Source organism: Ovis aries, chromosome 3 (assembly GCF_016772045.2).
Source record: "Ovis aries strain OAR_USU_Benz2616 breed Rambouillet chromosome 3, ARS-UI_Ramb_v3.0, whole genome shotgun sequence".
Taxonomy (NCBI): Eukaryota; Metazoa; Chordata; class Mammalia; order Artiodactyla; family Bovidae; genus Ovis; species Ovis aries.
The window spans coordinates 124,250,134-124,538,491 of record NC_056056.1 but is presented as its reverse complement, the minus strand read 5'-3'; the positions used below and the strand labels follow the sequence as shown (position 1 = coordinate 124,538,491).

General features: G+C 37.0%; 4 protein-coding genes across 35 annotated transcripts; 2 read left to right on the top strand and 2 right to left on the bottom strand.

Annotated features, from left to right (window-relative positions):
* Nucleotides 1-53,696: 53,696 nt before the first annotated feature.
* TMTC3 (transmembrane O-mannosyltransferase targeting cadherins 3) lies at nucleotides 53,697-101,848 on the bottom strand. Of its 2 annotated transcripts, none has more exons than XM_012174052.3 (14): nucleotides 101,716-101,848; nucleotides 91,618-91,834; nucleotides 88,418-88,636; nucleotides 87,034-87,133; nucleotides 86,713-86,828; nucleotides 86,096-86,268; nucleotides 79,544-79,796; nucleotides 74,291-74,439; nucleotides 72,228-72,348; nucleotides 70,603-70,714; nucleotides 63,079-63,182; nucleotides 61,708-61,877; nucleotides 59,651-59,877; nucleotides 53,697-57,898 (listed from the first exon to the last, which is right to left on the bottom strand). In XM_012174052.3, the coding sequence occupies exons 2-14, from the start codon at nucleotides 91,813-91,815 to the stop codon at nucleotides 57,084-57,086; spliced, it is 2,757 nt and encodes a 918-aa protein (XP_012029442.2). In that variant the 5' UTR covers nucleotides 91,816-91,834; nucleotides 101,716-101,848; the 3' UTR covers nucleotides 53,697-57,083. The 2 variants fall into 2 exon arrangements, with proteins under 2 accessions (XP_012029442.2, XP_004006290.2); XM_004006241.4 differs by lacking the exon at nucleotides 101,716-101,848 and adding an exon at nucleotides 101,492-101,695.
* On the top strand, nucleotides 101,792-194,037 carry CEP290 (centrosomal protein 290). Of its 28 annotated transcripts, none has more exons than XM_042246580.2 (54): nucleotides 101,792-101,879; nucleotides 102,681-102,810; nucleotides 102,955-103,032; nucleotides 105,167-105,236; nucleotides 105,527-105,573; nucleotides 108,158-108,301; nucleotides 113,547-113,600; nucleotides 114,337-114,489; nucleotides 114,870-115,052; nucleotides 115,798-115,887; nucleotides 116,621-116,743; nucleotides 117,968-118,091; nucleotides 123,859-124,031; nucleotides 124,743-124,905; nucleotides 126,661-126,761; nucleotides 126,834-126,921; nucleotides 127,987-128,099; nucleotides 129,243-129,335; nucleotides 129,616-129,700; nucleotides 130,261-130,403; nucleotides 132,181-132,345; nucleotides 132,950-133,099; nucleotides 135,015-135,130; nucleotides 136,343-136,445; nucleotides 136,534-136,764; nucleotides 142,374-142,547; nucleotides 144,754-144,865; nucleotides 149,190-149,395; nucleotides 150,311-150,462; nucleotides 152,489-152,600; nucleotides 153,224-153,679; nucleotides 154,444-154,608; nucleotides 155,597-155,704; nucleotides 156,418-156,552; nucleotides 158,418-158,684; nucleotides 159,254-159,361; nucleotides 160,000-160,199; nucleotides 163,199-163,412; nucleotides 164,706-164,843; nucleotides 166,426-166,647; nucleotides 166,989-167,111; nucleotides 167,708-167,853; nucleotides 168,175-168,330; nucleotides 174,040-174,163; nucleotides 178,339-178,473; nucleotides 180,843-180,929; nucleotides 181,605-181,769; nucleotides 182,290-182,412; nucleotides 183,608-183,780; nucleotides 187,051-187,192; nucleotides 188,428-188,501; nucleotides 189,064-189,158; nucleotides 192,257-192,336; nucleotides 193,235-194,037. In XM_042246580.2, the coding sequence occupies exons 2-54, from the start codon at nucleotides 102,709-102,711 to the stop codon at nucleotides 193,463-193,465; spliced, it is 7,515 nt and encodes a 2,504-aa protein (XP_042102514.1). In that variant the 5' UTR covers nucleotides 101,792-101,879; nucleotides 102,681-102,708; the 3' UTR covers nucleotides 193,466-194,037. The 28 variants fall into 28 exon arrangements, with proteins under 28 accessions (XP_042102514.1, XP_060269980.1, XP_060269982.1 ...); XM_042246579.2 differs by lacking the exon at nucleotides 101,792-101,879 and adding an exon at nucleotides 101,990-102,096; XM_042246578.2 differs by lacking the exon at nucleotides 101,792-101,879 and adding an exon at nucleotides 101,990-102,164.
* Nucleotides 192,573-203,765, bottom strand: RLIG1 (RNA 5'-phosphate and 3'-OH ligase 1). Of its 2 annotated transcripts, NM_001199794.1 has the most exon segments (7): nucleotides 194,171-194,393; nucleotides 195,710-195,879; nucleotides 196,868-197,065; nucleotides 198,534-198,650; nucleotides 199,280-199,375; nucleotides 202,355-202,472; nucleotides 203,514-203,740. In NM_001199794.1, coding segments are annotated over 7 exon segments (978 nt in total). In that variant the 5' UTR covers nucleotides 203,604-203,740; the 3' UTR covers nucleotides 194,171-194,204.
* A 5,833-nt stretch (nucleotides 203,766-209,598) lies between these two features.
* C3H12orf50 (chromosome 3 C12orf50 homolog) lies at nucleotides 209,599-237,872 on the top strand. 3 transcript variants are annotated; one of them, XM_027965802.3, is made up of 12 exons: nucleotides 210,942-211,078; nucleotides 211,424-211,544; nucleotides 223,690-223,848; nucleotides 225,030-225,107; nucleotides 225,189-225,302; nucleotides 227,488-227,598; nucleotides 228,734-228,841; nucleotides 230,360-230,476; nucleotides 231,842-231,946; nucleotides 232,187-232,390; nucleotides 233,838-233,930; nucleotides 237,553-237,872. In XM_027965802.3, exons 1-12 carry the CDS (start codon nucleotides 211,067-211,069, stop codon nucleotides 237,576-237,578), a joined length of 1,248 nt encoding a protein of 415 aa, XP_027821603.1. In that variant the 5' UTR covers nucleotides 210,942-211,066; the 3' UTR covers nucleotides 237,579-237,872. The 3 variants fall into 3 exon arrangements, with proteins under 3 accessions (XP_060269625.1, XP_027821603.1, XP_042101198.1); XM_042245264.2 differs by lacking the exon at nucleotides 230,360-230,476; XM_060413642.1 differs by lacking the exons at nucleotides 225,189-225,302; nucleotides 230,360-230,476 and having other exon boundaries at nucleotides 209,599-211,078; nucleotides 224,982-225,107.
* The last annotated feature ends 50,486 nt before the right edge of the window (nucleotides 237,873-288,358 follow it).

Below are 288,358 nucleotides of genomic sequence, written 5' to 3'. Positions count from 1 at the left end.
CCTCCCAGAATTCTGGAAATAAAAGCAAAAATAAACAAATGGGATCTAATTAAAATTAAAAGCTTCTGCACAACAAAGGAAAATATAAGCAAGGTGAAAAGACAGCCTTCTGAATGGGGAGAAAATAATAGCAAATGAAGCAACTGACAAACAAGTAATCTCAAAAATATACAAGCAACTTATGCAGCTCAATTCCAGAAAAATAAACAACCCAATCAAAAAATGGGCCAAAGAACTAAAAAGACATTTCTCCAAAGAAGACATATGGATGGCTAACAAACACATGAAAAGATGCTCAACATCTCTCATTATCAGAGAAATGCAAATCAAGACCACAATGAGGTACCATTTCACACCAGTCAGAATTGCTGTGATCCAAAAGTCTACAAGCAATAAATGCTGGAGAGGCTGTGGAGAAAAGGGAACCCTCCTACACTGTTGGTGGGAATGCAAACTAGTACAGCCACTATGGAGAACAGTGTGGAGATTCCTTAAAAAATTGCAAATAGAACTGACCCAGCAATCCCACTGCTGGGCATACACACCGAGGAGACCAGAATTGAAAGAGACACATGTACCCCAATATTCATTGCAGCACTGTTTATAATAGCCAGGACATGGAAGCAACCTAGATGTCCATCAGCAGATGAATGGATAAGAAAGCTGTGGTACATATACCCAATGGAGTATTACTCAGCCATTAAAAAGAATACATTTGAATCTGTTCTAATGAGGTGGATGAAACTGGAGCCAATTATACAGAGCAAAGTAAGCCAGAAAGAAAAACACCAATACAGTATATTAACACATACATATGGAATTTAGAAAGATGGTAATGATAACACTATATGCGAGACAGCAAAAGAGACACAGATGTAAAGAACAGACTTTTGGACTCTGTGGGAGAGGGAGAGGGTGGGATGATTTGGGAGAATGGCATTGAAACATGTATACTATCATGTAAGAAATGAATCGCCAGTCTAGGTTCGATGCAGGATACAGGATGCTTGGGGCTGGTGCAATGGGATGACCCAGAGAGATGATATGGGGAGGGTGGTGGGAGGGAGGTTTAGGCTTGGGAACTCATGTACACCTGTGGTGGATTCATGTCAGTGTATGGCAAATAAATAAATAAATAAAACATTTTTTTAAATGTCAACAAACCAGTGGCCCCAATATACCTAGCAATTCACCACGGTTTATAGAAGGCCGACAGTGGGAAGAACATTGTGCACCACAGGCAGCCAGTGAACCAGAGTTTACATAATTATTTTGTTTTACAATAATATTTTTCTAGTTATTATTTGGAAAAATGTTAAGGGCATAAACAAGAAAATATAAAATCACAAAAACATAGTTAACATTTTGGTATGTTTTCTATTAAAATTTATATGTGTTTTTACATATGAATATGTGTATGTAAATTTTAAATATTGGTATGTAATTTTTAAAAATTACTTTTCACCTTTCTTTTTTCCCACCTATGATGTCATGGTTTTTTTTCTTATGTTACTACAATTTTATCCTTATAAAAACGTCCTTTCAGTCTTTATTCTAAAGACTTTTAGAATATATTTAGTATTCTATTTGTCATTGTAACAAATTAATTAGTTGATTTAATTATATCATTAACAAAATTTAATGTAGTAATGTAATTAAATATATATTATATTCTTAATTTACATAACATAATTCATTAAATCTCCTCATATAATAGATATTAAGCTATTTCCACCCTAAATATTTATTTTGTCTATTTTTGACATTCATGTACTGGTAAATATCTAAAGCAAAAATGTGCTGGTCATTTACAATGACACACAATCTGTGCTTTTAGAATTCTTTCTTTAGTGAGAACAAAAAGCAGTATAAATAACTGTTTTGATGTGATAAAAGGTAAAGGATAAATATAAATTTCAATGCAAGCATAGGTGATACAGAACTACCTGCCTTCTGCCTACCTGTCAAGGTCTCACAGAGCTCTCACTTGCTTGAGTCTTCAAGGAGAAATATGAGTTTGTTAGCAGGAGACATAAGAGATGTGGATTTGATCCCTAGGTTGGGAAGATCCCCTGGAGGAGGGCTCAGCACCCCACTCCAGTATTCTTGACTGGAGAATCTCCATGGACAGAGGAGCCTGGCTGTAGGTGTGCTATAGTCCATGGGGTCTCACAGACTCTGGCCTGACTGAAACGACTTAGCACACACACGCAGAGAGACCATGAGCTTAAAGAAAGGTGCAAGCATGGCATTTGAACAGTGATTAACTGTTTTCTTCTTAAAACATTCTCCTCTTTTGATTTCCATGACTCAAAATTCTTCCTCTTTTCCTCCTGTCTCTTGTTGGAGGAGGAATATATGTATTATCCATTTCTCTTGCTTCCAGTGGATGGACTTCACTAACATAAACTCCTGGTCGCTTGCCCCACACCTTAACCACTCCTCCCTGTGAAGTCTGCAGATTGTGTTATGGTTAAAAGTCACTGGTCCACATTTTACGTCAATCATCTGCTATCACTGAGGATTTGAATGTCTTTTCTTTTCTTTAGCAGACTAGTAGGAGGCAGAGAAGCTTAAGTTACTTTTTCAATACCAAATTAACTCCCAGAAGAACTTTCCGAAGACATAGATGGGAGGTAGGAGAGGAGCTAGGGAATACCAGGACTTTCTAGTCAGTCCATTTAGCTCTCATCTGACTTCAGGAGTTCAAGAGCAATCCAGATAGTATTTAATTTGGTACAGCCATTATGGAAAACAGTGTGGAGATTCCTCAAATAACTGAAAATAGAACTGCCATATGAAGCAATCCCACTGTTTGGAATATATCTGAGGAAAACAGAATCACTAATTTGAAGATACATGCACCTCAATGTTTGTAGCCATGTTACTTACAATAGCCAAGATATGGAAGCAACCTCAGTGTCCATTAACCAGACAAATGGATAAAGAAGATGTGATATATATATATAGCTTAGCTATAAAAAAAGAATAAAATTTTGCCATTTGCGACAATATGATGGACCTGGAGGAGATTATGTTTAGTGAAATAAGTCACAGAAAAAGATAAATTCGGTATGTTATCATTTATGTGTGGAATCTAAAAAATAAAACTAATAAAGATAAAACAGAAACAGACTTACAGATACAGAGAATAAACTAGTGGGGAGAAGGAAGATATGAGGGGCAAGATAAGGGTATGGGATTAAGAGGTACAAACTACTAAATATGTTTTTAAAAGCCAGTATTATGATCTCCACTTTCTAACACTCTTCTCAATTGCTTCTGAAGTGGACAAACAAAAGGGGGTAGTGCGTTATTGACTACCTGAAATCCCAAGAATTTGTATCCCATTTGTAATTATTTTCTGTGTGCCATGAGAATTGGTGGTTGGTTAGATATGGAAGGTGAGAGAGAACTAGATGCTAAGAGAACCTTTGCAGGAGACGTGGCAGAAAGCAGTGAATATCATAATTCTGTTCTCTGAGCTTAAGGCATCTGTGGGACTTCAAATGGAGACATCAAGTAAGAAGTTAAAAGAAGAGTTACAGCCTTGTTACGCAAGGTGCCAAAAATTCATTCCAGAATACACATTTCACAAGTTAAGAAAGTTGGTTTACAGATTACTAAAGGCAACACAATGTAGTAAGAAATAGCCATAGTCTCATAAAAAGACCACCATATCCTAGAAGAAAAATTTAGGAATTAGAAATATTTAAAGCATTTCATTAATTTGAAAATCTGTGTGATGTGAGGAAAACCAGCAGTGACAATGTTTGCTGATATCTGTTTCTTTAAAATGAGACTGATATTCAGTCCCATTTCCCTCCTCTGCCCTAATCTCCACAGCAGTACTGAAAATGTCAGTGACTTGGAAGCCTACATAAGATATTACCAGGTGAGGTAAAGGAAATGTTCCAGATTATAATTTAATCTGTGAACTCTGACAGTGGGAAGCATGCCAACTTTTAAAGGATAATTTATGAGTCAAAAGCAAGCAGAAAAGTAACGAACAAATATGTGAAAGTATCAGCTACTAAGATAAAATATATCTTCCAAGAGAAGTGTATTTGCAGTGGGTGACAACCTTCCTTATCATTTTTATCTTAATAAATATGCATATGTTCATAGCACTTTGTCATGTAGCTAGTTCAGTAAAAGCTACACACAGTGTGTCACATAAAACAGTTATATGTCAACCCAGGCTTCTGTAAGTTTTCAAACCTTAAAGGCCAGTTTGCTATTTCACTGTGCTGACAAACTTGTGTTCTTTACAAATACTATAAAGAAAATCTGCAGGATTTTAAAGGAGGGAATGAGAAATCACATCCAATTGGGGGACCAAAGAAGATTTTAGAGAGGAGTTGGAACTTGAACTAGACCATCAAGAATTCTGACAGATGAGTCTGTGGCAGAAAGAAGGGGACTGGAAATATAAATGTTTCTCAAAGTACATTAAACACTGTAATGCAAAATTGATATTTTGAAATTAGTTATTTCTCTTTTCTTGCTACCTTAACACAAGGCATTTAAAGCAGCCTGAACTCTTTGGAACCAGTAACCCAAATGAAAATCAGCCCCAGACCCATCTGGGGAATTCATGGCAATCAAGGGCCCCATAAATTCCTCTGTATCATGCTTCTCTTCTCATCCTTATTTTCAGTATGGTTCTGACTCAGCCCTGGTTCTTATATGAAGCTACATGTTTCACCTATTGGATCTGAGAATCTATATTCAATCTCCCTGACTTTAGTTATTGATTCTCTTTAATCGGTTTTTGACATTTCAGTTCAGTTCAGTCACTCAGTCATGTCCGACTCCTGTGAACTCATAGACTGGAGCACACCAGGCTTCCCTGTCCATCACCAACTCCCAGAGTTTGCTCAAACCCATGTACATATTTTAACATATACGCCAATGGTAATGAACCTGCCTGCCAATGCAAGAGATGTAAGAAACATGGTTTCAATCCCTGGATCAGGAAGATCCCCTGGAGGAGGGCACGGCAACCCACTCCAGTATTCTTGCCTGGAGAACCCCATGGACGAGGAGTCTGGCAGGATGCAGCCCATAGGGTCACAAAGAGTCGGACATGACTGAAGCGACTTCTCAGCAGTAGCAACCCTGTTACACTCCCACTCTAGACTTTGTTTTGGGATCCACTCCCAGGGCCAAGATTGGTTGGTAGCCATGGGATCCACTCTCAGTGCTAAGATTGGTTGGTAGCCAGAGTAGCTTAACACAAATCCATGTGAAGGATTTGGATAGTGTCAACTGTCACATGGAAGTGACTTTTGTCTCATTGTTATTTTTTTTCTGGTAACATAAAAAACATATGTTCATTGGAGAAAAGTATAAAAAAAGAAGAGAAAAATCAGCTGCAGTTCTACTATTCAAGATAAACACTATTAACCTGTTGATCTATTTCTTTCTAGTACTTTTTCTATATGTTTGTTTATATACATATTTTTAAAACTAAATTTGTTTCATAACACATACACAGTTTGTATGTTTGCCTTTACATACTTACCATTTTATCATGATCATTTCCCAGTATCATTAGATAGTTTTAGCTCAAAAAAATGTTTTTCCATGGCTGTATATTTCAACATAAAACGATAACAAGATGAAACTCTAATATTAGGCATTTATGTTTTTTGGTTTTTTTAATGAGAAACACTGCTATCCAGTGGGCTATGTAGTGCAAGTCACAATCGAGGGACTAAAGGTATAAATCTAAATGTACTAAAAATAACACAAATTTTATACTTGAATCTTGGAAAACATCCTTAGGGAATCAATACAGAAGTCACTGAAAATTTCTGTAACATTCCCTAATCATTTCAGTCTATGCAAATATCCTGTTTTTTCTTAAAGTTTTGCCCACTAAATACATACAGCTGGAGTATTACTGTGATATTCTAATGGTGATTTTCTATTTAGCTCATTTTTACTTCATCTATTATTTGGAATTTTTCTGTAAGAAAGACAAAAACTATTAAGGAAATCAAATGCAAAGTTTAAAAGCCTCATAGAAATTTCAGATTATAACATAAGTACTATAAATGTAATGTACAACATAATAAATATAATTAACTCTGTTTGTATGTTATATAGGAAGCTTATTAAAATAGTAAGTCCTGAGTTCCCATCATCACAAAGAAATAGTTTTTCTCTGTTTCTTTAAAAAAAAAAAGCTATCTACAGTGCGATATTCATAACGTTACTTACAATAACCAACATATGAAAACAATCTTAGTGTCTATTGGTGAATGACTGGAAAAAGAAGTTGTGATAAACATTATTGCAATGGAATATTACTTAGCAATATAGTCAGGAAATGCTACCACTTGCAAAAACATGGATGAAACTTGAAGGCATTATGTTAGTGAAGTAAGTCAAACAGAGAAGGACAAATACTGTACAATCTCACTTATACATGGAATCTAAAAAAAATTAAAAACAAACCCAAACTCATAGGAAAAGAGATCAAACTTGAGGTTACTGGAGGCAGAGAGTGTGAGGCGGGGGAACTGGAGGAAGGTGATCAAAAGGCACAGACTTCCAGCTGCAGATACAATGAACAACGTGATGACTATAGCTAGCACTTCTGTATGATACAAAAGTTTTTAAGTGAGAAAATCCTAAGAAGGAAATTTTCTCATCACAAAAGGAAAATGTTTTCCTCTTTTCCTTTGATTCTATGTATATAAGAAGTTAAATGTTAGCTGAACCTATTGTAATCATTTCACAATATATGTAAATCAAACCACCACGCCCAACACCTTAAAATTATACAGTGATATATGTCTATTTCTCAATAAAAGTGAAAAATAAAATTATATAAAATTACATTTGGTTAGTAGCATACTCTGGAATTTCTGGAGTCAGATAGGGTAAAAGAAAAAGATTTTCAGAGATGTCAAAACTTAGAATTGGCTCACTAGTCCTCCTCAGGGACTGAAATACTAAACACAAAATGTTTTAGTATGTTGAGAGTTTACTGGATGAGCCAATTTTCATACCAAAATAAAGATCAAGTTAAGCAATCAAACACAAAGAAACTTGAATCCTGAGTCCTGACACTTTTGAAATCTAAGAAAATAAATCAGCAAATACTAAGTATGGTTGACATGATAAAATCAACCATGTAGGATTTAAGAAGAAATATCTATATATGTGTGTGTATATATATACATATATATATTTCAAAGACACCCAACTACTATTAAAAAAGGAATAAGAGGGAGAAGGAAACATTTGTTATTAATTATTCTAATTAGGGCTCTTATACCAAAGAATCTAGGCAATAGATTTCAGTTAGCTCTGCCCCTTAGGAACAGGGAATTTAAACTCTTCAAACCTCAGATACATCCTTCACAAGGCTAGAATAATGATAGTAACCTACCTTATGGAGTGCTTGTGAGGACTAAATGATGTAATAAAAATTATGCTCTGAGATCTAAGACTGAGGATTGAATTAAGTTCTCAACAAAAGGTTGATAATGATAATGATTCATTTCTTCAGTCCAGTTTCATAATTCGTCCAAAACAATGCAGTGAAGGGCAGGGAATCTAGGAGTTAAGAGCTTTCAAGTTTGTATCATTTTTTAACTAGCAGAGTTGCATCAGTGAAGTCATTTGGACTGAATTTTCTCATTTTAGTACGTTTTTAATCCCTCAATGTTCAGATATACTGTGCCTCTTTATGCAGCATAAAATTAATGAATAGTCAGTTATCTCTGGAAAGCAAAATACATGCCACATGACAACAATCTCACTTTTCCCCATAAGTAACAGAAAAAGTTTAGTTGAAAAAAAAAAACACCGGTAAACTATTAAGAAAAAAAATATCATTTTTCAAGTATTTGAATATTACTTGCCACACTTAGGTTGATTGAGTCATACAGATTTGAACAGTTTACATGTATGGTAGAAGTTAAAATCTGTTTTGACATCTTATTGGCTTACTGTTTGAGAATTTTTAGAGTAATTCCTCATAAAATCTGATAGGAAACAATCGTTTTAAAGAACTGCCTCTTGAAACCTTGCCCTTTTTTATCTTAATGAAAACACTGTACCTCCCTGATTGTTTAGTTTTCACCAACTTACTTAACAGGCAAACTTGCTTCCAGAAACACTTGAAAATATTGACTTTAATCATACATTAATTGAGGAAAAATTCAACTGAGAAAGTGACTCAAGAAAATGAACAAAATGTAGAGAGTTATCTCAAACAATCCTAGAGAAAAAAATTGTTTAATACAAATTAAATTAATTTTGAAAGTTGTGTATATGTGTATGCTCAACTGTGTCCAACCCTCTGCAGCCTCATGGACTGTAGCCCTCCAGGTTCCTCTGTCCATGGAACTCTCCAGGCAAGAATACAGCAGCAGGCTGCCATTTGCTCCAGGGGCTCTTTCTGACTCAGGGAACAAACCCACGTCTCTTGCATCTCCTGCATTGGCAGATGGATTCTTTACCACTTCCCTGGTGACTCAGACAGTAAAGGATCTGCCAGCAATGCAGGAGACCTGAGTTCAATCCCCAGGTCAGGAAGATCTCCTCCAGAAGGGGATGGCTACCCACTCTGGTGTTCTTGCCTGGAGAATTCTATGGACCAGAGGAACCTGGCAGGTCAGTCCATGGGGTTGCAAAAAGTCAGATTAGATTGAGCAACTAACACTTTCACTTTTTCTTTACTACTAGGGCTACCTGAGAAGATTGAAAGTTAATAGACAATAAATGGAAGACACACCACAGTTTTTGGTTTGAGATTTTTAAAATGTACATTTAGTTGGAGATGGTGGTGGTGGTGGTTTAGTTGCCAAGTTGTGTCCAACTCTTGTGACCCCATGGACTGTAGCCTGCCAGGCTCCTCTGTCCATGGGATTATCCAGGCAAGAATACTGGAGTGGGTTGTCATTTTCTTCTCCAGGGGATCTTCTTGACCCAGGAATCAAACCCAGATTTCCTGCACTGCAGGCAGATTCTTTACCAACTGAGCTACAAGGGAGGCCCAGCTGAGGATATAGAATAAGATATATAGGCAAAAGATCATCTAATTTCTTAGGAAAATATTTAAAGAAACATGCAAATCTTATGGTATTTCCCCTTCAAGTTTGAATTACCTTCCATGGGAAAGCAGTGTGAGTTTATTTTTATTTGGGAAATTTTAAATTACTCTGGTACTACTAGAGTCAAAGTAAAAGAAAACTGAAAGTAGAAAGTAATCATTCTCATCATAAAACACTTTCTTTTTGTATCATTTTAAAAATTATGCTATACCTGTAAATATTATTTTACAGAGTTGGGTGAATGTTTCTGTTAACACTTTTAATTTTCTGATTTTTATGTCAGTGAGACTATATTATTTTTAATTAAAATTTATGTGTAAGTAACTAAGGAATAACATAATTATTTCATTAAGTGAGATATACACCAAATTGTGGGTGAAAAAAAGTAATTCATCTTACATGAAAAATTTTCTAAGTTACACAGGAAAATTTTCTTGTTGAGAGAAGGCTGGCATTAGAATAAATTACTGAGGTTGGCTAGAGATTATAAATCTTTGAAATATTTATATGTTAAATAAACAATGATGTAATGTGCATATTCTTCACTTTGCATATATGTCAATATAGATAAATAAACATTTACTTATTTATTATTTATATGTTTCTCACTTCATTTAAGCTTTTGCTCAGAAATGAGCATCTTGAAAAGATTTACCCAAATCATTCTATTTAAAATAGTCCCATTACTTTACATTACTTTTGTTTGTAACACTTTATGGCTATCTAATATTAATATTTTATATTTATATAAATATATATCTATTTTATATAAATATATATTTTATATTTATTTATACACTTATTTTGGAGAAGGAAATGGCAACACACTCCAGTATTCTTGCCTGGGAATTCCATGGATGGAGGAGCCTGGAGTCTACAGCCCATGGATTCGCAAAGAGTCGGACACGACTGAGCAACTAGCACACAAATACACTTATTTTTTTCCCCCTCTCAACAATATAAGTTCCATGTTAGTAGGGACTTTGTTTTGGGCTTCTCTGGTGGCTCAGCTGTAAAGAATCTGCCTGCGATGCAGGAGCCGCTGGAGATGTAGTTTCTGTTGCTAGGTAAGAAAGATCCCCTGGAGGAGGGCATGGCAACCCACTCCAGTATTCTTACCTGGAGGATCCCATGGACTGAGGAGCCTGATGGGCTACAGTCCATAAGGTAGCAAAGAGTCAGAGGCAACTGAAGCATCTTAGCATGCAGGCACAGGGACTTTATTTACTAGTATATCCCAGAATCTATTAAAGTGACTGGAATACAAACGTGATCAGTAAAAATATATTTGACTAAATGAATGAAAAACTGTTTTCCCTAGTAAAGGTTGTTGTTGAGAGCCAGGATACTCACATTCTCCAGCAAAATATTTTGCCTTGTAAATAGCTGGCTTATAATAGATAACTAATGAATTTTATTTTAATGCTATAAAAATCCTTAGAGGAGAAAGATAATATGGCATTATGTGGGAAATATTTAGAGTTCTCATTTCCTAAGATGTCACTTATCTAATATAGGCATGTCGTATAACCTTATGTAATGTTCAGATTTCTTCTATGAGGTCAGATAAATTCATTTTCCAAATGATGAACTACATGAGCAAAACTATACATATTGATATTTCTCAGTGCTTGACTTTGCCTATAATTGAAATTCCTTTTCAGTGGAACTATCTGCCTCTGGTCTCTATCCACTCAACAACACCACTACTTTAAGAGCTCGGGAAGGCTGAATAACATTTCATGATCTAACTTGGATTATCAAATTTTAATCTCTGTGCAACCCTCTTTTTAGTTTCCATTTTATATTACGGATCTGATCAATTCTTTAGCTTACCTTTCTCTCTCTCTCTAAACTTAGAGGTTAATATTAACTATATTAATAGGCATCAATATTAACTTATTAACTATTAATAGATAGGCATGAAGTTCCCTTTCATGTCTTACTTCTTATATTTTATATGATATATTATCTCTTCAAATTCTAACTAGCATAATTAGATAATTGGGGATAATACATTCAAATTACTTTTATTTAAAATATATGCTTCTAAAAATAATTTTAACTTTAAAACAGAAGTCATTTGATCATAGATTAAACTCAGAACATGACCTGCTCATTAAGAGCCAATGTTTATTTACACATAAACACTTTCTAAATTAAATAATTACTTGGTTATTATAGCAAAGCTAAATTAGAATTGATTTTACTTACAGTTGGGTTGGGCTTCCCTGGTGGTTCAGTGGTAAAGAATCCACCTGCCAACACAGGAGACTCGGGTGCGATCCCCAGGTCGGGAAGATTCCCTGGAGGAAAAATCGCAGCCTACTCCAATATTCTTGCTTGGGAAATCCCTTGGACAGAGGAGCCTTGCGGTTACAGTCCATAGGGTTGCAAAAGAGTTGGACTCTATTTAGCAACTAAACAACAATTGGATTACTCTTCTAATAATTTTTATTTGTCTAAATTATATTACAGCATCACATGTTCTAGTAATCTAAATTTTTCTTTCAAGCAGAGACCTATTTACTATCATATACACTACTTTTTTCATACTACTAGATTTATTTTCTGTTGTTAATGTGTCGCAACTAGTATTACCTGCCAAGTGAAAAAAATAAAAAAACAGAGATTCAGGGAAATAAATTATTCAAACACTGGCAACATCTTTTATTTTCCTCTTAGTTACACAACTGTGAAAAACAGATCCTATATATAAGTGAAGTACGAAATTATGTTATCTTTATATTTTTAAACAATATCAATCACACCTTGTCTCTTTTTGCATCTGTTTTAACACTAAAATCAACACTTTCTCACATCATTACAGTCTATTTTTCTAATAGCTTTAATTTTCCAACAGTTTTTCCGGTTATCTACCACTGCATACCAGAAAAACTTAAAGCTTGTGGCTTAAAGCACCAACTGCTTTATTGTATCTCAAAATTCTGTAGGTTGACTGGGCTCAGCTGAGAAGTTCTAATGTAATACATCATGTTGACTGGGGCCACAGTCATGCTGAAACTGCACATCTCATATTGGACTAGAACACAGGTACCAGGACTCAAATCCAGGCAAAACTCAGTCTAAGACTTGAACCCATGAGCTGGGACTCAAACCAGCCAGAACCATTGTCTTTTATTTGAGATCACACACCTGGTCTCAGAACATAATAAATGCTCTTTATGTCTAAAGATGTTCTTTATATCCTAAGATGTTCTTTATGTCTTGGGCTTCCCTTATGGCTCAGCTGGTAAAGAATATGCCTGCAATGTGAGAGACCTGGGTTCGATCCCTGAGTTGGGAAGATCCCCTGGAGAAGGAAAAGGCTGCCCACTCCAGTATTCTGGCCTGGAGAATTCCATGGACTGTATAGACCATCGGGTCACAAAGAGTTGGATACAACTCAGGGACTTTCATTTTCACTTTCTTTTATGTCTCATTGAAGAATGAATTCAGTGAGAGGCAAAGTGACAGACGAGTAGAGCATTTATTTAGAGAGAAACACACTCCACAAACACCCTGTGGGCCATCTCAGAAGACAAAAGGCCCCCAAATATATTAGTTTTTATGGGCAGGATAATTTCATAGGCTAATGACTTGGAGGATTATACCAACTGTATTGGGGAAAGCGAGGAGATTTCTAGGAACTGGGCCACTGCCAGTTTGGGGCCTCTTATAGACTGTGAAGAAGGCTGAGCACCAAAGAACTGATGCTTTTGAACGGTGGTGTTGGAGAAGAGTCTTGAGAGTCCCTTGGACTGCAAGGAGATCCAACCAGTCCATTCTGAAGGAGATCAGCCCTGGGATTTCTTTGGAAGGAATGATGCTAAAGCTGAAACTCCAATACTTTGGCCACCTCATGTGAAGAGCTGACTCATTAGAAAAGACTTTGATGCTGGGAGGGATTGGGGGCAGCAGGAGAAGGGGACGACAGAGGATGAGATGGCTGGATGACATTACGGACTCAATGGACGTGAGTCTGAGTTTTCCGGGAGTTGGTGATGGACAGGGAGGCCTGGTGTGCTGCGATTCATGGGATTGCAAAGAGTCGGACACGACTGAGCGACTGAACTGAACTGATGGTTGGCTTAAGAACTGTCATGGCACTGGTGTGTCTCTTAGGATACTAATGCATTACAATGAGGGCATAATGAGGCTCAAGTTCTACTGGAAGTTGACTTTTCCACCATCTTGGGTCTAGTTAGTTCTAACCAGTTCTTGTCATGCCCTATGGCTATGTCATTCTTTTAAGGTTGTGCCCTGTCCCCTTCTCTCCTGTTTCAACCTGGGGGCTCACTTGGGCTGGAATGTGCCAGGAGGCTCACTCACATGGCTGACAATTGATCCAGGTTATCAGAAACATCATTTTTAACAGTGAAGATTAATACTCCACTATAAGAGCAAAATCTCTAGATGGTGGAATTGCATGTGACTTTTATTTTCTTTTCTTTCCCCTTATCTGTAATGTCTAATTACCTTGTGCACATATATTGCTTTTGTGGCAGGACATTACTCAGTAATTATTATTCATAATAGTAAAAAGTATCTTTCTAAATCAGATTAGCATTGTATATACCAGCAAAAAGTAAATAGTACAGTATTTAAAGAGGTAAATCACAGGAACTTTATATATAGTTTAGAAGATTTAACAGAAGTTTTTAAAGAGTGCTCTGTCCTTTAAGTAGCATGAACTCTGTAAAAGTTAAAATGTTAATTCCTATCTTATAATTAAATAATATTTAAAGCATATCTTTTTTTCTCCCTTCTCCTTCTCTTTCCCTTCCATCCACCTAAGTATAGAGTAGGAAGACATTTCAGTGCTTTTTAAATTTTTCTGCTAATTTTTACATTGAAAAGAACAAAGTTAAGAATATCCTTAATAATCAGGTTTAGGGACAGATGGCCATACAAAAATAACTAAGTTTGCCAAAATGATGGCAAAAATGCCACATTTCTCTGAACATTGTCACTGAGCAACAGGAATAAAATTCAAGGTTTTTATGCCCCCTTCCTCAGAGCTGAAGAGTGTGGTGAAATAACAGTATGAAATCAGTTAATATTTTCCCTATTTATTTCATTTGGATTAGTTAAACTAGAGACTTACATGAATAATTTGACCTCTCTCTTAGTAGTCTAGTCTTTAAAAACCCACCAGAGAAGTTCCCTGGTGGTTCAGTGGCTAAGACTGCACTCTCCCAATGCAAGGGGCCTGGGTGTCAACTAGATCCCCACACGCTGCAACTAAGTGTTCACAAGCCACAACTAAAAGATCCTGCCAGTGCAACTACGACCTGGCATAGTCGAACAAAGAAATTTTTTTTCCAAAAACAAAAACCAACCCCACTCCCACTAGGCTGTTACTCTCTTTTCCTCAGTGCTATCAAAATTGTTGTTGCTATTGTTGTTCACTAGCTTTGTTCATAGTGATGCTTCCTAAAGCCCACTTGGCTTTGTGTTCCAGGATGTCTGGCTCTAGCTGAGTGATCACACCATCGTGGTTATCTGGGTCATGAAGATCTTTTTTGTATAGTTCTTCTGTGTATTCTTGCCACCTCTTCTTAATATCTTCTCCTTCTGTTGAGTGAAGTCGCTCAGTCGTGTCCGACTCTTTGCGACCCCATGAACTATAACCTACCAGGCTCTTCTGTCCATGGGATTTAGGCAAGAGTAAATTTACTCCAGGCAAGGTACTGGAGTGGGTTGCCATTACCTTCTCCAGGGGATCTTCCCAACCCAGCGATCAAACCGGGCCTCCCGCATTGCAGGCAGAGGCTTTACCATCTGAGCCACCAGGGAAGCCTGCTGCTTCCTTCTGTTAGGTCCATAACATTTCTGTCCTTTATTGTGCTCATTTTTGCATGAAATGTTCCCTTGGTATCTCTAATTTTCTTGAAGAGACCTCTAGTCTTTCCCATTCTATTGTTTTCCTCTATTTCTTTGCACTGATCACTTAGGAAGGCTTTCTTATCTCTTCTTGCTATTCTTTGGAACTCTGTATTCAAATGAGTATATCTTTCATTTTCTCTATATCCTGGAATGTGAAGTCAAGTGGGCCTTAGGAAGCAACACTACAAACAAAGCTAGTGGAGGTGATGAAATTCCAGTTGAGCTATTCAAATTCTAAAAGATAATGCTGTGAAAGTGCTGCACTCAATATGCCAGCAAATTTGGAAAACTCAGCAGTGGCCACAGGACTGGAAAAGGTCATTTTTCATTTCAATCCCAAAAAAAGGCAATGCCAAAGAATGTTCAAACTACCACACAAGTGCACTCATCTCACATGCTAGTAAAGTAATGCTCAAAATTCTCCAAGCCAGGCTTCAACAGTATGTGAACCATGAACTTCCAGATGTTCAAGCTGGTTTTAGAAAAGGCAGAGGAGCCAGAGATCAAGTTGCCAACATCTGTTGAATCATAGAAAAAGCAAGAGAGTTCCAAAAAAACATCTACTTCTGCTTTGTTGACTATGCCAAAGCCTTTGACTGTGTGGATCACAACAATCTGTGTAAAATTCTTCAAGAGATGGGAATACCAGGCCACCTTACCCACCTCCTGCAAAATATTTATGCAGGTCAAGAAGAAACAGTTAGAACTGTACATGGAACAACAGACTAGTTCCAAATCAGGAAAGAAGTACATCAAAGCTGTATATTGTCACCCTGCTTATTTAACTTATATGTAGAGTACATCATGTGAAATCCTGGGCTGGATGAAGCACAAGCTGGAATCAAGATTGCAGGGAGAAATATACATAACCTCAGATATGCAGATGACACCACTCTAATGAGAGAAAGTGAAGAACTAAAGAGCCTCTTAATGAAGATGAAAGAGGAGAGTGAAACAATTGGCTTAAAGTTCAACATTCAGAAAACTAAGATCATGGCATCTGGTCACATCACTTCATGTCAGTAGATGGGGAAACAATGGAAACAGTGACAGAATACTTCTTTGGGCTCCAAAATCACTGCAGATGGTGACTGCAGCCATGAAATTAAAAGATGCTTATCCCTTGGAAGAAAAGTTACTACCAACCTAAACAGCATATTAAAAAGCAGAGACATTGCTTTGCCTACAAAGGTCCATCTAGTTAAAGCTATGGTTTTCCCAGTAGTCATGTATGGCTGTGAGAGTTGGACTATAAAGAAAGCTGAGTACCAAAGAATTGATGCTTTTGAAATGTGGTGTTGGAGAAGACTCTTGAGAGTCCCTTGGACTGCAACGAGATCAAACCAGTCAATCTTGCAGGAAATCAGTCCTAAATATTCACTGGAAGGACTAAGGCTGAAGCTAAAGCTCTAATACGTTGGCTACCTGATGTAAAGAGCTGACTCATTGGAAAAGACCATGATGCTGGGAAAGATTGAAGGCAGGAGGAAAAAGGGATGACAGAGGATCAGATGGTTGGATGGCATCACTGATTTGATGGATATGAATTTGAGCAAGTTCTGGGAGTTGGTGATGGACAGGGGAGCCTGGCATGCCGCTGTCGATGGGGTCACCAAGAGTCAGACATGACTGAGCAACTGAACTGAACTGATTGTTTTTCAGTTGCTAAGTCAAGACCAGCTATTTGTGACCCTATGGACTGCAGCACATGAGGCTTTTCTGTCCTCCACGAGTTCCAGGAGTTTGCTTAAATTCATGTCCATTGAGTCAGTGATGCTATCTAACCGTCTCATCCTCTGTTGCCCTCTTCTCCTTTTGCCATCAATATTTCCCAGCATCAGGGTCTTTTCTAATGAGCCAGCTCTTCGCATCAGGTGGCTAAAGTATTGAAACTTCAGCTTCAGCCTCAGTCCATCCAAAGAAATCCCAGGGCTGATCTCCTTCAGAATGGACTGGTTGGATCTCCTTGCAGTCCAAGGGACTCTCAAGAGTCTTCTCCAGCCCCACAGTTCAGAAGCACCAATTCTTTGGTGCTAAGCCTTTTTTCAGAAAAGGCAATGGCAACCCACTCCAGTATTCTTGCCTGGAAAATATCATGGATGGAGGAGCCTGGTAGGCTGCAGTCCATGGGGTCACGAAGAGTCGGACACGACTGATCGACTTCACTTTCACTTTTCACTTTTCTGCATTGGAGAAGGAAATGCCAACCCACTTGTGTGTTCTTGCCTGGAGAATCCCAGGGATGGTGGAGCCTGGTGGGCTGCTGTCTATGGGGTCGCACAGAGTCGGACACGGCTGAAGCGACTTAGCAGCAGCAGCAGCCTTTTTTATGGTCCAACTCTCACATCTGTACATGACTACTGGAAAAAGCACAGCTTTGACTATACAGGCCTTTGTCAGCAAAGTGATGTCTCTGATTTTTATATGCAATTTTGTCATAGCTTTTCTTCCAAGAAGCAAGTGCTTTTTAATCTCATGGCTGTAGTCACTGAACATAGTGATTTTGGAGTCCAAGGAAAGAAAAATCTGGCAATGCTTCCACTTTTTCCCCTTCTATTTGCCATGAAGTGATGGAACCAGATGCCATGATTTTAGTTTTTTGAAGGTTGAGTTTTAAGCCGGTCTTTTCACTCTCCTCTTTCACCTTCTCATGAGGCTCTTTAAGCTCTCTTTTGGTTTCTGCCATTAGAGTAGTTTCATCTGCATGTCTGAGGTTATTGATATTTCTTCTGGCAATCTTGATTCCAGCTTATGATTCATCTAGTCCAGCATTTCCCATGATGTACTCCTCATATAAGTTAAATAAGCAGAGTGACAATATATAGCATTGCTGTACTCCTTTCCCAACTGTGAAACAGTGTTTTCATATAAGGTTCTACCTGTTGCTTTTTGACCCACCTACAGGTTTCTTGAGAGTCAGGGAAGGTGGTCTGGTACCCCCATCTCTTTAAGAATTTCCCATAGTTTGTTGTGATCCACAGTCAAAGGTTTTAGCATAGTCAATGAAGCAGAAGTGTAGATATTTTTCTGGAACCCCCTTGCCTTCTCCATGATCCAAGGAATGTTGGCAATTTGATCTGTTTCCTCTGCCTCTTTGAAACCCAGCTTGTATATCTGGAAGTTTTTGGTTCACATACTGCTGAAGTCTAGCTCTAAAGATTTTTAGTATAACCTTGCTAGCATGTGAAATGAGTACAACTGTAAGGCTTCTTAAATTACTCCATCTTTCAGCTTCCTCAGCTATAAAATAATGACCTTGGATGTTTTCTAACTTTGAAATGATTTTACTCCAGATATGAGAAAGTGACAGTAGCTGTGACTTCCTAGCAGGTCTTGGTTCTTACTCTTCACTCTGCTCACATCCTCTCTCAGTACCCCATACACAGTTCAACTCAGTATCCTTTGTTAATTTCTAGTAAGCTAAATCAGAGAAGGCGATGGCACCCTACTCCAGTACTCTTGCCTGCAAAATCCCATGGACGGAGGAGCCTGGTAGGCTGCAGTCCATGGGGTCGCTAAGAGTCGGACAGCACTGAGCAACTTCACTTTCACTTTTCACTTTCATGCATTGGAGAAGGAAATGGCAACCCACTCCAGTGTTCTTGCCTGGAGAATCCCAGGGATGTGGAAGCCTGGTGGGCTGCCGTCTATGGGGTCGCACAGAGTCGGACACGACTGAAGCGACGTAGCAGCAGCAGCAGCATTAAGCTAAACAAATTTTTTTATTTAAGTGATAAATTAGTTCAGTCAGTGGTTAATTGAGAACTTTGAATTTACTAAAATATTTCTTTAATCCCAGTAATCAGTAATTTTAAATCTCCAATGAAATATGGGCTTCCATCCTTTTGATTTTGGTCAGAGGACTTCCAAATACTTAGGAAAGGCAACTATAGGCATTTAAAAAAGAAATTACTCATTTTTAAATCAGAAACTGGTAGGAAATTCTGAGAACCAAGAGAACAGTCTTTTGGAGAAATGATAGGAACTATAAGATTAAAATGTTATTTTTTTTTAAAGTACTATTGTGTCTTTTAGTTCATGTTGGTAAAATTCAAATCTCTAAACTCTTTTTATTCATTCACACATTCAACGTTCACTGTATTAAGTACTAAAATTTATATTAAGTACTAGAATATGGAAGTAAGACATCCTCATTACCTATGTGAAACTTAAAACTTCTTCATTTATAGAAGGGGAGCATCTTCAGAAAAGATCAATTAGCAGCTTGTCTGTTTCTATAATGAAAACATCTCCAAAATGTGCTAATAGATTTACAAAGCCATTTAAAAAGGATGTTAGTGAAAAAAGGTAGAGATGAGAGCCATTTAGCTTGTCCTGAGGAGGTATTTTCTATATTTAGAGTATTGTCAATGAATACAGACAATGTACTCATTGTCTGTAAAAATGATCTTTGGAGGGGTAGAGGTGAAAGGAGAGAGTTTATGTAGACAAGCTGACAAAGGAACGTTTCTTTGCAATTCTGTATTAAATTTCAGTTTCCCTATTGAACTAACTGCCTTTATTACTGAGGTCTCCAGTTCCTTCACTGCATCTGTACTTTGTTATGTGACTTGATTGCGAAAGATGGCTAAGCTTTATGACACCAGCTACACCTCAGCTAAGTTTGTGTCCATTATTCCTTGACAGGGCTCCTTCCCAAATCCCTGCCATAACGTTTGGTTGGATAAGTCATAGACATCAAAGATCCCTACCCCCACGTTTTAAAATCTCTTCCTTAAAGTTTAGTTCCCAGGTAGTCCATCTCCCCTTGATCCTTTTCCTTTGATCCTATGCTGGCTCCAAACGGCCATCCAGAGTTGAGGATCTCCCAGACTGTTTTATAGTCCTATAGGGAGGTATTAGTCTCTTATCACAGAATCTTTCCCAGAGAATTTGCCAATCCAATCATAACATTCTTTTCTTCCCCTCAAAATCTCCACCCTAGTATAGGGATCACATTGTGTATCCATTAAGAAACCATTACATAGCCTCTCGCTGAAGCTAAAGTGATGAGAGTGTGAGAAGTAATCTTTACTGAAAATAACAAGATTATAGGAAATCCAGTATTTGAGAAAATCTTAGCCATTGCCTTGTTGAACCAAACAGAGGAAAAGACAGATGCAGAGTTCCCAACTTGGGTAATAAAAAGCTGCTGTCAAACTTTTACAGAAAGGAGACAATCTTAATTTTATCTTTGTCTATATCTCTGAGATAAATATTGCTGAGCAGCAAATGATGCTAACTCTCTGTTATAAAGTCTGAATGATAAACAGGGACATTGAGAGTACTGAGCAATTTTATTTAAAGCCCTGATATACAGGAAGTGGCTATTCCAATTCAGACAAGATTCAACACAGATATGAAAGATGGAGAAATGAATGGAATAATTGAGTAATTTTAAAAGAGATTTGATCTCTTTAATCTGTTTTCATCTCTTTAGAGATCTTCTTTGGCCACATATGCCTAAGGATTTTACCAGAGAATTAAAAATGGAGGTTCCAAAGGACTTCATTGTTTAGAGCAGGTTGTATTTATAGTTATTCCAGAGGATGAGATGGTTGGATGGTATCACCAATTCAATGAACATGAATTTGGGCAAATTCTGCCAGATGGTAAGGGACAAGGAAGCCTGGTATGCTGCAGTCCATGGAATCTCAAAGAGTTGGACACAACTTGGCAACTGAACAACAACAACATAGTAACTTACATACTTTTTCAAGTCTTAGTGTATATTTGTTTAGTTTCAAGATATCTTACTTTTAAAAATAAAATCCCAAGCAAAATAAGTCTACACTAAAGGCAGTTAGGTAATCTGATAAAAACAAAAGAATGACTAACATTCACAAGTTCTGAATACCTGGAGAAGCAGAGCCCTCTAAGAATAGTATTTTAATACAACTGATTCTTGCTGAGTTGTGCCGCAAGCTTTCATGGACCCTGCTATCAGTTGGCCAATAGGAGTAAATTTTGTACAGTAATTTGGGTTGTTAATGAGCTAAAATGTTTATGTAACTCCATTGTCACTGAGAAGATTTCTGGTTCTCTAAACAAAACTGTAGGACAGGAATTATAAGTAGCAATAAAAATTAGCACCACTTAATATAATTCTAAAAGAAATAGATTCCGAACACAGATTTTAAAAGTGCCTTAGTTAAAATATTAACTAAATCAATAGTGGAACTGAGAACTTAATGCATCCTAAAAGTTATTCTAGACTTAAGGTGTATTTGTTTTCTCCTGATTTCAGATGTATGAGCCACTCTTACTCAACTCCTTAAGACCCACTTCAAATATCACCTCTTTGCTGAAGCTGTCTTTGTCCTCTCTCTGCAAATACATGCCCTTGCTCCAGCTGTACTCACTGTTCTCTACATGGACTCTTAGAACACTTTGTACATAGCTCTGTCATAATTTATTGTTAGAGAGAGTTGTTGTTACATATCCCTTTCCCATTAGCTGTGAAATTATCTAAGGCATGGACAGCATTTTATTAGTATGTTTATCTCAGTGCTTAATACAGTGTCTAAAACTGAGTGGTCACTAATTAAATATGAAGTTTGGTGGAATGGTGGATCTGCAGCCAGTTACACTAAAAAGTGACCGTGGATAACACTAGCAGCTGCCATAGATAACATTTGTTAGCCATAAAAATTCTACACGTGCATCATTCCCCATGCACATCTGTATCTTCAAAATTCTCTGTGGATTATATTCAGCCAAAAGACAAAATGCCTACTGACTTAAAATAAACAGACTTCTCTTCTGTTAAGGGCTGTTTAAGCAAGTCGCAGAATTTGATGCCTTTATACAGCTATGGAAATAAATTATAAAATGTAATATTAAATGGATGGTATGTCTGGATCAAGCTTTTAAATTGTATTTTATTTAAAAGTGCTATGATTCATCAGGAAACAGATCAACCACTAAGAAACAAACAAATGGAAAAAAAAATGTGAGCAGCTACTGAAGCACCATATATGATGGGTCATATCCTTCAGAGTACCTGATAAAGGGTTTTAAAGGGCTGCTGACTGATGACTAAAGGAGTTCATCTTTATTACCCTTGTAAGACTAAAAGAATATATTGCTGTTAAATAGTGGCCAGCTGAAAACAGGGCGTCTTGAAGTCTTCTACTGACTTTATTTTGAAGTACCCTAACTAAAGTTACTTACAAAAACCTAGCTCACTTGTGGTAAAGTTCCAATAATCATGAACACATGGTGATCATTAGACTCACTAGAAATAAAGTTTTCCTTTTTGTGCGTGTGTTTGTAACCATTTGTTTATAGCACTATTAATGTAGTATTTTTATTGGTGTTTGTTTAGATGGAAACTATGAACATTTTGGTTAGGTACAAAAGATAAAGAATTACTTTGTAATTTCACTGATCTTTTCAGTCTAGCCCACCCACAAGAGGGAACACTATCACAGATATCCTCAGCTAATGAAAGGATTACAGTGTAGAGAAGGTACTGGCTTAATACTGAAGTCTAATTTTAAATATCCTGTCATGTTGGTAATTAAACAATTATTCCTACTAGGAAAACAAGGGCATCCCTAATTCACCAGCAAGACATTAAGGATAGCATCAATATCAATCAATACCAGAAGGCTTTTTCCTTTTTTTGTAACAATTGAGAAGCAGATTTTAAAATGTGTACAGAAATGTAAGAACTCAGCATATCCAACACAGTCATGAGAAAGGAGACTAAAGTTGGAAGGCTTATATTACCTGATCTCAAAACAAAATATAAAGCTACAATTATTTGAGGGCTTCTCTGGAGGCTCAGTGGCAAAGAATCTGCCTGCCAATGCAGGAGACTCAGGTTCGATCCTCTGGTCAGGAAGATCTTCTGGAGAAGGTAATGGCAACCCATTCCAGTATTATTGCCTGGGAAATCCCGTGGACAGAGGAACCTGGTGGGCCACAGTTCATGGCACTGAAAAAGAGTTGGATACAACCTAGGGACTAAACAGGAACAACAATCATCTGAATAGTTTTGTACTGGCATATGGATCAACAGATAGATAAATGGCAAAACAGAGACTGCAGAAACTGACTTACATTTTCAGTCAGTTTTTTGGGTTTTGACAAAGGCTCCAAAGCAATCTGTAAGAAATGAAAATCTTTTCAGCAAAGGGTGTTAGAAAAAATAGATATCCATGTGAAAAGAATATACAAAACTTTAACTCACACTGTTTGCAAAAATTAATTTGAGATGGATCATAGACCTAAAACGTAAAAGAAAACATTATAAAAATTTTATAAGGAAATATAACAAAATACATTTGTGACCTGGAGGTAGACAAAGATTTCTCAGAAAAGGCAATAATAACCATAAAACAAAAAACGACAGCTTAGAACTAATCAAGACAATAATTTCTACTCATAAAAACATATCATGAAGAAAATAGACAAGATGCAGAATGTGAAAAAGTATTTGTAAAACTTACGTCTCCTAACGAACGGGTATCCTTTTATAACCATATCAAGAGTGCGGTGGTTTTCTTTGCAGTTAATTGATAGGAATTTAATGAGAAACGGTAGCCAGGCCAGCCTTGGTCCAAGGAAGTCCAGGTGGTTGAGCCCATGCATAGCCTCTATCCTGGTCACCATAGCCACTTTTTCTCTGAGTTCACTGAGGAACCACTGAGGTGGTTGGGGAAACAGGCATCTAGCCAAGAAGCAAGACTTCAGTGGAGAGAGCAAGTCAAGAGACTGAACTGTTTAGATTGCTTCATTTCCTCCATTAGAATATCAAGAGCTTGAAGCACTTGTCTCACAGAGCCCTCCTGTAGTTCAGAAACACTCCCTACCCAATAACATAAAAGCAGCCAAGCCTGCTGCTCTTCAAAGGCAGAAGGGAGAAATGACATAGGGAAAGGAAAACAAAAAAAAAAGTCATTTTTTTTCTGCTCCCAGGGGAGAAAAGGAGGAGACAAAAAGAAAGAAAGTTAAGCATGAATGGAGTGTGTGACAACATCCTCTGGTCCTCATCTTCTGACTTAGTTTAAGAAAGACTAGGTGATTTAGAAAAGTGAAGGCAACATGGGGGTAGGGAAAGGACAGTGGGGCTATTCTTTAATCTCTTAAGTTATAGAAAGACTTTACCTTGTATATGCCAAAGATGGAGAAGCTCTATACAGTCAGCAAAAACAAGACCAGGAGCTGATTGTGGTTCAGATCATGAACTCCTTATTGCCAAATTCAGACTGAAATTGAAGAAAGTGGGGAAAACCACTAGACCATTCAGGTATGACTTAAATCAAATCCCTTATGATTATACAGAGGAAGTGAGAGATAGATTTAAGGGACTAGATCTCATAGATAGAGTGCCTGATGAACTATGGACGGAGGTTCGTGACATTGAACAAGAGACAAGGATCAAGACCATCCCCATGGAAAAGAAATACAAAAAAGCAAAATGGCTGTCTGAGGAGGCCTTACAAATAGCTGTGAAAAGAAGAGAGGTGAAAAGCAAAGGAGAAAAGGAAAGATATAAGCATCTGAATGCAGAGTTCCAAAGAATAACAAGGAGAGATAAGAAAGCCTTCTTCATCGATCAATGCAAAGAAATAGAGGAAAACAACAGAATGGGAAACTAAAGATCTCTTCAAGAAAACTAGAGATATAAAAGGAACATTTCTTGCAAAGATGGGCTTGATAAAGGACAGAAATGGTATGGACCTAACAGAAGCAGAAGATATTAAGAAGACGTGGCAAGAATACACAGAAGAACTGTACAAAAAAGATCTTCATGACTCAGATAATCACGATATGATTACGTGATCATGGTGTGATCACTCACCTAGAGCCAGACATCCTGAAATGTGAAGTCAAGTGGGCCTTAGAAAGCATCACTACGAACAAAGCTAGTGGAGGTGATGGAATTCCAGTTGAGCTATTTCAAATCCTGGAATATGATGCTGTGAAACTGCTACACTCAATATGCCAGCAAATTTGGAAAACTCGGCAGCGGCCGTAGGACTGGAAAAGGTCAGTTTTCATTCCAATCCCAAAGAAAGGCAATGCCAAAAAATGCTCAAACTACCACACAATTGCACTCATCTCACATGCTAGTAAAGTAATGCTCAAAATTCTGCAAGCCAGGCTTCAGCAATACGTGAACCATGAACTTCCAAATGTTCAAGAAGGTTTTAGCAAAGTCAGAGGAACCAGAGATCAAATCGCCAACATCTGCTGGATCATGGAAAAAGCAAGAGAGTTCCAGAAAAACATCTACTTCTGCTTTGTTGACTATGCCAAAGCCTTTGACTGTGTGGATCACAAGAAACTGTGGAAAATTCTGAAAGAGATGGGAATACCAGACCACCTGACCTGGCTCTTGAGAAACCTATATGCAGGTCAGGAAGCAACAGTTAGAACTGGACATGGAACAACAGACTGGTTCCACATAGGAAAAGGAGTACATCAAGGCTGTATATTGTCACCCTGCTTATTTAACTTCTATGCAGAGTACAAGCTGAAATCAAGATTGCTGGGAGAAATATCAATAACCTCAGATATGCAGATGACACCACCCTTATGGCAGAAAGTGAAGAGGAACTAAAGAATCTCTTGATGAAAGTGAAAGTGGAGAGTGAAAAAGTTGGCTTAAAGCTCAACATTCAGAAAACGAAGATCATGGCATCTGGTCCCATCACTTCATGGGAAATAGATGGGGAAACAGAACAGTAGCAGACTTTATTTTAGGGGGCTCCAAAATCACTGCAAATAGTGATTGCAGCCATGAAATTAAAAGACACTTACTCCTTGGAAGGAAAGTTATGACCAACCTAGATAGCATATTGAAAAGCAGAGACATGACTCTGCCAACAATGGTCCATCTAGTCAAGGCTATGGTTTTAACTGTGGTCATGTATGGATGTGAGAGTTGGACTATAAAGAAAGCTGAGAGCCAAAGAATTGATGATTTTGTAGTGTGGTGTTGGAGAAGACTCTTGAGAGTCCCTTGGACTGCAAGGAGGTACAACCAGTCCATCCTAAAGGAGATCAGTCCTGGGTGTTCTTTGGAAGGACTGATGCTAAGTCTGAAACTCCAATCCTTTGGCCAGCTCATGTGAAGAGTTGACTCATTGGAAAAATCCTGATGCTGGGAGGGATTAGGGGCAGAAGGAGAAGGGGATGACAGAGGATGAGATGGTTGGATGGCATCACTGACTTGGACATGAGTTTGGGTGAACTCTGGGAGTTGGTGATGGACAGGGACGCCTGGCGTGCTGCAGTTCATGGGGGCACAAAGAGTCAGACACGACTGAGCGACTGAACTGAACTGAACTGAATGCTCTTGTGGGAAAAGGCAACCCACTCTGGTGTTCTTGCCTAGAAAATTCCATGGACAGAGGATGGTGGGCTACAGTCCATGGGGTTGCAAAGTGTCAGACACAACTGAGCAACTAACACTTTTATCAACTTCTCTGGTGGCTCAGTGGTAAAGAATCCGCCTGCAATGCAGGAGACTCAGGAGATGCAAATTCGATCCCTGGGTTGGGAGAATCATCTGGAGGAAGGCACGGCAACCCATTCCAGTATTCTTGCCTGGAAAATCCCATAGAGAAACCATAAAGCTACAGTTCAGAGGGTCGCAAAGTGTCAGACATGAAGAGACTTAGCCCAATCCTCTTGTACTGCTCTGGGGCTGGGCCATACTTACCTGACGTTCTATGAGATAGGTGAGATAGGGGTCTTAGAAATCAACTTTCTCAAACCTTTCCACCTTGAGTGACATGGGTGAGCATTGACAGAGGGCTTGCCACAGAGCCAGTTGGAAGGAGCACAGTAATTCCTGGCAGAGGCTTAGGGCTGAGAGAGAGAGGACATGGAATCACCTCTTAATTCTGCAGCCAGAAGGATATGAAGTAGCTAGACAATGCCATTCAAAATCTGGCCAAGACAAGAGGTGCCAGTTTACAAGTTATAATATATTAGTTACAGACCAGAATTGGAGACTGCTCTGAGACCAAAGGTAGCCAGGCATGCCCCACAGTTATTCTAAGTCTTCTTTTTCTACACAATCTTGGGAATTCCTTACACTTTTCCTTGGTTAGAATATTTGTTTCCTGAATCCCATTTGTTTTCATTCTCAAAATTTTCTGGAGCCTAGTAGTTTCCAGAAGAGGTATGTTTGGGAGGAAAAGTTTCTGAGAAATTGGGCATCAGAAAATGTCTTTATTATATACTTATCCCTCAATTAACAGTTTTCGTTTATTTCTGAAGACCCTGTTGCTAAGTAAACAGTTATTAAATGAAAAACTAGTCCCATTAATTTAATGGGGAAAGCAATGATACATTCCTTCCCAATACAAAATGCACATATTTTTTTCACATATAGAAAAATATATCAATTGAGCAATAAGAATGTTTCAATTCAGCTCAGTTCGGTCGCTCAGTCATGTTCGACTCTGCGACCCTATGGACTGCAGCAGGCCAGGCCTCTCTGTCTATCACCAACTCCCAGAGTTTACCCAAACTCATATCCATTGAGTTGGTGATGCCATCCAACCAACTCATCCTCTGTCATCCCCTTGTCTTCCCACCTTCAATCTTTCCCAGCATCAGGGTCTTTTCCAATGAGTAAGTTCTTTACATCAGGTGGCCAAAGTATTGGAATTTCAGCTTCAACATCAGTCCTTCCAATGAACACTCAGGACTGATCTCCTTTAGGATGGGCTGGTTGGATTTCCTTGCAGTCCAAGGGACTCTCAAGAGTCTTCTCCAACACCACACTTCAAAAGTATCAATTCTTCGGTGCTCAGCTTTCTTTATAGTTCAACCCTCACATCCATACATGACTGCTGGAAAAACCATAGCTTTGACTAGACAGATGTTTGTTGGCAAAGTAATGTCTCTGCTTTTTAATATGCTGTCTAGGTTAGTCATAACTTTCCTTTCAAGGAGTAAGTGTCTTTTAATTTCATGGCTGCAATCACCATCTGCAGTGATTTTGGAGCCCCCAAAAATAAAGTCTGACACTGTTTCCCCATCTATTTGCCATGAAGTATTGGGACCGGATGCCATGATCTTAGTTTTATGAATATTGAGCTTTAAGCCAACTTTTTCACTCTCCTCTTTCACTTTCTTCAAGTGGCTCTTTAGTTCTTCTTTACTTTATGCTATGAGGTTGGTGTCATCTGCATATCTGAGGTTATTGATATTTCTCCCAGCAATCTTGATTCCAGCTTGTGCTTCTTCCAGTCCAGCGTTTCTCATGATGTACTCTGTGTATAAGTTAAATATGCAGGGTGACAATATAAAATGTTTATATAAAAATATTAAAATGTTTATATAACTAAATATAATAACTTGAAAGTGAATAAATGCAAAATGTAGTATAATAAACATTTATTGTACTCACCAAGACATGAAAAGTAGATTTGACAGTGGTTGGTGGCTGGTGGAAGAAAGTACAAGGAAGTAATTCTTCAAGACTTTGATAAAATAAAGCTATGTATAAGAGCACTTTGAAATACATAAACATAATATAACATAATATACATGCTCTGAAGGGTCATAGAAAATCTCCTTTTTGTCCTTCTTGGTTGCTTATTTATATTTAAGAATGAAGCCCTAAAATGCTGACAGGGGTGAGATGTGTTGATTGGGGGATTATGGCCATGTGGTAATTGTAGATGTTTGTTTTAGGATCCTCAAACTATAGAATCTGTGGCACTTTTAGACTGGTTTGTTTCCTCAGAAAGTACTCCTCCAATCTTTGACTAAGGAATGCATATGATAAATGGCATAGGTTTAGCTGTCAGTATTATTTGAGTTAAATATAGGAAGAGGGTTGGGATGTCATAGTTCACTCTGTATGCTTTCAATTAATCATCAAGTCTCTAGTACATGTCTCTAAGTATAGTGCCAGTTGGATTCAGTTTCTCCAGAAAGCAAATTTCTTTTCAAATACCAGGATGCAGGAAAGTAGACACTAGCAAAAGATAAGGATGGGATCAAGATGCCTAACTACCTGTTAAAGAGACTTCCAGCCTTTCTATTTTCCTGGGTAACTAATGTCTATGATTCCTGAATCTTTATGATGCTATGACACTCTTTTGTGTCATGTGACATCTTTCTTAAAAAAAGATTTCTGTTTTTTCTTCTTTGATTAAATCAGTTACCAATTCATCCATCAGATTTCCATCTTCAAAAATTTGTTGATGTATAATATTTTATGTTCCATTATCTCCCATTCCTTTTTCCCATTCTAATTCACACATTGTTATTACTTTACAGTAGTTTTGGAAACAGAGAGGGCAAACATGAATTCATCTGTAATCTTTAAGAAGAAATTTCCTTCTCACTCTTTTTCGCAGACTCGGTAAAAATTTGCTCATATCGAATGACTTTGAGTTAAAATTCCAGTAGAGACTGAAGAGTAAATGTGATGGACTAAAGTGACAAAAATTTAGGACCTATGAAGTGTTCTAGTTGACCTGAAAGTGAAATTTGGGATAACATGTTATTAGGAGTTCCATTATTAGTAAATGATACCACACTGATTAACATGTAGAAGGAAAAACTTCAGATACAAGTAGGTAAAAAAAAAGTGAAAGTCGCTCAATCCTGTCTGACTCTTTGCAACCCCATGGACTGTAGCCCACCAGGCTCCATTGTCCATGGAATTCTTCAGGCAAGAATACTGGAGTGGGTAGCCATTCTCTTCTCCAGGGCGTCGCCCCAACCCAAGGACTGTACCTGGGTATCCTGCATTCAATTTAGGCTCTGCCATTTATTAGCTGTGGGACCTAGAGAAAGTTGCCTTGGTTTCCTCCTTTATTAAGTGAGGATAACTAATGCCTTCTTGATTTTTAAAAAAAATAATACCAAATGCTTAACTGAATACCTCACTCAAACACACTGCTCTATGGTAGTTATTGAATTTGGCTACCCATCATAATATTTTGTACTCCTGAAGAGTTTCACATTTTATAGTACCATTATTCTCATTGCTTTATAGAGGATATTTATGGTACATACAGTACATACACACTATATAGTGTGAGTATATTATGTAGTATACAGTACAGGTGACCAATTTGAAGAGGCACTAGCAACAAGAAACATAAAGAAGGACTGGAATCTAAAGTTTCATCTTTGAAGCCACCTTTTCCTATCCTCTTCTACGTAAAGATATTGTAAAGATATTTCTATAGTGCTAGCTGATCTATGCCAAAAGAAAAAACACAATAAAATTCATAGTTGAGATAAACTTTTGAGTGCTATGAAGTGCTGATGTTATAAACAGACACTTCACCTGGCTTTTCCATTGACTGTATTCTCTTCCTCTCTGTGGTCTTCTCTGGGCTTTTAGCCTAAGGGTATCTTCATAACTACAGGCAAACTTCTGCAAGAATCCTTGATCAGGAATAACATGTGTAGTATCATGTTCAGGTATTTTCTTGAGGTCCCTCTGGGTGTCAAATCTAGCAAAGAAACCCTGGAACAAGAAACCCGCTGGCCCTTCATTAAAATCAACTATGCTGAAGTTCTAAATCTAAAACTTGAACACCAAAAGGAAAATTATAAATATTAAAACCACTTTTCATCATTATCCAAACTAGTTAAATTCCCTTTAATCCAGGGAATAGAACTGTAGTATCTATGCCTGACATCTATCTATACCATCACGGAGTTACTAAAATAATTCTCTTATGCAAAACCCTGTTTTAAAAATAGGTTTCTCTTTTTCTTTTTTAATTAAATTAAATAAATCAATTGATTTTGGGCTGTGCTTGGTCTTTGTGGCTGCATGGGCTTTTCTCTAGTTGAAGTGAGTCCCGTCTACTTTGTAGCTACACTACATTCTAATGCAGGCTTCTCATTGCGGCGGCTTCTCGTATTTCACGTTCCGAGGGTGAAGCCTTGTTTCAGGGCTTCACCCTGAAATCTAGGGTGCCCAGGCTTCAGTAGTTGTGGTGTGTGGGCTCAGCAGTTGCAGTTCCTGGACTCTAAAATGCTGGTTCAATACTAATAGCTGTGGCACACGAGCTTAGTTGCTCCATAGCCTAGGATCTTTCAGGACGAGGGAGCAAACCTGTGTCTCCTGCATTAGTACACAGATTATTTACCACTGAGCCACGAGGGAGACACCCTCAAAACCTTAAAAAAAAAAAAAAACTCTAGGTTTAGCATGACGACAGGATTAAAAGGTTAAAATAATTTTTTTCAAATAAATTATACTGAAAATTTCAGTGAGAGGAAGAGAGAGGAGCTCTGCACATGCATGAAATGCTACCTAAATTAATAATATTGCATGCAAACACAAGCACTTTTTGTCCTATTTTAACAACTTTCAATAGTTTGATTCATCTGTACTTATTTTGACACCTTCAATTAATATCCAGATTTATAGCCTGAAATTTTCTTCTGGGCATAGAGAAACCTTCTTTTGTCTATTTGAAGACAGGGTAATAGATTTTCCACCTCATTATCTTTAATTATATAGTTTGTCTTCTCAGTTATTTGCAGGAAGAAAATGATTACAAGGCAGTTACTTATAAGAGAGTCTTTAAAGACTTCAAGGAAAGGGATCAGGTTTGAGACTGAGTTTAGTATCTTTTAAGGCCAGAAATAGACTGAAGATTTTTTTTCTAGCACATTAAACTATAATTTTTAAAATTTCATAGGTGAAAACTAAGTTGGCATCTTATAGATATGGGGGCCCAGTATAATCACATGAATTTTTCAAAAATGGAGAATTTTCTTGGCTGTGATGAGAGAGATGCAACAGGCAGGAGGATCAGTGAGATGAAACATGGGGAGGACTTAATAGCAACATTACTGGCTTTGAGGATGGAGGAAGGGGAGCACAAGTCAAGGAATTAAGTGACCTCTAAAATCTGGAAAAACAAAGAAATTAATTCTCCTCTAGAATCTCCAGACAGGAACATAGCTCTGCTAACACCTTGATTTTAGCACATTGAGACACAGGCTTCTGTTTGATTTCTGATCCGCAGAACTGCAAGACAATAAATTTCTGTAGTTTTACGTTATTATGTTGGTGGTAATATGTTATGGCAGCAATAGAAAACCAACAAACAATCTTTAATACATTTTATAATCTATGCACTTCTTTAGTGTTCCAACTGTGTTGAAATAGAAATTGTCTTGGTAAAAAGATTTTTAATACACGAAAGAGTAAGTAATTAAACATTTCCAAAATATGACAGGTCTAGGAGTCAACAGCTTTATACACAAAGTCTTTGCTCACAAGAAGGCATACAGTTATATTCACGACAAGTAAGTTCTAAAACTCAAAAGTAACCAGGTTCTAGGGAGTTAATGTACAGTTTGAAGACTATAGTTAAAAGTATTATATTGCATACTGGAAAGTTGCTAAGAAAGTAGATTTTAAAGGTTCTCATGACAAGAAAAATTTGTAACTATGTGAACTAATGGATGTTAATTAAATTTATTGTGGTAATCATTTCACAACATATTCAGATATCAAATCATTATATTGTACATCTTTGTTGCTGCTTTTGTTCAGTTGCCAACTTGTGTGCAACACTTTGAGACCGCGTGAACTGCAGCACATCAGGCTTCTCTGTCCTTCACTATCTACCAGAGTTTGCTCAAACTCATGTCCATTCAGTCAGTGATGTCATCCAATTAAAATGTCCATCCTCGGTCCCACCCTCACTCTCCTGCCCTCAATCTCTCCCAGCATCAGGGTCTTTTCCAATGAGTCAGCTCTTTGCATCAGGTGGCCAAAGTATTGGAGCTTTAGCTTCAGCATCAGTCCTTCCAGTGAAATTTAGGGTTGGTTTCCTTTAGGATTGACCGGTTTGATCTACTTGTTTTCCAAGGGACTGTCAAGGGTCTTCTCCAGCACCACCATTCAGAAGCATCAGTTTTTCAGTGCTCAACCTTCTTTACATTCTTGCTCTCATATCCATACATGACTACTGGAAAAACCATAGCATTGATTACATGGACCTTTGTCGGCAAAGAGATGTCTCTGCTTTTTAGTATACTGTCTAGGTTTGTCACAGCTTTTCTTCCAATGAGCAAGTATATTTTAATTGTATACCTTAAACTAATACAATGTTATACATCCATTAAATCTCAATAAACCTGGAAAAATATAAAAATTCAAAAGAAAAAGTGTTTTCATAATGTAAAAGATTTAATCTTATATAACTTATAAAACAATATGCAATATCTCTTGTCACAAAGGAACTACTAGATTAATTTCCTTTACTAATTCTAAGATTCTATACGAGTCATGGCTAAGTCCCAAGTGATGGAATATTTTTATCAAGGCTTAAATAAATGATTAAATTAAAGCTGTTTGTGACATGTAGTAGATACGTCTCAATTCCAGGACTTTTGTGTATGAATAAAATGAAATATCAAGATTCACAAATATTGAAGAAACCCATCAACATCTGGAAATTAAAATCATGGGAAGAGATAGTATAATGACAACAAAGGAATGAAGAATTAATCTGCTGGGAATGTTTGCTTTCTGGAAACCAAAGGCAATTTTCCTCCAAAGTGAGAAACGTTTTGAATTAAATACAAAAACAGCATAGAACAAAACAAGCTAACGTAACCAAAATGAAACACCTGTAAACTTAATAAACAATATTTTGATCATAATATTACACTTGCTAGCATGTTAGAATTCCAGAATAAGGCACCAAGCATTTTTAGATCTCCAGTGTACACAGCACTCTGCTAGGTATTGTGGTTGATTTAGAAAATCTAGTCTCTGACGTTAAGGAAGGAGTCAAGATAAGAGCAAGCAAAATGACAGAGAATTACTACATGGCTATTATTAAGAAGTATATGATATTAAAATGATGTAGAAGACTGATAAGAGTAAAACAAGAGATAGGGAAAATGAGATATGCAGCCATAACCAGAAGTAAATTGGGTTGCCAGGTGCATGATGCAAATGGCTATGTGCTGAGAAAGCCACTGTTGGAGAAAAAAATATTTTCCCTGCCAGCGCTCTACATACATGTGTGTGTGCTAATTCGCTTCAGTCATGTCCAAATCTTTGCAACCCTATGGACCGTGGAATGTCAGGCTTCTTTGTCCATGGGGGATTCTCCAGGCAAGAATACTGGAGTGGGCTGTCATGCCCTCCTCCAAGGGATCTTCTCGACCCAGGGATTGAACCCACGTCTCTTAGGTCTCTTGCATTTGTAAGCGGGTTCTTTACCTATAGCACCACCTAAGAAGCCCTCCCAGCCCTCTAAGGTGACTTAAGCTTTTACCATTAATCTGACCCAGAACATACTTATTGAATACCACACACCAAGTTGCATGGGTGTCGGTGCAAGTATTTTCTTTTCTTCCTCATTTTTTCAGTTTTGGGTCATTTTAAAGATGATTGTTTCCTGGAAGAGTAACATAGAAAGTCATCAACAGATGCTAACACAAAATTATTACTTGTAAGTCCCTTTCCTTCCTCATCCCTAACTTCACTGAAGAATTAAAATCAGCTTTTAGGTATGTTCCAACTATCCATTTTCTATGTTATTGCTAGATATAGTCTGAAATCATAACTATCATCATATTCTCATATTTACTATTAAGTGACCAGGCCCTAAAGTATTCAGGCCTGAATAAGGCCCTAATAGCTGAAGTGAAACTAAGAAAAGTTTAGACAGTGCTGGGGAAGAATTCAGGAAATGACTAGCACTCGATCACTTTTGATTCTGGTAAAAGAGATAACAGGTAATAACACAAAGGATAATGAGTGGATGAACATATTTTAAAAGGTATCAATTTTGGTAAAGAAAGATAAGAGTTGTATTTGATATTAGTAGGACTGATCTACAGAAAATTATTGAGTTTGGAACTTAGGGTAAACATTTAGCAATTAATCCATACAAAGCTGATAGTTCATCATGAGAAAGGAGGATTTTCTGAAAATAATAAATGTTAAGGGAAAGGAGGAAAAACTAAGACATTAATTCCTGGGAATTTCTAAAGGATTGTAGGGGAAAAAAGGAATCAGAGAAAGAGTATTCAAGGAAAAAATGATAGAAGAAATGAATGCTATAATTTTGCAATAGGGCTTAAAAAATTCTATTTTATTTGCAGTCAGAGTTTATGTATGGGATGTTGTAACTAAAATAAAGTGTTCTGTGAAATTCTTTCTGATTCTCCTTTGGGTCAGGTAGGTTTTGATATTAAGCAGGCTAAATGGTTCCAATTCTTCTTTTCTGAGAATTAAATAAACCAGAGCAGCTTTTTGGACTGTTTATAAAATAAGAAAATGAGCTGCCAAGATACAGTTAATAATATTGTATATCTTTGAATTTGTCATGGAGGAACTTTTAACAAGCCTTAGCATGACATCTTATTTTGGCATAACCCAGCCAGATAACTTCCCAAATTTCTTATTCTTAAAACGGCTCATTAGTGTGAGCTGGTAGCCAATATACAGCAATAGCACAGAAACATTGCTTATTCAGCCACAGAGTTGCTTTAAGTGATTTTACCTACTGACTCATTAAAATGAACCATGATAATCCAATCTTTTTATTTACAGTGAAGTAGCTAAAGGCTAAAGGTGTTTTAGCCTCATGACTATACATAGAATTGACTGCAAAAACAAAACAAAACAATCATTTTGTGATGTTATCCATAAACCCTGCAAGAAAAGACAGGAATCAAGGAATAAAAAGCAAAAGAAGAAAGTTTACATAGTCCTTCAATTCTTAATTTGCCATTATCAACGTGTTTCAGAGGTTGGAATGCCCAGGGAAGGCATATATTGCCACCCTCTTGTCCATGCTCACCATCATTGATCACTCTCCTCCTTTCTGCTGAACAGGGATGAACTGGCATAGAATTCTAGGTAGCCACTATCAACTGATCTGAGCTAGCATACTACTTGAAAACAAATTGCCATGCTCACAGCATTCAAAAGTTATCCAGGAAAAGACTGAAAGTGATTCAGTTCAGTTCGTGTCTGACTTTTTGCGACCCCATGGACTGCAGCATGCCAGGCCTCCCTGTCCATCACCAACTCCTGGAGTTTATTCAAACTCATGTCCAATGAGTCAGTGATGCCATCCAACCATCTCATCCTCTGTCATCCCCTTTTCCTCCAGCCTCAATCTTTCCCAGCATCAGGGTCTTGGCAAATGAGTCAGCTCTTTGCATCAGGTGGCCAAAGTATTGGAGTTTCAGCTTCAACATCAGTCCTTCCAATGAATATTCAGGACTGATTTACTTTAGGATGGGCTGGTTGGATCTCCTTGAAGTTTAAGGGACTCTCAAGAGTCTTCTCCAACACCACAGTTCAAAAGCATCAATTCTTCAGCACTCAGCTTTCTTTATAGTCCAACTCTCACATCCATACACAACTACCAGAAAAACCATAGCTTTGACTAGATGGACTTTGTTGGCAAAGTAACATCTCTGCTTTTTAATATGCTGTCTAGTTGGGTCATAACTTTTCTTCCAAGGAGTAGGCCTCTTTTAATTTCATGGCTGCAGTCACCATCTGCAGTGGTTTTGGAGCCCCACCCCCACCCCCGCCCCAAATAAAGTTTGTCACTGTTTCCATTGTTTCCCCATCTATTTGCCATGAAGTGATGGGACCAGATACCATGATCTTAGTTTTCTGAATGCTGCGTTTTAAGCCAACTTTTTTACTCTCTTTCACTTTCATCAAGGGGGATTCTTTTAATGCATTTTGGGGATAGTATATGATCATAGTTTCATGAATCTTTAATCAAGAAGAAGGGCTCAATATTATCTCTCCTAGCTATCTATCATCTAGTCATTCACCCATCCTTCAATCAATCAGTCTTTTTGTCCACATCCCCTTAGCAGAGGCTCCTGTGAATTATTGCTTTAGAAGAGCTTAAAATTGTCATTTTGAGTTTCACTCAAATTATTAATTATATTGCATGAACTCTATTTAGATGTGAAGAATTCCTAATTACACTTGTGATGGTCTTATATTGGCCTTATTGCGATTTTTTTTTTAAAGAGAAATCTCTGCTTCATTTCTTCTAATCTGCAGCATCCTCTAGGGCCAACTCTTTCAATTCCTAAGACATAAGAAAAGCACAGCTGCCATGTATGCACTTGTATTTACCTGGAATGTTGCAAACATGTGATTTGCAGTAACAGGAGCTAGGAAGATAATAGGCAAGTCACTTAAAAATATGCCATGAGCCAAAGCTAAGAGATCACTTACTCTTCTTAGGGGAGAAAGAAAGCCTTGATAGAAGAGGTGATGTTTTCCAGAAAAATAAGGTTAGAGGTCCTTCAGCAGAAGGCGGAAAAAAGGAGGGGCTTGATAGTTGCTGTCAAAAGTATTCAGAGGACCCATGGGATAGAGAGGCGAATAATGAAATGAATCTCATATGTAAGAACAGATGTGAAATAACTTTAGGTCCCAAGATAAAGTGTTTGGATTTTTATGCAGTAAATGAGTCAGTAGAGATTTGTTAAACTGGGTAGTAAACACATAATCAGATTTGGAGTGGAGTAACCTTATTCTTTTTATCAAATTTGTTTTTTCTTCTTTTATTATTATCAGAAAAGAATATTTATGTTTAAAATTATAAATATAGATAAGTATAATAAAATCACAGAAAATAAAAATCAGCTACAATCCCATCCACTCAGAGATGAATCTCTGTTAAAATTTTGTCAGCTAATATAAAGTACTTTCCCCCATGAATTAGGATAAATATAAATATCCATGTGATATATTTAATAGTAATTATATTATTAAATATAATTATACCTTTTAAATATAATCATATTTATATCTAAATATAATTATGCCTTTTAATGAATATTATACATAGCTTTTTTTAGTCTACTTTTGTCCATCTAATACTATACTGTAAACATCTTACCACTAAATTAACATTATTTTCAATTTTTCAATACCATAACCAATACTGAAATGGTGGTTCTCTGTATTTATATTCTTTAATTAGTGAATTTTTTGCTTTATTGACTATACCAAAGCCTTTGACTGTGTGGATCACAATAAACTGTGGAAAGTTCTGAAAGAGATGGGAGTACAGACCACCTGACCTGCCTCTTGAGAAACCTCTATGCAGGTCAGGAAGCAACAGTTAGAACTGGACATGGAACAACAGACTGGTTCCAACTAGGAAAAGGAGTACGTCAAGGCTGTATATTGTCACCCTGCTTATTTAACTTATATGCAGAGTACGTCATGAGAAACGCTGGGCTGGAAGAAGCACAAGCTGGAATCAAGATTGCCAGGAGAAATATCAATAACCTCAGGTATGCAGATGACACCACCCTTATGGCAGAAAGTGAAGAGGAACTAAAAAGCCTCTTGATGAAAGTGAAAGAGGAGAGTGAAAAAGTTGGCTTAAAGCTCAACATTCAGAAAACAAAGATCATGGCATCTGGTCCCATCACTTCATGGCAGATAGATGGGGAAACAGTGGAAACAGTGCCTGACTTTATTTTGGGGGGCTTGAAAATCACTGCAGATGGTGACTGCAGCTATGAAATTAAAAGACGCTTACTCCTTGGAAGGAAAGTTATGACCAGAGACATTACTTTTCCAACAAAGGTCCGTCTAGTCAAGGCTATGGTTTTTCCAGTAGTCATGTATGTATTGTGAGAGTTGGACTGTGAAGGAGGCTGAGCACTGAAGTATTGATGCTTTTGAACTGTGGTGTTGGAGAAGACTCTTGAGAGTCCCTTGGACAGCACAGAGATCCAACCAGTCCATTCTCAAGGTAAACAGTCCTGAATAGTCATTGGAAGGACTGATGCTGAAGCTGAAAGTCCAATAGTTTGGCCACCTCATGCAAAGAGTTGACTCACTGGGAAAGATTCTGATGCTGGGAGGGATTGGGGGCAGGAGGAGAAGGGGACGACCAAGGATGAGATGGCTGGATGGCATCACCAACTCAATGGACATGAGTTTGGGTAAACTCTGGGAGTCGGTGATGGACAAGGAGGCCTGGCGCACTGCAATTCATGGGGTCGCAAAGAGTCGGACACAACTGAGCGACTGAACTTAACTGAAGAGCAATCTTATTCAACCACTCAAAACTATTTGTTGAATGCCTTCTATTTGTCTCTAAAAACTAGGATATGAAAGTATATGGCTTAGCAAATGATCCCTGGTCCCTGATCAATTAGCCTCAATCACTTCTTTCTGAGTATTTGACCAATTTATCACGATAAAAGTTTTTAAAATACCCTGTACTTTTCATTTGGCTCTGAAGACATCTTTGTTCAATAGCAACATAACTTTAGCAACATATCATTCAAGCTAGTTTATATCTACTGATGGTTTCATCCATTTTAACATTGAATTTATCAATTGCCATATCAAAGAATAATTTTTATAACCTTATGACAATACTCTTGAATATGTCTTACAAGATTGGAATACTGTCCTCTTCTTGAGTAAATCCTGTTATATATTAACAAAAAACACTTATTTCACCTAACATACTACATAAAGCAGATGCGCTTGCTGGTAGATTTTTGAAAAGATGAATTGAACATTTGTATTTGTTAATATTTACACTGTATTGTCCAGGAGAGACAAATATAAGCAGAGAAAATGCATCATGTTTGAAAAGGAAGGGACTCTGAAAGAAACAGAGCTTGATTTTGAACACCTTTTCTATTCATTCCCAAGGTGTTTAAGAAAAAATTTCCGCAAATTTCTTACTGTTGTTATAACAAATTACCACAAAAACTTCATGGTTTAAAACAAATAAATGTATTCTTTCAAAGTTCTGGAGGTCAAAAGTCTAAAAGAAAGGTATTCTAAGGCTACATAACTTCTGGATATTTCTGGGGAGAACCTCCTTCCTTGCGCATTCCAGTTTCCAAAGGCTGCCTGCTCATGGTCCCTTCCTCCACTCAAAGCACACCACAACAACCTCTTGCATTGTTAGTCTCATTTCTGCTGCTGACATTCTTGCCTCCCTCTCATAAGGACACTGATTATATTGGATCCATCCAGATAAACTAGGCTAAACTTCCACCTAAAGATGCTTAATTTAATCACATTTATAAAATCCCTCTTGACCATATAAAGTGACATCTTTATACATTCCAGGGATTAGGTTACAGGAATCTTTGGGGTGCCATTACTCAGCCTACCACAATCACTATACTAGGGAATTCTAGCTAATTGGAGAAGACACGCAGCTAATCCACACGCTTATTTACTCATCTTTAACCTGCTGCTTTCATAAAAAACAGTTCATTGTATGGATACACATTTGGGCAAGTACAAGTTCCTTGAACCTTATGTGTCCTTCACTGGTAAAATAGAACTAATGCCTACTTACTCAGAGATGTCCTGAGAACTAAAGGACATAGTGTACAAAGAGCTATTTCCATTCTATCATGTAAGAGTATGTGGGTATTGTGCTAAAAAGTAACTCTTGTGGGCAAAAGGGATAAACTTGGTGCTTTTGCTGCATGTTTGCAGCACACTGAAATTTTATTCCAGTCACCCTGAAATTACTTGAATTAACTTGTGTGCTTGAAGAGAGAAAGATAAATAAAGTAAATAATATATGCCATTCTACCCAATGGGTACATGAAAGAGTGACTATAGGCTACTTGATTCTGCTCTTACTTAGGTTCTATTTTCTCATGTCTTCCATAGCATGAGTCTCTTGGGATCAACTGTTTAAATATATGTACTCTTTCAGATATTACTGCAGTTATTCATTAAATGTTTGTTTTTACACTATGAAGTAAATTTGAAGTTTAACACAATACTTAATGTAGTCAGTGTTCAATGTATGACAAGTATTATTATTATGCAAATAAATACTTGTTTTAAAAAAAAGTGCTCGCCAATAAACTGGCAACATGTAAGGAGAGAGAATAGACTAGCGGAAAGAACAAATTTCAAAGTTGGATACATCTGAGTTCAAATCCTAAATTTTCCACTAGCTATTTCTTTGGATATTTTACTTAACCTCTTTAAACCTCAGTCCTATCATTTTAAAAAGAGAAAGTGAAATCTAATCTCTTTTAGATGTGAGGATCAAATGAGGACTATACTTAGACACCTAGAATAGTTTCTGTCAGTAAATGATAACTATTATAGCCTAAATAAATATTTTCTTAATTTAAATATATTTAGCAAACAACTTTCTGAATATTAAATATAGCTATCATAGATGGAAAAAACAGAATTATTTAAATTCCATCTAATCACCTAGATTTCTAAAGTATATGACTTTAAAGGATCTATGGCCCATTAATAGTTTATTACTAACTGGATTTTGAGTACTTGTACTGGTGAGGCTATTTAAGGTCACATGCACAATCACTAATGTACCTTCAGTGAAGGGGTTTACAAGAATACAAACAAATACTAGTAGCACAGTTCTTAATGTTAGCAACAGCACAGTCAACCCACATTCTAGATCTTCTGAGACTGGGAGATGCAATCAGTTCAGTTCAGTTCAGTCGCTCAGTCGTGTCCAACCCTTTGCAACCCCATGAACTGCAGCACGCCAGGCCTCCCTGTCCATCACCAACTCCCAGAGTTCACTCAGACTCACGTCCATCGAGTCAGTGATGCCATCCAGCCATCTCATTCTCAGTCGTCCCCTTCTGCTCCTGCCCCCAATCCCTCCCAGCATCAGAGTCTTTTCCAATGAGTCAACTCTTTGCATGAGGTGGCCAAAGTACTGGAGTTTCAGCTTCAGCATCATTCCTTCCAAAAAAATCCCAGGGCTGATCTCCTTCAGAATGGACTGGTTGGATCTCCTTGCAGTCCAAGGGACTCTCAAGAGTCTTCTCCAACACAGTTCAAAAGCATCAATTCTTCAGCGCTCAGCCTTCTTCACAGTCCAACTCTCACATCCATACATGACCACTGGAAAAACCATAGCCTTGACTAGACGGACCTTAGTCGGCAAAGTAATGTCTCTGTTTTTGAATATGCTATCTAGGTTGGTCATAACTTTTCTTCCAAGGAGTAAGCATCTTTTAATTTCATGGCTGCAGTCACCATCTGCAGTGATTTTGGAGCCCCCCAAAATAAAGTCTGACACTGTTTCCACTGTTTCCCATCTATTTCCCATGAAGTGATATGCAATTGGCTCTACCAATAAGGCATTTGGTGTTCCTCTCTGTAATTACTGTGGCTTGATTGACTCAACTTCTCTGTTTTCACAAAACATTTAATTTGGAAACTACTCAAGCCACCACATAGCTGCTTGGGTTTCCTCTTACTGAATCACCTTAAAATTATCTCTGATTCACAACAGCCAAGACATCGAAGCAATCTAAATGTCCACTGACACATAAATGGGTAAAGAAAATGTGGTACATATACACAATGGAATACTACTCAGCCATAAAAATAGAATGAAATAATGTCAATGTCCAATGCCTAAACTGTCTGTAAGCCTCAAGGCATCAGTAGTAGGAACTGCTTGTTCCTTTCCCACTTGCTGATACATGGAATCTTGGGCCTACATTTCTATATCTCATCATTCCAGCTATGCCTTAAAGTAGCAAGTAAAATGTCTCCCTCATAGGCCCTATCCTTTGACCTACACCTCATTCAGCTTTGGCTCCTTTAGATTTTCAAAGATTTGCTTCTCAGGAGTGTTCCTACATGGGACCCCACGTATAAACTAACCTGGAAGGAGGATAACTAAGGACAAAGGAATAAATATCAAAAGAAACACACCAAAAAGAAGCGAGCACTGTGCAGAGGAGAGATTAAACAAATATACTTTACAGGATCATAATATGGTTACCTGAGTCCCTAAAATTTTTACAACCTCCCACAGTTACCCTTGGATATTCTGATCCTAGGGACATATATTCTAGGAAGGTAGTGTCCTAAGCTGGGGCTCTGAAGACTTAGCCTGCATGTTAATTTACTTTTTTCATTTTTAATAATTCTCTGGCCTATAATCAAGTATTTCCTCTTTTACAGATCTTTATATTTATGCCCTCTTCAAATTTTCACTTTGTCTGGTGTTCAGTTTTGTTTGAAAAGAAATGCAAAGAATTTTTGGAACCCATGTAGATTCATGAAAGAAGAGTTTTTAGGCAGAGAGAATGGGAAGTGTAAAGGCCCTGGGGTGGGAGTTCAGCAAGAAAGCTGGCTGAGATGGAATGAAATGGGTGAAGTGGAGAGAGACAGGAGATTAAGCCAGGAGGAGGGTCATGTAGGACTTTTATTTTTTGTTTTTTTTTTTTTTTTAAATTTTAAAATCTTTAATTCTTACATGCATTCCCAAACATGAACCCCCCTCCCACCTCCCTCCCCATAACATCTCTCTGGGTCATCCCCATGCACCAGCCCCAAGCATGCTGCATCCTGCGTCAGACATAGACTGGCGATTCAATTCACATGATAGTATACATGTTAGAATGGCATTCTCCCAAATCATCCCACCCTCTCCCTCTCCCTCTGAGTCCAAAAGTCCGTTATACACATCTGTGTCTCTTTCCCTGTCTTGCATACAGGGTCGTCATTGCCATCTTCCTAAATTCCATATATATGTGTTAGTATACTGTATTGGTGTTTTTCTTTCTGGCTTACTTCACTCTGTATAATCGGCTCCAGTTTCATCCATCTCAACAGAACTGATTCAAATGAATTCTTTTTAACGGCTGAGTAATACTCCATTGTGTATATGTACCACAGCTTTCTTATCCATTCATCTGCTGATGGACATCTAGGTTGTTTCCATGTCCTGGCTATTATAAACAGTGCTGCGATGAACATTGGGGTACATGTGTCTCTTTCAATTCTGGTTTCCTCGGTGTGTATGCCCAGAAGTGGGATTGCTTTTTAAAAGCACATTAATCAGACTTTTTTTGGGGCAGATTTTTGAGAGAGGATACAAAACTCAGAAAATGTGAAGAACAATTCCTTTATTCCCACCTGTTGAGCAGGTTTATCAGTTCCAATCTGTCTTTGATTAATGTCAGACTGACTTCGGGAAAACAACATATTAGTTTCAAAAAGGTTTTTCTTGATTACAAAGCACTGAAAATGTGCTTAAATATTAAAAAAAAAAACTATCAGTGAATTTTATTTAATTTCATGTAACAGGAAATCCAATGCAATGGGTTTAAGAACAAAAGGAAAGTAATTACTTCATCTTGACTGGGGACCAAATGATGTCACCTGGACCCAGATTCTGTTTGCTTCTGTTCATTCATTGTGCTCCTTTCCTGTCAGATTTCATGCCCTTCATGCTCTAACTCCAGACTTAGATGGTCTTTCAATCAAAACTAATGGAAAAGAGCAAGAGATTTTAGGAAGTTCCAGCATCTTACTAATTTTGACACATATAATTCCTGAACTTATGGCTACAAATAGCAATGGTACAGGGGATGAAATGTACTTATTTCTTTCAGGGTGGCTCAATTTCTCCCCTCCAGCAGAGCATCCTTGAATGAATCTACAAATGGCAGTACCAGAAATAGGGTGAATTGATGTTGAACAGCAGACACAACCAAGGAAATGTCCATTCTTTTGAGTAGTCCATATTCCCATTCGATCATATTCAAAAAAGCCCTGCCTACATAATAAACCTGTGCTGCTGCTGCTGCTACTGCTGCTAAGTCACTTCAGTCATGTCTGACTTTTAGCGACCCCATGGACTGCAGCCTACCAGGCTCCTCGTTCCACTCTCCTCTACCTTCCCAAAGTATTAATAATACCACTTAAAGTCTCATTCATTTACAGCTACAGCTAGAAGTCAAAAATGTTTAGTGAACAGTCTTCTCAATCAGGCCGCTCTCTGATTCTTTTGTGCCTAGAGAACTAATGCTAAATAGTACATTTAATGGTACGGGGAGGGAGGTGGGAGGGGGGTTCAGGATGGGGATCACATGTACACCCGTGGCAGATTCATGTTGATGTATGGTAAAACCAATACAATATTGTAAAGTAAAATAAATAAATAAATAAATAAATAAATAAATAAATAAATACATGTATCATAAAAAAAAAGAAAAAAAATAATAAAACACACTTTTTCCCATAGGTTGTCATTGGAGAAAGGGAACGACAACAAGCAGTTTCTGGTACATAACTTACATTGCATCTTATGTGAAGGATAAGGTAAGGACCCCTCAGCCTAGAAATGAAATGCAGTTTCTTGGTCAATGAGTCTGGCTGTTCTAGACCTGCTCTCTGGAATTATCTTTGTTCCATTGTTGAGGAGAAAATGGTTAATCACAGGTCAATAAACCACTTCTCTCCCAGTGGAGATAACAGGAAAAAAATGATTTTCACTGGATCTCCTTACACACAGCAATTCCCTACGTATATAATGTTTTAGTAGGATATTTCTGATCCGTTTTTCTTATTGTGCACAAATCTGAAACTTGTAGACTTTAACCTATATCTGGTATTTACTTACATTTTTTGATATAAAATTGTTGAGAATAAAGTAACATTTATGATTTGTATGTGTCTGATTTGACAATTCAATCTATTGAGTAAACACAACTGTCTTCCATGACCACATCTGAGATGCCTCTTGTAATTCTTTATCAATGTACTTTAACTTCAGGTTCTGGAGTTTGAGGATTATTTTAAGGTTTGAGCAACCTCAACCTCTTGTTTGTAGGGCCTGAAATTTCTCTAATAATAAAATTTATTTAAAATCTTGGTATACTTTTAACTATTTCCATTCACTCTATATGATGGGGTAGTAAACAAAGAGATATCAAGAAGAATCATTCTTTCAAACAGGAAATCACCCTTGGATTTCCTGTCTTTTAGAAATTGACCATGGCCACCTTTGTGGCTTGAATTTTGTCCCTCTAAAAATACACTGAAATTAGAAATCTCTGTACCTAAGAATGTGACCTTATTTTCAAATATGTTTGTTGCAAACATAATTAGTTAGGATGAGGTCACACTAAAGTGGGTCCTTAATCCAATACTATAGATTAAGAGGAAAGGAGACAAAGACACACAGACACACAGTCACAAGAGAAGAGAGAGAGGGGAGAGAGAGAATGCCATGCCGTATGAATGCTGCCAGAGATTAAAATGATACATCCACAGCCAAAGCACATAAAAAAGGACTGCTAACAACTGCCAGGAGCTAGGAGGAAGTTATGAAACAGATTTTCCTTCAGTGCTTCCGTAAGAATCAACTCTGTCAACATTGTGATTTCAAATTTCTAGTCTCTCGAACTGGGAGACAATCCATTCTGTTGGCCAAGTTTGTGCATCTTGTCACAGAAGCCCCAGGAACCTAATACAGCCACAATGCACTGCCAGTCCCTTTGGCCTTGAGCTGAATGTCCCTTTTCTTAGTATCTGTGCCTCTGGATTGCATCTTCTCAATAGGAGTAATTTGTTCCTACCTCAGGCAATGTTTGGTTAAATGGAAGAATGTGAAAGGGGCCTGAGATATTAGATTACAGTTTCATCTATCATTCTTGCTAAGTCTCCCAGCTCTGATTTTGCTTGAGTCAATTTTAGTTTGGGGCAGAGAACCTGGAGTGCTAACCCTTGCCAATCCTCCGACTGTAGCGGCAGCTATCTCAGGCTTCAGACTGCATGTAGACAAGGTCCTTTTACTAAAATAATTCTCTAATCTGGTTGCAGAAAGAATGGATACACCTTAAGACTTTCTTGTTCTAGTTGATTTTTCAAAACAAAGACTCTTATCATGTTGACTTTTCAAAACAAAAATTCTCTTACCTGTTGCCTTGTTCAGCACAAGACACTCAGTTTAGCCAGTTGTCTTACACTTAAAACTGCTAACTTCCAAGATTTGGATGGAGAGACCTATGCTGCCCTTTAGGTGACTTCATGAGTTTGGCCAGACTACACAGAAGGTCTAGTCCCTGTTCCAAAGTTGGCACAACGACTCAGATATAGCCTAAGTTGTTTCCACTTTATCGACATTTCAGATGCATTTTGACCAGGTCTCCAACAAGATCTCTGACCCAGTTTCCTGTCTCTGTGATCTGCCTACTCTGTCCTGACTCCGTTCTTAATAGGACCTCTTGTTATGGTGGGAAGGTGGCTGCTACAAATATAAACTTAGATTCTCTCTCATTTTAAGCCAATAAAAACCTCAGTTGGAGAATTTTGAGCATTACTTTGCTAGCGTGTGATGAGCGCAATTGTTCTGTAGTTTGAACATTCTTTAGCATTGCCTTTCTTTGGGACTGGAATGAAAACTGACCTTTTCCAGTCCTGCGGCCACTGTTAGTTTTCCAAATTTGCTGGCATATTGAGTGCAGCACTTTCACAGCATCATCTTTTAGGATCTGAAATAGTTCATCTGGAATTCCATCATGTCCACTAGCTTCGCACTTCAGGATTTCTGGCTCTAGGTTAGTGATCACATCATTGTGGTTATCTGGGTCATTAAGATCTTTTTTGTACAGTTCTTCTGTGTATTCTTGTCACCTCTTCTTAATATCTTCTGCTTCTATTAGGTTCATACTGTTTCTGTCCTTTATTGTGCCCATCTCTGCATGAAATGTTCCCTTGGTATTCGATTGTTTTTCTCTATTTCTTTGCATTGATCACTTAGGAAGGCTTTCTTATCTCTCCTTGCTGTTCTTTGGAATTTTGCATTCAGGTGGATATCTTTCCTTTTCTCCTTTGCCTTTTGCTTCTCTTTTCTCAGCTATTCGTAAGGCCTTCCGAGACAACCATTTTGCCTTTTTGGATTTCTTTTTCTTGGGAGTTTTGATCACTGCCTCCTGTACAATCTTACAAAACCTCATCAATAATTCTTCAGACACTCTGTCAGATATAATTCTTTGAATCTATTTGTCACTTCCACTGTATAATCATAGGGATTTGATTTAGGTCATACCTGAATGGCCTTGTGGTTTTCCCTATGTTCTTCAATTTAAGTCTGAATTTGGCAATGAGTTTGTTCTGAGCCATAGTCAGCTCCAGGTCTTGTTTTTGCCAACTGTTTAAAGCTTCTCCATCTTCAGCTGCAAATAATATAATCTATTTGATTTTGGTTTGATCATCTGGTGATGTCCACGTCTCAAGTTGTCTGTTGCATTGTTGGAAGTGGGTGTTTGCTATGACTAGTGCGTTCTCTTGGCAAAACTGTTATTAACCTTTGCCCTGCTTCATTTCGTACCCCAAGGCCAAATTTGCCTGTTACTCCGTGTATCGCTTGACTTCCTACTTCTGTATTCCAGTCCCATATGATAAAAAGGACATATGTTTTTGGTGTTAGTTCTAGAAGGTCTTGTAGGTCATCACAGAACCATTCAACTTCAGCTTGTTCGGCAGTAGTGGTTGGTGCACAGACTTAGGTTACTGTGATATTGAATAATTTGCCTTGGAAATGAACAGAGATCATTCTGCTGTGTTGAGATTGCACCTAAGCACTGCATCTTGGACTCTTGTTAACTATGAGGGCTACTCCATTTCTTCTAAGAGATTCTTGCTCCCAGTAGTAGATATAGTGGTCATCTGAATTAAATTTGCCCATCTGGTCCATTTTAGTTCACTGATTCCTAAAATGTTGATGTTCACTCTTGCCATCTCCTGTTTGACCACTTCCAATCTGCCTTGATTCATGGACCTAACATTCCAGGTTCCTATGCAACCTTGTTCTTTATAGCATCAGACTTTACTTCCATCACCAGTCATATTCACAACTGGGCATTGTTTTTGCTTTGGCTCAGCCTCTTCATTCTTTCTGGAGCTATTACTCTACTCTTCTCCAGCAGCATACTGGGCACCTACTGACCTGGCAAGTTCATCTATCAGTGTCATATCTTTTTGCCTTATCACACTGTTCATCTAAACCTAATTAACTCCCAAAGGCTCCACCTCTAAATACTATCACATTGGAGTTAGGGCTACAACATATGATTTTGGTGTAAACATATTCAGTTCACTTCAGAGTGAAAGAAGTCAGACAAATATACAAAAATTTTTAAAAAGGCAAACTAATCTATAGAGACAGAGAGCAGGTTAGTAGTTTAGGGACAGGGCTAGAAGGGAGGGATGAAACTGGAAAGGGGAAAAGGACATGAGGAAATTTTGAGGGGGTGACAAATAGGTTCACTGACTGTGGCGATTCTTTCACAGGCATGTTATATTATCAGAACTTAAGTTACCCAATTTAAATATTCTACTTTTCATGAATATTTTGGTTATTTGTTGGGGCCCTAATAATCCTCCTAAGAACCCTCTGGTAGCTGTCTTTTAGTGTGCATTATCTGTATTTGTCTATAAAACCTGGAGTGGGATTACTAGGTATGGATATTTACATAACCCTGAAAAGTTCCCTAAGGCTTCTCAGGTGGCACTGGGGTAAAGAATGCACCTGCCAATGCAAGAAACAGAAGAGATCGGGTGCAGTCCCCGGATCAGGAAGACCCCTTGGAGGAGGAACTGGCAACCTATTTCAATATTCTTGCCTGGAAAATTCCATGGACAGATAAAACTGGTGGGCTTCAGTCCATGGGGGAGCAGAGTTGGACATGACTGACCAACTGAACACAGCACAAAAAGTTCCCTTGGGCTCCTCTGCTCCTGCCTTAACCCTGTACTTTTAGGCATCCTCTATAAATTACTTTATCTGAGATTTCACATAAATGAAACTGCACATAATGTACTTTTGTGTATGGCTTCATCTTTTCAGATTCATCTATGTAGTTAAATATGTGATTTTTTTAAATAATTGCTGAAACTTATTTCACTGTTTGAATATTACAACCTATTTATTCATTCTGTTGGAAGTAAACATTGAGTTTACTTCCAGTTTTGTGCTACTATGAATAAAACTCCTATGAACATTTGCATTATGGTCAAAGAACATCATCTTTTAGAATTTACTAAGGCCCTTTGAGGCCTGATAGTCTACTTCTTTCGTACCACACTGTTTATTTGCCCTGTCTCCATTACATTTCACTGGCATGAGCTTTATTCTGATGACAGGTCAAATTTTTTGTGTATTTATTTTAAACATAAGTCCCATAATTATGTTTATTTACCCTAAAAATTAAAGTCACTCAGTTGTTTCTGACTCTGCAATCCCTTGGAACTCTCGAGGCCAGAATACTGGAGTGGGCAGCCTTTTCCCTTTTCTAGGGGATCTTCCCAACTCAGGGATTGAACCCAGGTCTCCCGTATTGCAGCAGATTCTTTACCAGCTGAGCCACGAGGGAAGCCTGAGAATATTGGAGTGGGTAGGTAATCCCTTCTCCAGGGGATCTTCCCAATCCATGAATCGAACTGGGGTCTCCTGCATTGCAGGCGGATTCTTTACCAACTGACCCATAGGTATGAGAGAAGCCTTATTTACCCTACTGATGTCTTAAACTGATGTTTTGAGTATTTGAGTAGATACTAAACCATTAGCAAGACTTCATGTCCCTTTGGATCCTACTTCCCTTTACTGCTTTAAGTTGGAAATATGTTTTCTTTATTGGAGTAAACCTTACAGTAGGTAAAGCCTCCCTGGTGGTTCAGATGATAAAAAGTCTGCCTGCAACACGAGACCTGGGTTCGATCCCTGGCTCAGGAAGATCCCCTGAAGGGAATGGCAACCCACTCCAGTATTCTTGCCTGGACAGTTTCATGGATAGAGAAGCCTGGTATGCTATAGTCCCCAGGGTTGCAAAGAATTGGACATGACTGAGTAACATTTAGTAGGCATGAAATCTGGAAGAGAGGATGGGGGAATGAATGTGGATCTGGTGTTCAGTAGACCACTGGACTCATAGGTCAGGTGGTTAGAGAAAATCTGGGCTAGAGATTCGGAATCACATATAGCCAAAACCCGGGCTTCCCTTGTAGCTCAGCTGGTAGTGAATTCAACTGCAATGCAGGAGACCTCAGTTCAGTTCCTGTGTCAGGAAGATCCCTTGGAGTATGGATAGGCTACCCACTCCAATATTCCTGGACTTCCCTGTGACTTAGACGATAAAGAATCTGCCTGCAACGTGGGACACCTGGGTTTGATATCTGGGTTGGTAAGATCCCCTGGAGGCGGGATGGCAACCCACTCCAGAATTCTTGCCTGGAGAATCTCCATTGTCAGGGGGGCCTGGCAGGCCACCATCCATGGGGTCGCAGAGTCAGGCATGACTGAACAGCTAAGCACATAGACAAAACCATTGCTCCAAGAAGTGGGGAAGGAAGGGTAGAAGAGTGAACACTAAAATTTAAGGTACAGGCAGAGAAAAAGCCTGCAAATTATACTGTAGAGTCACCAAAGGTAACGGTGTCATACAGAGAGACCATTTAAAATGTACACACTACATCTACTTCCAGGAATTCATTTTACAGATACTGCTATTAGGCTAAGGTATAGTTTTGTTGACAACCCAGTACTGCTGATTCAACTTCCAAAGGGCAGTCACTTGGCTTGCCAGGGCCCACCAAAAACAGGGCTCTGGTCAAGAATGGCTTTGTGGTTACAAATCTTTCTTTGGCCTTTCAAACCTATGCAGAATTCTATCTCAATTTTTAGGCACTGAGAAATTCCATAGCTCTCAAATAGCTCCTACTACACTGCCTGCAAGTTTACAAAATAAGAGGCTCACTTGACTTACCTGTCAAGATGGCCACCCGTTAATCAGACTATGCTCCTAATATCAGAAACGGAAGCCACAGGAGAGGAAGGAATAAAGAAGGCTGAGTTTTAATCATGAAAGTCTTTAAGAAAGGGCAAACTAAAATGGCTTGGTAAGGGGTATTCTGTTCAATGCAAAAACATGAAGGTAACAGGTTCTTACAGAATATAAATGCTACTTGATGGGAAATATACTTCTATAACAACGGTCACAGAATTCACCAAGAAAGTAGATTCTAAAGCACATGAATTTGCCTGAAATTGTCTTCAGAGACTTTTAGGTATATTTCATCTTATACTGCTTCCTAATGGTAGTGAAGAGCAAGAATGAGGTAGTATGCTATTAAGGTGTCTTAGTTTTAGAGTTCTCATTTGTGCATTTTAATAATTTATTAAATAAATTTATATACCTCATATTTAATGAATATATTTAATTTTAATTATTTATATACCTTATGGCTTAGATGCCTATGGAACATCTAATCTAATATTAAATTTCTAGTAATTTGTTTGTAATCATTGATATTACACATGCTGCTGCTGCTGCTAAGTCATTTCAGTCGTGTCCGACTCTGTGACCCCATAGACGGCAGCCCAACCAGGCTTCCCCATCCCTGGGATTCTGCAGGCAAGAACACTGGAGTGGGTTGCCATTTCCTTCTCCAATTACATATGCTAATACATATATAAATCACATACAACTGCAAGTCTGAATCTTGCAATTACAATAACTAGTATCTATTATTCACTATTGTCCCAAGTAATTTAAATGTTTAATATAAATATAGTCTATTTCTATTTGCTGAACTTATTAAACAAACCAATTTAGAGACATCATAGAATTAAACAAAACCTCTGACATGTAAACATTGTGTCACGTTCCTGAAACAGATGTTGATATCTGATAAAAATTAAAAATTGCATGTTGGAAAGCTGTCCATAAGTAAGTTTCATCTTTATCAAAACTAAAAATATATTGATTCTTCAGCTTTTCTAGTCTGACTATGCAACATGATCAAACTATGAAAGTGAAAAAGTGCTAGTCACTCAGTCATATCCGACTCTTTGTGACCCCATGGACTGTAGCCCACCAGGCTCCTCTGTTCATGGAATTCTTCCAGGCAAGAAAACTGGAGTGGGTTAACTTTTCCCTTTTCCAGGGGATCTTTCTGATCCAGGGATCAAACTTACATCTCCTGCCTTGGCAGGTGGATTCTTTACCTGCTGAGCCATCAGGGAAGACCATCGAACTATAATCAAATATAATAAAGACAACAGTGAATAGATCTGTATCACTGGTTACATGGCTATTAAAACTGTTTCATTCTTTGAGACACATAAAAATAATTTAGCCAATCACATCCAATAATTTTCATGGCTGAAAAAGAAAATCACAAAATACATTGAGTGACATTAATTATGGTTGTGGTCAAAACTTTTGTAAAGGTTATTTACAGTGTGATGGTTGGGCATGCAATATTTATAGATACTTGTCAATTTATTACAAAAGGAGATATATATCTATTGCAATACATACATAAACATATATACAACATACACTACATATATATACCTCCTTTTAATAACTTTATGAGGAAAAGTATTTTCCCCAACCTGCAGATAGGGGAACTAACGACATACGGGTTAAACTTCTCCTAAGCTGTACTTTTTTAGCAAGGGTGGTACCAGTATTTGAATCCAGGTAGATTCATAATTCAGACTAATTATTTCACTACACTGACTTCCAACTGTGCATATGTGTAAAATTTCACACGTGAATTTAATTGTCTCATTTTCTTCACTGAGTTTCTGTGGCTTTGGGTTGTAAATGTATCACTCTTAGGAACTAAGTTAACACATTGGGCTTCCCTGGTGGTTCAGATGGTAAAGAGCCTGCCTGCAGTGCAGAAGATCCAGGTTTGATCCCTGGGTCAGGAAGATCCCCTGGAGAAGGAAATGGCAACCCACTCCAGTATTCTTGCCTGGAAAATCCCATGGATGGAGGAGCCTGGCAGGCAATAACTCATAGGGTTGCAAAGAGTCAGACATGACTGAGTAACTTCACTTTCTTTCTTTCATTTCTCATATCATTGCTAATAAAACTACCCACCAGCTCTTCTTTGTGGGGGCTGAAATGTTTTGAATTGCTATTATATTTTTTCATTTTAACACTAAAAGGCAATTCAGGTTAATGTTTTAAAAGGTATCAATTTAATACTGAATACTTAGAAATACAGTACACACAGATGCCATAGAAATATAAAATGCATACAACTAGCAACTATTTTATGAAACTTTAACATGGATGGTGACATTTTCCAACAAATTAAACTACAGACAAAGGTACCAGATATATTTGAGGTTTCATTTTAAATACCATTTAGTCATGCAGACAATTAGGAGGTTTTTAAAAAAATAAATATGACAAATATATGGATTTCTTAAGTATAAATTGACATACAAATCTATATATTTTCATAATATTTTTCATTAAAGCATCTTTAAAGAAGCATTCTGGAACATGAAATTGAGAGCTCAAATTAGATGAAAGGCAAGAGGTTATATAGACTTTAGTAATTCATATACCAGATATCTACATAAAGACAAAATTGCAAACATATTTGTTTTATCCTCCAAATTTTCAACTTTATAAAAATTACTTACTGGAATTTATAAGACAAAATTCCCAATTCTGAATGTTAGTAAGGAAACACATATAGAACAATATGAAAATTAATTCTTCCTTCTGAGAAGCATACATAGAAGCACACAAGGAACCATAATGAATTAATTCTTCCTTCTAAGAAGCAGTGAAGGAAAGTGTAGCATAATTACCCCACGGGGATTGTCAAAGCTTTTCTAGAACTCCAACAGAGTAGGTTCTTTTGTAAAACAGCAAGAACTAAAACTACATCCCCTTACTAATACATAAACCTATGATAAGCTTCCTTTTACAAACTTAAAGATGCTTACAACTCTGAAACAAGTTAGTGAACTGGGCTAAAATATCCCTACACTCCATTTCCCCAAAATGGCAGCTCCAAAGGAAAAAAATATTCATTCCCTTTTTCACCTGAACAGCTTGAACAAAATTTGTATTATGAATTTAAAGAGAAGAAATAATCTTATACATAAGCAAGCTTGATGGAACTTCTAGGTTTCAGAAGAACATATTCCTTAATGAAGTTAAAGCATCAGAACTTAACTGGATTATATCACTAGTTTAAACTTTAACATGGGAGAGAGAAGAGGATTTTCTTGAACTAATTTAGACTAGTGGTCCTTAACCTTCACTATGAATTAGAATCACTCTGAGAGCCTTTGGAAAAACTGAAGCACAGCCTGACAATAAGAAATTCAGACTGCACTGTTGTAGGGTGGGATCTAGATGATTCTAATATGAAATGAAGGTTTAGAAACAATGATTTGAAAAAATTATTAATTACAATGAATTTGATTTAAATAAACTTCAAACTATGAACATTTTCAACATGATAAACATTGTTTTAAGTTCTAATATGGAGATCAATTTTTTTCTGTAAAAATCATTAGATAATATTAATATATATTTTGAAATAGTTACATAATTTTATTAAAATATTATTCTAAGTTTTTATTCTGGTCTGCTGTCGTAAAAGATTGCCTTCTACTTTTCACAACTATCCTCACTTGATATTATAAAAGAAGACATTAAACTCAAACTTCTCAAGATATGTGCAGAGAATGTAATAACAATTTCATTTTTCAAGTCATAGTATATGAGGTATTCTCCATCATATAGCCAGAGTAACAAAGCTGTTTAAACACTGAAATTAGGTATTGCTTTAATGCTTTAATGAATCAAAGATGAGCTACCACTGTTGTCAGTGCTCGGTTTATTATGACAGAGCCTCAGAGAACCTAGTCAGAGTGGGTCTTTAATGCAGACCATGTTTCTTATGATCTATTTATAAAACATTTAAGAAAAAAGTTAGGAGAATATGGTTTTTGAAACATTACAAATTATCTCAAAGGAACAGAAAGTTTTTGAAATGCTACATTAGTAGTTACTATTCCAGGATGATAGCTTGAGCGTTAACATTTTAAACTAAAACCAACTATATGAGTATTATAAAATGCATTTTAACTCATGAAAAAAAATCAGATTTAAATTAATAAATTGGATTTATATCTATTCTTCAAACAATTTTCAGCTTGAAATGTGCTAAGACCAGCAGACTAATTTGCTAATCCTATATTAGGCTAATTACCTTTTTTCCTAGCTGGACAGCAGGCCAAAAATGATGAAATTTTGGTTAAACTTCACTAAATGCCCTGGAAGCCTGGCATGTTGCAGTCGACTGGGTCTCAAAGAGTTGGACACAACTGGGCAACTGAACGATAACAAATAATATATGTATGCAGAGAAAAAAATGCAATAGCAATTTATTTTCCATACTTGATGGAATTAAAACAGTGTTAAAAATTTTATTAAAGCTCAGTAGTCAAAATAAATATTTAATAAAAATATACATCATAACAAGCTATCAAGAACTTAGTGTTTAAAAATAAACTCTGTCACATTGTTTTTGCCTTCAGTTAAACAAAACTCAATTTAGGTATCTAATCAAGATGTGTTTTGGAAACAAAATTAAAATTCAAGTAACTCTAGAAAGATAACACTAACATGAAAGAGAATCTTACTACATTTTTAACTCAAAAGTTTAATAAAGTTGTACTTACTGGGATTTCTCAATATGACTATGACCCTAAGAAACAGGAATAGTTTGGGAAATAAAAGTCAGAGTCAATGATTATGTGGTGATTGTGTGGTTCATGCTGTGAAACTCAGTACACAAAAGAAATGAAAGTCCAGTATAAATGAGCACCATCAGAAATGTGTGTATATATACTTATTTAAAACTTCTCCTGATTAAAAATTGCCATATAGATAGGGAAGTAAAGGACAAGCACACAGTTATGAAAATATTAATACATTCTAAAGCTAACATGTCATATGACTTATTTGAAAATGTTTCATCTGGCTTTCCCTCTAAAAATCAAAAAAGAATACAAAGTAAAGAAAGCCAGCCAGTATTCTTTTGTAGTGCAAAGTCCCTTAGTTAAATAGTAGGTTACAAAGGAAAAAAGTATGTGTTCAATAGTGTTTTCAACTCACAGTCAGACTCCAATAGTTAAAGGAGAATATGGTTAGCTAATCAATGTGAATTCACAGAATAAACCAGCACATGTTAGATTTGCCACCATGGGATTATCATTCTGACCTCAGATTATTTTTAACTGAGAGCAGTCAATATTATTCTGCTGAAAGAATCTACCTTCGATAAGAAAAGATACAGATTTGCCACCTGTGATTACTATTTCTGCTACAGTCCCCCAAACTCAAAAAACTACTGTCAAATATAAAACATATTCTGGGGTAATGAAAGGGTTTAATGAAAATCTTATTTTGATACTACATAGAGGCAGTTCATGAGAGACTCTTAGTATGCTATTTTTCAAAGCTCTCAGTGTAAGTAATCACATGATATAGACTGAAGTTCTTTGAAACCCTGTCACATGATAAAGAATAATGCTATTCACCATTTAAAATACGTTCAATCTCTTCTAGTCTTTTTAAAGCAGCAACTCTTTTCTTTTCAATTTCTTTGATTTCTTTTGTTGTTTTGTGGGGAATTTCTTTGTCTGTACTTTTTCCTAATTGTTTGCTGGCTTTAGACTGACTCTTATTGTCATTTGTTTTTATTATTTGGGTAGGTCTGGGCTCGCTTTTTATTTCTTTTACATTTTCAGTTGGAATTTTATCTCCTTCGACACCTGAAGTCTTACCAGCTGGGAATATAGGTTGTTCTACAAAACTAGATGAAGAAATTTTATCCCTGACTATATTCAAGTGGCGTTGAATATATTCTTCATGTGGTGCTAATGCCAATGTTTCAACCAGGCATCTTTCAGCTTTTAATAAGTCCTTCTCTTCAAAATAAACAACACAGAGATTGTGTTTTCCTTGCACATTGCCTGGATCCATCTCCAAAATCTTTTCAAAACACTTTTTTGCTCCACGTATATCTTTCTTTTGATTCATCAGGATGTCTCCCTTTAAAATGAGACCCTTGATATGATCAGGATAGTATTTGAGTAATTCTTCCAAGACTGGCAAAGCCATTAATTCCTTTGCAGTCTGAGAATACAGGAGAGCCAGATTAAACAAAGCACTTCTGAAGTCAGCTTGTAATTTTATGGCTTTCTTCATCCATATCTCTGCTTCAGAGTCCTTTTTGTCATCCATGGCAAGCATTCCCAAATTGAAATAACCATTAGCATCTTGTGGCTCTTCATTTATATAGCTTAAAAGTCGTTTTCTCGCTTCAGGTCTGAGTCTAACTTCTCCTAAGAATTTTTTTAAAAAGAAAAAAAATTATATCATTAGCAAATGAGTAAGTCTGAGGTAAAAAATGGAGGTGCAAATATTTAAATAGATTATAAAAACATAGCATCAAAACAGGTAATGGACAGGGAAGCCTGGTGTGCAGCAGTCCATGGGGTGGGTCACAAAGGGTCAGACATGACTGAGTGACTGAACTGAGTATCAAAACAACTAATTGATGTATCTAAATTAAAAAGCAGAAAGCAAAACCCTCAAAGTTTTCATAAGAAAGTGTGTTTGATGTACTGGATTGATAGCACATTACAAGTAGTAAGAGTTCCTCAAAAACTAAAAAAGGGTGAAATATTTCCTGATAAGTTTAGATTCTAACTGGGAGTTGAAGAAGAATAGAGAATTAAGAGGAAGGTGCATGGAATTTGAAAATAGAGACATATATTCAATCATGATTCTGTTAATATTATGACTTTATTCACTAAAATAATTACTTGTCTGGGTTAACCTATTGAGTCTTCTAAGAATTACATGAGATACATACAAACTGCTCAGCAAATAGTAACTATATTGGATAAACAAGATGTTTCATTCTTACTAAATTAGATATATATTGTATGTTACTTAAAATTTTTTAGGAAATTTCAAATATAAAAAGAATATCATTATATCTAAAGCCTATAAATATAAATTAAGATTCAGGAAGCAAATATTTATTGAGATGATTTCTACTGCAAATAAGTACCAAAAAAATTTCAGCTTCTACAACTACACACCCCAGGGTTTAATTTTGTGTTAAATTATAGCTACCTTTACAAAAACATTAGTTTTCTAAATTAAGCTTTTCTGAATGCCAGGCATAAAGATCTTTATCCTTTTATTTGATAACATGATGATTAAAGAAATCTGAAATAAATCAGTAGGCTTAAGTTGTTGTCTTGGACTACTTACTAACCTAGACATATGAAGTTAGGGTAGTTATTACATTTATTTGGTCCTCACTCTCTAATCTATAAAATAGATGACTGGTAAAAATAAACTCAAAGACTCTCTTTAATTATAAAATATGATTCTTACATTTTTTGCAAAAGTTTTATGAAAGTATTTAATAATTAATATAAAGATTTCTCCAAACATAAAAATTAAAAAAAACATAAATTATATATACTGCCTTCTGGAGCAGAACTAAAATTCTGGTATATCAAAGATCCTCATTTATTGAGATGAAAAATTTGGTTTTGGTAATTTATATAAAATATAGGATATTATAATATCTGAGAAAACAGTAACACTGGGTATAACATGACATTGAAAATATTTGGACTTATAGATCAAGGGGAAATAGAATACTATTTTGTTTAAAACATATAATGCTCTTGACACCCTAGAAATAATTACTTAAAACTTTTTTTTTTTTTTTTACAAATTCAGATTATTTGAATAGTATGATATTTATGCATAAGAAATATACTTCCAGGTATAAAGTGACAAAATAGATGAATAAAGTATTGCTTAATAGACTGTCTGAGAAGTCATTTTTAGCATATACCAGAGAAATTAACATTTAGAATGACACCTATGCTAGGGTATATTACCTGAAAGGTTTACGTCAAGTATTTAAAATATTCTTCTTATAACTATTTATGCAGTTTTGATAAAAACCATCCATTCATAAAATGTTTGCTGGGGTAACATAATATATGACTTTATTATATTTCAAACTAGAGTATGTTTAAATATAGAGAAATTTTGAGAAAACATACCTGATTCTTGCATTAATATAGCAGAATTGAATAACGCTAGTTTATGCTTTGGATTTAGTTCTAAAGCATGATTAAAGTTTTTCAGCGCCTCATTTGGTTCCTTAAGTTCAATATGAACAATCGCCAAGTTGTACCAAAGATCTGCATTATTTCTGTCCAGCTCTAGGGCTTTAAGATATGCTTCTTTTGCTTTGATAGGTTTATTCATTTTTAGAAGCAATTCTCCTCTGTGGAAAAACACAAGTTTTACTTATACTATCATGTCAGTCTGTAGATACTATTTTCACAAGTTTTAAGCTTTTCCACATATTCACAGCTTTCATTTTAATTTAGGTTCTTAAATTTTTTTTTTCAAAAATAACTATCTGAAACTGTCCTTAAACCTAAACAGATTAATTTTGCACATTTGGTTTGCTATGTTTTCAAATATTATTCAAGAAGGAAAAAATATGCCTGACTTTAGAGGGTAAGATATCGGGAGGTATACAAGAAAGGGGAACAGAAAATATATCCTTTGAATATATCTTGAAAAACAGCAGACTAGTCTGCATAAGAAAAATGATAGCAACTAGAGTGGGAGATCAATTTGTCAGATGAGTAGCATCTGGAGAAGGAAAATAAACATAGCAGTGATGGGGAAATTCCAGTATTCAAATCTTTGTTAGCAATGTCTAACTATACAAAAAGCAGAACATTTAAAATTGTTTACCCCTTTTAATTATTTAGTTTTCTTCAATGAATTCTTAAAAGAAAGGAATTAAAAAGCTGATCTGGTAGCATGGAAGGGCAATGCTGCCACCTGTAGTTACTTTTGAGGAACACATCTGGAAATGATGATCAGTCTGAAAATCATTCTAGTAAGGTTATATTTTGTTACAGAACTTAAAAAGTCATTTTTACATATGTACAAATCAATTTAAGTACTTATATAATAATCAACTTTATTTTAATACTACTCTTTCCTAAAATATTAGCATAGGCATTAAGTCAAATGAACTATTAATATTCAAACTTCCTAGAATAAGTGTCCAAAATATTATTTTTAAAATAAATGCAGAGATTATTAAGCAATTCTTTATAAGTTAACTTAAGACAGGTTTTATATATTGATACAACCCCAGTAAACTTAGTGAATTTCAGCAAGTACTAGATAATGCTGAAGAAAGACAGCTTTCAGCTTATGAACAGATTTTATTTCAAAAACTTAAATTCTGAATGCATTTTCCATATAAACAATGTGATAAATTATAATTAGGTTTCTGGAGCAGGCTTCAAAACAAAGTTTAAAACAATTTTTTCTCAAGTACAACACAAATGATAACATTTACATGACAAAAAATATCTTAGATTCTGACACATTGCCAAATTTTTTGTTTTTTACTACCAATTGAAGTTTCTTTGTAATAAAAGCATAACGAGTCAATTCTTTTGATAGTTGGATATTATAATTATTTCTTAATTATTTTATATATAATGATTCCATAATTATACAATGATTTCTTAATCTATGATAATTAAGAAGTAACTTCTTGCAAAAATAACAATTATTTTGTTACAATTAAGAAGCAATCATAAAAGGTAAATTTTGGCTGTTTTAGGTAAAAACAAATTTGGTGTTGAGAAGCGAAAGAAACCAATGAGCTTTTTCTACCCTTCCTTTTGTATAAATAAACCTAAGTTTGCTGCTTTAAGTTATGGATTCTCTCTCTCTTTTTAAATATAAATTTATTTATTTTTAATTGGAGGCTAATTACTTTACAATATTATATTGGTTTTGCCATACATCAACATGAATCCGCCACGGGTGTACACGTGTTCCCCATCCTGAACCTCCCCGCCACCACCTCCCTCCGCATATCATCCCTCTGGGTCATCCCTCTTGTTAACTTAAAATAAATTAAATTTGCTAGTCTAAAACAAGCTATGTTTCTATGCTCTTGGTTGCCAACTAAGATTTACTAGAAGAAAAAAAAGCCAAATTACTGAAGATAGCCTCAATGTATATGCAGATGAAGCTTCCATCTTTTATAGTGAAAGCCTAAAGCGAACTATAATACCTGCTAATGTAAGCCTGCTTGAAGTCTGGCCTCATGCTTATTGCTTGTCGGTACAGCTGATCTGCTTCTTCCAGTCGGGACTCATTTGCTCGGATCAGGTTGGCCAGATTAATATAAACATTTAAATGGTTAGGTGCAATTCTGGCTGCGTATTTTTTACCAGGAATAATCTATTAATAAAAAAACAAACATTTTTATAAGTTGATATTTCAGTACCAAATAAAATCTGAAGAAGTCCTAATGTCTTATTTAAAATTTACACAGAGGATAAAAAGCTAACTGCTATATTAAAATAAAACATAAAAATATGAAATAACCTGCAGTATTCACAAAATATAAGTAAAATAATGCTTTGACGCAATGATGGATGTATTTTTTCATTCATGCTAATCTCAGCAGGTTATCATTAGATTTTCGTATATGTGTTACTTTATAAGTCATATAAGTCAGAACTTCCACAGGCTAGAGTCCCTTAGTATGCTGGAGTCAGACCAGGAACAGAACTCAGGTCTTTTTCCTCAGTCTAGTATATTTGTTATACCATGTCAACTTTCAAGTTGTCAGCAAAATGTTTCCTGGTTGTGACAGTGGGGTAGTTAACTTTACTTCAGAGCTTTACTAATTCCTCACTTGTTTGCTGGAGTTAAGACATAAAATTATCAATTAACTCTAAAAGTCATTAGGTATAATATATGTGAACCCCAATTCTCAATGAATACAATAAATTATATCTGATAAAAATCCAATGAACACAATTTAACTTTAGAATCTTAGGACTGAAAGAATTCTTAATGTATCATGTGGTCTAAGTGTTTTTAAAACATTTATCAAACTATCAAAATCAAACTATCAACTCATTTCAACATTGCTATAGTATTAATACAAACTACTACTGAGAAAATTATAGCCCAATGTAAACTATCTTTTCTGATTACACACAGCTAATAAAGGGCAGTGTCAGATTTTGTAACTTTGTCTTGTGATATCCAAGAAATCTTGTACTTGTGACGTTACAGCAACTGACAGGCACAGATATATATCCACTCATTTTATCACTTTGCTTTGTTCATTTATTTTTTAATAGGAGTTAATGTTTACTGCTTAACGTACATAAATAAAATTCTTTTCATTTAAAGTATTTAAAGTCATAGATAACATAATAAAAAATATCTAAAACTCATAATTTCATAGATTTTTAAATTAAGTGAGCTAGATAGGTAAATGCAATTTTTTATAAAACAGTAATAGATGGTTCACTGGACACCTTAATTTTAATCCAAATTAAAGATAAAGATTTTCCATCTGGATAATTCTATTCAATACAAACATCCAGCAGACATGACACAATAGGAATAATTTTCGACAACTTACTTGAGGCATCAGCGACTTAGCTGTCATATAAGATTCTTCAGCTTCTTTGGTTCTATTTAAATTTTTGTAAGTTCTTCCTACATTCATGTGGGCACCAATATCATCTAAAATAAAAGAAAATTATTTGTTGGCAGATACACTAACTAGTGTCCAGTGTAAATTACTTAGAAGACATGTTTCGAGCAACAACTAGGCAAAAAATGCGAAAGCAGGCAATAGGTCCTGCTTTTTCCTTAAAGCTCTTCTAACACAACTTACTATAACTTATGAGGCAAGGCTACACTAGAAGACTATTATAAAGTACTGGAAGAACAGAAAATACACATATGACATGAAAAAAACTATCTGAATGGTTTTTGGAAGGGTTAAAAGACAAGACAGGAGAAATAAACATAATGAAGGAATTTACGTTTTTTTTTTTCCTCTTCTCCATATTTTACTGTCCTATACTAAGGCTTACTTCTATTTCCTTAATCACATGGCTTTGGAATTCACTCAGAAAGTATGGCTCAACTCTAAAAGTGAAAAGGGTCACCATGATTCCCACAATAATCTCAAGTATTATAAATTGCAAATATGCATCCATGGTGGGAAAGGGGCAAACAGACTGAAAAACTTTGAAACTTTTAACAAATTTTTGTGAATATGGTTGGAGTGTAAGTTATCAGGATTCTATAGTATTATTTAAGATGCAGCAGCCCAGCTCCCTTAAATGATGATATATTACCATATAATTTAATTAAAACTTTTAAAAAGGTTGTGTTAATATCAGAATGTCAGGAACTTTTGTCTCATTTAGTGATACAGAAAATTGAGCCCTCAGCAAATTTGTTCAGAGACAGAAAAATATGCAATTCAAATTACAAAGATATGAGGGTTCACTGTACACTGGTTTCAAGATAAACTCTCCAGTAAATATTTCAAAGGTTTGGAATAAAGATAGAAAGAAGGGAGATCTTAATTTAGACAAATTTTACTCAACATGAATCTCTAACAGACATGACAAGGTTTCAAATTATGATTACTACTTGCCTGTGACACCGATGATGATTTTGCATTTGTGGAATAGTTCTCTGCCTGCAACTCCCACGACACATAGGGGCCAAGCATATATATCTTAGGCATTCCCCTAGGAGGAGAGTAACAGTCCTAAGATCTTGCTATATTATGTTTCAGGTTGGCAATTGTGTGCACTGCACAAAAGCTGTTAGATGCCACACAGCTTCAGTTAGAGAACTAAGGGACAAGATTAGGGGAAAAAGGTTGATTTTTTTTTGTTTGTTTTTAGATACATTACTGAATCTCATGGGGCTTCAGTAGGGGGTCAAGTCAAAAAAAAAAAAAAAAAGAAAAAAATGCTTCCCAATACTGGCTGCATTCAGAATACTTGTGTAGCTTTGAAAAATTCAGCTATCTTATCCCACTCAGTTCTATCAGAACAGAATCTTCAAAAACAGGACTGCAAAAATGTTTTTTAAAGTTTCAGAGGCAATTCTGATGTACAGCGAAGGTTGAAATGCACCGCATTACCAAGAGTATACAGAGTTTTGCTCTTAAAAAGCTCTTTTTAAAAAATTTACTTTTTCTTGAAGTATAATTGTATTACAATGTTGTATTAATTACTGCTGTACAGCAAAATGACTTAGTTACACATATATAAGCTTTCTTTTTCATATTCTTTTCCATTGCGGTTTATCACAGGATATTGAATATAGTTTCCTATGCTATACAGTAGGATCTTGTTTATCCAAGCTCTTTATTTTTTTTAAACATCAGATAAATCTATACCAATTACTCTAGAGATCAGAAAGTTACCCAGAAAAAACTAAAGAGTGTACAAAACCTGAAAAAATTAAGTATAAGTGAAAATTTAATCTAAGAAAAGAATAAACTGAAAGTTTAAGTAAATAAAAGTACAATTAGGTCAACTAAGTATTTAATATATCACTGAAAGGAGCTCCAATTAATCTTAGAAAAGAAAGAGTTTATCCATTAGGATGAAAGACAAGGCAAATTACTACACACTGGTCAGGTTCTTAGAATTATGGCAAGGAGATATCGATGGAGACTTCAGACACTCAGTAAGGCATCCTTACTTTCTCAAGGAACAAAGATAGCAATTAGATAGCTTTTAGCATCAAAAGAACTATATCACATATCTAAAAGGAAAAAAATGAAAAAAGCACAATTTTTAAAGCAAATTTCTTTGTAAGTTACAAAGTTTTAAGATTCCAGGAGGAAACAGCATTACTATTAAAGTAAATTTAAATTTGGAGAAAAAAAAAAAAGGTAAGCAAGCAGACAAAATATTAAAATCAGTCACATTTGAATGACTAAGAAGCTACAGAGTTTCAAAAAACAACCTTGCTATTGTGAGTGCACTATCCAAACCAACAGCAGCATGAATCTAGCAGTCTGTCTTTAGTTCAAGGTAAAGGAGGACTGGCAAATATCAGGCAACTCTGTGCCGAATAACTCTTCAGCCATCAACAGCAGAGCTACGTATTCTTGCACTGATAGCCTAGGCATCTGTGTTGCTTTCCCATTATCTCCTATGCACAGATTTGTCAATTTATTTAAAAAGATAAATTATAAACATCTAGAAACTTCTGAAAACTTAAAAAATCATTCCCTTCTTGAGGGCATCAAATCTGAACTACAGGCCCATGATTGCTCTCTGATAATAAACAGTGTCAAAGATTTGCTGGAGTTAGATAAAAATGAAATTACTGATTTCAAAGCAAAAATAAACCATAGGGGAAATCTGGTGTTTCTTGAGAAAAATCTACTCTCATAACGTATTTATGGAAACTTTAATTCTATTTGCAAAAATTTTAGCTTGTGAATTGATTTTTTAAAAACACCTGTAACCATCAAAACAAACAAACAAAAACCCATAATCAATTGTCTAACATGCACGTCGCCTGGTCAAAAACCACTCTGTAGTTTATATTCTTTTTCTGGCTAAGCAAGAAAAGCCTTCAGATTGAATGTCTTTTTTTTTTTTTCTTTTAAGCTACTTTAAATGTTAAGAATTTCTACTCACTGTGATCCTACACTTCTCTAGGGTTTTAAATACTACCTACATGCTTGTTACTTCAAATCTTTATCTTTAGTCCTGACCATTCATTCCCCTTATCTCCAAACTTACAGATCTGTCTCCATCTGTACATCTAATAGAGACAAAAAGACTTGATTTCCTCCTCTCCATGTTGTTTCACCTGTCAAATCTATCTATGAAGAACATAGCTGAAAAACACAGAATGAGCCAGAAGTCTTTGAATGCCAAATTCAATGTTTCTAAGATTATGCACTTTTTCATTGTAATAAATGAAATAAATACAATGAAAATACATTACAAATGAAATACAATAAATCACTGTAATAAATGATTTGCCTATTTTTCTAGCTCATTGCTTATTATTAATAGAAATAGCAACTTTGAGAGGATGGTAGGTTAAGTCATACTAAAGGAGACAGGTTTAGTAAGTATCTCAAAAACAGCCAGAAGTGACAACTGAAAATGAGAGGAAAAATGATTTTAAACTAAACATCCATAATTACATCCACTGATAAAGAACTCACCTGTCAATGCAGGAGACACCATAGACGTGGGTTTGATCCCTGGGTTGGGAAGACTCCCTGGAGGAGGGCATGGCAACCCACTCCAGTATTCTTGCCCAGAGAATTCTATGGACAGCGGAGCCTGGAGGGCTACAGTCCATGGGGTCGCAAAGAGTTGGATATGAATGAAGCTAACTAGCACTCTAGCTGCTGCTGCTGCTGCTAAGTCGCTTCAGTCGGGTCTGACTCTGTGCGACCCCAAGGACGGCAGCCCACCAGGCTCCTCCTCCCTGGGATTCTCCAGGCAAGAACACTGCAGTGAGTTGCCATTTCCTTCTCCAATGCATGAAAGTGAAAAGTGAAACTGAAGTTGCTTAGTCGTGTCCGACTCTTAGCAACCACATGGACTGCAGCCTACCACGCTCCTCCATCCATGGAATTTTTCAGGCAAGAGTACTGGAGTGGGTTTCCATTGCTTTCTCCAACTTAGCAATAGCATGCAGCTCTAAACACAATTTCATTCAGTTTCAACAATACAGTGAGATAGAAATTACCATGCAATTTAGGATAAGTCTGAAGGGGCCTAAATACCATCCTTAGTCTCGAAGTCCCTGCATACCTGACATAAAGATGACTTTGCTTTTCTAAAAACTCCCAGAATGAGCCTAAAAGGCTTTAGAAAGCAATGAATTAAAACTGCCAGAGTTAGTGACTGCTGACTGTGTATACAACTGCGCTAGATGATGCAGTAGGTGTGAAGATGAGCCAGATGTTCACGCGACCCCTAGGGAGCTCCACAGTTCAAATGTAACACACATATTTTAAATGAATAAATATTTTAAATAAACATTTAAATACCAGATATCACAGGAAAGATACGAAAGTTGTAAGGAGTCTTGAAGATGAGGAACATTTGCTCTAATTGGAAAGACAGAAGGGTTTTTTTTTCCCCTCTAATAAGATCACTGACTCAATGGACGTGAGTCTGAGTGAACTCCGGGAGTTGGTGATGGACAGGGAGACCTGGCGTGCTGGGATTCATGGGGTCGCAAAGAGTTGGACACAATTGAGCGACTGAACTGAACTGAACTGAACTAAAGAGGAGAAGCCATGTGAGATGGGTTGCAAGAGATGCATAGGATATGGTGGATGGTAGATCGGATGGAAAGGGAGAAGAGAGGAATTCTAAGTTCAAACATGTTCTAGGTTCAACATGAACAAATGCAAAGAGGTGAGGAAGCCCACCACACATGCCCTGTATTTCAAGAAAAAACTAAACTGCATGAAAAGCCAGGGGAGATAAAATTGGAAAGACGGCCAGACCATCAGTTATATATTTCTACAACATTCTCTAACTAGAATTCAGCTTTGCCTTGGGGAAACTGGTAGTTTTTCCAAGTGATGACTGTGATCTTTTTATCTTTTGCAACACTGGGCCTGGAGTTAAGTGTCCTCCTAGATCCATACCACTTGCAGACCACTGCCACTCTTTAAAACCACTCCTTTCTGAATTTCAGGTCATTAAACTCTGTTAACCACTATCCCTCCTTACTGTAGTGACCAACTGCAAGCTTCTGGTTCCTTGTTATTCTCGCCTTCTCTCCAACATCATACAGTTGTCAAAATTCTTTCGTGGTTTCAAATCTATGTAAGGTGTATCTTCTAATACTTGCTTTGATATCCTTTTTTCCAATGATTTTCACCCCCATTCTCCTTTAACTGGTCAATTCAATGGTCACAGTCTTGTCCAGCAGAAGCAAAGGGAGCCATGCACAGCACTCCCCACTCCGCCAAGTATATTGAGAACTGTGTGTGTGTGGAAATACTCTTTGGTTATCATGCTGAATGAAAAGTAATGAGTTTATTGGGTAGGTGGGGGCCATATTTGGTACATACCCTGCAATACAGACAGTTCTGCATGCTTGAAAAGCCAACAGCATTTCTACTGAAAACAAGCAATGCTCCAGCTAGATCCTCCTCAGAAACCAACAATTTCAGATCTATAAACCACTGATCTGATCATCTTTTCCTCATGTTTCACCCTCTCTCACATCTCTTCATAACCAGCTTAGACTATGTCTCAATATTCCCTTAACCCTTTGTTTAGTAACACATCTGACAAAATCCTAATCCTGTTTAACCAAATTCTCTGTGCCTGCCTATACTATATATAAAGTAGTGGGAGAAAAACATAACCACATCAACTGGTTAAAGTGGAGAGTGAAAAAGTTGGCTTAAAGCTCAACATTCAGAAAACGAAGATCATGGCATCTGGTCCCATCACTTCATGGGAAATAGATGGGGAAACAGTGGAAACAGTGTCAGACTTTATTTTGGGGGGCTCCAAAATCACTGCAGATGGTGACTGCAGCCATGAAATTAAAAGACGCTTACTCCTTGGAAGAAAAGATATGACCAACCTAGACAGCATATTCAAAAGCAGAGACATTACTTTGCCAACTAAGGTCCATCTAGTCAAGGCTATGGTTTTTCCTGTGGTCATGTATGGATGTGAGAGTTGGACTGTGAAGAAGGCTGAGTGCTGAAGAATTGATGCTTTTGAACTGTGGTGTTGGAGAAGACTCTTGAGCGTTCCTTGGACTGCAAGGAGACCCAACCAGTCCATTCTGAAGGAGATCAACCCTGGGATTTCTTTGCAAGGAATGATGCTGAAGCTGAAACTCCAGTACTTTGGCCACCTCATGTGAAGAGTTGACTCACTGGAAAAGACTCTGCAATACAGACAGTTCGGCATACTTGAAAAGCCAATCCCTTGATGCTGGGAGGGATTGGAGGCAGGAGGAGAAGGGGACGACCGAGGATGAGATGGCTGGATGGCATCACTGACTCTATGGACATGAGTCTGAGTGAACTCTGGGAGTTGGTGATGGACAGGGAGGGCTGGCGTGCTGCGATTCATGGGGTCGCAAAGAGTCGGACACGACTGAGCAACTGAACTGAACCTCAAGAAGGGTGTTACAGCTGCTTGGCAATCACACTGCATTTGCCTAGTCTATATATTTTCCTAGATCTTCGTTTCTCAACATGTGATTCATGGGCTAAGTATCACCTAGGAACTTATTAGAAATGGAGAACCTTAGGCCCTACTCTAAATCGCTATACACGACAACATGCACCATTAGATCTCCAGGTGACTCACACACACAATAAAGTTTCTGAAACCATGTCCTAGATGACTACTTCAGACTCTCTCCTGGTCTTAGATCTCCAGAACGTCCTCTCCCTTCCCCACACTCTACTGTTGATTCTGCTTTCTATGTCACTGAGAAAACAAGCAAAGAATAACTTTCAGAAGTTATTTGTCTATTATTCACCTGCCTATCTGTATCCGTGTTTCTATACTCTGCTTTCCCTGTTACTATATGGTAACTACTGGTTCAGCTGACTGAAATCCTCATCCTGAGTACCAGATCCTAATTATCTATTCTCATCTATTCAAGAACACTGATCCTTTACTCCGTTCCCCAACCTTGAATTACTACTTTGCCGAGCTTCAATGCACTAGTGACATACATGCCTTGTTTCTTTCATCTTTAAAACCAAAACCAAAAAAAAAAAAACCCCCGAAACAAAAACCCCCAGCATCCTACTACCCTCTCTTGACCCCATCCTCAATACCAACATTTCTTATCAGGTTTTAATATCGACTGTCTCCAGTTCTTCTTCTACTCTAACAGGCCTTTGTGTCTATCACTCCACCAAAATTGCTCATCAGTGCCATCCAACAAATCTGTTTTTAAAAACATCCCTAAATGTCTGATATAAATAGCTCTAACATATAACCCAGTTCAAAAAATAAGCCAGCACCAAACATTATAGTATTCAAGTCAGTTGGAATAAAGCTTGAAAATAAACTCCGCCTACTTTCTACAAATATAATCAAATTTTCAAAAAGAAAACAAACTATTAACAACAGCTTTATTAATCAATAATGCTTACCTGGCTGAACATGCGTAGCCTGTAAGAAGTATTTCAAAGCTCTCTCAAAGTTTTTTTCATTTTCCAGAGCATGACCCACATTATTCCATAATTTGGCATTATTTTTATTTACCTTAAATACAGAAGTACAGATAGAAATTAGTCAAATTTTAAAAAATGAGTCTAATTAACACAGGTTTTGTTTGGTATACTATTAGGAAAGGAGTACTCCACAGAACTGTCTATGAATGGATGAAGGTAGTTCAAAAGTACAAACTTCTGAGTTACAAGTAAGTTCTAAGGATGCAAATATATAGAACAGGGAATACAGTTAACAGTACTACATTGCATGTTTGAAAACTGATAAGAAAGTAGATTTTAAAAGTTCTCATCACAGAAAAAAAAGTAACTCAATGAAGTGATGGATGTTAATTTATTCTGGTAATTGTTATATACATATATATCTAAAAATAATTATATTATACACTTTAAAGTTAAGATGAAGTTATATGTCAATTATATCCCTCAAAAACTGGAAGTCATTCACATTTCTTTCAGAAAAAAAAAAAAGTGCAGGTACGTGTGTGTATATGCATATGTATAACTCCATATATATAAGTCCAATTAACACAGATAACTGTCTGATATATTATTAGGAATAGAGTGTTCTATGGAGATGAAGAAGGGGTCAAAATGAAAACTGCTTCATGAAATTTAACCTCTCCTCCCCTTCAACATCAACATGCTAAAACTTCAGTTCATCTATTTTATATATTAAAATTTTACTTCATCAAAGCATAGAGTTGTTTGAAAATTCCTGCTCTATTATTTATAGTCTTTTGGGAAAGAAGGAATTTGCACGAGAGAATATGTTTAAACACTGCACTGATGACTTATTTTGAGGCTTGACATAAAGCTATTTATGCAATCTATTAGAGTAATGGGAACTGTGCAGAGTACAGAAACAGCCAAAAAGGAAGTTAAGAGTTTAAAGAGTTGAAGAAAAGGAGCAACTGAAAAAAATCTTTGCTTATAACTTTACAGAAAACAAATCATATGATTTTTAAAAAGAACTTTTCTCATTTATATTGTCCATTCCATAGAGATGCACCATCCCTCCTTTCTGCCAGTTCCTATCTTTCCTATAGTTTTATAACCATTGGCTATCCTCAGTATGATAGGGTGCCATTTTCTGCCATGTATTTTATTCATTGAATCTAAGATGCCACCAGTTACAAGGCTCATCGTTATCTTATATATCATTAAGAAACAAAAAAGGTCACTAATTGTAAGATGCCTTTCACTGTAAGATTTATTCTGATTTCAGACATGTTAAAAGGTTAAAAAAAAAGTACACCTTAAGAACAAATGAAACAAAGTATTCACATTTAAACATTTTATCATTTCAGTGTCTAACAACTGTATAGCATTTGGGGAATTATTCATATATGCTCCAGACATACACCTAAATACTATTCAGAGCACTGGCTATGGTATAATTATACAAGGAACAAATTATTTTTACTAATTTTTTGGTGAAGTATTTAACATTGAGAATTAATTGTCAAATTAAAAGTAAAGTTAGAACACCGAAGCAGAAATGGCAATAAGAAATAATTGGTGATATATTTTGAATAACATTTTACCTTCAAGGCTGACATAAACAGCGTATATTCAGACTCCCAATCCCAATTCCTGTGGAGTGTTTTTAAGGCATGAGTGAATATCACCAAAGATAGACAAACCCAGGATAACTTTTTAAACACACTGTTTAAGGAAGAAAAAACAGAACGAAAAAACATTGTCTTCATCACCAAAAAGAGGTAAGAAATATGTTAAATATCTCTAAATGTTGTGTTTGAATTTACTCTAAAGACTAGGGACTGTTCTAATAATCATCCAGCTTGAGAGAGAATAACACCAAAAAAATTAAATATTATAAACACTACTGTATAAAGTTCAATGACAAAAAACTGATAAACCAGATTTTTAATTGTGACTTCTTAAGTGTTCTTTTGTATCATTACCTATAACCTGAATACTCTTAGTTGTGTTTATAAAGGGTCAATCTCATCCCTGGCTATATTTAAAAACATTACCGCTTACAATATACACCACAGGTTATCATGATATTCTTCGAGGAATCTTACTCTTCTGTGTGTGTGGCTGTGCTGGGTCTTCGTTGCTGCGTACAGCTTTCTTTAGTTCTGGCGTGCAGGCTTCTCAATGTGGTGGCTATTCTTGCTGCAGATCATGGACTCCAGGGCATGTGGGCTCAAAAGTTGCGGTGCATGGGCTTAGCTGCCCTATGCATGTGGGATCTTAGTTCCTGAACCAGAGACTGAATGTGTCCCCTGCATTGGCTGAGGGATTCTTAACCAGTAGACCACCAGGGAAGTCCCAGAATTTTACATTTTAAAAAGCTAGAACTATTCATTAAAAGTCATAGTAAAGTTAACCCTTTATAAAATAGAGGCAAATTACTTACATAGCTTTAGGTTAATCACTTGGGACACAATTTGTCACTTACAAAATGATTGTTATACTTCAATAATCACTATGATCTTATTTGGTATTAATAGTATTAATGTTCTTTGAGCTTCTGCTTTTTGCCTCAGTTACAGAGTTCTGTTTCTTTCATTTTGATAGATCCACTTAACCAGGATAAGAGTGCATGGACCATGCACATGAGAGATAGTCAGATATAAATTTAAAGCAAGACTCTGCTGTTTACTAGCTGTGTGGTCTTGTGTAATTCAGGTAACTAATATGAGCTTCAATTTTCAAATGTGCCAAATGAAGTTAAGGGATGTCTAGATTAAACGAGAAAACACATCTACATAGTGTATTACAGAGCTGGCACACGGGAGGCACTACAAGATTGGCAGTGATTATAACTGGATACATCTATGAGAAAGTTTAGAGTGAAAACTGCAGTAATGGATGAGATCGTTAGGGAGAACATGCAATGTGAGAAAAACAGCTATTTGTAAAACTCTGAGAAATAAAAAACATGTAAAGAGCTGGTACAACAGGAACAATCTGAAAAGAGGTTGAGGAGAAATGAGCACAGGTGGTGGAGAGTCAGGACAGAGACTTTTACAGCTGCCAGGGAAATACACTTTAAACCAAGCACTGATCAGATTTACCCACCAGACTCAATGTGTTACACGACAGTAAAGTGATGAAGACAGAAGTCAATTCTGTGGGTTGAAAGGGGACGGGAAAGTAAGGAAAAAGAAACACTGACTATTTTTTCTATATACAGTCAGTGATTATTCTGTTCCTTAGCAGTGAGTTTAAGGCAACTAGAACATGGTGGTTTCTATGAAGCAAGAAATTACATATTGCTTTCTATATGCACTTTACATGTATTAATCCAATATGACTAATTTAAGAAGACTGTATCTTAGTTCATTACATACGAAAGCAGCAATGATCATTTGAAACTTTAGTGTTAATAATGTTCTTTGTAGCATCTGCATCTGAATGAAAATCTCTTATGTGTTAGACTATAAAATATAATTATATAAATATGAGGAAAAACATAGATAAGGTAGGAGTTAGTGAGCTAAGAAGACTCTCAATGTGAAAAACAAAAAGGTATAAAAAGATAACATAAAAATAGAATAAACATTTTAAACACTTAAATGCATCATACTAAATTCTACAGTTAGTAAGCATTAAATGCACTAACATTTTAATTCACCTTTTGTTTGATATTTTCTGCCATCCATGGGCTACCAAAATACAGAACCCCATGCTAGGAACATATAGTACTCGCTCAGCAACAACAAATCCAACTGGGAAAAAAAGATTTGATGCAGGAATAAATGGTAATGCCATTAAAGAGAGCGCCTACAAAGAGAAAAAAGATAATTTATTAAATTAAATAATATACACACATCAACAGTCAAATCCAAATATTTAATCATTTAATCTGGATAATGTACTGGTGGATCAATTTTAATAACACTATAAAGAATACTGATTTAAACATAAAGGAAACTTAAGGATGGTAACAATAAACATGAGGATGTATGTCAGCAAGGTGAGATGAAGTCTTCCTAAATACCAGAGCTTACACCTCAGCCTCATCAGATAAAAAAATGTATGGCAAAACCAATACAGTATTGTAAAGCAAAATAAAGTAAAAATGAAAAATTAAAAACAAAACAAAAAAAAATCCAAAAAAATTAGTAATTTTTATATATCTAACTAATGTGCACAAAGAGTCATACACGTGTGACTGAGCAATTAACATTTTATGTAACTTATGTGCCCGTGGTAAAAATAAACTGACAGGAAAAGATATTAGTACTACTACTATGTGTAAGGTATACTGGAAATTGATAAGCTATGTTTCAGACAAGACAGTAGACTACTTCTACATGTTACTTCAGTGTTGCTCTGCATAGTATTCTGATGGGTCACATACATTTAACAGACTTAGTATATGTATAAAAATAAAACTGGCCCCTTTAAATAAACAGTCATTTATTCCATAAGAATTTCTAAATTTCCAACACTGTGTACTGTGTTAGAAATAAACATCACAAAATGCTTAGACGTTTTTGCCATTTTGAAAATGGGATGGCATATGGTTTCCAGATTACAGTCATTACAAAAGATAAGACAAAATAACTAGCACACAAATAACTTATGGAAAGAAATAAGCTGGTTGTCAGTAGGATATCTGTTTCCATGGACATCTGCTTCCATATTCTGTTACTCTGATTTGTTTTATAGTAGTACCTTGTGCAATAAACACATTGTTTTTTCAATTTCAGAAGTCTGAGAGTCTTCTAAGTTTCAGAGGAAGCAATGCTTTTTATTATACTTTACTACTGAAAATCGATGTAGAGCTGTAAATAGTGAAAAGAATACTTTCTCTATGAATCACAAATTAATAATTTGTAATGATCCAACACTGAATCTGAAGAAAAGCACTACCATCAAACTGCTCACTATTATCAATTTATAAGTCTGAAAATTTTAATACTTTCTTTTTAGTCAAAAAGGTAAAACATTAACTGTGCATAATTCACTTTCCACTTCCCAGAAATGTTTGACAAAAACAACCAGGTAGCTGTGAAACAGAGGTATTTGTTCCTAAATACACGATCCTCTTTAAAAAAATTCCCTGTTAATTCATGGATGCCCTAAGGCAATTTCATTTGAAAGAATAAAAAGTGTTAAATTCATCCAAAGAGGCATCATGGATTGATGAATAAGTTACACAAAAAAAGAAAAGCCATCTCTCAAAAAAAACTATTGATTCTTCAATAAGAAATGTCTTAATGATTAACTTACTCAGATGTTCTAATACACTGTTAACGTATGTCAACTAAGTTAACTATAATGCAACATCTTCTCAGAGAGTGGAAAGAGCGAAGAGTTCTGGAGGCAAATCTTTTTCACTTTTTATAATAAGGTAAACTACTCCAATCACCTTGTGACTCCATTTTTTAAAATAAATCAACAGGATTATTAACTACTTATACTACTGAGATAAACATGACATCTTATTTATTAAGTGCTTAACATACCTGGTGCTTGGTAGATATTCCTTTGGTCTACTTACCTCTTTCAGATATCTTCAAACAATATTACCATTAAAAACAGTATGTTTAGTTTTATACATACATATTAATTCATTTTCAGACTTTTCTATTATAGATTACAAGCTATTGAATATAGTTTTCTATTTTTTATGTATAGTATCAATAGTTTGTATCTGTTAACCCTATACTCCTAATTTATCCCCCTTCTTTCCCTTTCCCTTTTTTACATTGCTAAATTGCTAAGAGTCCTGTCCAACTCTTTCGTGACCCCATGGACTGTAGCCTGCCAGGCGCTGTCTACGGGATTTCCCAGGCAAGAATACTGGAGTGGGTTACCATTTCCTACTCCAGGGAATCTTCCTGACCCAGGGATCAAATATGCGTCTCCTGGGTGTTGCATTGGCAGAGAGATTCTTTACCACTAAGACATCAAGGAAGACCCTTCTCCTCTGGTAGCTAAGTTTGTTTTCTACAAAACTAACACAGTATTATAAATTGACTCTATTTTAATTTCAAAAAATTTAAGAGTATGTTTAGGACTATATTTAAAGCAGTTATACCTAAAGTCATAAGGGTTCCTTTTTTATACATATACAATATAATGTTATTAATTAATGTAAATCTGTTAACTTCATTGGCAATATCCTTTCTATTTTTTATTCAGTTTGCACCATACAAATTATTTAATTTGCCAAAATTTCATATTTAACTACTCTTCATTTTGCTTTTTAGTAGAAACTCACTTTTGGATGTATTCTACCATGTATGTGCTTCATTTTTATTTTTGTGAGCTGCAAAGCACTATTAGACAAAGTCCCAAAGCAAAAATAAATCTGTATCATCATAAATTCATGATCAACTTCAAATTAAATCCTTCAGACTGCTCAAGATTCTAGGTTTCTTTGGTAGGCTCACTCTCACTCTCTTTTACTATTTTCAATCTTGACTATTTTTCTCAAATTTCTGACCTATGTCACTTTTAGGAGGTGACTACACTACCAAACTTTCAGAAAAAACAAAAGTGATAAAGCAAGAATTTCTTTAATTCTCTGCTACTAAACCTATTAACATCTACATTCATGACCGTTTCCATCCTTCCTATAACCTAAGCAGTGTTTCCATCTATCTGAGGCCAAACCTGAGCTCTATACCTCTAATATTACTATCAATCAGCTTTTCTTTCATTTACCTAATCGCTTTCTTATATCAAATTTCTATGCTAAAAATGTTCTTGCCTTTCCAACCTTAAAAATCTTCTCCTTTGAAAATATTATCTTTAAATTATCTTAACCATTCATTATGACCCTTAGGTCTAAAACAAGTTCCCATATTCTTAGGGAAAGATTTTTGTGGACATGGATTACAAGCAGTCGGCTGTAACCTCACTTAACGATTCAACTCAAAGAGCATGTTTTTGTATGCAAACCCATTAGTGATATCTGTGCATAAAGGTCAGCCAACTGAGTACTCCAATGAACGTGATTCTAAATGCCAACCAAGCAAGTTTTCCCCCCAAATCAACCCACTTCAGCCTCAGAAGGTCCATCAATTCCAGGTCTCTATGCTTCCCTCAAGCCCTGATCCCCCAATAAAAGATCAGTTGCTTTGTTATACTTGAAGCCATTGCCTGACTGGCTATCTTCTCTAAATTAGACCTTGTCTCCTTCTTTGAAATATTCAGTTAAATCATTCCTAAAGGTTACCTACATTAGCAATCTTCCCTTCCTTATCTTCTAATCAAATCACTCCACAGATAAAAATTTAAGTAACTACATAAAAGAAATCAAATTCAACTGATCTCATTCACTACTTGACAGCAACTGTTGGTGTTAACCATCCTTTCCAGAAATGTTTACCTTTCTGTCCATTTGGTCTATTTCCTATTTGGTACTCTTGCCTGGAAAATCCCATGGATGGAGGAGCCTGCTAGGCTGCAGTCCATGCTGTCGCCAAGAGTTGGACATGACTGCGCGACTTCCCTTTCCCTTTTCACTTTCATGCATTGGAGAAGGAAATGGCAACCCACTCCAGTGGTCTTGCCTGGAGAATCCCAGGGACGGGGGAGCCTGGTGGGCTGCCGTCTATGGGGTCGCAGAGTCAGACACGAGCAGCAGCAGCTATTTGGTTTATTTTCCTTTACACAATACCTAAATATGGAAGCTTTTCAAGAGTGACTGAGATATAGCCTTCTTCTCTATTCAGCCTCTTCAACTATATATAGAGGAAAAATTAAGAACAAATAGTCTAAGGCATGCATTATGTGTATGAATTAACTTCTATGCCTCTAGAAAGGTGATAGCTAGTTACCACCTCTAAGAGATGTAACAAAATCCCAGTTGAGAAAGGCTGCTCTATAACCTCTCCAAAGGTCGTCTTCTTTACATCTTGTTTTCAATTACTATCTCTCTGGCAACTGTCAAATTACTCTGTGGCAATTTATCAAATTTTTATGTGTATCTCAGGCTTTGCCACAGAACTCCAGGCACAAAGCGCCATTCAAAATCTCCGTTAGAAAATTTCAAAGACACCTCAAACTCAACAGGTCCAGATACTAGTAAATATGATCTTTCTTCAAACCCTATATTCTTTTAAATTTCTCTAGAATGTGAGTTCTTTGGTAATGGGGGCCCTGTATTTCTTTTTACTATCACATACTCAGTGGCTAAAATGCTACCTGATACACAGGCTACAAATCAAAATCTTTATTGAATGAATAAATGAATCTAGTGGCTGCAGCGAGAATACACTTGCCAAGTATTAAAGGCACTTTCTGGCATACAGTAAAATCTTAAGAAAATGTTCAAGATGATTATTTTCTTCCATAATTTAAAGAGGCAACACAATTATTATGAGTAAGAAGTGAGGGCAGAACTAAGAGAACTGGAAACAGATCTCATAAAAACAAAAAAGACTTACTAATCAGAATTCTCTGAACACAGTAAGAAATACCTCAGGGAGTAATGAAAGTTTTGCCAATGAAAAATAAAGAGCTATGCATTTCTAGGGGCTTATCTTACATGATCCTCTTTCCTGTGCCAAGAAAACAAAGAAGTATACATTATACTGAATAATTCATTTCTTTAAAAGGGTGTATAACCTAGTGGGGTAAAGGTAAGAAATATAAAAAAATAATGCTAAAAAGGATGCTCCATGATTTTAGAGTCCCCATCAAATTAGGGAAATTCATAATCACTCTTTGTGTCACATGCTGAATGTGCAGCATTAATTAAATTCTGACATAAAATTATAGGATAGCCTAAAATAAGTTCATAAATTAGGATGACATGAATAAAGACAGACAGCAGTTTTTCAAAGATGCTTCTGAAAAACTAAAGGCACTCAATTAATAAACTAATCCTGTATTTAGTATTATCTGAAAATTTAAGAAACTTTCTTACCATTAAAACAGTCTTGGAGGAATTACTAGGATATCTGAGACTAAATACTCCCAAAGCTCCCAAAAAGCAAAAAAAAATAAATGTGGCAAGATTTCGAACATCTAGAAATGACTCTATCAGTGGTATTGTTCCCATGGTCCAATCACAGCAGAGCTCTGAAGGATTTAATAGAAGCCAAGCATTCACAGGAAGCAGGTAGTTAAAAGTTAGCTGCCTTGTAGGAGTTGGGCTTACAGCAGCTGGGTTATCAAACCTGTATAGAGAATGAAAAAAAATTACTGAAATTAAAACACTTTAAACACAAAGTTAATATATAAAAGATACAAATACTGAACAATAATAAAAACAGCATTTTACATGTAATCTTGTTAAAGACAAACTTTTTATGGATACCTTAGATTCTTGCCTGAGTTCAAATTTCTTTATGAAATGTCTAATTAAGAGGTATGATATTTATGAAGAACTATTTGAGGGGCAAGCAGGTTACCTATTTCTAGTTTATTATGAGAATGATTCAGACAGGTATTCTATAATATTATGACATGCTGCAGAAATGCTTTTATTAAATTATGGCTTTCTGCTTCAACATCATAAGAAATGTTTTGTATGATTCATTGTTGTATGTGTTGTATGAATGCTTCTGAGAACACTAATAATGTTTTCCTTTAAGAGATGTTTCTTTCATCACCAAATGCTAATGAAAATTGTTTTCTAGAAAGAATTATTATGTTTTCTCTTGTCACAAAAAGAGAAAACTAAATCACCTATGAGCTTTTTCTTTTTGACTTCTACAGAGCTCAAAACCAAATTCTGGTACAGAGTAGTAACTGCACAGCCCTATGGAACATTTTATTTGTGCTCTACTTAATACAAACTTATATCCTAGTTTATATAGGCCGTGATGTATCATTAGTCTGTTTACCGCAAACTAAGTCGTATCATTTTTTAAAAGTACATTTAAATTAATCATTTCAGATTTTTAATTCTTTACACTATGTTTTAAATTGTATTAAGATATCTAAACTGTGTTAACATACAGTTGTTTAAATCTTCCCTGGTGGCTCAGTTGGTAAAGAATCTGCCTGCAAGGTAGGTCCAATCCCTGGGTCAGGAAGATCCCCTAGAGAAGGGACTGACCACCCACTCCCGAATTCTTGCCTGAATTCCATGGGCAGAAGGAGCCTGTGAGCTATAGCCCATGGGGTCACAAAGAGTTGGACACGACTGAGTATTTCCTTCCTCTAACAGAGTTGCTTAAAAACCCAATTCTTATTTTAAAATGAGTAAGTCAAGGAAAAATCAATATCATTAATTTGACTTGGTCTGCTTAAAAATATCAACTGGTGAGAAAAATGAATTATTATTTGAACAAGTAATATTTTCTAAATTGTCATGCTGTGCTAAGTCAGTTCAGTTGTGTCCTACTCTTTGCAACCCTATGGACTGTAGCCCTCCAGGCGCCTCTGTCCTTGGGATTCTCCAGGCAAGAATACTGGAGTGGGTAGCCAATCCCTTCTGCAAAACTTTCATACTTCAATATATGCATGTATGAAAAATACTAATTCTTGAAAGTCAGGATTTGAATTCTCAACATGACCAACAAAACTGAACACAAAACCTTCTCCTGTCATCTACTTTTCAGAGTTCATTTAGGAAAATTAGCTGTTTATTTAGGATAAATTATTTGCTAATTGAACTTTAAAAGAATACATGTCAAAGCAAGTCTAATCATATTACAATCAACCTCATAGGAAAACAGAATAAAATTTATGTAACACAAGTACATATACACACATTTTAAAATGCTTATATTGGGAAAATACAGTGTTAAACATAACATACTCCATATATCCATCCACATATATATAAACAATAAATACATTCACACCTATAAGGCATATTTTCATATTATAGAACTAGAGATGCAAAACAGTTGATTCAAATTCCCTGAAACAAATGATAAACAGGAAACATTAAGACTAAGGAGTGAAGAAGGAAATACAAAATATCTATCTACAATTCAATCTATTTTCCACACTATTATGCTTAAATGAGTTTTTAGTTTAGCATGGCTAGACTCAGAAGTAAAAATTCTGGAAGTAAAAATAACTATTCTTTATAGAAAAAAATGCTATTAAGGATAATTATTATACAATGGAACATTACTCAGACATAAAAGAACAATGAAATAATGCCATTTACACCAACATGGATAGACCTAGAGATTAGCATACTTGGTGAAGTAAATTAGGTAGAGAAAAACAAATATCATATGATATCACTTATACATGAAACCTAAAGATGATACAAATGAACTTATTTACTAAAAAGAAAAACTCACAGACACAGAAAACAAATATATGACTACCAAAGGGGAAAAGGTGAGGGAGGGATAAATTAGGAGCTTGGATTTAACAGATATACCTTACTATATATAAAAGAGATAAACAACGTCCTATTGCATAGCAAAGGGAACTATATTCAATATCTTGTAATAACCTATAGTGGAAAAATATTGGGATTTTGTTTTTAAAAAAGTTTTTGCATGTAATGTCAGTCACTTGAATACAACTATGAATAGGCAACTTTATAAATTTTCTTTTAAATTTTGGATGAGTGAGGTGAAATGGAAAAATGCTATGAGAGCAGGAAAAAAAAGATAAGAAGAATGTTAAAATTCAGTATAACTTTTGCTTCTAGCCTTAAACAAATTTAAAAAATGGAAAATTAAAACTTCCTTTAACATTCTAAGCATCAAGCAAAGAAGGACAATAACACTTGATTGATAATAAAACAAAAACAAAAAACAGATGAGGGGAGCCCTATCTAAAGAGTTTAGAACTTGGATAGATTTTTAGTCTGTGCGGCAGCAAGAGAGAATCTGAGTGGAGACCATTTGCATCCCTAAATTGAGATGATGGAGCTGGGAACCCTAGAAATCCAGGGGGGTTAGAATTAGCAAGCAGAAAACTGTTGAGAAAGATAACTCATATCTGTAAAGGTTCTCTCTCCAGTTTTCAGTACTAATGAGAACTGATCAGCATATATATACACAAAGAAATACCTAAAGACAGTATAGTGGGTTGATTTCCGTCTCCCCAAAGTTTATGTCTACCCAAAACCCCAGAATGTGACTTTATTAGCAAGAAAGTCTTTGTCAATGCAGTTATAGTAAAGATGAGGTCATGATGGATTAAGAGTGGGCCCACTATCCAATGAGGGCATAGTGACCCATCTAGTACTCTTCCCTGAAGAATCCCCATGGACAGAGGAGCCTGGCAGGCTGCAGTCTACAGGGTCGCAAAGAGTTGGACATGACTGCACGACTAAGCACAGTACAGCACCATCTAATGACTGATGTTCTTATACAAAGAAGAGAAAATACAGAGAAACAGACAGGGAAAAAGGCTAGCTAAAGATGGAGCAGATTACAGTGATACAGCAACATGCCAAGGAATGTCGAAGATTGCCAGCAACCGCCAGAAGCTAGGAAAAGAGGCACAGAACAGATTCTTTCACAGAGCCTTCAGAAGGAACCAGCTGTGCCTGATACCTTGATTGTTGGACTCTGGCCTCCAGCACCGTGAGAGAATAAATCCCTGCTCTTTAAGCCACTCAATTTCTGGTAAATTATTACAGCAGGTCTAGGAAAATACAGTTTGGAAAGTACCTTCTGAAAGGATCAGATATAAGCTCACAACTAGGAACAGTTCTTCAGCAGCAGGAGTGGAAATCCTCATAATGCAAAGTCTATCAAGTGGAGAGGTCAGAAGGGCCTTGTGTCAGCAAGGGAGCAAAATTAGCCCTATCCTAAATGTTGCTATGCTTCCCAGGTGGCTCAGTGGTAAGAATCTTCCTACCAATGCAGAAGTGGGTTCTATCCTTGGGTAGGGAAGATACCCTGGAGAAGGAAGTGGTAACTCACTCCAGGATTCTGGCCTGAAAATCCCATGGACAGAGGAGCCTGGCAGGCTACAGTTCATGGGGTTGCAAAAAGAGCCAGACACGACTTAGCTATTAAACAACAACAAACACTGCTATGGTCTCCTAAAATAAAGCTTAAAAACAAGACTTGAAGATGAAACATCTTTTAAATAACTTACATGCATCTGAGAACAATGCTCTACAATATTTATAGGAATACATTAGGTAAAATCAGACACAGTACCTATTAGAAAAATTACCAAGCATGTGAAGAGGTAGAAAAATACAATCCATGAGGAGAAAAATTAATTCAATCTAAACTGACCAAGAAATTACACAGATAATAAGACCAGTGGAAAAGGACAATAAAGTCCTAAAACAGTTAGAAACATGGGATACATACACATACACACACACACAAAGGTCAAGCAGAACTCAAATAGAGATGAAAATGTCTGAGATGAAAAATAAAAGAAATTAAGGACAGATTAGACATGCAGAAAAAAATTAGTAAGCTTGAAGCTACAATGGAAGAAATTATCCAAAATGAAAACTGGAAAAATAGCTTTGGAGGGAAGAGGAATAAATACAGAGTAACAGTATTACTTCAAGAAGCCTAAAATACATGTTATTGGTGTCCCAGAGGAAGAAGGGAGAGGAAAGAAAAAATATTTCAAGAAGTTTATAACTGAAACAATTCTAAAATGTATATGAAGTAAGACTTACATATTCTAAAAAGCTAAATTAACCTAAGCACAAGAAACATGAAGATAAAACAAATAGTAACTGAAAGCTTACAACTTTTGGCCATTTTCACCCAAACTGTGGTGTTAAGATAAGTCCTGAAGTTGCAATGTGCAGCATCATGACTGTAGTTAATAATACTGTATCATATATTTGAAAGTTGTTAAGAGTATAGATCTTAAAAGTCCTCATCAAAAGAAAAAAAAAAACTTTTTGGTAATTATGTGTGGTGACAGATGTTGACTAAATTTATTATGGTAATCATTTGTGTGTGTATGTATACGATTAATTAAGTTGTACACTAATACAATGCTATATGTCAATTATGTCTCAATTAAAAAATACAGAGAAGAGAAACAATGATAAAGAGAAACTATTAAAAGCAAGGATGGAACAAAAAAGACACACTACATGCAGAAACATAAAGATAAGGATGAAAAGATTTTCCGTTTAACATAACACAAGCCACAGAATATAGAGTAATATTTTTAGATTAGTGAATGAAAATCAGCATTGTAGAATTCTACAAGGAAAATATCATTCAAAAACAAAGGTAAAATAAAGGTATTATATATACCAAAGCTTAAAGAATTCATCACCAGCAAGGTCCTACATGGTCAAGAAATGTCAAAGAAAGTCCTTCAGTCACAAGGAAAAATGGTACCAGATGAAAATCTTGATCTAACAATGGAAGAACACTAGAAATGGTAACTCTACGGGGTAAAACAAAATTTTTTAAAAATTTAATCTCTTCCAAAGATAACTGTTTAAAGTAAAAACTAACAATGTATTGTGGCATTTATAATGTATACTCAATAAAAACATACGCAAATAGCACAAAGGCTATGTTATTATTTAGAATGTTTATATATAGACTTATTCACTGTATATGTATTTGTACTATATATACTGACATTTATAATTTATACACATACAATTATAATATTCCTTAATGATAAATTGTGATAAACAAATGATGTAAACCAAAAAAACCCCTAAAGCAATCACTAAAAATATACAACAAAGATTTATAGCTAATAAGCCAACAAGGAGATAAGATTGGAGTAATACAAAATATTCAATTCAAAACAGAGAAAAAATGGAACAAAGAACAGATGAGACAAAGAGAAAACAATTAGCAAGATGGTAGATTTACAACAAACTGTATCAGACAACTGAACCTACCGTTTAAAAGACAGATTATCTGACCAAACAAAAAAGGAAGACCCAACTATATGTAGCCTATAAAAAAATCTACTTTAAATATAAAGATATAGACAGAGTTAAGAGGTAAAGAGAGGAAAAAAGATAAACCATTTATCACTAACAAAAGACAGCTGGAGTAGTTATATTAACATAAGGAAAAGTGAATTTCTTAGTAAAGACTATTACCAGGGATAAAGAAGCTCATTTAATAATGATATAAGGATCAATTCATCAAGAGGACATCAAAATCCTAAATATTGATATACTTTATTGTAGAGTTTTACAACAAATACAGGAAGCAAAAATTGACAGAACTGAGGAGAAATAGACAAATCAGTCAGTTTGTAACTCTGATCAGTTACAGTCAGAGACTTCAACATCCTTTTCTCAATACTTAATAGAACAAGTAGACAAAAATGACTAAGGATATGGAAGACTTAACACTTAACCATCTGGGGGATCATTATCTTGACTGATGCTTCCAAGAGTGTACATGTATGTCAAAACCTATTAATCTGAACAGTTTAAATACATGAGGATTCTTAAAAAGTATAAATTATAACTCAATAAAGCTGTTAAAAAACCTTAATGCAAATCAAAAACTTTCTGCAACATTTGCAATCACTTAAAACTCAAAGTTAAAAAAGGAAAAAAACAAAAAGAACCAGAATTTCATACCTGGTGAACACTGGAAGTTGCGACTGAATAACCTGGACTCTAATCACAACAAGTAACAGTGTACTGAACATCAAGACAATGAGTTTTATTAGTGTCTGCAGCATAGAAAATGGAATACTACCCTTTCCACGAAGAAACTGTCCAGCAGTAGTACATAACAATGGCAAAGTATACTAGAAAAAGAAAAAAAAAAAAAGTAAAAAATAGCAATTTACTGTAATGTTTTCAACAACTGTACTTTCTAACTGCAAGATTAAATGAAAACTGACTATAATTATAAAATCAACATGGAACTGGTGGAACTGATGAATAAAACTGAGCCAAACAGTCTTCTCCAATAATGAATTATACTATACAGTATTACTGGGTGCTTTCCCAAACTGCCCAATAGTTCCTTTACTGAAACTTAAAAATCTGTCCTTAAAAAACTGAAGGTGTAATATAAAATGTTAAGTAATAGTCAGTGGGTATGAAGGTAAAACATGCTTACTTTTTGCAAATTTTTGCTAAATATTATTGATAAAGCAATTTATATGCTACATTTAGAAAATAAATTCATTAGAATCTGATTCAAATAGTATAAAAGACAGCAACAGGAAATTTATATTTCTCCTTACCCCTTGGGCAATAAATACTTCATATACACAGCAAATTCCCACAACTGTTATTCCTTGTTCTTTACACAGTGTTGCAACAGCCACTAAAAAAACTGTCAATGCAATTGGAGTCCACACTACAATTCAGGAACAGAAAAATATAAAAACACACAAAAACAATTTTATAATATCATAAAAGAATAAGACAACAATTAGATATTACTGAAAAACTTCAAATGTTGTAAGCAATTTCTGCTTTATATATTCAAAACAATACATTAATATATATAATTTGATTGAGTTTTACAGCTAAAGGAAAAGTATTGAATATCAGACATTTACCTATGGAATTATCTGGTCCTTTTGATTTAGTATATGATAAAAATGCAGCTAGAAAAAAGATAGATGACAGAAGTTCTGCTCTTCCTACAACACCTGTTACCTAGAAAGGGAAAGGCAGGGGGGTCCATATTAATGAAAAGCATTTTGAAATTTTAACTATATATAATTGCAATAGCAGTTTAATTAGAAATTAAGCTGCTATAACTTATCAAGTGCATATTTCTGTTTTATAGGTATTCCTTGAGTGCCCTCATGTGGTGAATTTGTGTATCTTACATAAAAATGTATTCATCAGTAACTATAATAGCTTTTATTATTTTAACTATCAATACTTATAGACTCCGAGGAAGTTGCAGAAATAGTACAGAGAGGTCCTGTTTACCCTTTACCCAGCTTCCTTCAATAGTAACATCTTACAAAATTATATAGTATACCATCTAGACTTAGTTCTAAATTTTTTTTAAATACAACTGTTCTTAAAATATAAATGTATAATAAACTCAATACAATGCATCATATCTCACAAATAAAACCTGGAAAGTTTAAAAAGACAATACATTTAAAATATCATTTTAAACTCAAAAAAATTTCAATATAAAATCTCCCCAAACTCCCTTTAAAGTGTTCTCAACTCACTATAAAACTTAAAACAACCTATCATTTTTGTAGATGTATAGAAAAATGTTCAGTTAGATACCAAAAGGTTCAGGATATTGGGAGAGACACACAACGCCCCTGCAACACACAAACACAACTCTGCAAAGTTTAAACACACAGAGTGTTGTTTCAAACTAAAAGCTTATAATAAACCAACTGAATAGAGTCCTCCTTGCTCTGTTGAGAGGCAATTCTGGAGTCTCAAGATTACCGAATTAAGTAAGGTTATAATTTGAATATGTGCTGATCATAAGCATACTGGCAATAGTAGAGACAGTGCACAATTTTTAAGCACATGGTAATAAATAATATGAAATTACTGAGCATTATTTGTTAGGATGTCTGCTTATATGTGCATGTATTTTTGCATGCCTTACATAAGTTTCTCTTATTATTTTCTGTCCTTTCAAACACAAAGCCAAGTTGACAAATACTTAAAATCTTCATTCATAAAAAAAAATTAGCAAAGAAAAGAACTGTATTTATTTATATTTTACATTGCTTAAGTTGAATAATTACACGTTATATGTTTATGTTTCAAAAATTGTTTTAAATTGAAAAATTTTACACAATAGGAAAGCTACATCCTCTGCACTAGGAAGGTAAGGCACTGTACCAAATTAAGGAGTCTTTAAATACTTGAAGTCATGGTTAATTTTTTTTTCCTTAAAAACATATACCATCATAGTCATGTGTAGGAATAATGCAAAAAATAAATTTTACTTACTGCTTCTGTATGTATTGGGTGCACCGCAAAAAGTAAAGAGGCAATCATACTACTCTGGTTATTCAGAAAAAGTCTGCAGACTTTAAGAAATATCACACTAACCACAGCATGAAAAATCATATTTAGGAGATGATATGACATTGGTGTTAGTTCACTGAACAGATAATTTAAGCGAAATGTCAATACTGTTAAAGGACGGTAAGACTTGTGGCTTCTCTCCTATAAGGAAAAAAAAAATCATTGATTACTAAAGTATCCTGGTTCTTCTGGATACATAAACTAATAACTGCTTTTACTACTAAAGAATCTATATTTGGCTGAGAAATAACAATAAACTAATAAAAGTCTCAAGAATAACATAAACATAAAAGATAGCTTTATGTGGGTTCTTTTTTGCGTGTGTTTGTGTGTGTTTTCCTATTTTCTTTGTCCAAAAACAAGGTAATTTCCTCTTTGATATATAGTTGAGTTCAGTTCAGTTGCTCAGTTGTGTCTGACTCTGCAACTCCACGGACTGCAGCATGCCAGGCTTCCCTGCCCATCACCTACTCCTGGAGCTTGCTCAAACTCATGTCCATTGAGTTGGTGATGGTGATGGTGATGGTGATGGTGTGTGTGTGTGTGTGTGTGTGTGTGTATCAGTATATATATATACACACATACACACACATATATATACATACACACACTGATATATAGTAATCAAAGAATAGAAGAAAAACATTTGACTACTAATACACAGATTAAGAAAATAGGATAATAGTGGCATTAATCAAACTGTAGTACAGGATTTCCCTCCAAAGCCTGTTTCCAAAACTATTACCAAAAAACATTCATGTAACTGCTGGCTAGATTTTCAAAAGGAAACATAAGAATAGAATGCTTACCCAGTGCCATTTAAATAACAATGACTCAAAAAGGTTGCCTAGTTGTCTTATGAAAAAACACCTCCGTAATGTATAAACCTGAATATATTAAACCAAAAATTCCTAAGTACTACACAGGGAGTGATATAAGAGAAAAACTTTCTTAAAGAATAGACACCTTTGCTATTGTGGTCTCTACTCGTAGCAGATAAAAATTTTATGTTAGGTACTGAATTTCTTTATAAACTAAAAGTTACATTTAATACAAAATATTTTTACTCCAAGACAAAGTCAAAGCAGATTAAGAATAAAACACACAAGTTAAAAAGATACAAAATATTATGCTAGTCATTTTTTCATAATTTTATATAAAGGCATCCACACTCACATTCCTTGCCCTCCTACCTCTACCGTATTTCACTATAACCCTGTTTTATAGCTATAGACTTAAGCCTGCTGATCTCCAATAGGGAACACTGGGAAGCACAAGAACCAAACATTTCCCATTTTGAAATTATGAACATTTAAATATCTCCATCTGTACTGACTACATATAACATGAGTGCTACCTACCTCAAATGTTTTTCTCTTTCTGGCCTAATTCCTGTACATCCTTCAGATTTCACCTCAAACATACAGAAATGCTTTTAAGCCAATGTATTGAATTGAAATCATTTATACCAGAAAGCAACTTTAAGGTAAAAATCTAATGTCATAATTAAAACCACAGTCGATACTAGCATAATTTGGGGCCAGAGGGTATGAGTACAGGGGAATGAATTATCTAGAAAATAATGTAGTAATTATCAAGAAAATAATATCATGACAGGACCATATTTTCCCTTTGTTATCAAAAGACATTTCTTCTAAAAGCTAGAACTGGGTGAGAACAGAAAGGCTGCAGGAAAATAAATAATCTGCTTCTTTATTAAGGAAAAAAAATACTTGTTTGTGACTAAAAGAATGAAAGATTCCATACCCCTTCTTGAGAAGTTTCCAAGTTTGGAGAATTTGGAAAGGGGCCATGAATGACAAATAACAAAAAGAGTGTTACATGCTATGTTTCAACAACTATGTGCTACATATTACAGACAAATTAATTAATGAATCCTCAAAGTCTATTCTTTTATAGATCAGGAAAATACCTCATTACCTAAAAGCTGTGTCCCCACCTACTTCACACAGCTTTTATATCATACAACGAAAATTAGAATCCAGTCTATATGATCCTAAGCTAACAGGTGTTTGATCCTTAACAGTTTAACACTGACCTTCAAAATAAAGTTACTAGCAAAGGAAAAATACCTTCATAAAAACAACCTAAACTTTTGGGTTCTCAGTATAAAATCAAAATAATTATTAGATATGAGATATGGCACAAATTAAAATTTTTAATAAATAATTTTTTCTGCAGAAAAATAGTTAATATGTGTACTTTCCATTTTTATTCAATCTGTAATGAAGCTATATAATTTTTAAATGGTTAATGCTTAGTTGCTCAGTTGTGTCCGACTCTTTGCAACCCCATGGACTGTAGCCTGCCAGGCTCCTCTGTCCATGGGGATTCTCCAGGCAAGAATACTGGAGTGGGAACACTGGGAAGCACAAGAACCATGCCCTCCTCCAGAGGATCCTCCCAACTGAAGGATCGATCCCAGGTCTCCCACATTGCAGGCGGATTCTTTACCAACTGAGCCACTAGGGAAGTCCTTTTAAATTAAGGTTAAGTATACCACAAAGTTATCTCCTTTGCTTGACTCATAAGAAAGAAAAAAGAAATGAATTCAATTAGCAAGAAATAGTTATGTGTTGCCCTTATTGTCAGAGAAGGCAATGGCAACCCACTCCAGTACTCTTGCCTGGAAAATCCCATGCACAGAGGAGCCTGGTGGGCTGCAGTCCATGGGGTCCCGAAGAATTGGACATGACTGAACGACTTCACTTTCACTTTTCACTTTCATTCACTGGAGAAGGAAATGGCAACCCACTCCAGGGTTCCTGCCTGGAGAATCCCAGGGAAGGTGGAGCCTGGTGGGCTGCCGTCTATGGGGTCACACAGAGTCAGACACGACTGAAGCGACTGAGCAGCAGCAGCAGCCCTTATTGTTCTCCTAATATATTTGTTTTTTACACACATGTATTAATTTTAAAACATTTAAGCCAAGGTACACAATCAAGGAAAGTATCAGGTACTCCTTTAAAAAAGACAATCACGTTTTCCACTTCCTATCTAATGTATTACAAATATTCATGTCTTATATGAAATTTCTGAGGAAAAACTAAACTACTGAAACATTTTAAAATCTGAGATACATATAAGTAATTCATACTTACTTCAGACATAGGGGTCCCCCAGAAATCATTCTGAAATAAAGTTTTTAAAGGTGTAGATGGATGCAGGTCTTTATTATCCAGTATTGCTGAAACATCGTCAAAAACAAAACCACAAAACAGGCTGTTCCAATAGCAAACAGCAACCACACCAACTATTAAGGTTACTTCTTTGAGGTTAATATCAGCCATCTTTTCCATAAGCACCTGTGGACAGGATCTGGGGAAAAGAACATGAAGATACAATGAAATAGTGAAGTTGCTCAGTCGTGTGCGACTCTCTGCGATCTGATGGACTGTAGCCTACCAGTCTCCCCCATCCATGGGATTTTCCAGGCAGGAGTACTGGAGTGGATTGCCATTTCCTTCTCCAGGGGATCTTCCCGACTCAGGGATCGAACCCAGGTCTCCTGCATTGTAGACACATGCTTTACCATCTGAGCCACCAGGGAAGTCCTCTGAGGCACAAGGGAAGCCCAAAATGAAATAAACAACATTTTTTTTTAAATAAGTACAGTTTTAACAGAAAGATAATAAGTAAAATAAAGACAGAATGTGAATTCTCACAGAGAATTAATTCTTTAAAACTCAGTTCAAAAACCATCCACCTAAGGAGTACGTCAAGGCTGTATATTGTCACCCTGCTTATTTAACTTATATGCAGAGCACATCATGAGAAACGCTGGGCTGGAAGAAGCACAAGCTGGAATCAAGATTGCCGGGAGAAATATCAATCACCTCAGATATGCAGATGACACCACCCTTATGGCAGAAACTTAAGAGGAACTAAAAAGCCTCTTGATGAAAGTGAAAGAGGAGAGTCAAAAAGTTGGCTTAAAGCTCAACATTCAGAAAACGAAGATCATGGCATCTGGTCCCATCACTTCATGGGAAATAGATGGGAAACAGTGGAAACAGTGTCAGACTTTATTTTTGGGGGCTCCAAAATCACTGCAGATGGTGACTGCAGCCATGAAATTAAAAGATGCTTACTCCTTGGAAGAAAAGTTATGACCAACCTAGATAGCATATTCAAAAGCAGAGACATTACTTTGCCAACTAAGGTCCATCTAGTCAAGTCTATGGTTTTTCCTGGGGTCATGTATGGATGTGAGAGTTGGACTGTGAAGAAAGCTGAGTGCTGAAGAATTGATGCTTTTGAATTGTGGTGTTGGAGAAGACTCTTGAGAGTCCCTTGGAATGCAAGGAGATCCAACTTGTCCATTCTGAAGGAGATCAGCCCTGGGATTTCTTTGGAAGGAACGATGCTAAAGCTGAAACTCCAGTACTTTGGCCACCTCATGCGAAGAGTTGACTCATTGGAAAAGACTTTGATGCTGGGAGGGACTGGGGGCAGGAGGAGAAGGGGACGACCGAGGATGAGATGGCTGGATGGCATCACTGACTCGATGAACGTGAATCTGAGTGAACTCCGGGAGTTGGTGATGGACAGGGAGGCCTGGCGTGCTGTGATTCATGGGGTCACAAAGAGTCGGACACGACTGAGCGACTGAACTGAACTGAACCTTCCCTGGTGGCTCAGACGTTAAAGACTCTGCCTGGAATGCGGGAATGGCAACCCACTCCAGTACTCTTGCCTGGAGAATCCCATGGAGGGAGGAGCCTGGTAAGCTACACTCCATGGGGTCACAAAGAGTCAGACAGGACTGAGAGACTTCAGCTTCATGTTCACATTCTTTAGCTAACTAGATAGCTAACTTCTTCAGCTGTCACAGGTCAGTTACCTGGGAAATGAAGATAACTAAGGAAAACCTGGTATGATATGTCCCAGCAGGATCTAAATGAATCCTTGTGGGAAAACAAATACATACTTAAAAAGACAATGATCATGAGTTTTCTAAAATGTATATAAATCTTAGATAAAATCTTGATAAAATGTAGATAAATTTCAGTACCTTATGAATCTGAAGATCAACTATTACTTAAATCAAGAGTCCAAAATTGTAGCCTGAAGCCTTGCTCAGATTGATCAAGTCTGAAATGTCTGTCTGAATGCCGTTAAGCTCACTGTATACTAGCCAGTTTACTACAGTTCCATTATCTGTCACTGAAGTTGAGTTATTCGATGGATTTATGTTATCTGCTTGGCCCCTAGGGTATAGAAGCAGTTTATGATCCAGATATAAACCACTGTTTTTCTTTTTCCCAATGTAACAAAAGCCTTCAATCTACAGACTGGCCTTCATTCATACATGACAATGTATAATTTAAGTCAATGCTTTAAAAAGAATCCAGTAAAACAATGCTTATAGAGGAGAAAGAACTATATGACCTGGAGGTTACTGAAGAAACAACCCTATAATAAAAATAAGCATGCTGATGATTTACTTTTCTAGTTTGAGTAGTGTCATTAGCATAACTTTAGTTTATCACTTGTGGAGAGAACCTTCTCCAAATATGTAAACCATCTTAACCTGTGAATATGTTACCTTATAGCAAAATAGACTTCACAGGTGCAACTAAATTTAGGACTTTGAGATGAGGATATTATCCTGGACCATCTAGGTGGGCCAATTCAATGAAAAGAAACCTCACAAATGAATGAGGGACACAGGAGAGTCAAAAAAAAAAAAAAAAAAAAGCAGAGGTCAGAGTGATATGATGGTTAGCTGGGGGCCACAAGTACAATGGCAAAAGCTGGAACAGGCAAACAAACACATTATTCATTAGAGTTCCTCAAAGGACTACAGCTTGTTGAGGATTTCTGACTTCCAGAACTGTAAAATAATAAATGTTATTTTAAGCTACCACATTTGTGGCATGTGTTACAGTAGGAACAGGAAATTAATGTATCATTCACAGAGCCAAAAGATCTGGAACCTGAGATAAATCTGTAAGAGTTCTGGTCAGATCAGAGAACAACAAGAGACATCAAATCAGATGCAAGATTTGTATAAAAATGCATACACAAGAGCCTATGAGAAAGTATTAAATTATTTTAGAATTAAGAAAAATTTAGAAAACATTAAACTTTTTAAGTGCTGCACGCAATATGCCAGCAAATTTGGAAAACTCAGCAGTGGCCACAGGACTGGAAAAGGTCAGTTTTCATTTCAATCCCAAAGAAAGGCAATGCCAAAGAATGCTCAAACTACAGCACAAGTGCACTCATCTCACACACTAGTAAAGTAATGCTCAAAATTCTCCAAGCCAGGCTTCAAAAGTACGTGAACTGTGAAGTTCCAGATGTTCAAGCTGTATTTAGAAAAGGCAGAGGAACCAGAGATCAAACTGCCAACATCCTCTGGATCATTAAATAAGCAAGAGAGATCCAGAAAAACATCTACTTCTGCTTATTGACTATGCCAAAGCCTTTGACCGTATGGACCACAACAAACTGTGAAAATTTCTTTAAGAGATGGGAATACCAGACCACCTGACCTGCCTCTTGAGAAATCTGTATGCAGGTCACGAAGCAACAGTCAGAACTGGACATGGACCAACAGACTGGTTCCAAATCAGGAAAGGAGTACATTACTGCTGTATATTGTTACCCTGCTTATTTAACTTATATGCAGAGTACATCATGAGAAACGCTGGGCTGGAAGAAGCACAAGCTGGAATCAAGATTGCCGGGAGAAATAACAATAAAACCAGATATCCAGTACTGTTGCCTGGCAAATCCCATGGACAGAGGAGCCTGCAAGGCTACAGTCCATTGGGTCACTAGGAGTCGGACACGACTGAGCGACTTCACTTACACTTTTCACTTGCATGCACTGGAGAAGGAAATGGCAACCCACTCCAGTGTTCTTGCCTGGAGAATCCCAAGGACGGGGGAGCCTGGTAGGCTGCTGTCTGTGGGGTTGCACAGAGTCAGACACGACTGAAGCGACTTAGCAGCAGTAGCAGATATGCAGATGATACCACACTTAGGGCAGAAACCGAAGAACTAAAGAGCCTCTTGATGAAAGTGAAAGAGGAGAGTGAAAAAGTCAGCTTATAACTCAACGTACAGAAAACTAAGATCATGGCATCTGGTCCCATCACTTCATGGCGAACAGATGGGTAAACAATGGAAATTTTATTTTAATAAAGTCTGATTTCCCAAGTAGGAAAGCAGAATAAAAATACTGTAAAACACTCAAGATCTCAAAAATGTACCTCCAACAATTCTCCTCTCAGGAAACTAATAGAAGACTTATTCCAATAACATGAGGAAGTAAGAAACACAAAGACAGGGAAATCAGGAGATAGGAAATCAAGCACAAGAGAGTGACAAAGGAAATACCCAAACTACAGCCATTCAACCAGTAATACCCAGGCAACAATAGAATCGGTCAGCAGGCTATTGAATGACAGTCTCAAGAAATAATTTACAGAACACTTGATGAGTTTAAACACAGAGTGAAGAATGATTTTACTTTAATATCATGTGTGTCTCTAATTCAGAACAAAACAACTCAAGACATTCACCATCAGGTAGTGAAAATCAAGTCTTGTGTATGGGTCAGAAACCTCTCAGGTCACCTCCCTTTCCATAATATTAAATTATTGACCATGCAATTTCTGGATTTAAGACTTTTAGTTGAAAAGTATAAGAATTTATAGCCAAGTTTACAAATATTGAAATTTTTATAAGACCAAGGGAGTTGTCATAGTTTTAAGCATAGTTTTCTGGCTTTATAGAAGTTGTTTAAATTTTAAGAAAGTTTTGCTTGTTAGGTCAGGCATCTGAAGTCCTTGAATAAAAATGAAAACACTAAAATTACAAATGCAGCTTTAAATTAGGTAAATCAAGCTTTAAATGTAGCTTAGAGCACTTAGTCCTTTCTACCTCTTGTGCTCATATTCTTCAATAGGTTAACCTGAACTTTAAATGGTACTGTCAGGAAAGCCAGATGGTAGGTCCCAAAGCACATGCACTTTTCAAGTTCTTGCATATTGCATTTTTTTTTTTTTTTTTTACTATCAATCAAGCAAGGTAAACCCAGAAACAATGTGGGAGAGGTTATAAAGGGTCAAGACAATAGAATTTTTGAAGATTCTCCAAGGAAGCATATTATGAGACAAAGGGAGGAGAGCTATTTCTCATATATGTCCTGAGTTCAGTTCTGGAGTCATCTTGGGTTTTGTATAAACGAGCCATCTGCAAGGAAAGAGGTTAGGGCAAAGTGGGAGGGCTACATAAGGACATAGAGAGAGGGCAGCAAGATTCACTTTACTGTAACAATGTAACACATCCCTGTTGCATGTTAGTTGTAGGAGTGCTATAGACTGGATGTGTGTCTCCCCCACCCACAAATTCATGTTAAATCCTAATGCCCGATGTTATTTGGAGGAGGGGGCCTTGGGAAGGTGGCCAGGTTATGAAGGTGGAGCTTCGTATTATTATAAGGGCATTAATCCTACAAATGGATTTGAGAGATCCAGTGCCCCTTCTGCCATGTGAGGACACTGTGAAAAGATGCCTGCTATCAACCAGATCCTCACTAGATACTGAATCTGCTATGCCTTGATTCTGCACTTCTCAGTCTTCAGAATTGTGAGAAATTCCTATTGCTTATAAACCGCCAAATCTACGGTATTCTGTTGGCAGCACAAACAGACCAAAAGGAACTTCAGTTCTTTTCCTAGGCACAAAAGCATACTCACACAGATACACAGTGTGAGTGGATGGAAAGACTGATTGGCTTACCAAATGCGGTGTCACTATATCCAAAGAATACAAACGCAACTGACCCCTCATAAGCACAGTATGAACATAGAAGACAATGTAATTCCTTCAAAATTGTACTGAGTGCTCACTCTTCCATACCCCAACAACACAATCATGGAAAAAAGAAATCTATAGGACTATTTTATGACATATTTATATTATGTGAAATCTGGGAGTATTTAGCCTGGAGAGGAACATCTTCTCAGCTCAGTAATTTCATGATTATATCTTCTTCAAAAGTAAACCTTTGGCTTGCATGGTCTGTATTCACACTGACTCCTACTAATCTTTCCAGTCTCTTCATGTTGAGAGAAGACAAGTGTTTGCTTGCTGCACACTGAGTCCTCTCCATGAATGCAAGGCAAAACAAAACATTTTCTGTACACAGTAGAGACTAAATTTTTCAACACCATGCTTTACGTTAGAAACTGGAACAGTAAGTTACTATTCCTTTTCTTGATAAGGCAGCATAAAAGGGATGGAAATTACATCTAGAATGTAGGTTGGCTGGTACAAGAACATAAGTAGCAATTATAAAAGGCAAGTCTTTCTTGTGAAGTGATTCTGGGAAGATAAAACTGCTCATAAAACCAAAGAGATGAAACAAGGCAGATTTAGGCAAGTGCTCCTATAGTAAAGCCATTTATTAAACTGTCAGATAATTTCCTTCTCTTGGTGAAAATTGAGTGATTTAGAAAACTATAAGGAAAAAAATAGTGGGTTTTAGGGATTTTCCTCAAAATTATACATAGGGAGTGACTGAACTAGAACCTGAGTTAAATTTCTTTGTCCACAGTTAGGTACAAACATACTACAGTGCCTAGACCTTAGTTAACTCATTTCCTACTGCATCCCCAGTGTCTAGCAGAGTGAATAAGCCCTAAAATACTGTTAGAATGAGTAAAGTGTATTAAAAAGTAGAGACATCACTTTGCCTAGAAAGGTCCGAAGAGTCAAAGCTATGATCTTTCCAGTAGTCATGTAGAGATGTGAGAGCTGGACCATAAAGAAGGCTGAGGATCGAAGATTTGATGCTTTCTAACTGTGGTGCTGAAGAAGACTCTTTGAGAGTCCCTTCGAGAGCAAGAAGATCAAATCAGTCAATCCTAAAGGAAACCAACCCTGATTATTCATGGCAAGATTGATGCTAAAGGTGAAGCTCCAATACTTTGGCCACCTGATATGAAGAGCTGACTTGCTGGAAAAGACCCTGATGCTGGGAAAGACGGAGGGTGGGAGGAGAAGGAAGTGACAGATAGGATGGTTGGATGGCATCATCAACTCAATGGACATGAGTTTGAGTAAACTCTGGGAAATAGTGAAGGACAGAGAAGCCAGGCATGCTGTAGTTCATGGGGTCACAAAGAGTCAGACATGACTTAAGAGACTGAAAAACAATAACAAAGTTATAAAATTAAAGTGAGATTTTGCATTTAATCAGTACTGCAATTGAGATGTGGGTTGCAACTTTAGTTTCATTAATTATTACAAAATCACTTAGGTTCTCTGAACCTGTACTCATTCAGTTTTGAAAAATGAGAATAAAACTTACTATTAGGCCAGGTACCTTAAATGTGAATAAGAAAGTGAGGAAAGGTAAAGGCAGAAAAGACTAAAACAGACAGAACAAAAATAATAAATAGAAAATAACAGTCATAATGAATGAAAAAACAAGAACAAAAATAAGGTGCTGCAGCAAAAATAACAGATTACTACTATAAAAGCAAGTATATAGTTTTAAGCACAGTAAATGACATACATGCTCCAGAAACTCTAGCTTTCCTCTCTGCCTCCCCCTGCTAAATTATGAATTGAAAACACTGAACATGAAGAATATTTAATTCAAATTCTTGAGTAAACAAAGTTATGTAATCAGAATACATATTTTAATATAGACAGCAAGACAGAGGAATAAGCATTGTATTCAATACAATACAATACAATACAAGTATTGGTCTCCAGCATGCAAGAGAAAGCCATGTATCAGTTACAAACATATCCTTTAACCAGAAAGATTTGTGTGCAATCATACTATTCAAGTCTGAGCAGAGTTCTTAAACTCTCCAAGCCTTGGTTTCTTAACTTAGTTGGAAAATGAGAACAATATAAGCAACTATTTCACTGAGTTATTATGAAGATTAAATGAAATAATGAATAAGCTATGGTAATTAAAACAGTTTGCAACTAGCATAAAAACAAAGACACAGATTAATAGAACAGACTCAGGAGGCCAGAAATAAACAAAAGAATCAAGAATATACAATGGGGAAGGAATAGTCTCTTTAATAAATGGTTTTGAGAAAATAGAACCACAAGCAAAAGAACGAAACTAACCCGTTTTACTTGACTCACAAAAATCAACTCAAAATGGATTAAAGAATTCAACATACAACCGACAACCGTAATCCTTCCAGTAGAAATAGGGGATAAGCTCCTTGACATTTGTCCTGGAAATGACTTTTTGGATTTGGAACCAAAGCACAACAAAAACAAAACAAAAACAAATAAATGGTCCTATGTCAAATTAAAACATTTTCAGATAACAAAGGAAATCCATGGAATGGGGGAATATATTTGCAAAAATAGATATGTAAACAGGTTAATATTCAAAATAAAAACTCATACAACTCAATCACAAAAAACCAAAACCTGATTCAAAAATGGCACAGGAACTTCTTCCAAAGACATATAATGGCCAACAGGTATATGAAAAAGTGCTCCTAATCACGCAAAGTCAGGGAAATGCAAATCAAAACTACAATCAGAGTTATCAATTACTTCACACCTGGTAAGAATGAGTATCATCAAAAAGACAAGAGATAAGTATTGGTGGCAAAAATGTAGAGAAAAGGGAACACTTGTGTATGGCTGGTGGGAGTGCGAACAGATGAAACCATCATAGAAAACAATGATACAGGTTTCTCAAAAACTTAAAAACAGAACTACCATACTATCCAGCAGTTCCACTTCTGGGTATATATTTGAAGAAAACTAAATCACTCTTTTGAAGAGATATTCATTCAGCGTTACTTATAATAGCCAACCCATGGAAACAACCTAAGCATAAATGCATGGATGAAAGGATAAAGAACATGTATGAATAGAATGGACACACAAGGCAATATGACTCAGACACACAAAGAAATCTTTCCATTTATGACCTCATGACAACATGGATGGAACATGATGGCATTATGCTAAGTGAAACGTCAGAGAGAGAAAGAAAAACAACTGTGATCTCCTTTATATGTGGACTCTAAAAAAAGCAAACTGACAGAAACAAAGAACAGATTTGTCAACAGGTACAAACTTTCATTTATAAGATAATTTATGGGGACATACGGCATAGTCAAAAAAGGGTTAATGAACAGTGTTTGGTATACCATCTTCCAGTCAAGGACCAGACAAAATGATCACTATTCTACAAAGCCGATGAATGTCTCTAAGTGGATCACAAAATTATGTTATTTTCTACTGAACGGTTTGGAAAGAAATTTTCAAAAGTAAACTTCGGTATCAATTATAGTTAGCAAATGAAAGAAAGTGCTTCAAATTTTAAAAAGATGGATGCACTGGTCCAAACAGTTGAAAATATATTTAGCTTTCAAGTCTACAGCTTAAGAAAGTTTTCCTAGCGGTGTATCACATTCCAGAATAGTTGAGAGCAGCCCGATGGGCAAAACTTGCACAAAGAAAAGCTGCAAGCGTTTAAGGCAGTTGTCAGGGAAAACCACCCTTGGTCACCAAGCAAGTGACAGCACCAGGGCTGGTGAGTACAGAGCAGCCTTCCCTTTCTATCTCCTAGCAGGGGCCTGGGCAAGTTCTAACCTCTCCTCTCTGGAACCTTCGCTCAATCTTCTAGTCCGTCAACCCGCGAAGATAATGGGGCTACAGGTAAGGCGGCCGAGGTCGGAGGATGCAGTGTCCTCTTCCCAAATTCTCACTCGCCCCCTGCCAAGCTCGCGGCCCCCACTCCACTGTACGGAGACAGACTATGAAATCGAAGAAGCTAAGACTTCTGCCTTTTTACAGAGGGCACCACCCAGGGCGTCGCCAGCGAACGCCCAAGGAGAGGGCGGCGTCTTCCCACCTCTTCAGACTCTGGCCGGGCCCCTCGGCCCCAAAGGCAGGAGCTTCTCTCACCCGGGACCGCTCCCGTTACCTCCTCCCCGCCACTAACCAATAGCCCGACCTCACCTGGGAGCAGTTCCACCCGGGGTTGACTTAGAGAAACCTCGGGAAGAGCGGTCCGGCGAGCGACGCCACCGAAGGCACAGTCATGTTCGGCCTCTTTCAGGTCACCAGCGCAGACACGCCTCGGCCGCAGCGCCTCCCGCCTCCGTGCGGTCCCCCCGCACCGCGGTCCCCCCGCACCCCGGTACCGCCGCAGCCTCCCGCACTGCACGCCGGGAACGGCCTACCTCCACTTCTCAGAGACTTCATCGTCCAAAAGTCCCGGCCTCCCAGCAGAACTGCATTTTGGGATTTGGAGTCCTCACCTCACGCCTTCACTTCGTCCATAACACACAGTGCAGGGAACTCGCGCGGGAATCTGAACGTAAAGCATCATCCACGGTCGTGAAATGTAGGCATCGCTAGCATCCGGGCTCTTGTTGCGGCCTCGGCGGGGTGGGGAATGGTGTCGCCTAGCAGCCGCTGTCGCTATTACTCGCTCCGGACCAGTAGGCGGGATCCAGTGTCCGATAGGAAGGGCGCTGGAGAGCGGTCAGGTTTGGCGGCTGGGCCGGGCCGAGTGGGTACGGTAGCTGAGCGGCCGCCGCTGGTTGCCAGGTTTGGTGTAGGTAGGTGGATCCTGGTGAGCGCAAACCGAGTCTCTTCCCACACAGGTTCTTTAACCTTCGGGGCCCAGGTAAGACAACAGCTCAGTTTCCCCGTTCCTTAGCCTCCTGTCCGCAATCGGTTTGCTTGCCTTTCGCTGCAGCCCTGATTTCCCAGGCCCAACTGCACTCGTTTCAGTCGTATATTTCCTCACTTTTTTTTTTTTTCTTAAATCCTAGTTTTTGTTTCTCCGAATCGGGGCTCAACTTCAGCCTTTCAAGCACCCCCGCACTTGGCACCATTAGGTGTTCGAGGTGGTAAGGGGTCGTGGAGGAGCGGGACTCAGAATCTTAGTTCTGACTTATAGTTTAAGCATGGAAGCCTTCGTAATTATTTGACCTATAAAATATCTGATGATTTTTTGCAACTGCTGTACTTTTCATTCAGGCTATTTAATCGACGTATCTGTTACACAATTGAGAAGCAATAACTTTTTGCAAACTCCGTAGAGAGTTGTAACAATGTGATCTGTAACAACTTTAAATTACTGTAAAGACAGTAATGCTACTTACCTTGTAAATGCTAATACCCACTTGTTTTATTACAGAAGGTAAAGCACATTGAAAGAATTCAAGATGCCACCTAATATAAACTGGAAAGAAATAAGAAAGGTTGACCCAGATGAGCTGCCTCGTCAAGAAGAATTGGCAGATAATTTATTAATTTCCTTATCCAAGGTACTTAATTGATAAAGCATAGATACATATATACAACTATGATTAAATTGTCCTTGAAATCACTGAATGGTAACAACTGAAAGAATTATTATATTTTGTTTAAGGATTATAAAATATGAAATTGTTGCTTTTCTCTTTACTTAGGTGGAAGTAAATGAGCTAAAAAGTGAAAGTCAAGAAAATATGATACACCTTTTTAGAATTACTCAATCATTAATGAAGGTTTGTATGCAGTACTTTACTAGTAGCTTTGACTATTAGAGAAAGCTTAAGAATCTCTGCTTAGATAAGTTAATCTCTAAAGCACTTTGTAAAATCTAAATGACAGCTAAAGTTCCTAAAAGAATGTGTAGGGGAAGCAGAACAGTTGTGTTTTAAAAAGCATAGGGATGTCTTACATTAGTGAGTGAAAGTTGCTCAGTTGTGTCTGACTCTTTGTGACCCCATGGACTATATAGTCTATGGAATTCTCCAGGCCAGAATACTAGAATGAGTAGCCTTTCCCTTCTCCAGGGAATCTTCCCAACCCAGGGATTGAACCCAGGTCTCCCTCATGGTAGGCAGTTCTTTACCAGCTGAGCCACAAGGGAAGCCCAAGAATACTGGAGTGGGTAGCCTATCCCTTTTCCAGCGGATCTTCCCAACCCAGGAGTCGAACCAGGGTTTCCTGCATTGCAGGCAGATTCTTTATCAACTTAGCTATCAGGGAAGCCTGTTTTATGTTAATTATGTTATAATTTGTTAGAGTAGCCAACCACTGCAGGGATTTGTTAGGAGAGGAAGAGATTTAGATGTGAGAATACCTTTTACATGCTGGGAGTAATTGGGGGCAGGAGGAGAATGGGACGACAGGAGATGAGATGGCTGGATGGCATCACCGACTCAATGGATATGAATTTGGGTAAACTCTGGGAGTTGGTGATGGACAGGGAGGCCTGGCATGCTGTGATTCATGGGGTTGCAAAGAGTTGGACACAACTGACCCACTGAACTGAAATGATATGTTTTAAGAGCTTTGCTGTGGCTCAGCAGGTAAAGAATCTGCCTGTAATGCAGAAGACCTGGGTTCAATCCCTGGGTTGGGAAGATCCCCTGGAAAAGGGAACAGCTACCCACTCCAGAATACTGGAGAATCCCGTGGGCTATATAGTCCATGGAGTCTCAAAGAGTCAGACACGACTGATCGATGATCACTCACTTTCATACCTTATAAAGGTCAAAGACTGTTGAGTAGTTTTAGGTAAGTGGAGGCAGTGGTAAAGTGTTAACGAGCTTCTAGCGCTGGTATGCATATGTACTAAGTCACTTTAGTCATGTCCGACTCTTTGTAACCCTGTGGACTGTAGTCTGCCAGGCTCCTTTTGTAATCCTATGGACTGTAGCCTGCCAGGCTCCTCTGTGCATGGGATTTTCCAGGCAAGAATACTGGAGTGGGTTGCCCTGATCTCCTCCAAAGGATCTTCCTGACTCGTATCTTTCACGCCTCCTACATTGGCAGGCAGGTTAGTGCCATCTGGGAAGCCCTCTAGAGCTGAAAGTGAAAAGTGAAGGTGAAAGTCACTCGGTCCTGTCTGAATCTTTGCAACCCCGTGGACTATACAGTTCATGGGATTCTCCAGGCCAGAATACTGGAGTGGGTCGCCTTTCCCTTCTCCAGGGAATCTTCCCAACCCAGGGATTGAACCCAGGTCTCCTGCATTGCAGGTGGATTCTTTACCAGCTGAGCCACAAGGGAAGCCCTCTAGAGCTGAAAGTTACCGTAAATAAAAACTGGGGATAGGAAATATGCATATTCTTTACATTTGAGGAGACAAGTGCAGAAAGTTTACAGCAGGTTGTAGAAGAAACAGATGTTGGATATGGTTTGGAATAAACTGTCCAGGGCCTTAAAGGTATATCTTACGCTCAACAGTTAGAAGCTGTTAAAGGTTTTTGAGCTATACAGTTGCCTTCAGAAGGTTAAATTAGTTATATTAAACAACACATTAAAGAGAATTGAAGCAGTTTAGACATAACATTATGTAAGAAGTTAGACATAAAATTATGGGCTAGAGTAATGAAAATTAAAATAGAAAAAAGAGATAGCTGAAAACATTACGAAGGGAAAGTTGCAAAGCTTGATTTCAGACTTGAAGGAAAAAGAGGAATCAAAGATGTTTCAAACTTCTAGGAATCTAGAAATTATAGCCTTAAGTAAGAAATTCACCTATTCATTCAGCAGATATTTGCAGAATGTCTCCTTGTGCCAGGCACTGCAGGCCCTAAGTAGTAGGACAGTAAATAAAACTAAATTCTTATTTTTAGTGCTTATATTCTGATGTAAAGGCATACTGAAATAACTTTTTTTAATGTTTAGATGAAAGCTCAAGAAGTAGAGCTAGCTTTGGAAGAAGTTGAAAAAGCTGGTGAAGAACAAGCAAAATTTGGTAAGTGCCTTGGAGAAAGGATTACTGTGGTGTTAAAGAGTGGCTTCCATTTATTCACTAAGCAATAGAGAATCAACTTTAATATAGAGTCTGTAAAATGTGTATAGTTATTTTGAAAGGTTTTTTTAGAACTCCTATTTCATGGAAAATGTATGAAATAGTTACTTTCTCTTGTGTTACCTTATTTTAAATATGATGTACTTTAAAAATTAATTTTATTATTTTATTGAAATTTATTTAAAAGTTTGTTTTGAGATCTAACCAATTCAAACATTTATCTTTTTTAATAGAAAATCAATTAAAAACTAAAGTAATGAAACTGGAAAATGAACTAGAGGTATGTTCTTTTGTATTCCTTAGGGTATAATTGTCATAAATATTATAATTTTCAATTATTATTTTCAGATTTTTTCATTATATTTGGCTGGAAAATCACTGAAATGATACTGTGTTTATTATTATTTGTTCAGTATATATTTTACATGCCTATTTATGTACCTTAAATTCTATTAAGGATTGTACGTCCAATTGTGAACAAAATAAAAATGTTGAGTAACCTCATGGAGCTTACAGTCTAGAGAAATATACAGAGAGATTACTATTACTGAGGTGTAGTGAGGCATGTTGGAATTTGAGGAAATTTGAGTGACAGAAAGATATAGGAGAAGAGAAGCTTTTTGAAAAAGCCAAGAGCCAAAATGTGAACATAAATGAATACATTGAAATTATGGAGATTATTGGAAAGAATGTGATACAAATGGATTAGTCTTTATAAGGAGGAAGGACCCTTTTTCCTTTGTACTTGGAAGGAAGGAAGAATGGATGTTTACAGAAGCTTTTCATGTTGGTAGGTTTAATGCCTGGAATTTGAGAGGATGAAGAGGTCATCTGCTAAGAGTGGGAGATGTGTAGTCAAACTTTAAGGAAGTTGGATAAAACCTAAAATATATGGAGAATGAACTGGAGATTTTAGGATCTGGAATGTTCAGATCTTGGTTCTTTCACATATTATCTCTATGGATTCAGATGGTTTTATTTTTTATTCCTTATTGTATATCCAGCTTCTAGGGAATTACCAGTCATTCTCAATAAGTACTTGTTAATTGAATTATGAGAGCTTCCCCAATGGCTCAGTGGGTAAGGAATCTGCCTGCAATGCAGGAGATGTAGGAGATGCGGGTTTGATCCTCAGTTCGTGGTATTTTCCCGGCCAGAAAAAGTGGGCTACAGCCCACTCTGGTATTCTTGCCAGGAAAATCCCATGAACTGAGGAGCCTGGTGGGCTATAGTCCAAAGGGTCACGAAGAGTCAGACGCAACTAAGCACAAGCACAAGTGAGTTAACGGAGTCGGATCAAGTCTGTGCTAGTGTTCAGCAGGGCAACTGCTACAGAATAGAAGAATAGGGCAGGTGGAGATATTGGTTGAAGTGGTGATTATAAAAAGCTAAATAGGCAAGGAAATCAAGATTGGGGTGTTAGGGAGAGATTAAGGAGAAGAGGAGTCAAGGCATTAAAGGGTCTTGTGAGGTAAAAGGGCAGATGTTTTGTGAATAATTGAAGAATGTTTCTGCTTGGACAAGGTCCTGGTGTGGGGATGGGAGTGTGAGACTATAATGCAGACAAGAAGAGAGTTTTAAAAAAGAAAGTCCAGAATGAGAGTTACATATGTGTAGCAATTGCTTGGGGACTTTTGATGGAAGACTGTGAGCCATGTGCCAAAATTTCTCAGTGAATTTTGTGAAGGAATGATGAGAAGTTGGTAGTTTGCTACTACCATGAATAGGTACTGATAAGAAAGCTGGCTATCGTGAGAATCAAAGCAGCAGGAGGAGTTTTTACAGGATGGCGGAGGAATGATAGCCTAGAAATTATAGTTTGGCGTAAATCAACACCTTTTCTTAACCCCTAGGTATATGAGATGTGAAAGAATAAGCATTTCCAATCTGAAAACGTTCCAAATGAAGTAGTGTACTAAAAGAGCCAAACTATAGCTAAAGCAAGGAGGTAGGAAGGATAAGTCGGTGGAAAGGCTGGGGAAATAAAATACTAGTTTATCTTGGAAGAAGATTTTCTTTGAGAGCATAATGGGAAGCTTTTTGAGGGAGGTAAAGAGTATGAAAAGTTTGGTTAGCATAGAAGAATAACAGAACTGAATGGCAGGGAGATGACTTAGAGACAGATTAGAGGACCAGAGGATTTTTGGTTTTCGACCATGACCCAAAGGAACTGGAATATGAAGCAAAATGTATTTAGTCTGCTGCAAGATTTTAAAGGTAATCTAAATCTGGATGTCTAATATGATAGCACTAGCCATGTGTGGCTGTTAGCATTTAAATTAATTACTGTGTTAATTAATTACAACTTAAGGATTAATTTCTTTAGCTACACTAGTTGCATTTCAAGTGCTCAGTAGAAACATGTATATAGTGGCAGTGCAGAGAACATTTCCATTATCCTAGAAAGTTCTCTTAGATAGCACTGGTGTAAATATGAGTCAGTGATATGAGGGGAAGGGCTGCTTAAAAGCTCCATGGGTCAGTGACTAGCGTGGAGGCTCAGGTGGATTCTGGTGTTGTTTCAGAGCTCTGATACTCAGGGAAAGCCTAAGTAGTTCATTGCATAGACCATTATATGCCTTTGTAGTTTACCCTGATGCCTGTGGCTCGGCTATAACAGGATCTGAGTGATTGACACTCAATTCTTTGTAGCTCTGGGTGGCTTAGGAAGAGCTTAAAGGGTTGTCTGTGAACTAAAGCCTAAATAAGCTCAATAAAAATGGTTCTTCAGCAGCTTGATTTTAAACACTTGGTGCTGATTATAATAAAATTTAAAAGTCGAAATAATTATTTGTTTGCTGTTGATTCATTTGAATCTCCAAATGTAATGGAATTAATTTATACTTTTGGTTTCTTGCTTTCAGATGGCACAGCACTCTGCAGGTGGACGTGACACTCGGTTTTTACGTGATGAAATTCGCCAACTTGAAAAGCAGTTGGAACAAAAAGATAGAGAATTGGAGGACATGGAAAAAGAGTTGGAGAAAGAAAAGAAAGTTAATGAACAAGTGAGGCACATTTTTCCGTTGACTCTTAACTGTTCAAGTTACCAAAAAACACTACCTGTTTATACTTTTTATCATTTTTAGTAATGATACCAAGTTTTATGTTTTATGTATTTGTAGAAATTGATCTATATGTATTTCTAAGGTTTTATATCATAGCTGTTGTTGTCATCATGTCTTTAAATGGATCAGGTATTTCTAGTGAATGAATATGACCTAGACATTAATTTTTTATATATGGAGGTATCTTTTTCTGCAGATGTTAAGAATTCTTTACATAAAGTTGATGGTTTGGCCTGGAATACTGATAGGAAAAAATTAGGCATTCAAAATCAACTGATTTTCTTATTGTCATAATTTGGGAAAAAAGAAATTTGTATTTGTGTTAGTGGTAGACTTGGAAATTAATCTTTAATGATATATTCAATAATCAAATTTTTTATTTTCAGGCATACCTCACTTTATGTAATATAGAGGTTCTTAAAGAGTGTTAATGTCACCATTTTGTAAATCAGTTCATATATTAAATCATAATGTGTCATCTTTTATACAAGCATAGTTTATTATTACCTCTTATGTTATACTTGTTACTTATAAAATAATTCAATGTTCACTTAAGTTTAGTTTGAGAAAAAAATTATATTTTTGCAGATAAATTTATATTTCCTTTTAGAAAATAGTATGTTTCCTTTTTATGCCTCCACTGTCACTGACTTAGTAAAAAATTTGGTGTATATATGTATTAGTTGTCCCATTCCTGATGCCCAGAAGCTTTTTGTGTCCTTTATAAGGTCAATGTGGTATCATGTGCTGATAATCTTATTTTGTCCATTGTTCTCTTGGAAATAGATTGTCATAAATCCAAGTATGACATTGATTATGAGGTAATGTTGATATTTAAAAAGAATTCATCATAGACTGATATATAAGGAAAAACATTCCGATTCTTTTTTTTTTTTGGCTGTGCCACGGGACGTGGGATTTTGGTTCCCCTACCAGGGGTCAAACACACGACCCCTGCATTGGAAGCATGCAGTCTTAACCTCTGGGTCTCCAGGGAAGTCCTGAATTCCCATTCTTGATGTATCTGTTTTATTAGGTAGTTCGGAAGTAATGTAAAAGTAAACTATTAATATCTGTATAGTTTTTGCAGTGAAAAAAAGTGTAGATTGATGCCACCTAAAGGTGACGAATGGTGGCTTAGTGGTAAACAATCCACCTGCCATCGCAGAACATGTGGGTTTGGAGGATCCTCAATATGTCAGCAAATTTGGAAAAGTCAGCAGTGGCCACAGAAAAAGGTCAGTTTCCATTCCAATCCCAAAGAAAGGCAATGCCAAAGAATGCTCAAACTACCGCACAGTTGTACTCATCTCGCACACTAATAAAGTAATGCTCAAAATTCTCCAAGCCAGGCTTCAGCAATAGGTGAACCGTGAACTTCCAGATGTTCAGGCTGGTTTAGAAAAGGCAGAGGAACCAGAGAACAAATTGTCACCATCCTCTGGATCATCAAAAGAGCAAGAGAGTTCCAGAAAAACATCTATTTCTGCTTTATTGACTGCCAAACCCTTTGACTGTGTGGATCACAATAAGCTGTGGAAAATTCTGAAAGAGATGGGAATACCAGACCACCTGACCTGTCTCTTGAGAAATCTGTACGCAGGTCAAAAAGCAACAGTTAGAACTGGACATGGAATAGCAGACTGGTTCCAAATAGGAAAAGGAGTATGTTAAGTCTGTCTGTTGTCACCCTGCTTACTTAACTTATATGCAGAATACATCATGAGAAACACTGGGCTGGAAGAAGCACAAGCTGGAATCAAGATTGCCAGGAGAAATATCAGTAACCTCAGATATGTGGATGATACCACCCTTATGGCAGAAACTTAAGAGGAACTAAAAAGCCTCTTGATGAACATGAAAGAGGAGAGTGAAAAAGTTGACTTAAAGCTCAATGTTCAGAAAACTAAGATCATGGCATCCGGTCCCATCACTTCATGACAAATAGATGGGGAAACAGTGGAAACAGTGTCAGACTTTATTTTTCTGGGCTCTAGAATCACTGCAGATAGTGATTGCAGCCATGAAATGAAAAGACGCTTACTCCTTGGAAGGAAAGTTATGACCAACTTAGACAGTGTATTAAACAACAGAGACATTACTTTGCCAACAAAGGTCCATCTAGTCAAGGCTATGGTTTTTCCAGTGGTCATGTATGGATGTGAGAGTTGGACTATAAGGAAAGCTAAGCACCAGAGAATTGATGCTTTTGAACTGTGGTGTTGGAGAAGAGTCTCGAGAGTCCCTTGGACAAGCAAGGAGATCCAACCAGTCCATCTTAAAGGAGATTAGTCCTGGGCATACATTGGAAGGACTGATGTTGAAGCTGAAACTCCAATACTTTGGCCACCTGATGCGAAGAGCTTACTCATTGGAAAAGACTCTGATGCTGGGAGGGATTGGGGCAGGAGGAGAAGGGGACGACAGAAGATGAGATGGTTTGATGGCATCACCAACTCAATGGACATGAGTTTGAGTAAACTCCAGGAGTTGGTGATGGACAGGGAGGCCTGGTGTGCTGCAGTCCATGGGGTTGCAAAGAGTTGGACAAGACTGAGCAACTGAACTGAACTCGAGAAGGAAATGGCAACCTATTCCAGTATTCTTGCCTAGAAAATCCCATGGACAGTGGACCGTGATGCACTACAGTCCGTGAGGTCACTGAAGAGTTGGACATGACTTAGTGACTAAATAACAACAACAAAAGTGAAGAATAAGCTCTTAGCGAATTATCTGTTTAGTTGACTAAGTGAAACTTAACTATAAATATCTTATCATGCAGGATCCTACTTATGCTGTACAGTAATAGAATTGCTTAGGGAGATTTCTGTGTGTGTCTTTTTCTAGGCTATTGTTCTTTGTCTAGCCTGTGTATTCATCAACTTCTCATCACTGATACCACTCACTGTTAGCTAATCAGAACTATCTTATTGATTCATATCCTAGACTACTATCTTTATTCTTAGACACACACACAGACAACTTGTTTAGTCGCTAAGTCGTGTCTGACTCTTTGCAACACCAAGGAATGCAGCATATCAGGCTTTTCTGTCCTTCACTATCTCTCAGAGTTTGCTCAAGCTCATGTCCATTGAGTGAATGATGCCATCCAATTATCTCAGCCTCTGTCACCCCCTTCTGTGCCCTCAACCTTTCACAGGATCAGGGTCTTTTCCAGTGAGTCAGCTCTTTGCATCAGTTGGCCAAAGTACTAGAGCTTCAGCATCAGTTTTTCTAATGAATATTCAGGGACAACTTGAATACATAGTTAATATACCTGTCCAGCCACTAGGTTCCTTGAAATAGAATATGGATATGAGTTGCTTTGGCAATTTGTTTTTGCCCTTCGCCAGTCATTCAGTTTTACTGAGTATTTATAGCATGCGAAATACTAAGGATACAGTGGGCATACTATTCTGTTTCTTAGCCATATTCGCTGTCAATTACAAAGATAATATAAGATAGTAGGATACTCTGGGGATATATTCAGATATAAGAATGCTGTGGGATACTATGGAAAGGTATACATAAGTCAGCTTTTTTTTTTTGAGTTTGAATTTTTTAAAAACAGGTTTTAAATTAATTTATTTTTGGCTACACTGGATCTTCATTACTGCGTGGGCTTTCTCTAGCTGCAGTGAGTATGGTCTACTCTTTAGTAGCATTCTGTGGGCCTCTCATTGCAGCGGCTTTTCTTGTTGTGGAACATGCATATTCCAAAAGGATATCTGTGGATAGGAAATCGTGAGAGACACTGGGTAGATGATAAGAGTTTGTGGGTCATAGATATTGAATCAATAGAAGAGATTGGAAGGCTGAATTCTGAGGCATAAAAATGTCTAATGGCATAGAAATGTCTAATGAAATAGAAAGAGTGCTTCAAGGAACAGCCCAAGAAAAGTATCAGGAGTATGATGTTTCAAAAACCAAGAAAAATGAGCATTAGTAGCGTAAACGGTTTTGCCTTTAATTTCTTGATGTGTTTTCTTGTTAAATTTCCCAGTTCAAAACAGGATAGGACTGTTTCTTAATTCCCAGATGATACTAATGATAATGGTAAACTTGTAAAATTTGTAAGCGTGCATCACTTCAGTTGTGTCCAACTCTTTGCGACCGTAGGGACTGTAGCCCTTCAGGCTCCTCTGTCCATGGGATTCTCCAGGCAAGAATACTGGAGTGGGTTGCCATGCTCTCCTTCAAAGGATCTTCCCAACCCAGGGATTGAACCCCTGTCTCCTATGGCTCCTGTACTGCAGGCAGGTTTTTCACTGCTGAGCCACCAGGGAAGCCCCCAAATTTGTATAGCACATTGTATTTTATTATGAACTTTCTTTAAACTTTTTATTTTGAAAACTTTACCTTCATGAAGATTTTAGGAAAAGCAGTAAACACTCGCATACTCTTCATATAGGCTCACCAGTTAACACCGTGTTACACACGCTTCATCTGTCAGTGTCTTTGCACACACAGACTTACTTCCCTCCCTCCCCCTCCTCCTCTTGCTTCCCTCTCTTCTCCTTTCTTTTTTGGTGAGCCATTAGAATTAATGTGAGATAGCGTGGTACTTCTTATTTAAATATTACAAATATTATGATATTTTATTCTTAAATATTTCAGTATATTTCCACTGAAAGGAGAGGTATTTTTCAATATAACTACTTATATAATTAGCATACTCAGGAAATGTAATATCAGTTCAGTGCTGTTTTCTAATAGATAGTCCATAATCAGATTTCCTCTGTTGACCCAGTGATATCTTTTTAGTATCCCCAGCCAAAATCCAAGCATCCATGGTTCTTTTTAAGCATTATGTTGTACTGCTTTGTATTTCTAAGTAATTTAATGCTCCCTGAGAGCGAAGTCTTTTAGCTCTGATGATAGAACTGCAAAATGGTAGAGACCTTGGATAGAAGTCTGCTCATTAATAGGTTTTAGGCTGAGGAATAAGAATAATGGTTTTGTTTTCTGTATCCCTTGGTTAGAGTTTTTTGTTTTTTAAACTCAACCTGCTTAATCCTTCCTATCCTTAGTTTTCAAAATTTTGGCTAACTGTTAATGTCTTGGGTCAACATGAAGTCCTCAGTAATTAAACATTCTCTGCTTTATTGACGAGAAACTGAAAACCTGACATTACATTGAATTACTGCTGAATTTTATCTTTTTTATTTGTTTTTTGCTATTTTAGTTGGCTCTTCGAAATGAGGAGGCAGAAAATGAAAACAGCAAATTAAGGAGAGAGGTTGGTAAAAAAAATTCAGTAGTTGTGGTTCAACAAAGATACTTCTTAAAAAAGCTTCCATAAATTAATTCTGTAACCAGAACTGGAATTGTCTAAGTAATTGATGTTTTTGAACTGTGATTTTTATGATGTGACTTTGTCTTAGGGAAATAGAAAATAAATAGAAAGATGAGGTCCTTAAGTACTGCATTCATTGGTTAGATCTCTGTGGGTAAATCTTACTTTCTTTTTTAAGCTGTTCTTTGCTAGTTTGCTAACTCAGTATGTGAGTGGATTTCTGCCTTATTTCCTCTTATTTTATCTGGCATTCTTTTAAAACTTTTGTTTCTTATGAAATCTTACAAATCTGTTAATTATTTGGTTCTTCTGAGCCAAATAATGTACATTGTTTCTAATGAATTTTATTTTTTAATATAATGAAAATTTTTTTTGCTTTGGTTGGTAATTAATATTCTTGCTTTCTTTGATTATCCAAAATAATATCTTATTCTCCTAAAATTTCTTTTTTTTCCTTTAATTTCTTATTATTATACTTAATTATATATTATCTTTCTCATTTCTAATTACCTTCTTCTTGTCCTTTTCTGGAGAACAAACGTCTAAAGAAAAAGGTGAGGCTTTAAGTGTTGTGAAACCTTGGGATTTTAAAGGTCTGTTTTGAGATTATTTAGAGGGTGAAATTTTGTTTCTTTGGATAGTTTTTTTAAATAGAATATTGTGTTTGATCTACCTTCAGAATGAACAGCTTCGTCAGGATATTATTGACTATCAAAAACAAATAGATTCACAAAAAGAAACACTTTTATCAAGAAGAGGAGAAGACAGTGACTACCGATCACAGTTGTCTAAAAAAAACTATGAACTTGTCCAATATCTGGATGAAATTCAGGTAAAATGAATGGAAGTCAGTTCAAAGCCATAATTTTTTATAAAACTTTCATTATAATGTAAATCTAGTATTTAGACCTACATTTAAATATATTTAGTATAAATCTGCAAATGTGTATTTGTAAAACATGAAATAAATTGCATCTTTGGAGTTCCAAATCTTGCAAATTAATTCTTGTTATATGTCTATCTTGTGCATTTCTTAAGAACTATGATTCTTAGTTACAGTTTTCTTAATACTTGATTTAGTTGGTAAATTTGATTTAGTTGATACTAAATATCTATAAAGTTCCATTTTCTCCAGCAAACACTTATGATTCCATTTAATTTTAATTTGTTTTATTACATTGTTTTTAACTATAATGCCTTTATCTTTCCTAGACTTTAACAGAAGCTAATGAGAAAATTGAACTTCAGAATCAAGAAATGAGAAAAAATTTAGAGGAGTCTGTCCAGGAAATGGAGAAGATGACTGATGAATATAATAGGATGAAAGCTGTTGTGCATCAGACAGATAGTATGATGGACCAGTTAAAAAAAGAAAATGATCATTACCGGCTTCAAGTAAGGATTCTTGTTAGATTAACTTATTTGGACAGACTTCATATTGCCTCATTACTGTTTATTTGAAATTGGAAAGTACTTTAACTTTCTAGGATATGAGATTTTGTCTTATGGTCTAATATACCATCTTACACTGTAATATGTTACCATGCTGATATATTTGCCTCTATATGGTTTTCTAGTTTCCTTGCACATACCTTATACTTCTTGCCATGTATGGGTGGTATCTGAATGAGTATATAGACAGCAGTCCTGCAAAGCTATTAATTTGGGGAATTTTCTACTAAAGACTCTTGGAGGTCCTGTGAACCATAAAGTTTAATTTTACACCTTAGAATAAATGTACTCTGCATGTCATAGAAACCAGTATATTGTTCACTACTTACACAGGATTAAACTTGTTAAAAAATAGAGTAATGCTTAAAAATATAATTCAGTCAGTTCAGTTCAGTCGCTCAGTTGTGTCCGACTCTTTGCGATCCCATGAATGCAGCACACTGGGCCTCCCTGTCCATCACCAACTCCTGGAGCAAAAAGTACTTTTTTACAACTGTAAAGATGCACAAACCATTTAATGTCACCCTAGCTACTGCTCCAAGAATGAATATGCCTTTAAGTATATATGTATATATGTGCATGTGTATGCTTATCACTGTGTATAATGCATGTATAAATGTTCAGTTATAATAGATATGTTTGTGTTATACTGTTTTACAACGTTTATGAAATAATTGTTGCCTTTTAGGTGCAGGAGCTTACAGATCTTCTGAAAACAAAAAATGAAGAAGATGATCCAATCATGGCAGCTGTCAATGCAAAAGTAGAAGAGTGGAAGGTGCTTTTTTTCAGTTGCTGTAATAGCTTTTAATTTTGGATTTCAATTTTTAGTCTTAATTTTCTTTAAAGGCTTTGTACTGGTTAGTGACATTTTTATTAGGCATTTCCAAAGGTGTATAAAATGTCTTAGCTAGAAAAGTCTTAAGAACTGTCATGTGTAGACCTCTAGAGTTGTTTTTAATCATTTAATTTTGGAGGAGAGACATTAGTAAATGTATTCTTCACTTTGTTTTTACTTAGTATCTTTTAAGTTTTAGTTTACATCAGTACATAAAGTATTGCTTTGTTCTTTTTAATGGCTGTATGACTGTAATTTTTCTTTGTAGATATGCCTCTTTCATTCATTCAGGATATTTATGCTTCTTCATGTCATTTTGATGTTTTCTTTTTAAAGATTAGTTGTATACACTTTGTAATTGCAGGGAAGTAGTTATATCTTCTTGTTTGAGGAATGGGTTTTGAAAACTTGACGTTGTTTAAATGAAAAGATTGAATTCCTTAAAAAGAAAAAAGCACAGTGTATATCTTTGAATCACTTCTTATTTGAACTTCAGGCTGTATGCACAAAAGGGACAATGGTATTCCAATTGTTGCTATTTTCTCACTTCCAAGATTTTTTTGCCTGTATTTTCTTGATCTGCTAATGGTATATATTGAATTATTGATCATAAATGAGAAATGGTTTATTAATTTTGCTGTTATGTAACAAGCCGTATTTTGTTTATTTCTAGTTAATTTTGTCTTCTAAAGATGATGAAATTATTGAGTATCAGCAAATGTTACATAGTCTGCGGGACAAACTGAAAAATGCCCAGCTTGATGCTGATAAAAGTAATGTTATGGCTCTACAACAGGTAAAACTTTCTCAAAATTTGATTTGTCATTGAGTTTTATTAAAGTTGGAAGTGAAACTCTAAACTATCTTTATCTCCTGTGCCTAAGCTAGTCACTGGCCCCTTTGGGTAGATAATAAAGTCTTTAGAAGTTTCTTATACCATCCACTCCTAAGCAAAAATTATAATTAGGTTTACAGTTAGGAATAGAATTATTTTCTGTATTTTTCTCTGTTGATGCAGATAATACATTTATTGTTTGGGAATTATTAGAAACTTTTAGAAATTTAAATATCCTAATACTCTTACTAAACTTTATTATATACTGGGTTTTAGTGCTGGAATATGCTGTACAATGTGAAATAAACTAAAATATGGCTATAATTTATACTGCATTAAATTTTTATATTTAGTACCAATGTGTTCATATATGTCTGGTAGTCCGGTGGTTAGGACTCAATGCGTCCACTTCAGGGGACATGAGTTCGATCCCTGGTCTGGGAACTAAGATCTTGCAAGCTGTGTGGCATGACCAAAAATAAAAGAAGGAAAGGACAAAAAGGAAAGAAGTTACACTTGCATAAACTGTTTTCTCTAGTCATAGTCTAAAAGAAGGAAGGAAATTTTGGAAGTATTTGGAGAATAAGGACAGTTGCAAAGGACAAGATTTTCATATGAAGTGTACTATAAGGGTGAAAGTGAAGTTGGGTAAGGGAAAAAAAGCATAAGGCAAAACGGAAACATAAAATGATAAAAAGATAGTTGGATATGAGGGAAAATAACACAAAAGAAGTCATAAGTCACAAACATTAGAGAGTTCTAGAATTTCTGTTTGCCGGAGTTTCTTTAAGTACTAGAGAGACAGCAGTATACCTACAGTGATTAGTGTAGTTGAGGTATACAAAATAGTAAAAGAGTTTTGACTTATAAAAAAATATATTTTCAAATTCTGTTGAATAAAACAAGACCTACCTTTTTCTCATTTCTAGTGAAAGTTGCTCAGTTGTGTCTGACTCCTTGCAACTCCATGGACTATACCGTCCATGGAATTCTCCAGGCCAGAATACTGGAGTGGGTAGCCTTTCCCTTCTCCAGGAGATCTTCCCAACCCAGGAATCGAACCCAGGTTTCCCACATTGCAGGTGGATTCTTTACCAGTTGAGCCACAAGGGAAGCTCTCTTACTTCTAAATTATATATTAATATTCAGAAAGTGAAAATATGTGATATTCAAAATATTTTATAGGGTATACAAGAGCGAGATAGTCAAATTAAAATGCTCAGTGAGCAAGTTGAACAATATACAAAAGAAATGGAAAAAAATACGTTTATAATTGAAGATATGAAAAATGAGCTCCAAAGAAATAAAGGTAATTCAATGTTTTATAAGTATGTAGTTATTTTAGATACCATTAAATTTTAAAAAGTTTTATTTTTATTATAATGGAATTATGTTATAGCAATAGATATATTGTTGATTTTTCTCTATTCGAATTTTATCATATTTTTAAAAAATTTTACCTGATACTATTAACTACTTTACATGTGATACTAGTGTTTAAACTTGTAAATGGTGGCAGTATTTTCTATAGATTTTCTCTGATGAAAATTACATTAACCTCTTTTGCTAGATTGGCTGTATAAAAGTAATGAAAAATGGTGATAGTATTTATCCTCCTTTTTGTAATCAACAGAGAATGAAAGAAAATAAACTTTTGATAAGTATAACAATGTTGCAGAGATTTTTCAAAAGTAATTGACTTGTCAACATTTGAATTAATCTTATCCAACTTGATAATGTCATATTCTCCCTACCCTGGGTCATGCAGGCTTACCTAACTCATCAAATCTTTTGAATGTAAGTCCTTACAACATCATTGATCCTGTATTTCCATAACACTACATGCTATAGTTATACTAGAGCACGTGAATGCAAACTGTTCATGATTCTGTGACATAGTAAGTCCATTTATTATGATTGCCAAGATTAAAAAATAAGACATGGGAAATAATGAGTGAGTCTGTGTGTGTGTTTTTGTGTAAGTGAAGTAATGGTGTTGGTGGTGTTGGTGAAGGTGTGGTGGTAATTTAGATAGTGAAGCAAAAGCCTCGCTGAGGAGATATTTAAACAAAGACTTAAAGGAACTGAGGGAGGGAACCATGCATATGTTCCTGAGGGGGGGCAAATAAGCTCAGGGCACTGAAGCAGGAGTGCATGGTGCATGTTTGAGGGACAGCAAAGAAGCCATTTTGCCTGGAGTAGAGTGAGCAGGTGGGCAGTCATTGGTATGCAATCAGAGAGGTAAGGCTGTATCACATGGGGCCTTCCTTACAATTCATTGCAAGGACTTTGGCTTTTCTTTTAAGTGAGAATGGATATCAAGGAAAGTTTCTGAAGAAAGGAGTGATGTAGTTTGACTTGGACTGTGTTTGCCATAGACTTGAGGAGTGGTAAGGACAGAAGCAGGGAAACCTGCTTGCAGTAAATCTATTGCAGCAACCTGGGGAAACGTGACGGTAGCCAAAAGCATGGAGGTAGCAGCGAAGTTATATATAGTTAGTTCTGGATGCATTTTGAAGGTGATGGAAATGAAATTTGCTGACAGATAAGATGTAAGAGGTAAGAAAGTTATCAAGGTTTTTGGTCTGAATGCTGGGGAGGACTGTGGAAAGAGAAGGTTTAGAGATGATCGGATACTTAGTTAAATAAGACTTGTTAAGTGAGAGATGCTTATTAGACATCTGAGTGAAAGTGTTAAGTAGGTGGTGGTGGTGGTGGTGGTGGTGGTGGTGGTGGTGGTGGTGGTGGTGTAGTCGCTAAGTCATGTCTGACATTGGTGACTCCATGGACTGTTGCACTCAGTCTCCTCTATCTATGGGATTTCCCAGGCAAGAATACTAGAGTGGGTTGCCATTTCCTCCTCCAGGGGATCTTCCTGACCCAGAGATCGAACCCAGTTCTTGTGCAGGCAGTCTCCTGCATTGCAGACAGTTTCTTTACTGACCGAGCCATCAGGGAAGCCCATTAAGTAGGTACTTGTATATAAAAGTCTCAGCTTCAGGAGGATAGTCTAGGCTAAACATACCAATTTGGGAACTGTATGCATAAAAACGGTAGTGGAAGTCATGAAGCTGGCTGAGATGATCAAGGGGGAAGATAGAGATTGTTGGTTAAGAAGAAAAATCTTAAGACCAAGCTCTGGGATGCTTCTACCTTAGAGCCTGGGAAGATGACAAGGCACAACCAAAGAGACTGAAGAGAAAAGACCAGGGAGATGGGAGGAAAACCAGCAGTGTAAGGAGCTCCGAAACTCATGAGGAATGTCATTAAGGAAGAGCATAGGCAGCTGTGTTCAGCGCTGTGTTCAGCGCTGTGTTCATTGCTGCTGCTAAGTCAAGAGGAGCGCTGAAAATTGACCACTGGATTTATCAGTGGTGGTTTTTAGTTCAAGAGAAAATACAGAGATGAAATAGGGCAAATACAAAGACTTCTGAGGGCTATTTCTGCAAAGGAAAAGAGAGAAATAGAGTGGTATCTTAGGGGAAGAAGGGTAAAAAGTGTTTTTTAAATGGATGAAATAATCATGTTTCTAAGTTAATAGGAAAGATCCGTTAAAGAAGAAGCAGTTCATGAACTGATGAAGCAGGGGAATGAGAGAAGGACTTCTGGACTAATAGCCTTGAGGAGGCAATGGGATGGGACCTAGTGTTCACTAGAGTAGCAAGCTTAGGAACACAGAGCGTTACCCATAGTAGCAGGCAGAAAGCTAGAGTGTATACATGGAGTTGAATGTGGTTGGGTAGATGTCCTGACAGTAAAAACTTCTATTTTCTCAGTAAACAAGCAGAGTTCTCAGATGAAACTGAGGAAAGAGGCAGATGTATTAGAAGTTTGAGGTGAAAGAAGTAAAGAGAAGGTATGAACTGGTCATCTGAAGAATGAACAGACTCGGGAAATGTACTGTGATCATTGAGCACCATCAAGGTCCACTGGATATTCTTATTTATATGTGTGTCTGTATTATGTATGTATGAGAGTTATATTTTGCCAGTAGCTTAAATTACTTTAAAAGGATGATAGGTAATATGGGGTTTGCATATTCTGGTCAAGAGGAGGAAAGCTGACAGTTGATCTCTGCTGTCAAGTAAGGAAGAGGCCTTATTTAATGACACTATGTTGGTCTGTAGTCATATGACCCCTAAAGCCTACAGAGGGGTATATACTACATAGTCTCTTTGTCTTGACTTTAACATGTATTTGTCAGTTAATGGTGTTCCCCCTTCATTGATTTGGATTAGTTTTAGCTCTCAGGAGCATCTGAAAAATGGTGGCAAAAATCATGATGGAAATTTATTTCTCACTTGTGTACTGATCTAGAATTAGGTGGTCTAGGGTACTGCCTTCATTTGCCTCATGTAAAACAGGACCTTACCCTCACATCCAGTCCCAAACAGCAAGAGAGAGCAAGAGGAGGCAAGAAACAAAGAGCATGTACTGAAGGATAGGCAGTAATTTACTGCGGAAGGGCCATGCAGCAGAAGTCCTTACAGACTGCAAGGAGATCAAACCAGTCAGTCCTGAAGGAAATCAACCCTGAATATTCCTGGGAAGGACTGATGGCTGAGGCTGAAGCTCCAGTATTTTGGTTACCTAATCGAAGAGCCAAGTCATTGGGAAAGACCTTGATGCTGGGAAAGATTGAAGGCAAAAGGAGAAAGGGGTGGCAGAGGATGAGATGATTAAATAGCATCACCAACTCAATGGACATGAATTTGAGCGAACTCCAAGAGGTAGTAAAGGACGGAGGAGCCTGGCGTGCTGCAGTCCATGGGGTCGCAAAGAGTCAGACACCACTTAGCAACTGCACAACAATGCAGAAGAAAGGGAGAATAGATTTTGGGGACAGCAGCCTCTTCCACATTCTCCAGAGAGCAGGGCTCACTTCTTACAAACATGTGTGATCTCCCACACTAGACCAATGCCTTATATAAGTATAAACCGTATAATTCGGTAGATGTTTACTATATAAGAGTGATTATTGACAGTAAATTTTAAAATGATGGGAATGCTTATTTTGGTCTTAGCAACAATTTGGTAAGATGTACAAGTAGGAATTTTTAGCAACTAGTTACAGTTAGGTTTAATTGCAGGTGATAGAAAAAAAATTTCAGGTGTAACAGTGCTTTAAACAGGATGGAAATGCACTTTTCCATAATATAATCAAAATTGAGGCAACTTGTATAGGGTTGGTGTGCTAGTTGTACAAATACCAGATACCAAGTCCCTGTTACCTTGTTGCTGTGCCTATCTCAACATGTGGTTTCCATCTCATGTTATAAGAAGACTGTGTGAGTCTGGCTGGAGCCCTAATGTACATATTCCAGCTGGCAGGCAGAAGGAAAGAGAAAAGAAAGTTTCACTCCTCTCCTTTAAAAAACATTTCCTGAAAATGTGCACATGGTCTTTCTGTTTATACCCTTTATTCACATGGCCACCCTTGGCTACTGAAATATAAGTGGAAATTTAGTCTTTATTTGAAGTGGCCATGTGTCCAACTAAAAGACCATAATTCTATTACAGTGGACCCAATGGGCCACAATGATCATTCCTTGTAAAGCAGTGCTTTCCAATCTTTTATAATCCATACCCTTTCAGCTAAGAAGATTTTCTTAGAATCCTTTTTAGTTTTATTAATAAAACTGAATTCAGTTCAGTTCAGTCACTCAGTTGTGTCCGACTCTTTGCGACCCCATGAACTGCACCATGACAGGCCTCCCTGTCCATCAGCAACTGCCGGAGTCCACCTAAACCCACGTCCATTGAGTCGGTGATGCCATCCAACCATCTCATCCTCTGTCATCCCCTTCTCCTCCTGTGCTCAATCTTTCCCAGTCTCGCGGTCTTTTCAGATGAGTCAGCTCTTCACATCAGGTGGCCAAAGTATTGGAGTTTCAGCTTCAACATCAGTCCTACCAATGAACACCTAGGATTGATCTCCTTTAGGACGGACTGGTTGGAACTCCTTGCAGTCTAAGGGACTCTCAAGAGTCTTCTCCAACACCACAGTTCAAAAGCATCAATTCTTCGGTGCTCAGCTTTCCTTATAGTCCAACTCTCACATCCATACATGACCACTGGAAAAATCATAGCCTTGACTAGACGGACCTTTGTTGGCAAAGTAATGTCTCTGCTTTTTAATATGCTGTCTAGGTTGGCCATAACTTTCCTTCCAAAGAGTAAGTGTCTTTTAATTTCATGGCTGCCATCACCATCTGCAGTGATTTTGGAGGCCAGAACAATAGTCAGCCACTGTTTCCACTGTTTCCCCATCTATTTCCCATGACGTGATGGGACCAGATGCCGTGATCTTCGTTTTCTGAATGTTGAGCTTTAAGCCGACTTTTTCACTCTCCTCTTTCACTTTCATCAAGAGGCTTTTTAGTTCCTCTTAAGTTTCTGCCATAAGGGTGGTGTCATCTGAATATCTGAGGTGATTGATATTTCTCCCTGCAATCTTGAGTCCAGCTTGTGCTTCTTCCAGCCCAGTGTTTCTCATGATGTACTCTGCATATAAGTTAAATAAGCAGGATGACAATATACAGCCTTGACTTACTCCTTTTCCTATTTGGAACCAATCTGTTGTTCCATGTCTAGTTCTAACTGTTGCTTCCTGACCTGCATAGAGGTTTCTCAAGAGGCAGGTCAAGTGGTCTGGTATTCCCATCTCTTTCAGAGTTTTCCACAGTTTATTGTGATCCACACAGTCAAAGGTTTTGGCATAGTCAATAAAGCAGAAATAGATGTTTTATGGAACTTTCTTGCTTTTTCGATAATCCATTAGATGTTGGCAGTTTGATCTCTGGTTCCTCTGCCTTTTCTAAATACAGCTTGAACATCTGGAAGTTCGCGGTTCACATACTGCTGAAGCCTGGCTTAGATAATTTTGAGCATTACTTTACTAGCGTGTGAGATGAGTGCAATTGTGTGGTAGTTTATTTTATAAATATAAATTTGTAATATTAAAAGGTCTTTTTTAAATGACATACCACTCTTCCTGCTTCCCATATTGGAATCAGTCATTTATAGGAGTAAGTAATCACTTCAGTTCATTGATGATTTTAATTTTTACCCTGTAGGAGCTTCAACACTTTCACAGCGGACTCATTATATGAAAATTCAGTCTAAGGTTCAAATTTTAGAAGAGAGAACTAAAGAGGCTGAGAGAACAGCTGAACTGGCTGAGGCTGATGCTAGGGAAAAGGATAAAGAGCTGGTTGAGACTTTGAAGCGATTAAAAGATTATGAATCCGTATGTATTTTTATCTTGTCAATCACGGAGCCACTTCAAGTGAGACTGTTCTGTGCCATTCGCTGTGTGCATTTAAAAACATTCCAGAAGTATCTTATGATAAAGGTTATGCTAACTGAGTTACACTGAAGTTTTCAAACTTCTGTGTAGCATTAACTTTTTGGCAGGAAAATTGTTTGCAAACCATTTGGCTAAAGGCTTTTGTCCAGATAATCAGCTTTGCTGAGGCACCTGGATTCGATTCTTTGTAATCTATGCCATTGTACCACCATGTGACACCACTGATTGTATAAAAGTTGTAATTGGGGTGGGTTTGCTACATACTGTGCCAACACAGCTTTACTTTGTACTTTTTATATTTTTAAATCTGGTTACTGCTATATCACACAACCGATAACCTACTTATTCTAATGGTGTTGCTGATTCTCCCTTACTGTTCTTTTTCCATATGTTGTTAAGTGTTTAATATGTAATATTCTGAGTTGCTTTACCATTAGGATGCTGTACTGGGAAAGGTCAGTTGTTCCATTTCCTGTTGTTATTACTCCTGGATTTGTTTTTTAAAAGTAGCATTAAAAAAACACAGTTTAAAGATATAAATCTTAGTTATTTGTGCACTTCCCCTCAACTTAATAAGAAAACAAATTTATGAACTTGAGAATTTATTCAAATAAACAATGTTATATTTAAATCACATTGGGTATTTTTCAGGGAGTTTATGGCTTAGAAGATGCTGTTATTGAAATAAAGAATTGTAAAAACCAAATTAAAATAAGAGATCGAGAGATTGAAGTATTGACAAAGGAAATCAATAAGCTTGAGTTGAAGATCAATGATTTTCTTGATGAAAATGAGGCACTTAGAGAGCGCATGGGTAAGGCATCTTTTAAGATAGGGAATTTGCTCAACCCTAATTGGCAAGTCATTTTTTGTTGTTTATTTTTATATTTAATAATTGGATGCTCTTTTTTCCCCAAATAATTTTTCCTATAAAAATATTTAAAATTAGTAAAAGTGGAACTGTTCCAATTGAAGTGGGATTATGGATTTGATGGAATTGGGATAATAGTTGGCCAGATCTGGAGCATTGGTATATTCAGTCCAAGATCTCCTCAATAATAATTGCTTGTTTAAAAAATGAAAGTCTACTAACTTAATACCGTATATTACAAGTTACCTTTATTTTCAACAAAAGTAATTTGTTAGTTTGCAAAGTGCTCTAACTTCAGATGAATGTTGGAAACATTTAGAAATACTGTTTAATCCTTTTTAAGACTTTATTTGATAAATACTTGAATTTTATAGTTTAGATTAAGTTTTAGGTTGAGTATTTAAGGTTATTACTGATTATAAGAAGTAGTAAATATAGCTTGAAAGTTTGTATGTTGATATCAGTAAATAGTTCACTAGTGAATAGTTCACTAGTTTGAATGTTATGACAGTAAATTTCTACTTGAAAATGAAAATAATGTTGTAGATAATGATTTAATTATACTTGCTACTAAGTCACTTTAGTCGTGTCTGACTCTGTGCGACCCCCTAGATGGCAGCCCACCAGGCTCCCCCATCCCTGGGATTCTCCAGGCAAGAACACTGGAGTGGGTTGCCATTCCCTTCTCCAACGCATGAAAGTGAAGTTGCTCAGTCGTGACTGACTCTTAGTGACCCCATGGTCTGCAGCCTACCAGGCTTCTCCATCCATGGGATTTTCCAGGCAAGAATACTAGAGTAGGGTGCCATTGCTTTCTCCTTAATTATACTTGGTAGATACCAATTAATGCTCTTCTAGGGTCAAAGTGATCACCTGTAAAAACTATTCTCCAGAGGAAAAAAAAGTAAATATTTTATACATACTATTTATTTGTAAAAGATTCTAAGTAGGACCCAGAGTCATGCCAGGACCTCAAAGTAGACTTAGTCTAATCAGTTTGACCTATCAGATTATGGCCAACTTCAGTCTGGATGTTTGTAAAGATGACTGAACTATATAGATAGTAGTCACAAACATCAGACTTTCTGTATTTTAAAGGCCCCAAGTCTTGCTTCATAATTATTGAGACAATCTTGATATCTGGTTTTCAGAGCATGGTGGCATCTTAGTAATAGGAAAATAGGAAAGAGGCACACTGAGAACGTCAGTCTAGTCTTGATAATATAATTGATATTAATAATGACTACTCTGTGCTAAGCACTGCTATAAATACTTTACTTGGGTTAATTTTATTATACCCCTGACAGTAAGCCAAGAAGAAATACATATATACATACATACATACATACAATATTATCCCTACAACTAGTTAATAATTAAAAGTGGGAATTGAACCCAACTGTTTTATTTCAAAGCTTCTGTTCTTAGTACATGATAGTACCACTATGATAGTCCAACATGGAGAAGACAGATCGTAATATGTTTTTGTCAGGATTTCCATTAAAAATTGTGATAAAATTGTAGCTTATACAGTTCAAATACCTGAAGAATTCTTATACAAAAAGTACCCCGTTCTTCAGTGATGCTGGCTAAATAGATTATAACCAGTTGCTTGATGATAACCAGTTGTTATATGCAGTGTTTTTGTAGCTCATTTGAATATTAATATGATTTTAATCCTATTGCCTTTTATTTTAGGCCTTGAACCAACGACAATGATCGATTTAACTGAATTTAGAAATAGCAAAAGTTTAAAACAGCAGCAATACAGAGCTGAAAACCAGATTCTTTTGAAAGAGGCAAGTGCAATAGTCAACTGGTTATTTTCCTGGTTGAAGCAAAGAGAAATACTAATAGCTTATACCTTGTAGATTGAAAGTCTGGAGGAAGAACGACTTGATCTGAAGAAAAAAATTCGTCAAATGGCTCAAGAAAAAGGAAAAAGAACTGTCACTTCAGGTATACTCTGTTACTCCAAACCTTTAAAGAATTATTGGAAAATGAATTGTGTGGCTATAGAATTTTCTGTAAGTTGGAAATATTATTGTTATATTCCTGTGGTTTTGCTACAAGTTTAATAAATGAAAATAATGGCCTGATGAGAGTGTATGCGTGTCATTGAGTTCAGTCCTAGATCTGAAACAGTTGAAAAGAATAATAAGTGAACAAAATACAAACTTCAGAATCATGGACTTTAGAAAACTTTATAGTATAATCTTACTAATTTCTAGTCAATCAGAATATGTTGTGATTAGTAATTTGTTAATATATTATGTTAATATTTTTTCCTTCCTTAAAAGCTATGCACTGAAAGCTTTATTTGTACATTATTCTTTGCTAAATGAAAGTAATGTTTTATTGAATAAAAACTGACATCTTTTTTTGTTTTGATTTATCTTACATGATATAAAGAGAACAGTTGGATTAGTTCTTTAATAGCTGTTGCTTTTTTTGTAAGAAGACCACAGAGACAGAATTTTTTTTCTAACTTGGCCCAAGCTCACAAGTATCTATGAATAATACAGATTTTTTATTTTAGCATTATGCTCTCAATAGTACATCAAACATTTCTTGAAGGGCAAAACTTTGTAATTTATTACTATATATTAAGCAATTTAGTAATCATTCATGATTCTTTAAGTCTATATCTGTTAACTATTTTGGCACTTATTAATATGTCAAAAAGAATGATAGAGAAGATAGAATTTGTATTGTTTCTCATTAATATCTTATTAAAAGTGGCATAAAGCAGGCAGTTGTAGAAGAGGCTACATGTGGATCCAGGACCTTTTGTTTGAGTTAAAACGTGATTTAGTTTTTAAGAATTAAAGTATTGGGGGCTTACCAGTGGTTAAGAGTCTGTGCTTCCACTGCTAGCGATGCGGGTTTGATCCCTGGTCTGGAAACTAAGATCCCATGTGCTGTGAGGTATAGCCCCCCCCCCCCCCCCAAAAAAAAAAGGCACTAAAATATTGGAATAATAAAAGAGTTATTTTTGTTTCTCATTTGTTAATTTATTTGTAGGATTAATTGCTGAGGACCTGAACCTAACTGAACACTTTTCTCAAGAGAATAGAATGGGAGAAAGAAAATCTGATTTCATGAGCCTCAAAAATATGAGTGAAGGACAGTCAAAGGTAAATAGTAAAGTATTACTATGATGAAGAGAATGAATATTATTATCAGGCTTTCATTTCTTCCCCTATTATCTCATTTTGGAAATTGCTTCTTTTTATACTTGTTAAAAAGTCTCAGATAGATCCCAAGATTAATGAAACGTTGTTTACTCTGAATACAGATTAGGAGTTCAGATAAAGTAGAGCTGCCACACAGGAGACCATCATTCAATATTCCACAGTCATGTCAGAATGAGCCAGAAGAGAATATGACCATGGGATCATTATCGAGAATGTTATCTGGAATTCACCAGAGTGTAGAAAGTGAAGTGAATCCTTTTGTCTCTTTAACTACACATTCTTCATCTGTACAAGTGAAAGATGATATTTCACCTCCAGAAACTATTACAATAAGGGAGATTTTTAAAGCACCCTGTCTACAATCTTTAAGAAATCTAGAATCATTAATCAATACCTTTAGTAGAGAGAGTCATGAAATAAATGAATATTTATGCTCTCTTTCTGATGAGTCTATGAAGAAAATGACAAGAAGCCATCAGGCACTTGAAAAGACTAATTTCACACAAAAAAGTGATTCATCTTTACGAGCCTTATCAACAGCTTCAGATTTAATGCAGAAGTTATCACTTAGGCAAAAATCAGCAATATTTTGTCAACAAATTCATGATAATCGTGCTGGCATGGATAAATCACAAGTAGCAACATCAGAAGATGAACAGGTTCATACCCCAGTCAACTTTGCTGATACCAATTTGAAAGAAAATATAGGAAAAAGTGAAATACCCTTACAGACAGAGATCTGGAAAGGTAAACTTGAAGTTAATGTTCCGGACCCTGTGCCAGTTACTGCACAATCAAAATTACCTCAGATAGATCCACTTGAAAATCTTATAGAACAGCTACGAACAGAACTAGTATTTCTTAGATCTCAGGTGAGCTATCCTCCAAATAACATTCCTAGGATTTTTTTTTTAAATTCATTTTTATGACTTTCTAACAAAATTCTATAAGTAGCAGTTGTAATAATTTTTCTGTTTGCACATTAACACTAATTTATACACATTCTATCTTTTAAAAATCTAAAAATGCAGTACGTTTGAGGTGAACTCATTAACTTGCCTAATTTGTAACTTGTTTCTTTAGAATGAAGTCATAGCACAGGATTTATTGATCAAAGAAGCACAGAATAGAAACGCAGAAATAGAGCTTGAACGTCGTAGAAGCCAGGCAGAACAGGTAGTGTAAAGGCAGATCATTAAAAGAGATGATTGTGGTGCTAAAGACAAAAACTTTCACTATCTGTTTCCCTTTTGCCATGGTGTTGCAGGGAGGGAGAAAGTGAGAGGGGTGATCATTACCTGTTTCACCTTTTAAATTTTATTTTTATGACTGTTGCTGTTTCTGTAGCTTGTTTTAGGTATTTTAAACCTAAGTTGATCAAACTTTTCTTTAAACTTCAAAACTGTAAACTATTGTAATATTAAAAAAAAATTTTTTTTCTCTTTGTTTTGTTTAGAATGAATTTCTTTCAAGAGAACTAATTGAAAAGGAAAGAGATTTAGAAAGAAGTAGAACAGTAATAGCGAAATTTCAAAATAAATGTAAGTCACTGTTCTCTCTTATTTTTCTTTACTTACTTTACCTGTACTGAAAATTATGGGTGTAAAGGACTAATACATTCTGTTCTCTAGTCTGTTTTAGCCTTAACAATGTCTATAATGTATCAGTGTCAATCTTTCATTTATTTGGTTTGCCTTGCTTTATTTCTTTTTCAGAGAATGTTATTTATCTGAATTTATTATAATGATAAATGAGTCTATTTTTTCTCTTTTGTCCTCTAATGAAAGTGAAGTTAGAAATAAATGTAAAAGTTTTAATATAAAGTGAAAGCAAAGTATGCTTATGATTTATTTTTTTCATCCATGAGCTATATATGTATATGTGTATTATTTAAATAGGTTTCCAGTTTTATTTAACTATTTACCCATTGGATTTATACTTGAATTTTTTGTACATTTATTTGTATTCACATTTTATAAATGGGTTATTTTTGCTATATGTGAAATACTTGTCATCTTTATAGCATAGTATAATTGTAAATTTATACCTAGTATAAATTATGTTATAAATCTCATTCATTCAATAAATATGTCATTTTTAGTAAAAGAATTAGTTGAAGAAAATAAACAACTTGAAGAAGGTATGAAAGAAATATTGCAAGCTATTAAGGAAATGCAGAAAGATCCTGATATTAAAGGAGGGGAAACATCTCTAATTATTCCCAGTCTTGAAAGACTAGTTAATGTAAGTTATTTTTATATTAATAGTTTTATTTTGTTGTTTCATCTCTTTAAAAATGTTGTTCCACTTTCATTTGTCCCCGCAGCTTCTAATGAAACATTACTGTCATTTGAGTCATTCCACTGTATGAAATGTATAGTTCTCAAACTAGTTCAAAACTTTCTCTTTTTATTTTGTATTCACATTGTGACTGTAATGTGCCAAAGGGTGTGTGTGTGTGTGTGTGTGTGTGTGTGTGTGTGTGTGTGTGTGTGTTTCTGTGTGTGCGCCTTGTTTGGGGTTTCCTGAGCTTGTTCACTTATGTTATTCACCACAATTGAGAAATTTTCTGCCATTAATTTCTTCATTTATTTTTTCTGCCCCATTGTCTCTAGGACTTCAGTGATACGTGTTAGACTTTTTGACATTGTCCCACAAATCCCTGAGGCTCTGTTCATTATTTTTTCATAAAATTTTATCTTTTTTCTCCAAGTTGGATAATTGCTATTATCTTCAGGTTCACTGATACTTTGTCTGTCGTCTCCACTTTTTGTTAAGGGTCATGCTGAGACCAAGGCAGCAAGATGAGTAAAATCATATGTAATCTCATAGAGAGTGTGATCTGGGATTTAACTCAAGGCAGTAGATTTCTAAGACTAAGCCTTTACCCTAAGGAGATCAGAACAGTCTACATGAAGTTAATAATTTATACTAATTCAAAAGGGATAGGAAGAAATAGGCAGAAGGGGGTACTCTGACAGATGGCAAAGTAGTCTAGTTAGTTATTTTGTTGATAAATAGCATCATGTCTATAAGGCCGTTCGGAAAATGAGATTAAATTAGTGATTAGGGACCCTGAAAAACATCCTGTAGTAATAGAAAGTAAACTTAAGTGCATAACAATTATCTGATCTAAAGTGCTATTCTGATGATCTCTTAGACGAGATACTGTTATGTCATTGAATGGGGCATATCAATCAGGAAAAAAGAAAAATAATGACCCAGAAGAGAAGCAGATGAAGTCTATGGAAGCAGTGGTATCAGGAATGCTAAAGGCTGTCAATTAAAATAGAAAAAGTTTGAATTTTACTGGGCTGTTTATTTGGTCACTAAATAGAGTTCCCCTTGTAGAGCAGAGTTTGATCTGAGACATAGTATTCGAAGTAGGTTGGTGACTTCAATATCTGACATATTATTTTTTTTTATCCAGAACTCTTGGATAAGACTTTTACCATATTTTGCTTTTGTTATCTTGTATGCTTCAAATGTATGGAAAGGAAGCAGTGAAAATTTTATCTGATTGAATGTAGTAGCTATTTCATTCCATTGCTTATATTTTACTTTAAGATGCTTCATGGTTTCAAAGTATTTACATATAAATTATCTCATTTTGACTGTATAAAAGCTTTGTGAAGCAGACAGAGCTAACATTACTTCCCCTTCTTTAGAGATAAAGAAGCTAAGATTTAAGGAATTTTAAGTCAGTTGTCCAGCTAGCAAGAGATTGGTTTATATTTGAACCCTAGTCATCTTGTTCCTGTTTAGTTGTTTTTCTGGTCTACCAGTCTACTTGGGTTAGTTCAATATTTGTTAATTGTTAGAATGAGGTGATCAGTATGCTTGGTAATACTGATGTAGGTTAACTGGTATTTTATAAATTTGTAAGAGATAGAGTTGGTATACATTATTACACATGGGAGTAGTATAATGCTTAAATGTAAGTGTTATTTAAACATAGATTATTATACTGTGATTTTAGTGTTTTTCTTTACATTTCTTCAATATAATTTAAATATATTAGGCTATAGAATCAAAGAATGCAGAAGGAATATTTGATGCTAATCTGCATTTAAAAGCCCAAGTTGATCAACTTACTGGAAGAAATGAAGAATTAAGACAGGAGCTCAGAGAATCTCGGAAAGAGGCTATAAATTATTCTCAGCAGTTGACAAAAGCACATTTAAAGGTGAGAATTTTTTTTAAATAAAAGAAAATGCTAAACTTATGAACAAAGGTTTAATGTGAAACATTTATTTTTTTAGTGACTATTTTATGAGAAAATGCCCCTTGAATTAATTCTTTCTATATTAGAAAAGATTCTGTTTGGATTTTTAAAATAGAATTAGTGGAAAAATGAGTACCTTATAATGTAAAAATGTTTGTGTGTTAGTTGCTCAGTCGTGTCTGACTCTTTGCGACCCTGTGGACTGTAGCCTGCCAGGCTCTTTCGGTTCATGGGATTTTCCAGGCAAGAGTACTGGAATGGGTTTCCATTTCCTTCTCCAGGGGATGTTGCCTGACTCAGGGATCGAACCCCGGTCTCCTGCATTGCAGGCAGATTCTTTACCATTTGAGCCACTAGGAAGATATAAAAGGATACAGAGATTTTAAATGTATTCTTAGGCATCTCTAAGCAGAAATTACATTATAATTTAATTAATACCTGGCAGAGCATTCATAATACCTACTTGTTAAAGTTACTCTTTAGGAAATGGAAGTTACTGCTTTTTAATTTGTCTTTCTTTTTGTATAAGAGATGAGACTCTCATTTCTGAATTGTTTGTTTCCAGATAGATCATCTTGAAAAAGAAACCAGTCTTTTACGACAAACAGAAGGATCAAATATTGTGTTTAAAGGAATAGACTTACCTGATGGGATAGCACCATCTAGTGCCAATATTATTAATTCTCAGAATGAATATTTAATACATATCTTACAGGTACTGAAAACTTTATATGTGAATAGCAAAATAACATCATCAGCTGTTTCTTTGAGTTCTTAGACTATTAACAGTGAGATGTATTTTTACTGGATTTTGATGTTGGATGGAATGTTGTGAATAAAAGCAGTTCGTTCTATTCATCTGAATGAAAAGCAGGCATGCCATTCATATGAAATATATGATTGACAGATAGAATAACATGCAGCTACTATAAGGTAGTAACGTATAAGTAAAGTGAGCTCTTTTATCTATTCCTGCTTGGAAAAGCAATTCCGATGAATAAAATCTGACACAGCTTTTTTTGTAATGATTAGTATTGTTCCTTTTTTGTGTGTTAACTACAAGAAAAACTTTTAAGAAAAATTGTCTTAAAATTATCTTTTATTTCTTTCTTCCCTTTGCCCTGTAAGGTTAGTTACTCCGTTAGCAGATCAGAGAGGATACTGCTTGCCCTGTATTGGTTTGTCAGCTTTGCTCTCTATGTTATAGTCATAGAATGGCCTAATGAGCGTCGCTTTTCATTTTTCCATTTGAAGTGTGCGTGAATAACCATAAAATCTCTTACTTTGCAAATATAATTACAAAAATGTGTTCAGAATCAATGAAAATAAGTTTTTTCATTGTAAGCACTGCTGTTTCCCTTTCCTAAGTAATCCACTTGTGAATATACTTGAGTTATGCTTATCAAATGCTTATATTTGTAAATTACATTACTTAATCCTTGAGTCGGAGAAGGCAATGGCACCCTACTCCAGTACTCTTGCCTGGAAAATCCCATGGATAGTGGAGCCTGATAGGCTGCAGTCCATGGGGTCGCTAAGAGTCAGACATGACTGAGCGACTTCCCTTTCACTTTTCACTTTCGTGCATTGGAGAAAGAAATGGCAACCCACTCCAGTGTTCTTGTCTGGAGAATCCCAGGGACGGGGGAGCCTGGTGGGCTGCCGTCTATGGGGTCGCACAGAGTTGACTGAAACGACTTAGCAGTAGCAGTAGCAATAGTAATCCTTGAGTATTAGAATTGAACTGTTTATTGGATCATTACTTCATAATTCATGTTGTGTCATTATTCTTAAATTTCTGATTTTAACACTCTTCCTGAATTTATTCTTCTTTACTTCAGGAACACTGTCAATAAGTAGTGTTGTCAGTAACAGTATAGCCTTGTCATGTTACTTATGACGATTCATTGTTTTTTCATCTTTGTGTATAAACACACACTTAAAAAAAAACACACATAGAAAGCGTTGTCGTAGATTATCAAACACAAATTGAAAATCTGAAAACCTGTTCAAAGTGGCAGAACAATACTTGAACTCCGAATCCTAAGGTAGCATAGCGTGCTGGAAGTAGCAAGGTCTCTGGAGTCAGCCAGACCTGACTGCAAGTGTTAGATCTGCAAATAGGTAAGGCATCTGGCACCAAGCTTGGAGTACATCTCAGAAAATGGTTACCAGGCCTAGTACTAATGAGTTTTTTAATGTTAAATAAGTTACTTAATCTTTCTGAGTCTCAAGTTTCTTCATCTTCAGAATTTAATAATTGGAGAGGACAATTTGAGTGAAGGTATGAATGGGTATGTTCACTAAAGGGTATGTGGGGCTGAGTAGCTAGAGGCAAGTTTGTAACCACTGCATCTGATCATTTGTATGGTTACTATAACTATTACAAATATATGATGATACAAATAATCTTACCTGTTCCATAGCACTTCTCTTTTACACATATTATCTCATTCCATATGCCATAAGATGTTCAAAATAATCATAGGAATGATCTGGGCTGCTTATGGATTTGTTGTCGATTCTCTTTTATATATTTTTCTATAATCTTGTCAAATATGAATTTATACTTTCAGATTTGAAATATATCCTGATGCTTTTCTCATTCTCATTTCCAAACCAATTTTTAGGAACTAGAATATAAAGAAAATAAGTTAAAGAATTTAGAAGATTCTCTTGAAGACTATAACAGAAAATTTGCAGTAATTCGTCATCAACAAAGCTTATTATATAAAGAATACCTAAGGTATAGGTGTTAGCAAAACTTTATAAATATAAATGTAGCATATTTCTTATTAAAGTTAAGTAACAAAAAATATTTAGATATTTTCTTTTCCTTTTTCCTCCTGCCTCTTCACCTTTGCTTTGTGTTTTAGTTCCTTGTCCATAAAATTCTGTGATAGTAATACTTTTTTATAGAATTATTAATAACTTAATTATGTGAAATAATTATGTGAATATGCCCAGATCTGAGTATTTTGTGAATATTATGGCACATATGAACAGTTCGTGTCAGCAGTCAGTAATTCTTTTTCATCACCAGCATCATTATTCATGTGTTTTTGTAGAGAACTAGCCTGTTTCTTCTTATCTCTGCCGTGTCATCTGGACTAATGAGCTAATAGCTTTAGTAATAATTAGAATATCTGATCAAAGTTTGTTTAAACACTAAGAATGATTATGACTTAATCCAACAAGAAATCCAAAGCTAATTATAGGGTTGGTCATGTTTGGGAATCTTCTAGTGTATGTCATGTTATCTCCTATGATGGTGCAGGAGTTAGGAGTTCAAGGAAGATGGAACCATGTCCATTGAAGAAGAGGGGTGTTTTCTTTTCACACAATTCTTTGTTTTGATTTATAAAATTTTTTCTAGAGGACTCCAGCAGACTTAGATCTCATTAGCCAGAATAGTAAATGAGCTGTCCAAGTCATATGTCCAGGTTTGAACCATTCAGTGCTGACACCTTAAGTGGTTTATGCCAACCAGATTGGAGGTCTGGGTAGGCAACAATATCTTATACACCTTCTTTAAGTCTAATGATTACTCACTTTGTATGGATTCTGAATATTTCACAATTATTTAACACTCAAATTTAAGAATAGGGTCAGAATACCAAGACTTGATTTCCAAAGTAAGTTTGGAATATTGATTATTTTCTTAATTATCTTCTGTTTTTAATAAAATGTTTACAAGATCCATTATCATTATATTGTAATAGTTATAGAGTAGTAATTTGTAGTTTAAATAATTTGATAAAATAATTTCTTTACTTTCAATTTATTAAATAATAATAATAACTTTCAGGATTAACCCTTTCAAGTGGGATTTTAACTTGTGTTATCATATGTTGATTAGTTATAATTTCTCTTGTTTTATGGTAACTAAATTTCCATTATCTAAAGTTATCTCTTCCTATAGATTTACTGTATTGCTTTTTTTTAAAATCCTTTTAAGTGAAAAGGAAAACTGGAAAACAGAATCTGAAACAATGAAAGAGGAAAAGAAAAGACTTGAGGATCAAATCCAACAAGATGCTATAAAAGTGAAAGAATATAATGTAAGTAAAGCACTTTTAAAGTCTATGCAATATTATTCAGACTAAGATAGCTAGATTCAACAAGTAATATAAATGTGACTTTGTGCAGAATTTGCTGAGTGCTCTTCAGATGGATTCAGATGAAATGAAAAAAACACTTGCAGAAAATAGTAGAAAGATCACAGTCTTACAGGTGAATGAAAAGTCACTCATCAGGCAATATACAACTTTGGTAGAAATGGAGAGACAGCTTAGAAAAGAAAATGGGAAACAGAAGAATGAATTGATGTCAATGGAGGCTGAAGTTGGTGAAAAAATTGGACGTTTGCAACGTTTTAAGGTATGTATGTCTGAGTTTTTCCAACTCTGAAAGTTTTCAGACAAGAAGGATGCTGCTGCTGCTAAGTTGCTTCAGTCGTGTCCAACTCTGTGTGACCCCATTGATGGCAGCCCACCAGGCTCCCCGGTTCCTGGGATTCTCCAGGCAAGAACACTGGAGTGGGTTGCCATAGTATGATCAATAACTATCACCTGGATTGATAGGAAACAGTTTTTAACATTTGACCACAATCGCTCCATCTGTTTTTTGTAAGAGTATTTTAATTGCAGACATTTCTCCTCTTAGTATTTTAGTATGCATCTCTTTGAAAAAAGTCTTTTTCTGTTTACATGACCACAGTAACTTTATCATCCTTATCAAAATTGACAACAGTACTTTATATGTTGTCGAATGTCCAGACCACATCCGCATTTTCTTAGCTGTCTCTGGGTCCAGTCAAGGACTCTGCATTGTCCTGGGATGTTTCATATCCTAAATCTTTTTAATATAGACTCTCCCCCTTTTCTTCTCCCCCTCTCTGAAAAATATTGAATGTTTAATTATATTATGTCATAATTTTATTTGTTCCTCTAACCATTATATTTACTAAAAGTTATCTTTGAAGCTGTGGTTATATTCAAGGAAACATTTTTGGCAAGACTACTTTGTACTTTGTAAGTAACACTTTATATGGTATAATTCAAGAGGTGGAATGTCTGGTAGTCCCATTTTCATGATTGATAACTGTGTTAAGGGGGAGACAGCCATATATCTCTGTTTTTAAGTGCTTTAGTTAATTAACTCTTTGGTAATGTGTTGATACCATGCAAAAAATCAGTTCTTTATCAGTTCTCTAATGGGTTTACCATTCATTGGTAATTGTTGCCTGACCCAATTATTTCATCAGGAATGGCAAAAGTCATGATTTTTCTAGTTTATTATGTGCTTTTCATTTATTAGCAGATATTCTTTTATAAAATAAACAGCTTTTCATCATAAGCCGAACCTCTTTGGTTATCTTGAAGTATGGTTCCTGCTGTCAGACGTAGTTTAAAGTTTCTTTACAGTTTTTATTGTCTTTATAATATCTCTCACTAAGGATGTGTCATCAAAATAGCATATTCTATAGTGATGTGAAGTAATTCTTTGTGGGTTATGATATACATTTGCTGTGGTTAGGCTCATTTATTTTACATTTGTTTTCAACTTCAGGGATAACTTTTAAAAAATTAAATTTGAATACATAAAGTATTTACACAAAAGATGTCGTCAGAGAAATCTTACTTCTGTCCTTGTACCTTTTGCTTCATTATATTCCACCCGTTCGCCTCTTTTGTTGTTGTTTAGTGGCTAAGTCATCTCCAACTCTTTTGTAACCCCATGGACTGTAGCCTGCCAGGCTCCTCTGAAATCTTGCATGGGATTTCCCAGGCAAGAATACTGGAATGAGTTGCCATTTTCTACTCCAAGGAAATCTTGCCAACCCAGGGATTGAACCTGTGTTTCCTGCATTGGCACGTGGGTTCTCTACCACTGAGCCACCTGGGAAGCCCTTCACCCTCTTTGCTGCTGCTGCTAAGTCGCTTCAGTTGTGTCTGACTCTGTGTGACCCCGTAGACAGCAGCCTACCAGGCTTCCCCGTCTCTGGGATTCTCCAGGCAAGAACACGGGATTGGGGTGCCATTTCCTTCTCCAGTGCATGAAAATGAAAAGTGAAAGTAAAATCGCTCAGTTGTGTCTGACTCCTAGTGACTCCATGGACTGCAGCCTACCAGGCTCCTCGGTCCATGGGATTTTTCCAGCCAAGAGTACTGGAGTGGGTTGCCATTGCCTTCTCCCTTTAGGTAATGAAAAATCTTTCTGTTTCCTTTTGCAAGTGTTAGCAGAGACACAAAAAGTGGCATGCCATATGTATTATTCTGCATCTTGCTTTACATCTGATCTTATAGCTTATTTATGTATGCATATATTCATTTTACATGTCGGAATTTATATAGGAGCATGTACATCTTCCCTGGTTGCTCAGTAGTAAAGAATCCACCTGTAGTGCAAAAAACATGGGTTCAAGCCCTGGGTTGGGAAGAGCCCCTGGAGAAAGAAATGGCATCCCACCCCAATATTCTTATGGGAAATCTCATGGACAGAGGAGCCTGGTGGGCTCTAGTCCATGGAGTAGCAAAAGACTTGGACACGACTTAGTGACTAAACAATAACAATGTAAACCAAAGAATTCAAAGTAAAATTAAAATGTTATTTGAGTTCCTTGCCATCTCCTTTTAAACATAATAATGAGTGAAATTATCATGCAAATAAACCTATCTACAATATGAACTGTTCTTATTTTTGTGTTATAGTTTGTAGAATGTTTTTCTTGGAGTATTATAACTATGGCTAGTATTTGAGATAGAAGGAAGAAAGTACTGGAATTTTCTTCCTCTTCAGCCTAAATTTTTGTTTGTTTTTGCAACACTTTGAAAGCCAAAAAGAAAAGGAGGGGGGGATTTATTTTTAAAGATGGGAAACATGATCTTCCTCACCACACAGCAAAAGTGAAACAGAACCCTGGGATTTCTTTGGAAGGAATGATGGTAAAGCTGAAACTCCAGTACTTTGGCCACCTCATGCAAAGAGTTGACTCATTGGAAAAGACTCTGATGCTGGGAGGGATTGGAGGCAGGAGGAGAAGGGGGCGACCGAGGATGAGATCGCTGGATGGCATCACTGACTCGATGAACGCGAGTCTGAGTGAACTCCGAGAGTTGGTGATGGACAGGGAGGCCTGGCGTCCTGCGATTCATGGGGTTCCAAAGAGTCATGACCAAGCAACTGAACTGAACTGAACTGAAGGTAGAATAGGGGATACTTATTTCTGTAGAGAAGTTTTCAAAATGAAATCTGAAGAACTATTACAAATATTTTCCCCTCATTCTTCTAATTCAGAATGAATTATAACCATAATTTTTTTTTTTTTTTTTTTTTACTTTTTGGCTCTGCCAGTTGACTTGCCAGATCTTAGTTACCTGACCAGAAATTGAACCCAGGCCACCACAGTGAAAGTGCTAAGTCCTAACATTGGACCACCAGGAAACTCATAAATTCTTTATCTTTCTCATGTCATAAATTTGGTTTTCTGTTCAGACATTTCTTTTTGGTGTTAATACAATGTCTTTAAGTAGTGACTTTTATAGCTCTGTAACTAAAGAGTTGAAGATAAAGCAAGTAATTTAGACTTTGATATTATTTATTCTAGATAGCTATGATTCAAACAAGTTTTTTTTCCCTATATGTTTCTTTTCTGTGAACAAAAGATTTTCTTTACTTTTATAGCGAGTTTGTTTAATTATAAATAATCAGAAATAGCGACTTCCCTGGTAGCTCAGTGATAGAGAATCTGCCTAACAGTGCAGGAGACATGGTTTCGATCCCTAATCTGGGAAGATCCCACATACTGTGGAGCAGCTAAACCTGTGTGCCACAGCTATGGAGCCTGTGATCTGGAGCCTGGGAGCCACAACTACTGAAGCCCACACATCTTGGCGCCTGTGCTCTTCAACGAGAGAAGCCGCCATAGTGAGAAGCGCACAACTAGAGAGTAGTGCCTGCTTGACACACTAAAGAAAAGTCCTGTGCAGCAACAAAGACCCAGCACAGCCAAAATTTTTTAAAAAAAGAGAAAAGCAGAAATAGCTTAACTGTAAATATTACCTGCAGGGATGCAAATTTTGCCTTTCAGTTTTCAAAAGACAAGTTTTTTAAAATCTTATATAATTTTAAAAAGCCATCCAAAGATATATTCTAAGTGATACGCTTTCTTGCTGCTGTATATACACTTTTCTCAAATTAACTGAATTTCATTTAATTATGACAGGAGTTATAATTTAAGATTATAACTCAAAGATTTTCAATGTCCAAATATCATTTCTTATATGAAAGTAATTAATAATTATTGCAATATGTTTTATTATTATTATTTTTTTAATTTTTATTTTTACTTTTACTTTACAATACTGTATTGATTTTGCCATACATTGACATGAATCCACCACGGGTGTACATGTGATCCCAAACATGAACCCCCCTCCCACCTCCCTCCCCACAACATCCCTCTGGGTCATCCCCGTGCACCAGCCCCAAGCATGCTGTATCCTGCATCGGACATAGACTGGTGATTTGATTCTTACATGATAGTATACATGTTTCAATGCCATTCTCCCAAATCATCTCACCCTCTCCCTCTCCCTCAGAGTCCAAAAGTCCGCTATACACATCTGTCTTTTTTGCTGTCTTGCATACAGAGTCATCATTGCCATCTTTCTAAATTCCATGTGTATATGTGTTAGTATACTGTATTGGTGTTTTTCTTTCTGGCTTACTTCACTCTGTATAATCGGCTCCAGTTTCATCCATCTCATCAGAACTGATTCAAATTTATTCTTTTTAACGGCTGAGTAATACTCCATTGTGTATATGTACCACAGCTTTCTTATCCATTCATCTGCTGATGGACATTTAGGTTGTTGCCATATCCTGGCTATTATAAACAGTGCTGTGATGAATATTGGGGTACATGTGTCTCTTTCAATTCTGGTTTCCTTGGTATATATGCCCAGCAGTGGGGTTGCTGGGTCATAAGGCAGTTCTATTTGCAATTTTTTAAGGAATCTCCACACTGTTTTCCATAGTGGTTGTGCTAGTTTGCATTCCCACCGACAGTGTAAGAGGGTTCCCTTTTCCCCGCACCCTCTCCAGCATTTATTGCTTGCAGATTTTTGGATCGCAGCCATTCTGACTGGTGTGAAGTGGTACCTCATTGTGGTGTTGATTTGCATTTCTCTAATAATGAGTGATGTTGAGCATCTTTTCATGTGTTTGTTAGGCATCCGTATGTCTTCTTTGGAGAAATGTCTATTTAGTTCTTTGGCCCATTTTTTGATTGGGTCATTTATTTTTCTGGAATTGAGTTGCATAAGTTGCGTATATATTTTTGAGATTAGTTGTTTGTCAGTTGTTTCATTTGCTATTATTTTCTCCCATTCAGAAAGCCACAGTCATCAAGACAGTATGGTACTGGCTCAAAGACAGAAATATAGATCAATGGAACAAAATAGAAAGCCCAGAGATAAATCCACACACATATGGACACCTTATCTTTGACAAAGGAGGCAAGAATATACAATGGACTAAAGACAATCTCTTTAACAAATGGTGCTGGGAAAACTGGTCAACCACTTGTAAAAGAATGAAACTAGATCACTTTCTAACACCGCACATGAAAATAAACTCAAAATGGATTAAAGATCTAAATGTAAGACCAGAAACTCTAAAACTCCTAGAGGAGAACATAGGCAAAACACTCTCCGACATAAATCACAGCAGGATCCTCTATGATCCACCTCCCAGAGTTCTGGAAATAAAAGCAAAAGTAAACAAATGGGATCTAATTAAAATTAAAAGCCTCTGCACCACAAAGGAAAATATAAGCATGCAATATGTTTTTATACAGGATACATCTAATTTTTTTAATGATTCTGAAATCTGTTTTGCTTTCAGCTGTATTATCTCAAAAGGGGCTAGTGCTTTACCAGAAAAAAAATACAACACTTCAATTCAGTGTATCTTTATTTACATAGGAAATGGCCATTTTCAAGATTGCAGCACTACAAAAAGTTGTAGATAATAGTGTCTCTCTGTCAGAACTAGAATTGGCCAATAGACAATACAATGAACTGACTGCTAAGTACAGAGACATCCTGCAAAAAGATAATATGCTTGTTCAAAGAACAAATAACTTGGAACACCTAGAGGTAAGTTGATGTGATCCTTAAACCTTGTGATATTAGCCTCTTTTTGTGTGTGAGGGGAGTGATATCTCTAGGTACAGAATAATTTCTGGACAGCTTCTTCCAGGTCATCTTCCTTAGCTTATTTGCATAATTTAGCTGAATGAGACCCCTTAAACCGGGCACTTGAAAAAAGAACGTGGAACATATGGGATAATGTAATCAGAAGAGAAAGCATTATTAAGCATCCACCACTTTCTCTTACCCTGATCTCTGATTCCCTCATGGCCCATAGTTTCGGGGGATGAATGGAGCAGAGAGTAGATGAGACATAAATCGCTCTTCCTGGACCATGGATGACCTCTGCAGATCCGTAGCCTTTCTTACTGTCTGGAAGGAGCAAAGTGGCCTGGAATATCTTGGTTTAATTCAAGGAGTCTATGAAATAACCGTGGTGGTTCAGGTGGTAAAAAGTCTGCCTGCATTGCAAGAGATCCGGGTTTGATCCCTGGATTGAGAAGATCTCCTAGAGAAGGGAATGGCTACCCACGCCCAGGATTCTTGGAGAATTCCATGGATAGAGGAGCCTGGTGGACTATAGTCCATGGGGAGGAATAGAGTTGGACAGGACTGAGTGACTAACACTTTCATGAATAGGACCCAAGACCCTTTATAATTCTCTTCTAGCCACTTGATCTTCATATGTTGTACATTAAGCAAAACAAGCTCCTGTTTTTGTTTCTCTTCATCAAAAATAAGCAACTATGTCTTTTGGTTCATTTTCTTTTATGATACTCTCATTGAAGTAGAATGAGATCTAAATCTTTTGGGTTGAAAGCTCTCACTTGCTTAGGGGTACGTATTCAAGAAAATATTCTGAATAGCTTTCAGTGGCTCCTACACAATTATCTGTTTTTGTTGTTCAGTTGTTCAGTCATGTCAAACTCTTTGCGACCCCATGGACTGCAGCATGCCAGCCTTTCCTGCCCTTCACCATCTCCCAGAGATTGCTCAAACTCATGTCCCTTGAGTCAGTGATGGGTGATCTTGACCTTTGTTGTCCTCTTCTCCTCCTGCCCTCAATCTTTTATTTTTTCTCCTGCTTTCAGTCTTTTATAATGACACAATTATGTGAGTCATTATTTATTAGTATTAACTGGAAATAATCATGATCAGTTTACCTTTATTATTATTTTTGTTGAAGAGAGATGATTATGTTAATTTTGTAGAAAATTCTGCATATTTAGGTATGATAATAATCTCACCTTTCCCCATCTTTTATGTCTGTTGTCCTCTCTTCTCTAACATTAAAAAGTTATAGATATGAAATCTCCTGCAGATAACATATCAGAGGAATAATTTTTAACTTTTAAAGTTTATTTTCCCAGATAACATTTTTTATTTCTACTCAAACCTTAAAATTTTTTTCTATTTGTAGTATATCCCTTTCTCTTCTTTACTTCCTGTATCTCAGTTATAATTCTGAACATATGTACCTCTCTACTGGGAATGTCTTAGTTTTATTCTTTACCATTATTATTGTGGTAATGATTCAGTTCAGTTCAGTTCAGTCACTCAGTTGTCTCCAACTCTTTGCAACCCCATGGACTGCAGTATGTCAGGCTTCCCTGTATCACGAACTCCCAGACCTTACTCAAACTCATGTCCATCGAGTTGGTGATACCATCCAACCATCTCATCCTCTGTCATTCCCTTCTCCTTCCACCTTGAGTCATTCTCAGCATCAAGGTATTTTCCAATGAGTCAGTTCTTCGCATCAGATGACCAAAGTATTGGAGTTTCAGCTTCAGCATCAGTCCTTCCAATGAATATTCAGGACCGATTTCCTTTAGGATGGACTGGTTGGATCTCCTTGCAGTCCAAGGGAAGGTTATGAAACTGTTGAGTATCCATGTTGGCCAAAAGTGAACATGGCATAAGCTAGTACTCAGAAGTTTAGGATATATAAGACATACAAGCATATCATTTCATATACTGGATATACAAGATTTTGATGATTATTTTAAAATAATATTTTATATGTGTGTTTGTTTATACAACATATATACATGTGTATGTCTATATTTGTATTACATACAAGGAAACTTTTGTTAAAAAAAATAGATGGTGAGCTTTAGGAGAATACTATGTGAAGTTAAGACAATGTCACTCCTGTGGTATTAGTCTGAATTACAAGGTCCTTTCTCAGTGATGTTGCTATTTTATTTAGTGTGAAAATGTATCCCTGAAAGAACAAATGGAGTCTATCAGTAAAGAACTGGAAATTACCAAAGAAAAGCTTCACACTATTGAACAAGCCTGGGAACAAGAAACTAAATTAGGTAAGTATTATGACTCTGATAATATAAAATAATTAAGATCTAATAGTGAATATTTGTTTCATTTAAACTTCTCTTTCTATACCAGATAGATAAAAAGGAAGTTGTTTGATAAAAAATGAACTCTCTGCCTAACTGTTTAATTTAGCAGGCAGTTGATGAATACTGTGTTGTACTAATCTCTACCAAGATTTGGTTTTTAGTTATTAAATTGGATTTTTTTCTGAGGAAATCATATGTGCTAAAATTTGTGAGTTAACATTAGGTATATTGAGCCCTTTAAGAATTAATGCAGATGATAATTTTGAAATATCTGTATTTTAATGATAGTATAATGGGCTTTTTCACTGTGTGTGAAGTTATATTAGCAATATATCATTTGATATTTTTAAATTAAAGGATGACCTTGAGCATATTGCTCATAGTTTCACTACTATATCAATTTTGTATTACCTTATACATGTTTATATATTTTATATACTTAAAATTATAATAAACATTGTATGCTATATTTATTTAGTAGATACAAAATATTCATTATATACTTATAAATATTCATGCTATAAAGTACTGTGTTTGAGGGATTAAATCACCCGCTTTTCTAAGTTTTGCTATTGCTTATTTATTGCTGCTGTCAACATTTTCATGTGTATCTAACAGAGATATTATTGTCTCAAAGGATATTAAATTCTATGTGGCTTCTGCTAAGATTTTCCATATTCATTTTTCAAATGGTTTTCCTAGTTCATGAGATGTAAGTTATTTTGTCTTACTAGCATTATGCTTTATGCTTTCCAAATAAATTTGCTCCTTTGGGTAAGGTGTTTCTTTTGTTTTCTATACCTTGGAGCTCTAATGTTTTTCAAGGTTTCTTTTACTGTTAAATTGTTAACAGACATAGTTTAGAGGCTTGACATTGGGAAGTCTAAAATAAGCTACTTTTAGAAATGTGATTTTTAATTCGTACTCAGAGGTTAAAGCATCTGCCTCCAATGCGGGAGACCTGGGTTCGATCCCTGGGTTGGGAAGATCCCCTGGAGAAGGAAATGGCAACCCACTCCAGTATTCTTGCCTGGAGAATCCCATGGACGGAGGAGCCTGGTAGGCTACAGTCCACGGGGTCACAAAGAGTCAGACATGACTGAGCGACTTCACCACCACCATCAAGAGTTTAAAAGTGAATTGACTTTCGTCTAACTCTTAAATGAAAGAAGATGCAATTTTAACTAAGAGAAAAGAATATTATATACAGTTTCAGTAAGCTCTTTGTTCATCCTATCCTGTGTCTCTTTAATAAGTGCTGAATTCCTTATAGAAATTCCTTAATTTCAAATGCTTTAATCTCTCTGATACATGGCTTTATATCACTGAAGTTTTAAAAGCTTTTATTTCCTGTTGCCTTTCCTTATTTCTTTGTTTATAAGTGTCACTTTATTACTTTTTTTCATGCAGGAATTGATTGGAGTTGGCTGTTACTCTCCCTAGGACACTCCAAATACAGGAGTGTCTCTTTTCACTATCAGAGTTTATCACAAAAGAAAATGGAAAGGGGTTTTATGTTCTTTGTATATTTATATTTACTGCAACTTTTTTTCCGTCCTTCATGGTGGTTAGTTGCCTAAATGGTTCCATAATGTTTTCCTAACACATTTAGCTTTTCAGTAATGTTACTATAAGTTATTTGATCACTGCCTGCAGCAACTATTCTAAAATCATATACTATTTTAAAGAAACATACAGGACAAAATGAAGTACTTCTTAAAACTAATGTAGACACTGAAACTACTTGCCTGGTTTCAAAAAAATTTATGTACTTTTGAGCAAACTTAGTTATAGAACTCAAGCTTGTAAAGCTAGAAAGATAGGAGAAGGGCATTATTGTAAAAGACAAAATGAATCACTGCACAGTTCCTTAAAATAATTGACTTCCCTGAACATAATGATTAATTGACACTCTAAAAAATAAAACTCTACCAAATTTTGTCTTTTTCCTGGAGCACGTCTGTTATGCGTAACAGAAATACTCATTTTCTCTTCTTAAAAAATGACTAATGACATTCCTACATGATACCTTTACATTCTAAATTGGGGTAGTTTTTTTCTTTTCATTTAACCACAAACTTTTGTGTCAAAAAATAAGCTATACAACTGCATATATGAGATGAGGGTGTGATAACTAATAAAATTAAATAAAATAAATAATTTGAGGATGGTCCAGTGATCAAGATTTTGCACTCCTACCGCAGGGAGTCTGGGTTCGATCCCTGGTCAGGGAACTAGATCCCATATGCTACAACTAAGAGTTCTTATGCCACAACTAAAAGACCACACATTCTGCAACAAAGATTGAAGACCTGTGTGTGGCAACTGAGACTTAGTACAGCCAAACAAATAAATAAATATTTAAAGATTGTAAAATAATGGGATTCTCCAGGCAAGAATACTGGAGTGGGTTGTCATTTCCTCCACCAAGGGATCTTCCTAACCCAGGGATCAAACCCGCATCTCTTTCATCTTCTGCATTGGCAGAAAGTGTCTTTGCCACTAGCGCCAACTGGGAAGCCCATTTAGTTCAGTTCAGTCACTCAGTCATGTCTGACTCTTTGCGACCCCATGAATTGCAGCACACCAGGCCTCCCTGTCCATCAACAGCTCTGGAGTTTACTCAGACTTATGTACATGGAGTCTGTGATGCCATCCAGCCATCTCATCCTCTGTCGTCCCCTTCTCCTCCTGGCCCCAATCCCTCCCAGCATCAGAGTCTTTTCCAATGAGTCAACTCTTCGTATGAGGTGGCCAAAGTATTGGAATTTCAGCTTTAGCATCAGTCCTTCCAGTGAACACCCAGGACTGATCTCCTTTAAAAGAGTCTTCTCCAATACCACAGTTCAAAAACATTAGATATATACAAAGGCCAAATAATATTCAGGGTTAAAGAACATATTTGGTGAAATCGTTAAATCACATGGCTTCAGGTTTTACTTTTTTACTCTTTAAGACTTCAAAGTCATTGAACTTGCATTCACAGAGTCATGTTACTTCACTGTATTTCTTCTTATACCTTGCATTTCTCAGTTAACAAAATGTATTTATTTGCCCTTTTTTGACTTCCTACTTGTGACACCTCCCACACTACCTCTTGTACGTTGTTACTTCTCTACAGGCATACCTTGGACATATTGCAAGTTCAGGTCTAGACCAGCACAACAAAACAAATATTCTAGTAAATGAGTCACAGAAATTTTTTGGTTTCCCAGTGCCTATAAAAGTTATGTTTACATTATGCTATAATGTATTAGGTATGCAGTCGTATTATATGTAAACAAATAATGTGCGTACCTTAATTGTAAGGCTCGGAGAACCGCACTCTGAAAAGGACACTCAGGGACAGCCTCTAGTGGACTGACAAAGTTTATTATCCAATTGTGTAGTTTTATAATTTTCAGGGAATAGAACATAAGACAGACTTGCACGTAGCCATTTCAGATAAACATCAAAGCAATTTAAACATAAAACACAAAACTCACCACCCAAGGCATAGCATAGCTTTGGCGAAACTCTAAAGAGAGTCTTATCAGGAAACAACAGTCCTTGCTCTCAGAAACAGGTGGTCAGAAGGAAGCCTTTGAATGCCTCAAGGCCGGGCATATAACCCTTGTTATCCGTTCCCAGCCTCAGGCACTCAGTGAACGCTCATAACCCTTTGTTATGCTCACTCCAGTGGAGCAAATACATTTTCAGTATTTGCTCAAAGCCTTCCAGCTCCTCCACACTTAATGCTAAAATACTTTAGTGCTAAAAAATGCTAGCCATCATCTGAACCTTCAGTTTGTCATAGTAGTGGCATCAAAGATCACTGATCACGGATCACATAACCAATATACTAGTAATGGAAAAGGGTGAGATGTTGTGAGAATTACCATTGTGACACAGAAACACAAAGAGAGCAAATGGTATTGGAAAAATGGCACCAGTAGACTTACTCGGCCCAGGCCTGTCGCCACATACCTTCAATTTAAAAACAAAAAGGAAAAAATGCAGTCATCTGCCAAGCTTAGTAAAGTAAAGCACGCCTCTCATCCTATGAAGAATAATTTTTATGATCCTTTGATTGATGAAACGTGGAAGTTCCAGAGAGATTAAATGGGGTAGGCAGCGTACAGACAAGATGTAACAGAGCTGTGACTAGTACCCAGGTCTGTCATAATTCAGAAGGCTCATGTGTTTTCCACAGAACCATATTGCTTCCTTATATGATGTCTAAAATGTTGGGGATAACATTTTGATAAGAAGAGCATGAGATTTACCAACATATTGTTGTATTTAGGAAATGAATCTAACATGGATAAGGCAAAGAAATCTGTAACCAACAGTGAGATTGTTTCTATTTCCAAAAAAATCACTATGCTGGAGATGAAGGAATTGAATGAAAGGCAGCGGGCTGAACATTCTCAAAAAATGTACGAACATGTGAAGACTTCACTACAGCAAATGGAAGAACGCAATTTTGAATTGGAAACCAAATTTGCTGAGGTTTGATATTATAATTTTTATCATGCAGTTAGAGAGTAAATAATTATCCATGGTAGCCATTGTATTATTGGAAGAGGTTTGTTTGTAACTCTGAAGTAGCATATTAATACAGTGCTTGCGTTTCATATAATGGATAAATAATGTAGCTTTATATCTGAAATGTTTAAAAAGAAACCATGTATTTCTATGATTGAGTTCTTATTTCTTAGCAGCATTACAAAATTTAGATTTAATGTGCAAAACGATGTTATTTGCTTGATGGAATTTCCTTCCATTGTCATCCATTCATTTAACACTTATTATTCCTGAGTGCCTATAACGTGCCAGATGCTGTGTGGGAACTGGAGTTATGGCACAAAATAAGAAAGACAGTAATCTCTCCTCTCAGGGACTTCATTCTAATAGAAAGTTTTAGACTTTTTTGATATGGTCAAAATTATAAAATTGGTTGGCAATAATATAGTCTGCAAATATTCAACAATTTACGATGAAGTAGCAGTCTTCCTTGAGAATTAGTAAATTTCTCAGGTCATTCATGTTCTTTTGTTTTAACCAAGTTATTAAATAATATATTAAGATTTTATTAATATTAACGGTATTTATTTATAGATGATATAATTGAAGTAAAATATAATAAGCATTTTAAGTAAATTAAGAGTATCATAGATTCATATCTTACTAGATTGTGAGTTGACCAATATAAATGACTTGGTGGGTTGACATATAACTAGAGTTTTCCTAATTTGTTCCTGGCTTTTTCTCTTCTTATCATCTTCAATCTATTCTTAATACTTGACACCCAAATTAGTGTATCTGAACTAAAATAAAGAGGACTGCAGGATGCTTTAAAGGTATATTAAAAGGAAAACTTCACCAAAAGCTAATGTTTCTGAATGTCTTTTGTTATTTTCCCAGCTTACCAGAATCAATTTGGAAGCACAGAAAGTGGAACAGATGTTAAGAGATGAATTAGCTGATAGTGTGAGCAAGACAGTAAGTGATGCTGACAGGCAACACATTCTAGAATTAGAGAAGAGTGAAATGGAACTAAAAGTTGAAGTATCAAAGTAAGTGCATGTGCAGGTTTTAGTCATTTGGTTAGCTGTGTCCATGTTAGTCACTTGGTTAGCTGTCTTCACTGTACTTTGTGTTATGAAACCTCATTACGGTGATCAAGGATAATATCCTTAGTGGCAGTTGATGCTGGTTTCTTTTTATATAGAACTCTGTTAAGTAATATTGACTTCCCTGGTGGCTCAGATGGTAAAGCGTCTGCCTACAATATGGGAGACCCGGGTTCAATCCCTGGGTCGGGAAGATCTGGAGAAGGAAATGGCAACACACTCCAGTATTCTTGCCTGGAAAATCCCATGGATGGTGGAACCTGGTAGGCTACAGTCCATGGGGTCGCAAAGAGTCAGACATGACCAAACAACTTCACTTTCACTAAGTAATATTAACAAGATTGATATTTTACTGGCATAAATAAGAATATTGGAGAGGAAATAACTTCTCAAGATTTACATTTGTCAGAGTCCAATATTACAGAAAACACAGAACTTGGCATCAGAACCCTATGAGATCTATTTTTTTTCACATACTAGTATTTTTTTGGAAGGAAGGGTTGTGGCATTTATTTAAGCTTAACTTACTAAGAGAGTAATAGTGTATCTACTTATAATAGGGTTGCTGTAAAAATATAAAGAACAATTCAGATTTTGATTCAGTTTGCATATCTTGGGTATCTACTGTGTACTGTGTGTGGGCCCATTCGCTAAGTCATGTCTGACTCTGTGACCCCATGAGCTGTAGCCTACAGGCTCCTCTGTCCATGGAATTCTCCAGTCAAGAATACCGGAGTGGGTTGCCATTTCCTTCTCCAGGGAATCTTCCCAACCCAGGGCTCTAACCTGCATCTCCTACACTGGTAGGTGGACGAGCATCTGGGAAGCTGCACACTGTGTACTGTGCTTTGTATTAAATATTTATTGAATCATCCCAATCCACTTAATAATCCAAATAATATTTGTTGTTTTCATTTTACATAAAGAAACAGTTTATTCTCTTAGAATTCAAAATATATGTAGGAGGAAGTACTATACACCAGGTAGATGCTTGTGTTCATTTGTTTGTGATCATGTCTTAACCGCTTTAGAGTAGTATGAGGATCCTTGAGTTGATTCATCAAGCTCAAATAATTAGTAAAAAGAGTTACAGCTTACCCATAAAGTTATAGCCATTGTTTTGGAACCTCGTTTTGGTAATATCACTCATTTCCAGCCCTTTCACTATGAAGGACTCCTTTATTCTTCTATGTCATGGACCTCACCTTTTTTAGTAAACTAAGTTATAATTAATCATTTTGTTATATTTTAATTGATTAACACTCATATAACTGGCAATGAGAATATCTAATCAATATGAGGAAAACAGACTTATCAGTTACACTGAACTAAAATTACTCCAGTCCAAAGTAAAATGCATTTTACTTTACCTATTTAATCTTATCACAGTAGTCATATAGGACATTTAATAATTATCATCAAGCTCCCCTCCATTTTTGGTAATTTTTGTAATCAATGTATAATCTTTTTTACATTTCTGCTAACTTATAAATTAAAATAAAGCCAATCAAAGCATTCATTGATTGACCTTGAAAATTTAAATTTCTGTAATCTTAACTGTAGAGTTTGTCAAGTAAGCCTACCTAATACCTTATTCCAGCCATACCAAACCATGGTAACAAGTGTCTCATGGAAAAATTTGTGAGAGGAGTTTGTTGGCCATTTATGTTTAGAAAATGTATATGTACAGATTGAGATCCTCTTTTACTTTAGAACTTCTCAGAGCATTTGATATGATACTGTGTATATGAATTTTCAAGGGAGAAGAATGTTGGGAATGGAGCGGTTAAAACCTGTTAACCTCTCGTGAATTATGTTTCATGAAATACTTCAGGAAACTTTAGTATTTCTTAAAAAGAAGAGATGCTGCAAGCTAACAGCTTTTCCACAAGGGTCTAGAAATTGGAAAATCTAGTATTTACTTAGAGTATGTACCTAATCATGTCTGAAGTATCTTATTACTTCCTAGACTTAAAGAGATTTCTGATATTGCCAAAAGGCAAGTTGAAATTTTGAATGCACAGCAGCAGTCCAGGGAGAGGGAAGCAGAGTCCATCAGAACACAGCTGTTAGACTACCAGGTATGTGCGGTATTAACTCTTATGCATAGAGGCTTTTCTTTTCCAAGATTTACATTAGATATTTGGGATCGTTTTTGTAGTCTTAATCAGGATATATCAAATAGAGGCTCCTGTTTTCATTAATTGTAACTTGATTAGAAAAACTTTAATTTGAAATGCCATTGATAACACAGGAAAGCATTTAAATGCTTACAGATGCATTGTGCCAACTGCTGATCACAGTTCAGACAATGGGGAGAAACTTTTTCATAACGGTATTGTTTCTTGTATTTATGTATAGGTTTCCACATATTCTCACATTATAGTTTTTTTAGGATTAAAAAACTACCTGTTGTCTACATTAGTATTATTATCAGTATTGTTATTTACATATGGAAGTTTAAAAAAAATTTAGTAATATTCCAACTGGTATGTAGTTAGGTGCCAGATTTAGATTTTAAATAAGTTTCATTCTAGTTCTTTTTCTTCTGCAGACTTTTGCAATTTATGTTAAAGCAAGGTTAGATTTTTGTAGGATCTCATGTAGCATATGTTTTAAATTAGTAAATTCTGATTTTTAAGTCCATAATAAGTTTCACTGGGAAAACTTGAAACTTACTACAAATATTTATTTTTTATATTAGGCACAGTCTGATGAAAAGGCACTAATTGCCAAGCTGCACCAACACATAGTCTCTCTTCAAGCTAGTGAGGCTACTGCTCTTGGTAAGTTGGAGTCAGTTACATCTAAACTGCAGAAGATGGAGGCCCATAATTTGCGCTTAGAGCAGAAACTTGATGAAAAAGAACAAGCTCTCTTTTATGCCCGTTTGGAGGGTAGAAACAGAGCAAAACATCTGCGCCAAACAATTCAGTCTCTACGACGACAGTTCAGTGGAGCTTTACCTTTGGCACAACAGGAAAAGTTCTCTAAAACAATGATTCAGTTACAAAACGACAAACTTAGGATAATGGAAGAAATGAAAAATTCTCAACAAGAACATAGAAGTCTGAAGAACAAAACACTGGAGATGGAATTAAAGTTAAAGGGACTGGAAGATTTAATAAGCACTTTAAAGGATGCCAGGGGAGCCCAAAAGGTAAAACACTGATTTTAAGTTCAGAAGAGTTTAATTTTCAGAAGAGTTACATAATAATTTTGAGTTAATATGTGCCTATGTGGAAAATGCTTAATATATGAGCAAAATTCCAGATATAATTTATTAATTTAGATTTTATAAATTAGGAGTTTGAGCTATTAGAATATCTGTTTATAAATAAAATGAGACTCCTCTAAGCCATAGTTTCAGTAGAAATGCTTAGATTGTAGTATCAAAGAATTTTAAACACTCTAGGAAAGTATATATTAATTAAATACTAACTAATTATTCTTAAACATTATAGTGATTAAACAAGTAGTAGGCCTACATTTATTTTTTAATGTAATTTTGTTTTTACTCTTATTTGGAAGGAATTAATGAAAAATAATTATTTTGAAATTAAATTTTATTCTCTAGGCTAGAAACATTTGGGATTTTTATTTATGAAAGTAAAACCAATGTTGCAATTACATACAAACACTAAGGACCCAACAAATACATGAAAGTAAATGAATAAATAAATGTGATTGTTAGTGATATCCATTTCAGCATCTTTTGAAAAATGCTTTATGTTAGGAGTCTACATATTAAAAAAGTCTATAGAAATTCTAAATAAACTTTTCTTTTTGGTACAACCAAGAATAATTTTATATCTTATTTTAGAATGTCCATTAATTTGAATTGAAATCATTAAAATCAGTAGAGAAATTCATTATTTATTAATATAGTATTAACATTTGTATATGTAATTTATAAATATTTAGGTAATCAGTTGGCACACAAAAATAGAAGAACTCCGTCTTCAAGAGCTTAAACTCAATCGAGAATTAGTCAAAGATAAAGAAGAAATAAAATATTTGAATAATATAATTTCTGAATATGAGAACACAATCCGTAGTCTGGAGGAAGAAATTGTGCAACAGAATAAGGTTTCATTTTATATTTATTTTGGTGTTTTGTTGCTAAGATTTTTAATATAACAACATTGCATTGATGACTGCCTTATTTTCCTAATCAAGTATAGCTTCTATTATCATTCTTATAAAATATTGTTTCTTATTTTTTAAACTATTCTAAAAATACATTATTCATTTATTTAGTTGCATTAGTTGTCTTAAAAGGAAGAATTCATAAACAAGTTTATTTGTTAAGTTAATTTTTGTTTCACTATTGGTTATTTGAATTCACCTTTACAAGTTTCTACTGCTGTCACTGAAGGAATAAGGCAGCTTGGTATAGAATAAAGAACAGAAGCTTTGGAGACAGATGCAGTTCACTAAGCAGATGCTTACTTGCCTTAGAAATTTTGTTGTTCCTTCTGCTTAAATTGTTCTTACCTAAGATACCAGTATTACTTCTGCTTTCACTGCCTTCTGATCTTACCTCTAATGTATTACCTTATCAATGAGACCTTCACTAGTTACCCAACACACAACAGTAAATTTTATCATCAAGATTCCTTAAATACGGATTACCTAGTTTCATTTTACTCCATAGCACTCATCGCCCTCGGACATATGACATACTTATTTGTTTACTATCTCCCCCTCAGTAGTATATAACTCCTGTGGTGAAGGGGACTTGGTTTTGTTTATTGCTGTGTTCTCATTGTCTCAAATAGTACTTGCCACATAGACTGTGTCATTAAACATGCTTTGGATGAATGAATGGATGGATGGATAAATGGATGGGTACATGGATGGGTTGAAATCCTGACTCCACACCTGCCTGTCCTTGTGATCTTAGGCAAAAATTACTTAATCTCTGAATTTTCTTCCTTTTTCCTTAAAATGAAAATAATAACAGTGACCTCAAATGGTTGTTGTGAGGATTAAAGAAGAAAAATGTATGTAAAAGTTCTTCTCATAGGCCTGGTGAGTGTCTCTGTGTGTGCATGACCCAACTATCCTTCTTTAGTTTCATGAAGAAAGACAGATGGCCTGGGATCAGAGAGAAGTTGAGCTGGAACGTCAACTAGATGTTTTTGACCGTCAGCAAAATGAAATACTAAGTGAAGCGCAAAAGGTATAAATGATTAATCCTATTTGCTACTCTATAGCAGGACCTATAATGTTAACCAGTAGAAATGTTTTCTAAGGTTGGATGGAATTTTATTTTTATTTTTCTGTTTTTTTTTTAATTGGAGGATAATTGCTTTACAGTGTTGCATTAGTCTCTGGTACACAACAGTGTGAGGCAGCTATCTGTATACATACGTCCCCTCCCTCCTAAGCCTCCCTCCCAGTCGCCACATCCTACCCCTCGAGGTTGTCACAGAGTACTGAGGTCAGCTCCCTGTGCCATACAGTAGTTTACCAGCATCTATCTATTTTACATGCGGTAGTATTTATACTCTTTCAATTCGTTCCACCCTCTCCTTCCCCTGCTGTGTCCACAGGTTCGTCCTCTACATCTGTGTCTCTATTCCTGACCTGCAGATAGGTTCATCAGTACCATTTTTCTAGCTTCCATGTATATGTGTTAATATACGATATGTGTTTTTCTCTTTCTGGCTTACTTCACTGTATGACAGACTGTAGGGGTCATCCACATGACTACAAATGACCCAATTTTCTTCTTTTTTATGGCTGAGTTGGAATTTTAATTGATGATATCTTTTTATGTGTCAACTATAAGTGAAATTTAACCATGTCTTGTCATATAGTTGTAAAAATTAATATTGTTATTTCCAATGTTGCAACTGCTCTTCTTTAAAAAAAAAATCTATTTCTCAATAGTTTGAAGAGGCTACAGGATCAATGCCAGACCCTAGTTTGCCCATTCCAAATCAACTTGAGATTGCTCTAAGAAAAATTAAGGAAAATATCAGAATAATCCTAGAAACCCAAGCAACTTGCAGATCACTGGAAGAGGTAATTAGAAGAATTTGCATATTGTTGTTGTTCAGTTGGCAAGTCTGACCCTGTCTGACTCTTTGTGACCTCATGGACTGTAGCATGCCAGGCTTCCTGGCCCCTCACCATCTCCTAGAGTTTGCTCAAGTTCATGTCCATTTCATTGGTGATGTCATCCAACCATCTTATCCTCTGTTGCCCTCTTCTCCTTGCATTTTGATAAGTATATTATTGGGTATACTTCTGGAATTTTATAAGTAATATTTTTAAATGAGGATGAAGCATAAAATGATGAATCTGTTGCTTATTCTACTCTACTTTTCTTTAGTCTTTGTTTTGCCAATAAAGAACAGTAGGTATGGCTAATTTGAAATCACTCTTCTTTTAGTCATTACTTATCACTTTTGGGCACACTCATCAGTTGCTAGCATGAAAGGAAACCAAAAGAGCATTTGACTGTAGCTTTATGAGCAATGTGTTTCCCTCCCTTCAATGATCAAGAATTGTTTTCATCCTTGTTTATTTTTATATTTTATTTTGAAGCATATGTTCTAAACTCTGGATCAATTTTTAGTTTACTTCTTTTCGTGGGTGGTTAAAGGGCTTGAAGGTAAACTAGGAGTTGTTTCTTAGTTTAATCTAGGTCTTAAATTTGGTTAATAGATGGTCAGATCTCTCTTTATTAAATTATACAGAAAATAGTATAAACTGAATATATTTAGATGTCAACTAAAATGAAAATCATATTACTATAAATACATTTAAAATAATTTTTTAAATTGTGCATTTTTAAATCAACCAAAGAAACTTAAATTGTCTTCTATATTGTAAATTTGTCATTTATGTGAATTGCCACTGAGCTATTTGATTTTTGAGTATTTGCTTAATTCCGTTGAGGAATATATACTATTTTCTGTTTTGTTTTGAGAAGCTGCACATTTTACAATGGAGATCCATTGACTCAGACCACTAAAATTCCAGCTTTTATACTTTGTTGACTTCTATGGGTTACTCTTCTGATGCTCTAATGAGTCAATGAATCAAAATAAAAGAAATGATTCAGTACATTTTCTTTATAGATCTATCACCACCCACATTCCTATTTCTAAAACTATAAGATCTAAATAAAGTATTGTAACTAAATTTCATTTTCATCATTAACAATGAAGTTTCTAACATATATAATAATCTTATAAATAAAATATGCATGTAGATAACTGCTATCACATAGAAATACAGTTTAACCTTATTAAGACTCTTGAGAGTCCCTTGGACTGCAAGGAGTCCATCCAGTCCATCCTAAAGGAGATCAGACCTGGTGTTCTTTGGAAGAACTGATGTTGAAGCTGAAACTCCAACACTTTGGCCACCTGATGCGAACAGCTGACTCATTTGATGCTGGGAAAGATTGAAGGCAGGAGGAGAAGGGGATGACAGAGGATAAGATAGTTGGATGGCATCACCGACTCAATGGACATGAGTTTGAGTAAATTCTGAGAGTTGGACAGGGAGATCTGGTGTGCTGCAGTCCATTGGGTCGCAGAGTCAGACATGACTGAGTGACTGAACTGAACTGAAAGTAGCATTTGGCTATTAGTGTGCTTCTCTTGTAGCTCAGTTGGTAAAGAATCTACCTGCAGTGCAGGAGACCCGGGTTCGATTCCAGCATTGGGAAGATCCCCTGGAGAAGGAGATGGCAACCCACTCCAATATTCCTGCCTGGAGAATCTCATGGACAGAGGAGCCCGGCAGGCTACAGTCCATGGGGTAGCAAAAATTGGACGCGAGTTAGTGACTAAACCACCACCACCAGTCTGACTAAAATTCAGATGAAGCATTTAAAAGAAAAAAAAAGTATTTTTTTTAATGATTTATCATTACAGAAACTAAGAGAAAAAGAATCTGCTTTACGGTTAGCAGAGGAGAATATTCTGTCAAGAGACAAAGTGATCAATGAACTGAGGCTTCGATTGCCTGCCACTGCAGAACAAGAAAAGCTTATAGCTGAGTTCAGCAGAAAAGAGGTGGAACCAAAATCTCATCACACGTTGAAACTTGCTCACCAGACCATTGCAAATATGCAAGCAAGGTTAAATCAAAAGGAAGAAGTGTTGAAGAAGTATCAACATCTGCTAGAAAAAGCCAGAGAGGTATTTGGTTATGTTATGCTGTCTTATTTATTATGGTGTTTTTTAGACAAATGCCAAGTACTATTCTGCCCTTAAGTGGTGTTTCATTTCTTGTTTTCAAATGATTCAATTCAGGTATTGTTACTTTCACGTGATTGGATTACAGATGTGTCAGTAAAACTGGCAGTTTGTGTTATTGACTGAGTAAACCAGTAATGGCGTTCATGGTGAAACTGATTTCAAGTTAATAGGTAAAGATTGAGGCAGTAAGTTAGAATGAAATCCATCACACTGGTATCAGTGAAAATCAAATTTGCCAGAACTTTAAGGGGTAAAAAAAATCTAAAATTTAAAAATTGCTAGAAACAAGTTAAAAGATAATAAATCCATAGTATTCTAATATTAAGAATAAGTTATACTCTAAGGCTAGGCTTGTCAGTTTGAACATGTGCTAGGGAAATGTATGCACATGTTGTTCCTTCCCTCTCATAAGGATTTTAGTATATTAAAGATAAAATATTTAAGACTTTTAGAATGTAAATTTATATGAGTCACAATGTAAGCTATAGTTTTCATTTGTTATAAAACAGGAACAAAGAGAAATTGTTAAGAAACATGAAGAAGAACTTCATATTCTTCATCGTAAATTAGAACTGCAGGCTGATAATTCACTCAGTAAATTCAAAGAAACAGCTTGGGTAAGATTACAGTTTGGGTAAGAGTCTAGGAACTTTGTTCTATTCTTTATTGATTTTTCAGACCATACAGTTGAAAATTTAGCTCTGTTTTCAGGGAGAGGGGATTGGAAGCCATCCTACTTTTTTTTTTTTTTTTTTTTGCCAGAATAATCTGAAAACACGGCCCTGATCATTTTTTTCCCTAGGCCTAGATTTGTTATAGCTTACTGCTGCCTAGAAAATCATGTTTATATTTCTTCCTCTGACCTCTGTCTGTCTTTTCAAATCTATACATTATTAATTTACCTGTATCTAACTGCTTTCTATGTTCTGATAATTCTTGCCTCTTGGTCATTGTATTCTGTATGTGCAAAATGACCTTTCTTCTCCTAACATGCAAACCTTACCTTCCTCAAACTTTAACTCATTAATTCAATCAATATTTATTTATTGATCCTTCCCTACATGTAGGTACTTTGCCAGATGCTGGGAATACAAAGAATAAGATCCCTATTTCCTGTCTTCTCTAAGCCTTCATTGCCTTCATTACATTTTAGATTTGAAATTGTTTTGATCATTTAAGGAACCAAGTTAAAATTATGAGATAAGTATGGCATTGCATTGTACCTGCTCATGGCTAATATAATGATATTTCATAGGATTTAATAAAACAGTCTCCCACTCCAGTTCCTACCAACAAGCATTTTATTCGTTTGGCTGAAATGGAACAGACAGTAGCAGAACAAGATGACTCTCTCTCCTCACTTGTGATCAAACTAAAACAAGTATCTCAAGATTTAGAGAGACAAAAAGAAATCACTGAATTAAAAATCAAAGAATTTGAAAATATGAAATTACGGTAAGTCTTAGAAATATATTGTAAATATAGGAAAATGGGAATAATGATATAATAAATATAAATGTAAGCATTTGTTATATCATGCACTGGTCTAAAAATATTGCCTATATTGTCTCATTTTATCCTCAGTACTACTGATGATATGGGATAGTCACTCCATTTTGCAGATAGGAAGCTAAGCTACAGAACGTGTTAGTAACATGCCTAGGAGAAGATGAGAAAGCCATGATTTGAATCTAGTCAGTCTGACTCAAAAGATTCTTGTGTAGAATCTCATCTTTAACCTTTGAAATTTTCCTTTTTATTATCTGTAAAGGAAAATGACAGTCCTTACTCTGGCTCTTTCAAGGTGGTTATATGAAGGCCAAATGATGCTATATATGGAAGTAGTTTGAAAATTGTAAAGTAACATAAATACAAAACTTTTATTTATATACCTGTAATAGTTTGTGGCCCCACTCCAGTATTTTTGCCTAGAGAATCCCGTGGACAGAGGAACCTGGTGGGCTGCTCTCCATAGAGTCGGACAGAGTCGGACACGACTGAAGCGACTTAGCAGCAGCAGCAGCAGCAGCAACAACAGTTTTTGGCATACATTTAAGGCTCAAATATTTGTTGAATGAAATATTAATCTTTTTTATTAACCACATCAACAGTGGAGGGCTCAAAGCATTCTCTATATTAGAAATTCTAAACATTGTTCAATCATTTATCAGAGTATAAATTTTGAAACTAAAATAGGTACAGGAGTTCCCTGGTGATCCAGTGGTAAAGAGTCCAGCTGCCATTGCAGGGGACCAGGATTCAGTTCCTGGTCCGGGAATACTGCACATGCAGCAAGGCAGCAGCGCCCATGCTCCCCACCTGCTGAGCCTGTGCACTGGAGGCTGCAAGCCTCAACTGTTGAGCCCAAGTGCTGCAACTGCTGAACCTTGCGTGCTCTTGAGCCTATGTTCCACCACAAGAAAAACCACCTCAATGAGATGCCCACACACAGCAACTAGCGAGTAGCCCCCGGCACTCACCGAAAGCCCGCATGTAGCAGCAAGGACGCAGAACAGCCATAAATCAATCATTAAATAAAACAGGCTTATATTTAGGTATTTTGTAATCACTGTAGAACTATCTCTGGTGCTCAGTTTCTTATCTCAAAAAAAAAAAAATGAGAAAGTAAACTACTTGACTTATAATTCTATTCCATCTCTGAGGTCCTTATTGGAACCTTTGATTCTTTATTCATTTATCCAAGATGCTTCTGACAAAGCTAACACTATTTTTGCTTTATTAAGAAGCTGCCACTTTAAATGAATTATTCTCTAAGAGAAAAGAGAATTAAAGTAGCATGTGGTATATTTTCAATCTGTATTTCCTCTTTCTGTTAAACTTTATACATGAGATGCTATTTTTGAAATATTAAGTTTCTGTCATATTTTAGAGCATAACATTTCTCTCATTTCTGAATCTGATTCTTGGATGTTGAAAATAATCAACTTTTGATATCTCCTTGTATATTTACTGTTTCGCCACCTGAAACACTTGAAGTTGTTGTTTTGTACTTCTGTCATTTTAGCCTAAAGTTAATACTTTTATTCTCTATGTGCACAATGGTATGCATATTTTAATGCGTCTTAGGAAATTATAGTTCTGTGTGATTTCTTTAGTGAAACCTTATATTTTTACAGTTTGATGATTATTTAAAGTGCCTAAGATTTGCTAGAAGAAACAAATCTCAGGTTATTTAATACTGTACCTGCTGATAGTTTAACATACCTTTCTGTCACTGAACAAAGTTTAATAATTTGAATCTCGATATTGATGGCCTTATTAATGTAGTACCTATGTAAATACAGTAAACTGGATGTAATGATGTAATTCCATTTATAAGACTAATATTGAATGAGCAGTAGGATTAATTGAATTTACTAAGTCTTTGTGCGTGCATGCATGCATTTAGTCACTTCAGTTGTAAAAAGTCTTTAGTTTCTACTATAATATCTATTTCCATATACAGCTACAGAGTTATAGATACAGTACTGGTGACTTTAAAACCATATACAAATTAAGAGTACACATGGATGGTTTCTGTGAAAGTTTATATTTTGTCTTTGTAAATGTCACTATAGGGCAGTGATTTTCAAGCAGAAGTGATTTTGCTCTCCTCTCCCCTCAGGGACATTTGATGTAGACATTTTTGATGAATGACTAGGAGGTACTACTGGCATCTTGTGGGTAGAAGCAAGGAATACCGCTAAATGTTTTAAAATGCATAGACAGTAACCCCCACCCCCAATGAAGAATTATCCAGCAAAAATGTCAATAGTGCCATGGTTGCTGCTGCTGCTGCTAAGTCACTTCAGTCATGGCCATGGTGGAGAAACCCTTATATAAAGGAAGCAGTTGCGTCTTGCAGGAACCATAATATTTAAAGTGTTATTTTGTTCATTCTCTATATATTCCATCTAGAGCCATAAATTACTGATGCAGTTGTTGGAAAAACATAGTAGGCAGAAACTGGAAGAAAGTCTATTTTATGTTAAGTTAAATAGTAGTTAAGTAGAGTAAAGAATTGTTCCTCTTTCAGGATTTGGATCGAGACTTAGATTTTTAAGGATACTGAGGACCAAACATTTGTTCTTTGTAAAATTTGTATCAATCAAACTGTTGAGTGCAGCAACTGCTACTGCTACTGCTAAGTCACTTCAGTCGTGTCCGACTCTGTGTGACCCCATAGACGGCAGCCCACCTGGCTCCGCCGCCCCTGGGATTCTCCAGGCAAGAACACTGGAGTGGGTTGCCATTGCCTTATCCAGTGCATGGAAGTGAAAAGTGAAAGTGAAGTCGCTCAGTTGTGTCCGACTCTTAGCGACCCCATGGACTGCAGCCCACCAGGCTCCTCCATCCATGGGATTTTCCAGGCAAGAGTACTGGAGTGGGGTGCCATTGCCTTCTCCGAATTGCTGCAACCACTCTACTAAATATATATGTTTGCTGTATATTAGGCTCCAAGAAAATCATGCAGATGAAGTGAAAAAAATTAAAGCAGAAGTAGAGAATTTGAGGTGTCTTCTGGTGCAATCACAAAAGGAGTCACAAAGTTTAAAATCTGAACTTCAGACTCAAAAAGAAGCAAATTCAAGAGCTCCAACAACTACAATGAGAAATCTAGTAGAAAGGCTAAAGAGCCAATTAGCCTTGAAAGAGAAACAACAAAAAGTAAGTAACAATAGAAAGTTAAAACATGTGGTAGAATGCTGTTAGTGAAGATTTGTAAAAGATGATAACATGCATCTCTCTGTTGTAATAAAAAGTATAAGCGTTATCTTAAGCTGTTAACAAGGTTGGGTCTTTCAAGATAACTCTTTTAGAAAGCCCTATAAATTGGTGGTGTTTTTAAGTTCAAATATAGTCCAACTTGGGCTTTCCTAGTGGCTTAGACAGTAAAGAATATGTCTCCAATGTGGGAGACCTGGGTTCGATCACTGGATTGGGACGATCCCTGAAGAAGGAAATGGCTACTCACTCCATGGAGAATTCCATGGACAGAGGAGCCTGGTGGGGCTGCAGTCCATAGGGTCATAAAGAGTCAGACACGACTGAGCGACTAACACATCTATGCATTGTCTAACTTATCTTTCTATGTTATCAGTCTGATTTGTGGGTTCAGTTCAGTTCAGTCGCTCAGTCGTGTCCGACTGTTTGCGACCCCATGAATCGCAGCACGCCAGGCCTCCCTGTCCATCACCAACTCCAGGAGTTCACTCAGATTCACGTCCATCGAGTCAGTGATGTCATCCAGCCATCTCAATAAAGAAAAATCTTCTTGAAAATATTTTCTCTCCTTTTCTGTTAAGATGCTCTGTTACTGAGGCCATTTTAAACAATTTAAATAATTGAAAAATTTTAAACAATTCTGGGGATTAAGAGGGAGATAGGATAAGAGGAGGAAAATTAAAGAAGGAGATCTCAGAGACAGTGCTGTGAAAAGGGGTTGGTCAGTGGATTAACAGGTTGATTAGTTTGTTTTCCACTTATCTCAGATTTTGTATATAATTAACTGTTTTAGAAGGTGCTGCTGTTTTTCTGTGTTAGCTCATGAAATTTATTGGCAAATTTTAAGTCTTTTCTAATCTTGTAACTTTGTCTTCTTAAATTCAATTAATTTCACATGGAAGCATGTATTAAGTGAGTAATTTAAATAAATATTTCAGCTTAGAATTTTGAGAACAGAAGATGCCTGGGTTGGGTAATGCAGATTGTTTGATTTAATGCTAGATTTTCACAATTATCATTATTAAGATTTTGGATTCTTACACTCAATTTGGGAAGAACTGAGTTCACTTACTAATGGAAATCAGTTTGAAACAGCTGGATTGTTTATGAACACTGATTAAACACATGGTATTATAAGAATAGTTTAAAGTAATGAATCTTATGTGTATTTTATATTACATGTTTCTCATATAAAGTGTCACTGTTTAAAAATTATGTATGTTTTGGAATTTTTAGGCACTTAGTCGGGCACTTTTGGAACTTCGGGCGGAAATGACAGCAGCAGCTGAAGAACGTATTATTTCTGTGACTTCTCAGAAAGAGGCAAATCTCAATGTTCAACAAATTGTGGATCGACATACTAAAGAGCTAAAGGTGAACATGAACGTGTGCATTCATGTTACAGAATTCCCACTAATTCCTGTTGGAAGAAAATTCACTTAGATATATAATAATTTTGATAATGAATAAGAAATTTATTCTAATAAATAATTAGTGCATAGATGTACACATTTTGAACACTAAATATCTTTACCATATTCACTGAATATTGTCTTGAAGGTTAGTATAGTGTAGTCCATTATAAGACAGTCCTCAATAGAATTAAATTTAAGAAACATTTTTCTTAGGCTTTTTAAATTCTGTATTGATAAGTGAGATTAGTTTTTGCTAAGTTCATAATATGACTTAATTGACTTTCCTCTTTTAGCCCCTGAAGTAGTTTATGGAAATTATGTGGTCCACATTTAATCTATAGGGCTGCCCAACATTAACACCTTTTCTTTTTTAAATTATTTCTTAATTTTTGACAGTGTATTATTTTCTTACCCAGTTATTAGGTTTGTTACTGTATGAAAATTTTTTTTTCTAAAATGTGTACATTTAATTGTGATTTTTAAATTTCTTTACATAGAGTTTCATACAGTTTGAATAAAATGAAAAATTGTATGTTTTATTTTGTAAAACATATAAAATATATAGTTTTTTTAAAACATATAAAAACATATAGTTTTTAAAACATAAAAACATATAGTTTTTATATGTTTTATTTTGTTTGTAATTTTTATTTACTTTTGGTTTTTATGTATACCCTTTATCACCATTAAACCATGTAAGGACTGGATTTTACTCAGATTTTTTAAATCTCCTATTGGACCTATTGAGATTATTAGCATATTTGGTAATAAAAATCCAGTAAGTCATAAATATGTAAATAGGTATAGCCCTGTGATGATCAGTCCCTTTCTCTTTGTCGAAATTTCTGCTCTGAATTCCTCAAAAACTTTCAGTCATTTTTCTTGAAACAATTTTTTGACTTTTCCAAGGGAGTTTGTATTTTGTGTAACTGCTATACTACTGCTAATTTCCTATTAGGGCTATTGATAATCCCTTTGGGCCTGTAATAATTTATTCAACAAAACATATATTAAGGACAAGTAATCCCATCTATGTTGCTATCTAGGACAGCTTGGAACTCCTTTCTAGTGGCTTATGTATACTGTCTAGTATTGTGAACTGCCCTTTTATGTCTTGTCTTTACAAAATAGAATACAAACTACTAAAAGATTTTTGTTTTATGCTGTTCTTAGGCTTCATGGTATTTTTTAAAAATGCTTTATACAGTGATATTTACTTGTTCTTCTAATAAATTAAATCAGCCAAAATGAAACATTTGCTTAGTTGATGAAATTTTGGTTCTAGGTGTTTGCTGAAGATGAATTGCTTTAGACTGTTTTTTTATGTTTTGTTTTTTCCCTGAAGGTAGACTTAGTTCATTTGAAATGAGGATAGAAGAATTTATATAGTTTGTGGTGGGTTTTTTTGCATGTGTGTACTTAAGAATTTAGATTGAAACTTTCTTATTAGTAAGTATTAGTGGTATACTTTATTATTATTGCTTTTATCATTGATATTTGCTGAAGATTCATGATTTACACCTTTCTTTGTCTTGTATTAGTCACAAATTGAAGATTTAAGTGAAAATATTTTAAAACTTAAAGAAGCTCTTAAAACAAGTAAAAACAGAGAAAACTCACTAACTGATAATTTAAATGACTTAACCAATGAACTTCAAAATAAACAAAAAGCCTATGGTAAAGTGCTTAGAGAGAAAGATGGAGTTGATCAAGAGAATAATGAACTGAAGAGGCAAATTAAAAGATTAACCAGTGGATTACAGGTAGTCTTATTTGTGATAATGTTTTGATTTATAATAAACAGGTAGTAGTTTATTTCCACTTTTTCATTTTTTCTATAATATTTGCTGAAACTAGCTTTCAAATCACTTTGATTAATGTAGCCGCTAATTCCTTCAGTGACCTCTATTGTATTTGTAGTTTTAAAGTAGCATATTTTATTAAAATATAGAAGTAGTTACCATGTTATGCTTAAATATCAACAGTGTCATTTAGAAAGTATGGTTAGCTGTAGTCTCAAAGTTTCTACAGTTGGAATATTTATTGTGTATTTTGTTTGATACTTTTATGCTTGTTTAGTGTAAAACTACATCTTGTTTTTTAGGGCAAACCTTTGATAGATAACAAACAAAGTTTAATTGAAGAACTCCAAAAGAAAATTAAAAAGCTGGAAAGCCAACTGGAAAGAAAAGTGGATGAAGCAGAGATGAAACCTATGAAAGAAAAGGTATATGAAGAGATGTACTGATATGTTTAAGGTAGTGATAGTTAAATGTGTAGTTGAAGACTAGATAATTTGTTGATCTGTAGACCTGATACATATACCGTAAGTGGTACTAGGTAACATAGAGGCATTCAAGACAAGTGTCTGTCCTTTAGGAATTTACTAGTCTACTTGAAGAGACACCAGTACGTCTTCCTCAGAAATTACTCTTCTTTCTGACATTACAGTACATCCAAAATCCCTTTATACCATATATATTCAGCTGTATTTATCACTTTTCCCAGTGTAATTGTTTATATAGATTGGTTTACAGACCTTTGGGAAAGAAATCTGGGCATTTTTATCCTTCATTCTTGACCCAGATGTGTCCTATTTAATCCTTCAGTGGACTGGATTATTATTTCAGAGTAAACAGAGGGACTTGGATATATTCAGTGTTTGCAGTAACAATCAATAACCAACCCACTCATAAATTGATTCTGTAGTGTGAAAAATAGCTTGAAATTTTCTTACAAGTTAACTAGTAAACTCCAAAGAAGAACTCAAATTGGCTAAAATCCATGTAATTAAACTTGTAAATAATTTGTTATTACTTACAGAGTGCCAGAGAAGAAGTAATTCGGTGGGAAGAAGGTAAAAAATGGCAAACCAAAATAGAGGGAATTCGAAACAAGTTAAAAGAGAAAGAGGGGGAAGTCTATATTCTAACAAAGCAATTGACTACTTTGAAGGATCTTTTTGCCAAGTGAGTTTAATGTAAAACTAATTAATTATGTATACTTTTTCATTTACCTGAAAGTTATATAGTTTTTGTATACTTGCTAAAATGAGAAATTCTCCAGCTTTATCATTTAGTATCTATATTTCACTTTTTATTTTTTAAAAAATATGTATTAAATATATTTTAATAATTTCTAAGTGGAGTTTGGTTAATTTAGCTCATAGCAAATAGAGAATGATCTCGTTTTTGTACAAACATACATCTTATAATAAGGAAGCTACAATTTAATAAATTGAACAAGCCAGGGAATGGTACATTTTCATGATTCTGTATTAAATCCCACAGAGCTGATAAAGAGAAACTTACCCTGCAAAGGAAACTAAAAACAACTGGCCTGACTGTTGATCAGGTTATGGCAGTGCGAGTGTTGGAGTCAGAAAAAGAGTTAGAAGAATTAAAAAAGAGAAATCTTGACTTAGAAAATGACATATCATATATGAGGTAAGCTAATACATTAAAATGCAGAAGCATATAATAAATCATACATATACCATAAGTGGCACTGGGTAACATAGAGAAGTTCAAGACAATTCCTTTAGGAATTTACTAGTCTACGTGAAGAGACAGCAGTAACTCTTAGTCAGAAATTACTAAGCATGGCCCCGCACATTAGAACTAGACCCAGTTTCCCCCATAGTCAGTCTTTCGCATCAGGAAGCTTCCAGAAGCCCCTTATCCTTATCCCTCAGAGGGCAGACAGAATGAAAACCACAATCACAGAAAACTAATCAAACTGATTACGTGGACCACAAACTTGTTTTACTCAATGAAACTATGAGCCATGCCTTGTAGCACCACTCAAGACAGACAGGTCAAGGTGGAGAGCTCTGACAAAACATGCTCCACTGGAGAAGGCAGTGGCAAACCACTTCAGTATTCTTGCCTTGAGAACCCTATGCACAGTATGAAAAGGCACAACGATAGGACACTGAAAGAGGAACTGCCCAGGTTGGTAGGTGCCCATATGCTACTGGAGAAGAGTAGAGAAATAACAGCAGAAAGAATGAAGAGACAGAGCCACAGCGAAAACAGCGCCCAGTTGTGGATGTGACTGGTGATGGAAGTAAAGTCTGATGCTGTAAGAAGCAATATTGCATAGGAACCTGGAATGTTAGGTCCACGAATCAAGGTAAATTAGAAGTGGTCAAGCAGGAGATACAAAAGGTCAACATCGACATTCTAGGAATCAGTGAACTAAAATGGACTGGAATGGGTGAATTTAACTCAGATGACCATTATATCTACTACTGCGGGCAAGAATCCCTTAGAAGAAATAGAGTAGCCATCATAGTCAACAAAAGAGTCCAAAATGCAATACTTGGCTGCAGTCTCAAAAACGACAGAATGATCTCTGTTCATTTCCAAGGCAAACCATTCAATATCACAGTAATCCAAGTGTGTGCCCTAATCAGTAATGTTGAAGAAGTTGAAGTTGATCTTTTCTATGAATACTTACAAGACCTTCTAGAACTAACACCCAAAAAAGATGTCCTTTTCAATGTAGGGGACTGGAATGCAAAAGTAGGAAGTCAAGAGACACCTGGAGTGACAGGCAAGTTTGGCCTTGGAATACAGAATGAAGCAGGACAAAGGCTAACAGAGTTTGGCCAAGGGAACACACTGGTCATAGCAAACACCCTCTTCCAACAACACTAGAGAAGACTTTACACATGGACATCACTAGATGGTCAGTATTGAAATCAGATTGAGTATATTCTTTGCAGCCAAAGATGAAGAAGCTCTATACAGTCAGCAAAAACAAGACCGGGAGCTGACTGTGGCTCAGATCATGACCTCCTTATTTCCAAATTCAGACTTAAATTTTAGAAAGTAGGGAAAACCACTAGACCATTCAGGTATGACCTAAATCAAATCCCTTATGATTTTACAGTGGAAGTGATAAATAGATTCAAGGGAATAGATCTGATAGACAGAGTGCCTGAAGAACTATGGACGGAGGTTTATGACATTGTACAGGAGGCAGTGATCAAGACTGTCCCCAAGAAAAAAGCAAAAAGGCAAAATGGTTGTCTGAGAAGGCCTTACAAATAGCTGAGAAAAGAAGAGAAATAAAAGGCAAAGGAGAAAAGTAAAGATATACCCATTTGAATGCAGAGCTCCAAACAATAGCATGGAGGGATAAGAAAGCCTTCCTCAGTGATCAGTGCAAAGAAATAGAGGAAAACAACAGAATGGGAAAGACTAGAGATCTCTTCAAGAAAATTAGAGATACCAAGGGAACATTTCATGCAAAGATGGGCACAATAAAGGACAGATATGGTATGAACCTAACAGAAGCAAAAGATATTAAGAAGAGGTGTCGATAATACACAGAAGAACTATACAGAAGAGATCTTCATGACCCAGGTAACCATGATGGTGTGATCACACCTAGAGCCAGACATCCTGGAATGCAAAGTCAAGTGGGCCTTAGGAAGCATCACTACAAACAAAGCTAGTGGAGGTGATGGAATTCAAGTTGAGCTATTTCATATCGTAAAATATGATGCTATTAAAGTGTTGCACTCAGTATACCAGCAAATTTGAGAAACTCAGCAGTGGCCACAGGACTGGAAAAGGTCAGTTTTCATTCCAATCCCAAAGAAAGGCAATGCCAAAGAATGCTCAAACTACTGCACAATTGCACTCATCTCACATGCTAGCAAAGTAATGCTCAAAATTCTGCAAGTGAGGCTTCAACAGCACGTGAAACATGAACTTCCAGATGTTCAAGCTGGATTCAGAAAAAGCAGAGGAACCAGAGATCAAATTGCTAACATCTGTTGGATCATAGATAAAGCCAGAGATTCCAGATAAACATCTACTTCTGATTTATTAACTATGCCAAAGTCTTTGACTGCATAGATCACAACAAACTGTGGAAAATTCTTAAAATGATGGGAATACCAAACCTGCTTACCTGCCTCCTGAGAAATGTGTTTATAGATCAAGAAGCCACAGTTAGATCTGGACATGGAACAACAGACTGGTTCCAAATAGGGAAAGGGATACGTCAAGGTTGATATTGTCACTCTGCTTATTTAACTTATATGCAGAGTATATCATGAAATGCCAGGCTGAATGAAGCACAAGCTGGAATCAAGATTGCCAGGATAAATATCAATAACCTCAGATATGCAGATGACACCACCCTTATGGCAGAAAGTGAAGAAAAACTAAAGAGCCTCTTGATGAAAGTGAAAGAGAGTGAAAAAAGTTGACTTAAAACTCAACATTCAGAAAACTAAGATCATGGCATCCAGTCCCATAACTTCATGGTAAATAGGTGAGGAAACAATGGAAACAGGGAGAGGCTTTATTCTGGGGGCTCTAAAATCACTGCATATGGTCACTGCAGCCATGAAATGAAAAGAGGCTTACTCCTTTGAAGAAAAGCTATGGCCAACCTAGATAGCATATTAAAAATCTGAGACATTACTTTGCCCACAAAGGTCCATGTAGTCAAAGCTTTGTTTTTTCCAGTAGTCATGTATGGATGTGAGAGTTGGACCAATAAGAAAACTGAGCGCTGAAGAATTGATGGTTTTGAACTGTGGTGTTGGAGAAGACTCTTGAGAGTACCTTGGACTGCAAGGAGATCCAACCAGTCCATCCTAAAGGAAATCAGTCCTGAATATTCATTGGAAGGAATGATGTTGAAGCTGAGACTCCAATTCTTTGGCCACCTGATGCGAAGAACTGACTCATCAGAAAAGACCTTGATGCTGAGAAAGATTGAAGGCAGGAGGAGAAGAGGACAACAGAGGATGAGATTGTTGGATGACGTCACCAACTCGATGGACATGAGTTTGAGAAAGCTTTAGGAGTTGGTGATGGACAGGGAAGCCTTACATGCTGCAGTCAATGGGATCTCAAAGAGTCAGACACGGCTGAGTGACTGAACTGAACTGAAAATAATTGTGTTTTATCTTAAGCTTGAGTTCTGGTTATTCTTTTCGCATGTGAGTAGAGATGTTTCTGGTTCTTTTTACATCACATAATACAGATTATATTATTGAGCTTCTGAACGTTATATTCTGCGACTCTGGATCTTGATTGAATTCTGTGGAAAAGGCAGTATTTTTGTTTTAGCAGGTCTAGATAGGCTCAGCCCCATTTTTTAACCTGCTTTCTGTGGGCTGTGGTTCCAGTACCATTTTCAAAACTTTTACAGTGCTCTTTTGCTTTGTTCTGCCTGAGCGCTTCCCTATTGACAGTCTGGTATGTCGGCTGTCTTCTGTTACGTCAGTTCTCAGATTCTTTAATGTTCGGATTAGGATCAGATGCATTCATGCATGCTCAGGGGTGAGCTCAGTACTTCATTAACTACTTTATAAGATTCCTTTCTAGAGCTCTTTTCTTCTGTCATCTCACTGATACATTTGGTTTCTTTCAGGCTCCTCTTTTTGGTTGTTATTGTTTCATCACTAAGTTGTGTCCAGTTCTTTGCAACCTCATGAACTGTAGCCCAACAGGATCCTCTTTCCATGGGATTTCCTAGGCAAGAATACTGGAATGGGTTGCCATTTCTTCCTCCAGGGGATCTTCCTGACCCAGGGATTGAACTTGTGTCTCTTGCATCACAGGCAGATTCTTTAATGCTGAGCCACCAGGGAAGCCCCCCTTTTTGGTACTTTAAGGCACATTCTGAGGCTTTGGTTGCCCGGTTATACTGTGCACTTCAGCTGTTGTGCTCTTGTCTGCATCTAAGCCAGCAGCAAGAGAGCAAAAAAGGGGACATGTGGTGGTGGGGTCCCTACTTTGCTTTCCCCATTTACTAATCACAGCTCTACCAATTGGGGAAGATTCGTCTCCCTAAAAATTTCGGCTCCTTTGAATTTCCTTTGCAGCCTTTGCCACCACTGCCTTGGGATTGCCTGAGGGTTGAGATAGGAGAGTGCATAAGAGAGAAAAATAAGGAGGGATTTTTGCAGTGCCTAAGAGTATTAAGTGTTCTTAAGTGCCCTTGCTCCTGCTGAAGCTAGAACTTGAAGCCTTGCTGATGCTCATCTTCATGTTTCAAGCTGTGTTGTATTGAGGCTAGGAAATAATAGAGGAAAGAAAGAGGTAAATTCATCACCTGTGTGCTGATATTTCAAATTCCAGAACTTTATTCCAGTCTGTACAATATTTACTTTTCACAGTCTTCATGAGCTACCTACATTCCATTTCCTTCCCTTCTAAATGACTGTTTCTTAAATTCTTCAGAATTTTCCTTGATGGTGAAGAAAAAAGTGATTGAAAATTTTCTCTTCATTTTGACACCTGTTTATAGCCACTGTCTGGACCTAGCTTCCTTGTTTTTCTTAGTCTAAGCATATATTCAGAATAAAACCAAGTCTTTTATTCTTTTTTTGCAGTTTTCAGAAGGATCAAAATATTTTACTTTTGAAACCTTCTAATACTTCTAGATATTTAATAGCCTCTTTTCTAGTATGAATAGTATGACTCTATGTAGGCTGAAATAATTGAGAAGACTTTATAAAAGAGAACTTCAACTTGTCTTCTCTCTCAGTTCAAATGTGAATTTGTGAATTTTATGAATCACATGTAGCTATTAAAGGGAGAAAGGATATTCCGAGAAAACAGAACCCTAGCAGAGACATAGGGGGAGAAGTGATCTTTCTTGTGTGGGTAAGAGTGGATGTATTTTCCTCAGTAAGGGAAAACTCCTGGACAACTGTGCTGAACAGATGGGATTGTGCCAGATAGTGGAGGGCCTTGTACATCATGCAGATGAGTGTAAACTGAAAAAAACAGGTTATCTGGCCCCACTAAGAACCTATTAAAATCCTTGAACTTTTTGAAAAGCACATGAATGTTATGAAATTATTATGTAATGTTTTAAAAATAGTAGGTATTTTTATTCAGTTATCTTACACAATCCCAAAATAGATGTATGTTCTTTACAAACGTTAATGCATTTCTTTAAATCAAAATATGCTTACTTTAAAGGAGGCTAGCCATGAAATCCTCCGTAGAGGATCAGTTTATAGAATAGTCATATCCCAATTTAATTTTTGTACAGTTTTGAAGTTTTGTAGAATTTAAGATACAGTGTTAAAAATGTATTTTTCTATATTCTAATGTAATACAACAGTAAAGAGTTGGCAGTTTGAATAATAAAGAGTCTGTGATTATTGTTCATAGGACTCATCAAGCTCTTCCTCGAGATTCTGTTATAGAAGACTTACGTTTGCAAAATAAATACCTCCAAGAAAAGCTTCATGCTTTAGAAAAGCAGTTTTCAAAGGATGCATATTCTCGGCCTTCAGTAAGTGCATATCTTTTCATTGTTTTAATTCTAAAGTTTAAAAGTGAAATAATTTCTGCCTTTAGCTAGCTAGAAATAGTAGATCCTTCTCATTAATATTAATATAATAAATCCAGCTTTTGTTTTTACTTGGTAAAGATATATGTTTTCTTTAATTCTTTTTACATAATATAAATTTGTGGTTCTTATGCTTCGCATAAAGCTTCATTAAAAATGATTTCTGTAGATTTTAAATGTAGTTATGAGTTCTGTTGTAACAAGAACACATAGATAAATTAGGAAGATACATTATAACATTGTATCCATTTATGTGTGTGATACATTTCTAGTGTGTCTTTATAGTCTGATTAATGTAGAATTATTTGTTGTATCTTATTTTAAAACACTTCTGTGTATATTTTTATTATTTTTTTCCTTTTCTTTTCCTGTTTCTTTTCTTCTGTCTGCTTCAAGCAGAATCTGTTATGTGACACAACTACGCTTTCTCCTCTTGCTGCCAGTGTTAATAAATACAGGCATAATATTTTTCACAAAAAGAACACTTTACACAGGAACCAAAACAATCGCATAACAGTACTCAGAATTAAAAATAAGAAAGAAATAGATGTTAGTGCCAACTTACATCATCAGGTACCTAGACATAATCTACAGAATTACAGTAATGAAGAAAAACACAAAGCAGAAGATACTGTAGGTCCTATGGAGTTAAATAAATCTGAGTCAGGAACAAACAATACATCAAGTCCATTTAGGTCAACTGAAGGTACCTTGACCAATTTTAACCCCAGTTTTGAAAATGATCCAAATTCTGAAGTTCAGCAAATTAATCAAGACTGCTGTGAAAATGATGAGCAGGAAGATAAAAACAGGGAAGAGAAAGCTAAGCAAGATGAGAAAGAAAAGGGACACATAACTGAAGAAGTGAATCACGGCAAGCACATGGATCCAGCAGAATCTTCTGGGGAGGACCGTGGCTGGGCCACAGGGGTGGCTGCCCTGGATCAGTGTGCTGAGGAGGGTTCAGAGGCACACTCTGAAACCAATGCGCCAGTCCAGCCAAGAAATGAAGTGGCCCAAGTTTGAGTACATGGCAGTCCTTTATTTCTCTGTTGGCTGAGTTTCCTTATAGCAAGTAGCATATACATATGGTACAAATGGAAACAAATTGTGTCAGATTTGTAAAAAATATTAACTGTTAATAAACTTCTTAAACCCCAGTATTTGACTAGTTCCTACTAAAACTTAGTGGTCGTGCATTTCTCTAATTCATTTTAGTAGTCTCTGTTTTACTACTGGTATTCACTAAAAGTATTAGATTAGATAACAGAATAACAAAAATAAGGCCCTTTAGAAGTGTTTGTTTTGCCTTAGAAATTCCTAATTCAGCATGTTGTAAAATCTCACTGCAAGTCAAATTTCACTACAGGGAAAATATTGATAAAAATCTGTTATGATGCTCTGTAACATTCTAATATACATAGCAAGTTCCTTTGATGATCTTTTTGCCTTGTATTATAACAGATACTTTTTTATATAATGAGAAAAGGGAGTTTATATGTATTGCCTAGGTATAGTTCTCACAATACTCTGCAGAGAACTATTTCTGTTTTACTTGGGAAGCTTGGAGAAACATCCCTTGTGATCAGGAAGATGCAGAACTAGGATTTATCTGGAGGTCTAATTCTACAGTTAATGAACTTTCTACATATGCTCTACTTCTGGTCAATTTATATGGCAGTCCCGAGTGAGAAGTCCGTTCTGAGTTGAAATCAAATAGCATTCATTCATTTGTTCATTCCTTTCCACCTTGGATATTCTAGTCACCTAAGTCCTCATTAAATTAGACATTTAAATTGAGAGAAAATGGGCAAAAATGACTTAATTCTTACTTCATTTCCTTTTTCAGGCACATAATGCTTCTTTTTTTTCACTTGATAATAAGTAATTGGGAATTTGAGTATTATCTGTGTATTATCTCTAACTCTCATCCCCTAAGAACTTGACTTTTAGCAGTGTATACCTTTTAATAAGATTCTCCTTCTACAGAACAATTTGTAAGTCTCCCTGAAATTGATTATACAAGAATTTTTTTTAATTTTACTTTTATAGATGAGTTTTACTAGAATTTTTTTCCAAAAATTTAAACAATCTCAGCTAGCAGTTTTGTTTTCTGCGAATAGGAAGAAAAAAATGATCCACATTCACTTACTTGAATAATTGCATCTGTATTTTAGTGAGGAGAACTGTTGGAAAAAATATTTCCATGTAAGATCAGATAGAATTAGTCTTTCCTGTGATCAGATAGAATTAGTCTTTTATTAACTATCAGTGAGGGGTACTGATTATCATTTATTAAATTGCTCTTGCAGACTGAAGAGATGAAGTGAGGGAGATGGAAGAGCTCAGGGATAGGACACTACAGCTTGCCAAAGTATCAGTGCCTTCACTTGTGAGGTGCAGAAACAGAAGGCCTTACAAGGGGTTGGTTTTGCTTAGTGTTAACCTTAATGGTTACAGTTGGATAAGGCAGGGGCAACCCACTCCAGTACTCTTGCCCGGAAAATCCCGTGGACAGAGGAGCCTGGTAGGCTGTGGTTCATGGGGTGGCACAGAGTCAGACATGACTGAGCGACTTCACTTTCTTCACTTTAACCTTAATAGTAGTAGAACCAGAATGTAGACTTGGATTATCTGACAACGTAGGAACACATCGCTGTAGTTTACTGATACCATGAAACATGTCTGTCTGCTTTCCTTGCCGCTATGTATGTTCGTAAGTGCCCACATTCTCTCAGTTAGAAGTCAGGTGGGTACATGCAGTGTTTCTGCCAGTGCTGTGTTATGTGCTCTCAGCTCAGAATCCCTTTACTTTTCTACATCCTATTCTCTAATTTCTTTACTTTAACTCTGTTTTACCTAAGAAAACTTACTCTTGTTTTTACTTTTTTTTTTAACCAAAGAGCGAAAGTGTCAGAATGTATTTAACCTACTGCTAATTCAAATGATGTTACAGAGCCAGGTATGATAAATGTATTTACAGAATATTATACTTTAATAATGATGTATAATATATCAGTATATAATATGATGATGATCATAATAATGTCTCTGGAATTATTGACTTGATAGTTAATCAAGCCAAGAGACTAGAATGGGAGAGAAAAAACTAAAACTGTTCTGAGTGCTTTCACAACATTATCTCATATAATGCTCTTTAACAATCTTATAAGTGGTATCTTCACTACTTTGTTGTAAAAAGTAACCAAGCACAGATTTCTCTTTCAAATAATGTACAGTTTAGAATGAGAAATAAATATGAACATGGATAATAACCCCCCAAGGTAGATTCATGCCAAAACAAGTGCAAATAAAGTGTTACTGGATTTCAGAGGAGGGAGTGATTATTTTAGCTCCAGGAATGAGGGATAGCTTCCTAAAGGAGGAAGGAGTTAAGGCACTTTTTGTAGGCTTGTGTATTCGTCTGCTATGGCAACCATAACAGAACACCTCGGAGTTGATGGCTTAAGCAACAGAAATTTATTCTCACAGTTCTGAAAACCAGAAGTCCAAAATCAAGGTATCGGCAGAGTTGATTTCTTCTTTAGGCTTTGGGGAAAGGATCCTTTCAGGCCTTTCTTCTGGCTCATAGATGGCTAGCTTCTCCTTGTCTCTGTAGTTACTCCCTTCTATATATATCTATGTGTCAAATTTTGTTTTTGTGCAAGTACATCAGACATTGGATTAAGGCCCACCCTAGTGACCCTGTTTTATCTTAATTATCTTATAGCCTGAAAAGGCCCTATCTCCAAATAAGGCCATTTGAGGTACTGGGAATTAGAACTTAAACATACGAATTTGGGGGTTTGATGGGGGTTGGGGCACAATGCAATCTATAACAGTCAGATAACAATAATATTTTATTTTGGACTGAAAGAACCACTGATTATATGTGTGGACATCATTAAATCATATTGACTTTGTTTTCTGTATTAATTTCAAGAGACTGATTACGTTTTGTGAGTTTGTTTATGGTTGTTTTACCTGGAGCTCTCCAGTTTTCTCATTCTTTTGAGGAACACTGTTCCCTTTTAGCATAGTGTTTTCTTACCCAGCGTGTCTTATGCAGCTTCTATTTGCTATACCTTAAAAATACTCCTAACTTCATTTTCCTGAAGACTTCAGGAATAGATTCAGATGATCATTATCAAAGAGAACAGGAGCTCCAGAGGGAAAACTTGAAGTTGTCATCTGAAAATATTGAACTCAAATTTCAGCTTGAACAAGCAAATAAAGATTTGCCAAGATTAAAGGTAAATTTAATATTCTTTATTATAGTTAGAAAGTCTAATGCCTGAAAACCTTTTTCTCCCTACTTAATTGTAATGTTTACTGTGTTAGCTTATGAAGAAGCCAGAAACTCATATTCATGAAATATGGTAGCGTTTATACTTTCTGCATTCACTCATGTAACAGTTATTTGTTGAGGGCCTTCTTTGTATCAGGTACAAAGATACATGTGCTAGGAAACAGCCATCAGAAAAATTCTTGCACTTGTAGAGCTTATATTCCAGCAGGAAGGCTCATAATAGGTAAGCAAGTCAGTATATTGTATGTCAGCTGATGTTAAATGCTAAGAAGAAAAAGCATGGTTCATGTGTGTGTGTGCGTGTGTGCGTGTTGGATAGGGGTATAGTTGACCCTTGACCTACGAGAGTCCATTTATATGGGGATATTTTTCAGTAGTAAATACTGCTGTTTTACCTGATCGATGGTTGGTTGAATCCACGAATGCAGAGAAATTGCAGATATAGAGGACTGACTATAAGTTATACCTCCACATTGTTCAGCAGTCAACAGTATATGGGATTGCTCTTTAAAATAGAGTAGTAAGGGGAAGCCTTATTAATAAAGTGATGTTTTAGCAGAGAACTAGGGGACAGGTAAGGAAGTAGGTCATAAGATACTAGAAAAAGAATTCCAGACAACAGAAGTGGCAAGTTCAAACGCTGTGTGTGTGGCAAAAGATAGTTGGTGTGTTTAGTTAACAGTACCACATTTCAAAATATTTGGAAAAGTAATAAAATATTAGGGTAGCTCTTAAAATATAGTTCAGTTTAGTTCAGTTCAGTCGCTTAGTCGTGTCCAACTCTTTGCGACCGCATGAATCGCAGCACACCAGGCCTCCCTGTTCGTCACCATCTCCCGGAGTTCACTCAGACTCATGTCCATCGAGTCCGTGATGCCATCCAGCCATCTCATCGTCAGTCGTCCCCTTTTCTGCCCCCAATCCCTCCCAGCATCAGTTTTTTCCAGTGAGTCAACTCTTCTCATGAGGTGGCCAAAGTACTGGAACTTCAGCTTTAGCATCATTCCTTCCAAAGAAATCCCAGGGCTGATCTCCTTCAGAATGGACTGGTTGGATCTCCTTGCAGTCCAAGGGACTCTCAAGAGTCTTCTCCAATACCACAGTTCAAAAGCATCAATTCTTCGGTGCTCAGCCTTCTTCACAGTCCAACTCTCACATCCATACATGACCACAGGAAAAATCATAGCCTTGACTAGACGGATCTTAGTCGGCAAAGTAATGTCTCTGCTTTTGAATATGCTGTCTAGTTTGGTCATAACTTTTCTTCCAAGAAGTAGGCGTCTTTTAATTTCATGGCTGCAGTCACCATCTGCAGTGATTTTGGAGCCAAAAAAAAAAAAAACGTCTGACACTGTTTCCCCATCTTTTCCCATGAAGTGATGGGACCAGATGCCATGATCTTCGTTTTCTGAATGTTGAGCTTTAGGCCAACTTTTTCGCTCTCCTCTTTCACTTTCATCAAGAGGCTTTTTAGCTCCTCTTCACTTTCTGCCATAAGGGTGGTGTCATCTGCATATCTGAGATTATTGATATTTCTCCCAGCAATCTTGATTCCAGCTTGTGTTTCTTCCAGTCCAGCGTTTCTCATGATGTGCTCTGCGTATAAGTTAAATAAGCAGGGTGACAATATACAGCCTTGACGTACTCCTTTTCCTTTAAAAATGTTTAGGATGATTATCTCTGTTAGAAATTTTATTTTGATATTTGTTATAAATTTATTTTTGGTTTTCGAAATCTTTTCCTATTTATTGGAGTCTTTTTCTCGACTGACTGTTTCATTTCTGTTTTTTTAACTTAGAATATTAGCAACATGTTAATTCCACTGGTAATAGTATAATTAATCTATGTCCTACTTCTTATTCTGGTTTTTACACTGTTAAAACCAGTGTCAGAGCAATTCTTTATTTTTTTGTACCATGTGGATATGGTTCTACATATGTAATTTATGGGACAGTTAAAATCAGGAGTTCTGAACTCAAATTTATTATTGTATACTAAGGCAGTAATGATGGACAGGGAGGCCTGGTGTACTGCCAGTCCATCGGGTCACACAGAGTTGGTCATGACTGAGAAACTGAACTGAACTGAAGCAATAATGTAGGAAATATATATTTAAATCCATATATAAAATCTCTTGTATTAGTACACTTTACTTCAACATAAGTCGCAGTTCAAAATCCTCTCATTACTAGGAAGATCCACTTGTTTACTTAAGCTATACGTTGGAAGAAACTGGTAGTTCCGGTGATTTGCCTTTCCTTATCAGTGGCTACAGCTGTGTTAAACTGTTACATGTTTTCTTTAATATTCTAGAATCAGGTAAGAGACTTGAAGGAAATGTGTGAATTTCTGAAGAAAGAAAAAGCAGAAGTAGAGCGGAAACTTGGCCACGTTAGAGGGGTGAGTATGTGAGAGTATGCCATATGTTTGTTTTAGCTTCAGAAGGGATATGCTGGAAGTGAGAATAAAAGGTTGGATATGTCATAGCAGTATTGATATGCCTTTACTGGTGCTTCTAGTTTCAGTTATATTCTGCTGCATGTACAGTGTAAAACATCACTAAGCTTTCTCTTTGTTTCAAGTTAATAAATTTCATCATCTGTCACATCTTACATGCTTTTGATTCCACTTGGACTCTATACCATCTCTTTTTTCTTTGCATCTCCCTCCACATCTTGAAAACATTTAACTTCCAGGAATCTTCCTTCTATTCATTGAGGTAACTACTAACTGCTTCTTGGTCTGATTCTAACATTTTGTAACTACTTTTTATGATATTCATGGCAGCTTCTTAGTTATAATGCTAATATACTAATGTTGGGTTTAAGCTGTTACTTATTAGCTGCATGACTTTAGGAATATCAAATTCTCTGAGTGTTGATTTTTTTGTATGTAAAGTGAAGATTGTAATTCCTCTTTCATAAAGTTATTATAATGAGTTGAAGTAATACAAACTTTGGCTTCAAATGTTAGGAATCAACAATGAGTTTAATAATAAACCTCTTGTATTCTTGGTACTTTATACTGTACTTTCTAAAATATTTGATTAAATAAAAAGTTAACATTTTTTCCTAGTCTGGTAGAAGTGGAAAGACAATCCCAGAACTAGAAAAAACCATTGGTTTAATGAAAAAAGTAGTCGAAAAAGTCCAAAGGGAAAATGAACAGCTGAAAAAAGCATCAGGAATATTGACCAGTGAAAAAATGGCTAATATTGAGATGGAAAATGAAAAGTTGAAGGTAATATTCTTAATGCCATTTGTACAGAATGTTATACTGATACAATTTGTATTAATTTTTAAGGACAGTTTTAAATATAGTATATAAAGTGGCTTTAATGGATGAATAGATATTTTACACATGTGGAAAAAAATATTGGAGACAATGATTAAAGTGTTACAGTAGCATCATGTGGTCATCTTACTATTTCCAGACCATTGGTTCTCACTCTGGCAACATAAAATAATTAACTGTGTCTATTTTCAAAAATACAGTTGCTGAAGACCCTAATTTTGAGATTGATCGGTTATTTGGGGATTGGTCCCACCATTGGTATTGTTGTTTTGTTTTTTAAGTCATCAGCTCATTCTAAGCCAAGATTGGAAACCTCTGCTCTAGATGACCAGTATTAAAGGGAAGAATTTAATTCTTAATTGTATCAAATATCAGCTATAAAACTATGTTGAACTTAGTTTTATGAGTTTATGGGACCATCATTTATTTCCTCATTTTGATAATGTAGAGTTTTTTAAATTTCTAGGCTGAATTAGAAAAACTCAAAGTTCATCTTGGACGTCAGTTGAGCATGCACTATGAATCCAAAGCCAAGGGCACAGAAAAAATTGTTGCTGAAAATGACAGACTTCGTAAAGAACTTAAAAAAGTATGACTTTCATTATTGACTACACTTATTTTTATGTTAATTAATACATTTTGGGAAAACTGAATGAAATAGTTGATGAGTGTCTATTCACAATAGATATTAAGAGACTTAGGAATTGTCTTTTATGCCCACCATCCTTTCATAGTGAGGAACATTGAAAATAAAAAAATAATAAATTACCAGGCAGTATAATGTAGCAGCTGGGTTTCCCAGGTGGTACAGGGGTAAAGAACTCACCGGCCAATGCAGGAGACAGGGTTCGATCCCTAGGTTGGGAAGATCCCCTGCAGGAGGAAGTGGCAACCCACCCCAGTATTATTCCCTGGGAAATCCCACGGCCAGAGGGCCTGGCAGGCTGTAATCCGGGGGGTGGCAGAAGAGTCGGACATGGCTGAGCACACGTGCACACATAATGTAGAAGCCACACAGCCAGGATCAAGCTTTAGCTTCATTACTTCTTAATTCTGGGAATGAGGGCAATCTACTATTCCTTCTCCTTCTCTCAGTTTCCTCATCTGTAAAACTGGGACTGTTAAGTGTATCTATTTCACAGAGCTGCTACAGGGTTTAAATGAATTAATATTTATGCACATGTCTTAGAATTACACTTGATGTACAAGACAGTATATGAAACTATTTTGTTAAACAGTAGGATTCCTTTCTGTTTAAGACACAGAATATATTCCTTGCCCCAGACAAATGTGTCACTAAAATTAATTGCAATTAATATTTTTAAACTAGTTACAATGGAATCTGAACGCATTTTGAGGCCAGAGTGATACTGCTCTTTGAATGTAGATGTTTAATAATGGAAATAATCTGTGGTACTTACACACAGTTTATACTTATAGTTATGTCTCAGGTATTAAAGAGTCAAAACATCTTTTTAAAAAAATCTAAAGACATAAACTATTCCATTTTTGGTAACTATTATAACAAATATGACAAAGTAACTATGGAGTAAAATATTTTAAATGTATTTTTATAACCTCATTTACATGCACTGTTGTAATTATGATGACCATATTGCAGTTTTAGAGTTAAAAAAATACTGGATTTTTTTTGGACTTTTAATCAGCATTTAGAACTTCAGGTTATTTTTCTTTCTAGTTTGTAGTGATAATTTTGAATATATTACATTCATGAGAACAGTATTACCTTTTGGCATAACATACTAATTAGCTTTTAATGATAGGAAACTGAAGCTGCAGAGAAATTACGGATAGCTAAGAATAATTTGGAGATATTAAATGAGAAGATGACAGTTCAACTAGAAGAGAGTGGTAAGAGATTACAGCTGGCAGAGAGTAGAGGTCCACAGCTTGAAGGTGCGGACAGCAAGAGCTGGAAATCAATTGTTGTTACAAGGTAGGAACAAGCAGCTTAACATTTGCCAGTTTTATCAGTTCTAATTCTGCCATTATTGTCTTTAAAGAATATGACATTATCTAATTCACTTAGTTCTTTCATGAAGAACCGTTGGGTGGTTTAACATGATCCTTACTCTTTCTTCCTTAAGAGATTTAACTAATTGGGGTGTCAGGGCATGGATCAGAGCAGAGCTGGGGCTGGGCTGAGGGTGTTGGAGCCCAGCAAGTTTCCTGAAGCTACTGTCAACCATGAGCCCAGACTGACGGTGCCCAACTAGTCCTGCTTTTCTCCGTGCTGCGTTCGTTTTCTACCCCAAGTATAAGCCAGGCGCAATGGAGCCGTCTTGTCACAAGCTGTGGCATACCAGAGTAGGCTGTGCTGCAGTTTTGGAGTTATGTTCTGGGCAGCTTGGTCTTCAAATACCTTCAACAGATGAATTCAGCAGACAGTTTTAGTGTCTTTCAGCTCTACTTTCTGGCACTTGATTTTCTCCCACCCCTTGAGCCTTTTCTACAAGTATGTGTGATTCCTGCCTATCAAATAAACTTTGTGGCTATGAAAGAGGTTCAGGCTATAATTCATTGGCAGGCTGTAATCCAGGGGGTGGCAGAAGAGTCAGACATGACCGAGCACACGTGCACACATAATGTAGCAGCCACGTAGCCGGGATCAAGTTTTAGCTTCATTGCTTCTTAATTCTGGGAATGAGGGCAACAGGAATTCACTAGCAAATATTCGTATGTTCATTGTCACTACCACCAGGGGTGGTTCATTGTGACTGATGAGTCGCTAAAAGGCTTTGGTGTCATTCTCATTTCAACCTTAAGCAGCTACTTCAAGGAGTATGCATAGAAGTGGAGACCAATGAGATCCTGCCCACGTCCCTCCCTGTAACATCATCCGGAAGGAAGTTGTGTTCTTTACATCTGCTGACCCCATTTCAGAAGGCAGAGTCGTCTTTATCTTACCATATTCTTAGAGTTCCTTCTGTCTGTGCATCTAAGTACCCCCTTGGATGTCTAGCTGCTGTTTAGAATGGACTGGATGTGGGTTTGCGGTCACCATCACTACAGCTGGCATGGAAATCTTAGCACTGTGAGGCTACAGCAGGTCTCAGAGGGGGCCTGCTGCACTGCACTTGCCCCTGTCAGACAACTCCCAGAAGGAAGGTTTTACAGGTAGATTAGAGGGCCCAGGTGGCCAGACAGTCCTGAAGAAGGGTCCCTTTCTAACATCATAATGAGAGTACTCAGAATCTGCTCTTCCTCCCACCCCATAGCTGTTTCTTGATTCTGTCAGAGGGCTAATGTGAGGGCTGACTGAAATAGTATATGTGATGGTATAAAGGGGAGAAGGAGTCTCTCCTTTTGTGTGCTTAGATTCCAGCAGAGGCTCTCAACCAGCCGGCCTATCAATTTGCTTCTTGGTTGATCCTTTATTTCCTGCTACAATCATGTAGGGACCAAAAGAATTCTAAGTTGCTTTGAGATGTATTTATCTAGCAGGTATTTTCTCAGTACCTGCTACATGCTAGACTCTGCTTTATGTTAGATATATTTCTAAAAGGCCTACTTTAACTAAGTTTCTTCAGAAAGCCAGGTAGCTTCTGGGGCTTGTTGTTCTTTAGTCACTGAGTTGTATCTGATTCTTTTGCGACTCCACAGACTGTAGTCCACCAGGCAAGAATTTCCCAGGTGGAATACTGGAGTGGGTAGCTGCTTCCTTCTCCAGGGGATTTTCCTGATCCCGAGTTCAAACCTGTGTCTCCTGCATCGGCAGGGAGCCTGGTGGGCTACAGTCCATGGGATCACAGAGTTGGACACGACTGAGCGACTGACACACACATTTCTCACTCTGACCTCAAGTAAATTACAGTTCTTCTGTGAGTTAAAGTTTTTTTTTTTTTTAATCTGTGGAAATGATAAATCCCCTGTCCTTTCTTTTCTAAAAAAGGCTCTGTGAAGGTACACACACACAAAAAAATAACGAATGTGAAAAGGGTTTATAAATTTGAGCAGGGTAATGAGAGACCTTTTAGATCATTTCTGTGTTTCTAATCTGAAAACTGTATAGGTAACTGAGCATAGAGTAGGCCTTCAATAAACACCTTTCAAAAAAACATAACTTGACAGAAGGCTAATTCTGGTCTGTAGTCTCATATATCCCTAAGTCCACCTTAAAAATGGCTCAAATCTGCAGCTGGGGTTAGACACCCAGGTCAGTAAAGTGATTTATCTTTTGGTATCCATGACACATTATGCTTATACTGAAATCTTTATAGTTGTTCTATTATTTACTCAATAAACTAATGACATCTATTCTGTGTCTGGCTTTATAATACCAACTGCTGAGACAGTCCAGGGTGATGCAGGAGCTGTTTTAGACAGGTGGTCAGAGAAGGCCTCTCTGACTGGCTGGCATTAGAGCTAGGAATTAAGTGAAGTGCAGGAGTGCACTTCAGGTATTTCAGCACTTTTTTGACAGTTTTTGTTAGGTTAACAGTGTTGCCTTCTAAGTTCCTAAGGTTTATCAAATACTCTTTGATGATAATTACTTTGATATAATATTGAAATAATAATTTTTCTTCCTTGTCGTGTCCTTAACCTGATTTTGCCAAAGTGCTTCTTCTTTTTCTTTTCTCTGGAGAAATCTGAATGTTATGAACGTTGTCTCTTCTAAGATGGAATATGCTTGTGGAAACCGTTTTGGCTTAATGTTTTAGAAATTTCTTTGGGGGTCTTTTTTTTTTTTTTTTTGAACTATTGATCATTTCCTGAAAGATTACAAATCTATTCAGATATGCCATTTTTCTTATCCCTACTTTTACACATTCTGTGATTAACTCAAGTGTGTGTGTGTGTGTGTGTGTGTGTGAAAGAGAGAGAGAGAAATGCATTAGTTATCTTTAAGTATATTCTTAAGAATATCCAGCAATATACAATTTTATATTCTTATGAATTTAATTTCTATTTCTTAGTTTTGTGACTGAAAAAGGTATTAACCTTTTACAGTGGTCAGATTCATCAGGCTCCATCCTTGTTTATAATCTTGGGAAACACCTAAATCCTCAATTTAACTGGCCTGTTAATTAAGGGGTACTTCTCCCTTGCTGTCATATAATGCTAAATAAATATGTAGGAGAAGATTTGACCAGAAGAACCAGTATAAGATATTCTTTATTTTTAATGCAGAAATTTTCAGTGGCTTTTAAATCAATAAGAGAAATTATTTTCCATGTCTATACCATTTTTCCCTTTATACTTTTAGAATGTATGAAACCAAGTTGAAAGAATTAGAAACTGATATTGCCAAAAAAACTAAAAGCCTTACTGATCTTAAACAGCTTGTAAGACAAGCAACAGAGAGGGAACAGAGAGTTAAGAAATATACGGCAGACCTTGAGCAACAGGCAAGTAATGTCCTTGTTTCACCTTCTGTGTGTGTGTATGTATGTGTATGTGTGTGTGTGTTAGTTGCTCACTCGTGTCCGACTCTTTATGGTCCCGTAGACTGTAGCACTCCAGGCTCCTCTGTCTATGGGATTTCCCAGGCAAGAATACCGGAGCGGGTTGCCATTTCCTAGTTCAGGGGATCTTCCCAGCCCAAGGATCGGACCTGCATCTCGCCTCCTGCATTGTAGGCAGATTCTTTACCACTAGCGCCACCTGGGAAGCCCTAAGTGAAAGTCACTCAGTCGTGTCCGACACTTTGCAACCCCACACCAGTCCATTGAATTCTCCAGGCCAGGATACTGGAGTGGGTAGCCTATCCCTTTTCCAGCACTTCTTCTCAACCTAGGAATTCAACCAGGGTCTCCTGCATTGCAGGCGGATTCTTTACCAACTGAGATATCAGGGAAGCCTTGGGAAGCCCTATCCCTGACAGACTTTACACGTATTTACCAAGTAGTCCTTTTAAAGTATAAAGCACATCATAGCAGTCCACCCTTAGAATCTTCCAGTGGCTCCCATACCCTAGCATAAAATCCTGAAGTTCTTTCATAGCCGGCAAGGACCTACATGATCTGGCATCTGGTTTCCTCTCTAGCTTCATCTTTACTTTCTCTGGTATTCAGTATTCTAGCCACAGTAACTCCTTTCAGTCCTTGGAACAGACCAAACTCACTTGGTTTATTCAGGGCCCTGCTTTTGTTTCCCTTGTTTAGAATACTGTGTCCAAATATTCCCATACCTCACTCCCCACTTGCATGTCTCTCCTTAAATGCAGGCTCCTCAGACCCTCCCAATCCCCGCACTGCGTTCCATTCACTTTCTGTCCTCTTACTCTCTTATTTTTCTTCAGAGGCTCCTCCATCTTGAAATGTAAACCGATTACATCACATCACATGCTCACTGTCTTCCCCCACTGACATTGAGAGAACCACAGGAAAATGCAGGAAGGGATTTTGCCTGTTTTTTCCACTGCTGTATCCAGTGTGCCTAGGACAGTGCCTGGCATGCAGTCAGTAGTTCTTGAGTAAATAATTGTTGAATGAATAGTGGATAGATTCACCATAGATGTGTAATCATATGTACTTTTGAAAGCTCAAATTCTAAAATTATACTTTATTGAAACTATGGATCTTTATAAAACCCCATATTTCCATGTCAAACTTTGTCTTCTAACTTTTCATTGTGCACAAAGATTGAGATTCTCAAACATGTTCCTGAAGGTGATGAGACAGAGCAAGGCCTTCAACGGGAGCTTCGAGTTCTTAGGTATATTATTTGTTTGTATGACTACATTTTCAAAAATCATTTTTTAATACAACCAGGTTTGCTGTATCTAGAGTTAAGATTTTTCACCCTTGCTGCCTAATTGGTTTATCAGCCTTCTTTCACCCTTCTAATGCCAGTCACTCTGTATATAATAGATGGTATAAAAAGGATAAACCAGATCCTAATATAGGTGTCGTCTGTAATTTAAACTTTCTTAATAGCATAGAATATATTAAACCTTAGCTTCCAAAGGCAAGTATTAATGGAATGAGAAAAAAATTCTTTACTTCCAAGGCTCTGTGTAGCACACTCTTGTGAGGCTCCTCCCTCCAAAACTACTCTTGAAAATGACATAAAATTTTAAGAAAAAAGTGGATTTTTAATCTGTGATTTCTGTTTGAGAATGGGAGCACTGCAGTAGTTGAAGGAGATGGACAAATATTTACCTTTATAAATATTAGCAAGTTCTAAGCACTGTGTTTCACACAGTTAAAGAAATGCTCAGACTTATTTTGTGGTGCAGTGTCTTTTGTTTTTTTTAACACATTATCATTGTGTCTAGATTAGCTAACAGTCAGCTGGAAAAAGAAAAAGAAGAATTAATCCATCGGATAGAAATCAATAAAGACCAAAATGGACCTGAAAGTACCATATCTGGTAATGTATTTTTTAACATACTCATAGCATGTTAGCTAACCCAAGTTTTTTAATTAGGATATGCCTTGTTTACAGATTTAACTGTCTTCCTAAAAAATCAAATCCTTGATGTAAGTTTTTAGAGCTCTTTCCTCCACACAGCAGTATTCCCATTGAGCCCTTTATTTGTAATACTGAGTAGCAAGTATTCAAACCTTTCTCCTTGTGTCGCTTCTGGATGTTACAGATTTATCATCATATAATGCTAAGTAATAAATACTAAGTCTCTTGCTTCCAGTTTCTCAGTATAGGCCCTTTGAAGGCCATTTAACATATTCTTCTAAATGTTATTTTCATCTTGTTATTAATTTAAAAACTACATGTATATAAGCAAACATTGCCTATATCCTTTCTTTTTTCCTTTTACCAAGTAAAGTCTAACCTTCTAGTCTCTGTTTGCATTCAGAAGTGGTTACTAATCATTTTACTCTTCCAGTGTGCATAGGTAATATATTAATAAGCAATTGGTAGCTCACAGGTAAAGAATCCCCCTGAAATTCAGAAGACCTTGGTTCAGTCCCTAGGTTGGGAAGATCCCCTGGAGAAGGGAACGGCAACCCACTCCAGTATTCTTCTCTGGAGAATTCCATAGACTGAAGAGCCTGGCGGGCTACAGTTCATGGGGTTGCAGAGTCGGACATGACTGAGCAACTAACACACACACACGTAATGTATGTACATGGGTACACATACAGTGAACAGTTGATCCTCATTATTTGCAGATTCTGTATTTGCATGTTCACTTACTACAGTTTACTTGTAGTCTAACATCCGTTCTGTGTGGTACTTCTGCAGACATAAACAGAGCAGTGAGAAATTTAAGTTTTAGGATGCACAGTTTTCCAGATGAGATTCAACAAGGTGACGCTCTGCGCTTGTTTCAGCTGTCATACAGGGATGACCAGAGGATGGAGGCAGTACTGGGGAGTGCAGCGCAGGGCAGGAACCGCTGGTTCTGGGACCAGCTGGACTGGATTTAAAGCTCAGTTCTGATACGTTATTGGGGCAGACTCAGGGGTCTCTTGACACTTCTGAACCTTGTTTTCTCTCTTGTAAAACAAAATAGAACAAGTTGTTCTAGAATGAGTTGTTTCCAGGATTTCAGATATAAAATCTATGTGAGATATGTGTGTATATTTTCCCTAAGGACAGTGGTTCAAAATTCACTAATTGATTTTTCATGTTATAGAACTTAACTACTGCAAATAAGAAGAATCTATTGTTTGTATGCATATTGTACCAGACAGCTTGACGGAAATGCCAAATTCTGTTCCAAAGGATTATAGTAACTTATATCTGAGCAGTTTTTTACTATTTCACATAGCTTTTCAGTATCCTATCAAGTAGCTTTTATACAAAATAGCAACAAGACTATCACGTATGAGTTGTATCAAACACTATGCTAAATTCTTTACAAGCATTTTATAATTCTTATGACCCTGAATTTTGAGTACTTCTGTCTCCATTTTACCTCCATTCAAAGAGGTTAACCTGTCCCCAAGGCTACAATAGCTAGGAAGCAGCCGAGGCAGGATGAAGCCTAAAGCTATGAAACTCCAAAGTTCCTTGCCATTCTCTGCTATTGACCACTATACTGCATCACCTTTTGGTGACTAGACGTACATGCATAAACCTCGTCTGACAACAGCAGCCAGTTTGGTATACTACACCAGACACAGTACTAAAGAGCTGTTAATGCTGCTGACATTTGGCAAGTTCTCTCTAAACTCCAGCATCCCAAGAGGGGATTTCTGAACCCTCATATTCTTTATCTCCTATTTAAAAATGAGGATATCAGTAAAAGATTGTTAAGGCTCAAAAATCAAACCGTTTTGGAAATTTTAAAGCACTGTTTAAGTGCTTATTAAGCTGACTTTTGGAAAATGCTTATACATCATAACTGGGCTTCCCAGGTGGCACAGTGGTCAAGAATCCACCTGCCAACGCAGGAGACACGAGATGTGGGTTTGATCCCTGAGTCGCGAAGGTCCCGGGGTGTAGAAAATGGCAATCCACTCCAGTCTTCTTGCCTGCAAAATTCTATGGACAGAGGAGCCTGGCGAGCTACAGTCCATGGGTGACAAAAAGTCAGACACAACTGAGCACACACACATACATAATCTACTGCACTATTTCATTACCAATGTGTGTAATATATAGCGTCCCACTGATTAAGACAACTCGCACAGCATTTCAGTGATCAAGAATCAATTCTGTAAACAAAATCATGAGCACTTTATGCAAAGGTGAGGAAAGCTTTGAAAAGTATGAGGAAAATACTTGTCTCCTACTTAAATTAGAGGAGCATTCCAAGGTCACCTTAATAGAATATGCTTCCTGTCCCATTAATGGAAGTGTTTGCTGACCATTATTTTCTCAAACTTTAGCATTTTAAAAAGGTTTACCTTTTGATGGCTATATGACACATTATATGCAGTTTAAAGAAAATGTTTCTAGCAAAGATGGTTAATTAAAGAAAAACTCCTACTGCAGATCGATTCTCTATAAAATTAGAGATATGTTTAACTCTGGAGGAAATCAATAAAGTAAACTAATGCCCTTTTGCTTTCTATGTTTTCCTACCAAAACGTCAGGATGTATTCATCTTTGCGTATCCTGCCTAGCACATTCTTCACATAGTAATTACACAGTAAATACATCCTGATGCACAGGGAACAGCCAGAGCTGCTGGTAACCGGAGCACTTGACCATCTTATGGCTATAGCCCCTTCCCTAATCATATACTTATTCTATCATTGTACATTTAGACCTAAAAAATTTTGGTTCTAGAATTTACCTCTGCAAATAATGATTTCTTCCATGTAAAAAATTAACCTGACTCTATACTTCTAACACCTAGCATATGTCTCTTTTCTTTGCTATGGAATTGATATAGAGGTTAGCATACAGAATTCACAGCCTCAACTGTTTCAGCTATAAAAGGTCACATTTTCCAGGCTCTAGTTGCATAAGTTTCTTCTTTCTCTTCTAAAATAAGTCCATTATCTTGAACTCAGAGTGGGAAAAAGCTTAGTCTAATTTTCACTTTGTGGGGGCAGATCCTGATCAACTAAAGGAAAAGGTCAAAGATCTAGAGACACAGCTCAGAACCTCAGACATGGAAAAGCAGCATTTGAAGGTAAGTATTTAATTATATCTAATTATAAATATATTATAAATGTTTTGTGAAAACAGCTGTTGAAAACTGTTTTCATGATCACCATCTCTGAGTTTTAACTATGTATCCTAAATATTCCTGGAATCACATTTTATACTTACATTTAAACCTTGATATTAAGGTTTTTATATTCATCTGACTTTATTAAAAATACTGTAGAGAACTACCAAAAAATTGAGACAGAACAAATGGGATTCTTTAGAGAGTTAATTATTTTTTATTGTCACAAATATAGCTCATTATTTTCATATTTTCCTAAGTTTTGGGTCACATTGGGATTAGTGTCTTTTTCAATTATTTTCAGAAATGGTTCACATAAAGATATTTGATATGCTTTACCTCTTTAAGACTCTAAACAGAATAAAGGAACATAAATATGAAAATTAACTAGTGCTCACTGGCTATTCTACCTGGTCATTAAAGCTCAAAGTGTTTCTTTATTAGATGCTAACTTTTAGCCAGGCAGAAGCCATAGTTTCCGTGATCATAAATATATTTATAACAGGTGACCACTATTCATTAAAATTAGATACTTGTAAAGAAAATACAAATGACGCCTAACCAAAGAATTGTAACCAGAATAACTTCAGTGTTGTGAATAACCAAGTTTTTTGACTGCCTCACACTGAGAACATCATAATACTCTTTTGGGGAAAGATTAAATCCCCTCTGATTTAATAGTTGATAAATTATAGTGCCAGAATAGGACATAACTTAGAGAATAATTTGACTTCTGCCTTGTATTTGACTATTCAAGTTTCTTTGGCTTTCATGTTTGTAAATCATTCTCTTTAGTTCAGACCTAAAGAATGTATTTTTTTCCTGTGTACACCTTTACAAGATAATATATTCTTATTAGGAGGAAATAAAAAAGCTGAAAAAAGAACTGGAAAATTTTGATCCATCATTTTTTGAAGAAATAGAAGATCTGAAGTATAACTACAAAGAAGAAGTGAAAAAAAATATTCTCTTAGAGGAGAAGTTAAAAAAACTTTCTGAACAATTTGGAGTTGAATTAACTAGTCCTGTTGCTGCTTCTGAACAGTTTGAAGATGAGGAGGAAAATCCTGTTAATTTCCCCATATACTAAAAGGCCACCTCTAACTATAGTTTTATTTAACTATTTACTAACTTTGTAAGTTAACATTCCATCTGGAAATCAAGCAAGTCTGACCTACATGATTTCCTTCCCAATACCTCATAGCTTTACTTAAATTGGAATTTTTAGTAAATAAAATTATATAAAAATTTCAACATATTAGGAAAGTATATTTTTGAAGACTGTTAGTATGTCTATCAAATAGGCAATGAGCTGTGGTAAATTTTTATACATTTATAACGTTGTACCAAGTTTTTTAAACATCTAAAACTGGGATTTTATATATACTTACATATTCATATATGTGTTAAGATTCTGAAATTATGTCTATATATATGTTATTAAGTTGAGCCATATGTTTTGTTAAATGTCTAGCAATTTTAAATTCAGTTTAAACTATTTAATTGTTAAAGTAATGGTCCAAAATTGTTGGTTTGTCTTTTAAACTACCCATGTACAATGGACTGAATCCAACCTTTGTACAAGATGGAGAGCTTATTATTATATTTTTAATTCCAGAGGTTAACATTCATTTGCTGTTTCTAAATAAAAATTTGAATAGATATTTGCAGCTGGAAAATTGATTGCTTCAAATGCTAAAAGACATGTTGCTATATTAAGACACTGAATAATAAACTGAATCTGAGATATTTTTACCTTATAAACGTGGCAGAGTATTCAACACTGAAACAGAACAACAATGAAGCTGGTTTTTAATTGCACTTCCAGTTTATACATTAAGTATTATATCTTTGAGCCTACCAAATTTCTGATTGTCTATTTTTGAAAAATGATTAAACAAACACTTAGCATCAAAGGCATACTCATATTTGTTCAGATTCATGTTGATAATAACTGGTTTTGAATTCATATAAGTGTCTGGGATCGGCCAACATAAACCAAGATGGTGGCGATGGACCTGAAAAGAAAAAAAAAAGTTAGCTTTAGCCTATATTATCTTTACTCACTTACACATCTTCTGAGTGCCTACTGTTTCCCAGCCACTGGGAGTTACTTAAGGCTCCACTTCATCTAACCCTTTTTTTTTTTTTTAATAGATGTTTTCCTCCTGACATAGTACATATTTACTTGCTTATTGTCTGTCTTCCCCATTAGAATGTAAGCTTCATGAAGGCAGACACACTGTTTTGTTAACTCTGTACTTTCAGCACCTGGAAACATTCCAGGAACATAATCAGGGGCTCCATAAAAATGGTAATGAGTAATAGAGTCTGTTGCTAAATATAGAAGGTAGCCAATTGAAAAATATGGGTAGAAGTCATTCTAACCAAAGGGAATAATATGTGATAGAATAGTGCTTTTTGCTCTGGTTACATTTAGTTAAGAACATACACAATGTGTGTATGTTTGAGAGATGGAAGTGGAGAGTTCTAGAAATTTTAGCAGGTGCTAGATCATGAAAAATCTTAAATGTCACTATGCAGGTGAACAATATTCTCATTCATTTGTGAAGACAGGACAGGGATAAGACTGAAAGATAATGCTTGAGATGGTGATAAAATAATTCAAGCATGAATCTTGGTTTAAATTAAAATTAGCAGCCAGTTGGTTGGTGAGAAGTACACAGATACAACAGATGAGAATCTTTCAGAACTGATAATTAGATGTATGAAGTGATGGACAGAGGTGTTAAAAATGATTTCTAAGTTTTTGGCTTCAGTTAATTATTTGGAGTCTGGATTGGTCCAAACTGGATTAGTTCCAGTTTTGAACATTACAATGTGAACCTATATGAAATTAAATAGACAAGTCCAGGACACAGAAAGGGCAAAAAGTATAAACTAATTCATTCTGTACATATTAACTGTCACCTTGGCACTCTCTCAACAAATTCTATAATCAAGCAAGTTTGAGAAATGCTTTCACATGAGGTCATTATAGTACAGATGATTCAGAGAACACATATGTTCAACATGAATTTCCAAGAAGGAATATGTAGTATGCAGGGTCTTCCAGACATTTTCATCACTTTAATTCTGAAGCACATCTAGAAGAACCAAAGCCCCGCAGAATGCATTCTGGGAAACAATGTTATCGTATAAAGATGGTGGCACATGAGATGAAGACATTATTGCATATCAGAATTGCTGCAATTTGATGAAGACATTATTGTGTATCAGAATTACTGCAATTTGTAGAGTACTGCAGTGCCACTTCTACTTTGTTTCAGGAACATAAAATGACATAACCTGACAAATTATTTTCTGCCATTACCTTGATTAAACAACCATCATTGCAATGCCATACTATTCCTTCAATTTTACCCTCTCTGCAGCCATCAAACCAGGACAACAGATCACTGTGCTTCAAGGTAGGTAGATTTCTTATTTGAAATGCTCCATGTGGTATAAGAAGATGTAATGGATGCTTTTTGCTTCCTAACCCTAAAATCATAAAAATTTGCCATTAGCCATTCAGAAGTTTCAAAAAGAATTAGAAAATTTCTCTCTCCAAGTAAAAAAACCCTCTTAAAACACTGAGGGATAAATTTACCAAAAAGTCTGATTCCTTGAAGAGAAATATATTACAACTGTCTTTACTCACAAGTTGGCACTTTATCCCACTAAGTCTAAATTCTATCTTTAAGTGCTCTATACCAGGAGTTGGCAAACTTTAACCTTCAGACCAAATCCAGCCAAATGCCTGTTTTTGTAAATTGTTTCAATGGAACACAGCCAACCCATTCATTTAAGTACTGTCTATGGTCTTTCAGAGATATGGCCCCCAAAAACTAAATATTTACTATGCAGCCTTTTACAGAAAAGTCCACCAACCACTGCTCTACACCAGTGGCCACAATCATTCAGTGTTTGCCAAATGGCCCCGCTGCATCTGGTAACTTGCACAGTCACTGTCTTAGCTTCTTTTCACCTGCCAATCAATCTGCTTCTGATCACTATATTGGATTTTGTTATTACAGCTTTAATGACCTTGGGTCTATCTTCATCTGCCTGTCAACAATACTCCATAGTGCCCTCAGGACTTGTACGCAAATCATGGCATATATTCTGATGCTGCTTATGATATTCATTGCTAATTCTTTTATTTATTTTACTCTTAGCTGTTATAATTAAACTAATTACCTCACCATGAATGGATAAAGATATAGGGTACACATACAGAAAATGGAACATTAGGCATAAAAAAAGAATGAAATCCTGTCAGTAGTAACAACATGTGTAAACCTAAAGGATATTATGCTAAGTGAAATAACAGACAAACACTATATGATTTCACTTAAAAAGGGAATCTAAAGAAAAATAATTCCAAGTTTATTAGTCACTCCTGTAGTGTGTATTTCTTTCAGTTGAACCTAGGAAGTTTTCTTTATAAATGACTACTGTAACTAAACAAGAAAAAGGCTTTACTCACCATAAGGATTTCCATTAATATTGGTTCCTATGAGCTCCAGTGTTTGTTCTAGAAGATCTGAGAGCGGCACTGCACTAATTTCCAAAAGGCCAGGATCATCAGGATGATGCCTCAGGACCAGGGCGATCTCAAACTCGTAATTGACTACAGACGAATGCCAGCAGTACTGTTTGTTGTTTTTCTCCACTGGTACCCAACCTATCATTTAAAGAAACAAGTGAGGTTTGTGTTTTTTTTGCATTGTTTTTCTCTGGATTATGACTAAGGTAATTTTAATTTTTGTCGCCAATTTTCTGGATGTTCTGTCACATAAAGGTATCATTCAACATCAGTGGAGATGTTAACAGTTCTACTACTTTGTAAATCATCCTTTTTCTAATCATAAGGTCTCTTGATTCTGCGAAGGAATTAACCTGTTTGGTTATTTAGTACAGAGTACCCAGAATTCTTTTAAAAGAAAATTCATATTTTCAATAAGAACTGAGTGCCATTCTAAGACACAGCACTAAAACCTTTTTTCAGTTTCTCTCTGCCTCCTCTCCAGTTTCAGGGACAACAGACAGATGCAACTGTTCCGCAATTTATTGTATTGTTCCAGTATTTATTGAACAATGTATTGATTCTACATTTATCAAATGCTATTCCCTTCCTAACTTCTGTTGCCAGATTAGGCTTCTTTATTGTGGAGAATTCCTCACCAAAAAACACCCCCCAAACTATGGCATAAACACTATTATGACCATCACACCTTTGTTATTCATTACTCATCCAGACCACTGTCATAACCTCTTCACTAGTCTACTATCTCCAACTCCCTACCCTACTTTTATCACAGTTCTATCTCAGGAATTTATATTTAGTTCTGTTGTACTGCTGCTTAATAGTCATCTTTAGGAGAAACTTCACAAAGTTCTTCAGACAGAATACAAAGCTGTTTAAGATGTGACCCCATTACACATCTCCAGCCTCTGCTTTTATAACCCCAGTTATAAACATTCCAGCCACACTGAGGTGTTATTTAAAATTTCCAAAAGATGCCATGACCTCTGCCCTTTGTGGAAGTTTGCCTAAGCTAACCTCTCTTCCCTTGCCAACTAACTTCCTGGTTCTTCAGCTTCAGGATAAAGGTCCATTCTTCTTAGATGACTCTACTAACCACCAAGATTGAACTAGGAATAATTCTTCTTTTCTCCAACTGTACCTTGTCCATTATTTCCTTCTAGTTCTTAAATCATACTATTATTGGTAGGCTTTTTTTCCTACTGTCTACAAGATCATCAAGGATAAGGGTTCTGATATTCATTTTTATATCACTAAAATCTAAGAATACTTTCGCACATTATAGGTACTTAAAAACATATGCATATTGTTACCTTCAGTCTAAAAAGTAAAGGCTTATATGATATAATCGATCATACCATCTATCCTGACAATACTTCAAGGCTATTCCCAAACTCAATGCTTTATTAATTTTTATAGACTATAGGTAGTAAACTGTCCATCTGAGAAAATATTCTAAAACTGAAAGGACAGTCTTGATATGAAACATCTTTGGTATAAATACCATGAACCGCCATATTAAAATTATATTCTAATTTCCAATTGCATGTATCTCATTCTTTTTACTAGTAAACACAAAACTCTCTTAGAAGAGATCTAGTAATACCAGGAATGTGTCCATTTTCATCAGGCATCGGATTCCCATTTAACTGTTCTATTTCCTTCGCTGGTATCCAGCACTCTGGAACAGGTTTGAAGTCCTCCTCAACATTCCAAAAAAATTCTAAAAGAATTAAATAATCTTATGTGTGGTGATACTTTAAGCAATATAAAACACTGAACAAATTCAAAGTGGGAACAACTAATGAGCCCCATCAAATCAGGCACCATATTAATTAGTCTCCATTCATTACCACCACCACAATTCTCAGGGTTAAGGTACTAACTTCAAATTTCCAATTTTGAACCCACCATCTGTAACAGTAGGTTAACAGTCTATAAAGCAGCCAGTGTTACAGTATGTATATTCATGGTGAATTTTTAATGCACTATGACTACAAATAAATAAAGATTATATATGAGTGGATATATAATGATACCTGTATATATCTACTTATAGTTAGAGAAACTTAATGTAAAACTATTAGTAGCCAAATGTGTCATTCATAGTAACTTGTATGTTTTAATAAACTACAATGAAGAGTCACAGAAATGTTAGGAAAATATTTTGAAATCTTTTTCAAGAATATGCTTTTACATAAAAAGATACTTGTAATTTTTTTCTTTTCCCAAAGTGCTTAAACTGTAAAGAAGGATATAATGTACAGACCACCACAGCAAGAAATAAGACAAAAATTTCAACTTAAATCATGAATAGCTTTAAAAAAAAAAAAAAAAACAGGACCCACAAACCTTTCGAGTTTTGTTTTGAATGTAGAAAATTTTTAAATCTTTTCTCAGCTAATTTGTTAGGTTTCCTATCTAGCCGAGCCCAGAGGTATGGCTGACCTAAAAAATAATAAAGAAAAAAGTTTAAGAGGCAAACAATAAAATTTAGCTCGAAAGACATTTCAATATAACCTTTTTCAATAAACATAGGGTCATTTCCTCTAAGGGAAACAACCCGAAAGACAAAGAGAAATATGCAGGATAACAAAACAAATTTGACCATTTCAGTAAGGACATCATCCCACAGACATATGAGAAACTAGTAATCGTGAGAAACGGAAGCTCTCTCTGCTAACGGAAACATAACCAGAAATCATATTCACACCTTCTCTAAAATGTAACTATGTTAAATTATGCTATGAGGGTTAACCTCCAAAAACGTGGAGTGAAGCTAGTTGTTCTACATGGCTCTGACCCCTGGGGTCAAGGCATGGAACACTGATGAATAGTGATGGTTTGCAGTCAGGGGTCTGAGAAGTTCCAGGGTAGTACTAGCATTTTCCCTTGACAACAGTGAGACTAAGGAGTTGCACTTGGTCTCAGTAAGCCTCCTGGGGGGCTGCTGCTGGTTACTTAGCAGGAAGATGCCTTCATGACCAGCAAAATATAAAAGTCCCCAGCTGAGACTGCATTTCAGATTCCCTGTTTCTGAGGTGTTCCCTGCCTACATCAGTGGTGGTCCCTAATTTTAAAAAGTTTGTCTTTCCTAGATTTGTCAGGAAGGTAGGGGAGGCATCAGTGGAGGACCATAGATGCTTTCACCAGGTCTCATCAGACCCTTCAGAGAAGGCAATGGCAACCCACTCCAGTACTTTAGCCTGGGAAATCCCATGGACAAAGGAGCCTGGGAGGCTACGGTCCATGGGGTCTTGAAGAGTCAGACACCATTTCGCAAAGAGTCAGACACGACTGAGTGACTTTACTTTCACTTTTCACTTTCATGCCGTGGAGAAGGAAATGGCAACCCACTCCAGTGTTCTTGCCTAGAGAATCCCAGGGACAGGAGTCTGGTGGGCTGCCATCTATGGGGTCGCAGAGTCAGACACAACTGACATGACTTAGCAGCAGCAACATCAGACCCTTCACTGTGACAAGAGTCTTTGGTTGTGATGTACATCCTTTTAATGCCCTTACTGTATTGCCTATCCTGTACCTGTAATTAACTGTGGATTTACAAGCACTGTCACTCTGGGTTCTCGAAGTTTTCTTTAGCAACCCAATTTTCTTTAACTGCCACCATTATATTGATAGTAATTACACAATGTGATGCATACTTCAGTTTCTTAGTATAAATATGTGCCTGTGTGCTAAGTCGCTTTAGTCGTGTCTCACTCTTTGTAACCCTATGGACTGTAGCCTCCCAGGCTTCCCTGTCCATGGGATTCTTCAGGCAAGAATACTGGAGTGGATTGCCTGGCCCTCCTCCAGGGAAATCTTCCTGACCCAGGGATGGAACCCACTTTGCTTATGTCTCCTACATAGGAGGGTTCTTTACCACTAGTGCTGCCTGGGAAGCCCATAATATAAATATAAAACCCTAAAGAAAACTTTGTCTCTTCAAATATATAAATCAGCTATTTGAAAAATTATTGATTACAGTTTGGGTAAGGCATTCTACATTACTTATTAGCTATACCAATAAATAATATGAAGAACCATATTAAAATTACACTGTCATTTCTGTTGAATGAACCTTTTGTTCTTTTTAAAAATAAACATAAAAAATGTACTGTATATCCATTAAGATGGCTACTATCAAAAAAATAGAAAATAACAAGTGTTGGTGAGGATATGGAAAAGCTGGAACTCTTCTATACTCCTGGTAGGAATACAACAGTGCACTTGCTACAGAAAACAGTATAACAGTGCCTCAAAAAAATGAAAAAGAATTACTATAGGATCCAGCAATTCCACTTTGGGATATATGCCCTAAAAACCGAAAGGAGGGATTCTAAGATTTGTGTACCATGTTCACAGCACGGTTCACCTAGTACACACTGATGGATAAATGGTATACACACACAATTATGTGGTATACACAAATGTGTGGTGTTCATCCTTTTATAAAGGAAGGCAATTCTGACATGCACCACAACACAAATGAATCTTAAGGACAATATGCTAAGTGAAATAAGCCAGTCACCAAATGACAAATACTGTAAGACTCCACTTTCATGAGTTACCTAGTCAAAATCCTAGAAACAAAGCAGTGTGTGAAACAAGGGGGGAGGCTGAGTTATTTAAAAGGTGTAAAGTCTCAGTTTTGCAAGATGAAGAGAGTTTTGGAGATGGGTGGTGGTGACAGCAGCGCAACAATGAGAACTGTGCACACCGCACTGAACTGTACGCTTAAAAAGGACCAACATGGTAAACGGTATGTGAATTTCATCACGACAAAATGAAAAAAGATGCACTTCACAAGAGATTTCCTATTATGAAGAACATATCCAATATGCATTTAACTTTTATTTCTCTTGCTGGAAGTGAGAAGTGATTTCAATATCTAGAAAAAAGAAATCACAGAGATTATTTCTCTCTTTTCAATGCATTTTTTTCCATAACATAGTTGACAATTTCGATTTGAGTTTCTCTTTTAAAGTACATTAAAATGAAACAAATTAGAGACACTGACAACAGTAATAAAACAACTGAATTAGCACTGGGATCAGCAGAATAAGAACAAGCTTTAGGGTCACATAAACCTAGGTCCTATTACCAGTTGAGCCTTCATTAATTAAATGGTCTCGAACAAATTATGTTCTCTGAGCTTTGGTTTCTGTTTCAGCGAAACAGGAGAGGCTTATTGTGCAGATAGATAAAGATAACACATAAAGCATTTATCATACTGTCTGGCCCTTAATCAGTATTAATTAAATACTAAGTTATCTTCCTTTCTTCCCCCAAGAGAAAGATACAATGGTAGAGTAAGTATAATATATCAATTGTGACTTTTTCCCAAGGGTTTATGAAGAGCACTTCAGATATATACAGTTTAGGTGATTAAGAAAAATAAATATTTGTAGCACAGTTTTATTTTACCTTTGTAGTTAGTAACATAACAACATGTTCCATCCACTTTTTCTGTTGGAATTGCATTGTATATATCTGCATCTAATGCCTTGTGACTTACAGTTTCAGTTGCCAAAACTTTAAATGGCTTAAAAGAGAAAAAGAAAACTGGTTTAAGATAAACAGCCTCTATGCCTTCTACATGCTCTCACCTGGAAGTTGTTAATTTCCCTAGTTCCAAGGTATGATCACCAGTTTATCCTTCAAAATATTTCTCCTGTGAAGTTCTTACAAATCACCTCCTCCTCCTCTATGCTATCAGAGTAATATATGTTTGTCTACCCAGATTTGTTAAATACAGTTGACCAACACGGGTTTGAACTGCACGGGACCACTTACACGCAAATTTTTTTTCCATAGTAAATACTGCACTACTACACACAGTTGGTTGAATCCTGAATGCAGAAGCCTTGTTACGGAGGAAACTTGAATATGAGGACCAACCACAAATTACACTCGGATTTCAGGGGATCGGACCCCGAATCCTGGCATTGTTCACAGGCCAACTGTATTCACATGTTTCTTTATCCCCCATAATGAGCTTGACACCAGGAATCATATTCTATGCAGAGCTGTATGCCTAGCTCAGGTGTTACGTGTGTTCATTTACTTGATAATCATTTGCTAAAAGCCTCCTAAGGGGTAAGTACTGTCCTCAGCACTAGGATAGAGGTCAAATGGCACCTGCCTTCGGTGGAACGTTTAAGGAAGGAGACAACAGTCATAAAATGCATAATATAATGTTAAGTATGTTAAGTACTAAGGAAAAAAAAGGGCACCCTTTCAGTTTTATCAGTAATAAACTACGTTTTTAATTTATGATTTGCTTATTCTCAGGAAGCCAAAAGAGCATCAAGAATGGAGGGGAAAAAAAAGTTCCAACGAACTTCGTGATTTATTTTCACTTCTGAGAAAGACTATGCCACCGTTTTACAGTCTTTACAGTCTATGACACTTTCATCTGAAGGAAGACCTGCACCCTAAGCCGCCGGAGCGAACCCTGCAGAGAGACCCCCGGGCTGCAGGGCGGCTCTGCCGCGCCTGGAAGCGCTCGCGGGTTCAAATGCAGCCTGCGCCGCGGGGAGGAGCCCACCCGCGGCCGCCCAGCGGGCCCCGAGCTCCTCGGTACCTGATGCTCCCTTTTGGTGGAAGGCTCCTCTTTCACCTCCGTCACAAACACACACGGCATTTTCCGCTGCACCGACCCCAAGCGCCTCATGGTGGGTCCTCAAGCGGTGCTAGTAGAGAAGGCCCTTCCGAGCAGCGCCGGGTCCTGACCAGGAGAGCGTTCAGAGGGGTCAGCCGTGTACTCAAGTCGCCAACACGCCGCGAGCTGGCCAGGTAGCCTCGCTCCCCATTTCCCCGGTTCCGAGCGTATGACGGGGACGCACGCCCGGAAACGGGCTCCTGGCCGCGGAGCCTTCTGGGAGTTGTAGTGCGGAACCCGAGGTAACTTCGTGTGCCCAAGCTGAGGTACCTTCGTGTGCGCTCTCGAGAGCGTCCCTCAGGGTTCTGATGACCGTGAAAATACAAAGATCCGTTTCTGGTTTCATCCGTTTCTGGTGTGTGTGTATTAGTAGCCGATGATATTTTTGAAAATTAAATGATATCAAGCGATAAGTAATGAATTATTTCAGATGGCTATTTAACATCATTTTGATGAAACAGATTTGCGTATTCTCCTTAACGTGTTTCTGGGGAAAGCACTGTCAAAGCTTAGAAATATCCGGAGACATCTCAGAACGAAATGAAAAGTAATTTCCCAGGAAAAAATGTTAGAAAACGCTACAATTAAAATACCTGGGGCCAAAAAAAGAAAGAAAATTACCATTTGGACTACGCCTCATTGTAAGGCATCAGTTCAGTTTAGTTCTCTCGCTCAGTCGTGTCTGACCCTGCGACCCCATGGACTGCAGCACCTCAGGCTTCACTGTCCATCACCGACTCCCAGAGTTTACTCAAACTCATTGTAAGGCATAATATGGTCGAAATTGGTTCTGGTGTTTTTTTTTCCCCCAGAGTGAGTGCAACGTTTAGCATTAGAGCAGTTCCAAACCACAGGAAAACCAACAACCAGATTTCAGTCTCAATTTTTTCATAGGAATCTCACTTACCTTAGTTAAGTATGAGCTCTAACAGAGTCCGAATGGCTTGAGTACTTGTCAGCAATCAACTGCAGAGCTAAAAACAGCTCTGACTTACTCCTCAAAAGAATTTCGGAGGGTAAGTAATAACAATCAACGGCTGAAAAAATAAATAAACTTTTAGTAATAGTAGCCTTTCTCACTGAAGCAAGTAGTCCGGAATAGGGACTTTTGATTACTGCCATCTTTTAGGTGCTTTGACAAAGCCCGAGTCTCATTTCTATAATTGTTTTATCTGCAGGCATCAAAGTGCCCAGCATTTTCCTGATTTAGCCCTCAGAAAATTAAACTACTATATTTCACTTGGAAGTATCTATGTATAAGGGAATTCCCAAAGAATAAAATATCCCTCAAAAAAAGTCACTGTTTTTTGATTACTGGATTCAGAGGGGAGGGAGGGAAGAAGAGATCTGCCATACAAAAGTATTTACTTTTTCTTTTACTATCTTTGACTTTCTCGTAAGAAAAATAAATAAATAAAAAAGGGCCTCGGGGTTGGGTGGGCGGGGGTGCAGTGGCTGAAAACACCTAATGGGAGATCTTGAGACCAGAAAGGCCTATAAAAACCAGTGACTTTTTGTTCCTCCACAGGAGTCCTAAACTAAGAGCTTGATTCATGGGACTCAAGGGACGACAATGAAATAACTTAAAACTTGCAACTGTCATTTCCCAAACTGCCAGAGAATCTTTTAGGTCCAACCTTCTATCGTTTCTGAAGATCACCTTCCAAAATATTCCACTTGCTGTTTGAAAGTAGCAGCAAAGCTAAACCATGTTTTAAGAAGCACTCTATTTCTAACGCTTTGATTTCATCAGTGCCTGGAGTAAAGCCTCCAGCAGAAACGAGGTAGTCCAACACTAGGGGGAGCCACTGGCCCAGTTCGCACTCGCAGTCTGGACTCCCACTCTGACAATGAGCAGCCCGCCCCTTTGATTCTAAGTTTGAAGAGCCAGCAAGGACCGACTACCAGCCCCAGTACTTAAAAGTGGTGTTACAGGATTACACAATCTGGAAGAAAGACTTTTTTCTCTAATGTGTTAGTGTTCTGACATGAACCAAAAATGAAATATACAGTGCAGAGTATATCTTGGCCAACACACTCAAAAAACAAAATTTGCAGGCCTACCCTGAGTTGTGCAGGCAAATTTCTCATAACTCTGCTTTACTCATTACAAAGAGAAAAGTCATCCTAGGTATGGTCATAGCTTTCCCTGAAAAACTAGAAGGAATTTCACAACAGGAAAGAAATGAAGAGAATAAGGAAAAGGTGGGGAAAAGAGGATAGAAAGAAAGGAAAGGAAAAGAGAGTTGGAAAAAAAGAAGATGAAATTTAGGGCTCCAGGCATGCTAAAGACTACCAGATTTCACAGATCTAGTCACAATGACCAAAAAAAAAAAAAATCCCCTTGTGGGTTTGTGTTTTTGCTGTTTCTAATGGAACATAGTTGTTCAAAACTAATTTCAAGAGATAAAACATTTTTTCAGCCTTTCTCCTATGTAAAACATGGATTTTCACAATGGCTTTAATCGTGATGTTAATGTAATCATGCAATAATAGTATTTGGTAACAGTATTTGATAATAGTGCAATGCAGCTAGCTGTAAGTTCCTATGTGGAGAGGAAGTTTATCTGGAGGCAAAGACCATTTAAAGCTATTTCTTAGGGGTGTTTCTCCCAGTAAGCTATGTGCTTGAGATGGGTGCATTGTTATTCTAGAATTAGAAGGTAGGGCAAAACAAAAGATGAGATATGAGGTTTTCTATATATCATTGCTAATATTTTCAAGGATTTAAGTTAAGTCTTTATTTTCTACTTCATTTACTTTCAGTGCTACATGGCTCTTGTTTTTATTTTTGACTTTATTATTTTCCCTTATTTACAATTATAATTCTTTTATAAATTTTAGCATACGTTCTAGATTTTTATTCTAAAGCAGTGTACTCAAGTTCATACCAACTTAGTCTGTTTCACTTAACCAAAGTGAATATATGTCTTGATCTTGTAAATTTCCGATTAAAAGTACAAAGGTATTTAAAAATACATGTTGATCTATTGTAATTTCTCATCTCTATGGCATCTCCTAAATTACCTAGTATGAATTTTTTTATTAATTTCTTCTAGGTTCTAGTTTTTAGTAAAGATATTAAGATGAAGAAAGATCTGAATAACTGCTGATTGAAATGTCTCATTCTGGGAATCAGAGTACTTCACTTTGCTTTCAACAAATTCTCAAAATTTGCAAGCATCTGGAAACTTACTGCTATAGGAAGAAGCTATTTCCCTTTTAATGATGGATGAAGAATGAATGGACTATAGCTATAAGATGAATAAGTAGTCCAACTTATTTTCAGGTACTATTAAATATCCCAATCTGAATGCTTTTTTCCCCAAATCAGTGGATAGTGGTGAGTACATAATTTTGTTTTCATCTTAAAATAAATATAGCATATTTACTTATATAAAAATTTTAGTTTTGTTTTCAAATCATACATAGAAATGAGTCTAGAAAATAATTAACTTGTAAAATATTTAATACTTCTTAATTATGAAAGTATGAGCTAGTTTATTTTCCATATTTAATCAGAACATTGAAAGATAAAATATACTGTTTTATTTGTATTAGCTTTTTCCGGTCAATAACTTAATTGAGTAACAGAAATACTGTTTAGTATTCACTAAGGTAAACTAGCCTACAGTTAGATGTGAGGTCATTTATGATGAGCAAATAATGAATTAGGTAACAATGAGGAAAATTCTGGAAGTTTGAGTTTGTGTGCTTACTAGCAACCACTTTCAACATTTCTGCAAAGCTAGAGAAGGTATCTTCTAATTTAAATTTCTTTAAGAATTATCTATTGTGTAATATACTATCAACAGGAGGTCAGTTTTAAAGGAATACTACTGATAGCCTGAAAGACTGTGGAAGAGAAATTCTTTTTTCCCTTACACACTGATAGTTCTTATATTTGCATTCCTGCAATTCTTATATTAAAAAACATTGGATTAGCAGCAAGAGAGTTGAAAATGGCAGAAGTTGGGAATGACTGCTATTTCTTTTTTAATTCCACATGCATAAAGGTAAATATTGTGCAACTTATGGTACGTATTCCACATGCTTAAGCTTTTTAGTAGAATGAAGGAAAATATGGCAACAGTTTATTTGCATTGCTGAGTCAAAATTTACTATTTTCCCACAAAATGTTGTACATACTTAAAATATGAAGTAAAACCTTATCATGTATTTTTGATATGTTGAGTTTCTCTGAGGAAATCTGGTAATATTTAAAATTATCTGAAACTATCCTTCTATATGCCAGTTACAAGCCTATGGCTTTTTAATCCTCATGTGGCACTTTTGCCTATATTACGGCTCCTTGAAACATGAAATTACTAATATTAAAGCATATGATATTTTGATTAATGTGATTCCAGTCATACATATTCAAATAGTTAAATTCAGCTTCACTATCAAACTCAGTTTAATAAATCTAATTGATTCCTTATTATGGAATTTATTAATGAATTTATTGAATTTTCCTCTGTCAAAGTAATAGTAAATAATTAATATCATGGAAAAGGCAAAAAATAATACAAATTGGCCAAATAAGAATTCAAGTTTATAAAGTTAAAATGGGAAAAAATGTCTAAGTGATTTGGATTAGTGGATCTCAATGAAGCCAAATAAATGTAGAAATTCAATGTTTGGAGCTTCATGTTCATGTTAGAATGAACCCAGTGAAAGACATGCTGTGTATGGTTTGAAGCATTTCATCTCTGCTAGGACAACTGAGTAGAGTCAGCCTCTTAGACTGTAGAATTAGATCCACTTCCATTACCTGTCACCTTAAGATTAAACCCTGGGATGATAATAAATAATAGAATTTATGTTCTGTGTGGGCAGAGAGTTTTGTCTGTTTCACTGCTATATCCTCAAATTCTAAGTTATCAGTAAATAATTAAATGAAAAAAATAATAATAGCAATCACATTACCTTATCTCCCATAATTTTTACAACAGTATGTGAGAAGGGCATTTTACTCCGTTTTTACAGATGAGGAAACTGAGGCACAGAGAGTGAGTAATGGATTGATTTTGTGACTATGGGCAAAATAGAGTCAGGCATTCAAATACTGGTTTATCTGGTTTCTGCCTGCTATCCAGGTCTATGAGATCTACAGACCCACCTTAAAAAGGAGAGAGTGAATTCTTTTTAACGGCTGAGTAATACTCCATTGTGTATATGTACCACAGCTTTCTTATCCATTCATCTGCTGATGGACATCTAGGTTGTTTCCATGTCCTGGCTATTATAAACAGTGCTGCGATGAACATTGGGGTACATGTGTCTCTTTCAATTCTGGTTTCCTCGGTGTGTATGCCCAGAAGTGGGATTGCTGGGTCATAAGGTAGTTCTATTTGCAATTTTTTAAGGAATCTCCACACTGTTCTCCATAGTGGCTGTACTAGTTTGCATTCCCACCAACAGTGTAGGAGGGTTCCCTTTTCTCCACACCCTCTCCAGCATTTATTGCTTGCAGATTTTTGGATCGCAGCCATTCTGACTGGTGTGAAGTGGTACCTCATTATGGTTTTGATTTGCATTTCTCTAATAATGAGTGATGTTGAGCATCTTTTCATGTGTTTGTTAGCCATCCGTATGTCTTCTTTGGAGAAATGTCTATTTAGTTCTTTGGCCCATTTTTTTGATTGGGTCGTTTATTTTCTGGAGTTGAGCTGCAGAAGTTGCTTGTATATTTTTGAGATTAGTTGTTTGTCAGTTGCTTCATTTGCTATTATTTTCTCCCATTCAGATGGCTGTCTTTTCACCTTGCTTATATTTTCCTTTGTTGTGCAGAAGCTTTTAATTTTAATTAGATCCCATTTGTTTATTTTTGCTTTTATTTCCAGCATTCTGGGAGGTGGATCATAGAGGATCCTGCTATGATTTATGTCTGAGAGTGTTTTGCCTATGTTCTCCTCTAGGAGTTTTATAGTTTCTGATCTTACATTTAGATCTTTAATCCATTTTGAGTTTATTTTTGTGTGCGGTGTTAGAAAGTGATCTAGTTTCATTCTTTTACAAGTGGTTGACCAGTTTTCCCAGCACCACTTGTTAAAGAGATTGTCTTTTGAATCAGTTCTGATGAGATGGATGAAACTGGAGCCGATTATACAGAGTGAAGTCAGCCAGAAAGAAAAACACCAATACAGTATACTAACACATATATATGGAATTTAGGAAGATGGCAATGACGACCCTGTATGCAAGACAGGGAAAGAGACACAGATGTGTATAACGGACTTTTGGACACAGAGGGAGAGGGAGAGGGTGGGATGATTTGGGAGAATGACATTCTAACATGTATACTATCATGTGAATTGAATCGCCAGTCTATGTCTGACGCAGGATGCAGCATGCTTGGGGCTGGTGCATGGGGATGACCCAGAAAGATGTTATGGGGAGGGAGGTGGGAGGGGGGTTCATGTTTGGGAATGCATGTAAGAATTAAAGATTTTAAAATTTAAAAAATAAAAAACTAAAAAAAAAAAAAAAAGGAGAGAGTGAAGACAGACAGTAAGAAGGTGGGGAAAAAAAAAAAAATAAGGAACAACCCTGAAACCTGTCAAAAAAGGGATGAGCTTAATAGGATATGTTTACTTTTATTCTATGTCACCCACCCCTCTGCTGAAAAAGACAATGACCTGCAGTTTTCCCAGCTGTTGATCTATGTGTAAAAGATATAAGATAAGAAAAAATAGCAGCCCATTCAAATAATCCACATTTGCTTTTGTTGAGATATAATGATGTAAATGTATAAACATATATGTGTGTATAACTTAGCACAATGTGCTAAATATTTAAAATTCCACAATAAAAAAGTTTAAACTCTGTTCACTTTCCCTCTATAAGCACACTGAACAGTATGTCTCTAATCTGAGTAAGAAAATAATTATCTAATAAAAGTTATGATTAATAGAGATGATCTCTGCAATTAGAATATGGATGATGATTCTTAAAAATAATTCTGGCTTTCATAAGGAAAATTAGATCCCTCTGTGATTAGATTGTGATCAAGAGTGTCACTGACCTTTTTATATATTTATTCTTGTGAAGTTGCTCAGTCGTGTCTGACTCTTTGCAACCCCGTGGACTGTAGCCTACCAGGTTCCACCACCCATGGGATCTTCCAGGCAAGAATATGAGAATTTTATCAGTGACTTATGGAATGTACTATTTAATCATTAGATTATTTTATCAGTCTCACTAAAATTAGATACTTTGCTAAAATTTAGACTTGATGGTCTTGGATTTGTAGTGTTTTTTAATTTTAATTTGATCTCATACTTTATTTAATTGATAAGTAATCTATTGTTAAATACTGACCTTCATATATTGAGTTTTCTACACTGTTTACTTTTTTCTTTTAGGGTTCCCAGTGCCGATTCCGACACTGTGAAGAGGCCCTTGGCAGTGATACAGTGTGCTCGTTATGGAGAGAGGGAAAATGTTTAGATCCACTTTGCAGATTTAGACACATGGAAATGCAGGTAGAATTATTCAACATTATCATGTTTGTTATAAGCATCTCCTTCCGATAATATTGAACTCTGTACTCTTACAACACAATAGAAAAGAAATTGTTCTTTCCTCCAATGACTTAATTTTAGGCATTTTACACTTTGCTCAACTTAAATTCTTAAAAAAATGGGCAAATGTGTTTGAGGAGTACCCAATTGCATCTTTAAATAACAGAGCTTAGAAATGAAGCCTAGAAACACACACAATCGTCAGTCAGCAATTACAGTAGTTGTTGTAATGTTGTGTCGCAGCACATTGTATTTACTGTGATTATGGCATCTCATCATTACATTTGCCTCACCTCCTTTATCTAGCAAAACTGCAGTATTTCATGCTTCTGGGAAACTCAGCCTCTTGGTTGTGTGAAGATCAGTTGTATCTTTTATCACAGCAAACCTCGAAATATCAATGGATTATTTTTGCCACCAAGTAGCAGTGAGTATATTCTTTGAATAACATGGTTATACCATATTATAATCTGATTTTAGAATAGCAGCATAGAATGACACATTAAATAAAGTATGGCAAGGTGAGTAATACAGTGTAATCACCAGTGGATGATTTAGGATGGTTATATCAAGAATTATGAGAATGAGCTATCAAGTAACTAACCAAATGGAATGGGCAGAGTTAGTTAAATTTTCTCTGACCGTGTTTCTAAAGTGGACTTTAGTCATGTGAAAAGTGAGAAGACTGCTGCCCTCACTGGATAGAGGGGAGCTATCTCAGCAACTCATCACATGACTGGAGCAAAGCTAGGAGGTTCTGGCCTCACCACTGCTCCCTGTAAATGTGCAGAAACCTCTCATACATGGGGAGAGCAAGGGCATGCTCTGGTTTGCACGCTTCTGCTTCTAGAAGAGCAGCTGGATGTGTGGTTCTTCCTAAGACTTCATTTGTGGGGAAGATGCAATCCCATTGTTGCTAAATAAGTGGCACCCTTCAAACCAACTAAACGCTACTGAGACTCTACTTTGTGGTGAACCTTAAACTAAGTTATGGGAAAGGGGTACAGAAGACACCATGTCCTATAACAGTAAATGGCAAGAACTTTGAGAAGTTGGGAGAGTCAGGTTTCACGGATGCTACAGCCGCTTCACTCTCCTGCTATGGGCACCGTATTTCTTATAATGGAATTATTCTAGAAATGAGTTTACAGAATATCAGTCTTTTGTATTTGAAAATCTGGCTTCAGATAATCCTTGGCAAATGAATGATTAAAAACCATGTCTCTTTGTTATAGTCTTCTGGAAAATGCTGCTCTCAGAGCATTCATCATACATGTAATACCTGGATCAATGTTTTTCTTCACTAGACTGTAAACATCACAAGGATGGGGCTCATAGCTAGTTTCCCTACCAGTGCTTAGCACAATGTCGGGACCCAGATGCTCAGTAAAATTGGATGCTTGGATAGATGGATAGGACATATGGGTAGAAGGTAGGAGAAGAAGGGGATGACAGAGGATGAGATGGTTGGATGGTATCAGTGACTTAATGGACATGAGCTTGAGGAAGCTCCAGGAGTTGGTGATGGACAGGGAAGCCTGGTGTACTGCTGTCCATGGGGTCACAGAGTCGGACATGACTGAGTAAACTGACCTGATAGATGTATAGATGACTACTGAAGGTAACCTCCTGGGATGAAAGTTATTACACCTACTAAGTGGTTAACTTGGTCCCATTGGTTAACATCTAGTGTGATTTTATTTCATTAAGAACATTGTATTAAATTCTCTCTATATAGTGTGCTAGCCTACTTCCTAGTGGTCTATGGGTAAAGTGGTCTATGGTTTGCTGTCTTTCAAACTAATTATTTCAGTACTAGAAGAAAGACTGCATCTCTGAGGGCAAAGGAAAGGTAGAATGTCTCTGGAACAAATAGTGAGCTCCCCACTGTAAGACATGTCCTCAGCTAAGTTCTCTACGGGTACATTTCATTATTCTCATATATTAGGCATAGAATCTGGGGGTCAAAAATAGATTCTGGCTCTTCTGGAAGTCTCAATTTCTTCAACACATGTCAAAACTGCTCCTGACTCTTAGAATAAGCTTTCCCCTCTCTTGATAGGGTCAAACCAGATCCATGCACTGGTTTTGGAAGGACCAGATGCTTCTCCTAGGTTTTCTATTCCCATCATGAGAGGAGATAAGCTCTGCTTTCTCTTTGCCACTTCCCTATCATTTTCTCAGATATATTTCTTCACTACATCTATTGTTTGTCTGACTCCTCCCTATAGAATGAAAATTCTGTAAGAACAGGAATCTTTGTTTACTGATAAATCCCAACCACCAAACATAGAAACAGAGTATTACCTTTCACATAGTGGCCAATTCTATTCCAGGAAGTCCTGAAAAGTATTTATTCAGGTTAAGTAAGGTAACTATTTGTTTTCTGCCCAGGCACATTTTTGTGCTTTAGGAAAGAGGATTCAATTTCCAGGCTGTAGGAAACTACTACCCTGGAGGAGGAAATGGCAGTATTCTTGCCTGGAGAATCCCATGGACAGAAGCCTGGCAGGCTACAGTCCATGGGGTTGCAAGGGTCAGACACAACTTAGTGACTATACCACTACCACCACAGAAAACTACTAAGCTCACTTGAATTATGTATTGAATTACTGCATCATCTATTCATTCTAAGAATATTTCAATACCTCAGAAGTTATAATGTGATCTTTTATAGACCTAATATTTCCTAAAATATTTCCAGGAACATCTACCTACCAAGGTTCATATTAACCGAAACCAGGAAAATAAATCATCTCAACTTAGATTTAAGTTACGAAGTTATAACTTTATTAAAATCTACCTTTATGTTTCAGTGGGTACATGTGATTAACAAATTCAGGGTAGGATTATGACAGAGATTTTTTGGTAGCAAAATACATGGCATTGTGTAATTCATGTGTAAGTTTGTGTCCAGTTAAAATAAGATAAAATCTAGGTATTCAAATGCATAAACTATGTCCATCAGAGAAGGCAATGGCACCCCATTCCAGTACTCTTGCCTGGAAAATCCCATGGACTGAGGAGCCTGGTGGGCTGCAGTCCATGTGGTCTCTGAGTCGGACTTGACTAAGTGACTTCGCTTTCACTTTTCACTTTCATGCATTGGAGAAGGAAATGGCAACCCACTCCAGTGTTCTTGCCTGGAGAATCCCAGGGATGGGGGAGCCTGGTGGGCTGCCGTCTATGGGGCTGCACAGAGTCGGACACGACTGAAGTGACTTAGCAGCAGCAGCAGCAGCAGCAGCATGTGGTCCATATTAAGTAGGTGAATTGCAGCCGCAGCAATGCTATCTAAGTTACCAGCTGTGCTCTTCCAGAATGAGGTGTTTGCCGAAAGCAATTTCCCATTAGTTAATTTGCCATTGTCTGTTATCTTTAAGGACTAAGTTCAAATATCAGGAGTCTGACATTTTTTTGTCTGGACGTGTAAAACTGCCAGTTAGTCTTTTTACAATTTAAACTTTAATCTGCTAACAAATTTAAAAAAAGGTCTTGGACTCTCTTGCAAAAGATTTCACTTAAATGTTGCTAAACCAGACATTTTCAAAGGTGGCCTAATCCCTCTGGTTATCATCTCTAAGTTTAGAAGCAAATAGCTATTAACACCAAATGATAGTGCTAAGAAAAACATAGCTCAGTTAATATTTGCTCTAATTATAAGAATTTGCTAGGCATTTCTGAGTACATTTTGCATTTTCTTTGTGAGCTTGGTCGGTTCTTGTTCTTTCTCCCATGGTACGCAGTAGATGTTAGTGTACCCAAAGTGTTCCTCTTAAGAAACTCCTTAAATTTTGCTAAGGGACAATTTATTCAAAACAGAGTAGCTCAAACACTGAAGCAAATGCTCATCTCCTTGATTATTTGCCATGTTATTCTAAAATGAATACCTGAAAGGATAATTTGATTTTTGTTTATTCTGAGTCACTGTCTTGGAGATGCCTTGGACAACTGACTATTTGACCACATTAAATGGAGCTTGGGTCGGCTCACTTTACAAGGTCTTGCCTAAATGAATATGTGTGCATGACCTTTTCATTATGTCTTAAAAAACCATTGTCTCATGTTTTTTTAAATAATTTAACAAACACCTTGACTTGAATATTTGAGTCAGTAAAACACAGACTAGTTTTGTGTGTGTGTGTGTGGATAAGACACATAGTAAGACAACTGTTAATAGTTATAAGAGGAAAAACTGTTCACATCAGTTCTTTCTTCTTTGGGGAAAGGGGAGAGGGGTTGAGCAAGTGTCTTAAACCAAATGATGGTTACCTCTGTAACAATTTGGGCTTGGATGGGAGACTCCTCCTGCTAACTGGACACTGTCTGCTCTCATCGATGAGCAGGGTACTTCTGGAAGTAAGAGTAGGTACTCCCTGCTGGCTCAGCTGGTAAAGAACCCATCTGCCAATGCAGGAGATGCAGGAGACTGAATTTGATCCCTGGGTCGGGAAGATCCCCTGGAGAGGAAATGGCAACCCACTCCAGTATTCTTGCCTGGGAAATTCCATGGACAGAGGAGCCTGGCAGGCTACAGTCCATGGGGTCACAAAGTGTCAGACACGACTGAGCACATGCATGCTTCATACTCAAGTATTAGTTCCCAAGCCTAACATTTGTTAGTCATGTCTGAGATGTCCACAGACTTTCTTTTTAAGACTTTATAAACTAAAAATGCAATCGATTTTTTTTTAAAAATGAAGTAGGATTATGAGAAATGAGAAAATCTCATATCCACAGTTTTCAAATAATATGAGTTTTCTGTGTGGCAACCCTATGCTGAGTACTCTACATGCCTAATTTTATTTAATCCTCACAAAAATCTGAAAAATAGTATTCTTATTGTACAGATGAGGAAAATGACGTCTAGACAGGTTAAATATCTTAGGTGACATAATATATCTCATAACTAGAGGTACCTGACTTCAAACACAATTCTGACTCTAAAACTGCCTAACAACCCCAGCCTTGGCATTTCAAGTATAACCAGTCCTTTTGGTAATTTGAGTGGATCCACCCACGAGATCACCTAATCTGGCTTCCTCCTCCTAAGCGGCAAATGCTCTTCCACCCTACGCCACAGCCTTTCTTTCAAAATTATTAAGACTGTTTACATGTAATAAAAGATGCTTTCCCCTTTAATTTACATTAAACAGTAGAATACTTCTAACATTTCTGATTTATATGTATTTCCATTAAATAAGTTTTCTTCTTTCTTTCTCTTTTTCTGTTTACTTCTGGCCACACATAGGTGGGGCTTGTTCCCTTTAACCATCTGAATCCAGGAAGACCCAGAATCATATTTCTCAAACCTGGCTCCCCTTTAGAATTATCTGGGGAGCTTGAAACAACAACAATAACTAAAAAAAAAAGAACAACCCAACCCATCCCCCCAAACCATTCCTATCACAACTTAGTTCAGTTCAGTCGCTCAGTCCTGTCCAACTCTTTGCGACCCCATGAACTGCAGCAGGCCAGGCCTCCTTGTCCATCACCAACTCCTGGAGTCTACCCAAACTCATGTCCGTTGAGTCAGTGATGCCATTCAACCATCTCATCCTCTGTCGTCCCCTTCTCCTCCTGCCTTCAATCTTTCCCAGCATCAGGGTCTTTTCAAATGAGTCAGCTCTTCACATCAGGTGGCCAAAATATTGGAGTTTCAGCTTCAACATCAGTCCTTCCAATGAACACCCAGGACTGATCCCATTTAGGATGGACTGGTTGGATCTCCTTGCAATCCAAGGGATTCTCAAGAGTCTTCTCTAACACCACAGTTCAAAAGCATCAATTCTTCTGCACTCAGCTTTCTTTATAGTCCAACTCTCACATCCATACATGACTACTGGAAAAACCATAGCCTTGACTAGACGGACCTTTGTTGACAAAGTAATGTCTCTGTTTTTTAATATGCTGTCTAGTTTGGTCAAAACTTTCACTCCAAGGAGTAAGCCTCTTTTAATTTCATGGCTGCAATCACCATCTGCAGTGATTTTGGAGCCCCCCAAAATAAAGTCTGACACTGTTACCACTGTTTCTCCATCTATTTGCCATGAAGTGATGGGACTGGATGCCATGATCTTAGTTTTCTGAATGCTGAGCTTTAAGTCAACTTTTTCATTCTCCTCTTTCACTTTCATCAAGAGGCTCTTTAGTTGTTCTTCACTTTCTGCCATAAGGGTGGTGTCATCTGCATATCTGAGGTTATTGATATTTCTCCTGGCACTCTTGATTCCAGCTTGTGCTTCATCCAGCCCAGCGTTTCTCATGATGCATTCTGCATAGAAGTTAAATAAGCAGGGTGATGATATACAGCCTTGATGTACTCCTTTTCCTATTTCCTATCACCACTTAAGCCAACAGTTGAATTCATGAGTGTTAGAGCTGAGCCTTCAGTGTACTTTTCTAGCTCCAGCTTTTTATTTCAAAAATGTTCAACCGACAAAAATGTTGCAGAATAGTTCAATGAATACCTAACCGTGTACTCTTCACTGGGATTCACCAATTTATCAATTTATTTTCTCCTCTCCATTTTACTTACATATATACAAAAAATGTACAAACATATATTTCTGTCCTTGTTTTTGAACCATTTGAATTTTAGTTGCAAATATCATGACACTTTATCTCTAAATGCATTGACATATATCTCCTATGTTTAACAACACTCTTAGATATAACCATGGGCTCCTGAAGTGGTGCTAGTCCCACCTACCAATGCAGAGACGCAGGTTCGATCCCCCTGGAGTAGGAAATGGCAAGCTGCTCCATTATTTTTGCTGGAAAATCCCATGGACAGAGTAATCTGATGAGTGATAGTCCATGGGGCCACAAAGAGTTGGATGCAGCTAAGGACACGTATACCTAACCACACTACACACAACCATCACATATAGAAAATTTATTTACATATCTCACTATTATTGAATAATACTTTAGTATTTATCATCTATTTATGTTATTTTTAGCCTTTGGTAAGTACAGACCTTGCTCTTGTAAACATTAAATCAAAATAGACCACAAAGACCTAAATATGAGCTAAAATTATAAAATTCTTATGAGAAACTATAGACTACTCAAACAATTCTTAGTTATGACACCAAAAGAAAAACAAGCAGTAAAACAATTAGTTGGATTTCATCAAATTAGAAACTTTTGTGTTTCAAAGAATATCATCAAGAAAGTAAAAATGCAACCCACAGAATGAGAGAAAATATTTGCATCTTTTATATAAGCATTTTATATCCGGAATATATGAAGAACTCTTGCAGCTCAGTAATATAAAGACAATTCCATTACAAAATGGGGAAAGAATCTGAATATACATTTCTCAAAGATATAAAAATGGCTAAAAGAAATATACCTCTGAATGCAGAGTTCCAAAGAATAGTGAGGAGAGATAAGAAAGCCTTCATCAGTGATCAATGCAAAGAAATAAAGAAAACAATAGACTTGGAAAGACTAGAGATCTCGTCAAGAAAATTAGAGACACCAAGTGAACATTTCATGCAAAGTTGGGCACAATAAAGGACAGAAATGGTATGGATTTAACAGAAGCAGAAGATATTAAGAAGACGTGGTAAAACTCCATGAAGAACTATACGAAAAAGATCTTAAACCCAGATAACCACAATGGTGTGATCACTCACCAAGAGCCAGACATCCTGGAATGCAAAGTCAAGTGGGCCTTAGGAAGCATCACTACAAACAAAGCTAGTGGAGGTGGTTGAATTCCAGTTGAGCTATTTCAAATCCTAAAAGATGATTCTGTTAAAGTGCTACACTCAATATGCCAGCAAATTTGGAAAACTCAGCAGTTGCCACAGGACTGCAAAAGGTCAATTTTCATTCCAATCACAAAGGCAATGCCAAAGGATGTTCATATTACTGCACAATTGCACTCATCTCACATGCTAGCAAAGTAATATTCAAAATTTCCAAGTCAGGCTTCAACAGTATGTGAACCAAGAACTTCCAGATGTTCAAGCTGTATTTAGAAAAGGCAGAGGAACCAGAGATCAAATTGCCAACATCTGTCGAATCATAGAAAAAGCAAGAAAATTCCAGAAAAACACCTACTTCTACTTCATTGACTACACTAAAGCCTATGACTGTGTGGATCACAACAAACTGGAAAATTCTTCAAGAGGTGGGAATGCCAGAACACCTTACCTGCCTTCTGAGAAATCTGTATGCAGGTCAAGAAGCAACAGTTAGAACTGGACATGGGACAACAGACTGGTTCCAAATTGGTAAAGGAGTGCCTCAAAGCTGTATATTGTCACCTTGCTTATTTAACTTATATGCAGAGTATATTATGCAAAATGCCAGGCTAGGTGAAGCACAAGCTGGGATCAAGATTGCCGGGAGAAATGTCAATAACTTAAGATACACCAATGACATCACCCTTATGTCAGAAAGGGAAGAAGAACTAAAGAGCTTCTTGATGAAAGTGAAAGAGGAGAGTGAAAAAGCTGGCTTAAAGCTCAACATTCAAAAAACTTTAAGATCATGACATCTAGTCTCACCACTTCATGGCAAATAGATGGGGAAACTGACAGTTTTATTTTCTTTGACTGCAAAATCACTGCAGATGTTGACTGCAGCCATGAAATTAAGACACTTGCTCCTTTGAAGAAATGCTGTGACCAACCTAGACAGCATACTAAAAAGCAGAGACATTACTTTATTGACAAAGATCAGTCTAGTCAAAGTTATGGTTTTTCCAGTAGTCATGTATGGATATAAGAGTTGGACCATAAAGAAAACTGAGCAGTGAATTGATGCTTTTGAGTGTGGTGTTGGAAAAGACTCTTGAGAGTCCCTTGGACAACAAGGAGATCAAACCAGACAATCCTAAAATAAATCAGTCCAGAATGTTCATTGGAAGGACCAATGCTGATGCTAAAACTCCAATACTTTGGCCACCTGATCTGAAGAAGTGATTCACTGGAAAAGACCCTGATGCTGGGAAAGTTTGAAGGCAGGAGGACAAGGGGACAATAGAAGATGAGATGGTTGGATGGCATCACCAACTCGATGGACATGAGTTTGAGTAAGCTCTCGGAGTTGGTGATGGACTGGGAAGCCTGGCATGCTACAGTCCACTGGGTCACAAAGAGTCAGACACAACTGAGCAACTGAACTGGGTAAGCTCATGCAAAGATGCTCATTGTAACTAACCATTAGATCAATGTAAGTCAAAACCATGAGGTATCACTCCTATCTATTCAAATGGTTTAATCAAATAGATAATAAGATTTGACAAGATATGGAGAAATTGGAATCTTCACACATTTCAGACAGGAATGTGAAAGTGAAGTCACTCAGTCGTACCCGACTCTTTGCGACCCCATGGACTGTAGCCTACCAGGTTCCTCCATCCATGGGATTTTCCAGGCAAGAGTACTGGGTGGATTGCCATTTCCTTCTCCAAGATAGGAATGTAGATGATGCAATTTTGGAAAACAGTTTGGCAGCTCCTCAAAAGAGTAAACAGAATCACTGTGTGTGCATATGCAGGTTGCTTCCGTCATTACAGCTCTTCCTGACGCTAAGTATCGTAGCCCACCACGTTCCTCTGTCCATGAGATTCTCCAGGCAAGAATACTGGAGTGGGTTTCCATGCCCTTCTCCAGGGGATCTTCCCAACCCAGGGATCGAACCCATGTCTCTTATGTCACCTGAATTGGCAGGTGGGTTCTTTACTACTAGAGCCACCTAGGAAGCCCCCAGAATCACCATATGTCCTACTTATTCACTTCTAAGTATATATCCAAGAAATGTGAAAACATATGTCCTCATGAAACTTGTACAACAGTAAATATTCATACTAACATTATTTAAAACAACTAAAAAAGTGGAAACAAACCAAGTGTCCATCATTTAATGAATGGAAAAATCGTGGTATATGCACACAGTGAAATATATTTGACTATTAAAAACCACTGTGATAGGACTTCCCTGGTGGTCCAGTGGCTAAGACTCAGTGCTCTCAATCCAGGGGACCCAGGTTTAATCCATGGTCAGGGAACTAGATCCCATATGCTGCAACTAAAGATCCCTCATGCTGCAACAAAGAGCCAGTGTGGCCAAACAAACATTTTAAAAGCACAACACTATGGTAAGTTGAAGAAGTCATGTACAAAAGACTACATAGTGTATGATTTCATTTCTATGAAATATCCAGAATAGGCAAATCCATAGAAACAGAAAGTATACTAGTGTTTGTACGACTGGCGACGTCGGGCAGACATGAACAATAACTGCTAATAGGTATGGGTTTCTTTTTTGAGGGGATCAAATATCCTAAAATTGATCATGGTGATATTTGCACACCTCTATGAATATACTAAAAAAATGTTTAAATGTGTGAATTGTATAGTATGTGAATCTCAAGAAAGCTTTTAAAAAATGGGACTAACATTTACTGTTTTGAGTGTTCAGTGAAGCTTTTCTTTGCAGCTAATGACAAGTCTTGGGAATAGGTATTTAGAATACCTGAAAAGTTCTGTTTAAAACCATCTTTTTCCTTCAGAATTTCTTACTAGTGCTCTCTTTTCACTGATGCCAGGAGACTTTTTTTCAAGAATGACATACTCTTTAACAAAAGTCTAGAAGTGGAGGAAGCAAAAATTTTCAATAAAAATTCTTAACTACCGACATACTCTATCATGCATGTGAATTCAGACCATTCCAATGTAAACCCCAGTAGCACTTTTTCTAATACCATGTGTATTTGTTTCCTGTTACTGCTGTAACAAATTACCCCTAACCAAGTGGCTTCAACAACTCAATTTTATTAGCTTATAGTTCAGGAATTCAATGAAATCTCTCTGAATTAAAATTAAGGTGTCTCCAGGGCTGCATTCCTTCTGGAGATTCTGAGGGAGAACCTGTTTACTTACCTTTTCCAGTTTCTAGAGGTGTTCATTATTTCTTGGTTCATGTCCCCCTTCCTCCAAGTTCAGAATCAGCAATGGGTAGTCAAGTCCATCTGACACTGCGCTCCTCTGACCTAGCTTCCACTGTCACACCTGTTCCTCTGCAACTCTCCTCTGCTTCCAAAGGACCACCTGAATAATCAAGGATAATTTGCTAATATTGAGGTCAGCTGATTAGCTGTCTTAATTCCTCCTTCCTGTATAACCTAGTGTATACACAGGTTTCAGCAATTAAAACTTGGCCATCTTTGGGAGGCCATTATTCTGCTTATTACAATATGATTTTCTAGGAATCCGTATAAATCAAGGTAATGGAAAAAGCCTTATGGGTTCTTGGTGGTTTGATTAATCAGTAAAAGAGGGTTTCTCTTTTGGGCAATGTGCTATATAGAAAATTTTGGCATGAGTAAAGGGTTGTTGTTCAGTTGCTAAGTCATGTCCAACTCTTTGTGACTCCATGTACTGCAGCATGCCAGGCTTTCCTGTCTACCTTTATTTTGTAAAATAGAGAAAAGGCTATTATGGACTGAGGCCTGTTCTCAGGAAATTTTAGGTGAAATAGATGTGGAAATTAAGAATTTGGAATACAATTGGTTGTTTTCAGGGCTTCCCTGATGGCTCAGATGGTAAGAATCTGCCTGCAGCGTGGGAGACGTTCGATCCCTGGGTCAAGAAGATCCCCTGGAGAAGGGAAAGGCTACCCACTCCAGTATCCTTGCCTGGAATATTCCCTGGACAGAGGAGCCTGGCAGACTTTCAAATTATTGTGATGGCAAACCTGCTAAAAGGCTTCCCATGACCCTGGACCCCAGATAGATGACCCTTGATTTGGGCGTGGTTTCCAAACTTGACTGATTTTGCAATTATCTGAGACATTTGAAAAATAGCATCAGATTTCCAGGCTTTAATCTCGACCTTCAGAATCAGAAGTTTGGAAAACAGAGACAGAAAAGATGATTTGAATAATTTCTTCAGTTGATTCCAATATTTAGCCACATTTGATAACTATTGGCTTAAAAAATAAAGGGACTTGAATGAGTAATGATCGAAGATACATGTGTTCACTAGCTTTTTCTATTATTTGCTGGTTAGTTTTGAAGGTTACAGAACATTTAAATATGACCTAGAGCTTTGTTCAATCTAACCAATTTGGAGCCAATAGAGAAATCTGAAGGTATTATTCTCACTTCCAAGTCATCAACCCCCAACCACAGAAAACTAGAACCTCTGGATTTTTTTCCTCTCTTAAACGTGTGTACTTAAACGTGTAACATTATAAGTTATGTCTTGTATGAGTTTACCTTTGTTAAATTGTCATGATGTGATTAACTAAGTTATGCTTATCCCTTAGATGTAATGGAAGAATACAGTAATGCTTGTGATCACTTTGTGTTTATACCAAAATATGATATATACCAAATTGGGGTTATAATTACTATCTAAAGTCTATGAATTAGCACATTTTCCATATCTTACCAGCAAAATGCTGATTTTTATGTTAGTTTAAAAATCTTTCTAGAAATGAGACGTCTTTTAACAAAATATGCAGTTAATCAAGAGGACAATAGTTAATCATTGAACATGTGCCAAAAGGTATATCTTGAAGACTAAAATGTTGCCTTTTCTCTATAGATATCACACTACAGAAAGAAACTCAGGAAGGAATTCCACCCCCAACCCAAAGTCAGGAACCTCTAAAACCTCAGGAGAATATATCACGACCCATTCACAATCCTTTAGTTTTAAAAACTAACTTTGAGGAAGAGGAGGAGGAAGAAGGTGAACAAAATGGTGAGTAAACCTTTTCTCATATTTATAGCGCACATTTGGAAACCTCATGATATTTTCTGCATACTTGTTTAACTTTTAGAAGTTTATAACTAATATATAAGGCAGATTTTGGTGAGAAAATAGCTTTAATTTTATTAAATATATTAAATTCATTATGTTCTAATTTGTTCAACATCTACACATGTGTTTATGATCGTTTGGATTGAAAGTTTTTTGTTGTATGATGGCTAGGAGACAGATCTCATGTTTAAATATGCACAGTTGCTTGTAGGTATACTAATAACATGTTTTATTTGTGTATAACTTAACACTGATAATATGATTTATATAATCATATAAATTTATATATAACATTGTCTATTTATATGTAACAACGTTGATATACATAAGTGTCAATCTATCTGTCGCATTCAATCCTTGAAGCTATAGAGATCAATAGAGTAGTTTGTAATGTGTAAAGCATTATCATCTGCATTATCCCAGTAATCCTTGCCAGCATAAAGAAGACTAGAATCCAGGTCTTACATTGTAGTCCATCTTATTCCTCCCATATCGCCATAGCCCTGCAATGCCAATAAGTATATACAAACAAGATAAATATCCAGAAAAACAAACTCTAAGTCTGTCTCTGCCTTGGAATTTGTCCTTGTATGGAGACTCAGAATGTAGGTGCATTGAAAAGGCTGAAATGTTACATTTTTTTCTGTAGCCATCTTACTACAGGAAGATAGTTAATAGGGAATTCCACCTCTTATCTAGAGTCAGAAACCCCTGAAACCTCAGGAAGATATATTACAACCCACTCATCATCCTTTAATTTTAAAACTAACTTTGAGGAAGAATAGGAAAAAGGAGGTGTGGCACTTTCTGCTGTTTAGCTCTCTGTCTCCCATGCCAACATCCTCTTTCTCCAGACAAACATGATCTCAAATGTGAACCTATATGTCCAGCCTCTCATCTCAAGATACATAATGTATGGTCATTTTTCTCTTGACTAATTCTTTCTAAAACAAAATATAGCAATAAGAAACATTTGTTAGTACACAAACTATAGACTTTAAATGTTTTTAAAACACTAATCCATTTATGAGGACAATGTGTGGGATTTTTCATTCTGGTTTGTAAATTTTCAGATTATTTGGCTTTGGGACAATTTAATTTAAAAAAAATATATCCTATAGATGCTTCTAGTTTATGGACAAAGACTCCTGAAGAAATTGAAGAAAAAAGAGCAATAAAGGAGATGTGTTATAAATCTGGTAAGAAATCAAACATTTGTATATTTTCTCATATTTGATGTGAGGAGTACACTAACCATTCATTTTCTTGTGGGAGATTAGGTGAATACTACAGAGTTCATACTCCTTCAGATATTTCATCATCTAAAAGCCTAGCCTCTATAGTGGAAAAAGAGATAGAAAAGTCTTTGGAAAGTGGCAGTGAATTGCAAGAAGGTAAGGAATGATAAGGAAGCTTTTCAAGGTGGTGAATACTTGGCATGATAGGCTGTGAATTATTAAGTATGTACTGGAGTCAAATGATAAATAATACATCAGAATTGAGAGTGAGAAGGAAATGATTTTATTGCATAACCTAAATTTAATATGAAAAGCTGCTATTAATGTAATCATATTTTCCCAGAGGAACCAAAGAATGAATAGACCACATAAACCATGGTGGCACTACATACCCCATGCAGAAATTCTGGAAATAACTCGGTTTTACCATTTCATTTGTCTATGAAAATAAATCTCCCTATAAAACAAGTGTAGATTTTTTTTTTTTTATAAGTAGAATGGACAACTTAGCCCTTGAAGGACAAAAGGGAGATCACGGAATAATGTTGGTGGCAGGACAAGCATATATTTGTTCATTGAATGAGTGCTTCCTGTGTACCAGCCGATTTCAAGGGCAACACAGGTGAATAATTACAAGGCTGTGCCTTTTCTGGGTCTTATGTCCTGGTGAATCTGACTTTTCTGTTGGTGAATGTTTTGCTCTTGAAGGCAAGATAAAAAGAACATTATTTTCTGGATATAAAATGAACTCAGAGAAAAATCCATGGATGTCATGGGTTTAAGTAGTTTTCTTGGCTCTGAGATGAGCTTAAAAAAAAAGCTTTAAGCAAAATCAAAATTCTTTCCTCCTCTTAGATACCAAAAAGATAGTTGGAAAAGATTCCCAGGATCAAGATGAATATAAGATAAAGAGTAGAATGTCTGTCTTGCAAGCATGTGTGGCAAACCATTTCCATTTAAACATATACGGCAGTAGGTGGCAGCAACATACTGCCAAACAGTAGAACAGTCAAAAAACCCAAGCTGATAGGTGGGAGCCAGCTAGTGAAGGACGGATTGTCCGGATTACAGGGACAAGGGCTTCCCAGGTGGTGCCAGTGGTAAGAACCTGCCTGCCAACGCAGGGTACACAAGAGACATGAGCTTGATCCCTGGGTAGTGAAGATCCCCTGGAGAAGGAAATGACACAGACAAGAAAAATGAAACAAGGACAAATATGTTAGCAATGAGTATTAAAAATGTCAGATATAAAGACAGTTATATGCATTTTCACTTTATATTATGGTTTTAAAAAGCTTTTTATTTTTAAATAATTCCAGTTAATTCATGAACCCTCTTTACCCAGATTTCCCCAAATGTTAGCACTTTACACATTTGATGTTTTCATTCCCTTTCTCTCTCTCTCTCAATATACACATTGTTGTTATTTTTTTCAAATTGTTTGAGACTAAGTTGCAGGCTTGCATAACTCTCACACAAATGTGGTATAAATACCAATATCAGAAGATTACTAGTCATATAATATTATTTACAAACCTAAAAAAAAGTTTCACCAATCGTGCCGTCAATGTTCTTTATACTAAAATGAAGTCTCCCTGATTTAGAATCCAGTTCAGAATCACAAGTTATATCAGATTACCATAGCTCCTTTATTCTCCTTTTAATATTTTATTTTAAGAGAAAATTATCTAAAAATGTATAAAGAAAATGGAGAGACTTTAATTATCAGTATAATTAGCGTTTTTCAATCAGTGAAGTGAGTGAAGTGAAGTCGCTCAGTCGTGCCCGACTCTTTGCGACCCCATGGACAGTAGCCTGCACCAAGCTCCTCCGTCCATGGGATTTTCAAGGCAAGAGTACTGGAGTGGGTTGCCATTTCCTTCTCCAGGGAATCTTCCCAACCCAGGGAATGAACCCAGGTCTTTCGTATTGTAGACAGACGCTTTACCGTCTGAGCCACCAGGGAGTAGATCCTAATACGTTTTACTCAGTTTATTCATGGTGAGTAGATAAAAACAAAAGAAATATTATAAAATTCATTATATGTCAAACACAACAACTAAATTAAATATATATATACACTATAGCATTAGATTGCTCACATTTTTTAACTGCCACTTGTTATATTATCCACACAAGAAAATAAACTTCCCTTCTGCTTTCCTGATAATTATAAATTGGCTTAAAATGTATATAATTATAAATTTGTTGTTCATCAAATCACTGGACAAACAATACTTCCATTAACCTTTAGATTCTTTACTATCATCATAGATTCTATCAGAAACTTAGATAAGCACCTAATGGTTTCTTGAATGATTTTGTTTTTTTTAATTTCTAGGGGATGGTCTGACAGTTCCAACAAAATTCAGCCGATTTGAAAGGCAAGGTGAAATAAAAGCATCATTGGACAAGAAACCAAGGACTGACATTGCTGCCTTTGAAAATGGAGGTTAGTTCATGTATTACTGATTGATTCTGAGTATATCACCATATAAGACATAATTCTGAGTTTTTTCTCTCATAAGCAACTTGTTTCATCAATGTCTCTTTGACATTTTATCACTGACTTTGGATAAGCTCCTTGAGGCCAGGAATTGTGTATAATCAGTTGCTCTGCAGTAGAATTCCTGGCACATGCAGTACACTTTGTAAATATTTGTGGAACAAATGGCTTTATGTTTAAACAGTTGAACAATTACATGTATAGAGACGTTGTTTATAAAATGCACAGGTGACCGGAAGCTAATATGCTGGGACAGTGAGTCAAGTGTAGCAAGGTAAAGGCAAACTGTGATAAACATAACCTCTTGCAGTGAAGTCCAAGACATAACTGGTAAGTTTTCTTCAAGTTGGGAAAGACTTGATATGATACAGATTGTGAGGGAAAAATGAATGCTTTTGTTGGCCACAAAGTTTCAAAATGATTAAGTAACTTGTGTCAGCTACCAGATAGCTAACGTAAACTTACACTGCATTATTAGGAGTACTATAGAAAAATAATTAAATGCAATAAGTCATTTAAAATATTCAGTAGACTGACATATATAGAAAGATGCTGTAGAAATGTCATCTATTATTGTACTAATTCCACTGATTTCTGTACGGGGTAGTCCATACTTGAGAATTATTTTTAAACAAGGTTACTTGAAAACAAGTATTCTATGTTAAGAAACGGAAACTTGTATGGTGAAGATCTGAAATTAAGTATTTAAGTACATTTTAAAGCACCTGTGGATATTTATCCTGGAAAATAGATCTTTAGGGAACATGAAAACTGCTTTCATATACCTGAGGATATTATATGGAAAGCAATTATATTTATGGAGTATCTCTAAAGTGTGGTAAAGATTGTTAGATGGAAAATTGTGTTGACTGTGTATTTTCTTACAATTACCTGTAAGTGTACATACTAAATATTCATATACATATATATTAATCAAAACATATATGATATGTATAGAGATGGCAATAGTATCACTGAGAAGTATTTAAATGGTGTTTTAGAGGAGGAATATGCTGTATTGAAAGATAGCTTTGTACAATTGTCTGCCATTGTTGCCACTGACAGTAAGTTATTGTTCTAGGAGGTGACTGCTACGTTCCACAGAGAATCATATTTCTTGGAGTAGATGAAAATGAAGCTTTAACCGAAGAGAAAGAAAGCACCATATCACAATGTTCAAATGCTAAAGGTAATGAGCCAGTCTATATTTTGATCCATTTGTGATTTGTATAGATAAGTTCAAAATGTAAAATTTGATTGTATTATATAGTTGTAGAAATCAAGACAAGAGGCAAGGTAATAAATAAAAATACACACCCAAATATACTGGATAGGAGTTAGGGTCCCTCAGTATTCAGTCCTGGCTCTACCACTAATTATTTGCCTGTGGAGCTTTATCTTTCTTACCTTTAGTTTCCTTATAGGAGAAACTGGCCTGTTGGGTTACACAATTTCTGAGAGTCTTGCTAGTGTCTAAAATTATTGGTTCTCTTCAATGGTAATATCCAGCCCTCTGTTTTTTTTTTTTTTTTTTTTCCCCTAGCTTCTAATATTCAGTATGATTGAATTAGAGCACTAATCTCATGCTGACTTCCCACTTTAGGATTATTACTGACTGTATCCTGAGAATAATCCAGAGATATGTTAATATTGTACATTCTCTATAGGTTTATGCTGCCTCTACCTTGCTAAGAATCCCGCAGCTGGGACCTTGGCTGGGCAGCTGCCTAAGCCACAGACAGGATAGCTGTCCTGTAATTAGAGGACTTCACGTATTCTCCATATAAGTGTTAACCAATTTTATCTACTGTCTTCTCCATCATTAAATAAATATTCTCAAAGACAGGAAAAGACACGTGATCAAACTCTTCCTATGGAAAATGATATGTAAATCTCTTCTCCTCTCTTTTGTTCAGTCCATCAAAAAACACACCTCTAACTACACAAATAACGGTAGCCATCATTCTCATGTGGCTGTTTACACTGAAGTTAATCAAAATTAAATACAATTTTAAAATTCAGTTTTTCAGTTGCTCTAGCCATATCGCATGTGCTCAATATTCACATGTGACCAGTGGCTATCATTTCAGATGGCACAGATTTAGAATGTTTCCATCATTGTAGAAAACTCTATTGGATTGTTGTGCTCCAAAGCTTAGAACAAGTGAAGTGTTTTACAGATATTTCGTCATCCTGGGTTTAAATTGGCATACTTGGAACTTCCTGAATGGTCCAGTGGCTAAGACTCTGTGCTCCCAATGCAGGGGCCTTGGGTTCAATCCCTATATGCTGCATCAAAGATCCCATGTGCTACTACTAAGACCAGGCCAGCCAAATAAATAAATGAAATCAGTAATTTTTTTTAATTGGCACCTTTTATATAAAATTGATAACCCCCTTTAAAAAAAATTTTTTTTGTATGGAGGTGTTAAAAATATTGCCACAAATACATATTTACCTATTGAAGATAATGGCTGTATTTCAAATTTTTAATGTTTTGATACTGACAGATTTGGAGGACTCAATTTGCCAACTAGGGAATTTCAGTGGTGGGTTCTAAAAATTAATATGCATATATATTTTTTAAAGAGCATAGATGAGCATGTATATGCCCATCATATAATGCTTGCAAAGTGACATACCAACAGAAATACTTCTTTTTTTAAAATTAATACTGACATTTTATTTTCTTAATTTGCTTTAAAAGATAACAAGGACAGCCCTCATCTAAAGCGTTCCCTAACTACCCGACTAGTACCTACAACGCATGTATTAAATGCTACTGAGAATATCAGTATGAAGTGCAGAGAGGACCTCTCTTCAAGTGAGACATTAGCTCTATCACTTTTTGGCCTTAGATATATTTGTCTTATCATGGATTTGTTTTGCTTATTTGAAACAGAATTTTTAAAAAGAAAGAAAAAAGGATGGTTTGAAAATTATTCAGGGTTAAGAATTAAAGACACAGTAGTCTTCTACTAACTCTGACAATGAATTGTGATGTGGGTCCTAGTAAATTAAATACTTTCCCATTGGTTTAATTTAGATATTAAAGTTGATAATATAATACTACGTTCTTAGAAGATTCATTAGTATGACATGTTAAATTTAACTTGTGGTGGGATTCATTGACAGATTTTTTAAATTATCTTTCAGATTATTTTTCTTGATTTCGCTTTTCCTTGCCATTTATACTCTAAGCCTCTTCTCTTGATACAATCAAGACTCATGAATCTTCTTTCCCTCCCTCCTTCCTTCCTATTTCATTTATTGAACCCCTGTAATATTCTTCAACCTCAGCTGGGCAACGAAGAGAACCATGATGGTTTACCTCAGAGGAGATTAGTTCAGTGACACTTGTGAAAAATATAGTTTCCAAATTCTAGGAAGGGGAGCATGCGAGTAAGGAATGGAGCATGATGTTTGGAGAGGAGGCAGTGAATCAGGGCTTTACTGAAGGCTTCCTGCTTAGGCTGAAGATGGGAGCTTTAGGGCAAAGAGAGATTTATCAGCCCACTATAGAGAGCTAATGTAATCTACATAGTGATTTTAATGTTCATTTTTACTCTGGAGAAATGTACCTTAGAAATTCTTGGAAAATTGAGCCTGCATATAAAAGTTTCCGTGTTAAAACAAGCAAGCAAGAAGTGAATAATTTAGTAATATTAGCACTAACAAATTTTGATTATTGAGTCTTGTTTCACCAAACTATCCATGACCCCCAACTTAGAACAATAAGGTAATATTCACTAAAAGTATTTTACACTAATCCAACTTCTTAAGAAGTAGTAGTTTTGGCTTAAAAAGTAAAGAAAGATTTATGTTCACAATGACAATTCTAAAACTACTAAAAATAACATAATCAGGTATATAGTTATATTTGGATTGTAATTTTATGTTCTTTTAAAAGGATCCACATATTTCTTTGGATGAAAAGCATTTTTCTTCCAAAGGAATGTTACTTATTGAAAGTTTTCTCATCAATCAATTTGATGAGAAAAATCAAGATGGAATATTTTTGGTACTTAAAAATAAATCACCGTTTGTTCTAGAAAGTAAAATATTAGGGTGATACATTTTTTCCCCCCTTGCTTGACATGTGAATGCACAGATATGTAATTAGGACCTACAGTCATTTTCAGATGAAAGCATCTCCTTAAAAACTGTAAAAACTTGTATCTTCTTTAAGTGAATGATGTCCACCCAGTAATGAAGCCTCATTTTAAAGGTGTGAAAAAAAGAAAATGGATATATGATGAACCAAAGAACTTTCCTGGCCCAGGGATGCGGAGAGGTAACGTGTCTCTATATTTGGTATTCCTGAATTATAATTTGAAAATAGATTAAATAATATTTTCTAGCCAACAAACAAGTCACTGTTATGCACCATGTTATTTGAGATGTCATTTCCTATAAGTCTAGCTTACATTATCTTCCATCGTGCTATTAAACATCTAAAGTGCAATGCATTAATTACAGGTGTGAAACCAGCTTGCATTATCCCTTGTTCCCTTTCCCCTTTCCTTTATTATAGCAGTGCAGCCTTCAAATCCCAAAAATAAAATGAGTTACCATCGGAATAATAAAAACAAAAATTCTGAGAATGCATCCTATATCCATGTTCAGAGAGGTGCTGTCAGAACTGTCTCACTGAATGCACCTCCCCATGGCAGGCCTACACACGGGTCCTACAATAAAGCTGATGTTAACAAGGAACCCAAATTCAACCTCTGTTCAGGTGAGAGTCCACACTTACATAGGCTCTTGATTCATGTCTGTGATTTGCATCCCTGTGAGATGTCCTGATGGTCCAACTAATCTTAGCTGCTCCCCACCCCCTTCTCTTTCCAGGCCATCACCACCATAACATCTTAGAAAACTAGCGAGAGGATTTTTGTCCATGTGCAGGAGTACACATGATTTAAAGGATATTGGAGAGGGCGTGTTAGGTGCAGATGGCTTGTCACTGGCTCTCTCCAGAGTTTTGTCTCAGAGCACTGCACGCTGTTCCCCCTGGATGGCTTTATTTCACTCTTGAGGATTGTTTTTGAATGGTTGACATTTTCTTGTTCCACCAACTGCATTGTTCTATTATCACTTTCTGGCTAGTGCTTTGGTTTTCCTTTAGGCCTTCATGATTACTTTCTGAAAAGGTTAGTTTGGGGGTTAACTGCAGTATTTTTGACAACTGCTCATCTCTCCCACCCATGTCCAGATTGCTTTTAAATCATTCCATCATGTAATAGGCCAAGTCATAGTGTATGTGTCAGGAAGTACAAGGCCTTGAGGGAGGAGGGAACCAGATTTCTTTTTTAATCTCTTGTCTCAGATGAATTTAGTTCTTTTAAAGCTGGGTTTTGGTTTTCTCAGTTTAACAAAAGGTCACTCAACTCCCTGTAATTTTGTTTGTATGTGCCTGTTTTTGCCTCTAGTCAGTGGAGTTCTGATTGTTGTATACTTCTTGAAGCACAAGTGAAAAACTCTGTGTCTCTCTTTGGTCCTCCTTTTACAATTTACATAGAAGCTAGCTTTTAAATTATTTTTTCTTCTGTTTGTTTTAGAATAGAATCATGTATGAATTTATATACATGATTATTTATATTTACTACTGTTGTTGTTTAGTCACTAAGTCATGTCCAACTCTTTTTGCAACCCCATGGACTGTAGCCTGCCAAGCTCCTCTGTCCATGGGATTTCCCAGGCAAGAATAAAACCTTTTACTTCTATTATCATTTTTTTATTATTTTACTGTGAGTGGACATGTTTGTGAAGAATACAGTGACCACCAGACAGTTAGATGCAATTGTTTAGATTTGTATTTAAGGGGCCTCAGACCTTCCTTTCCTTCTTTCCTTCTCTCCTTCCTTTCTTTAGTCCTGCAAATATTAGCAGAATTATATGTAAAATCACAGTAAAGCCAGATAATGAAATATTTTTATCACATACATATATCATACTTTAGCTTAGCCTCATGGGAGCAATTCTTATTTGAGGAACTGAACAGCCAATTAAGAGATGTATAACCATGGTCATTGATAACTTAAATGGTCTTAATAAGCTCACTTGTATCCCTGATTCCTTACCCTTGAAATGGCTTCACCTCTGAGAATAATAACTTTGAAATATGCCTGGAATATGATTTTAACATTATAAAATATTTAATTCCTGTTTCCTTATTATCTCAGATAAATATATGTCAACGTCATATAATGGTTCAGTGTGGCGAAAAAGAATTCCTTTTTCAAAAACATATTCAAAAAATGAAAAGATATATACAGGTAAATATTTACTAGTGGTTTTAATGTATCATATAACTCTAAAATGAATGAGAAGTTTTAAGCTCAAGGAACATATTTTAGAAAATTTTCATGATATATATGAATATAATTACTTGGAGTTTAGAAGAGATCTCATCTACTAGCAATTTTTTTTTTTTTGCCTTTTATTTATGTATTTAATTGGAGGATAATTGCTTTACAATGCTGTGTTGGTTTAATTTTACCTTTTTTAAATTGGGTTTTTCTTTGCTTATTTTTATTTTATCAGAAACCTTTTGATATATTTCTCTCCTTAGCCAGAAGCATAGTAGTTTCAGCAATTATATAATGTTAAGATGCATTCTTTGTTGAATTACAAAGCAATATATAAGACCATATTTTGACACAAAATATTAAAGCCCTGCTATATCCTGGCTAGCGAGTACATAATGGCTAATGCAGGCTGACAGGGCACCTAAGCTGTAGTTTGCAGCCTGGGAGGTTCAAAGTGACTCTGGTTTCTATTTTGTGCTCTTTACCCTGGGAGGGTGTAGGGATTCTGGGTACCTCCTGAGGGTAAAGGTTTATAGCGGCTCCAATCTCAGGTTCCAGATGTGGTCCTTTTACTAAAACGTTGGTGTCTTATCTCAGCTTATTCTGAGGCTGGCTCAGTAGGTTTGGAAGATCACACAGGATAAACTGGTTTCAGTTACTTCTTAGAAACATGAGACTTTCAGAAAAACTCCTAGGTAGAGAGTTCCTACCTAAATCAGTAGCCTAGAACTTTCAGAATCATCTGAAATTCATAAAATATTATACAAGAGATTCCCAGAAAAATCAGAATATATCCAAACTAGAAACTGTATACTTCCCAAAATAAATACTTCTAAAGCAGTATTTCCCTATAAACTCTTCACTGCAACTGTGATGCAGTATAAAGACCTGTATATATATTTATAGGTCTTCCCTAGTGGCTCAGACAGTAAAAAAAAAATCTGCCTGTGATGCAGGAGACCCGGGTTCTATCCCTAGGTTGGGAAGATCCCCTGAAGAAGGGAATGGCTACCCACTCCAGTATTCTTGCCTGGAAAATTTCATGGATGGAGGAGGCTGGCAGGCTGCAGTCCATTGGGTCACAAAGAGTTGGACATGACTGAGCAACTAACACTTTCATATATATTTATACTGGAGTCAGTCACTTTTCTTTTTTTCCCATCTCTTCATCATATGTTACTATAGCTGAATGCTACTGCGGTGCTATATGTTTATATTTCATCTTAAGTTCATGTAGGCCGCACTTAATTTTGTGAGCAAAGAAGTGAAAAGTCAGTGAAAATCCTAAATAAAACTACCAATTGTTGAGCCATGTCTTTTTCTCCCATGATTTCGTTGTGGGTGGGATGTTTCCACCCCTGTCCCAGGGACAGCTCCGTATTCCAACAGCCTTCACATACATAGTTAAACATGAATCACCAAAGGTTTTGGAGGGAAGAGGGGTCACTTCAGAATATGAAACATGTACCATCCCTGTATGTGACAGGGGAATGCAAGCTAAGAAAACTGCTTTAATTCTTTCAGTTTTGGAGAGCATGGAGGAAGGTATGCGAAACAGACAGCAAGAGAACAGAAACTTTGTGGAGCCAGCTTACTCCATACTAGTCTCTCCTCATCTTCCACCACCTCCAGCTCTACCAGGGCCCAGTGGTAGAAAAGTCAATGACAGAATTTCCCTTGAATTTTTAAGAATCAGAGCACAGAGAGGACCTGCAGTGTACTTCTCAGATGCAACCTAGGGGGAAAAACTTTGGACAGAATTTCTCAATGCCCTCTGGTGATGTGGTTGCAGGGAGGGTAAATCTGTCTAATGCTAGAGGGTTGGAGACAGAGCCTCTTGAGATTGCCAAGCTCCAAGGTCGCTTGGGAGGGCATTACATATTCCTGTGAGTTTCAAGTGAGAGTGAGTTTCTGGGAGAGAGGACTTGTGGATGTACACAGAGTCCCCTGGCTGGGACTGAAGGGATAGCATCAGAAAGATGCCTTTGTGGTTGGGTTCTCTTCCAGGGGAGGACTCAGCTGGAATCACAACAGATTTCCAGGGAGTTGATTAGAAACCAGGCCATCACTCACTGATCAAACCCTTGTTACTTGAAGGATGGTCTGAGGGCCACCGGCAATAACATCACTTGGGAGCTTGTTAGAAATATGGAATCTCTATCTCAGACTTACTGAATCAGTATGGCTGCATTTTAACAAGATTCCCCAGGTGATTAGGATACACATTAAAGTTTGAGAAACCTTAGACTATGTTATCTGGGCACTGTTCCCCAGCATAGGACCCAGACCTTGTTGAAACCCAAGACTGTTGAGATGACATTCTTTTCCTAATGGTCACACAGCAGCAGCCATTGTCCTAAGTCCCAACCCTGCCTGCATGTGTGCTAAGCCACTTCAGTCATGTCTCTTTGTGACCCTGTGGACTGGAACCGATCAGGCTCCTCTGTCCATGGGATTCTCCAGGCAAGAATACTGGAGTGGATTGCCATGCCCTCCTCTCGGGTGTCTTCCCAACCCAGGGATTGAACCCAAATCTCTTATGTTTCCTGCACTGACTGGGTCGATTCTTTACCATTAGCACAACCTAGGAAGCCCAGTCCCAACCCTAGAAATTAGGATAAACAGCAGGAAGGTAAGGGAGGGAAAAACAAAAACAAAACCAACCCTGGGAAAGAACTTCAAATTTGAATGTGACTGAAAGATACATGTGAAATAACTATGGAACCACTGAATTTGGACTAAGTTTATAGGCACAGGACTAGATAAATTTTTGACATCAGGCTGAATGGGAATTTAGAGTCAAGAAATTAAAAAGGCTTCTAACAAAATAAAATTAGTTTTCTTATTTGCCTAAGGTTTGGCTGGGTAATGTGTAACCACTAAACACTTCCCCTTTCCAGTTGTTGTTGTTTTCCCCGGAATAGGGAGAGAAAGGTTAGCTTGTGTTTTCTCGCCTGCACTTCCTGCTAGGGCACAGTGGAGAGATCGCAGCATTTCCCAGTGGACAGATGGACTGTGGAGAGAGGAGGCAGAAAATACAAGCTGCCACTAGTCTGTTCCTCTGAGGAATATCTGAGTGCCAAGGCCAGAGAAGTGTGAATGGGTGAGAGGAGCCCTTTGGGAAAATGTTTGTGGATGCTCTGAGGATAATGCAAGAGGAGAGGAAAATGCGTCTGTGAGAATTGAGGAAAGGAGCTGAAGGCAATTAGAGATGTCATTGACAGCCTTCCCTTGAGGCCACATGTCCTTTCCGATAGGGATATAGCTGGTTGACTGGAGGTGCCTGTCTGCACAGAAGGGAATGTTCATTCTCTTCATTCTGGGTGCCCCATGGTGCAGCCTTCTATATAGTAGTATTTCTATTCCTTTCTATCCTCCCCTTCATCTAAATTCAAATCATAGCAAGCTTTAGAAAGAAGCAGAATTAATTTGAATGGTGTTCTGAAAATTTATGAATTAAAACAAGCTTAGTTTTTGTTTTGTCCTAAGATATATGGGACATAATTAACAAAAGAAACGCAAAATGTTTGTACCCTGAAGAATGGTGAAAAAGAAAATAACTGAAATATGTTTTGTGTTTTATTATTAGAGCCAAGAAGAAATGGGAGCAAGTAAACCTGGAGGTTGAGAGAAGAGAAAAATGAGAAAAGAGAAAAGTGCCAGGAATCATCTGATTTACAATCAAAAATGAAAATTCAAAGAATGAGATACTCAAGTACTCCATAGTATATACTGGATAGCCAAAGATGATAAAATGCAAATTCTGAAAATAAGATGCAGGAAGTACATTGTGCTCTTTCAAAACTGATAAAAATGCAAATTACAAACAGCTGCCTGTGTATTTGTATAGGTCTGGGATTCATTCGATGCATTGCCACAAACATTTAATAAAATTTAAAAGTTTGACAATTAAGATCACTCTTTAATTGTAAACTAAGTTAGATTGTACAGATTGAGGAGTAAAATTGTGCCTTTGATCTCTGTTTTGCAATATTCTTTAAGGAAGAAACCTCACATTTTCTTTCTTTACCTAGATTTTAACTGGGCCCTCTGTGATAGTTACAGATAAAATGTAAACAAATTCAGTGAAGTCCCAGGGTTACAGTGTGGTGATGAGTATGAGAGGAATTCTAATAGATATACACTTTGATGTGTTATAGAAAGAGACAAAGTCTGGTTTATCATTCAGGGCTGTTGCTGAACCACGTCTTTTATTTGGCAACTACAAAATCTACCTGCTGGAATGTGCTACGTTCAGAACTGAAAAACAAATATTTTCCAACCATGAAAACAAAAATTATATGATCATACTGGAGAAAAGGACTCATAACAGAAAAAAAGTGAATTAATAACAGGGTATCCCAAAAGTCTGAGTGAGCTTTTAAGGTTCCAGAAACTCCAGAAGTATAAATGCTTATGAATGTAAGAGAGAGACATCATTTGAAAACTTATTTCCATTTTGTTTGTGCTCATTTATAATTGTGAATCTTGAATAACAAAATTTTTTTATTTAAAAAATTTCATCTGCAGAGTGACTGAAACAAAAACTTGAAATTAAAAACTTATTCTTCAAACTTAAAAACAAGTATGAGAGCAATATAAATAATTAACCTTTCAAATGATATGTTGGCAAATTTGTAACATTTGTACTCCCATGTTTATGAAAGTTCAGAACTTCACTAAAACTTTGGAACCCCCTGTATTTGTATTTGCTTGAGTCTTATGGTTACTGGTAGCCTCTTGTTCAACATTTATTGGAGAAGAGAGGCAATCAGGACTCTTAGAAATATTTTATTTTTAAAACATTTTCTAAAATCACTGCAGATGGTGATTGCAGCCATGAAATTAAAAGGCGCTTACTTCTTGGAAGGAATGTTATGACCAACCTAGACAGCATATTAAAAAGCAAAGATATTACTTTGCCAACAAAAGTCAGTCTAGTCAAGGCTATGGTTTTTCCAGTGGTCATGTATGGATGTGAGAGTTGGACTATAAAGAAGCTGAAGAATTGATGCTTTTGAACTGTGGTGTTGGAGAAGACTCTTGCGAGTCCCTTGGATTGCAAGGAGATCCAACCAGTCCATCTTAAAGGAGATCAGTCCTGGGTGTTCACTGGAAGGACTAATGTTGAAGCTAAAACCCCAATACTTTGTCCACCTGATGTGAAGAGCTGACTCACTTGAAAAGACCCTGATGCTGGGAAAGATTGAGGGCAGGAGGAGAAGGGGATGGCAGAGGATGAGATGGTTGGATGGCATCACCGACTCAATGGATATGGGTTTGGGTGGACTCCAGGAGTTGGTGATGAACAAGTAGGCCTGGTGTGCTGCGGTTCATGGAGTCGGAAAGAGCTGGACGTGACTGAGCAACTGAACTGAACTGATGCTGTGATTCCAACTTGTGAAGTAATAAGTCCTAGTTTCTTTCTTTTAATGGAGCTATGTCTCCACATTTTCAAAAACTTGAGGATGTAGTCTTTTTTTTTTTTTTTACACATAGATATAAAAACTGGGCCAGCAAAATATCCTGGTAAGAGAGACTTGAGAGGGAGATAAGAAAAGAGCTGAGTTGAAAAGCTGTCTATTAATCGATGGAAGAAGAAATGCTTACAGACTCTTAAGTGTACAAGTAGAGCTTTTAAGCTTAAATTCCATAATGCCCCTGGTTGGGCAGTTACTTTTTCGGCACATAAAAGAGCTTTGATGAATTTTACTGGTGTTCAATGATTCTATTCATTTGAAAATGCAATAATAATTAAAATAGCACTTATTGGAAATGTAGTATATTAGTTTGTTGGGGCCACTAAGCGCAGGCGGCTGCAGCGGGCTGGCACGGCGGAGAGCTACCCCATGTCCGAAGTCAGGGACAGCGGCCCAGAGTGCCAGGCTGCAACGGCGCAGGAACGGCCGGGAGGAGCCACCCTGCGTCCAAGGTCAGGGGTGGCCGGGAGAAGCCACCTCGCACCCGAGGCCAGGGGCGGTGACCCTGAGGAGCCACCCCGAGCCCGAGGCCAGGGGCGGCAGCTGGGAGGAGCCACTCAAGGAGCCGTGGCTGAGCAGGCACAGGAGGGCCTAGAGGAGCTATCCCATGTTGAAGGTCAGGAACGGTGGCGGTAAGGAGATATCCCTTGTCCAAGGTAAGGAGCAGCGGCTGTGCTTTGCTGGAGCAGCCGTGAAGAGATACCCCACACCCAAGGTAAGAGAAACCCAAGTAAGATGGTAAGTGCTGCAAGAGGGCATCAGAGGGCAGACACACTGAAACCATACTCACAGAAAACTAGTCAATCTAATCGCACTAGGACCACAGCCTTGTCTAACTCAAGGAAACCAAGCCATGCCTGCGGGGCAACCCAAGATGGGTGGGTCATGGTGGAGAGGTCTGACAGAATGTGGTCCACTGGAGAAGGGAATGGCAAACCACTTCAGTATTCTTGCCTTGAGAACCCCATGAACAGTAGGAAAAGGCAAAATGATAGGATACCAAAAGAGGAACTCCCCAGGTCATTAGGTGCCCAATATGCTACTGGAGATCAGTGGAGAAATAACTCCAGAAAGAAAGAAGGGATGGAGCCAAAGCAAAAACAATACCCAGCTGTGGATGTGACTAGTGATAGAAGCAAGAGCTGATGCTGTAAAGAGCAATATTGCATAGGAACCTGGAATGTCAGGTCCATGAATCAAGGCAAATTGGAAGTGGTCAAACAAGAGATGGCAAGGGTGAATGTCGACATTCTAGGAATCAGCAAACTAAAATGGACTGGAATGAGTGAATTTAACTCAGATGACCATTTTATCTATTACTGCGGGCAGGAATCCCTCAGAAGAAATGAAGTAGCCATCATGGTCAACAAAAGAGTCCAAAATGCAGTACTTGGATGCAATCTCAAAAACGACAGAATGATCTCTGTTCATCTCCAAGGCAAACCATTCAATATCACAGTTATCTAAGTCTATGCCCCAACCAATAATGCTGAAGAAGCTGAAGTTGAACGGTTTTATGAAAACCTACAAGACCTTTTAGAACTAACACCCAAAAAAGATGTCCTTTTCATTATAGGGGACTGGAATGCAAAAGTAGGAAGTCAAGAAACACCTGGAGTAACAGGCAAATTTGGCCTTGGTATGCAGAATGAAGCAGGGCAAAGACTAATAGTTTTGCCAAGAAAATGCACTGGTCATAGCAAACACCCTCTTCCCACAACACAAGAGAAGGCTCTACACATGGACATCACCAGATGGTCAACACCGAAATGAGATTGATTATATTCTTTGCAGCCAAAGATGGAGAAGCTCTGTATAGTCAACAAAAATAAGACCAGGAGCTGACTGTGGCTCAGATCATGAACTCCTTATTACCAAATTCAGACGTAAATTGAAGAAAATAGGGAAAGCCGCTGTACCATTGAGGTATGACCTAAATCAAATCCCTTCTGATTATATAGTGGAAGTGAGAAATAGATTTAAGAGCCTAGATCTGATAGATAGAGTGCCTGATGAACTATGGAATGAGGTTCATGACATTGTACAGGAGACAGGGATCAAGACCATCCCCATGGAAAAGAAATGCAAAAACCAAAATGGCTGTCTGGGGAGGCCTTACAAATAGTTGTGAAAAGCAGAGAGGTGAAAAGCAAAGGAGAAAAGGAAAGAAATAAGCATCTGAATGCAGAGTTCCAAAGAATAGCAAGAAGAGATAAGACAACCTTCTTCAGTGATCAATGCAAAGAAATAGAGGAAAACAACAGAATAGGAAAGACTAGAGGTTTCTTCAAGAAAATTAGAGATACCAAGGGAACATTTCATGCAAAGATGGGCTCGATAAAGGACAGAAATGGTATGGACCTAACAGAAGCAGAAGATATTAAGAAGAGGTGGCAAGAATACAAGGAAGAACTGTACAAAAATAATCTTTACGACTCAGATAATCATGAAGATGTGATCACTCATCTAGAGCCAGACATCTTGGAATGTGAAGTCAAGTGGGCCTTAGAAAGCATCACTACCAACAAAGCTAGCAGAGGTGATGGAATTTCAGTTGAGCTATTTCAAATCCTGAAAGATGATGCTGTGAAAGTGCTGCACTCAATATGCCAGCACATTTGGAAAACTCAGCATTGGCCACAGGACTGGAAAAGGTCAGTTTTCATTCCAATCCCAAAGAAAGGCAATGCCAAAGAATGCTCAAACTACCGCACAATTGCACTCACCTCACATGCTAGTAAAGTAATGCTCAAAATTCTCCAAACCAGAACCGTGAACTCCCTGATGTTCAAGCTGGTTTTAGAAAAGGCAGAGGAACCAGAGATCAAATTGCCAACATCTGGTGGATCATGGAAAAAGCAAGAGAGTTCCAGAAAAACATCTACTTCTGCTTTATTGACTATGCCAAAGCCTTTGACTGTATGGATCACAATAAACTGTGGAAAATTCTGAAAGAGATGGGAATACCAGACCACCTGACCTGCCTCTTGAGAAACCTGTATTCAGGTCAGGAAGCAACAGTTAGAACTGGACATGGAACAACAGACTGGTTCCAAATACAAAAAGGAGTACGTCAAGGTTATATATTGTCACCCTGCTTCTTTAACTTATATGCAGAGCACATCATGAGAAATGCTGGGCTAGAAGAAGCACAAGCTGGAATCAAGATTGCCGGAGAAACATCAATAACCTCAGATATGCAGATGACACCACCCTTATGAAAAGATGAAAGAGGAGAGTAAAAGCCTCAACTTAAAGATCATGAAAGATGGGAAATAGATGAAACAGTGTCAGAAAATCACTGCAGATGGTGACTGCAGCCATGAAATTAAAAGAACTCCAGACCAATAGATAGAAAAGCAGAGACATTACCTAAGGTCCATCTAGTCAAGGCTTCCATGGGGAGTTGGACTGTAGAATGAGGAATTGATGCTTTTGAACTGTGGTGTGGGAAGACAGACTGATCCAACAGTCCATTCAGATTTTACTTTGAAGGAATGATGCTCTGAAAGTATGGCCACTGCAGACTCATTGGTGACTGCAGCCATGAGAATGGATGGCATCAAAATGAGTCTGAGTGAACTCCTGATGGACAAGAAGAGTTGAGTGACTGAACTGAACCTTAATATTGACAACAGCATTGAGAACATTATCAGCGACTAAGGATCCATCTAGTCAATTCTATGGTTTTCTGCTACAGTCATGTTTTAGGGATGTGTGGAGTGGATCTGAGGTGGTTGGACTGTGAAATGACATAAAAGCTGAGAGTAGGTGATTCAAAGACAGAGGCAGGTCTGGTAGACTACATTTTAGAATTGAGCTGAAGTGCTCTGCTTGAGAGGCTTGTGTTCTTTTGGGGGTAGTTACTTTGACGTGAGATCCTCAGTACCCAGTCTAGCAAGAGATATTGGATAGAATCAGCTGCAAGCTATCTCCAAAATCTGCTCCAGAGACTGCAGGGGCTCCATGCAAGAGGGATGTCAATGATTGTAACAGATGAGCCTGGGGATTTGCACTGGGGATGATGAGGTGCCTGAGCAACATAGGGAAAAACATAGAGTCTGGTGGGGGAGAAACCAGGTCAGGAAGCAACAGTTAGAACTGGACATGGAACAACAGACTGGTTCCTGCTGCAGAGTACATCATGAGGGCTCTGGAATCAGTCCATCACTTCATGGTAAATAGATGAAACAGTGAAACAGTGTCAGACTTTATTTTGGGGCTCCAAAATCACTGCAGATGGTGACTGCAGCCATGAAATTTCAAAAGCGACTAAGGTCCAGAGTTGGACTGTGAAAGCTGAGCACCGAAGAATTGATGCTTGAACTGTTGTGGACTCTAGTTGACTGCAAGGAGATCCAACCAGTCCATTCTGAAGGAGATCAGTCCTGGGTGTTCTTTGGAAAGAATGATGGTAGAGCTGAAACTCCAGTACTTTGGCCACCCCCTGCGAAGAGTTGACTCATTGAAAGACTCTGATGCTGGGAGAGATTGGGGGCAAGAGCAGAAGGGTTCAACCCGATGGACATGAGTCTGAGTGAACTCCGGGAGTTGGTGATGGACAGGGAGGCCTGGCGTGCTGCAATTCATGGGGTCGCAAAGAGTCAGACACAACTGAGTGACTAAACTGAACTGAGATTAAAAATTTACATAAATGCATGACACATTTGCATTTGTAAGTGTAAAGAAAAATGCACATGACAGTTGTGAGTTTGCTTTATTCAGGGTCTTATTTTATATACAGAAATGTAATCAAGCATATATACATCAAATCTTAGTAAAAGATTACTGCTGATCACAAAGAACAGGTATCTCACAATGATTTTAGAGCTTTCCTGTGTATGGGACGATGCACAAATCTGGGATTATTGAAGTTCTTCCTGAGATGGTTAACTATCCAGTGCCCTGTTTATTCCAAAGCTCAACATGTCTCATCCTGTTTTTTCCATCCTGAATTCCTCTCAGGGCATGCTGTGTCAGTGCACAAATGCAGTGGGTTGTGATTTAACCCTTAATATGACTACTCCGTGTTCCTAGGAGGCAGGAGGAGAAGGCTGGACAGAGGATGAGATGGCTGGATGGCAACACCGGCTCGATGGATGTGAGTTTGAGTGAACTTCGGGAGCTGGTGATCGACAGGGAGGTCTGGTGTGCTGTGATTCATGGGGTCACAAAGAGTCGGACACGGCTGAGCGACTGAACTGAGCTGAAATATCCAAATTCCTGAGCTCATTTTTTTTCTTTTGTTCAGTGACATTAGGAGCAATCAGCCAATCTCATATTTGTTAGGTTGACAAAAATGTTTGAAAGTATCATATACATAGTCACATGGATCCTTGCCCTACCTAGGTATTTGATAATGACTATCCAGTGGTGATATTTTTGCATATTCTATTGCCACATCACACCATGAGCTAGCAATGCTTTATTGCGAGAAACAGAATAATCAGTGTCTTCAAAACTAATCAGATTAGATATCCAAGGGCAGAAAACCAAGGAACAATCCAGAAAACTCATCCTTATGTTCCCATACAGCCACTCTTAGTACCAAAATTTTGATTAGGATTTTCTAGAGAAACATAACCAATAGGGGGTGTGTGTGTATATAGAAAAGAGAAAGAGATTAGTTTAAATAGTTGATTCATGAATCAAAACTTTTGTGCATAAATCTATAAAACATTAACGAAAGTTATTAATAACACCTAAGAAAATAAGTAACATTCTAGACCAGGATCATGGATAAACAAACACAATATATTAAAAAATGTCAATTGTCTACAGATTTGATCTAGTCATGATATCATGTGAACCAAAATTCTAACAGGTTTTTTCATGAAACTTGACAAGCTTATTCTGAAATTAATATGAAATTCCAAAGCCTTGAGACTAAGATACTGCCAACTGAGAAAAGTAAAGTTTGGGGCTTTGCCTGTCATGTATTTAGATTTTCTCTAAAGGTTTCTAATATTATAAAACTACATTTTATACCTGAAACAGCATAGTGTTGACATTATTATGATATTTGAGGCAAAATTAAAGAGAATAGAGAACCTAGAAAACCAACCTACATATCTATGTCAATCTGATATATGGCAAAAACGGTCCTGTATATCAGTTGAAGAAGAAGAGGTTATTAAATAAATGTTTTGGGAGATTGAGTATCCCTAAAGAAAAAAAAAAAAGACAATGGATCCCTAATCTTACACAGAAAATAAATTTCAAATGACTCAAATACAATGTCACAGGCAAAATTTAAACTCTGCAAAAACTACTTGTTGAATGAATACATGAATCTTAGAATATTTAGAATGTACCACTGAATGAAAAGTTTGTTAAGCTTCTATTTACTGCTATGCTCGCCAATATTTGGGTAAAGGAAGGAAGGCAGGAAGAGGAACAGGCAAGCATGTTCAACTCTTAAAGCGGCAAGAACACGCTAGGTATACTTTCCAAATAAACAAGGGCATGTTTAGAAAAACTAGGCATCAGTACTCTTGCATTTATCACCTAAGAGCCTGTGTTTTACTTCTCTTCTTATTTAAAACTCTTCATTTATTTGATGTAGATAACTTCTTACCTTATGACTATTATACATTTTAAACTAAAGTCTCTTAGATTTACTTGAGGGATCCAAATAGCTTGTTTTCCATTCTAATCTTAGTATATACCTATTCTATCTTTAAAGACAGTTTTCTATAGACAGACTTTCTTTCGAAAATACTTTCTGGACCCTTTTACTAGAGGCTGCCATTTGGCCTGGAAATCAATTTTTTTACTTATAATTATTATGTCACAAACTGGAGACTAAACTGCCTGAAAAAATAAAAACCACAACTTCCACTTTCCTCCTGAAAAACTCAGAAGAACAATTTGTACCTTTTGAAAGCTAATTAAAACCGATCATCCACAATAAGGCTGGGAGAATTTTCATTTCAATTCAGTCTGCTTTGGGTTTGCTTTGGAAGGCAGTGTTTGTGGAGATAATTGCTCCTATTGCCAACTTGATATTTATGTTCTTTCCCCCAGAGAAAGACTGCAATAGAACAAATTAAGGGTGATTATCAAGGAGAGTAGGTAATTGCCAAGGAGTTCAATAAATTCACATGGGCTTTGGAACCAGGGGACATTTTTAGGCTCCTGGCTTTGCCTTTTGCTAGTTGTTTGACCTGGGAGAAAATATTTAGTCTCTTTGTGGATAAATTCCCTCACTTGTAGTAATAACACCTTCCTGATAGGGTTGTCTTGGGCATTAGAGATCATACATGAAATGCCACGAGTTGCGTCTGGGATAGAGGAGATTTTCAGGGCTTCCCAAGTGGTGCTAGTGGTGAAGAACCCACCTGCTAAAGCAGGAAACATAAGATGCAGGTTCGAGCCTTGAGTCAGGAAGATCCCCTGGAGGAGGGTATGGCAATCCACTCCAGTATTCTTGCCTGGAGAATCTCACAGACAAAGGACCCTGGTGGGTTACAGTGCATAGAGTCACGAAGAGGTAAACACAACTGAAGCAGCTTATCATGCAGGCAGAGGAGGCTTTCAACAAAGGATACTCATTTATTATTATTGGAAGTTATCTGACAGGTTATCACTACTTATTGATCAATGTAATACAAATAATGTGACCATACTTTCAGAACTTAACCTGATGTCTTCTTTGCCTCATACTGAACATCGACCATTTCTGAAAGAGATGGGAATACAGACCACCTGACCTGCCTCTTGAGAAACCTATATGCAGGTCAGGAAGCAACAGTTAGAACTGAACATGGAACAACAGACTGGTTCCAAATAGTAAAAGGAGTACATCAAGGCTGTATATTGTCACCCTGCTCATTTAACTTCTATGCAGAGTACGTCATGAGAAACGCTGGGCTGGAAGAAGCACAAGCTGGAATCAAGATTGCCGGAAGAAATATCAATAACCTCAGATATGCAGATGACACCCCCCTTATGGCAGAAAGTGAAGAGGAGCTAAAAAGCCTCTTGATGAAAGTGAAAGAGGAGAGTGAAAAAGTTGGCTTAAAGCTCAATATTCAGAAAACTAAGATCATGGCATCCGGTCCCATCACTTCATGGGAAATAGACAGGGAAACAGTGGAAACAGTGGCTGACTTTATTTTTGGGGCTACAAAATCACTGCATATGGTGACTGCAGCCATGAAATGAAAAGATGCTTACTCCTCGGAAGGAAAGTTATGACCAACCTAGATAGCATATTCAAAAGCAGAGACATTACTTTGCCAACAAAGGTCCATCTAGTCAAGGCTATAGTTTTTCCAGTGGTCATGTATGGATGTGAGAGTTGAACTGTGAAGAAAGCTGAGCGCCGAAGAATTGATGCTTTTGAACTGTGGTGTTGGAGAAGACTCCTGAGAGTCCCTTGGACTGCAAAGAAATCCAACCAGTCCATTCTGAAGGAGACCAGCCCTGGGATTTCTTTGGAAGGAATGATGCTAAAGCTGAAACTCCAGTACTTTGGCCACCTCATGCGAAGAGTTGACTCATTGGAGAAGACTCTGATGCTGGGAGGGATTGGGGGCAGAAGAAGGGGATGACAGAGGATGAGACGGCTGGACGGCATCATGGACTCAATGGATGTGAGTCTGAGTGAACTCCGGGAGTTGGTGATGGACAGGGAGGCCTGGCATGCTGCGATTCATGGGGTCGCAAAGAGTCGGACAGGACTGAGTGACTGAACTGAACTGAACAATGACCAAATATAATAAAATCTGTATATTTCTACTGGAGAATAGGCAGAAATACAGTTTGAAGTTGTTTTTGAGAACAGATTGATAATTCTCAGACTCACTAGCTCCTTTCCTGAAGTCTCCTGGTGACTAAAAGATGAACAAATGTTTCCCTTTTTTATATTTTTTATTCAGAAACAAATTAATGTCCAATTTATATATATATATATATATATATATATACACACACACACATGTATATAAAACAAAATAAGAAGAAAATAAGTTTGATGCATTATACCATTAAAAATTAAATAAGTCAAAAGTTGTAGGAGAATTTTAAAAGATTCTTTTTTATTTTCCTTTTTAAAATTATGATTTAATAATTTATACCCTCCAGGCATGCAGTGCTGGAAAGTTTCTAGCCTAGGGCACTGTAACTGCATGTGCTGTGCTGTGCTAAGTTGCTTCAGACTTTGTGCAACCCTGTGGACTGTAGCCTGCCAGGCTCCTTGTCCATGGGATTGTCCGGGCAAGAATACTGGAGTAGATTGCCACACCTCCTCCAAGGGATCTTCCTGACCCAGGGATCAAATCCATGTCCCTTAAGTCTCCTGCATTTGCAGGCAGGTTTTTTACCAGTAGGGCCACCAGAGTCAATTAAGTGATTTTCTTGAGATTTTCCACAGGGAAATGACTTCATTTGCCTCCTCCTGACATACAAAATCTTTTTTCCCTCCATATGGGTTATATTTGAAGGATATGAAAATGCTTTCATCATACTACAGGAATTCTTATTCAAAATAAAATTGTTTTATTAAAAAGGTTACTTAAAATTTTAGACAGAACATTTGTTCTTTGGTTGATTTTATGGTTTATCTACATTATGCTTCTTGCATGGGCCTGAATAATCAAGAATGGTTATTTATTTTGGGAAAAAATATTTCTATTGACGTAAGTATATATACTTTTGAATCATCTTCAGACTAGCATTGTGCTGTATAATTTGTAAATTTGACTCTCTGAAACAATATATTAACATGCTATTATAGTAATATCAGAGAAGGCAATGGCACCCTACTCCAGCACTCTTGCCTGGAAAATCCCATGGACGAAGGAGCCTGGTAGGCTGCAGTCCATGCGGTTGCTAAGAGTCAGACACAACTGAACGACTTCGCTTTCACTCTTCACTTTCATGCGTTGGAGAAGGAAATGGCAATCCACTCCAGTGTTCTTGCCTGGAGAATCCCAGGGACAGGGGAGCCTGGTGGGCTGCCATCTGTGGGCTCTCACAGAGTTGGACATGACTGAAGCGACTTAGAAGCAGTAGCAGCATTATAGTAATATATGTTAATATATTAATGTGGTATACTAAGGGTTATTTATTTCCAGAAGTGCATAAAATTCAGATTCCACACTTGGTCAGCTTTTGTCCAGTGGTGTGGTGAAAAATGTTTGACAATTGATCCTTAGCAAAAACAGCCACAGTTGGTCTATTTCTGTGGTGTAAAAGCTCTCACCATGGTTGATTTCAAGCTACCAAATCGAAGTCATAGAATACAGAATTAGGAAGAAATTCACACGACCGACTGTCCTGAGAACTGATGTTGAAGCTGAAACTCCAATACTTTGGCCACCTCACGCAAAGAGTTGACTCATTAGAAAAGACTCTAATGCTGGGAAAGATTGAAGGTGGGAGGAGAAGGGGACGGCAGAGGATGAGATGGTTGGATGTCATCACCGACTCAATGGACATGAGTTTGAGTAAACTGTGGGAGTTGGTGATGGACAGGGAGGCCTGGAGTGCTGCAGTCCATGGGGTTGCCAAGAGTCAGATATGACTGAGTGACTGAACTGAACAGACTTTCCTGAGCTGGAAAGAACTCACTTCAGCACATCTCTGCATGTTCTCTTTGTTACAATAAAATAATTTAAAATAATAAAATTTAATCCAGTTCTGAACCAGTTTCAATTCAAGAGGTTTGTGATATCCCATTAACTACAGATATTGTATATCATATGTTTGTTTGTTTATTTCTAGTTTTTATCCTTAAGAATAAAATCATCATGAAGGTAAGGACTGTTTAGTTTATTATTGCTTTCTCTGAGCCTCAAATGATGGCTCACGCATAGTAGGCAATAAATAAGAACTTGCTGAATCAATGGAAGTAGACTCAATCTCTGTCTTAAACAAGATTACAGTCTATCAGAAAATGAAATAAAATAATTATTTAAGGAGAAAAACAGATTAGAACATGTAATAATTAAGACAGTATTTTTCTAAAGTTGAATATTATAATAAAATCCATAATATTATAATTAATAATAAATTTTACCTCTAGCATAGCTATCTATATTTTACTGAAGCTTTATGTGTTGGTTGTGACCGAAAATAAAAAAAGCAATGACACCAACAGTAATAGCAAAATTTTATAGATTGCTTACTTCATAGTACGCATATGCTAAGTGAATTACATGCATTATCAAATTTAATTCTCATAATAGTCTTTCAAATATGTACTAATTTTACCTTTCTACCTTATAAAATGAGAATGCTGTGATTCCAAATTTCTTAGTAACTTGTTCAAGTCAACAGCCAAAAAGTGTAGCACTCCATTTTGTACCTAAGTCTTTCTGATTCTAGGATGTATATTCTCAATCTCTATATTCAGTTTTGTAAATGCTTTCTTCTTGATTGTTACAAATTGGTCCTGGAGAGTTCATGGTTTCATTTAGATGACTTGCAAAGTGCAAAAAACCTTTAGGAAAAGGGATGTCAGTGGCTTAGAGGCAGGAAGAACCCTGTCGAAATTTTAGTCAAGCTGAAGAGAATTTTCAGGTCTTCTTGGTTAGTGCCTTTGTTTGTGAAATAGCCAAGAAACCAACTGGATGGACTGGAAAGAGAAAGAGGGAGTGTTGTGAATGATGGGGTTAGAGAGGTGGGTTGTGGAGACAGGTCAGATGGGGGTTTGCGGTTATCTCCAGACTTTAGTCTTTTCTCTGAGAGCCCAGGAGGCCATCTGGAGGTTTTGGGCAGTAGAATGCCACAACCTGCCTTCCATTCCTAAAGGAGCACGGTGGCTGCTAAAGCTAACAGACTCCATGTAGGATGAGAGCCGCAGGTTCCGAGAGACCAGTTATAACACCAGTGAGGGAGCCTGTGGCTCGGGACAGGGAGGTGGTGGAGAGGGTGGAAAGTGCTGGACTGTGATGCGCTCACTGGGTTTATCATGGACTTGTAAGGTTGGAGAAAGAAAGGAGGTAAGGTTAATGCCAAGATTTTTGGTGTGAATAAATTGGAAGGCTAAAGGCTGAAGAAGTTTGGTTTTAAGTTATGTTCAGTTTGAGATGCTTCAAAGAGAATGTCTATGATGACAATTAAAAATGTTCACATCTCTTCTAATAATTCCTATTTTAAAAATTTCCCAAGCCTTATTTCTCAGATTCAGTACTTATAAAGGCAATTATTTACTCATTAGTGAACTTAGAATTTTTATGTTTCCACTAATAGACTTCCTTGGTAGCTCAGATGGTAAAGAATCCACTTGCAATTTAGAAGAACCAGATTCAATCCCGGGGTCAGGAAGATCTCCTGGAGGAGGGCCTGGCAACCCACTCCAGTATTCTTGCCTGGAGAATCCTACAGTCTGAGGACCCTGGAGGAATACAGTCCATGGGGTTGCGAAGAGTCTGACATGACTGAAGCAACTAACACACACACACACACACACACACACACTTCCCACTAATAGAAGAGCCAAACCTGAGTTTTAAAAATACTAAACAAAAATCAAGCTAAAGAAAACATTGGTGTTCTGTACACTAGAGGTCAGCAGTATCACACTAACAGAAAATGAATGGAGGAAGAGATCACAATAAGACAGTTTGGGAACATTTATTTCTAACTCACTGATAGCAGCAGGAGTCTTCAGAAATGAAAACAAACAAAGCATAACCTTTTCATCGAAGACATCTTGGATAAAGAAAAAAATAGTTTATTTCAGGTTATAGGGATCCAGAGAAGCTATAATGTAGCTGGAGGGCTTCTATAGTATCTGAAAATAAAAGCATAAAGACAGATGGAGTGGAGGACACTCTGGGGCATATTTTTCTCTGGATGCTCTTGCTGAAACCATGCTAGCAGCAATGAATTGCATTAGGATAGGGAAGACAGAAGCTCGGCTTGTCCCAGTTCAGATTTGGCATTCCTCTCAAGGGCCAGGCTGCAGACTTTAGTATATATGCCTCCTAAGAAAGGTGACACTGCTGCCCGAGGACCTACTTAAATCAGCTGTAGCTATTGGGCCCAGCAGGTCATGAGTGGTTGAGTCAGGGATGATAATCTTCCTTCCACTGGGGAATAGAGGAGGATGTAAGAAATAAAACACAAAAAGAATAGTGCCCAAAGAAGAAAGCGCAGTCACAGGAAAACTAATAAAACTTTAGTGTTTGCTGAAAAGGATGAGAAAAAACATTTATCTATTTTAGAAAGGAACACACAGCCTTGTATAAAATAGGTGGTAGATCTATTTGTGTTAGAAAATAGAGTAGGTGCTGATATGGGTAAGCAAACTGTCAGAAGATAATATACTAGATTTAAATTTGAGAGAGGGTGATTATTTATTGGCGAAATTCAGTTATTTTGATAAACAAATTGAAAAGGTGTATGTGTGTGTATGTATCTGTGTAAGAGACAGACACACAGAGAGAGTATCTGTTTCTCCAGGGATTGTCTTATCTTCTGTGAAACTGCTGTTGGCCAGTGTTCCTGTCGGCTCACTGGTAAAGAATCTGCCTGCAATGCAGGAGCCGCAGGTTCGATCCCTGGGTCAGGAAGATACCCTGGAGAAGGGTATGACAACCCACTCCAGTATTCTTGCCTGAGAAATCCATGGACAGAGGAGCCTGGCAGGCTACAGTCCATGGGGTTGCAAAGAGTCAGACATGACTGAAGCAACCTAGCAAGCAAGCACAAACTGCTATCAAAATCTAAAAAGACATTCAATCAGGATATATTTCTTGACAACAATATTTAACAATATGATGCTCACAGAAAGGCTTTGTTATGTGTCAAAATTCCTGCCTCATTTTTTCTGTGGAATAGGGAAATATATAAATGGTTTATACCTTTCTTATAGGATGAAGGGCAAATGCATTATAATTTGCTGCCCCCAAGCCCTGAAGGGACAAATGGACTAAAAAACTATTAATGCCAATCAGGCACACATGAGTAAGAAGTTATGTAACTATAACTCATTATTTGCATTCACTTGAAGTTCTTGTTTTATCCTTACTTCATTCATGTGTGAGATGAAATACATACCTTTGCGCCTTTCAATCACACGCCCCTTAGGACTTAGACTAGGGCTTTAGGTACTGATACATTTTGTTTCTCCTTCTCTGTTGGATCATGAAGGCCAGGCTTCCTTCCTCCATCCCATCCTTCCTCAGTTCCTACTTCCCTTCCTCCCTTCTTGCTATGCGCCTTGTCCTCTCTGTTCCTGGTGCCTTTCCTTGCGTTTTGCTGCGCTCGCTCTCTCCCACACTCCCTTCTGTCTTCTTGTATCCAGTGAGTATGTGTTAAGCTCATTATACAGCAGACACCATGCTGTATGGCATGATTAGAGAGGTGAAGAGGACATATAATCCCTGCTCCCGAGAAACTCAGCTTCAGTGAGACAGATATCAGCATAAACAACTTAAGTGCTGCTCGATAAATACTATGTCAAAGGAATTAGCCTTTTTTCTGTTGTAAAGCTCATAAATCCAGGAAAGCAGAACATCTATCATTATTCTTGTTTTACACATATGATGAAAGGATTAGAGAACTCAAATGGCACACATCAAAATTCACCATCATCAGAGTGAGTAGGATGCATGGAGTATTTCTGTTGCTGTTTCCAGAGTCACCATGCTGCCACTTCAGTCTCATCTTTCATGATATCTTTTGTTCATGTTTCTCTAGAATACTTGCATTACTTTTTTTCTTGGTGACTCTTATTTTACGTCTAGTTCCTTTCTGTCACCTTCATTGATAGCTCTCTTTCTCAACTACCTCTGTAGCTAATATTGAATAATCTTTTTGCAATAGGGAACCTCATGACTGTCTTTCTCCTGCCTATATTCCAACTGTTAATACAATAGAGAACAGTGTTACTGTTAACAGTGATAGTTCAGTGTTACAGATTAGTTTACTAGTTTGCATCCCGTTAAAAGCTAGGGAGATCCCAGCTTTTGAAGGATGAGGTTTATAATAATTTTTTAATTGATAAATTTTATTTTTAGGATAGTTTCAGATTCAGTACAAATTTGACAGAAGGTACAGAGTTCCCATATATTCCCTGCCCACTCCTACCCACCCACACATATCTCACTCTAGCATGGTTCATTTGTTGTAGCAGACAGACCTGTAGTGAAACATTGCTATCACCCAAAGTTTACGTTAGGATTCAGTCTTGGCATTGTACATCCTGAGTTTTGACAAACGTATCCACTACTGCAATGTCATATGGAATCGTTTCACTGCTCTAAAAAAACTGCTGTGCTCTGCCTGTTCATCCCTTTCTTCAAAACTTTGATCCTTTTACTGTCCCTACAGTTTTCTGACGTTTCAGAGTGTCATATAGTTGGAATCATACAGTATGTAGTCTTTTCAGGTTGGTTTCTTTTATTTAGTAATATGCATTTAAAGTTCCTCCGTGTCTTTTCATGGATGGATAGAGCTCATTTCCTTTTTGTGTTGAATAATATTCCATTGTCTGGATGTACCACAGTTTATTTATCTGCTCACCAACTAAAGGACAGTTTGGTTGCTTCCAAGTTTTGTTAAGTTCTTTCCTTTCTTAGCACACTAATATTATATAAATAGATAAAATGAGATCTTTAGTGGTTGCCCTAGAGTTTGCAATATACGTTTGCAATGAATCTAAATTTACTTCCAAATAATACTGTACTACTTTATGGATAGTACAAGTACCTGATAAAAACAAAATAATCCTAATTCCTTCTTTCTGTCCCATTTTTCATTGCTGTCATTCATTTTACTTATGGATAAGCTTACATAAACACACACATATATACATCAGCATACACAATATATTTGTTGCTATTATTAAGAAAAAAACTGATTTTAAATTAAGAATGAGTAAAATGAACGTTTGTATTTTACTTTAATTTAATCATTCTCCTCCGCTCTTCCTTTCTTTATGTAGACCTAAGTTTCTGACCTAAATTTCCCTCTCTCTGAAGAATTTCTTTTAACATTTAAAAGGCAGGCCTATGTGTGTGTGTGTAAGTGAAGGTCATTCCATCTTGTCCAACTCTTTGTGACCCTATGGATTGCACTCTGTCAGGCTTTTCTGTCTATGGAATTCTCCAGACAAGCATATTGGAGTGGATAGCCATTCCCTTTTCCAGGGAAACTTCCTGACCCAGGGATTGAACCCAGATCTCCTGCATTGCAGGCAGATTCTTTACCATCTGAATCACCAGGGGAGCCCATAAGGGAGGTCTACTGGTAACAAATTCTCTCAATTTTTCTTTGTCTGAGAAAGTCTTTATTTCTCCTTCATTTGTGAAGGATAATTTTTTTGGGATACAGAATTCTAGGTTGGTGATTTTTTTTTTCTCAACACTTTAAACATTCCACCCATTCTCTTCTTCCTTGAATGGCTTCAGAGGAGAGTTCTGTTCAGTTCAGTTCAGTCGCTCAGTCGTGTCCGACTCTTTGCGACCCCATGAATCGCAGCACACCAGGCCTCCCTGTTCATCACCATCTCCCAGAGTTCACTCAGACTCACATCCATTGAGTCCGTGATGCCATCCAGCCATCTCATCCTCTGTTGTCCCCTTCTTCTCCTGCCCCCAATCCCTCCCAGTGTCAGAGTCTTTTCCAATAATTCAACTCTTCTCATGAGGTGGCCAAAGTACTGGAACTTCAGCTTCAGCATCATTCCCTCCAAAGAAATCCCAGGGTTGATCTTCAGAATGGACTGGTTGGATCTCCTTGCAGTTCAAGGGACTCTCAAGAGTCTTCTGCAACACCACAGTTCAAAAGCATCAATTCTTCGGCACTCAGCCTTCTTCGCAGTCCAACTCTCACATCCATACATGACCACAGGAAAAACCATAGCCTTGACTAGATGGACCTTAGTCAGTAAAGTAATGTCTCTGCTTTTGAATATACTATCTAGGTTGGTCATAACTTTTCTTCCAAGGAGTAAGCATCTTTTCATTTCATGGCTGCAGTCACCATCTGCAGTGATTTTGGAACCCCCCAAAATAAAATCTGACACTGTTTCCACTGTTTCCCCATCTATTTCCCATGAAGTGATGGGACTGGATGCCATGATCTTTGTTTTCTGAATGTTGAGCTTTAAGCCAACTTTTCGCTCTCCTCTTTCACTTTCATCAGGAGGCTCTTTAGCTCCTCTTCACTTTCTGCCATAAGGGTGGTGTCATCTGCATATCTGAGGTTATTGATATTTCTCCCAGCAATCTTGATTCCAGCTTGTGTTTCTTCCAGTCCAGCGTTTCTCATGATGTACTCTGCATATAATTTAAATAAGCAGGGTGACAATATAAAGCCTTGACGTACTCCTTTTCCTATTTGGAACCAGTCTGTTGTTCCATGTCCAGTTCTAACTATTGCTTGCTGACCTGCATACAGATTTCTCAAGAGGCAAGTTAGGTGGTCTGGTATTCCCATGTCTTTCAGAATTTTCCACAGTTTATTGTGATCCACACAGTCAAAGGCTTTGGCAAAGTTAGCTATAATTCTCATCTTTGCTCCTCTATAGGTAAGGTGTTTTTCTCCTCTGATCTCTTTTAAGATTTTTCTTTATTTTTAATTTTCTAAAGTTTGAATATGACATGAGTAGGAATATAATTTTTTTGTTTGTTTGTTTTTGCATTTACCCTGATCTATGTTTTCTGAGCTTCCTGGATCAATGGATTGGCATCTGACATTAATTAGGGGAAAATTCTTAGTTACTGCTTCAAAGACTGCTTCCCTTCCTTTTTTCCTCCCTCCCTCCTTTCTTTCCTTTCCTCCCTTTTTGGTATTCTAATATACACATTTTACACATTTTTAGTTGTCCTACATTTCTAGGATATTCAGTTCTGTTTTTTTGTTTCACTCTTTTTTCCATTTTCGTTTCAGTTTTGGAAGTTTCCATCGTCATATCCTTAAATGTGGAGATTTTTTTATTCTTTTACAGAGGCATAATTGACGTAGCATTCTATATTAATTTTAGGTGTGTGTGTGTGTGTGCGCGCTCTGTTGCTCAGTCATGTCTGATTCTTTGTGACCCCTGTAGCTGCCAGACTCCTCTGTCCATGGAATTTTTCAGGCAAGAATACTAAAGTGCCATTTACTCCTCCAGGGGATCTTCCTGACCTGGGGATCAAACCTGTGTCTCCTGGGTTCCCTGCATTGACAGGAGGATTACCACTGAGCCACCTAGGAAGCCCATAATTTTGGGTGTACAACATAATGACTCGCATTACAAAATGATCATCCAGTTAAAATCCAGTTAGGTCCAGTTAACATCTATCACCATACAGATTTACAAGTGTTTTTTTCTGGTGATGAACTTTCAAGACCCACTCCCCTTTCAACATCCAAGCTACTTTCAAATAATCAATACAGTATTATTAACTATAGTCATCATGCTGTAATCCTCTCAATACATTTATTTTGTAAATAGAAATTACAAAATGATCTCCTTTACCCCTCCTCAGGCATCCACACATTTGTTTTCTATATCCACAAGCTCATTTTTTAAAAGAAAGACCTCACATATAAATGAGATCATGCAACATTTATCTTTTTCTGTCATGGAGAGATTCTTTTTTCAGCCATTTCAAGTCTACTAATGAGTCCATCAAGAGCTTTATTTCTGTTACAGTGTTTTTTATCTCCAGCATTTCTTTTTGATTCTTTCTTACAATTTCCATATCTCTGCTTACATTATCCATCTGTTTCTTGAATGTTGTCTACTTTTTCCATTAAAGCCTTTAGCATACTCATCATAGTTTTAAAATCCCTGGTCTGATAATTCCTGTTATAGCTGACTCTAGTTTTCAAGCTTGTTCAGCCTTTTCAAATTACATTTTCTGCCTCTTAGTGTACCTTGTAAATTTTGTTGAAAAATGGATATGGCAGACAGCATAAGAGGAGCTGCAGGAAAAAAAAAAAAGCCTTTTTAATGTAGAGGAAGGTATGGGGGAAGGGTAAGCCTTCTGGGGTCCCTTGATTAGGTCTCGATCTTTTTGTGAGCCTGTGTCCTTGGACTAGGAGTTTCAGTTTTTTGGACTAGATGAGTTTTGGTCTCATCTCCACTTGGATGAGATGGAGTTTCTAAAGGGAGTTTGAGTTGACTATTTTCCTCTCTCCAGATTGGTTAGGCTCTGATAAAACCCCAGCGTGTTAGGTTGTAGTAAAGGCTTTGTGAACCTATTTGCAGGGCAGGAATAGAGATGCAGACATAGAGAACAGACGTGTGGGCACAGGGGGAAGGAGAGGGTGGGAGGAATAGGAAGATCAGGACTGACGTATATACGTGACCATATGTAACACATACAACTGATGGGAGCCTGCTATGAAGCACAGGAAACAGAACTCGGTGCTCTGTGATGACCTAGAGGGGTGGGATGTGGGGGAGGGAGGTGGGAAGGAGCCCCAAGAGGGATATATATATATATATATATCCCTCTGATTCACTTCTTTGTACGACAGAAAGTAACACAATATTGCGAAGCAGTTATACTCCAATAATAATAGTAAAAACAAAGCAGAATACTCGGGTGTATTTGGTTACTTTTCTTCTTCCCAGCCAGTAACATTTTCTCTGATATTCACTGTGAGGACTTAGTAGGGCTCCTGGAGGTAAAACTCCCGCTGGAGGCTTTAACTCTCTGAGTTGTCCACACCAAGCCTTGAGCAGTTCATCATTTGCAGTTCAGTTTTTCCCATCCCAGCACTGATTTCTAAGGAGGTTTGTGCTGCTGAGTTTCATTCTGGTACGTCATGATTCTCTATATCTGTTTGTTTCTCTTTCCAATTTTGGGGGCAGTGGTTTTGCCTTATGACTTCACTTTTCTGCCAGATCTAAGAATAGTTGTTAATAATTTCCCTTTGTTCAGTTCTTCTTGACGGGAGTGAGTGGTAACTTCTAATCCCCGTATGTGCCAGACTGGAAACCTGGAACGAGTTTATACTGATTATAACAATGATGGAGAAGGGAAACCATGTTAATGGTAGTGGGACAGTAATAAGAAGATATTTTACACAAGATTAAAATTTGTGGTTATAATGGACTAGATTTCCCATCAGAGTGAGTCAGCTATAGGATAACTGCTTTAAAATGTTTATATAATTTAGTTATCATCTGAAAATACTTAATCTTTATAAATTCTAATTTCAAGTGATTTTACATACTGCTGTTTTACTTTGTTCCCAAAGTGGAACAAAAGTTCAGAAAGTTATTATATTGACTAATTTGTGATCAGATTATTTTAGGAAATTTCACATATTATAGACTCCCCTTATAGCTGAAAAACTCACTTTAGTCCATTAAAGGTTCAGGTAGAATAGTTAGCTCAGGAGCAACCTACGGCTTGAAATCACTTCTTAATGTGAAAGCTGCTTATATAATTTGACCATTATTTCTTTCTCTAATGTACTATTACAGTAGAAAACAGGGTATTCATTCAGTAAGATTAAAAGGGAAATAAGAACAAAGAACAGAGTGCGTAAAATGTGAGTCCAGAATAAGCCAGGCTAACTTTTGGACTTCCCTGGCTGTGCGCATTTCCAGTTATGTGCCCTTGGCTAAATGATCTAAGCCTCTGTCTCAACACCCCTTCATTACCTGTGTATGGAGAATATCGGGGTGCCTATCTCAAAGGACAGCTATATATGGACTGTTCAGCGCTGTTTGGTATATGGAAAGTTTTCAATAATGTTTTTGTCCCTATTTATTTACCAGATATCACCGGGCTCCAAATAAATACATGCCAAGCTTTACGCTAGACACTGGAGATTAAATGGCAAGCCAAAATAACCAACAAGCACAGGCCCCTCTTCTTAAGAAGCTTAGTGTTGAGGAGATGTGAAAGACATAAGCCAAATAACCACATAAATGAATCATATTTTTGTGGTTGTCCTGAAGAGAGCTACATGGAGCTATAACATATAATAGGAATTTGACCTCCTCTGGATCCCAAGGGGCCCTTGGAACATCCTGCTTGTGGACTTTTAAAAAACATTTTGGATTTTTGTCTTGTGACATCTCTTTTCTTTCACCAACATGGGAAAATGGTCACTGGGTTCCTAGAATGAGGTACTATAGGTTCTGATCATTCCATCTGAAGATATATAATTTGTAAATGTCATAACAATGGGAGAACATAGGAATGAGCAATGTTTTTAAACAGTATAATATCTCTGTTCGGAATTTGTGCCTGCTACTTGCTAGTTTTTAATTGTTCCGCAGAGAATAGAAGCAATGCCACTGTCTCTTAGTGGCTTGAGTACGAAAAGAGAGGTTGTTCTTTGGTCTTATCACCACTAACCACCCAGTTCATAAAGACCGAGCTGGATGTCGGTGAGACTGGGAACACATTCTCTCTTTTGTTGCAGCTGCTGGGTTGTGTCAGCAGAATATGACCGTTGCTCTGTTGCTGTATCTCTCTTTGTCTAAGATGGCAGGGGAAGGAGGACAGCTTACACTTCTCAGCTATTTAAACAAATATTGGAACTATGATAATCAAGATGCATTCTACATAGATTAAAAGTGGATACAATGTTAGATTAAAGTGGAAGAAAAATACATGGGATTGCCTCCAAATTTTCTGTACTGTGAAGTTTTTTAAGATAATGATCTGTTTTATTCATTTTTATAACCCTAATAACTATCAAAATGCCTGGCTCACATCAGATTTTCAATCAGTTTTTGTAGTACTGGAATCTTCTTAGCATTCTTGGTGTATTCATGTGGATTTTCTCTCATATGAACAGGTACAAGCCAGCCAACAGTCTCCTGTGATCATTCACAAAGGAAGTGAAGCAACAATGGTTTAATATAAGCTCTTAAATCACTTTCTTAGCTGGAAGTTTTGTTCACTTTTTCCCTAATGGCCTGAATATAAGCGAGCATTTTGAGTTTCTGAAAATACTAACTTATCTGCCTTTTAAAATCTAATGGTACAATCAATGAAATTTCTTATATTTATATAGCACATTACATTATAAAAGGGTTCCTAATGTGACTTCTTCTTTCATTTCTAGAAACAACTGAAGTAAGGATATTATTTTTCTTTCAGACACCAGCAAACCAGGGTTTAGATATACAAGTTGCCTCATGATTAATGCTCTACTATACAAAGTTCTAGCATTCATATACAATGATTTATATATTATTTTATATAACCTACATACGAAGACATCTCTATCAATAAAAACTTTTTTTGTATTGGAAATTATAAAAATACATAAAGAAGAGAATTAAAGTTATCTGTAATCTCACAGTTTCAAGATGACTACTAACATCTAGATATTCTTCCTTCTGGTATGTTTTCTCTGTATATGTATACAACTTTTAAGCTAAAGATCATACAACATACTCAGTTTTGCATTTAGTCTTTTTTTTTTTTCTGTATCAGCTCAGTTTGGAATCTTTGACTAAACCTACTTGGGAAATTAAGTTTTATTACTATGGGGCCAAGAATAATAATACCTTGATTATTTCACAGAAGAGGTAAGTCAGGAAGACTTTGCATTTCAGAGTTAATTTTTATTGCTCTAGTGTAGCTTACTGTGTGTCAGACATTATTCTATTATTCCAAGTAGTTTACATGCATTAATTAATTTAATCCTATATCAACCTTAGCGAATCCTGTGGACAGAGGAGCCTGGCAGGCTATAGTCTGGATTACAAAGAGTTGGACATGGCTAACTGACTAAGCACATGCATGCACATTGAACTGTAAGGTAAATAATGTTATCATTACTATTTGGACAGGAAAACAGGCACAGATTAGTTAAGTATTTTACCAAAGTTCACACAGCTAGGATGTAAAAGGGCTGCAAATTCAATCTGAACTGTTTGGATCCAGAGTTCATGTTCTTCACTACTACACTCAACTGCCTCTCAGAGTCCTAACTCTCCTCTAGGTTAGTATTCTGAGGAAGCAAATACTGAATGCTTTAAAAACTTAGCATTACAAACCTTGGGACCTTAAATGAGAGTCACTTGTGGCCAAACTGGAGAGAGTGGAGTTGCTGGTATATCAGCTTTCTTCAAATGATCAGGGTTAAGGAGCTTAGCAAGAAAGACCTGGATAGACCAGGGGAGAGACCTCACAGCAGCATGGGCCAGCAGGGCTGGGGTAAAACCTTCTGCACACACACCTGTTAGGTTGGGAGTGTCAACTGCAGTGATGGGGCCTGCAGACTGATAGACAGTAGCTCTCTCCCCAGCCAGGGAAAGGGTGGCTGGCGTATCCCTCTTTTGTACTCCATGAGCCCTGATGTCTCCTGGGTGATGGGGAAGGCATATGAGATGATGGAAAGAGGAGGTGTTCCAAGACTGTGATAAGAAACCTTTTGCCAGTATGTTAGATGGAGGCTCAAGTCAATTCCAATATAATTTAAGTTATAAATAAATACAGTGGGCACAAAAAGATCTACCACACTTATATAACCTTTGCTCTATCCTTGAATATTTACTGATATAAATAATGCTGTAATAAACATGTTTGAAATTTCACATTTTAGAGCAAGGATTTTATAAAGTAATAAGTCCTCACAATACTGAGCAACAGAAACCTCATACAACAAATTATAAACTGACTCCCTTTATATGACATTCAAGAATAGACGGCATTGATTTACACTGATAAAGTAAGAATGGGGGTCACTTCTGTGGGTAATTGATTCAGAAGGGAGATAAGAGAAACTTCTGAGGATGTTAAATGTTCTATGTCATGATCTGTATGATTCTACAGGGATATATATATATATATATAATGTATATATGTATGTATATATATATACTCATATATACATATGCATATTTTAAGTAAATATATCAAGCTGTACACATAAGATTAAATGTCCTTAACTGTTGGAATATTATACCTTATAAAAGTAAAAGGATGAATAATTAATAGAGATCAAATATTTAGGATTTCTTTGTTTTCTTCCTACTGAAAGGAGTTTCTATTTTATTTTTCCATCTCATGGCTCAATAGTTTAGAAGATCACAAACTTTGACCCATGGGCAAAATCCAGCCCATGGCCTCCAGTATTTGTAGATAACAATTTTTTAGAACATAGTAATATATATTTGTTTATGTACTGTAAACACTGCTTTCATGCTACAGTGGCAGACCTGATCATTCTTATAGAGACTCTATGGCCCATGAAGCCTAAACTATTCAGCATCTGGCCTTTCACAGGAAAAGTTTGCTGCTTCTTTATCTAGATGACTTTTTGGTTCCCTTCTAATACCAAGATTTTGACTCTATGATTCTTGAGTTCAGCACATTTTCCTCTGGAAAAATCTACAGAACTAATGCCAATACCCCTTAAAATTTATTATTCATAAGAAGAAAGTAAGAGGACTGCAGCCCATTTTGTCTTGATCTTTAATTTCCAGCTTTTATGTTTTTATTTAAAAAAAAGGAACAGAATTGTTTTGAGTATAAACAATTCCAAAACACATGAGTTTGACTGAAACTTAGGCCATGAATCATATTAAAAGTGTTTATCTTTGTACAGGAAGGATGATGAACTCTGCAACAGAAGATATTGAACTGGAATGTTATTCCTAGCAGTTTCTAAGATATGAAGGCAAAAAAAGAAAAAAGAGAATAATTGGGAGAAAAAGCATCCTGAGAAGTCTTCCAGCTCCACCTCTGCAATGTTTCAAGTGTGCAAGTTGGTTAATGCTTAATACTTCTTACCTTGGGGCTGTGGATACCTGCTGTTTAAGGCATTAGGAAAGCGAGCAGCTTGCTCTGGCTGAAATTGCTGCAGAATAAACAGCCTTATAAGCCGAGCACTACTGTGTTTTCAGTGTATTACTCACCCGTTCAGTTTCTCTTCACTCTTTGGAGGTTTCATAGGGTTTCACAGCATCTATTCTGAACCGATGATATTGGTGATGCCAATAGGTGGGCCCCAGAGATTGCTGTTTTAAGAAAGCTTTACTGGAGCAATCTTAATATAACTATCCTGAGTCTCTTTGGATTTTTAAATTTTTCTTTGGCTCTCTTTTCCCTTTGCCCTTGAGAAGCCCACAATTTGCTATTTCTTATTGCTACTTACAGTTTCTCCTCTACTGACACTTTGGATTAAGGTTGTTATTAAGTTACCGTTCCATTCCTTTGGAATAACCCTATCTCCTCGGGAACTACAGCAGAAGCCAAGCAGTTCCTTTGTTGCTGTCATTTCAGATACATTGAGCACTATTAATGTACTGCGTATACAAACAGAAGGCGCCTACCCTCTACATGCTTACAATATTGGCCTTCAGAGATGGGAAAGCTCTTAGGGCAAACAGAGCAGTGAAAATGAGTGAGGGCAGTGATATTAACAAGCTCTAAAAATAAAGTATTGGAGAAGGAAATGGCAACCCACTCCAGTGTTCTTGCCTGGAGAATCCCAGGGACGGGGGAGCCTGGTGGGCTGCCGTCTATGGGGTCGCACAGAGTTGGACACGACTGAAGTGACTTAGCATAGCAAAAATAAAGTAAAACTTGTTGCGCTAAGAGCATTTGCAAAACGAATTCTTCAGCTTTAAAGTCATCTTCTCTATCTCTATTTATTCTGTTAGCACGCCTCACAAAAGTTTGGAGTTCTTTAGACAGAGTCTGATACTTTGTCATTCAGCCATCTTTCTCCTGGCCCTTGACAAGCCAGCATCCAGCATGCCACATTCTCTGAAGAGAGGTGTGGCCATCTCTGATCCCACAGGAGAGGCCCTGCAGGGCTGCAAGCCAGACTTCTGAGGAAGGGGTGCCAGTGAGATAGAGTTGGCTCTGCAGTCGCTGGGGAGACTGAAAACTGGATTCGCCTGCTGTTGTGGAAAGGAACTACCTCTCTCAGAGTGAAAATGTGTTGCTGTCTTGGTGATCTCAGCAAACTAATGCAGACAGAAATCCTGGAAGAAGCATATAGGGAACACACGGAAATAGCATGTTTCCTTTTCTTGAGTGTCTGGCTTCCCAGTCTTCCTCTGTCATTCTAAGGGAAGAAACTGCCACAGCCAGGATGAAGCAGCCTTGCTGATACGACACTTAAAGTCACCATGGCAGTCAGGAAACCCACCAGACACCAACAGGAACAGGAAAGAGAAGGAGAAGAAGAAAAAGAAGATCCTTCTCCTCCTCCAACCTAGGAGATGTCTAGCTCCTCTTACTGTCAGAGCTTAACAGGCAGCAGCCTGTGAACAAGAAAAAGTGGTTTGCAGAGTCCCAGCAAAAAGAGTAAGAGAAGGGAGGTTAGGAGCTGAGACATGATAACTTAATATGTGGTATAATTCCTTTCCCCACAAAGTTGTGTTCTGTGTTCACTGAGCGTATAGAAACCCTGATGGGTACTAAGAAATACATTTCTCAGCTGTGCTGTGAACCATTATCTAGACTATCTGGGAGGGAAGAAGAGAAAGGGAAAAAAGAAGAAAGACTTTGAGGAGGGAGTTGGAGATAACGCCCCAGGAATGGACTTCACTCTCAACTGGAAACTATTATTGGTTAGTTAGACATGTTCTCAATATGTAGGGAATGGAAGAAAATGAGGAAAAGCAAGTCAAAAGAGAGGCAGTCATTTCACAGGCAAGTTGTCTCCACTTGCCGAACATCATGCTGCTTCTCTGAACTGTTTATCCTGTTCCTCACACCCTCTGCAACACCCTGGGCAGAACACAATACAGAAAACACCTGGAATAAGCTGAGTGCCTTCAAGTAAGAAGGGCATGGTGAGAATATGCGTGCAATTCTCCTCCATGTATGGAAGCCTCAAAGTCGTTTCTGTTTGCTTTACTAACCAAATGCTATGCGGTTGGCTGTTACCTGGTGTGTCAGTTCGTGTGGTCCACAAATGGCTCAACTTCTTCATTTTCCACAGGCTCTATTTATAATTGCATAATTATGTGTCCAGAATTCAAGTTAAGAAGAAAAGGAAAGAAAGTCATAAGTAGAGCACTACAGCCTTAAACTTTAGTGAGTTAGGAGGTAATGGTTTACTGGTAAGTGTTCCTTGCTACAAATAATAAAGAAGAAACGCTGCGTGCTGTAAAATTCTCTTTTATTTTAACCTTCAGTTTATTCAGATCGTTGTGTGCTTCATTTTTCACATCTCTGGAGTGACAGTGGCCATACTGTATATCTTTAAGGACTTCAAAAACTTCAAGGAATATACAGCTGAATGTGAGTCTTGCTTCTGGCACTTATGAGTGATATATCTTGGATTAAAACATACAAATAGGTCCAAATCTAAAATGGGGACAAGGAATAGGCTGAGGGTGGTTAAGTACTTCAACACCTTGACTTCTCCATATATATCACCAAAATATTAGTTATTATTAGCTAGCATTATTATAATCTCATGCAGTAAACAATCTACCTCCCAATGAAGGAGACACAGGAGATGTGGGTTCGATCCCTGGACCAGGAAGATTCCCTGGAGGAAATTGCAACCCATTCCAGTATTCTTGTCTGAAAAATCCCATGGACAGAGGAGCCTGGTGGGCTACACTCCATGGGGTTGCAAAGAGTTGGACACAACTGAGCATGCACATGGAGAAGGCAATGGCACCCCACTCCAGTACTCTTGCCTGGAAAATCCCATGGACAGAGGAGCCTGATAGGCTACAGTCCATGGGGTCGCTAAGAATTGGACACGACTGAGCGACTTCACTTTGACTTTTCACTTTCTTGCATTGGAGAAGGAAACGGCAACCCACTCCAGTGTTCTTGCCTGGAGAATCCCAGGGATTGGGGAGCCCGGTGGGCTGCCATCTACGGGGTCGCACAGAGTCGGACACAACTGAAGTGACTCAGCAGCAGCAGCAGCAGCGGAGCATGCACAAGCATGTATTATATAGTTACAATATTATTTGTCCCTATTAGTGTTATAATTACTACTGTAAAGAATTCTTATGGTAATTTTGTCATTTACCTATTTGTTATCTCTTATTTCTCTAAAGTCTAATTTATACTTGTAGACTAAAAGCATTGCTTGCTTTCCTTGCCGATGTGTCTTGCCTGAAGGAGCAGCAAGCTGGAGAAAATAAAACTCTATTAAGAGAAGTGAGCACAAGGCTATTCTGCAGCTGCTCTGTAGAATCCAGCACATCCGTGGGCAACATTCTGTTTGCAGCTTGAACTTACCTGCAGGGGTGCTCACTGTGGGCAGATTCAGTTTGCATGTCTGCTATAACACCTTGGGGATCAAGAAGGCATTTAAAATTCAAATTGGTATCATCTATCAGTGCCAATACCAATGAAATAACTATTTTATTCCTATATGCTAACAGTGATATGAGAAATCAGTTAAAAATAATACTTGATCTGTATAACATTGAAGAACACTTTGTAATTTATTATTAGATCAACACAAGAATTTGAACGTTCAGCATGGAAGATAAATGAAAGACTCCTAATTTAGTCCTGTTAACTGCCTAGGATACTGCTAGAGCTTGTGGGATTTCAGTGAATGATTTGAACAGGCTTTTTATCTCTCTGAATAATAACACACTTGGGACGTATATAGGAGAAGTAGAATTTGGAGACACATATGGCAAGGCTGCAAGGTGGAAATAATTTGGAAAATTTTCCTAAGGTTTTGGCTAGATTACTTAAACTAATTGGTAATCTCTTTCCTGAAATGTCAAATAACTCTGACACATCAAAATGATGTGCTTGGTTTTAACTGCTTGCTAGTGAAGTTCCAGGACTCTAGCATCTGCTCCTGTGCCAAGATTGTGACTAATGCCTGCTGTTAGTGTTCCTGGAAAAGGATGTCCTTCTTGGGCATCCTTTCTTGGTAATTAAAGAACGTCTTCAAACTCACTGTCCTTAAGGGGGCATTTCCGTCCCCAGTCTATTTCTCTACTTAGAGCAAACAATTTATAATTATTGCATGGTAGTGAAGATAACTATTCTATAACCCCAGCATTTGGATCGAATATATTATCCCTCCAAAAGAGAAGGTTCAGATATTTGCTTTTCTATTTTATGAATATAACGCAGGTTCATGAGTGGCTCAATTGTAATTGATGTAAACAATGCAATTTCTTATTCAAAATAATCTAATATAACTCAAATTTATTTACTTCTTTCCAACCCCAATGAGGTTTTAAAAACTCATGTGTGGTGACCAGATCTTAAGATGCCTCCACTACTCAAGCCATGTTGGGGAAATCCACATGGCAAAGAACTGCTAGTAGCTTCTGAGAATAGAGGATGGCCCCTGGCAAAGGTCAGTAAAAACTGAAGATCTTAATTTTACAACCACAAGGATCTTAAGATTTTAAAAAACCATGAAAGTGGGGGAGCAGATCCTTCCCTAGTCCCCAGATGAGAACACAGCCCTGGATGATACTTTGTAAACATATAAAACCTTCAGCCAGAGAAGCTGTCTTGTTGCTCCCATGGTTCACTGAACCCAGGGGAGATAAGGTGCGACCGGGGAAGCTTTCTTATTTAAGGAATAAAGTAGATATTTCCCAGAAAATTCTAGCACTCCTTTTCACTGAAGTGGATACTAGCCCTCTCCAGAAGAATCACCGAGAGGAAGGACCATTTTCCTTTAACCATATTCTACCCTTGATTCGAGGTCAGTTGTAAAAAATGAACTTTTACTTCTCATTCAGTTCAGTTCAGTGGCTCAGTTGTGTCTGACTCTTTGTGAGGGGAATATTAGTGAACTATAGAATTCACTACATTTTATTTTTCAATTATAAAATGAAGAAGATGGATTAAATAATTGGTAACATCCTTCCTATCATGGATTTTTGATCAGAGAGCAGAGGTTAAAAGTTCTTACCATTTTTCAACAAATTGGAATAACTGCAACACAAAACATCTATATTGGCATGTAGTTGGTAGAACACCAAACTATTAGGAACAGTAATATTTGTCGGTTTTAGTGGCACATTATATAATAATAGTTACTGTAACTTTGAAGTAGTGTTAAGAGTAAACAGTAGCTTAAGATCTCTTTCAGATATTTACTAGTGTAAATGTTAAAAAAATGTTAAAACTAGTGATTTGCTAATACATTAGTGATGCAGAAAATTACAAATGTCACTTAGAAGCTAATGAAAATAAAGATATAATTATTTCTTCCACCTTAATCTATCAAGTTCCTTCTATTCATGAACTTCTTAGAATTTCATGGACCCCAGATCAAGAACCTTTGTCATAGAACATTGTTTCAGGAAATTAATAAACTATGTAATATGAATGACTGCAAGCTTGAGGATTCAACTGTAGTTCTCGTATATCATTTCCCACAATTTTCTCATAATCTGATTATGAAAGTATGTGGTTTATTTTCACAGCTAGATTGTGAGTGGCTTAAAAGTGATCATCCACGTCTTTGATTTACTTCTAGCACTATTCTTAAAACTGACTTTTCAATAAAATAACTTTGGAAATTGAAAAAAAAATAGATATTCCCCACCTATGTTAGACCCTCTGAATCACAGTGACTACACAGGAATCTGGAAATCCGTATTTCTGAAGGCTTCCAAGATGATTTTGAAAAGCAGTTAGCTTTCACCAAGTTGATGATTCACATTAAAGAACTACTGTCATTTAACACCTGGCATAATGCCTTTACACAAATTACATTCTCAGTAAATGGTTAGGGATTGGAATGAGAGAAACTAGAACATACAAAAGGAGTTTACATTACAAAATACCACCAAAAAGCCCCTCACTCAAATATGACATAAAAGTATCCCCAAGGAAAAGGTTCTGTTCCCAGGGTTTTTTAATAAGAAAATTATGTTTGAAGACATACGCCGTTGCTCTTATATAAGAGTGCTTAATACAAATTGCTCCTACAATTCAGTGCCAGGGAAATTTTAATTCCTCAGATGAACAATTATGGTTCTATTTATTATAATATAAATGCCAGGTAGCTTTGACTTGACTTTATAGAATTTACTGGAGAGACAAGGAGTGGAACTATTGTTAGATCATTTATGTTAGTTGTATTGCGTATGTCACTGTGACAAATGACTTGGAGGAATCAGTCAAACATAATTATTTGTGAGAGTTGGACCATAAAGAAAGCTGAGCGCCAGTGTATTGATGCTTTTGATGTGGTGTTGGAGAAGACTCTTGAGAGTCCCTTGGACTGCAAGGAGATCAACCCAGACAATCCTAAAGGAAATCAGTCCTGAATATTCACTGGAAGGACTGATGCTGAAGCTGAAGCGCCAATACATAGGCCACCTGATGCGAAGAACTGACTCATTGGAAAAGACCCTGATGCTAGGAAAGATTGAAGGCAGGAGGAGAAGGGGATGGCAGAGGATAAGATGGTTGGATGGCATCACCGACTCAATGGACATGAGTTTGAGCATGCTCGGGAGTTAGTGATGGACAGGGAAGCCTGGCATTAGTCCATGGTGTCACAAAGAGTCAGACATGACTGAGCGACTGAACTGAATTGATACTGAACCAAACCATGGCCTTTTGGATCCAAATTTAAGATATATTAAGCCCTAATACCACTGTTATCTCTGAAACATGAGAATACATTTCTTGAGAAGACAGCCAAAGAACATATGAATTAACTATTTGCACATTTATTTAAATATTAATCAATGTTCATTTATTATAAATTAACCATAGCTAAGATATGTCTATGTACATATACTACTTGTGTCAGTTGACTAACAAGAGTGCTCTTAATTAATCACAAATCCTTTACAAATGGATTAGAAAACTCTTCTTACCATGGATGGCTAGAGCCAATGACAGAGTTTACCCTTCCCTTTTATTTTGCATATTTACTTCTGCCTGTTCTGGAATATGCTGCTTCTCTTTGGTTGAACTCTGGCACTCTCTAAATTTCTTTGCATTTTCTCAGTTTCTTATCTCAAGACCACGCCATAACAATTGTATTCTTCCTACAGTTTTTCCTTACTGTATATCCTGCACAGCTTTACTCTATGTACCGCCTTGTTTCTCTTTGAATCCCTTCTTTTTGCTTAAGCTCTCAAAGTTACAGTTTCATATTTCGCTACCTATCTTCCTCCCAAACTAACCTTAGACACACTGCTCCTTTAATAAACTGCATTTACAGACTCACAACAAAAAGATATCAACCTAGTTGACACTTCCAATAGGAGTCTTCCTTGACACATGAAGTACAGATTAGGGTTGCTTGATTACAAACAACAGTAACTAAGTTCAGCTGCTAGAAGCACACCAGAATTTCTAGGATGACTATTAAGACTCTTAGAACTGATAAGTAGGGGGAAAGTGTTGGAAACTATAGAAGCAGGAAGTTCAGCAACTATCTTATAACAGGAACCATTTGCTTTGGCTACTTCAGTAGGGATGGATGACAAATTCCAATAATTTATTCTATATTTTTAATACTCAAGGAGTGAACTCTGGGAAAAAAAAGCAAATGATTACTGCCTTAAGCTAATACATTCATGCCCTGAATTAATTGGGCTGTGAAAACAAAGAACTTGCACATATTATTTCTGTAGAATGCCAGGCAGGTGAATTACCATTCTATAAAATACTCCATGGAAAAGTAATTCTCCAAAAGGAAAGACAGGAGCTTTGTTAGTGTTGTTTATTCACTTAGGTCGTATGTGACTTTTTTGCAACCCCCTGGACTGTAGCCTGCCAGGCTTCTCTGTCCATAGGATTTCCCAGTCTAGAATACTGAAGTGGGTTGCTATTTCTACCTCCAGGGAATCTCCCTGACCCAAGGATGGAAACTGTGTCTCTTTCATCTCCTGAACTGGTAGGTGGATTCTTTACCACTGACCCACCCGAGAAACTCACAGGAGCTTAGGAAAAGAGGATAAAGCAAGGGTCTTCAGAAATACAAATGTCCACTATGTTGTGGCTTCTGACTATTCCTGTGGTACTCTATGCTTCCTTCCTCATGACACATTCCATGCTATCTTGCCTATTCTCCAAATACTTCTCTGGGGTCTAAATTCTGCGAGGGTAATGACCATGCTTGTCTTATTTATCATGGTTTGCGTTTTCGGACCTAACAGAGCATGGCTCACATTTTAAATAAATTTTGAATAAATTAAAATATTCTCGACAGATTTGACTATAGTCATTATGATGCCTTTTTCTCACTATACTTCTGTGGCAACAGCAGAAAACCTCCATTAAACATACTTAACAGATATGCAGATGACACCACCCTCATGGCAGAAAGTGAAGAGGAGCTAAAGAGCCTCCTGATGAAAGTGAAAGAGGAGAGTGAAAAAGTTGGTTTAAAGCTCAACATTCAGAAAACGAAGATCATGGCATCTGGTCCCATCACTTCATGGGAAATAGATGGGGAAACAGTAGAAACAGTGTCAGACTTTATTTTTTTGGGCTCCAAAATCACTGCAAATGGTGACTGCAGCCATGAAATTAAAAGACGCTTACTCCTTGGAAGAAAAGTTATGACCAACCTAGATACTATATTCAAAAGCAGAGACATTACTTTGCCGACTAAGGTCCACCTAGTCAAGGCTATGGTTTTTCCTGCGGTCATGTATGGATGTGAGAGTTGGACTGTGAAGAAGGCTGAGCGCCGAAGAATTGATGCTTTTGAACTGTGGTGTTGGAGAAGACTCTTGAGGGTCCCTTGGACTGCAAGGAGATCCAACCAGTCCATTCTGAAGGAGATCAGCCCTGGGATTTCTTTGGAAGGAATGATGCTAAAGCTGAAACTCCAGTACTTTGGCCACCTCATGAGAAGAGTTGACTCACTGGAAAAGACTCTGATGCTGGGAGGGATTGGGGGCAGGAGGAGAAAGGGACGACTGAGGATGAGATGGCTGGATGGCATCACGGACTTGATGGACGTGAGTTTGAGTGAACTCCAGGAGATGGTGATGGACAGGGAGGCCTGGAGTGCTGCGATTCATGGGGTCGCAAAGAGTCGGACATGACTGAGTGAATGAACTGAACTGAACTGAACTGAACCAATAAAGAAAATTTATTGAGTCATATAGCTGTAAAGACAAGAGGTAGAGTAGGTTTCAGGTATCACAAAAAATCATTTTATTTCTCTCAGTCCAGCCGTGGATATGGTCAATTTCCTCAGCTATGGTTCCCTCACCATCTTGAAATGGTTGCTAATAGATACTAGAGCTATGAATGTCTTTTTTCTTTTTCATGTCTAACATACAAGAGATAGATTTGGATCCAGAATTCCTGGGTCTGGGTTGAAGAGAACAGCTCCTTGATACACTGGTTTGGTCATATGTTTACTCTTGGACTAAAGCCTTTGCCTCATAGCAGGAAATGAATTTCTTTTTCATCCTGCTAGGGTTGGAGTCCATTTTCCTGTCTCCTTCCACTTTTTTTATTCATTTGGGAAGTGGCAGGAAGAAAATATTTCTGGTGAGATGGCTAACAAATGTTATCACCAGTCAAGTTTTATAGCCAGTAATGGCCACACTGACTTCTTGGGTATGACCTCACCCCGCAGACTGTACTGTCATTCTCTTTAGTCTGCTATTCTTGTCTCTCTGAATCCTAGAAAAGTATGTTAATCTTGCTTCTGTGGTTGAAGTGAAAAAACGAACAACCCCACAAAGACTTCTGTGTGGTCAAGGAGAATTAAACTCTGAAACAACAGATCTTTCTTGTAATAGCTTCTTGTTTTTCATTCTTTCCTCCTTGCTGCGTCTGGCTGATGAAGATGGCAAGTACACTTTTGCTTCCATCAAAGGTTATCCAGAAACAGAAAAGTCTTAGTCTCAGTCCTTTGTCAAATCCTATATTCCCTTTTCTCAATCCTATAACTATAATTTGGTTCTGCTGACACAATTATGGAGAGTGATTTACTAAGGCAGGGAAAAGAGGAAGCTGAAATAGCTTCTTGCCTAATCCTCAGAAACCTTTATGTATTCCTCTTCAAGCAAAAAAAAAAAAAAAAAAAAAATTCCAGAGGGAAGTTTTATAGAGGCTCTTCCAACAGCTGCACTTATCAAAATACCATAAAGTGCACTGGTCATTCAAGGGTGGTAATGGAGTGAAGTATTTAACCAGTTCAACATCTTATTTTTCACTTGTTAGCAACTTGTTCTGTGTTATTACCATTTGCTTTCAAAACACTAAGCTAGGCACTTGTCCATCATTGGTAAAACACTTGTTCCTAGCTATTCTCTGAGAACATCTGGAAAAGCAGAGTGATATCTTATCATAAACAAATCATGTGTGAGAGAGAAACAACATTAGTATCAGTTCAGTCGCTCAGTTGTGTCTGACTCTTCGTGACCCCATGAACCACAGCATGCCAGGCCTCCCTGTCCATCACCAACTCCCGGAGTCCACCCAAACCCATGTCCACCGAGTTGGTGATGCCATCCAACCATCTCATCCTCTGCCATACCCTTTTCCTCCTGCCCTCAATCTTTCCCAGCATCAGGGTCTTTTCAAGTGAGTCAGCTCCTCGCATCAGGTGGCCAAAATATTGGACTTTCAGCTTCAGCATCAGTCCTTCCAGTGAACACCCAGGACTGATCTCCTTTAGGATGGACTGGTTGAATCTCCTTGCAGTCCAAGGGACTCTCAAGAGTCTTCTCCAACACCTCAGTTCAAAAGCATCAATTCTTCTGTGCTCAGCTTTCTTTATAGTCCAACTCTCACATCCATATGTGACCACTGGAAAAAACCATAGCCTTGACTAGATGGACAATTTTTGGCTAAGTAATGACTCTGCTTTTTAATATGCTGTCTAGGTTGGTCATGATTTTCCTTCCAAGGAGTAAGTGTCTTTTAATTTCATGGCTGCAGTCACCATCTGCAGTGATATTGGAGCCCCCAAAAATAAGTCAGCCACAGTTTCCACTGTTTCCCCATCTATCTGCCATGAAGTGATGGGATCAGATGCCATGATCTTTGCTTTCTGAATGTTGAGTTTTAAGCCAACTTTTTCACTCTCCCTCTTTCACTTTCATCAAGAGGATCTTTAGTTCTTCTCCACTTTCTGCCATAAGGGTGGTGTCATCTGCATATCTGAGGTTATTGATATTTCTCCTGGCAATCTTGATTCCAGCTTGTGCTTCCTCCAGCTCAGCATTTCTCATGATGTACTCTGCATATAAGTTAAATAAGCAGGGTGACAATATACAGCTTTGATGATTGCTTTTCCTATTTGGAACCAGTCTGTTGTTCCATGTTCAGTTCGAACTGTTGCTTCCTGACCTGCATATAGGTTTCTCAAGAAGCAGGTAAATATCAGTAGTGTCTGACTCTGTGCAACTCCATAGATGGCAGCCCACCAGGCTCCCCCGTCCCTGGGATTCTCTAGGCAGGAACACTGAATTGGGTTGCTATTTCCTTCTCCAATGCAGGAAAGTGAAAAGTGAAAGTGAAGTCACTCAGTCGTGTCCGACTCTTCGTGACCCCATGGACTGCAGCCTTCCAGACTCCTCCATCCATGGGATTGTCCATGCAAGAGTACTGGAGTGGGGTGCCATTGCCTTCTCCGAATATTAGTATAAATTATCCTAATTAAATATAAGGTACTTCAGTGCCTAAATCATGACCAAAGTAAGGCATTGTAAATACTATTAGTGCTTTAAGCGTGAAATGCCACCTCAAACAAGCCCACTAATTCTAAGAATTCTCCAGTTGTGCTGAATGAATATTTTGGGGAAATTATGTCCCTTATTTTCTGTCTGCAAGACACAGTGTAATATCCTGCCACAGCCTTAAAGATGCTTTTAACCAATGGACTATCATTAAAGCTCTTTTGCCCTAGAATTTATATTTTAACAAATCTGAACTCAGTAGCAAAGGTTAAAATGTGAATTTTATCCTGTTTACTCAGAATTCTATTTTAACATTTAAATAATTAAAGTTGAAAACCATGTCAAACCTTTAAAATAGTCAATACAGTTCAGAATGTAGATCATGACAAGCAGAATGCTGGATTTTTGGTCTAAGAATTCATCCAAAATCAGTGACATTTTAGCCCCAAGAGGTGGATCTTCTGAATATAAACAAGTACTTTCTACTTGCAAACAATGTTCAATACCTGTTTTCAGGCTTTAATTTTCTTTTGCCTTCTTTTTTTCTTTTTTGTTTTTCACCTAAAAATCAATGATCCCTAAGGATTTGTCGATGGATTTCTCTCTTTCCTTAGGCAAGGAGTCTTTAATCAGATTTGCTCTTTTTCAATGGTTTCTCTACCCTCCATTGAGAGAGCAAGATTTCAGCAACAATTGTCAGCTAGCACAAATAGGTTGTGATTATATACAAAACGTCTGTGAACATTTGCAGAAATCGGAGTTTTATGTTGAATAGCACCTGAAATATAATTAGATGTTGGAGATGAGAGGAAAATGCTTCTTGAGGCAATAAAATGTCTTTGCAAAGTGTTCATTTATTTACATATTTTAAAATATGTATATCATGAACTTTGAAGGCCTCTGAAAATATTCCATGAATTCTGAGGGGTGTCTTCTGCCTTTGTAATGGCTGACTGGAAATATTTCCAAGGGTTTATTTATAACTTAATATTAAAGGAAATAAATCCTGAATGTTCATTGGAAGGACTGATGTTAAAGCTGAAGCTCCAATACTTTGGCCACCTGATGTGAAGAGCTGACTCATTGGAAAAGACCCTGATGCTGGGAAAGACTGAGGGCATGAGGAGAAGGGGGTGACAGAGGGTGAGATGCTTGGATGGGATCCTCAATTCAATGAACATGAGTTTGAGCAAACTTTGGGAGACTGTGAAGGACAAGGAAGCCTGGTATGCTGCAGTTCGTGGGGTCACAAAGAGTCAGACATAACTGAGGTATGGATTAATACTAATAAGTGAGGTACAACTTAAGATATCCTTGAGAATGATAGGAGATTGATCCTTATATTCCACTTTCTGCCAAATATTTCAAAATTTCCTTCCATTTTTTCCTTTCAATGTTCTTTCTGGATATTATGCCTTACAAGGCTTTTTATTATCTTCTATCATAATACTGCTGTTTTGTTATTGCCTGTGAAGGGCATGGGCTGAGTTCCTGTAAAACCAAAGCTGGTTTTGATATGGAGACTGAGGACACCCCACATTTACAAAGACAGTGTGGAAAGGTTTATTACTCATATAATGAGACTTTCCTGGGTTAACAGGGCAGACACCCAAACCAGTCTGAGATGGTCTGACCAAAGGGATAAATGAAGGCTTGGGTTTTCACTGTGGTTAAGGGGTGGGGCCACAGGGAGGGTTCCTGGCAGGGCTCCAAGTTTGTGAGCTTTGAACTTCTGGCTGACATCAAGAGAAGGAGCATCTTCTCTTGACTTGACTCTTTCATTCACTTTCTTAGATTGAGGGCAAGAAGGGAAGGGGTCAGGGGTGATGCTGGAAAGCTGTGTTTAAACATCCCAAATTAAGGGAGACTTGAATACAATCACTCTAAATGAAAGTCTGTTTTCATAAAATTTAAAAAAAAAAAGGAATCAAAAAACATGCATGAGGTTAAAAACCAAATGTAATGTGGGGATCTTCTTTGAGGTTTTAAAAGTATGTTGACATAATTTGAGACATAGAAAGGCTAAAGGAAACTCAGGCTTTATCTCACATTGTTCCCCCCAACCCCTCCCCAACTCTACCTGCACCTTGGACAAGTTGTGCATGAGAGTCGCAGCTGGTCCTCTCTGCTCTGTTACTCGTCTCCAGCGTCTACCTCTCTGGCTCTTCTGCTCCATGACAGTTGCTGCCTTCTCTCCTCTGGTACTTGCCTGAATTGATACCCTCATGTTACCAACTTCTTCTAAACCCCTGACTGCCATGACTTTTGACTATAAAGTTCCTTCAGCTTCTTGAGACTTGCTCAGCTTATTTAGAGGATTTTCCATTGGAAGAACTGTTGAGCCTCTAGGTATACTTTTATCTCCCCTTACACATTGATAACTTACAGTGATTTTGGATTCATGATCTCCAAACAAGAGATTTAGCTTTGGGACCAGGGACCATGCTTGATCACTCAAGAGCTTTTATGTAGCAGAGTTTTATTAAAGTATACAAAGGGACAGAGAAGGCCTCTGACATAAACATCAGAAGGGGGTGGAGAGTGCCCCATCACTAGTATTATCAAGGGAGCTATATACGTTTTAAATTGGTTATTACAATAAATCAAAAGAATAACTCAAGGTTGTAAAGATCTTACTAGACCCACTCCCACAATTTACATTTTAAGATGACAGGATTAGAATAACAATAGAAAGATCTTGCTAGACCCACTCCCATAATATACATTTAAGATAACAGGATTAGTCAGAAGGTTTTCAAGGAGAAACTGTCCTCAAGCAGGATACATTGTTACATAATCCTTACTAAGGAATGTAGAAAAAAAAGTTTGTCCTTTCCTCCTCTTTGAGAATTCCAGACCCCTCTCTCCTCCTCAGGGACCCCAGACTTCTTATCAACCTGCCTAGGTATTGACTCTCTCAACATGAGCTCTGGATGCAGTAGACCTGGGTATGGCATAAACTCCCTTGGAAGAGGTTGCCATTAACTCAAAACAGAGCCACCAGAACTTACACAGAACTGGGGAAACAGAATCTGGGAGAGCACAAGCAGAACCTTGTGCACACCAGGATGCAGGAGAAAGGAGCAGTGACCCCACAAGAGACTGATCCAGACTTGCCCATGAGTGTCCAGGAGTCTCTGGCTGAGGCATGGGCCGGTGGTGGCCTGCTGCAGGGTTGGGGACACTGAGTGTGCATGCATGTGACCTTTTGAAGGAAGTCACATTATCTTCATTACCTCCACCATAGTTTGGCCTCAGGTCAAGTAACAGGGAGGGAACACAGACCTGCCTTTCAACAGAAAATTGCATTAAAGATTTACTGAGCATAGTCCTGGCCATGAGAACAAGACCCAGTTTCCTCCTCAGTCAGTCTCTCCCATCAGGAAGCTTCCATAGTCCTCTTATCCTTCTCCATCAGAGGGCAGACAGACTGAAAACCACAGTCACAAAAAAACTAACCAATCTGATTACATGGACCACAGCCTTAACTAACTCAATAAAACTATGAGCCATGCCGTGTGGGGCCATCCAAGACAGACAGGTCATGGTGGAGAGTTCTGACAAAATGTGGTCCACTGGAGAAGTCAATGGCAAACCTCTTCAGTATTCTTGCCTTGAGAACCCCATGAACGGTATAAAAAGGCAAAGAGATAGGACACTGAAATATGAACTACCCAGGTCGGTAGGTGTTCAATATGCTACTGGAGACGAGTAGAGAAATAAATCAAGAAAGAATGGAGAGACGGAGCCAAAGCAAAGCCAAAATACAGTTGTGGATGTGACTGGTGATGGAAGAAAAGTCCGATGCTGTAAAGAGCAATGTTGCATAGGAATCTGGAATTTTAAGTCCTTGTATGAAGGCAAATTGGAAGTGGTCAAACAAGAGATGGCAAGGGTGAACATCAACATTTTAGGAATCAGTGAACTAAAATGGACTGGAATGGGTGAATTTAACTCAGATGACCATTATATCTACTACAGTGGGCAAGAATCCCTTAGAAGAAATGGAGTAGCCATCATAGTCAACAAAAGAGTCTATAATGCAGTACTTGGATGCAGTCTCAAAAATGACTGATCTCTGTTTGTTTCCAAGGCAAACCATTCAATATCACAGTAATCCAAGTCTATGCCTCTACCAGTAATGTCGAAGCAGCTAAAGTTGAACAATTCTATGAAGACCTACAAGACCTTCTAGAACTAATACCCAAAAAAGATGTCCTCTTCATTATAGGGGACTGGAATGCAAAAGTAGGAAGTCAAGAAACACCTGGAATAACAGGCAAATTTGGCTTTCGAGTACAGAGTGAAGCACGGCAAAGGCTGGTCATAGAAAACACCCTCTTCCAACAACACAAGAGAAGACTCTACACATAGACATCACCAGATGGTCAATACCGAAATCAGATTGATTATATTCTTTGCAGCCAAAGGTGGAGAAGCTCTATACAGTCAGCAAAAACGAGATTGGGAGCTGACTATGGCTCAGATCATGAACTCCTTATTGCCAAATTCAGACTTAAATTGAAGAAAGTAGGGAAAGCCACTAGACCATTCAGGTATGACCTAAATCAAATCCCTTAAGTTAAAGGAGTGGAAGTGACAAATAAATTCAAGGTATTAGATCTGATAGACAGAACCTGAACTACTATGGACAGAGGTTCATGACATTGTATAGGAGACAGGGATTAAGATCATCCCCAAGAAAAAGCAAGGCAAAAAGGCAAAATGATTGTATGAGGAGGCCTTACAAATAGCTGTGAAAAGAAGAGAAGCTAAAGGCAAAGAAGAAAAGGAAAGATATATCCATTTGAAAGCAGAGTTCCAAAGAACAGCAAGGAGAGATAAGAAAGCCTTCCTCAGTGATCAGTGTAAAGAAATAGAGGAAAAAAATAGAATGGGAAAGACTAGAGATCTCTTCAAGAAAATTAGAGATGCCAAGGGAACATTTCATGCAAAAATGGGCTCAATAAAGGACAGAAATGGTAGGGACCTAACAGAAGCAGAAGATATTAAGATGAAGTGGCAAGAATACACAGAAGAACTATACAAAAAGATCTTTATTATCCAGATAACCATAATGGTGTGATCACTCACCTAGAGCCAGACATTCTGGAATGTGAAGTCAAGTGCATCTTAGGAAGTGTCACTATGAAAAAAGCTAGTGGAGGTGATGAAATTCCAGTTGAGCTATTTCAAATCCTGATTTGAAAGTGCTGCACTCAATGTGCCAGACCATTTGGAAAACTCAGCAGTGGCCACAGGACTGGAAAAGGTCAGTTTTCATTCTAATCCCAAGGAAAGGCAGTGCCACAATTGCACTCATCTCACACGCTAGCAAAGTCATATTCAAAATCTTAGAGACCAGATTCAACAGTACATGAACTGTGAACTTCCAGACGTTCAAGCTGGATTTAGAAAAGGCAGTGGATCTGGAGATCAAATCACCAACGTCTGTTATATCATAGAAAAAACCAAGACAATTCCAGAAAAACATCATTTCTGTTTTATTGACTATGCCAAAGCCTTCAACTATGTGGATCACAATAAACTGGAAAATTCTGAAAGAGATGGGAATACTAGACCACCTGACCTGCCTCTTGAGAAATCTATATGTAGGTCAGGAATCAGCAGTTAGAACTAGACATGGAACAATAGACTGGTTCCAAATAGAAAAATAAGTACATCAAGGTTGTATATTGTCACCCTGCGTATTTAACTTATATGCAGAGTACATCATGAGAAATGCTGGACTGGATGAAGCAGAAGCTGGAATCTAGATTGCTGGGAGAAATATCAATAACCCCAGATATTCAGTTGACAGCACCCTTATGGCAAAAAGTGAAGGGGAACTAAAGAGCATTTTGATGAAAGTGAAAAAGGAGAGCGAAAAATTTGGCTTAAAGCTCAACATTCAGAAAACTAAGACCATGACATCTGGTCCCATCACTTCATGGCAAATAGATGGGAAACAGTGGAAACACTGAGGAACTTTTTTTTGGGGGGGGCTCCAAAATCACTGCAGATGGTAATTGCAGCCATGAAATTAAAATACATTGGCTGCTCGGAAATAAAGTTATGACCAACTCAGACAGCTTATTAAAAAGCAGACATTACTTTGCCAACAAAGGTCTGTCTAGTCATAGTTATGGTTTTTCCAGTAGTCATGTATGGATGTGAGAGTTGGACTGTAAAGAAAGTTGAGTGCCGAAGAATGGTTGCTTTTGAACTGTGGAGTTTTGAAGACTCTTGTGAGTCCTTTCAACTGCAAGGAGATTCAATCAGTCCATTCTGAAGGAAATCATTCCTGAATATTCTTTGGAAGGAATGATGCTGATGCTGAAACTCCAATACTTTGTCTACCCAATGTGAAGAAATGACTCATTTGAAAAGACCATGAGGCTGGGAAAGATTGGAGGTGGGGTAAGAGGGGATGACAGAGGATTTGTTCAGTTCGGTCACTCAGTCGTGTCCGACTCTTTGCGACCCCATGAATTGCAGCACGCCAGGCCTCCCTGTCCATTACCATCTCCCGGAGTTCACTCAGACTCAAGTCCATCGAGTCCATGATGCCATCCAGCCATCTCATCCTCGGTCATCCCCTTCTCCTCCTGCCCCCAATCCCTCCCAGCATCAGAGTCTTTTCCAATGAGTCAACTCTTTGCATGAGGTGGCCAAAGTACTGGAGCTTCAGCTTTAGCATCATCCCTTCCAAAGAAATCCCAGGGTTGATCTCCTTCAGAATGGACTGGTTGGATCTCCTTGCAGTCCAAGGGACTCTCAAGAGCCTTCTCCAATACCACACTTCAAAAGCATCAATTCTTCGGCGCTCAGCCTTCTTCACAGTCCAACTCTCACATCCATACATGACCACAGGAAAAACCATAGCCTTGACTAGATGGACCTTAGTCGACAAAGTAATGTCTCTGCTTTTGAATATAGTATCTAGGTTGGTCATAACTTTTCTTCCAAGGAGTAAGCGTCTTTTAATTTCATGGCTGCAGTCACCATTTGCAGTGATTTTGGAGCCCAAAAAAATAAAGTCTGACGCTGTTTCCACTGTTTCTCCATCTATTTTTTATGAAGTGATGGGACCAGATGCCATGATCTTCGTTTTCTGAATGTTGAGCCTTAAGCCACCTTTTTTGCTCCCCACTTTCACTTTCATCAAGAGGCTTTGTAGCTCCTCTTCACTTTCTGCCATAAGGGTGGTGTCGTCTGCATATCTGAGGTGATTGATATTTCTCCCGGCAATCTTGATTCCAGCTTGTGCTTCTTCCAGCCCAGCGTTTCTCATGATGTGCTCTGCAAAGAAGTTAAAGAAGCAGGGTGACAATATACAGCCTTGACGTACTCCTTTTTGTATTTGGAACCAGTCTGTTGTTTCATGTTCAGTTCTAACTGTGGCTTCCTGACCTACATATGGATTTCTCAAGAGGCAGGTCAGGTGGTTTGGTATTCCCATCTCTTTCAGAATTTTTCACCGTTTATTGTGATCCACACAGTCAAAGGCTTTGGCATAGTCAATAAAGCAGAAATAGATGTTTTCTGGAACTCTCTTGCTTTTCCCATGATCCAGCAGATGTTGGCAATTTGATCTCTGGTTGCTCTGCCTTTTCTGAAACCAGTTTAAACATCAGGGAGTTCATGGTTCACGTATTGCTGAAGCCTGGCTTGGAGAATTTTGAGCATTACTTTAATAGCCTGTGAGATGAGTGCAATTGTGCGGTAGTTTGAGCATTCTTTGGCATTGTCTTTCTTTGGGATTGGAATGAAAACTGACCTTTTCCAGTCCTGTGGCCACTGCTGAGTTTTCCAAGTTTGCTGGCATATTGAGTGCAACACTTTCACAGCATCATCTTTCAGGATTTAAAACAGCTCAACTGGAATTCCATCACCTCCATTAAGTTTGTTTGTAGTGATGCTTTCTAAGACCCACTTGACTTCACATTCCAAGATGTCTGGCTGTAGATTAGTGATCACACCATCATGATTATCTGGGTCGTGAAGATCTGTTTTGTACAGTTTTTCCGTGTATTCTTGCCACCTCTTCTTAGTATCTTTGCTTCTGTTCAGTCCATACCATTTCTGTCCTCTATCGAGCTCATCTTTGCATGAAATGTTCCCTTGGTATCTCTAGTTTTCTTGAAGAGATCTCTAGTCTTTCTCATTCTGTAGTTTTCCTCTATTTACATTGATCACTGAAGAAGGCTTTCTTATCTCTTCTTGCTATCCTTTGGAACTCTGCATTCAGATGCTTATATCTTTCCTTTTCTCCTTTGCTTTTCACTTCTCTTCTTTTCACAGCTATTTGTAAGGCCTCCCCAGACAGCCATTTTGCTTTTTTGCATTTCTTTTCTGTGGGGATGGTCTTTATCCCTGTCTCTTGGACAATGTCACGAACCTCATTCCATAGTTCATCAGGCACTCTTTCTATCAGATCTAGTCCCTTAAATCTATTTCTCACTTCCACTGTATAATCATAAGGGATTTGATTTAGGTCATACCTGAATGGTCTAGCAGTTTTCCCTATTTTCTTCAATTTGAGTCTGAATTTGGTAATAAGGAGTTCATAATCTGAGCCAAAGTCAGCCCCTGGTCTTGTTTTTGTTGACTGTATAGAGCTTCTCCATCTTTGGCTGCAAAGAATATAACCAATCTGATTTTGGTGTTGACCATCTAGTGATGTCCGTGTGTAGAGTCTTCTCTTGTTTTGTTGGAAGGCGGTGTTTGCTATGACCAGTGCATTCGCTTGGCAAAACTCTATTAGTCTTTGTCCTGCTTCATTCTGCATTCCAAGGCCAAATTTTCCTGTTACTCCAGGTGTTTCTTGACTTCCTACTTTGGCATTCCAGTCCCCTGTAATGAAAAGGACATCATTTTTGGGTGTTAGTTCTAAAAGGTCGTGTAGGTCTTCATAAAGCCGTTCAACTTCAGTTTCTTCAGCATTGCTGGTTGGGGCATAGACTTGGATTACAGTGATATTCAATGGTTTGCCTTGGAAATGAACAGAGATCATTCTGTCGTTTTTGAGATTGCATCCAAGTACTGCATTTCGGGCTCTCTTGTTGACCATGATGGCTACTCCATTTCTTCTGAGGGATTCCTGCCCACAGTAGTAGATATAATGGGCATCTGAGTTAAATTCACCCATTCCAGTCCATTTTAGTTCACTGATTCCTAGAATGTCGACGTTCACCCTTGCTATCTCTTTTTTGACCACTTCCAATTTGCCTTGATTCATGGACCTGACATTCCAGGGTCCTATGCAATATTGCTCTTTACAGCATCGGATCTTGCTTCTATCACCAGTCACATCCACAACTAGGTATTGTTTTTGCTTTGACTCCATCCCTTCTTTCTTTCTGGAGTTATTTCTCCAGTGATCTCCAGTAACATATTGGGCACCTACTGACCTGGGGAGTTCCTCTTTTGGTATCCTATCATTTTGCCTTTTCCTACTGTTCATGGGGTTCTCAAGGCAAGAATACTGAAGTGGCTTGCCATTCCCTTCTCCAGTGGACCACATTCTGTCAGATCTCTCTACCATGACCCTCCCGTCTTGGGTTGCCCCGCAGGCATGGCTTGGTTTCATTGAGTTAGACAAGGCTGTGATCCTAGTGTGATTAGATTGACTAGTTTTCTGTGAGTATGGTTTCAGTGTGTCTGCCCTCTGATGCCCTCTTGTAACACCTACCATCTTACTTGGGTTTCTCTTACCTTGGGCTTGTGGTATCTCTTCATGGCTGCTCCAGCAAAGCACAGCTGCTGCTCCTTACCTTGGAAGAGGGGTATGTCCTTACTGCCGCTGTTCCTGACCTTCAACTGTGGTATAGCTCCTCTAGGCCCTCTTGTGCCTGCTCCTTAGGTTGCTCCTCCCGGCTGCTGGCCCTGGCCTCGGGTGTGGGTGGCTCCTCCCAGCTTCCACCCCTGGCCTTGGGCTCGGGGTGGCTCCTCATGGCCACCGCCCCTGACCTCAAGTGCGAGGTGTCTCTTCCTAGACGCCACTGGCCTTGGACGCTGGGTAGCTCTTCCTGGCCGCCGCCCTGACCTAGAATGCGGGGTGTCTTCTCCTGGCCGCCACTGACCTTGGATGGTTGAATAGCATCACTGACTCAATGGCAATGAGTTTGAGTAAACTCTGGGAGTTGGTGATGGACAGGGAGGCCTGGCATGCTGCAGTCCAAGCAGTTGCAAAGAGTTGGACAAGACGGAGTGAATAAACTGAACATGAGCACTCCCTTCTTCCTTGCTGGGGTTGTAGTGTGGAGAGAGTTTCAGGAGAGGCTGGTTAGGTCAGCTAAGTAGCATTTCATATTGGACCTGGAATCACTCTTCCCTCTGCATTCCATTTGTTGCTTTTGGTACCTATTCTGTCAGACTTCTTCACTCAGGTAATCTTTTTGAAATTCCACCCTTTTTAATCTCTTGCCCAATAAGCTTTCATCGGGGCCCTCCATCCATCAGCGAGTTCTTTACCTACCTACACCTCATTTATGGGATGTGTTTGTTTTTTTACCCATAGGATGGGCAGGCTCCAGGCAAGTCAAGGATGGGTAGCTGAATATTTATTTCAGAAGTCAAGTGCAAATGTGTTTAAAAAGGGAATGTGAGCTATGTTACATGTATTGATAGACTGAGTAAAACGAAGCCTGAGAATTAAGGCTTTGGAAAGTAGAGGTCATTTCTAATCTTGGCTTTTGATATTTTCAGGGAATTTGGGTGATAAAATCCTCGTGGAGAGTGTTGAAGTGAGAACACTATGATGGGAGTGGAGGCTGTTGAGTGTGGAAAATACTAAGGAACTGTGCTGTGTGAGGATCACTAGAGACACACAGAGAGAGAAACATCATTGCTTTGCAAAGGCAATGGTTTTTAGTAGTAAAAAGGAATATGAAAAGATTGATGACACAATTGAAAGTATGCATCGGCCTTAGAGAGGAGCATGAATCATTTATCCATTGTAAAAGCAGATAAGAAAGAGGAAATAGGAAAATAGGAACAGATGTTGGCAGTTTTGTAGTGAGCACTAGAAGAATTCTCTAGTGATTCCTTCCATTTTTAGAGTGAAATGAAAAGCAAATCACTAGTGTATACTTATGCTTAGGTTGAAGGTATATATATGGCTTATGAGATCATTTGGATTAAAGTCTTCACAATTTTTTCCTTTCAGGATCAGAATGCTTAATATTTAAGAAACCATGTATAATGTGAGGGAGATGTTCTTGAATCAGGTGGGCCCAAATAGCAGAAATTGCAAATTGGTGACTTTCTGCATGGAATAGTCCTGTAGATGGATTTTTTTTTTTAAAAGCTCTAATACAGTTTTAACATTTTAAAATTTAGCATCATTATTTAAATATTGGATATTTTATATTGAAACTAAATTTCACATTTCTTAGAAAAATGGGTTTCTTAGTTGCACTGGGACTGCATTCCTGCATGGCACTAGTAGGAGGGAGTTGAGCAACACTGAGCCTTTACGCAGGGAATTCCAGTGTTTTCCAGTTCCTCACACTCACCATCATTGCCTTATAATCAGCTTGATTTATTCCAGTAGTCTGCTCCTGTAAATGATCTGAAATTGAGGCATAGGCTATGCATGTTACAACTCCTGGATGCACCTTTTATAGCGCTTGTGACTGTTATATCTGCAGTGGTGTCCATTGGAGATCCTTGGTCTGACATGCGTTTGCAGTTCCTTTTTTGATGCCCACATTGAGTTAAACAACCAAAATGCATGCCAAACAGATTGGTTTTCATACTTAAATTTATTCCTAAGAAAAACCTCTTCAGTGTAATTTTCTTTCAGGGCCTGTATGCTCCTTCATTCAGGGGTTAAATTGTATCCTCCAGAAAGACATATTTAAGTCCTAACCGTCAGTGAATGGGACCTCATTTGGAAATCTCATTTGGTCTTTGCAGATATAATTACTGTACAAGTGAAAATAAAACCACATGGGATTAGGGTGGGCCTAAATCCAGTCACTGATGTTGTTACAAGAGGAGAGACAGAGAGAAACTGGCACAAATACACTCAGGGAGAAGACCATGTCTGAGGCAGAGATTCCAGGTGGTGCTATGGTAAAGAATCCTGCCAATGCAGCAGACACAAAAAACGCAGGTTCGATTCCTGGCTCGGGAAGATCCTATAGAGGAGGAAATGGCAACCCACTCCAGTAATCTTGCCTGGGAAATTCCATGGGCAGAGAAGCCTGGTAATATACAGTCCAGGGGGTTTCAAAGAGTCAGATGCAACTGAACAGGCACGCATGAAGTAGAAATTAGAGAGATGCAGTCAAGGACTGCTGGCTACCACCAGAAACTAGGAAAAGATGAGAAGAGGGAGATGGCCTTATGACACCTTGATTTTGACCTTCTATTTTCTGAACTGTCAGAAAGTAAACTTGTTCATTGGCACCCCACTCCAGTCCTCTTGCCTGGAAAATCCCATGGGCGGAGGAGCCTGGTAG

What these genes read in the sequence shown, in the direction of transcription:
- RLIG1 (XM_012159068.5), bottom strand. Translation starts at nt 203,603, where the DNA reads ATGAGGCGCTTGGGGTCGGTGCAGCGGAAAATGCCGTGTGTGTTTGTG. An exon ending in CCACCAAAAGGGAGCATCAG is followed by an intron (nt 202,473 to 203,513) that starts GTACCGAGGAGC and finishes TTCTCTTTTAAG; the next exon opens with CCATTTAAAGTTTTGGCAAC. An exon ending in TTCAAAACAAAACTCGAAAG is followed by an intron (nt 197,066 to 199,279) that starts GTTTGTGGGTCC and finishes TTTAAATGATAG; the next exon opens with GTTGGGTACCAGTGGAGAAA.
- TMTC3 (XM_012174052.3), bottom strand. Translation starts at nt 91,815, where the DNA reads ATGGAAAAGATGGCTGATATTAACCTCAAAGAAGTAACCTTAATAGTT. An exon ending in AAGTATTTATTGCCCAAGGG is followed by an intron (nt 86,269 to 86,712) that starts GTAAGGAGAAAT and finishes TTCTTTTTCTAG; the next exon opens with TATACTTTGCCATTGTTATG. An exon ending in CAACTTCCAGTGTTCACCAG is followed by an intron (nt 79,797 to 86,095) that starts GTATGAAATTCT and finishes TTCTCTATACAG; the next exon opens with GTTTGATAACCCAGCTGCTG.
- C3H12orf50 (XM_027965802.3), top strand. An exon ending in ATTTTTGCCACCAAGTAGCA is followed by an intron (nt 211,545 to 223,689) that starts GTGAGTATATTC and finishes TTTTCTCTATAG; the next exon opens with ATATCACACTACAGAAAGAA. An exon ending in ACAATGTTCAAATGCTAAAG is followed by an intron (nt 228,842 to 230,359) that starts GTAATGAGCCAG and finishes TTGCTTTAAAAG; the next exon opens with ATAACAAGGACAGCCCTCAT.
- CEP290 (XM_042246580.2), top strand. Translation starts at nt 102,709, where the DNA reads ATGCCACCTAATATAAACTGGAAAGAAATAAGAAAGGTTGACCCAGAT. An exon ending in GGAACAAGAAACTAAATTAG is followed by an intron (nt 144,866 to 149,189) that starts GTAAGTATTATG and finishes TGTTGTATTTAG; the next exon opens with GAAATGAATCTAACATGGAT. An exon ending in CACAGCTGTTAGACTACCAG is followed by an intron (nt 152,601 to 153,223) that starts GTATGTGCGGTA and finishes TTTTTATATTAG; the next exon opens with GCACAGTCTGATGAAAAGGC.